Source organism: Pleurodeles waltl, chromosome 6, assembly GCF_031143425.1.
Source record: "Pleurodeles waltl isolate 20211129_DDA chromosome 6, aPleWal1.hap1.20221129, whole genome shotgun sequence".
NCBI lineage: Eukaryota > Metazoa > Chordata > Amphibia > Caudata > Salamandridae > Pleurodeles > Pleurodeles waltl.
In genome coordinates, this window is record NC_090445.1 from 1,259,729,471 (window position 1) to 1,260,017,828 (window position 288,358).

Genomic DNA, 288,358 nt, shown 5'->3' on the forward strand with positions numbered 1-288,358 from the left:
CTCAAGAACCGCTGAACTGGGCCCTTCAAGGCAAGGAGCGCTGAACTGGGCCCCGCCGTCTCAAGAACCGCTGAACTGGGCCCTTCAAGGCAAGGAGCGCTGAACTGGGCCCCGCCGTCTCCAGAACCGCTGAACTGGGCCCCGCCGTCTCAAGCACCGCTCCGCTGGGCCCCGCCGTCTCAAGAACCGCTGAACTGGGCCCTTCAAGGCAAGGAGCGCTGAACTGGGCCCCGCCGTCTCAAGAACCGCTGAACTGGGCCCCGCCGTCTCATGAACCGCTCCGCTGGGCCCCGCCGTCTCAAGAACCGCTGAACTGGGCCCTTCAAGGCAAGGAGCGCTGAACTGGGCCCCGCCGTCTCCAGAACCGCTGAACTGGGCCCCGCCGTCTCAAGCACCGCTCCGCTGGGCCCCGCCGTCTCAAGAACCGCTGAACTGGGCCCTTCAAGGCAAGGAGCGCTGAACTGGGCCCCGCTGTCTCAAGAACCGCTGAACTGGGCCCCGCCGTCTCATGAACCGCTCCGCTGGGCCCCGCCGTCTCAAGAACCGCTGAACTGGGCCCTTCAAGGCAAGGCGCGCTGAACTGGGCCCCGCCGTCTCAAGAACCGCTGAACTGGGCCCCGCCATCTCAAGAACCGCTGAACTGGGCCCTTCAAGGCAAGGAGCGCTGAACTGGGCCCCGCCGTCTCCAGAACCGCTGAACTGGGCCCCGCCGTCTCAAGCACCGCTCCGCTGGGCCCCGCCGTCTCAAGAACCGCTGAACTGGGCCCCGCCGTCTCAAGAACTGCTGAACTGGGCCCTTCAAGGCAAGGAGCGCTGAACTGGGCCCGCCGTCTCCAGAACCGCTGAACTGGGCCCCGCCGTCTCAAGCACCGCTCCGCTGGGCCCCGCCGTCTCAAGAACCGCTGAACTGGGCCCTTCAAGGCAAGGAGCGCTGAACTGGGCCCCGCCGTCTCAAGAACCGCTGAACTGGGCCCCGCCGTCTCATGAACCGCTCCGCTGGACCCCGCCGTCTCAAGAACCGCTGAACTGGGCCCTTCAAGGCAAGGAGCGCTGAACTGGGCCCCGCCGTCTCAAGAACTGCTGAACTGGGCCCCGCCGTCTCATGAACCGCTCCGCTGGGCCCCGCCGTCTCAAGAACCGCTGAACTGGGCCCTTCAAGGCAAGAACCGCTGGCCCTTTGGCAGACGTGGCAGGGCAGGATCTATCTCGGGCAGGGCTGCAGGATGTCCTCTGGCCAACTTGCCTCCTCCAGTGGCAGTGGGGTCTGTTATGGACTGTATGGACCGTGGCTTTGCACTCCCCAGTATGGCCCAGTGGGCAGGCCACCCACTGTATGGACTGTTTGGACTGTGGCTTTGCTCTCCCCAGGATGGCCCAGTGGGCAGGCCACCCACTGTATGGACTGTTTGGACAGTGGCTTTGCTCTCCCCAGGATGGCCCAGTGGGCAGGCCACCCACTGTATGGACTGTATGGACAGTGGCTTTGCACTCCCCAAGATGGCCCAGTGGGCAGGCCACCCACTGTATGGACTGTATGGACTGTGGCTTTGCACTCCCCAGAATGGCCCAGTGGGCAGGCCACCCACTGTATGGACTGTGGCTTTGCACTCCCCAGAATGGCCCAGTGGGCAGGCCACCCAATGTATGGACTGTTTGGACTGTGGCTTTGCTCTCCCCAGGATGGCCCAGTGGGCAGGCCACCCACTGTATGGACTGTATGGACTGTGGCTTAGCACTCCCCAGGATGGCCCAGTGGTCATGGAGTCCCCTCGTGGATCTGGCGTCGTGTACTCAAGTGGCTGAGGTGCCCCCCCTTCCCTTCCCCCTGAGGTGCCTGTCCTATTTTCTTTCTGATGCCCCTGCAGTGTTCTCTCCGTGGAGTTCTTGTCGTGGGACTGGGCCTTGCCCCTTTGCACAGGACCCCTGTGATCCACGGACAGTGGTTGGACTACATTTAGTAGCTGTGTATATTTTGTACATAGTTTATTTATTTATTGGGATTACTGGTGTACATATTTCAATATATCTGCCCGTTTATGATCTCTTATTTTGGTCTTTGCATTATTTCGGAGGGGGGTGGTTTGTGGGTTGTGACAGTGATCTGTGGGAATGCATTGATGTGTGTGTTGTAGTGGGTGTGGGTGGGTGGGTGTGTGCCGGTAATCTTTTCCCTCCCCTGTGTCGTAGGTGCAGTACTCACCGATGTCTTCCGCGCCGCCGGGCGTGCTCCTGGTATATGAGCAGGTATAGGAGTGCGGGGATGACCTGCAACTCTGGTTCCATACTGCCGGAATCTCGCGTGGAGTGCGTAGAGGTGAGCGTTTTCCCGTTCGTAGTCTGTTTCCGCCGTGTTCTTATCGGCGGTGCTCCCGCCCCGGAAAAGGTGGCGGATTGGTGGGTCGTGATAGGGTGGTCGGTACATTGTCTGCCGCCTGGCTGTTGGCGGGGACCGCCGCGCTGTTTGTTTGTACCGCCGTGGCGGGCGGAGTGTTAATACGGCGGGCTGTGTTGGCGGTTCCCGCCAGGGTCAGAATTGCATATTTTAGACCGCCGGCCTGTTGGCGGCTTGGCCGCCGCTTTATCACCGACCGCCAGGGTCAGAATGAGGGCCTTAATATCACTTTTCAGTGATATCTTTACAAATTCGTATTGCAACTTTGATTTGTTTTGACCTACAATTACCCAGATAAATATTCTATATTTTTCTAAACACTGTGTGGTGTATTTTTGTGGTGTTATGCTATGGTGTTGTATGATTTATTGCACAAATGCTTTACACATTGCCTTCTAAGTTAAGCCTGACTGCTCGTGCCAAGCTACCAGAGGGTGAGCACAGGCTGATTTTGGATTGTGTGTGACTTACCCTGACTAGAGTGAGGGTTCTTGCTTGGACAGAGGGCAACCTGACTGCCAACCAAAAACCCCATTTCTAACATTGGTGGCAGCGGTGGGATAGGACTTGTGTTTGTGCAGTGACATACAGTAGCTAAGTATTTCACTACCTACCCACAGTTGAAGGTCAACTTGATTTTTCATCTTTTTTGGCTCTTGGTTCTCTGATGTCCTCCTGGATATACTATTGATATTTTGGACTTTGGATTTTGGTTTTTGCTGATAAGATCTTATCAAAATGGGATTGTGTGCCTACTCATTCTTTGTTCGTACGGACCACCTCACTAAGGCTGACCTAAGGAAGCTTTGCAGAAAATGGGGCCTTCCTGTAGCAAGGAGATCTACTAAGGCGGAGATGCTCCATCACTACATAGTCTGGGGGGAGGAAAGATGGGCAGAGAGAGAGGCAGCAAGAAACCAAATGACTAAGTACCCCTCAGATGAGGAGGAGGACTACTCACATGAGGAGGAAGACTGCTCACATGAGGAGGAAGACTACTCAGATGAGGAAAGAGAACCAGTGGGAGATGAATGGCTCCTAGCTCTAGAGCGGTGTCTAGAAGAGCTAGATGAGCAGCTTGAAAGGGCTGAGGCAGCAAGTCTCTTAGCCCTGGAAGAAGAAAAGATTGCAGCTCAAGAGCTGAGCTGTAAAGAGCTGAAACTGGAGGCCGGAAGGGCTGAGTCCAGTTCAGATGGTGGCAGCAAAAATCTTGCGTCCAGTACTGCTGAAGAAGGGCACAAGCCCAGAGATGTGGTGCCCAACTTGAAGAAGGGAGTTGACACACCCCAGGCGGTTCAAGGGTATGAGGTAGTTCCCGTTATGCACAGGGTCCCTGAGAAGGATTGGGGAACTGGCACAGGGAGTCATATTCCTACTGGGGGGAGGGACACTTTACTGACTCTAGCAGAGAGTGACAGAGAAAAGGGTTCCCCCCTGGTGGACGTCCTGGATATAGAGTGTAGAGACATCCCAGAAGAGTTTGGGTTGAGTGTCAGGGACAGACAGATACTGTCTCACCAGTCTCAGGAGGGCGAAGTAGAGTGCTTTTCCAAGGTTGAGTTACTGGGTGGTTGGGTGAAGGGTACTGTGGTTAATACATGTGAAGGGCAGAGTGATGTAATTGCTGGAGAGCATATGTCTGGTCCTTATTTTCCAGAGCTACGCCAACACCAGGTGGAGTGTGAGTTCTCTGACCCCAGGGAGCTTACAATGGAGGCAGACTTCTGGGTGAGTACCAGAGAGTCTGAAGAGGCATTTGGGGGTGCTCCTGAAGGGAGTGGTCTAGGTGGTTCCCAACCGAGTGTGGTGGGAATGGATTGTAGTGTCCCAGGTGGGTCCCAGGTCCTAGAGGGTTCCATGAGGGAACACCAGGAGGGAAGCCTAGCCTGTACCGTAGGGCCACCTTTTGAGGGAAGCCCCGCAGTGTCAGAAGAACTTGGGGGGGTGACTGTAGCCAGCATCCCAACAGTTCTGGTGTCTGGCAGTACCCCTCATAGTGAGGGGGTGCAGAAGTCCAGACATAGGGTTGAGAGGGGGTTGCAGACCCCAGTGGAGGACCTTGAGAGTCAGGGGACAGCTCTGAGAGCAGAGCCCCCCAGGAATGACCCAGGTGAAACCGTTTCTGGTTTGGGGGAAACCCAGACTCTGCCGGATGGGCAGAGGTCGGGAGACCTGCGCCAACCAGACTCTTGTGTGGCCCTTGGGGACGGTGTGTCCCTTGTGGGGGGTGAGAGTGCCCCCCAGGAAGTCCTGGCATGCCAGGCAAAGATTCAACCTCAGGGTGGTGACTCTGGGTTGGATACCCAGGTTCAGAGGTTAAACTCTGACCTGGTGGGAGGTAGATGTGCCTCCCAAGAAGTCCTGCTGTGCCAGGCAATTGTCCAACCTCAGGGTGTTGACTCTGGGTTGGATGACCAGGTTCAGAGGTTAAGCTCTGACCTGTTGGGGGGTAGGCGTGCCCCCCAGGAAGTCCTGGTGTACCAGGCAGTGGTCCAACCTCAGAGTGCTGACTCTGGGTTGGATAACCGGGTTCAGAGGTTAAACTCTGACCTGGTGGGGGGTAGGTGTGCCCCCCAGAAAGTCCTGGCATGCCAGGCAATTGTTCAACCTCAGGGTGGTGACTCTGGGTTGGATACCCAGGTTCAGAGGTTAAACTCTGACCTGGTGGGAGGTAGGTGTGCCTCCCAAGAAGCCCTGCTGTGGCAGGCAATTGTCCAACCTCAGGGTGTTGACTCTGGGTTGGATGACCAGGTTCAGAGGTTAAACTCTGACCTGGTGGGGGGTAGGTGTGCCCCCCAGAAAGTCCTGGCGTGCCAGGCAATTACCCAACCTCAGGGTGGTGACCCTGGGTTGGAGAACCAGGCTCAGAGGTTAAATTCTGACCTGGTGGGAGGTAGGTGTGCCTCCCAGAAAGTCCTGGTGCGCCAGGCAATTGTTCAACTTCAGGGTGGTGACTCTGAGTTGAATGGCCCAGTGCAGAGGTTAAACTCTGACCTGGTGGAGGGTCAGTGTGCCCTCCAGGAAGTCCTGGCGTGCCAGGCAATTGTTCAACTTCAGGGTGGTGACTCTGAGTTGAATGGTCAGGTGCAGAGGTTAAACTCTGACCTGGTGGGGGGTAGGTGTGCCTCCCAGGAAGTCCTGGTTTGCCAGGCAGTGATCCAGTCTGAGGGTACAGACCCTGGGCTGCAAGACCAGGTTCAGGGTGTCCCCCCGGACCTGGAGGGAGGGGCTACTGATAACAGTGCCCCTACCATGTTGTCTTCTGAGGAGGCCACTCCTAGTTGGAGGGTGCTGGACCCCAGAAGGGAGGGCAGGGGGAGGGAAGCCTCACCCCGGGCCCTAGTCCAACCTGAAGGTACAGGCCCCAGGTTGGAGGGCCAGTTGCAGGTTAACAGCCCTGCACTGGTGGAGGAATGGTACAGGGTGACTTCTGTAAGCACCCTGACCATGTTGGACTCTGGGGGTACCGCTCCAGGAGGGAGGGTACAAAGCCCCAGAGGGGAGGACCAGGTTCAGGCTGTCATCCCTGACCTGGTGGAAGGGAGAGTGGTTAAAGGGTGCCCAGCACCTGGGGCTACCGCCCCCCACTCTCCACAGCCACAGTGGTTGGAGAGCTTTGAGAGGCCTGGGGCCTGGCTCTCATCCCTGGCAGCTGTCAGTAATCACTGTGGCTTGCTGTCCGGGTGGACAGAGTTATCCCTGGGGAGGGGACAAGTGTCACACCCCGGGGGTAGAGTGGGCAACACCACTGTGTTGGTCATGGTGGTACTATCCTGTTCCTGGGATACATCTGTGAGCAAAGTAAGGTTAGGTGCTGCACAGATGGGATCCGCAGGTAAGGAGAAATGTTCCCCATGGGTTGGCTTAGTGGGCCCTGAGAGTATGGACAGAGTGATCCAATTGGAGTCAGGAAGGCGAAGAACTGGAGCATGCCCCTGCTGTTGTGGGCCTGGGTCCTTGTTCTGTCGCCTCAAACAGGGAAGTACATCAGGATAGTGATTGTTCTCCCCTGGCTTTAGGCTGGTAGGGGGTCATGTTGGACCTGGCTTTTTGACGGGGACATCCCCAAACTTTTTGCCTCCTTCCTCCTATTTTTTCTGACCTGTTGTTGTTGGCTTTTGACCTCTGGGCACTTTACCACTGCTAACCAGTGCTAAAGTGCATATGCTCTCTGGGTAAATTGGGCTACTGATTGGTTTATCCATGATTGACTATTTAATTTACTTATAAGTCCCTGGTAGAGTGCACTACATGTGCCTAGGGCAGGTAGATTAAATGCTACTAGTGGGCCTGCAGCACTGGTTGTGCCACCCACCTCAGTAGCCCCTTAAACCTGTCTCAGGCCTGCCATTGCAAGGCCTGTGTGTGCAGTTTCACTGCCACTTCGACTTGGCATTTAAAAGTACTTGCCAAGCCTAGAACTCCCCTTTTACTACATATAAGTCATCCCTAATGTGTGCCCTAGGTAACCCCTAGAGCAGGGTGCTGTGTAGGTAAAAGGCAGGACATGTACCTGTGTAGTTATATGTCCTGGTAGTGTGAAACTCCTAAATTCGTTTTTACACTACTGTGAGGCCTGCTCCTTTCATAGGCTAACATTGGGGCTGCCCTCATACACTGTTGAAGTGGCAGCTGCTGATCTGAAAGGAGCAGGAAGGTCATATTTAGTATGGCCAGAATGGTAATACAAAATCCTGCTGACTGGTGAAGTCGGATTTAATATTACTATTCTAGAAATGCCACTTTTAGAAAGTGAGCATTTCTTTGCACTAAAAACTTGTTGTGCCCTTCAATCCACGTCTGGCTAGGTTTAGTTGACAGCTCCTTGTGCATTCACTCAGACACACCCCAAACACAGGGTACTCAGACTCACTTGCATACATCTGCATTTTGAATGGGTCTTCCTGGGCTGGGAGGGTGGAGGGCCTGCCCTCACACAAAGGACTGCCACACCCCCTACTGGGACTCTGGCAGACAGGATTGAGCTGAAAGGGAACTTGGTGCATTTCTTAGAGACTCTTTGAAGTCACCCCCACTTCAAAGGCACAACTTAGTATAAAACAGGGCCTCTGCCCTACCTCATCAGACACTTGCTGGAGAAGAAACCTGAACCAGAAACTACATCCTGCCAAGAAGAACTGCCTGGCTGCTCAAAGGACTCACCTGTCTGCTTTCTACAAAGGACTGCTGCCTTGCTGTTGCCCTGCTGCCTTGCTGAACTCTTGTCTGGCTGTGAAAGTGCTCTCCAAGGGCTTGGATAGAGCTTGCCTCCTGTTCCTTGAAGTCTCAGGACCAAAAAGACTTCTTCCTTTCACTTGGACGCTCCGTGCGCCGAAAATTTCGACGCACAGCTTGTTTCGCGGCGAGAAAAACGCCGCACACCGACGCTGAGCGACGCGACGCCCTCGGGACGATCGAGACTTCGACGCACAACCTCGCAAGGACAAAGCCGCCCGACTTTCCAGGAGAAATCGACGCGACGCCTACCGTGAGCGCGAAACTTTGACGCACGGCCTCGCAAGGACAACGCCGCCCGACTTCCAAGGAGAAATCGACGCGACGCCTGCCGTGAGACCAAAATTTCGACGCACGGCCTCGCAAGGACAACGCCGCCCGACTTCCAAGGAGAAATCGACGCGACGCCTACCGTGAGATCGAAACTTCGACGCGCAGCCCCGCAGAACGACGCGCAGCCGGAAAACAAGCAGGAGAATCCACGCACAGACCCGGGACATCTGGTAATCCCCGCGACCCACAAAAAGAGACTGTCTGCGCGCCGGAAAACGACGCCCGACTTCCCCGCGTGGAAAAGAACGACGCAAGTCTGTGTGTGCTGAGGAGAAATCGACGCACACACTCCTTTTTCCGCGCATCTCTTCTCCTGTGGCCCTCTGAGGAGATTTCCCACCAGAAACCAGGTACTCTGTGCTTGAAAGACACTTTATTGCTTTTTAAAGACTTAAAGACACTTAATATCACTTTTCAGTGATATCTTTACAAATTCGTATTGCAACTTTGATCGTTTTGACCTACAATTACCCAGATAAATATTCTATATTTTTCTAAACACTGTGTGGTGTATTTTTGTGGTGTTATGCTATGGTGTTGTATGATTTATTGCACAAATGCTTTACACATTGCCTTCTAAGTTAAGCCTGACTGCTCGTGCCAAGCTACCAGAGGGTGAGCACAGGCTGATTTTGGATTATGTGTGACTTACCCTGACTAGAGTGAGGGTTCTTGCTTGGACAGAGGGCAACCTGACTGCCAACCAAAAACCCCATTTCTAACAATCTGCCACAGTCCATTGTTGCCACCCTTGTATCATGGTATGGAGATGTGGGATTTACGAGTATGCTTGTTGGTGTGCTGTGAGGTGTCCATTCCTGCACATGATCTTTCAAAGATGGTGATGTTGTATTTCAATGTGTGCTGAACTATGCACCACACAAGGGAAAGTTTACACAATGATTATATCTATCATATTTAGGTGATATGTAGATGGTGATGAGACCACTTGGGTAGCAAGAGATATCAGTGCTGTCTGAGACTTCTACTGCATAGTAAATGTCAGGCAGTGCCAATATGCAAGTTGTTCGATGTTTGAATGCCCAATGCAAATCACATAGCAGAGTCATTCCTTGGTAAGTGCTTTATGTGTGTTGGATTTGTGTTTTGTTGGGAACCTGTGGACACGTGTATTTGTTTGAGTCAGCTTGTGGGTTCATCACTGCTCCACCAGTCCCTCCAGTGATGTGTCAGCCAGGGACTTGTAGATATGGGTGTATGTGAGGTTGATGTGCTGCATGTAGTGTAGTGTGGCATGTGGCTTATGTGTTGTGGTCTATACATCTGTGTTTCCCTGTCCATGTATGTTTTATGTTGTGTTTGTATTGTTTGTACTACAAGTTTACTGTGTTGTGCATGTTATGATTTGTATGGTATCTTACCTAAAAGTGGGCCATTGTCGTATTGTTAATCCTGGAATTGGTGGTTTATAGTGGAGTAACTTAAGATGTAAGCATCATGGACGCTTCCGGGATATTAGGCAAGGATGTTTGTGATAACTCCGCGGTGTTCCAAGATGGCCTGCATATTGATGGAGTATGTTGCGGTTCCTGTAGAGGTGTTTGGTTGTTGCAAGAGGGACAATTTGGTCATGGGTGCAGTTCATTGCACCCAGCACATGTGGGAAGCCAGCTATCTGGTAGAAACCTTGCATGGTCTTCTGCTGCAGTTCCTGGGTGTTGGTGAACCAGATGGGGTGGGTTGTGAGTCTGATGATGGTATCCAGAACCTTCGTAAGGAAGGCAGAGAGGGATGATTGTGAGATCCCAGCCACTTGTGCGGTGGTTGTCTGCGATGAACCTGATGCCAACAAGTGGAGGACAGCCTGGAGTTTGGTCATCATCAACACATAGCTTTATTCGGTTACTTTCAACCATAAAAGCAAAACAACCAACAATTGAATAAAAAAGGAAAAAGGAATTAAGTTAAAAAAGGATAAGAATAAAATAAAAACATATATTTCAGCCTTAAAACACATAAAATTATTTTCCTTAGAAAGAGCACCTAACCCCCTAATACCTAACATTTAAAATAGACATGGGGTTTTATTTCAGTCTAGGTGTATAGTTAAAATTTAGCAGCTAAAACACTTTTTTATTTGGTCCTCATCATCATTTTTCCCCCAGAAAATTAGTACGTATATGCCAAGCAGCTACAATATACTTGCTAACCGCACAAGATAGAGGGAGAGAAGTTTCCCTCATCATGATCCTTAAGGCAACAATACAATGTCTTACCCCCATATTCCTGCACACCGGTCGTAACCACTTCCGTCGCGCAATCAAATAAGCAGGGCATATAAACATAAAATGTACAATAGATTCTAAAATGTGATTACAACTCGGACAAGTAGCAGGACTTGGGGTCGCGCTCCGTGTACTGCCATAGGATTTAAGAGGCAGACAACCATATCTGAACTGAATATATAGACTCTTATTTAATGGGTCAAGAATTGTATCCATAAATGGTTCCAGATACGGGTACCATTTGAAATCAAAAAATTGTGAAGTCAATCTGCCGTGTGTTGAACACAGCAGGTAGTTTTCCCTGACATATATCCAGTAAACAGTTTTCAAATGATTCTTCTGATCCTTCCTTATACTTTCTGGATGACTCCAAAACTCACTAAGATCCAATCTGTGAAACCATTTTGAGATGTGGTTAAACCAGGGAATGGTAAGTACATTTGGTCTATCTAGAATGTCTTGAATAGACTCCTTGTATGTGGATAGCTCTGGGGTGGTCCATAAATGGACCCAGAAAAGCAATGGTCGTAGGGCAATTACATCAGAGATGCGTGAAAGGCCAAGGTCCCAGAACATAGGCAGCAGTGGGGTACTGCGAGGACAGGCCAAAGTTGACCTTACAAAGTTGTTTTCCCCCACTGCAAGCTTGCCAGTGTTCAAGGACCCCCAAATTTCAGCCCCGTAGACCGCAGCGCTCTGTGCCTTTGCTCATTGGTCATTGGTGGAATTTCTGTGTGACTCTACACTCTTGCTGTGATGTCTGGCGAAATTTGGTGAAGCAGGCCTACAATGGACTCACACCTCAGACGGTATAGTCTGAGTACCTCTTCTGCCCAGAGGGCCAAGATACTTGCATGCTGGCAAATGATCCTCTCCCATCTTTTATGCTGCCTTTGTGGCTGCTGTGGTGATGTTTGCCGTTGCTGCGGTGGTGCTAGTAGCACTTGGCATTGTTGCTGTCATCTTCTACGGGTGCCAAGCTGTAGAATTAATACTTCCATGGTGTCCTGTTGCTTTCCAACGCTCCGTCTGTGTGTTTCCCTTCTGTAGTAGTGTGTGGGTCTCATTTTAATGCCTGGTCTGTACAAGCATCAAAATGTTGACATTAATTGGACTTAGCTTTGTTTTTTGGAGCCAGTCCTTTGCTTGCGTCTTTTTTTCCATTGGGTTGTATATTTGGCACTAGCGGACTAGCATATTTTTTTTACGAGGGAGTGCCCACCATGCATAACATTGTCGGTAAACGACCCAAGGTGAGGTGGTGCTCCCAAAAAATGAGGCTAAGTCAAACATTTTGATGCTAGACTGCTCTAGTGTCAAAATCTAAACATGCTGTTGGGTTAGCAACACTTTTGAGTAAAACAAATGGAGCAAATGCAGAGCTAACTTTTCCTAATTCTGGGCCTTATTTTGGTATATATAAAATGCAGCATGAAACCCCTACAATGTCTGTATGGGGCACAGGAAAGTCAATATGGTGGGGGTTGATGAGAGACTCCGGGATCATAAAACAAAGCCATAGAGAAACATTCTACGTTTGAGCAGACAACCATGACTTTGACTAATGACTGTAAATATGATGGTGGCAGAAAGGCTGGTAGAGTGCTGGTTTACCCGCAGAGACAGATGAATGACCAACTTGCTATTTTAATTATTCAAAATAGTGTTGGCACTGTGGTGATCAACCTAGATGACATAGTGGAGGCTTTTGTACAGTTTTATGAGAAATTATATGGCTCTGAGGGTATTGCAGAATGGCCGTATGAAAGAAACTTCATGCTGGCCCCACAATTGCTTATAGGGAGCGATGAGGGCAGAGCACATCTGAGTAGAAGTATTACTTTTAAAGGAAGTGAAAAAAATGATTTCAACCCTGCCCACTTGCAAATCTAGCTATGGTGGCTTCCCTGGGGAATTTAATAAATTATGCAAAGATCAAGTGGTACCCATGCTACATGAGGACTCCAGGGAAGCGGATACCACAGGTACGTTTGGCTTCATCTCCCAAAAAACTATTGTCACACTACTGCCGAATGATGGGAATGACTGTCTGGAACATGGGAATTAGATGCCCATCTCCTTATGGACAAAACATTTAAACACTATCCAATATACTTGTGATGTGGTTGAATAAGGTTATTTAATTTCTCGTACACCATTCACAAATGGGCTTTGTCCAAGGGAGATCACAGAAAATCCACCTAGGACTCTTTTTCACCTATTGTGAGATAAAAATGACAAAATGGAAGTTGTGCTCATCGTTTCGATTGATTCGGAAAATTGGTATGACCGCGAAGAATGGGGTACCTGCTCAGGATGATGGAAAGGTTTGGCTTATGTTCACACTATATTTAAAAAATCAAATAGTTTTATCAAGCCCTCATACCTGCATAAACTGCAGAGGATTTCTATACCACATGGTGGAGATCAAAAGGGGAACACACCTGGGGTGTCCTTTGTCATCCCACCTGCCTCCGAGCCACCACTGCTTTTAATGGCACTTGAGCCATTAGCAATAGCTATCAGATCATAAGAGTACATTCAGTAAAGTTATCACAACATGTGCTGGACCTCTCAAGGCTTCCTCTATCCAGATGATATCCTTAAACGTGTCACTAAACCAACTGTTTCCTGCCAGCTTTCTTTGATAGATGCATTCACCCAGTTCTTGGGGAATAAGATACATTGAGAGAAATGCAAAGCAAACATTACATCCAGGGTCACAAGAAGTGCAGGTTTTTGAAGATTTCCCCCTAGGTGTTTGTGTCAGAGGACAAAGTACCTAGGTATATGATTGAATGGGGGAATGGAGAACATGGTTGAAAACAACCTAAGACCCGTAATAAGTAAAATTACATTAAATTTTGAGAGGTGGTCACAGCTTCAGCTATCCATGTTGGAGAGGGCACAATCTGCAAAATGGTTGTGGCTAACAGATACAATTATGTACTAAGTATGCTACTTCTTATGGTACTTAATTAAATATTGTTTTATATGTATGTAGACATTAAATATTTGGTATAGGACAGCACAAAATCAAGTCTTTATGTGCATTTAGAATCAGGGGTCCATGGTTACCATGCTTGTGAGTATATAAAATGGTTCACTATTTGTGTTTGTGCATTTAGTACCTACAATGAGCGATTCTGTTAGGACAGAAAAGTTTCCTGCATTGTGACAGACGGGAAGCCCTGCCCTAAGTGTTCCAACTGCATGGAAATCTGGAACCTTGGTAATTATTTTTGGTCATGGGTGACCCCGAATCATACATGTGCGCTATAACCTAGCTCTGTCTCATGGTATTGCAATCTTGTTGGACAGGGAAGGGGCATACCAATCACAACCCTACTGATAGTAGAGGACTGCTGCCCTTACCAACGGCTAATTGACATGATAATGGTAGTGTTGGCATGCCAGTTTTGTGTTCAGTAAAAGTCAATAGTGTGAACAGCCCTTTTTTACATGTGTAATTAGAGTTGTGCCTTCTGGCCCTCTCATATAAAATTCTGTGCCTGTGTACTTCACTCCTCTTTGGTCTGCATGTATTCTGTGTAGCACCAGACAGAGCATGATGCTTGCAAGTGATGTGGGTCTGATAGGTTTGACACATTGGACTAGGGAATCATGAAATAAGGGAAAACTTAGGGGGTCATTCTGACCTCGGCGGTAAAAGGCCCTTACCGCCGGTCAGAAGTCCGCCATTCTACCGCCGCGGCCGCGGTAAACCGCCACGGTCATTCTGACCACCAACTGTGAAACCGCCAAAAATCCGACATCCAAGGAAGGCCGCCTCATCAGCGGGCTGCAGAAAACTGGAGATGACCAAACCTCCACCGTCACGCCAACACAAACACGCCATGCCATTCTGACCCACGAATCCACGCGGCGGTCTTTCAACCGCGGTATTCCATTGGCGGTACACACCGCCTCGCTAAAAATACACACACAGCTCCAAAACACAGCCACATTGGACAATTTGAAATACGCACACCTGAGACACATACAAACAACACTCCCACACATCCAATCAACTATAAAACACACACCCACATCACCCACAAACCCCCACTAGTTGGAAATCAGAGCGAAGGCGAGAGCGAGAGAGATAGAGATAGAGAGAGCGAGCACAGCAATAGAAAACCCCAACACACACAGGAACCCAACTTCATCACCCACACCACATCTACGCACACATCACCACATATCACCACGCACATCACCACAAACACCACCCCACACCTCATCCACACCACCCCATGGCACCCCAAAGACACCCAAGGTTTTCGGACCAAGAACTCCGGGTCATGGTGGAGGAAATCATGAGGGTTGAGCCCCAGCTCTTCGGCACCCAGGTGCAGCACACCACCATAGCAAGGAAGGCTGAGCTATGGCAAAGGATCGTAGACAGGGTCAACGCTGTGGGACAGCATCCCAGAAATCGGGAAGATATCAGAAAGCGATGGAACGACCTACGGGGGAAGGTGCGCTCGATGATCTCCAGGCACAACATCGCTGTGCAGAAGACTGGCGGCGGACCCCCACCCACTCCACCCCAATTCACAGCATGGGAGCAAGAGGTGGTAAACATCCTGCATCCTGATGGCCTCGCTGGAGTACACGGAGGAATGGACTCTGGTACGTCGAATCTCAACTACTTCACCCCCCCCCCAACCACCAGCATGCCAACCCCCCCCCCTCACCCCCAATCTCAACCCCCCAGCACACAACCTCCCTGCCAATGTCTCACCAGCACAACCCACCCTAAACAACACCAACCTCTGAATGCCAACACAAACCATAGACAGCCACCACCAAAGCATGACCATTGCACATACCCATACACCCCCCCCCAAACCCTCACAACACCTCCCACAAGGGAATGCCAGCACTGGGGGACAAGGGCACTCAAAATGCACACCATGGCACACACAGAAACAATAACCATACTCCTTTACCCCTGCAGGGCCCGAACGCCAACACACCGCCACAGAGGGTCCAGATTTGTCCATCCCACCCCCAGAACAGGCCCCCAGCGAGGACAGCAGCTCTGTCGACCTAGAACCTGACGACCAGCCCGGACCATCGGGGACCTCTGGACAGTCGGTTCCCCACACACAGACACAGGCCACAGCAGACCCAAACCCCTCTGGGAACACCAGCACAGCTCCCACCCAGCGGGCCCATGCCTCTGTCTCGCGGACGCGTCAATCAGCGGTGTGTCCGCCACTACAGGGCACCCAGGCTGACCCAACACCCCAACAACAACAGGGACCTGGGGGCAGTGGTAGTGGGCACACCGTCCAGGGGACAGAGGCCCGGGGAAACAGGGCAACTGGGAGGGCTGCTGTGCGACAGGGGGGGGAGGACAGGCCCAGGGAACCGACTCTCCAAGAGGCCCTCACCACCATCATGGGAGCATATCATCACTCCCAGGAGACGATGGCGACGGTACTGGCCAGGTTCACCGAGATCCAGGCACAGCAGGAGGAACGGTACATGGGGTTCAGCAATGAACTCAGGAACATCGCTACCGCTATGGGGACCATAGTCCAGGCCCTGAACTGGATAGAAACCACATTGCGGGACCATGTGGCACCGCAAAGGGCCCCTGTCACTAGCCAGGAACAGCCTACCACCTCCGCCGGCGCTAGTGGTCAGGAGGCCCCCACAGAACGACGGGCCACCAGAACCCCACCTCCTGCTGAAGAACAACCACCCCGCAAGAGGAACCTGAGATCTCAAAGGAAGACAGAGTAGGATGCCAAGACCCCCGCCAGCCTAATATCCCCCCGGATGTCATTCCACTGTCCCACAGTGTCACCCTGTCCAACCTTGAACTGCCCCTGCTCCATCCTTCCACAGGCATATGGACAATGCACCTGTGCGACCGAGAACTGGACTCTGCCATGGACATAACTCCACCCTCACCCATCACCGTTTTAATATCATGTACCAATATCTAGCACTAAAAATAAATCACTCATTGCACTGAAATCATTCTGGAGTCAGCCTGTATTATTTACAAATGTATAACACATTACTTATCAATAATGTTCTGTTATTTAAGTGATGACAACATACCGATGTCAATAAGCATTAGTCCATGGGCTAACCAAGCAGAAGTCACGCAGTGGGTCATACAGCACTGAAAAGGGAAGGGAAAATCAAACATCAGTTTAAAAGAACTGGGGGGAAATACACAAAGTAAAGATGCAGGGGGCTTTCAGTAAATGTTAAATGGCGTGGGTGATTCCTACCTGTGTGCTACTGAAAATACTGTTGGATAACTCTGTCCCTGTTGTCTGGGTCGTCCTCTTCGTCTTCCTCCTCTTCACTCTCCGCAGGCTCCACAGCTGCTTCAACACCACCATCTGGACCATCCTCCTGCAGGAAAGGCACCTGACGTCGCAATGCCAGATTGTGAAGCATACAGCAGGCCACGATGATCTGGCACACCTTCTTTGGTGAGTACATCAGGGATCCCCCTGTCATATGCAGGCACCTAAACCTGGCCTTCAGGAGGCCAAAGGTTCTTTCAATGATCCTCCTAGTTCGCCCATGGGCCTCATTGTACCGTTCCTCTGCCCTGGTCCGGGGATTCCTCACTGGGGTCAATAGCCAAGGCAGGTTGGGGTAACCAGAGTCACCAATTAGCCACACACGTTGTCTCTGTAGCTGTTCCATCACATAAGGGATGCTGCTATTTCGCATCACATACGCGTCATGCACTGACCCAGGGAATATGGCATTCACATGGGAGATGTACTGGTCAGCCAAACAGACCACCTGGACGTTCATCGAATGGTAACTTTTCCTGTTTCTGTACACCTGCTCATCGTCTTTTGGGGGTACTAAAGCCACATGGGTCCCATCAATGGCACCAATTATGTTGGGGATATGTCCAAGGGCATAAAAATCACCCTTCACAGTGGCCAAATCAACCTCCTCAGGGAATACAATGTAGCGCCGCATGTGTTTCGTCAGGGCAGACAACACTCTAGACAAGATTTTTGAAAACATAGGCTGAGACATTCCAGATGACATGGCCACTGTTGTCTGGAATGAGCCACTTGCCAAAAAATGGAGGACTGACAGAACCTGCACTAGAGGGGGAATTCCTGTGGGTTGGCGGATGGGGGACATCAGGGCTGGCTCCAGCTGGGCACACAGTTCATGTATAGTGGCTCGGTCAAGTCGGTATCGTAGTATGATATGGTGTTCTTCCATTGTCGACAGGTCCACCAGCGGTCGGTACACGCGAGGATTCATCCTTCTCCTCGCAAGTCCCAGCGGACGGTGACTAGGAAGGACAACATGGCACACAGAGTCAAGCAAATCACAGGTACGTTCACCACTGCATGTATAGCACACGATTATCTATGTATTGAAAGGCGTGTATGTGTGGCAATGCAAGGCCTAGGCCTGTGTGACGCAGTACAAATTATGCCATGTGGGCCCTTGAAATGGTGGCTGCCTGACCTGTGAAGTGGGACAATGGGATGTGAGGTCAATGCGCTGGCGTGAAACACCGTGGCGGTAGGCGGTCGAAGACCGCTATACGAAGCCGCATTGGCTAACATTGAGGCCTATGGGTTTCAGGAGCCAATGACGAGGTGCGCCGGCGGTCGCGGTACGCACCGCCGCGGTACGCACCGCCGCGGTACGCACCGCCGCGGGCGTGACCGCCATTTTCTATCTGCTTAATCACTCGAGACCTGATCATCCACAGGAGAGGACCTATACTGCAAGTGCTGCTGTGACCTCGGTCTGGAAGTGACAATGGCTGCTGCGACTGGGGAAAGGGCCCCTGCCTTCACGTCTGAGGAGTTGGAGAAACTTGTGGATGGGGTCCTCCCCCAGTATGCGTTACTCTACGGTCCTCCAGACCAACAGGTAAGTACACTGGGTGCACATTGAATGGGCTATGCCTGTGTGGAGTGGGGTGGATGTATGTTGGTGGGGTGGGGTGCGAATGAGGAGTGCAACGCACGACAGATGAGAGCATGTGCCATATGGCAAGGTTGGGGAGGGGGGGCCAATCGCATCTAACATGCAGAAAATTTATGATTTTTCCTTCCCACCCTGTACATGTCAAATAGGTCAGCGCCCATCAGAAAGTGGACATTTGGCGTGCCATCGCCAAGGAAGTCCGGGCCCTGGGAGTCCACGTCAGACGGGGCACCCACTGCCGCAAGAGGTGGGAGGACACCCGCCGCGGGACCAGGAAGACCGCCGAGTCACTGCTGGGGATGGCCTCCCAACCTAGAAGGGGTGCCAGTCGTACCCTGACCCCCCTGATGTCCCGGATCCTGGCGGTGGCCTACCCTGATTTGGATGGGCGCTTGAGGACATCACAGCAGACACAAGGGGGTGAGTATCAGCACATTCTGCTATCTCTCTGCGCAGTGGAGGCGTCTGGGTGGGGGAGGAGGGTTGTGGGTGACATTAGGCCAGGGCGCTTTCTGTAGTGTAGTCCTCTCCTTTAGGCATGGCCCTGTGCTCCCGGCCACCACCTCTGTAGGGTGACAAGTACAGCTATCGATGGTCCAGCATCACACATGTGCGCCTTTGTCGTCTCTAGACCTGTTGTCCTAGTCAGAAGTACTGAGTAGTGTACCCCGAATGCGCGGCTTAGTGCATGAGGCTCCTGTGTCTGTCCTCTCCGCCAACGGTGTTGAAATTGCATGCACTCAACCTGGTCTTCGTTTTTCTCCCCCCACCCTTCTTTTTCATCTTCTTGTGCATGTGTGCATTAGCATCATCAGGCGGAGGAGAATTGGCATCGGAGCACGAGGGAGCTGCAAGTCACAAGGCCCAGGTGGGACCAGGAACAGACACCGAGGGCACCAGTGATCCGGAGGGCGAGGGGAGCACCACAACGGGGACCGGTGGTGACACCAGCGACAGCGACACGTCCTCGGATGGGAGCTCCCTAGCGGTGGCGGCAACATCCGGGCCCCCCGCCTCTACAGGTACAGCCGCCACCCAGCGCACCAGCCACGCCCTCCCAGCAGCCCCTCAGCCTACGCTCCGTGCCCGCTCGCCCAGGAAGGCGGGCGTCTCCTTCGCCCCAGGCACCTCAGCCCCTGCCCCTGTTACCCCTGCTGCCCTCAGTGAGGAGGTCATTGACCTCCTGTGGACCATCATTGTTGGGCAGACTACCCATTTGAATGCCATCCAGGGGGTAGAAAGGGAGGTGCATCGGAGCAATGCCTACCTGGAGGGCATTCATTCGGGTCAGGCTGCCCATCAACGATCGTTCAATGCTCTAGCCTCAGCACTGACGGCAGCCATTGTCCCTGTTTCCAGCCTCCCTCTTCTGACTGCCTCCAGCCTGTCTCTGTCTCCTGTTCCTCAGACTATCCCATCCACACCATCAGACCAGCCTGCACACACCTCAACACCCAAGGGCAGCTCATCCAGACACAAGCACCACAGAACCCACAAGCATTCACGCAAGCAACACCCAGATGCAGACATTCCAACAGTCACTACCACCTCTGTGTCCCCCTCCTCCTAGTCTCCCTCCTCCCTCCCTGTGACGTCTACACTCACACCTGCATGCACACCACCATCAGCCAGTGCTTCCATCACCAGCACACCCTCCAGTCCAGTCCGCACACGTGCAGTCACCACCCCCACTACCATTTACACGTCCCCTGTGTCCTCTCCCACTGTGTCTGTCACCCCCTCTTCCAAGACACACAAACGCAGGCAGACACCCACCCAACAGCCATCCACCTCACGACAGCCTCCAGCACAAGCACCTGCACCCAAAGACAGCACACCTGACTCTCCTACAACCACATCCTCTTCCTCCACTCCCATCACCACTTCTCCTACCTTTTACCTTGGTCCTAAGAATGTTTTCCTTGCTAATCTTGACCTCTTTCCCTCCACTGACCCACCCCCTCCATCTGCAAAGAGTCCCAAGAGCACCTCAGCCACCACCAGCCCAGCTTCGAGTGTCACTGTGGTGCATGGGTTCTGGAGCCCACCCTTTGCCAGCAGTGACACTTCAATCAGCAGCAAGGGGACAGCCAGCCCCCCACCAGGCAAGAAGACCAGGAAGCTAAAGGGCCGCCGTGAGAGGACTGACACGGCTGCCCCCAAGGAGCAAAGTTCGCCCACTTCACCAGCCACAACATCTAGGGGAGGCAAGGGCCCAGAGAGCCCCATCTAAGGAGCGAAAGGGCAGCAGGGCGGAAAAGTCAGCCAGCAGGAGCGCGGAGCAGGAGGGGCCCACAAGCCCCATCCCGGGTGTTAGGAAGAACACCAAAGGGCCCAGGACTCCGTCACCGAAGGGTCCAGCAACAGCACGGTCGGAGGGCGACTGAGCAGGGAGTCCAGGCCAGGTCTGGCTCCCTTGACCTACAGGACGAGCACCGCTGAACAGGGCCCCGCCGTGCAGAAGAGCACCGCTGAACAGGGCCCCGCCGTGCAGAAGAGCACCGCTGAACAGGGCCCCGCCGTGCAGAAGAGCACCGCTGAACAGGGCCCCGCCGTACAGAAGAGCACCGCTGAACAGGGCCCCGCCGTGCAGAAGAGCACCGCTGAAGAGGGCCCCGCCGTGCAGAAGAGCACCGCTGAAGAGGGCCCCGCCGTGCAGAAGAGCACCGCTGAACAGGGCCCCGCCGTGCAGAAGAGCACCGCTGAACAGGGCCCCGCCATGCAGAAGAGCACCGCTGAAGAGGGCCCCGCCGTGCAGAAGAGCACTGCTGAAGAGGGCCCCGCCGTGCAGAAGAGCACCGCTGAAGAGGGCCCCGCCATGCAGAAGAGCACCGCTGAACAGGGCCCCGCCGTGCATAAGAGCACCGCTGAACAGGGCCCCGCCGTGCAGAGGAGCACCGCTCCGCTGGGCCCCGCAGTCTCAAGCACCGCTCCGCTGGGCCCCGCCGTCTCAAGCACCGCTCCGCTGGGCCCTTCCTGTCAAGCACCGCTCCGCTGGGCCCCGCCGTCTCAAGCACCGCTCCGCTGGGCCCTTCCTGTCAAGCACCGCTCCGCTGGGCCCGCCGTCTCAAGCACCGCTCCGCTGGGCCCCGCCGTCTCAAGCACCGCTCCGCTGGGCCCTTCCTGTCAAGCACCGCTACGCTGGGCCCTTCCTGTCAAGCACTGCACCGCTGGGCCCCGCCGTCTCAAGCACCGCTCCGCTGGGCCCTTCCTGTCAAGCACCGCTCTGCTGGGCCCCGCAGTCTCAAGCACCGCTCCGCTGGGCCCCGCCGTCTCAAGCACCGCTCCGCTGGGCCCTTCCTGTCAAGCACCGCTCCGCTGGGCCCCGCCGTCTCAAGCACCGCTCCGCTGGGCCCTTCCTGTCAAGCACTGCACCGCTGGGCCCCGCCGTCTCAAGCACTGCTCCGCTGGGCCCTTCCTGTCAAGCACCGCTCCGCTGGGCCCCGCCGTCTCAAGCACCGCTCCGCTGGGCCCTTCCTGTCAAGCACCGCTCCGCTGGGCCCCGCCGTCTCAAGCACCGCTCCGCTGGGCCCCGCCGTCTCAAGCACCGCTCCGCTGGGCCCTTCCTGTCAAGCACTGCACCGCTGGGCCCCGCCGTCTCAAGCACCGCTCCGCTGGGCCCTTCCTGTCAAGCACCGCTCCGCTGGGCCCCGCCGTCTCAAGCACCGCTCCGCTGGGCGCCGCCGTCTCAAGCACCGCTCCGCTGGGCCCTTCCTGTCAAGCACCGCCCCGCTGGGCCCCGCCGTCTCAAGCACCGCTCCGCTGGGCCCTGCCGTCTCAAGATCCGCTCCGCTGGGCCCCACCGTCTCAAGCACCGCTCCGCTGGGCCCCGCCGTCTCAAGCACCACTGGCACAATGACAGTGCCGGATCTGTCTCGAGCTACTGTTCACGGTTCACTGTGCCCACCATGCCTCCTCCTTGACCGGTGGAGACTGTTATCCACCTGATGGACTGTGGCTTTGCACTCCCCAGGATGGCAGAGTGGGCAAGCCACCCACTGTAGAGACTTGAGAGACTGTGGCTTTGCACTCCCCAGGATGGCACAGTGGGCAAGCCACCCACTGTAGAGACTTGAGAGACTGTGGCTTTGCACTCCCCAGGATGGCCGAGTGGGCAAGCCACCCACTGTAGAGACTTGAGAGACTGTGGCTTTGCACTCCCCAGGATGGCACAGTGGGCATGCTGGCCCCTTCGTGGATCTGGCGTCGTGGACTCATGTGGCTGTGGTGCCCCCCCCTCCTTCCCTTCCCCCTGAGGTGCCTGTAGTTTTTTCATCAGATGCCCCTGCAGTGTTCTCTCCAAAGGACTCAGGTCTCCTGTGTGGGCTTTGCCCTTGTGTTGATACACTTTGGCCCACAGACACTTGGAATATCGTTAGATGTGCAGGACTTATTGTCTCGGTTTATCGTATGCACTGGATATTGAATTGGTTTTTTTGAATTGTTATTGCTATTTGACCGTGACTTATCAGTGGTTTTTATTTCCCATAAATTTCGAGTCACAATTTAATTATGTCCTTGCTTTTTTTACGGGGGTTTGGGTGGTGTCACTGTGACTTGTTGCTCTGCATTGGTGTTTACATGGTTTGGGGGGGTGGGTGTATCGCGTATGTGTGTGCACGTAACCTTTCGTCCTCCCCCCTCCCCTGTGTCGTAGGTGCAGTACTCACCGTTGTCGTCTGCGCCGGCATTCGTACTCGTGGTAGATGAGCAGGTAGACGAGAGCAGGTAGGATGTTTAATTCGGGTTCCATGCTGTACTCCTTCCTCGTGGAGTGCGTAGAGGTGCGCGTTTTCCCGTTCGTAGTCTGTTTCCGCCGTGTTTTTATCGGCAGTGCTCCCGCCCCGGAAAAGGTGGCGGATTGGCCGGTCATAATAGTGTGGGCGGTACATTGTCTGCCGCCTGTCTGTTGGCGGTGACCGCCGCGCTGTTTGTCGGTCCCGCCGTGGCGGTCGGAGTGTTAATGTGGCGGGCTGTGTTGGCGGTTCCCGCCAGGGTCAGAATTCAATTTTTTGGACCGCCGGCCTGTTGGCGGGTTGGCCGCCGCTTTATCACCGACCGCCAGGGTTAGAATCACCCCCTTAGTCTTTTGACCAAAAGTTCAAAAGCTTAAGACTTCCCCTCTTTCATGATTCCCTGGTCCACAGTATCAAATTATGGAAGCCGGCATGCAGGTGTGATCCCTGGTTACTCCCTAGACCTGTGGTTTAGGTAATTCAGAACTGGAATCAACCCCTGCTGGGGTAGGCTTCCCCTTTGACAAAAGGCAGTGCAGAGGAGAAAAAATGTCAAAGGAGCTAACACCCACAACTCTAATTTCAGTGGATCAGACACTAAAACACATTTGTGTCTGCGTTTGGAATATAAAGGTGGGAGCATAGGTCACACTTTGTCAACAGCTCTGTTCAACAGGAGAGAAGATCACCATGAGTTCTACCTCCTGGGACCAGGACTAGGGACCAAGGTCTACTGGTTTCCCTGCTGGGTGAGGGTCCATCACCCAGAAAGCCAGCTTTGCCCTGTGCGTGGAGCACCAGCCATCTGCTTAACAAGACCAGGTGACCCTGTGAGGAGAAGGAAGGTCCTTGGAGGGAGCTAGGCCCAGTGGGATTCCTACTGGATGTATGCTGGTGAGCGAAGAGTGAGATATTCAGTCCACTTAGGACCATTGCTGCAGTGCCATTCAGTGACCCCCATGAGCCAGGTGGGGTCAATGTTCAGTAAGGTTTGTTGCCCTTGCACAGAACCAGTTAGCAAAATATGCCAGAGGTGGCCACCATGAAGGAACAACATCAGCTGTGTGCAGAGCCAGCCGGAGACCCCCCATGTGGCAGGAAGGTGCCACCATGGAAGAAGGGCCATTGTCATGACCCTTCATGCTCATGGTGCTGTAAGGAACACATCAATTGAGAGGATGAGAAAGTCTGGCAGATGTGGGCAGTTTGGAGACTGAAGGAGGCCCAAAGCATCATCAGGGAAAGCCCGCAATCGGTCTTGGACCCTCAGCATTGGTAGACTTAAGCCTGCAGAGGTGCACCCAGTCCTCCTGCACTAGCCAGATGCCATCGGGCTGGGTAAGATTGTTTGAGGATTGTTGGGGGCTTGCAGAAACCTAACACTTATTGCTGTTGAAGTGGATTCATAAGTCCAAACATGGACTTTGTTGTCTGGGGACTAGCATGGACTGCATTTGGGAATCCTGTCCATTATTGAATGGGGAATAACTAACCTCACAAGAAGAGGGCTGAGGTACTCTAGGATTTCATCCAGCATGATGCTAGTACACCTACCTTAAGAGACTGTGGTTATTATTTAGTGCAGACACCTCACACATACCTCCCCTCGAAGAGCCTTGGACTGTTCGACCCATGCCACTACATAGAGCCAGGTGCTGAAATTGGTGGTACTTGGCCCAGCTATTCAAAGCCCAAAGTAGATCGGGCCCTGGTTTAAGGTTAAAATGCCTCAACCAACACATTTGGGCCAGGAACTCTTGCTTGCCCCATGGCCTTCTGGAAGTGACCTTGACAGATGACCTCATCTAGGCTTAATTAGTACTGTGATACAAAAAAGATCTAGATGGGATGTATAGATATGAATCACTGAGTAGGTGAGAAACAACCTGTTAATTTTGGATAATATTTCTAGGTTGAAAGGCATAGACCTAGGTAAACCTTGATGCTTGGCTCCATGCCTTTGCACCAGTTTAGATCAACACAGCTATAGGTGTCGTAAGAAAGTGGGTTACTGGTTGACTGGAGTGTAAGCCCTGGCCAAGTAGCAACCAGAACCCGTGTCAGGATAAGGTACAAGCAACCCCAAATTAACCTGCTCTCACCTACATGGTAGCTTGAAACAGAGCAGTCTAACTTAGCTTAGATGCAATGTGTAAATTATTTGTGCTACATTTCCAACAGTAAAACAATGAAAACACCACACAAAAAGATTCCACACCAGGTTAGAAAAATGAGAACAAACTTGAATAAATAAAACAAGACTAAAACAACAAAAATCCAATCAGTAGAACTGGAGCAGTTATTTTTATAAAAATAAGCTGTAAAATAGCACCTAAAGCATAAAGTGTGAACCACGACTATCTAGTCGAGCTAGACCAGGTCAAATTCAAAAGTTCAGGCTGACCATGATTGAGCACAAGTCAGATAAAATCCCAGACTTATCCTGTATAGTTTTACCTTCCCAAGCTTTGTGGAAAGAGTCAAGTTTGCATTGAAGAGGGTCGCTGGAAACAAAGAGGTTGTTGCAGATGGTGTAAGGCAAAGAGCAGACCGGATGTTGTGAGTAGGGTGGTCCTTCATGATGGGGGTCCTTCTCAGGTGATTGATGCTTGTTGTACAAAGAAATGGGCTTGCGCTGAATTTCAGTGCGAGCTGCATAGTCTTGCTGGGAACTGGCCTATTTGGAGTCATGAAGAGCCCAAAAGCTTGCTTCTAAGAGCACCTGAGCCACACCAACGGTCCAGGACCTGAGAGGCATCACTATGGGGGTCAGGGACTCATTGCAGCTGGGTCCCAGAGCTGGTAGGGGGGGCCTTTTGTGTCCCTGAGGCTCAGATCAGGAGACCAGCAGACTAGCTCTTTGAGTCACTCAGGGGTTCCGAGTTCAAGAAGAAGTTGCAGGTCCAGTTCTTCTTCCCAAGAGAAAAGGCCAGCAGGTCAGCACAGCAGGCCAGCAGTTCCTTTACAGCAGCAGTCCAGCAATATGACAGTCCTTAAAGCAGCACAGTAGCCCTTCGTCCTGGCAGAGTATTCACAAGTCAAGAAGTGTACTGAACAGCTGTTGCCTGAGGTCCAGTATTTATACCCAGTTGTGCCTTTGAAGTAGAGAAGCTTCTGGAGGTTTCCCATGAAGTCCCCTGGCATCCTGCCTTCCCTGCTGCTCTGGCTCCAGACTAACTACAGGGAATATGCATCCCTTTGTGTGGAGGCAGGGCACAGCCTATTCAGATGTAAATTGGGCTGTGCTCAACTCCTCCCTCCCATTCTGATAGTGATGACCCACTGAGACACAGCCAAGCCTCCTATTGTGTGTGGCTGTCTAGGAGGAACACACAAAGCTCAAATGTCAGTTACAACCAGTCATGTGATCAGAGACAGGCTACAGGCACTAAATGGCTCAGTCAAGAAAATGGCAATGTTCTAAAAGTGGAATTTTCAGAATTGCAATTTAGAATCCAACTTGACCACACACCTGTTATGATTATAAATTGTGATTCCAGAGGCACCAAACATGATCTATTTATCTCTTTTTGTTGACACTGATAAAATATAGTTTGGCAATGACAATATTTTCCTATGGGAGATACAAGAGATGCAGTAGTGAAACACAAATTTAAGACCTTTTGATTACCACATATTATTGCATGCCCTACTTTTTTAAAACATTGCACCCTTCCTTCTGGGTGTCCAGGGTCTCCACTAGGGGTGACTTTATGTATTAAAATGAAAGGTCTGGGCCTAGCAAAAGGTTTATTTTTCCAGGCTGAAACTGTACACACAAGCTGCTGTGGCTGGCTGAGATGTTTAAAGGGCTACTTAAGTGGGTGACACAACCAGTGCTGCAGGCCTACTAGTAGCATTTAAATTGCAGGCCCTGGGCACCTGTAGCACCACTTTACTGCAGGCTTACAAGTCAATCTATCATGTTTTAAGCAGGGAGCACAAGCACTTTAGCACTGGTTAGCAATGGTAAAGTGCACAGAGTATTAAGGCCACCAAAATTGATACAGTAAAAAATAGGAGGAGGAAGCCAAAATGTTTTGGGATGGCCCTGCAGAAAGGGCCAAATCCAACAGGTGTCACTTGCTCTCTTTCTGAGAAGGACCAATAGGCCTTGGCTGGGGTTGTCAAAATAGAACATTTGATATAATGAAACACCTTTAAATCTTTCCAGGTTCTGGTAGATGAATCTTATTTATGGGGGCACCAGCAGTGGTATGCTATGCAGATATAACACTCTTTAAGGAGTTAATCACAAAAAGTCAGACCACCCCTTTCAATATCACCCATAGAACAAAACAGCAATAAGGTTGGAGAGGTTGGGTAGAACTATCTTCTAGATATGCCTGGCATGTTAGTCGTTACCCTGTACTTATAAAATAGAGCCTCAGATCTAATTGCCAGACACATTTGTGGTGTGAATATACATGGGTAACTCTTCTGAATTGCTCTCTCTGCATGATGGCTTGCTTAGAAATGCCAAAGTTTTCAATTTTTAAAACATAACACAGGTTGTACTGGACAACACTTAGCTTCAATAAGTCTAGCCTATTACTTCATGTGGCGTGTTAGAGGTCTAGTGAACAGGTCTGTGGCTTACTGCATATTATTATGCAATGTTGTGAAGGTAGTGGTTACTGGTAGGGGGTTGGGCTAATTTGGCTGGAGTGGAGGATGTCATAGTGGTACGTAAGCATGTCTTGCTTGCTTGCATGTTGCTCAATACATGATACCTCTAACCTCATTGAGAACTGTAGCTTGCAACATCAAGGCTATTGACAAGGTTTGTATTTGATATGCTTGTTCCCCATTCCCCGTACAAGACTCAGTAATCACTAGTTATCGCCGGCGAACTGATATGGGTGTGCAGGTGCACATGAATGTCATCTTTTTGCCATGCCCCTGGTTCTTGATATCTCCACCAGTTGCGGCTCACAGGAAGGAAAGGGGCAGGGCGGCATGACACATGGCAGGGGGAAAGGACACACAAAAATAATAATGAAAAAAAGCTTAACTTCCTCGCTGCCTCTGCTGTGCCGCTCCTCAGTCCTCACAGCAGGTAGAGGATCCCAGCCTGCCTTGTCGCCAATCCCAACGCTGCTTTGATGCTGCTGGCAGCATGAAAGCAGTGTTAGGATTTGCCGGAGGGCCTGGCTTGGTGCTCCAAGGCAGAGTGGGAGCCTCTGCCTGCTGTCTCCAACCTGGCAACACAGTGCCAGGTTGGAGAGAGCCAGAGACGGCCAGCCAAACATACATGTGCACTGAGGGGAGTGCTGTGCACTCCTCCTCCATCCCTGTCATGTCCCATGGCCCGCCCCTTTTATAATAAAACAATAATAAACATAATTTATTATTGTTGTATTTTAAAATGTTTGCTGCTGCTGGGGGTTGTGGGGCAACGCTCCTCGGTCATAGCGGAAGAGCCGTCACTGGGTATACCAAATTAAAGGCTAAAAAGTTGTTAACAACTTCAATTTTATTAAATTGTGGCATTGTTAATTGTGCGAATTCCAGCTGCAACTATATTAATTCTGCACTTCACCAACATTCTTTATATTCCTTTATTGTAACTTGGTACAACATTTTACTCAGTCTATCTCCGCAATTCATTTAAGGAAGGCCAGCAGGTGAAGTTTTTTTCTTCACTTGTGCAAAAGTAAGTTAAGACTTTGTGTTTGCATTGACATTTCTCTGCAACTCTGAGGCTCTTGCTATTTTAGTACCTGCGTTTGAATCTTGATTATGTTCAACATTAGGTAACTAATTCTCTAGCAATAGTAAAGTTGCACATTCTCTTAACCACAGCTGTTAAATATTTTGCAGCAAAGTGAAAATACATATTTTACATACTTGGGTACAAAGTACAGGATATGAAAGTCATTGGCTTCATTGTTCTTTGGTTTCCCATCAAAGCTGCAAAATTGGGATGGCTCCTGTAGTTCAATTTTATTAGCTCTCATTGGTTGTTGTTTTTGAAATGTATGTTTTTCAGTCCTACAGATAATTTGTCAAGGAGCTCTGAGGTCAACTGCCACTCTAAAAGAAGTTCCTCAAAGTAGAAGTCATCTATACTTAATTTACTTCTTTAATGGTCTAAATTCCAAATGTTATACCTTTTTCCAGCTTTCAGCTTGTTTGTTGGAGTTTGTTTGTGGGCCAAACATGGGGGCATATTTGAAAGCCCCTAACACCATTCGAATGCCAAATTAGCGTAATTTTTTGACACTACTGTGGCATTAGAAGGCCAAAAATGCAGTACCATACTTACATAGTGGTGCAATTCATGGATTGTGCCACTTTGTAACCCTTTGTGCTACATGCAGGCATAATGTATGTAAAGGGAATGTATGCATTCCACTGTTAGGGGGGTAAAAAGAATTCTGCAAGGAAATCTAACAGATTTCCTTGCATCATTAGTTCCGGCACTTTTAATGCCTGCTCAGAGCAGGTGGTAAAATGAGGCAGACCATTGAATACAATGGGCCCCTATGTACTCTGCAGGAGTAGTGCCAACATTTTGGTGCTACTCCTGCAGAGTAAATCAATAGCATCAAAAAAAGACACTAATGCTCCCTACCCTGCTCCATGGTGCACCGTATTCTAAATATGATGCACACATGGTGACGGTAAGGGGGCGCTAAAGGGCTCAAGAAAAATGGTGCTGGCTGATGAAGGGTGATACCCTGAAACTGGTCCCAGGATGCTTGTTTCCGGTCCAGGGAGAACCTGGCCTGGCAGTTCAGGCTGGACTGTTCCCATGTGGAGCAGGGTCAAGACTGATTTGCATATAGCTGGGTCCAAACTGTGGTCGCATGGTGAGCAAAAGAATTGATGGATTAAACCCTGATCTGTGCCTGGGGGTGAATGTTTGATTGGTTCTGCACTCTGTCCATCATTTGTATTGATTTGCACTTTGTGCAGCCCCACTTTTCTTAAATATGCCCCATGGTTTCTAGAATGCCAAGCTTTTGTTTCTTGACCATGGTAACATGAGAAGTTTGTATTTCCAGAATGTCCACTGAAGAATAATACATGTTGAATAGTTTTTTTCATGAGAGTTAATATTCCGCCCAGGATAAATGCCTGTACTAACTGTATTATATGTTGTACTCTGTTTTGTCACATGCTGCAGTACAAACATAATATGGTAATTAGTTGTTGGTGGTGGTAAATTAGTAATTAAGTAGCCTTTAATGAAGCAACACAATTTGTTTTCACTCATTGGCCCTTGCTCTGCGCTGTAGTAGAGGACTTACACACCCTGCGGAGGCCTTTAACAGCTCTGCTGTTAGAAATGGGGTCTTTGGTTGGCAGTCAGGTTCCCCCCTGTCCAAGCAAGGACCCTCACTCTAGTCAGGGTACGTCACACACAATCCAAATCATCCTGTGCCCACCCTCTGGTAGCTTGGCACTGAGCAGTCAGGATTAACTTAGAAGGCAATGTGTAAAGTATTTGTGCACTAAATCATACAATAACACAAGATAGCACCACAAAAATACACCACACAGTGTTTAGAAAAATATATAATATTTATCTGGATATTTGCAGGACAAAACGATAAAAGATGTACTAAGTAAATGTAGAGATATCACTGAAAAGTGATATAAAGGGGGTGATTCTGACCCCGGCGGTACTAGACCGCCGGGGCCAGGGTCGGCGGGAGCACCGCCAACAGGCTGGCGGTGCCCCGCAGGGCATTCTGACTGTGGCGGTTCAGCCGCGGTCAGAAGAGGAAAACCGGCGGTCTCCCGCCGGTTTTCCGCTGCCCTTCTGCATCCTCCATGGCGGCGCAGCTCGCTGCGCCGCCATGGGGATTCAGACACCCCATACCGCCATCCTGTTCCTGGCGGTTCGCCCGCCAGGAACAGGATGGCGGTATGGGGTGTCGTGGGGCCTCTGGGGGCCCCTGCAGTGCCCATGCCAATGGCATGGGCACTGCAGGGGCCCCCGTAAGCAGGCCCCACTTTGAATTTCACTGTCTGCATTGCAGACAGTGAAATTCGCGACGGGTGCAACTGCACCCGTCGCACCTTCCCACTCCGCCGGCTCAATTCTGAGCCGGCGTCCTCGTGGGAAGGGTTTTTGCACTGGGCTGGCGGGCGGACTTTTGGTGGTCGCCCACCAGCCCAGTGCAAAAGCCAAAATACCCTCAGCGGTCTTGCGACCGCGGAGCGGTATTTTGGAGGGGGGAACTCTGGCGGGCGGTGACCCCCATAGTGTCTTAAGTCTTTTTAAAAGCAAACAAAGTCTCTTTCAAGCACAAAGTACCTGGTTCGTGTGAAAAATCTCCGCAAAGGGCCACAGAGGAGGAGAAGCGTGGAAACAAAGGGGTGTGCGTGGATTTCTCAAGCCGCACACGGTCGAGGCGTCGTTTAGTTTCCATGCAGGGACGGCTGTGCGTCGATTTCCGACGCTCGGTCATGGATCCTCTTCGGGTTGCGGGGTTTTCAGACGCCCCGGGTCTCTGCGTGGAATCCTGGGCTTGTGACAAGCTCTGCGTCATTCCGGTGGGTGTTGCGGGGAAATTTCTCCAGCACGGCAGGCACTGCGTCAATTTCCCCTCTGGAAGTCGGGCAGCGTCGTCCCAGGTCGGCTGTGCGTCGATCCGGTGGGCCGTGCATCAAAGCCTTTGAAGTGGGGGAGACTTCAAAGAGTGGCTTAGAAGTGCACCAGGTCCCCTTTCAGTTCAATCCTGTCTGCCAGGGTCCCAGTAGGGGGTGTGGCAGTCCTTTGTGTGAGAGCAGGCCCTCCACCCTCCCAGCCCAGGAAGACCCATTCAAAATGCAGATGTATGCAAGTGAGGCTGAGTATCCTGTGTTTGGCTTGTGTCTGAGTGAATGCACAAGGAGCTGTCAACTAAACCCAGCCAGACGTGGATTGTAAGGAACAGAAAGATTTAAGTGCAGCGAAATGCTCACTTTCTAAAAGTGGCATTTCTAAAATAGTAATATTAAATCCAACTTCACCAGTTAGCAGGATTTTGTATTACCATTCTGGCCATACTAAATATGACCTTCCTAGTCCTTTCAGATCAGAAGCTACCACTCCAACAATGTGTGAGGGCACCCCCAATGTTAGCCTATGAAGGGAGCAGGCCTGACAGTAGTGTAAAAATGAGTTTAGGAGTTTTACACTACCAGGACATGTAAACTACACAGGTACATGTCCTGCCTTTTACCCACACAGCACCCTGCCCCAGGGGTGACCTGGGGCACACCCTAGGGGTGACTTATATGTAGAAAAAGGGGAGTTTTAGGCTTGGCAAGCACTTTTAAATGCCAATTTGAATTGGCAGTGAAACTGCACACACAGGCCTTGCAATGGCAGGCCTGAGACAAGGTTAAGGGGCTACTTAAGTGGGTGGCACAATCAGTGCTGCAGGCCCACTAGTAGCATTTAATCTACAAGCCCTGGGCACATATAGTGCCTTCTACTAGAGACCTATGAATAAATTAAATAGTCCAATTGGGTATGATCCAATGTTACCATGTTTAAAGGGAGAGAGCATATGCACTTTAGCACTGGTTAGTAGTGGTAAAGTGCGCAGAGTCTAAAAACCAGCAACAACTGTGTCTAAAAAGTGGAGGGAGGCAGGCAAAATGTTAGGGGTGACTACCCTAAGGCAGTCAGGTCTAACATGTGTCCCCCCCCAGCTGAAAGTGGGGAGAGCTACCCAACCTCCTGGGAGCTCTCATCGCTAAGGCGGAAGTATCTGGAGAGACCATCATCGTTGGCGTGGTCAATCCCCGGGCGATGCTCCACCGTAAAGTCCAACCCCTGTAGAGAAATGGACCACCTCAAGAGTTTTGGATTCTCACCTCTCATCTGCATGAGCCATCTAAGGGGCCTGTGGTCTGTCTGAACCCGGAAGTGAGTCCCAAACAGGTAGGGTCTTAACTTCTTCAGTGCCCAGACCACAGCAAATGTTTCTCTCTCAATAGCACTCCACCTCTGTTCCCGTGGTAATAGCCTTCTGCTAATAAAGGCTACTGGTTGGTCTGAGCCCTCTTCATTTAGTTGTGCTAGAACAGCACCTATGCCATGCTCTGAAGCGTCTGTCTGCACAATAAATTCCTGGGAGTAGTCAGGGGCCTTGAGCACGGGGGCCGTGCACATGGCTTCCTTCAGAGAATCAAAGGCTTTCTGACAAGCCTCTGTCCAATTCACCAACCCGGGTTTTTTCTTGGAAGTGAGTTCTGTCAAGGGTGACACAATGGTACCATAGCCCTTGACAAATCTGCGGTAGTATCCAGTGAGGCCTATAAAGGCTCTCACTTCAGTCTGTGTTCTAGGTGGTTGCCAGGCCTTGATAATTTCAATCTTGGCCTGGAGTGGCTGCACCTTGCCACCACCTACTAGGTGACCCAAGTACACCACAGAACCCTGCCCAATCTGGCACTTACTAGCCTTGATGGTCAGGCCTGCCTGTTGCAGAGCCTGAAGCACCTCCTTGAGGTGGAGAAGGTGTTCCTCCCAGCTGGAACTGTAGACAGCTATGTTGTCCAGGTAGGCTGCACAGTAGGCATCCTTGCCAGCTAGGACCCCGTTAACCAGCCGTTGGAAGGTAACGGGGGCATTTTTCAACCCAAATGGCATCACCCGGAACTGGTAATGGCCATCAGGTGTGAAAAATGCTGATCTCTCTTTAGCCCCCTCAGTCAGGGCGATCTGCCAGTACCCTCAAGTAAGATCAAACGTACTCAGGAACTTGGCAGCGCCTAGTCTGTCAACAAGCTCATCAGCTCGGGCATGGGGTGAGCATCAGTCCGTGTGACTGAGTTGAGACCCCGGTAGTCCACACAGAACCTGAGTTCTGGCTTTGCACTAAGGGCAGCAGCCTTAGGGACCAGCACCACTGGGCTGGCTCAGGGACTACTGGATTTCTCAATAACCCCTAAAGTCAACATCTTGGAGACCTCCTCCTTGATGCTGGCCTTCACTTTATCCGATAACCTGTAAATTGTGTTCTTGACAGGGGGACTGTCACCTGTGTCAATGTCATGAACACATAAGTGGGTCAGTCCAGGAGTAAGGGAGAACAAGGAAGAGAACTGCTCCAACAGCTCATAGCAGTCTCCTCTCTGATTCAGAGTCAGGGAGTCAGAGAGAATGACACCCTCCACTGACCCATCACCTTCTTTGGCGGAGAGGAGGTCGGGGAGAGGTTCACTCTCCTGTTCCATGCCCTCATCTGTGACCAGGAGCATACTGATCTCAGACCTCTCAAAGTAAGGTTTGAGCTGGTTGTGATGGAGGACCCTTAGGTGGTGCCTAGGGGTCTTGAGGTCCACTAGGTAAGTGGCCTCCCCTTTACGCTCCTTGATCTCAAAGGGGCCAGTCCAGTGGTCCCGGAGAGCCCTGGGCTCTACTGGCTCCATCATCCAAACCTTGTCTCCAGGTGAGAACTCAACCAGAGTGGTCTTCCGGTCATACCACCCCTTCATCACCTCTTGACTGGCCTCGAGGTTACTCTTGGCCTGCTTTCAGAAGCGTTGGGATTGGTTGCGGAGGGCCAGCATGTAGCTGACCACATCCTGGGGAGGTCTCTTTGGAGCTTTCTCCCAGCCCTCTTTAACAATGCTTAGAGGTCCCCTGACAGGGTGACCATTGAGAAACTCAAAGGGGCTGAACCCCACCCCTTTCTGGGGCACCTCTCTGTAAGCAAACAACAGGCATGGTAAGATGACGTCCCACTTACGCCTCATGGCTTCAGTCAGGCCATTAATCATGCCCTTCAGGATCTTGTTGAATCTCTCAACAAGCCCATTGGATTGAGGATGATAAGGGGTGGTAAACCGGTAGGTCACCCCACACTCATCCCACATGGACTTCATGTGCGCAGACATGAAATTTGTGCCCCTGTCAGACACAACCTCCTTAGGGAATCCCACACGGGTAAATATTCCCAACAGTGCTCTGGTCACCACCGGAGCAGTCACTGTTCTCAGAGGGTTTGCCTCTGGATAGGGGGTGGCATGGTCCACCAAAACCAGGATAAACCATTTGCCCAAGGTAGTTTTGGGGTCCAAGGGACCAACAATGTCGATGCCCACCCTTTCAAAGGGGGTGCCAACGACGGGGAGTGGGAGCAGGGGAGCCTTAATCTTTTTCCCTGTCTTCCCACTAGCCTGGCAGGTGGGGCAAGCTCTTCAGAAATTATCTGAGGCTAACCTCATTCTTGGCCAATGGAAGTGGGTGACAAGCCTGTTAAAGGTCTTGTCTTGGCCAAGGTGTCCTGCCAGGGTGATGTTGTGAGCCAGACCCAGTAGGAAGGCCCGGTAACACTGGGGGACCACCAGCACACGTGCTGCCCCAGGACCTGGAACCTTAGGCTCACTGTAAAGGAGATCATTCTCCCAGTAAATATGGTGAGTGCCAGAGGCGTCACCTGCTGCTTGGGCTGCGGCCTGTTGCCTCAGACCCTCAAGGGTGGGGCATTCCTTCTTCGCTTTGCAGAATTCTGCCCAGGTTGGCCCACCCTCTACTTGCCAGCCAGCAAGTTCAGGTAGATTACCCAGGTCAGCTATGTCTTCCCCAGGTGGCTCAGGGGCCTCCTCCTCCTCAGGGGCCCATCCACCACCGTGGGAACATCTGAGGCGGGTTTCCCGCGCCTCTTGCCCATCCTCTTTGCAGCTGTCTGGGCCATTGTTCCACGCTTCAGACGCCCTTGACTCCCTTCCCGGGCAGCAATGGACCGTGTGGTCATGCAGACCCACTCAGGCAAACCTAACATCTCCAGGTGGGATCCGAGCTCTACCTCTTTCCAGGCAGTATGCTCAAGATCATTGCCTAACAGACAATCTACAGGCATGGCAGGACTCACAGCTATTTTCAGAGTATCAGAGACCCCACCCTACTCAAAGGGAACCAGAGCCACTGGTAGGTGACTCTCGCGATTGTCCGCGACTATGACCTGGTGGAATGCATTTGGGACTATCTACTCTGATGACACCAGCTGACTCTTGACAGTAGTCATACTGGCTCCTGTGTCACGCAGAGCCTCCACCCTTTGCCCATCAATGGTGACCCACTGCCTATACTTTAAAGTATTTTCTGGCATGCAGGCTTTAGGCAACATCTCTCTTTCTCACAGGGACACTAGGGAAACCTCTGCCTGCTCCCCAAAGCTAACTGGGACTGTCTCCCAGCCGAGTACTACACTAGCCAACCTAGGTGTCTGTCCAGTGGTGGACTGTGCCCTCTTGAGGCACTGGGAGTCACCCTTAGAGTGTCCATGCTGGTAGCACTCTAAGCATTTAGAGATGAACTTCCCTAATGGTTTATCAAAATACCCAGGCTTCTTCCCAAATCTAGAAGAGGAATGGTGACCACCCCCGCTTGGGAATTCTTTTGGGGGCCATTTGAGAACTCCTTACCTTTAAGTTTTTCTCCACCCTCTTTCTCCTGTTGGGAACCCTGACCACCTTTGTGGGAGTCCCCCCTGATGCCTTTTTGGTCACTCTGGTACTCACCCAGAGGTCCGCCTTCTCAGCAAGCTTCCTGGGGGTCAGTCAGCTTACTATCTACCAAGTGCTGGTTCAACTCTGTAAAAGAGGTATTGAGTATATGCTCTCTCAGAATCAAGTCATATAACCCTTTATAATCATCTACTTTACTGTCCCGCACCCATCCATTCAGTGCCTTACTGGAAAAGTCAAAGAAATCTACCCACGTTTGTGTGGACTGTTTGGTGCTGTCCCTGAACCTCTGATGGTATCTCTCAGGGGTTAGCCCAAACTTGGCAAGTAAAATGGCTTTCTGAAGTGGGTATGTGTTTTGATCCTTTGGATCCAGTGTGAGAAGTGTGTCCCTCCCCAGTGCTGGCACATAACTCCACATAGCTGTACCCCATTGCCCTTCAGGAACCTCATGAGCCCTTAGTGCAACTTCATAAGCAGCTAACCATTTAGCTATGTCATCTCCCACCACAAAACTGGGCACCACATTTTTGGGTATACAAACCTTCTTTTCTCCAGCAGGTCCTGCTTGTATGCTGCCACCATTACTGCTGGACTCAGACTGTCTCGCCTTGATCTCCAGCTCCTTGAGACTCAGTTCATGAGCCAACAATAGTTTCTTCTCAGCCAAGGCTCTCTCAGCTGCAGCTTGAGCTCTTTCAGCTTCAATCTGTTTGGCTGCTCTTTCAGGCTCAGCTTGCTTGGCTTCTCTTTCTGCCCTCCTTTCCTCCTGTTGAGCCTCAATTTTTAGCCTTGCCATTTGCAACTGAAACTCACTCTCTCTCCTTTCCTCTGCGGTCAGGCTTTGATCAGAGACACTGCTCCCTGGTTTTGCAGGGGGCACAGTTGCAGTGGTAACATCCACTGGTGGCAGAAAATCCTCTGGGGAGCCATCTTCTGGCTCCTCCTCCTCAGCACCCTCCTCTGAATAGGCTTCTGCCCAGGCCTTCGTGCCTTTTGAAATTCCTCCTTTCTGGAGGCCCCTTGGGTGGGTACTCCCATATCCCTGCAGAATTCTTTCAGCTGTTTGACAGTGTATGTCTCCAGCAGGGTTAGGTCAAAATCTCCTTCTTGAGACCCAGCCTGAGACATGATGAGTGAGGATTTTGGTCAAAAAATTGACAGGAAAAATGAAATTGCAGAAAAAATATAAAAATCAAGTTGACCTTCAACTGTGGGTAGGTAGTGAAATACTTAGCTACTGTATGTCACTGCACAAATACAAGTCCTATCCTCACCGCTGATCACCAATGTTAAAAATGGGGTCTTTGGTTGGCAGTCAGGTTACCCCCTGTCCAAGCAAGGACACTCACTCTAGTCAGGGTAAGTCACACACAATCCAAATTATCCTGTGCCCACCCTCTGGTTGCTTGGCACTGAGCAGTCAGGCTTAACTTAGAAGGCAATGTGTAAAGTATTTGTGCACTAAATCATACAATAACAGAATATAGCACCACAAAAGTACACCACACAAATATATAATATTTATCTGGATATTTGCAGGACAAAACAATGAAATATGTACTAAGTAAATGTAGAGATATCACTGAAAAGTGATATAAAGTGTCTTAAGTCTTTTTAAAAGCAAACAAAGTCTCTTTCAAGCACAAAGTACCTGGTTCACGTGCAAAATCTCCGCAAAGGGCCGCAGAGGAGGAGAAGTGTGGAAACAAAGGGGTGTGCGTTGATTTCTCGGGCCGCACATGGTCGATGCGTCTTTTAGTTTCCACGCAGGGATGTCTTTGCGTCGATTTCCGGCGCTTGGTCGTGGATCCTCTTCGGGTTGCGGGGTTTTCAGATGCCCCGGGGTCTGTGCGTGGAATCCTGGGCTTGTGACAAGCTCTGTGTCATTCCGGTGGGTGTTGCAGGGATATTTCTCCCGCACAGCAGGCGCTGCGTCGATTTCCCCTCTGGAAGTCGGGCTGCATCATCCCAGGTCGGCTGTGCGTCGATTCGGTGGGCCGTGCGTCGAAGTTCAGGTTGCAACACAGGCGCTGCGTCAATCTTTTCCTTGCGAAGTTGAGCTGCGTCGTTCCGGTTCGACGTGCAGTGAATTTCTCACCGTGGGGCAGGCTGTGCATTGTTATTAGCAAGCTGTGCATCAAATTTTCACCGCACAAGGAGTCCAGTTGCAAGAGAGAAGTCTTTTTGGTCCTGAGACTTCAGGGAACAGGAGGCAAGCTCTTTCCAAGCCCTTGGAGAGCACTTCTTCACCACAGCCAGGGAGCAGCAAGGCACCAGGGCAACAGCAAGGAAGCAGTCCTTCACAGAAAGCAGTCAGGTGAGTCCTTTGGACAGCCAGGCAGTTCTTCTTGGCAGGATGCAGATTCTGGTTACACGTTTCTTCTCCAGGAAGTGTCTGAGGTGGTAGGGCAGAGGCCCTGTTTTTATACCCAAATGTGCCTTTGAAGTGGGGGAGACTTCAAAGAGTGGCTTAGAAGTGCACCAGGTCCCCTTTCAGTTCAATCCTGTCTGCCAGGGTCCCAGTAGGGGGTGTGGCAGTCCTTTGTGTGAGAGCAGGCCCTCCACCCTTCCAGCCCAGGAAGACCCATTAAAAATGCAGATGTATGCAAGTGAGGCTGAGTATCCTCTGTTTGGGGTGTGTCTGAGTGAATGCACAAGGAGCTGTCAACTAAACCCAGCCAGACGTGGATTGTAAGGCACAGAAAGATTTAAGTGCAGAGAAATGTTCACTTTCTAAAAGTGGCATTTCTAAAATAGTAATATTAAATCCAACTTCACCAGTCAGCAGGATTTTGTATTACCATTCTGGCCATACTAAATATGACCTTCCTACTCCTTTCAGATCAGCAGCTACCACTCCAACAATGTATGAGAGCAGCCCCAGTGTTAGCCTATGAAGGGAGCAGGCCTGACAGTAGTGTAAAACGAATTTCGGAGTTTTACACTACCAGGACATGTAAACTACACAGGTACATGTCCTGCCTTTTACCCACACAGCACCCTGCCCTAGGGGTTACCTGGGGCCCACCTTAGGGGTGACTTATATGTAGAAAAAGGGGAGTTTTAGGCTTGGCAAGTACTTTTAAATGCCAAGTCGAATTGGCAGTGCACACACAGGCCTTGCAATGGCAGGCCTGAGACAGGGTTAAGGGGCTACTTAAGTGGGTGGCACAATCAGTGCTGCAGGCCCACTAGTAGCATTTAATCTACAAGCCCTGGGCACATATAGTGCCTTCTACTAGGGACTTGTAAGTAAATTAAATAGTCCAATTGGGTATGATCCAATGTTACCATGTTTAAAGGGAGAGAGCATATGCACTGGTTAGCAGTGGTAAAGTGCGCAGAGACTAAAAACCAGCAAAAACAGTGTCCAAAAAGTGTAGGGAGGCAGGCAAAAAGTTAGGGGTGACCACCCTAAGGCTGTTAGGTCTAACACCCGCCCTTTGAAATGTTTGCATTAGGGTGAATGACAGCAATTGGAAAAGGCAGGTAGGGAAATATTTGTGACTGGTAATAGTAAGGAAACCTCCCTTTTAGATATTTTTTCCTATGTACTCCCATGTTTTTTCATTGTGATTTAATAGTCTTAAAGCATAACATGGTGTGTTAAAGCATACCTTTGTGTGGCCAGTTAAGGGAGTTAACCTCAACACCATGCTTTCACGCTTTTCAGGAATCAGTACATTGAAGTATGTGATGGAAGTAGCTTTGTACATTAATGGCAGGTGTTGAGACATGTAAGATTGTGTACATCAGTGAACAATTTATACATTTGAATAGAAAAATGACAGTGCGTTTCACATATTTATAATTGTAACAATTTTAACACCTAATAACAACTTCAGGAACAGGTGGATTAAGTGGTTTGCTTAGAAGAACAAGTTACATACCTTTGGTAATGCATTTTATAGTAGAGACTCTATCTAGCTGCATAATCCTTACCTTTGATTTTCCCAGGTGTCAGACTGGATCTAGAAACTTTTGCTGAGCAATATCCCTTGCGTGCACCATCAAGTGGCTCCATTCGGCTCTGTGTGGCATCATTGGCACCGGATGTGACGTCACGGTCACCTGTATAGATGCCACCCATGTGTCAGTTACTTTTACCGTAACATTTCACACCAGAAACGCAGAGCCATGATAAGAACTGGAACAACGTTTGTCAAAACTAAGGCCCTGAAAAAGGGATCACCCTAAACCAAGCTACAAGTCTGGAGAGCAGAAAGGCATGGGTGGGTGTAAGGAATCTGCAGCTAGATAGAGTCTCTACAAGATAATGAGTTACAAAAGGTAACTAACTTGTTCATCTGATAGAGACTTCTAGCTGCAGATTCCTTACATTTGATTAGATGCCTAAGCCATATCCACCTGGCGGAGGGCTGCGGACAATGTTTTAGACTAAAATGTCCTGCAGGACCAAACAGGCAAAATGCCCATCCCTGCAGACCTGACTGTCCAGGCATTAGTGTTTGGCAAACGTGTGCAGGGAAGCCGACATTGCTGGTTGACAGATGTCCAGGACTGGGACTCCATGTGCTAATACCGTGAGCACAGCTTTTCCCCTGATGCAGAGAGCCCTTAAGCCCTCTGGAGGTTGCTTCTTAGCCAGAGCATAGCAGTTCTTGATACAGAGAATGACCCAGCACGAAATGGTCCACTTCTGTACTGCCCATCCCTTCTTTGCTCCCACCTACCCCACAAAGAGTTGGTTGTCCACCGGAACTCTTTTGTGCGGTCAAGGTAGCACGATAAAGTTCTTTTTGGGTCCAGTCAGTGGCGTCACCCCTCTTCCTTAGAGGGATGTGGGGGAACAAAGAAGGTGGGCATGGTGATAGTTTGACCCAGATGGAATAGGGTCAACACCAGTGAGATATGGTGGCTTAAATGATAAGGCCTGTATCTTATTCACCCTCAGGGCAGATGGTATTGCCACTGAGAATGCTGTCTTAATAGTGAGCAGCCAGAGCAATGACTTAATAGTGAGCAGCTGTGCAATGACTCCAAAGGAGCGCACATGACGTATCTGAGAACTAAATTGAGGTCCCATGGAGGCATAACAAAGGCCTTGGAGGGAGGAAGGGTGAAAGCTGTCAACTGCCGCTGTTCAGTCTCCATGCATGAAGGTGAAGAGTTGACAGGTTCGGGTGGAGGACTCTCCCCTGCTGCTGCAACAGAAGATCCTCCCGAAGCAGCAGCTTGATCGAAGGACCAATGCTCATTTTCAGAAGCTTGGAATACCAGACTTTCTGTGCCCAATCTGGAGCCATAAGGATTACTTTGCCCCGGTAATTCTTGATCTTCTTGAGACCTGGGGGCAGAAGTGGTATGGGCGGGAAGGCATGCAGGAGGCCTGAACTTCACTCGCAATGAAAAGCCTTGACGAGCGAGTGCCACCTTGGAAACTCCAACGTGCAATACTGCTGACATTGCGTGTTCTCTTCTGAGGTGAATAGATCTAACCAAGGCTCTCACCTCTGCTGAAAGTAACTTTGCACAACCTCCAAATAGAGATGCCACTCGTGATCTGCTAGACATCGGTGGGTGAGTTTGACTGCTCTAGTGTTCAGACAACCTTATAGATGTTGACCCACAAGGGTAATGGCCTGCTGTTCCAGCCACATCTAGAGACACAGGGCCTCTTGACAAAGGATCCACAACCCCAACCCAGCTGACGTGTTGCAGTACGTGAACACCTACACTAACTTTCCCTTGACAGAGGGAAGTAATTCTTTCAGCGCTACTTGGATCACCCTGAGCTCCAACCTGTTGATGTGGAGCCTGGATTCCTCTGGAGTCCAGGGTCTACTGATCTCCACCTCTCCCAGATGTCCACCCCATCTAAGAAGTGACACATATGTAACAACTGTGAGGTTTTATTTAGAAAGGCAGAGGAGTCTACCTCTGAAGCGGTTTGTTAACCATCACTGCAGGTCTTTTGCAGTTCCCTCCGAGATCTGGACTATGTCGGAGAGAATTCGCTGATGCTGCACCCACTAGAACTTCAGGTCCTACTGCAGAGCCCGCATATGCCATCTGGCATGCTTTACAAGCAGGATGAAGGAGAACATGAGACCCAGCAGTCTCAGAGTCATTCTGACTGAAATACAGGATAGAGGCTGAAACATTGGTAAAATAGCCTGAATATCCTGGACTCACTGCACTGTGTCCAGAACTCCTCTGATGAAAGGGAGCATCTGAGAGGGTGTCAATTGTGACTTTTATGGTGAATCCAAGCAAATGCAGGAGGTTCACCATAGTCTGGAGGTGGGAGACGAAAGCTTGGGGCGAACTTGCCTTCAACAGCCAATCATCGAGGTAGGGGAAGTCTAAAAGCCCTGACCTGCAGAGATGAGCTGCAACCACAGCCATCACCTTGGTGAACACCTAAGGGGCACTGGTAAGGCCAAATGGCAGCACTTTTGGACTTCTTCTTCTTCTTGTACCTCTTTACCAAGTGTCCTGAAGACCTCGATTGGAGGAAGAGAACTTAGGGCTCCGAGATCGGTCTCGCAACCTCCTTCTCCATCGGGACTGAGTCCTTCTAGGAGTTGCACGTGCTGGTGTTGCCAACTGCTGGGCCACAAGCAGCTTTAGGAACCATTCCCTCAAGGCCTTCGGCACCATGGCCCTGCAGTCTGAACACAACGTGGAGTTGTGGTTGCTTTTGAGGAAGCACAGGAAAGCAAGATTGGGATCAGTGACTGAAATGGTGAGGTGACAGGCACCTCACGGTTTGAACCCAGCCTCCCTCGAAGACATTCTTGACACACTAGCAAGAAATGAGACAATATGTCAAAAAAAGGCTTATCAAAAAGTGACAGAGGGGTAGATGTCTCTGGATCACGGCTAACTGGTGTGGAAAGAAAAGAACTGACGCCTAGGCACCTGGGTGGCACCTGTATATGTGGCAGCAACATCACTTCCGGCACCAAAATCGCCAATTCCTCCACGCAGTGCTGAGTGGAACCACTCAATGGCAAGTGCAAGGGGTATTGCTCAGCAAAAGTTTCCGGATCTAGCCTGACACTTGGGAAAATCAAAGATAAGAAATCATCAGCTAGAAGTCTCTATCAGATTCATACAATTTCCGACCAAAGGCCAGAAATAGAAATCACTTCACAGTTTCCTACCCTGCAGCTTTGCTACTTGACAACATCTTCTCCTTTCTATTTTATCATTTCTTATGAGGTGATTTAGAGTCCATTTCCATCGATAAGTTTTAGTAGGCTTTTAGATGTGTTTTCTTATGGCATGTGCAATAGCTGGAGTAAGGTTCCAGGTTTTTTTTAGGTGAATAATACCAGGTCAAATGTGCAGCTTCCACGAAACCCAGATCATTGATTGGATTCGTCATTTCATTATTTTTTACACTTGATAAAAACATCTCCGTTTGCGTATAGGGGTTGAGGATGGTTTAAGATGGTAGCTTCAAATAGTAGGGGGAGTAACATAGAAGAGACACATCCTGGTGCTCCAGAACCCATGTGACTAACTCCAGACAGTAGTTTAATTAAGTGGTAGGGCTAACAGGGCAACCAACCACCGTGATCCAGAGGTGTCAAGTGAACTGGTCCTAGTCCCTCTTTCAAGAAGCACATGTGTCAAGATTCTTCAAGAAAACTCCTCCCTTCGATATGAGTATTGTCACATCTTCCTCCCCTCCCCCCACCAAAGGGGAGATGTTTTCCAGGAATACTTGATGTTTGAAAATAGGAATGGAGATCTGTCAGCGACATCTTGGGCTTGCATTCACAACCAGCCCTACAGTGTCCTTTTCTGTTCCTCAAACGTCTGGAAACTACCTAGAATTCCATAAATTAATATGTATAATTTATGTGCTGCTTTCAAGCTTGCAAACATATAGATCAGTTACTTTGTCATCATTTGACGTTCACAATATATTTTGTGAATGCAGACCCTCCAAATCGGTAAAATACAATTTGCGACCGTAAAACACTTTTACAAATTTACTAACTAAGAGACAGGCCAAACCTTAGAAGGAGTACAGTCCCTTGGTACACTACTGCACTGTGGCAAGATACTTCTATTTTGAACACTTGTAAGCATGTAGCATTAATCACAGTTCTTTGTTGTTGTGCTTATGTATTTGTCTTTCTATGCATTTAAGCAATCGATTAATTAACGGTGCAGCACTTCATGGAAGAGGCCTTGCTGGATTTGCAGGATATTGCTATTTTGCTTTTTGCAGGTGCCATGACCAGGTGTTACAACCTACAATGTGCTTGGGCTGCTCTAGGGCATAACATTATACCTTGCAAACAAAGTTCCGGGTTCAGCAGCCCAAGTCGATTCTTGACTGAAATTACTTTTCTGACCATCTACTGCCAAAAAGTATGAAAAAACAGCATTATAGTCGCCGCACCTGTCACATGTCCTCTGACCCTAGTGTATGTTGGGTTAAGATATTTGGGCATCAAGTAGTTCCGGCGCAGGTTGGTGAAGTTATAAGTTAGCAGCCAGAGTTGCCCTCTTGTCATTTTCCCAATCGCTCTTGAAAGTTTCCCTGTTTAGGTCAGCCTCCCTCTTCAGTTGCAAATACTCATGTTAAGTGTCAGACTAGATTGACTCAGAGTCTTTCTGACCTTTCAGCCTAAAGACAGGTGCCACAAGTGTGTTTTTCCAGTCTATGTCGGTTTTACCTCATCTATGACCTGCAACGCCATTGCTTGCAGCAGCATTATGCCATTGAAAGAGGGTAAGGAAGTGCACGGCAATCGAGCTGCCCACCACGTAAAGGCCAGTGAGTCTGGCGCTAATGCCTCGGATAGACAGTTTCCCTACTTCCTTTCCCAACCATCTGCGTTCCTCCCACTGCCGTTGTGCTGCGACGAAACCATATGCAGTATTTGATTCCTTCATTTCACCACCTAAGAGCGCTAGTGCGAGCTTTTCAAATTTAAGTCTTGGCTTCCATTCGTTCCAGATTACTTCAATCATTTGAGTGGAAAATCTTAAGGAAAATTATTGGTGGCACTAATGCTAGATTAACAAAGTAGTTAAGCAAGCTAAGCAGTATTATCCTCTTCAACAACGCTATTCATTTAGCCATTGATAAGTGCAGGCATCTTCAATATGATTTGCTGCTTACTGCTCCAGAATACCTTTTGCCAGGTTGCCCTCGGACAAGTCAACATCTTGATCATAAATCCTGACTTCTGGGTATTTGATAATGTCTGGTGTGCAATATAATTGAGTTTTAGGGGCATACAATGTCTATGTTCGGAGCCTTGTCTCAAAGGATGTAGCAAGATTTACTCCAGTTGACTCTAAAGCCAGACAAGGTAACAAAATCCTTTAACGGACCTCTTGCAGAATCCAAATCTTTCAGGGGGTCCCCTGGGGATAGAAGAACATTGTATAACGGATGAAATACCCCCTGCTGTACAATATAAGGCTATTTGCAAATCACTGAGGAGTTCCATAACCATATAGAGGAATGAGACTGAAGGCTGAATTCCTTTATAAGGTTAGGGAACTCCAAGGTGACTTGAAATATCCTTATCTTAATGTCAGGGGTACTTTATCCCATGTAATACAAGGTCATGCCATCACCTTTCCCACAAACCACTTAAAACTTTAGGGGCACATTTAAACTCTGTTTGCGCCATTTTTGCACCTTTGTTTATGGTTCAAATTTGGCGCAAACTTTGCACCATATTTACGTTATGGTGCTAGACCTGTCTAGTGCCAAAATATTGGAGTTAGAGTAATTTTTTGGATGTGCCCAAACACCTTGCGTCCTTTTGCGACAAAGATATGCAAGGTAGGAGTTGCCATCCAAAAAATGACGCCAACCCCATAGCGCCATATTTAACTCACAACGCCAAAACGACGCAGAACTAAGAAGCAGAGCAAAAAAGTGATGTAAACCTTGATTAGCACCAAATTTTAATGCCTCGGTCAGACCAGGCATTAAAATGAGGCACACACAACCTTTCCTTAAGGAAAACTCACAGAAGCAAAATTGCCAACCTCCAGGACAAGAGGGAAATATTACTGCTCCAGCTTGGGACACGTCGCAGAGGACAGCAACCACAGCAGCTCCCTCAACCATCACCGCAGCAACCACAAACACCACCACGGCACCCACAAAGGCAATGCAGAATGCAGGAGAGGATATTTCGGCAGAGGGCAACCCTCCTTTGCCTTGGAGAACAAGACCTCATCAGGACTTACCATCTCAACTGGGAGTCCATTCTAGTCCTGCTGCACCACATTGAGCCACACCTCACAGCCAGGCTGCAAATTCCACATAACATACTACCCATCACAAAGCTGCTAACTGTCCTGTACATGCTGGCATCTGGCTCATTCCAGACAAAGTGTGCACTGGTTGCCGGTGTGTCACAGCCGTCTTTCCCGGTCTTCCTGACGGAGCTCCTAGATGCAATCATCTCCCTAACACCCCACCACATCTGCTTCCCCAATACCCAGCAAATGCAGCAGGAGACCAAACAAGGATTTTACCTAATTGGTGGGTTTCCGCATGTGCTGGGTGCAATGGACTGCACCCATGTCCAACTTGACCCACCTGCAGCAACAGAAAAGATATACAGGAACCAGAAACACACGCATTCCATAAATGTACTAGCCACAGTGGACCACCGTGGGCTATTTATGAACATTGTAGCCAAGTATCCTGGTAGGTTCCATGATGCCTACATATTCTGGCACTCCAGGATCAACAAACACTTCCAGGATGGCCAATATGGCAATGGCCTACTTGTGGGTAAGTCAACACACCTAGCAATATACACACAACACATCAATCCAGTAGGACACACAAGACATATTCCACACCAAAAACACATGGCCAGGGTAACACAGATGTGCGGGTAATAACTCTTATGCACCATGCTGTAGTACAGCATGTTCAGTGCACATCACAAACACATACATCCACATGTAGGTAACACAACCACAACTTGACAGGCACACCACATGAAGGACAGGTGGAGCTATGTCCCCTTTGCTAACAGAAGATGCCCACAAACCACTACAAGTGCCCACAGGTTGCATACCAAATACACTTCACACACACATTACACAAACCAAAAAATAGCTCAGCAGTGTCAATGGCGTACACCATGGTCATGTGAAGAAAGTCACATATAGGCACAGCCACACGTAAATCATTTTGTGCAAGTCTCTGGCAGAACATACACCAAATGCCAGACAACTGGTGCCAATGCAATCTACATCTGATTTACACATACCTGACTTACCTGTAGTATGCACATACATCTGCCTGATGCATTGGGTCACAAACATAGGAATACCAAATTACTGGCCATCATATACCATCTGCCAGATACATGAGAAATGTTCCACACCTACTCTAGTTCCACCTCACTTGCACCACTTACTGCCCCCCTAACACCATCATGCCTGTACCGTAGACAATACATGGTCCACCATGAGGCAGAATCACTGTCAAACAGTAAAGATCATGGATGTCATAGTGGGAACCTGTAGGAGTCTAGAGGGCATTATTGGCCTTACATGCAGTGTGCTAAGGGACACATTTGTAAATTAGCTGTGCCACATCCCATAGCCTGCACTGTGCATGTGTTGACAGTATAAATGCTGATTTATGTATTGGAAGCTAGGAGAAACACCGGTAGCTATGTTGATTATCATGAAACAATGAGATACACACCCTTGTACACCTGATGGCTGGCACAACCATCATCTGCCACTCAAGATCACTAAGAGCCGTATTTAAGAGACCTTAGTGCCATTGTCATGCCCTGCACTGTATTTACAAGGTGGTGTAAGCCCACTGTTCTGTGACTTGATGCTGCCTTGTAAAGAGGGCCCCTTCTCATGCAGCACTTTCCGTCAAAGGGGCGCGCAATGTGTGTTGCTGTAGGTGTTCCACAGCAAGGCACATAGTATGATGACGCTGCCCCAGAGGTAGGTATTTCCTATAATCTGAGGCAGTGTCAACATCAAACACCACCCCAGGGGGTGGCATTTGCAGATTACAATAAGGAAATGTACTTTGATTTGTCCTCATATTAATGTGCTACTTATGCGTGCTGCATTTTGCTGCACACAGAAATAGCAAATTGCCCATGAAGATAGTTTATGTTTAGGAAGGTGTCCCTTCCTGCACAGATTTAATCTTCCCCACAGGGCAGCCATCCAAGCACCCTGGTGCAAGGTTGGCAGCGTTGGAGCACGGCTGCATATTTTGCGCTGGTGCAGGGGACAACAAAGGTTTGCATTGTAACATATTATACACGGCACATTCTGACATAGTAAAAATTACGGAGCACGGCACTGCCAATTTAGGAGCTACGTTGCGCTCTGTCATTTACCGTTTAATATGGGCCTAAGTGTTGCACTGCCTCTGTACCGCCACATGGGAAAATGGCTGGGATAGCCAGGCTGTGTAGGGGTACTATGTTGTCTCTACATTTGACATCATTGTGGAGCAAGTACGTGTCAGGTCCTCTCTATATAATTAGCACACCTCTACAAAGATGCACTACACAACACATGGTATATAAGTACTGAGCATCATTTAGGAATCATAATTAGATGTCCCAGGTCCTTGAGTCAATACCCAAGATTGTCATGTCCAACAACACAGTGCTATTAAATCTTAGCACTAGCACAAGACCAGGAACTCAAACTACACCATAAACATGTCTCCATCACCAATCCAACTCCAACTAACAACTGTCATGGTATATTCAAAACCTGTTTCAAGCTTTAACAACAATTTTCTTCTCTTACCTTTGCAACGGATCAGGGTTACGGCATACAGCCGTGGGTCATGACCCCTTTTGCTAAACCTAATACAACAGAAGACATAGGGATGTCAAGAAATTGATTTTAAGTAATGTTGGAGCGGAACACTGTCACAACTCATTGTGATAGTTGCAATGGCAGCAAGGAACCTGTTTGACAAGGGGGGGACTTCATAGGTAACTATAGTCATCAGAATTTGCCCATGGATAGTAACCAATGGTAGAAGTAGAGACTGCACAGTCTATCCAGGGGATAATGTCCTGCCACTGCCGTGGGGCACAACCTTGATACAAGGTAAACTTGACCTCACTTATTGCTCACACACTTCTGTGGAATGCACATTGGGTTGGATGAGAGATAATGCAGCTAGGGCTGCAGATACCCTATACAAATACAACAACTGCTGGCTAGAGCCATGAGTTAATTCCACAATGCGTGATTAAAGCATAGTATGGGTGGGATGTAGACAGAGTGTGCAACACTCACTATGTGCCAAAGATGTACACTTGTCAGACAAATCTGCTGTCTTCACACATGTCTCCTGAAAACACATATTGAAATATGGAGACAGATGTGTGGTTGTATCTTTAAGGTAGCAACAGTTAGCCATTCATCAACAGTGCCTGGCCTGTGTTTGCAGCTTTAAATAGAATGCTCTGTATGACAACATCACACATCACATAACAAAACACAACACTCAGTCTCACTCACAATACAAAACAATTGCATGGTACTAACTGTAATAATGTATGCATGTTTTAGACTCCTAATTCACAATCTGCAGTAGGTGCGTTACTATGTGTTGCATAGTCCAATACTATCAGATACCCAACATTACATAGAGTCGGAGTACATCTAGCCATGTAGATAGGTAGTCTTCAAAAGAAAGATACAGCACTGAGATGATTTCTAACCTCTACATCATTCAGTCATGGTAAGAGTTAACTAGATTGTGGGATGCTGGCAGAATTGCATAACCCTGTTCCAGGGAGGATGTGGATGGGCAGCCCTGAGATACCCACTGATAGTTTGAAATAGAACATGTCATGTCACCTGGAGACTACACATGTGCCATGCCATAAGTCATGATATGTATGCGTGTGACTCATTACATCTCACAAATACCACCAAGGGTAGAGGAACTAACAAGTTGGCAGTAGTAGGAGGAGGCTAGATCACAACATTACCCAATTCATATGTTGGATTCTGTCCCTATATCACCACACAATGTTGTTGTAGAAGATGCGTATAAATCGGTAGCTGCCAACCATCTGGGATCAATGGAGGATACATTACATATCTTAACAATAATGCCTGTAAAAAGAGATGATAATGAACAGACATACTCCAAAACAGACAGTGCAACACATCAATGCCTGCAGGTCTATTCTTCACATATGCATATTGAGGCTGGCTAGGTACGTACATGACCCAGACATCTTTGGCACAAGCATAACATGGTATTTGACCTTAACCTGGCACCATGACAGGAGTCTGTCATATAAAACACCATCTGTACCATCCCATTAGTTGATCATTGACATCACTACAGTTAAACAGCCCCCAAACATGCTGCACATGGAAACAGATAATTAGTTCTATGAATGAGAAATGTCCTACATGTGGAAGCAGCCGAGAACTGTACCTGAGAAGGGAAGACCTGACATCCAGTGCGCCTAGCAGAGCATCACATCCTGGTCTATATGACCACAGATGTGCAAGTGTATATCTACTGGGGAGTCGGTATAGGCTGCTGAGTTCCAATCATTAGTAGCCAAGATCCCATCTCTATTAAGCCACATACCATTGCCCTGACCACATCAACATATGACATTGTCAGCTGCCTGACGTATCTGCACAGGGGGAAGAACAAAGTGGAGCACCATAAACCTGCAGTTTCCTGTTCAAACATGTATTTCTGTTGCCATACGTAGTCACACAGTGATGATGAAGAGTCGGCCTGCAATGTATGCCACACTGCAACACTGGTACACCGTGGTACAGCAGAGTATGTGACAGTAATGAAAAACATGAACTATACAAATCTGAGTGTCTATATGTAGGCTTGCACACATATACAACATATCTCAGCACACATTTACCAACATAATGGCCCTGGAATAGTAACATGTCAGGATTCAGTACCAAAAACAGCCTAGCACTACAACAATGGCATAGGTAGCACAAAACCTGTGACATTTACAAATTGTCTACAGATGTTCTGATATACAGAAATATAGGTGCCAGTGATGTGACTGCATATGCAACCGTTAAATGCCAACTTTTGTACATGCTGGAAGATTGTAATGTGACCTTGAAGATCTCCTTAAGACACCAATATTGTATTGTGTTACTAAAATGTACTCACACTTGTTGCTACACACACATAGCATATAACATATATCACTAACACAAGTGTACATGACATCACCAGCAACTGAGATGCATGGGCAACCACATGGCACATGTGTACCTGAGCAACAAGATGGAACATCCAACTACAAACCACAGAGTCAACACATATTGCCACGTAACTTGTCAAGGAAAATCTGATGTCAAAGCAGTCCAAGTACACTGCATACTCATAGTCCACATTGTAATGGGTGACACATGCCTGAGCATCTTATATCATCAGTAATAGGTATGTCTTAACACTATTGTCACAGAGACAACTATGCTGTCCTCCTACACATTCAGATACATACACATATGTTCACACAGAGCACACATGTGCCAAAATATATATGGACACAATGTAGGTACACATGCACATATGCACAAAGTAAGAGTGATTGCATGCAGCTGACTCCGAAACACACTGATTGGTAGAACTGACCTATCTCACCCTTACCACATTGCTGCATGGACTCCCACATGTAGCCATACGCCATATACCACATTGCAGCATAGCCCATGTAATATGTTTATTGAATCAGGGTGCACTCAAGGACAATGCAAAAAAACACACAAACAAGAAATGAGGCAAAAAATATGAGGCACATGCATCAAAAACATCCACCAAAGTGAAGAAAATGACACATGGGCCCTTAGCGGGAATTTAACGTTCACACTCCTCTTAATGCACTCTTGTGAGAAAGTGACGGCTAACCGTCTAGCATTGTTATTTTTCACACATACGCACAAACCATACAAGTACAATCAGCAAAATGACACGAGCTTCAGAAACTCAATCGGACGTCCACAGGCTTTTTCACTCCTGGACCTGATGGAAACGCAGCATTAAGATCATGCGTCAACTAAAATGACGCACTGGCGTCATGCATCTATTATCGACGCTTAAGCCCAATGCATCAAATAAAAAGATGCATTACTGACAAAATGTGATGCACACACCCATGAAGTGATTTAACAGGAAATTCTGTCTACGAGCATGGTACAGTGAGTATAGTTCCACTTTCTCTTTACAGTATGTTCCCCTGTGACTGTGTGTGTGGTTGTGTTTCTGAGCTGGTGGTCGATTGATGGGGTGTTTTGTCAATTTTGTTCTGTGTCATGTGTTTTTTGTGTAGATTTTGGAAAATAACTTGTATTTTGTGTAGTGATTGTATAGTTTTGCATTGTATTGTGGGGTGTCTGTCTGGGGTAGGAAAGTAGTTGGGGTAGTTGGGTTTAGTTAGTTTGTTTAAGTTTCCTTTACTTTTGTATTGTATTTTCGGTGACCTCCATTTACCAGTTGCTATGTCCGGTAACAGGAGGATGAGCAGGATATCTGCAGATGAGCTGGTGGGGGTTTGTATGGCTTGTGGCCCACTACCTCCCACTGATGCTACAAATGGGTGACCGGGTGATCCTTGGATACCGGACGGAGGCTAGGCGACTGCAAGTGGGGCAAGGTGAACCACTACCAGAGGCATATTTACAACACCGGATGGAATGACCACCAGATCAATCATCACTGGGCAGATCTGGTGGCAAGGGAGCAGGATCTGCTGGATCACTTGGGGGCAGAGATTGGCAGAACTGTTGGTAAGTCTCCCATTGGCATACAATTTACTGTTTATTACTTTTGAATGACAGTAGCTGATGAGCTGGAGTGCTGCATGCAATGCTTGTCAACAGGTTGTATGCAACTGGTATGAAGAATCACTGTGCCAGTTCAGGCCTGGAGTTTACATGTCCAACAATGAAGCCAATGCATGTCAGATGCTTGATGAATCCTGCACAACCATCACAAAGGTATAAATGTTGAAGCCCGCAGCGCCACCTTTGCACCGGCATGGTGCCATGTAGTAAACGCTAAGGCAGCGGTACACTACCATTTTTCCGTGGATTGTGTCAACAAAGCTCGCAGTGAATGCATAGTGCAACTTTGTCAACATTTCACACACATAAGCCCTGCCCCAGGTATAATGTTTGCAAGGGGGATGTTCCCGCCCTAAGGGGGCAATGAATAAGGTGCCATTGAATCAACGAGTAACTTTGCAACATTGGTCACAACATTTTTAACTCATGATCACTACACACATTTAAAGGAGCCTCACTTCATTAACAGTGCACCTCTGGGTACTTTGCAGGACTAGAGTAAATACTTTTGATGCAAGTCTTGCAAGGCGCCAGAGTAATGTCAGACATTTGTACTACAACACCCCCCTAATACCATGGTGCTCTGTTTTGTAAAGACGGCCAACACACATGGTGGTGACAGGAGTGTGCTAAAGTGCACATGCAAGGTGGGGCAGCACAAGGGGCCTGAATTATGAAAAGTCAGCACCGCCTTTGTGTCAGTTTTCACACAAAAGTGGTGCAAACTTACAAAACTATGGTTATATTTTGTACTTTTGCACCGCTTTTGCGTCAAAAAATGACGCAAAGGCAGCACTAACTTTTCATAAATCAAGCCCTAGGTGCTGCACCACTTCGCAGAAATATGCCCCAAAGGGTTGTAATGCATGCACGGTGTACCTTTGTAATGAGGATCTACTAATGACGCCTGCGCCATGCAATAGACATGAAAGGGTGTTCCAAGTCAGAATAGGGAGCACAAGGTAAATTCTTCAGAGTCAATTATGTAAACCATATGTATGATTTCCGTCAACTCTGTACATCAGCTAATAGAATGTATGATCTGTGGGCATATATAAATGTCTGAGAAGGAACCCTATGTACTCAGCTGAAGTTGCCGTGATCTGTTGGATGTTGGAACTCCTACAGAGTGCATCTATTAGTCATCACATAAATTGATGTTGTAGAAAGATACCAGCATCATGCTGTAAATTTTATCTGACTACGCACAGACATGGCTGTACTTATATTTTGTAAGTTTGCACCGCTTTTGCGTAAAAAAATGACACAAAGGCAGCGCTAACTTTTCATAAATCAAGCTCTAGGTGCTGCACCACTTCGCAGAAATATGCCCCAAAGTGTTGTAATGCATGCATGGTATACCTTTGTAATGAGGATCTACTAATGTCGCCTGCGCCATGCAATAGACATGAAAGGGTGTTCCAAGTCAGAATAGGAAGCACAAAGTGAATTCCTCAGAGTCAATTACTTAAACCATCTGTATGATTTCCGTCAACTCTGTACATCAGCTAAGAGAATGTATGATCTGTGGGCATATATAAATGTCTGAGAAGGAACCCTATGTACTCAGCTGAAGTTGCTGTGATCTGTTGGAACTCCTACAGAGTGCATCTGATAGTCTTCACATGAATTGATGTTGTAGGAAGATACCAGCATCATGCTGTGAATTTTATCTGACGACGCACAGACATGGCTGTGATTAAGGTGTGCACTGAGGCCAACATGGACAGTATAGCTGCAATTGGTGCAGCACCACTGTAGTCCTATAGGCCCCTTTGTGTCATTAGGCAAGGCCATATAAGGGAGCTTAAACATGAACTAAGAAGAAACTATTGGCAGTTCCATGTTCCAGTTCATTATCTAACACAGACAGTCTATGCCGCCCCCATACTACACACATGTGCAGATTCCATTCCACTGGCCTACAGCTTCTCACTGACATTATTGGGCTGCACTGCATCAGCTCCACCTATGCCACATCACTCACTGACCTGCAACACCAGAGCAAGTGTGTCTGTGGTGAGCTCTATTTCTATGCCCATGTATTTATCCCTCACGGGATTAACAATGGTATACAATGGCAACAATGTCAGGCCACCCACTATTTGCAACACATCCATGTTTCAATTCAGTCAATGTGCAGGTAGGTAAATCGAATTCATATGAATTCACTGCCATAGCAATTTATTAAGTGTGTCTGCATTGTGATGGCACACACATTTAACTTTGTTCATTGAAGGATATATTATGCCAATCCTCAACACCTTGCAATACCCACATAATCCCAGGGTAGTAGTTTATCTGTGATCTATGGTAATGATTTTGGTGTATACTACATCTGTTTCAGGCAGAAATGCTGTGGGTGTGACAGTGGCTCTGCCACTGCAAGAACCATAACTATGGCCCTCAGATGGAATATACATGATCAAACAATGCCATATAGTAATTGAGGCGTAGTGCCAACAGACAGCTGCATGACAATGTCATATATAAATGGTGCAGGGTGAAGCACCACAGGAGTCTCTGGCCCAGTGATAGTTCTTAGATGCATGGCTTTACCTCATCTGAGAGTATGTGTGATTAAGTGATCGTAACGGTTTGTCTGTTGCTCTGATCTTCCACTAAGATGACTAGCTCACTCCACTTAACAAGTTTACACTGAACTTTGTTGCCCATTTGCAGTAACTTTGTGTTTACACTAAGCAAAGTTTGAAAATCATATCTTACAGGTGGACCCGCCCCCTACACAATTGGAGAGGTTGTGCGGTTTGAAGATCCCGATGCATCCAGTAAGTTTAAGAATGTGTGTCCTGTTAGGTGATCCAGGGTTTAGTGTGAGTCAGTCAAAAGTGTGGAAAGCAATGCTAGATGTTTTACCCTGCCTGATGATCAGATATCATAATAGGCTGGATGGTGACATAATAAGCCATTGTTAAGAGCCCCAAGCACCACCAGAGAGTCACGTTTTGATAGGCGTGAGGTGTGCTATGGCTAGCACTGTGTATACAAGGTGGTGTCAAGCCACATTTTGGCCCATATTTAACCAAAAATAACAGAATGTGACGCTGTGGCAAAATTGGCTGCACTCCGTCATTTTCACAATGCAGGGATGCGCCATATTCAGTCATATACAGTGCAGCCCTGTATTGTCCCCTGCGTTGTTGCAAAATTTGCAACCGAGCCCCAACGCAGCCACACTTGTGCCATGGTGCAAAGATGGTTCTCCAAATGCAATTTGCTCTTTCTCTTCATGTTGCAGAGTGCAGCACGCATAGAAAGAGCAATAAACAAGGGGAAATAACAACATTTCTCCTCATTGCACCCTGCTAGCGCCACCCATAGCATAGGGTTAGCAAAATTTGCGCTGACTGAGGTGTGAGAAAACTCTTATCTGGGGCAGTGTAAGAAATGCAATGGGTGTTGCATTTAGACGCAGTCCCAGATTTATAGGTTTTCTTACATCAGAGGCAGTGCCAAATTCTGAACACACCTTAAGGGGGGGCCTTACAATGCACAGTGAGGGTAAATAGTCTTATGTATCCTCCATTTTGAAAATTTCAATGGGTGATGCATTAGGCAGCACATATTTAAATTGTAAAACCTCTTTAAAGATTATTTTATTGTGTTTGAAGGTGTCCCTCCCTGCACAAAAGCAATCTCCCCCTCAACGCTACCATCCTTGCACCATGGGGCAAGGGTCTCTGGATTGTAGTATGTAAGCAAAATGTGTCCAGGCATAGGTTACAACTCAGGGGTACGCCATTTTAGATTTAATTTGTTGCATTCCTGTGATGCTATAAAGGCAGACGACTCGGCTGCCAATTGTACCAGAGAATGGCCTCCGTCTTTTTCACTTTAAGTATCTTCCACTTTTGTACCCAACATGTACTGGTACGAAACTGTGTGTAAAAGGAATAGTAACGGCAGACTACATATTCATTGGTGTCTACACCTGGACACCTGAATGTAGATGTGATTAACCTTTGAAACCAGCTTTCTAGTTAGCAGCCCCCCTATCATATGGTCCACTCCTTGACTCAATGGAGAGTGCTCAGGCCTTGGTGGATGACCAGGACTGTTGAGATGATTGATAGCATGGCCATTCCCCTTAGGCTCAGGGAGAGAGGACTACCAAACTGGTAGAAAGATATGATGCTCACAGTGTAGGTGACAGTTATGTTGATCAGTCTTGCATTTGTTCCTATCAGCTCTGACCCTTTTTGGTTGACAACGGTTTCCCCTCCTCCCACTGACATATACAAGATACTGGTGATGTATGGTTAGATGTGGAGGAATTTTGTCTTTTCTGGAATGTGTGTTGAAGTGTATGTGTAATTAGATTTAGTAATGTAAACTAGTAATATGGAACGACTCCACCCAATGCTGACACTGATGGTTGCTTGTCCTCATATTACAGCTACTAACATGACAAATGAGGAGAGGCACGCTGTAGGAAGTTGGCTCTGTATGTGCTATTTCAAAGTAAGGAATAGCATGCACAGAGTCCAAGGGTTCCCCTTAGAGGTAAGATAGTGGCAAAAAGAGATAATACTAATGCTCTATTTTGTGGTAGTGTGGTCGAGCAGTAGGCTTATCCAAGGAGTAGTGTTAAGCATTTGTTGTACATACACATAGACAATAAATGAGGTACACACACTCAGAGACAAATCCAGCCAATAGGTTTTTGTATAGAAAAATATATTTTCTTAGTTTATTTTAAGAACCACAGGTTCAAATTCTACATGTAATATCTCATTCGAAAGGTATTGCAGGTAAGTACTTTAGGAACTTCAAATCATCAAAATTGCATGTATACTTTTCAAGTTATTCACAAATAGCTGTTTTAAAAGTGGACACAGTGCAATTTTCACAGTTCCTAGGGGAGGTAAGTATTTGTTAGGTTAACCAGGTAAGTAAGACACTTACAGGGCTTAGTTCTTGGTCCAAGGTAGCCCACCGTTGGGGGTTCAGAGCAACCCCAAAGTCACCACACCAGCAGCTCAGGGCCGGTCAGGTGCAGAGTTCAAAGTGGTGCCCCAAACACATAGGCTAGAATGGAGAGAAGGGGGTGCCCCGGTTCCGGTCTGCTTGCAGGTAAGTACCCGCGTCTTCGGAGGGCAGACCAGGGGGGTTTTGTAGGGCACCGGGGGGGACACAAGTCCACACAGAAATTTCACCCTCAGCGGCGCGGGGGCGGCCGGGTGCAGTGTAGAAACAAGCGTCGGGTTCGCAATGTTAGTCTATGAGAGATCTCGGGATCTCTTCAGCGCTGCAGGCAGGCAAGGGGGGGATTCCTCGGGGAAACCTCCACTTGGGCAAGGGAGAGGGACTCCTGGGGGTCACTTCTCCAGTGAAAGTCCGGTCCTTCAGGTCCTGGGGGCTGCAGGTGCAGGGTCTCTCCCAGGCGTCGGGACTTTAGGTTCAAAGAGTCGCGGTCAGGGGAAGCCTCGGGATTCCCTCTGCAGGCGGCGCTGTGGGGACTCAGGGGGGACAGGTTTTGGTACTCACAGTATCAGAGTAGTCCTGGGGTCCCGCCTGAGGTGTCGGATCTCCACCAGCCGAGTCGGGGTCGCCGGGTGCAGTGTTGCAAGTCTCACGCTTCTTGCGGGGAGCTTGCAGGGTTCTTTAAAGCTGCTGGAAACAGAGTCGCAGCCTTTCTTGGAGCAGGTCCGCTGTCCTCGGGAGTTTCTTGTCTTTTCGAAGCAGGGGCAGTCCTCAGAGGATGTCGAGGTCGCTGGTCCCTTTGGAAGGCGTCGCTGGAGCAGGATCTTTGGAAGGCAGGAGACAGGCCGGTGAGTTTCTGGAGCCAAGGCAGTTGTCGTCTTCTGGTCTTCCGCTGCAGGGGTTTTCAGCTGGGCAGTCCTTCTTCTTGTAGTTGCAGGAATCTAATTTTCTAGGGTTCAGGGTAGCCCTTAAATACTAAATTTAAGGGCGTGTTTAGGTCTGGGGGGTTAGTAGCCAATGGCTACTAGCCCTGAGGGTGGGTACACCCTCTTTGTGCCTCCTCCCAAGGGGAGGGGGTCACAATCCTAACCCTATTGGGGGAATCCTCCATCTGCAAGATGGAGGATTTCTAAAAGTTAGAGTCACTTCAGCTCAGGACACCTTAGGGGCTGTCCTGACTGGCCAGTGACTCCTCCTTGTTTTTCTCATTATTTTCTCCGGCCTTGCCGCCAAAAGTGGGGCCTGGCCGGAGGGGGCGGGCAACTCCACTAGCTGGAGTGTCCTGCTGGGTTGGCACAAAGGAGGTGAGCCTTTGAGGCTCACCGCCAGGTGTGACAATTCCTGCCTGGGGGAGGTGTTAGCATCTCCACCCAGTGCAGGCTTTGTTACTGGCCTCAGAGTGACAAAGGCACTCTCCCCATGGGGCCAGCAACATGTCTCGGTTTGTGGCAGGCTGCTAAAACTAGTCAGCCTACACAGATAGTCGGTTAAGTTTCAGGGGGCACCTCTAAGGTGCCCTCTGGGGTGTATTTGACAATAAAATGTACACTGGCATCAGTGTGCATTTATTGTGCTGAGAAGTTTGATACCAAACTTCCCAGTTTTCAGTGTAGCCATTATGGTGCTGTGGAGTTCGTGTTTGACAAACTCCCAGACCATATACTCTTATGGCTACCCTGCACTTACAATGTCTAAGGTTTTGTTTAGACACTGTAGGGGTACCATGCTCATGCACTGGTACCCTCACCTATGGTATAGTGCACCCTGCCTTAGGGCTGTAAGGCCTGCTAGAGGGGTGTCTTACCTATACTGCATAGGCAGTGAGAGGCTGGCATGGCACCCTGAGGGGAGTGCCATGTCGACTTACTCGTTTTGTCCTCACTAGCACACACAAGCTGGCAAGCAGTGTGTCTGTGCTGAGTGAGAGGTCTCCAGGGTGGCATAAGACATGCTGCAGCCCTTAGAGACCTTCCTTGGCATCAGGGCCCTTGGTACTAGAAGTACCAGTTACAAGGGACTTATCTGGATGCCAGGGTCTGCCAATTGTGGATACAAAAGTACAGGTTAGGGAAAGAACACTGGTGCTGGGGCCTGGTTAGCAGGCCTCAGCACACTTTCAATTGTAAACATAGCATCAGCAAAGGCAAAAAGTCAGGGGGCAACCATGCCAAGGAGGCATTTCCTTACACAACCCCCCCCCCAAACGAAAGAGGATGAGACTAACCTTTCCCAAGAGAGTCTTCATTTTCTAAGTGGAAGAACCTGGAAAGGCCATCTGCATTGGCATGGGCAGTCCCAGGTCTGTGTTCCACTATAAAGTCCATTCCCTGTAGGGAGATGGACCACCTCAACAGTTTAGGATTTTCACCTTTCATTTGCATCAGCCATTTGAGAGGTCTGTGGTCAGTTTGAACTAGGAAGTGAGTCCCAAAGAGGTATGGTCTCAGCTTCTTCAGGGACCAAACCACAGCAAAGGCCTCCCTCTCAATGGCACTCCAACGCTGCTCCCTGGGGAGTAACCTCCTGCTAATGAAAGCAACAGGCTGGTCAAGGCCATCATCATTTGTTTGGGACAAAACTGCCCCTATCCCATGTTCAGAGGCATCAGTCTGCACAATGAACTGCTTAGAATAATCTGGAGCTTTGAGAACTGGTGCTGAGCACATTGCTTGTTTCAGGGTGTCAAAGGCCTGTTGGCATTCCACAGTCCAGTTCACTTTCTTGGGCATTTTCTTGGAGGTGAGTTCAGTGAGGGCTGTCACAATGGATCCATATCCCTTCACAAACCTCCTGTAATACCCAGTCAAGCCAAGGAATGCCCTGACTTGAGTCTGGGTTTTTGGAGCTACCCAGTCCAGAATAGTCTGGATCTTGGGTTGGAGTGGCTGAACTTGGCCTCCACCTACAAGGTGTCCCAAGTAAACCACAGTTCCCTGCCCTATCTGGCATTTGGATGCCTTGATAGAGAGGCCTGCAGATTGCAGAGCCTTCAAAACCTTCCTCAGGTGGACCAGGTGATCCTGCCAGGTGGAGCTAAAGACAGCAATATCATCAAGATAAGCTGTGCTAAAGGACTCCAAGCCAGCAAGGACTTGATTCACCAACCTTTGGAAGGTGGCAGGGGCATTCTTTAAACCAAAGGGCATAACAGTAAACTGATAATGCCCATCAGGTGTGGAGAATGCTGTTTTCTCTTTTGCTCCAGGTGCCATTTTTATTTGCCAGTACCCTGCTGTCAAGTCAAAGGTACTTAGGAATTTGGCAGCACCTAATTTGTCTATGAGCTCATCAGCTCTTGGAATTGGATGAGCATCTGTCTTGGTGACAGAATTGAGCCCTCTGTAGTCCACACAAAACCTCATCTCTTTCTTTCCATCTTTGGTGTGAGGTTTGGGGACTAAGACCACTGGGCTAGCCCAGGGGCTGTCAGAGCGCTCAATCACTCCCAATTCCAGCATCTTGTGGACTTCCACCTTGATGCTTTCCTTAACATGGTCAGACTGTCTAAAGATTTTGTTCTTGACAGGCATGCTGTCTCCTGTGTCCACATCATGGGTACACAGGTGTGTCTGACCAGGGGTTAAGGAGAAGAGTTCAGGAAACTGTTGTAGGACTCTCCTACAATCAGCTTGCTGTTGGCCAGAGAGGGTGTCTGAGTAGATCACTCCATCTACTGTGCCATCTTTTGGGTCTGATGACAGAAGATCAGGGAGAGGTTCACTCTCTGCCTCCTGATCCTCATCTGTTACCATCAACAGATTCACATCAGCCCTGTCATGGAAGAGCTTAAGGCGGTTCACATGGATCACCCTCTTGGGGCTCCTGCTTGTGCCCAGGTCCACCAGGTAGGTGACCTGACTCTTCCTTTCTAGTACTGGGTAAGGGCCACTCCATTTGTCCTGGAGTGCCCTGGGAGCCACAGGCTCCAGAACCCAGACTTTCTGCCCTGGTTGGAACTCAACCAGTGCAGCCTTTTGGTCATACCAAAACTTCTGGAGCTGTTGGCTGGCCTCAAGGTTTTTGGTTGCCTTTTCCATGTACTCTGCCATTCTAGAGCGAAGGCCAAGTACATAGTCCACTATGTCCTGTTTAGGCTCATGGAGAGGTCTCTCCCAGCCTTCTTTAACAAGGGCAAGTGGTCCCCTTACAGGATGACCAAACAGAAGTTCAAAGGGTGAGAATCCTACTCCCTTCTGTGGCACCTCTCTGTAAGCGAAAAGCAGACATGGCAAGAGGACATCCCATCTCCTTTTGAGTTTTTCTGGGAGCCCCATGATCATGCCTTTTAATGTCTTGTTGAATCTTCCAACCAAGCCATTAGTTTGAGGATGGTATGGTGTAGTGAATTTATAAGTCACTCCACACTCATTCCACATGTGCTTTAGGTATGCTGACATGAAGTTGGTACCTCTGTCAGACACCACCTCCTTAGGGAAACCCACTCTGGTAAAGATACCAATGAGGGCCTTGGCTACTGCAGGGGCAGTAGTCGACCTAAGGGGAATAGCTTCAGGATACCTGGTAGCATGATCCACTACTACCAGGATATACATATTTCCTGAGGCTGTGGGAGGTTCTAGTGGACCAACTATGTCCACACCCACTCTTTCAAAGGGAACCCCCACCACTGGAAGTGGAATGAGGGGGGCCTTTGGATGCCCACCTGTCTTACCACTGGCTTGACAGGTGGGGCAGGAGAGGCAAAACTCCTTAACCATGTTGGACATATTGGGCCAGTAGAAGTGGTTGACTAACCTCTCCCACGTCTTGGTTTGTCCCAAATGTCCAGCAAGGGGAATGTCATGGGCCAATGTTAGGATGAACTTCCTGAACAGCTGAGGCACTACCACTCTCCTAGTGGCACCAGGTTTGGGGTCTCTGGCCTCAGTGTACAGGAGTCCATCTTCCCAATAGACCCTATGCGTTCCATTTTTCTTGCCTTTGGACTCTTCAGCAGCTTGCTGCCTAAGGCCTTCAAAAGAGGGACAGGTTTCTTGTCCCTTACACAGCTCCTCCCTTGAGGGTCCCCCTGGGCCTAAGAGCTCAACCTGATAAGGTTCAAGCTCCAAAGGCTCAGTTCCCTCAGAGGGCAGAACTTCTTCCTGAGAAGAGAGGTTCCCTTTCTTTTGCTGTGTTGTAGTTGGTTTCCCAACTGACTTTCCTGTTCTCTTGGTAGGCTGGGCCATTCTTCCAGACTCCAGCTCTACTTGTTCACCCTGTGCCTTGCATTGTGCTCTTGTTTTCACACACACCAGTTCAGGGATACCCAGCATTGCTGCATGGGTTTTTAGTTCTACCTCAGCCCATGCTGAGGACTCCAGGTCATTTCCAAGCAGACAGTCCACTGGGATATTTGAGGAGACCACCACCTGTTTCAGGCCATTGACCCCTCCCCATTCTAAAGTAACCATTGCCATGGGATGTACTTTTCTCTGATTGTCAGCGTTGGTGACTGTGTAAGTTTTTCCAGTCAGGTATTGGCCAGGGGAAACCAGTTTCTCTGTCACCATGGTGACACTGGCACCTGTATCCCTCAGGCCCTCTATTCTAGTCCCATTAATTAAGAGTTGCTGTCTGTATTTTTGCATGTTAGGTGGCCAGACAGCTAGTGTGGCTAAATCCACCCCACCCTCAGAAACTAGAATAGCTTCAGTGTGGACCCTGATTTGCTCTGGGCACACTGTTGATCCCACTTGGAGACTAGCCATACCAGTGTTACCTGGATGGGAGTTTGGAGTGGAACCTTTCTTGGGACAGGCCTTGTCTCCAGTTTGGTGTCCATGCTGTTTACAGCTATGACACCAGGCCTTTTTGGGATCAAAGTTTTTACCCTTGTACCCATTGTTTTGTGAAGAGGCTCTGGGCCCACCCTCCTGTGCAGGTTTTTGGGGGCCTGTAGAAGACTCTTTACTATTTTTAGTTTTGGTTGTCTCATCACCCTTCCCCTGGGGAGTCTTTGTGACCCCTTTCTTTTGGTCACCCCCTGTTGAAGTCTTGGACACCCTTGTCTTGACCCAATGGTCCGCCTTCTTTCCCAATTCTTGGGGAGAAATTGGTCCTAGGTCTACCAGATGCTGATGCAGTTTATCATTGAAACAATTACTTAACAGGTGTTCTTTCACAAATAAATTGTACAGCCCATCATAATTACTTACACCACTGCCTTGAATCCAACCATCTAGTGTTTTCACTGAGTAGTCAACAAAGTCAACCCAGGTCTGGCTCGAGGATTTTTGAGCCCCCCTGAACCTAATCCTGTACTCCTCAGTGGAGAATCCAAAGCCCTCAATCAGGGTACCCTTCATGAGGTCATAAGATTCTGCATCTTTTCCAGAGAGTGTGAGGAGTCTATCCCTACACTTTCCAGTGAACATTTCCCAAAGGAGAGCACCCCAGTGAGATCTGTTCACTTTTCTGGTTACACAAGCCCTCTCAAAAGCTGTGAACCACTTGGTGATGTCATCACCATCTTCAAATTTTGTCACAATCCCTTTGGGGATTTTTAACATGTCAGGAGAATCTCTGACCCTATTTATATTGCTGCCACCATTGATGGGTCCTAGGCCCATCTCTTGTCTTTCCCTTTCTATGGCTAGGAGCTGTCTCTCTAAAGCCAATCTTTTGGCCATCCTGGCTAACAGGAGGTCATCTTCACTGAGAGCATCCTCAGTGATTTCAGAAATGTGGGACCCTCCTGTGAGGGACTCACTATTTCTGACTAACACAGTTGGAGACAGGACTTGAGGGGTCCTGTTCTCCCTATTTAGGACTGGAGGAGGGACATTGGCCTCCAAGTCACTAATTTCTTCCTCTGTGATGTCATCATCAGAGGGGTTGGCTTTTTCAAACTCTGCCAACAGCTCCTGGAGCTGAATTTTGGTAGGTCTGGAGCCAATGGTTATTTTCTTTATATTACAGAGAGACCTTAGCTCCCTCATCTTAAGATGGAGGTAAGGTGTGGTGTCGAGTTCCACCACCTGCATCTCTGTATCAGACATTATTCTGCTAAGAGTTGGAATACTTTTTAAAGAATCTAAAACTGTTTCTAGAATCTAATTTCAAACTTTTAACAAACTTTTAACTCTAAAAGACAATGCTAAACAGGGACTTAACACACAAGGCCCTAGCAGGACTTTTAAGAATTTAGAAAAATTTCAAATTGCAAAAATGAATTTCTAATGACAATTTTGGAATTTGTCGTGTGATCAGGTATTGGCTGAGTAGTCCAGCAAATGCAAAGTCTTGTACCCCACCGCTGATCCACCAATGTAGGAAGTTGGCTCTGTATGTGCTATTTCAAAGTAAGGAATAGCATGCACAGAGTCCAAGGGTTCCCCTTAGAGGTAAGATAGTGGCAAAAAGAGATAATACTAATGCTCTATTTTGTGGTAGTGTGGTCGAGCAGTAGGCTTATCCAAGGAGTAGTGTTAAGCATTTGTTGTACATACACATAGACAATAAATGAGGTACACACACTCAGAGACAAATCCAGCCAATAGGTTTTTGTATAGAAAAATATATTTTCTTAGTTTATTTTAAGAACCACAGGTTCAAATTCTACATGTAATATCTCATTCGAAAGGTATTGCAGGTAAGTACTTTAGGAACTTCAAATCATCAAAATTGCATGTATACTTTTCAAGTTATTCACAAATAGCTGTTTTAAAAGTGGACACTGCAATTTTCACAGTTCCTGGGGGAGGTAAGTATTTGTTAGGTTAACCAGGTAAGTAAGACACTTACAGGGCTTAGTTCTTGGTCCAAGGTAGCCCACCGTTGGGGGTTCAGAGCAACCCCAAAGTCACCACACCAGCAGCTCAGGGCCGGTCAGGTGCAGAGTTCAAAGTGGTGCCCCAAACACATAGGCTAGAATGGAGAGAAGGGGGTGCCCCCGTTCCGGTCTGCTTGCAGGTAAGTACCCGCGTCTTCGGAGGGCAGACCAGGGGGGTTTTGTAGGGCACCGGGGGGGACACAAGACCACACAGAAATTTCACCCTCAGCGGCGCGGGGGCGGCCGGGTGCAGTGTAGAAACAAGCGTCGGGTTCGCAATGTTAGTCTATGAGAGATCTCGGGATCTCTTCAGCGCTGCAGGCAGGCAAGGGGGGGATTCCTCGGGGAAACCTCCACTTGGGCAAGGGAGAGGGACTCCTGGGGGTCACTTCTCCAGTGAAAGTCCGGTCCTTCAGGTCCTGGGGGCTGCAGGTGCAGGGTCTCTCCCAGGCGTCGGGACTTTAGGTTCAAAGAGTCGCGGTCAGGGGAAGCCTCGGGATTCCCTCTGCAGGCGGCGCTGTGGGGGCTCAGGGGGGACAGGTTTTGGTACTCACAGTATCAGAGTAGTCCTGGGGTCCCGCCTGAGGTGTCGGATCTCCACCAGCCGAGTCGGGGTCGCCGGGTGCAGTGTTGCAAGTCTCACGCTTCTTGCGGGGAGCTTGCAGGGTTCTTTAAAGCTGCTGGAAACAGAGTCGCAGCCTTTCTTGGAGCAGGTCCGCTGTCCTTGGGAGTTTCTTGTCTTTTCGAAGCAGGGGCAGTCCTCAGAGGATGTCGAGGTCGCTGGTCCCTTTGGAAGGCGTCGCTGGAGCAGGATCTTTGGAAGGCAGGAGACAGGCCGGTGAGTTTCTGGAGCCAAGGCAGTTGTCGTCTTCTGGTCTTCCGCTGCAGGGGTTTTCAGCTGGGCAGTCCTTCTTCTTGTAGTTGCAGGAATCTAATTTTCTAGGGTTCAGGGTAGCCCTTAAATACTAAATTTAAGGGCGTGTTTAGGTCTGGGGGGTTAGTAGCCAATGGCTACTAGCCCTGAGGGTGGGTACACCCTCTTTGTGCCTCCTCCCAAGGGGAGGGGGTCACAATCCTAACCCTATTGGGGGAATCCTCCATCTGCAAGATGGAGGATTTCTAAAAGTTAGAGTCACTTCAGCTCAGGACACCTTAGGGGCTGTCCTGACTGGCCAGTGACTCCTCCTTGTTTTTCTCATTATTTTCTCCGGCCTTGCCGCCAAAAGTGGGGCCTGGCCGGAGGGGGCGGGCAACTCCACTAGCTGGAGTGTCCTGCTGGGTTGGCACAAAGGAGGTGAGCCTTTGAGGCTCACCGCCAGGTGTGACAATTCCTGCCTGGGGGAGGTGTTAGCATCTCCACCCAGTGCAGGCTTTGTTACTGGCCTCAGAGTGACAAAGGCACTCTCCCCATGGGGCCAGCAACATGTCTCGGTTTGTGGCAGGCTGCTAAAACTAGTCAGCCTACACAGATAGTCGGTTAAGTTTCAGGGGGCACCTCTAAGGTGCCCTCTGGGGTGTATTTGACAATAAAATGTACACTGGCATCAGTGTGCATTTATTGTGCTGAGAAGTTTGATACCAAACTTCCCAGTTTTCAGTGTAGCCATTATGGTGCTGTGGAGTTCGTGTTTGACAAACTCCCAGACCATATACTCTTATGGCTACCCTGCACTTACAATGTCTAAGGTTTTGTTTAGACACTGTAGGGGTACCATGCTCATGCACTGGTACCCTCACCTATGGTATAGTGCACCCTGCCTTAGGGCTGTAAGGCCTGCTAGAGGGGTGTCTTACCTATACTGCATAGGCAGTGAGAGGCTGGCATGGCACCCTGAGGGGAGTGCCATGTCGACTTACTCGTTTTGTCCTCACTAGCACACACAAGCTGGCAAGCAGTGTGTCTGTGCTGAGTGAGAGGTCTCCAGGGTGGCATAAGACATGCTGCAGCCCTTAGAGACCTTCCTTGGCATCAGGGCCCTTGGTACTAGAAGTACCAGTTACAAGGGACTTATCTGGATGCCAGGGTCTGCCAATTGTGGATACAAAAGTACAGGTTAGGGAAAGAACACTGGTGCTGGGGCCTGGTTAGCAGGCCTCAGCACACTTTCAATTGTAAACATAGCATCAGCAAAGGCAAAAAGTCAGGGGGCAACCATGCCAAGGAGGCATTTCCTTACACACGCGTTTCACAAGAGGGCAGCACGTTACCACCACATCCTGGAAGTGGAGTCTGCATACCGCCACATTGCTAGCCGCTTCCAGTCTGAGAAAGACACTGAGGAATGACGGGCATTCCCACATGGGGCCCCCACCCAGCCTCCAAAGGTTAAGCAAGGAGCAAGCTCCTCAACAGTACAGGGTAGCACAGCTGGCCCCAACCCAACCACATCGGCTGCACTGGTCGCCACAACGCCACAACTGGTTACACCACCTGCCGCCTGAAGATCACAGTTGCTACAGGACCTGCGTAGGGATGTGAACCTCTTACTGACACGTTTGGACAAGTTGGAGGAGGAATCAGTGGCCAAAATCTAAATATCAAAGTATATAAAGAAAAAAAGTAAGAAGGCCAATCTTTGAACTTGAACAGTCACTTGACTTCCTACCAGTTCATTCCCCTCCCTTTTGAAGTTAATATATATTTTATTGTGGGTTTTAGAGGACTGCTGTTAGGTTAGTGAAGGTTTATAGATTAGTTGGTAGTTGGGGGGTTTCTTCTGTTAGTATTGGTGAGTGGGTGAGGGGTCATGATGAGGTATATATGTATTTAAAAAAAAAAAAAAAAAAAAAAAAATTATATACAAATGTAAACATATATACAATTGTTTAGGATTAGTTGGTACTTGTGTCTTGTTTCTTAAGGGGGATTGTAGGAGTGCAATGTTTAATGTGTAAGTTAAGTTTAGCATAGCGTAGATAGCTTTAGTTGATGGATCAGTATAGTTAGTATAGGTTAGTATAGGATAGGATAGGTTTTCAGTTGTTTTTAGGTTTATTTTATTTAAAATAAATATTATTGCATTCTTCATACAATTTGAGTAATTTGTTTGAGTCTCAGGGTCTTCCCATGAGTGCACTGGGGAAATTGGGGTTTGGCCTAGGGAGTCAGTCCTGCCTTCAAATCCCTCTTTAAATATGTGCTTCACCTATTGACAATGGAGCTGTCACATTGGCTGCAACATCACATTTACTAATCCATACATCTGCCATGCAGGGTAGCAACCATTCATTATGTCCATGCATGGTTTCTCTTGGACAAGTAAGTCTGGTACTTCAGCTGTCATTGTTGGGGTCCTGTTTTTACAATTCTAGGAACTGTGATAAATCTGACATCAGCCCCAAATGGAACTCTATCCTGCAACATTGACCGGTGCCCATCACTGGTAAGGTTACCTACCTCTGTACCACACCAGTGAGTTATTATGGTACTTCCAGCCAGCTACATTGCCTTATATCTGGTAGTTTTCTGCCTGGCCTGCTATATATTTTGACCAAAATATATATGTATCCATCAGTTTGGGAAAAGTCTACATCATACAACATTGTCATGTTCGGTAAAAATTGCCAATTGGTAAGTGAGAGACAATGACAGTCCATAGTAAACAGGTCAACAGAGGGTGGGTGAAGAGTGCACATATCCTATTGTGACAACACTGGCATGATCTTTAGCCCAGAACTAAGGAGAAAACTGCCCATGTGGCATAGACTGGTGCTACCGTGTACTTTTCTGAGTAAAAGTGATTTTTTCCACATCTTCATCCTCTGATGTTTGTGGTGGCTCCTGTTCCATTGGTGGTTGTGGTGGGGATGTAGAGGAGGTCACACACACTTTAGTGGTTGAAGATGGTGAGTCCCAATTCCCGGCTGCTGCCATTTGTGGTATGACATGTAGCATCACTGCAGCAAGGAGTAACTGCTGATTTTTCATAATGGCTGCAACATCCCGGTGGTAGGCAGCCCTGTCTTCCCTGAGAGAGGCCACTTCACCCTGAATGGAGTCTAGCTTTTTATCTATCATACTGCTGCAGTTCGGGAAGGCAGTTGTTGTGGCCTCTCTCTCAGGGCAGAAGCTATGTCCACCAGACACTGCTGGACTACACGCCGTGAGTTGCGTGCGCCTTGGTTGCAGCTGTGTGCCCATTAGCTGACAAGAGGCACGTGCGCACTCCCTTTAAGCTGTCTGCCATGGGCTCCATCCGCACCCGCACCTGCTTGGCCAGCTCCCACTGGACTCCTACCACTGCCCTCTGGAAGCTTGTCTCTGAGTCCTCGAAGTCCTCAGCTGTGTTTGTACTGGCAGGTAGTATATTTTGGGTGTTGGGTGGGTGATCTGGGGTGGCTGCAGCATTAGCTGTCCTCCTTGCAACTGGAGGTGGTATGTGGAGGGATAACAGGACATCCTGCAGAGTCTGTTGGCTGATGGTTGTCAGCTGGTCATCCATGTAATCAGAGAACTCCAGGACAGGCAGATTAACAGGAGAGCCATCATCCTCTGCAATGAGATGGTATAAAATCAATCTTGCTATGTTGTGGCATTTGACACGTCACGTCATTGAATTGCTATTGGAGGCTCAGTGACAACTTACAGACCAAAAATTGTTATTGTACATTATGGGACCAATTGATCAGCCCTTTGCCCCACATGAGTGTCACATAAAGGGAAGCTCAGGTGGCGCAATAGCCTGCATCATATTTACAAGGTGTGATGTATTCCCTTATGGTGTCTTGACACCACCTTGTTATTGTGGTCCCTTCCCATGCATCAATTTGCATGGTACTGCCTTGCAATGGCTGTTGCGGTGGTCAAACCACACCAACACACATTGCAATTTGCCCTTGTCCCAGTTTTAGGTGTTTTCATGTGCCAGGAATGACATTACCACAGCACAATCATGTAGTTTACTTTGATTGCTCCTCATGTTACTGTATGTGTGCTGCATGCCACAGCACACATGGACCTATCAGACTGCCATTTCAGTTTCTGGTTATGCTGGTAGGTGCTCCTCCTACACAACTATGGCCTCCAACTCAATGCAGCCAAACTTGCACTGTGGTGCAAGGGATGCAGCATTGTGGCAGTGCAGCTAATTTACCACTAGAACAGGGGTGGATCCAGAAATGGCCGGCATGGGTATCATTTATTGATGTGAACAGCATTTTGTACATGACAGTGCCTAATGCCACTAAATTATGGACATAGCCAGTTGACTTATTTTCAACTTTGATCTGAGTCTCCAGCTAGTTTGATGGAGATTTTGTAGCTAGTTGTGCTAGTGCATACATGGACCCTCATTACTAGTCTGGCACTCCTATAACCACCAGACTACCATTGGCAATATGACCACGGGCAACAGCGTAGGTGGGAGTGGCACATTTTGACCATAGGGAAAGCCCCACAGGCCAATGGTCAGGCACTGGCGGTTTGCCGGCAGCTTACCGACTGGCAATGCCACCTCTCTTGTGACACCAGCCCAGCATTAGGAACAGCGCTACCCTCCAGATTATGTTCCCGCTTTTCCACCAGACTTTGCATAGTGGTCCAAACGCCATGCAAAGATTGGTGGTGATGTGGTGTTGTGTGCCCCTGTGTGCCCCTGCACTGCCCATTGGCAATGGCAGTGCAGGGCCCCCCCATGACCAGGCCCTTTGTGCTTTCCACTGCCTGATTTGCAGTGACAAGTGCAGCTTGTGCTATCACACCCAATGCACCCCAAGATTGGCGCTGGCTCTATGTGATCGAGCAACAATTTGTGGTAACTTCTCCACAGAGCTAACATGAGGAGACATATTTCCACACTTCATCCCAGCATGAAACTCATACTGCCAATGCGGAGGGAAAACCGCACTGGCAGTCTTACCAAACGCCAGACTTGCCCATGCGCCATCTCCCACCCGTCAATGTGATATTGTGCACCATGATGTTCACCGACATACACCATATGTTGTGTTTGTGTAATTGTTTCCCCATTCCTATGTGGCTCTAATAGTTGTGTCAGAGTTGTTGTGGGCTCTGCCTGTATGTGTTGCGTTCTACAAATTGCAATCTGTAATGCAAATGTTTCTCTAGCGGCACAGTTCTGATCTGCGTCAATATGTGTGGCTCAACATTGCACCAGGTTAGGTTCACAGGGTAGTGCCATGCTTACTGTGATGCGGGCCACCATGCAATTCCCCCGGAAGCTGCACAGATTGGTACTCCCTGTACCCTGACAGGTATTCTTGCAGCATGATGGAGAAGTGGCTGCCTTATGGTGATGTGTTGTTTATGTGCGGGGTGGTGTTCCTCCTGTGCATGTATGAGTAATGTTAGCTGAGGTGGCAATTTAATGTGTGCTATAAGATGCAGAACACATGTGTTTCGGCAGTGGGACATGGCAGTAGTGAAGTGTTTCTGCAGGAGACACCACCATGACGTAACCCCAGGAATGGTATTGACTTTCTTCCTAGTCTCTGATGTCTCAGTTGTGTGGGTAGGATAGGTTTGACTGTATGCAAAGGGTGTTGTGATGACATAGCCACAGGCAAAGTAATTAGGCATGCCTTCCATCCAGTGTGCTGCATATGTACGTATTGTTATGTAGCCCTGGTGAGTGACGTATGTCCAGGTTGTGTATGTATTGTTGTGTATGGTACAACCAAGGCATGTTTTGCTTATGTTTGAATGGTGCATCATGAATAATGGGCAGTGTGTCTCGCTACACTCCTTTATCATGCATTGAGTGTGTCCTATGTGCCTCCCTCTTCTGGCATTAGTAAAATTGTCAGTTATTTCCCCCATGCACTTCACCCTGCATTTGTGGTGGTTGTTGGAAGTCTGCGCTGCCTGTCAATGTATTTATGAGAAGCTCTTCATGGATGACTGCCTGCAACCATCTTCTCCATCTCAACCAGGACCTCCTATGGTGCAGGACTTCCACCTCCAGTTTGCAGTGCTGCCTTTCTGTTACTGGCCATTTTCTCCTTAATATGACGCTTACAATCAATCAATCACTATACTTGTAAAGTGCAGCTAGTCACCCGCTAGGGTCTCAAGGCGCGGGGGCAGTAAGTGAGTAGTCATCGATAAACCGAGGGGATCAGATGAAGTGCCAAGTTTTGAGGTCTTTTATGAATTGCGATAGAGTGGGAGATCTTCTGAAGTGGATTGGAAGGGAGTTCCAGGTCTTGGTGGTGTGGTGAGAGAAGGCTCTTCCTCCGGCTGTGGCCTTCCAGACGCATGGGACGGTGGTGAGGGCGAGGTCAGCAAAGCGGAGCTGTCTGGTGGGTGTGTAGAATTGGAGTCTGTGGTTGAGGTATTCTGGTCCAGCGTTGTGAAGAGCTTTGTAGGTGTGTGTGAGAAGTTTGAATGAATTCTCTTGTCTATTGGGAGCAAGTGCAGGTCCCTCAGTAGGGTGGATGTGTGACTGTGTCTAGGGCATGCTTGATGAGATGGGCAGAGACATTCTGGATGCGTTGCAGTCTTTTCCGTACCTTGGTAGTGGTTTCGGCGTAGAGGGCATTGCTGTAGACCAGGTGGCTGCTGACGAGGGCCTGGGTGACTGTTCTTTTGGATTCAGTTGGGATCCATTTGAAGATCTTCCAGAACATGCATTGCCAGCACTTCTTGCACTCCATGACAGTTCTTTTCACCTCTGCCTCACTGTTGATGTTGTCCACTATTGCTGCCATATTGCTCTCTCTTACAAATTGGCAATCTGGAGGTGACGAATAGCTTGTGTTGGTGCTCCTTCACCTCTCTAACAAGGATTTCATGCTTCTCCTCACTAGACAACTTTTGCACTTTTTCTTTTCCTTCTCCTGGGACTTATGTGTGTCCTACTGGCTAGTTTCTGGGTGTATAGGGTCATCCTGGGGTCTCCCCTGAACTGCTGCTTCCATCTTCCCTTTGAATTACACTCTTTCCTGCTTTAGCGTCTAAAGTTGATGCAAATGAGGGGTTAAAATGGTGCATATATTTTTGGAACATGTTTACATGCCGCAAAACGGGTTAGAGTTAGTTTTGCAGCATTAACGTCAGTTTGCCTTACAATAGGGCAAGAGGTGCATTTTTTTTACTCCAACCATTTCTTAGCGCCATTGTGCATCATAGTGTAAATATGACGCCCAGATGGTGCTGAGAAATGGCGCAAGCTGGTGCTAACCTTTTTGACGCAAAACTGCGCTTGCACAGTTTTGCGTCAAAATTATAAAGCTGGGCCTTAGTTCATAGCTCTTTCAAATGAAGGAGTGAGCATGTTTGCAAACATGAAGAGTAAAAATAAAACCTGTAGTGCAAACAGTGTGAAACTGAACAAATCAAGATCCTGTTAGGTATTTGTTGCAAATAGGCATTAGAAGCAGCTTGATACAAGTACATTTTTCTAAAGATAAAAAAAAGCTGCAGTTGCTCATAATGTTTAGAAACATTCAGAAAGATTCCAGCTTTTCCCTAACAAGTGCAAAAAGTAAACGTATTCTCTTCTGCTTGTCATTGTATCTTTTTTAAACTAGAGCAGGAGAAAGAAAAGCAATATTTTGTTTTTGTTGCATTAACCCCTTCGCTGCCAGGCCTTTTCCCCCTCCTGTGCCGGGCCTTTTTTTGCCTATTTGGGGCAGTTCGCGCTTAGGCCCTCATAACTTTTTGTCCACATAAGCTAACCAAGCCAAATTTGCGTCCTTTTTTTCCAACATCCTAGGGATTCTAGAGGTACCCAGACTTTGTGGGTTCCCTTGAAGGAGGCCAAGAAATTGGCCAAAATACAGTGAAAATTTCGTTTTTTTCAAAAAAATTGGAAAAAGTGGCTGCAGAAGAAGGCTTGTGGTTTTTCCCCTGAAAATGGCATCAACAAAGGGTTTGCGGTGCTAAACTCAGCAGCTTCCCAGCTTTCAGGAACAGGCAGACTTGAATCAGAAAACCCAATTTTTCAACACAATTTTGGCATTTTACTGGGGCATACCCCATTTGTGCAATTTTTTGTGCTTTCAGCCTCCTTCCAGTCAGTGACAGGAATGGTCATGAAACCAATGCTGGATCCCAGAAACCTAAACATTTCTGAAAAGTAGACAAAATTCTGAATTCAGCAAGGGGTCATTTGTGTAGATCCTACAAGGGTTTCCTACAGAAAATAACAGCTGAAAAAGAAAAATATTGAAATTGAGGTGAAAAAACCATCAATTTTTCTCTACGTTTTACTCTGTAACTTTTCCCTGCAATGTCAGATTATCGAAAGCAATATACCGTTACGTCTGCTGGACTCCTCTGGTTGCGGGGATATATAGGGCTTGTAGGTTCATCAAGAACCGGAGGAACCCAGAGCCAATAAATGAGCTGCACCCTGCAGTGCGTTTTCATTCTATACCGGGTATACAGCAATTCATTTGCTGAAATATAAGGAGTAAAAAATTGCTATCTAGAAAACCTTTGCATTTCCAAAAAGGGCACAAGATAAGGTGTTGAGGAGCTGTGGTTATTTGCACATCTCTGAATTCCGGGGTGACCATAGTAGCACGTGAATTACAGGGAATTTCTCAAATAGATGTCTTTTTTACACACACTCCTATATTTGGAAGGAAAAAATGTAGAGAAAGACAAGGGGCAATAGTACTTGTTTTGCTAATCTATGTTCCCCCAAGTCTCCCGATAAAAATGGTACCTCACTTGTGTGGGTAGGCCTAGCACCCGCGACAGGATATGCCCCAAAACACAACATGGACACATCACAGAAAACAGAGCTGTTTTTTGCAAAGTGCCTACCTGTAGATTTTGGCCTGTAGCTCAGCCGCCACCTAGGGAAACCTACCAAACCTGTGCATTTCTGAAAACTAGAGACCTAGGGGAATCCAAGGAGGGGTGACTTGTGTGGCTCGGACCAGGTTCTGTTACCCAGAATCCTTTGCAAACCTCAAAATTTGGCTAAAAAAACACATGTTCCTCACATTTCTGTGGCAGAAAGTTATGGAATCTGAGAGGAGCCACAAATTTCCTTCCACCCAGCGTTCCCCCACGTCTCCCGATAAAAATGATACCTCACTTGTGTGGGTAGGCCTAGCACCCGCGACAGGATATGCCCCAAAACACAACGTGGACACATCACAGAAAACAGAGGTGTTTTTTGCAAAGTGCCTACCTGTAGATTTTGGCCTGTAGCTCAGCCGCCACCTAGGGAAACCTACCAAACCTGTGCATTTCTGAAAACTAGAGACCTAGGGGAATCCAAGGAGGGGTGACTTGCGGGGCTCGGACCAGGTTCTGTTACCCAGAATCCTTTGCAAACCTCAAAATTTCGCTAAAAAAACACATGTTCCTCACATTTCTGTGGCAGAAAGTTCTGGAATCTGAGAGGAGCCACAAATTTCCTTCCACCCAGCGTTCCCCCACGTCTCCCGATAAAAATGATACCTCACTTGTGTGGGTAGGCCTAGCGCCCGCGACAGGATATGCCCCAAAACACAACGTGGACATATCACAGAAAACAGAGCTGTTTTTAGCAAAGTGACTACCTGTAGATTTTGGCCTCTAGCTCAGCCGCCACCTAGGGAAACCTACCAAACCTGTGCATTTCTGAAAACTAGAGACCTAGGGGAATCCAAGGAGGGGTGACTTGCGGGGCTCGGACCAGGTTCTGTTACCCAGAATCCTTTGCAAACCTCAAAATTTGGCTAAAAAAACACATGTTCCTCACATTTCTGTGGCAGAAAGTTCTGGAATCTGAGAGGAGCCACAAATTTCCTTCCACCCAGCGTTCCCCCACGTCTCCCGATAAAAATGATACCTCACTTGTGTGGGTAGGCCTAGCGCCCGCGACAGGATATGCCCCAAAACACAACGTGGACATATCACAGAAAACAGAGCTTTTTTAGCAAAGTGACTACCTGTAGATTTTGGCCTCTAGCTCAGCCGCCACCTAGGGAAACCTACCAAACCTGTGCATTTCTGAAAACTAGAGACCTAGGGGAATCCAAGGAGGGGTGACTTGCGGGGCTCGGACCAGGTTCTGTTACCCAGAATCCTTTGCAAACCTCAAAATTTGGCTAAAAAAACACATGTTCCTCACATTTCTGTGGCAGAAAGTTCTGGAATCTGAGAGGAGCCACAAATTTCCTTCCACCCAGCGTTCCCCCACGTCTCCCGATAACAATGATACCTCACTTGTGTGGGTAGGCCTAGCGCCCGCGACAGGATATGCCCCAAAACACAACGTGGACATATCACAGAAAACAGAGCTGTTTTTAGCAAAGTGACTACCTGTAGATTTTGGCCTCTAGCTCAGCCGCCACCTAGGGAAACCTACCAAACCTGTGCATTTCTGAAAACTAGAGACCTAGGGGAATCCAAGGAGGGGTGACTTGCGGGGCTCGGACCAGGTTCTGTTACCCAGAATCCTTTGCAAACCTCAAAATTTGGCTAAAAAAACACATGTTCCTCACATTTCTGTGGCAGAAAGTTCTGGAATCGGAGAGGAGCCACAAATTTCCTTCTACCCAGCGTTCCCCCAAGTCTCCCGATAAAAATGATACCTCACTTGTGTGGGTAGGACTAGCGCCCACGAAAGGAAAGGGCCCAAAACACAACGTGGACACATCACATTTTTTTATAAAAAGCAGTGCCTACCTGTGGATTTTGGCCTGTAGCTCAGCCGACACCTGAGGAAACCTAGCAAACCAGTGCATTTTTGAAAACTAGAAACCCAGGGGAATCCAAGATGGGGTGACTTGCGGGGCTCTGACCAGGTTATGTTACCCAGAATCCTTTGCAAACATCAAATTTTGGCCCAAAAAACACTTTTTCCTCTCATTTCGGTGACAGAAAGTTCTGGAATCTGAGAGGAGCCACAAATTTCCTTCCACCCAGCGTTCCCCTAAGTCTCTCGATAAAAATGGTACATGACTTCTGTGGGTAGGCCTAGCGCCCACAAAAGGAAATGGCCCAAAACACAACGTGGACACAACATATTTTTTCACAGAAAACAGAGGTGTTTTTTGCAAGGTGCCTACCTGTGGTGTTTGGCCTGTAGCTCAGCCGGCCCCAGGGGGGGGGCAGAAATGCCCTAAAATACATTTGCCCCCCCAACCCCCACCCTCCCCCGCCGGGAGCGACCCTTGCCTACGGGGTCGCTCCCCCTGCGTGACATTGGCACCAAAAAACAAATCCCCGGTGCCTAGTGGTTTCTGCCCCCTTGGGGGCAGGTTGACCTAAACTCAGCCAATCTGCCCCCAAGGGGGGCAGAAATGGCCTAAATACAATTTGTCCCCCAGGGGAGCGACTTTTGCCTGATGGGTCGCTCCCCATCTCTAAAAAAAAAAAACAAAGAAAAAAAAAAAGAAAAATTCCCCTGGCGCCTAGAGGTTTCTGCCCCCCCCCCCGGGGGCAGTTCGGCCTAATAATAGGCCGATCTGTCCCCCGGGGGGGCAGAAATGGCCTAAAATAAATTTGCCCCCCCAACCCCCACCACCGCCCCGGGAGCGACCCTTGCCTACGGGGTCGCTCCCCCTGCGTGACATTGGCGCCAAAAAACAAATCCCCGGTGCCTAGTGGTTTCTGCCCCCTTGGGGGCAGATTGACCTAAACTTTGCCAATCTGCCCCCAGGGGGGCAGAAATGGTCTAAATACAATTTGCCCCCCCAGGGGAGCGACCCTTGCCTGATGGGTCGCTCCCCATCTCTCAAAAAAGAAACAACAAAAAAAAAAACACACAAAAAAAAAATTGCCCTGGTGCCTAGAGTGTTCTGCCCCCCCCGGAGGGCAGTTCGGCCTAATAATAGGCCGATCTGTCCCCCGGGGGGGCAGAAATGGCCTAAAATAAATTTGCCCCCCCAACCCCCACCCCCCCCCCGGGAGCGACCCTTGCCTACGGGGTCGCTCCCCCTGCGTGACATTGGCGCTAAAAAACAAATCCCCGGTGCCTAGTGGTTTCTGCCCCCTTGGGGGCAGATTGACCTAAAATTGGCCAATCTGCCCCCAGGGGGGCAGAAATGGTCTAAATACAATTTGCCCCACCAGGGGAGCGACCATTGCCTGATGGGTCGCTCCCCATCTCTAAAAAAAGAAACAACAAAAAAAAAAAAACACAAAAAAAAAATTGCCCTGGCGCCTAGAGTGTTCTGCCCCCCCCGGGGGCAGTTCGGCCTAATAATAGGCCGATCTGTCCCCCGGGGGGGCAGAAATGGCCTAAAATAAATTTGCCCCCCCCAACCCCCACCCCCCCCCCCCCCCCCGGGAGCGACCCTTGCCTACGGGGTCGCTCCCCCTGCGTGACATTGGCGCCAAAAAACAAATCCTCGGTGCCTAGTGGTTTCTGCCCCCTTGGGGGCAGATTGACCTAAAATTGGCCAATCTGCCCCCAGGGGGGCAGAAATGGTCTAAATACAATTTGCCCCCCCAGGGGAGCGACCCTTGCCTGATGGGTCGCTCCCCATCTCTAAAAAAAGAAACAACAAAAAAAAAAACACACAAAAAAAAAATTGCCCTGGTGCCTAGAGTGTTCTGCCCCCCCCAGGGGGCAGTTCGGCCTAATAATAGGCCGATCTGTCCCCCGGGGGGGCAGAAATGGCCTAAAATAAATTTGCCCCCCCACCCCCCCCCCCCCGGGAGCGACCCTTGCCTACGGGGTCGCTCCCCCTGCGTGACATTGGCGCTAAAAAACAAATCCCCGGTGCCTAGTGGTTTCTGCCCCCTTGGGGGCAGATTGACCCAAAATTGGCCAATCTGCCCCCAGGGGGGCAGAAATGGTCTAAATACAATTTGCCCCCCCAGGGAAGCGACCCTTGCCTGATGGGTCGCTCCCCATCTCTAAAAAAAGAAACAACAACAAAAAAAAAACACAAAAAAAAAATTGCCCTGGCGCCTAGAGTGTTCTGCCCCCCCCCCGGGGGCAGTTCGGCCTAAAAATAGGCCGATCTGTCCCCCGGGGGGGCAGAAATGGCCTAAAATAAATTTGCCCCCCCAACCCCCACACCCCCCCCCCGGGAGCGACCCTTGCCTACGGGGTCGCTCCCCCTGCGTGACATTGGCGCCAAAAAACAAATCCCCGGTGCCTTGTGGTTTCTGCCCCCTTGGGGGCAGATTGACCCAAAATTGGCCAATCTGCCCCCAGGGGGGCAGAAATGGTCTAAATACAATTTGCCCCCCCAGGGGAGCGACCCTTGCCTGATGGGTCGCTCCCCATCTCTAAAAAAAGAAACAACAAAAAAAAAAAAACACACAAAAAAAAATTGCCCTGGCGCCTAGAGTGTTCTGCCCCCCCCCCCCGGGGGCAGTTCGGCCTAATAATAGGCCGATCTGTCCCCCGGGGGGGCAGAAATGGCCTAAAATAAATTTGCCCCCCCAACCCCCACACCCCCCCCCCGGGAGCGACCCTTGCCTACGGGGTCGCTCCCCCTGCGTGACATTGGCGCCAAAAAACAAATCCCCGGTGCCTAGTGGTTTCTGCCCCCTAGGGGGCAGATTGACCTAAAATTGGCCAATCTGCCCCCAGGGGGGCAGAAATGGTCTAAATACAATTTGCCCCCCCAGGGGAGCGACCCTTGCCTGATGGGTCGCTCCCCATCTCTAAAAAAAGAAACAACAAAAAAAAAAAACACAAAAAAAAAATTGCCCTGGCGCCTAGAGTGTTCTGCCCCCCCCCGGGGGCAGTTCGGCCTAAAAATAGGCCGATCTGTCCCCCGGGGGGGCAGAAATGGCCTAAAATAAATTTGCCCCCCCAACCGGCACACCCCCCCCCCCGGGAGCGACCCTTGCCTACGGGGTCGCTCCCCCTGCGTGACATTGGCGCCAAAAAACAAATCCCCGGTGCCTTGTGGATTCTGCCCCCTTGGGGGCAGATTGACCTAAAATTGGCCAATCTGCCCCCAGGGGTGCAGAAATGGTCTAAATACAATTTGCCCCTCCAGGGGAGCGACCCTTGCCTGATGGGTCGCTCCCCATCTCTAAAAAAAGAAACAACAAAAAAAAAAAACACCAAAAAAAAATTGCCCTGGCGCCTAGAGTGTTCTGCCCCCCCCCGGGGGCAGTTCGGCCTAATAATAGGCCGATCTGTCCCCCGGGGGGGCAGAAATGGCCTAAAATAAATTTACCCCCCCCCCGGGAGCGACCCTTGCCTACGGGGTCGCTCCCCCTGCGTGACATTGGCGCCAAAAAACAAATCCCCGGTGCCTAGTGGTTTCTGTCCCCTTGGGGGCAGATTGACCTAAAATCGGCCAATCTGCCCCCAGGGGGGCAGAAATGGTCTAAATACAATTTGCCCCCCAGGGGAGCGACCCTTGCCTGATGGGTCGCTCCCCATCTCTAAAAAAAAAAAAAGAACAAAAAAAAAAAACACACAAAAAAAAATTGCCCTGGCGCCTAGAGGTTTCTTCCCCCCCTGGGGGCAGATCGGCCTAATAATAGGCCGATCTGCCCCCAGGGGGGGGAGAAAAGGCCTTCCCAAAAAATTGCCCCCCCTGGGAGCGACCCTTGCCAAAGGGGTCGCTTTGTTGCGTGACATTCGCGCGCAAAAACAAACTCCCTGGTGTCTAATGGTTTCTGCCCCCCTTGGGGGCAGATTGGCCTTATCAAAATAGGCCAATCTGCCCCCAAGGGGGGCAGAAATGGCCTAAATATATATTGCCCCGTAGGGGAGCGACCCTTGCCTAAGGGATCGCTCCCCACCTAAAAAAAAAGAATTCATCACAAAAAAAAAAACAAAAAAAATGGTCCCTGGTGCCTAGAGGTTTCTGCCCCCCCTGGGGGCAGATCGGCCTAATAATAGGCCAATCTGCCCCCAGGGGGGGCAGAAAAGGCCTTCCTAAAAAAATGCCCCCCTGGGAGCGACCCTTGCCCAAGGGGTCGCTCCCTTTTGCCAATTTCAAGAAAAAAAAAAAAATCCCTGGTGTCTAGTGGGGTTTCAAAAGCCGGATTGCAAGCAATCCAGCTTTTGAAACCTGTGAGAGACTTCAAAGGGAAGGAAATACATTTCCTTCCCTTTGAAGCCTCTCGGGGCCTCCCCCATGGGATTGAAAAAGAAATGCAAAAGCATTTCTTTTTCAATCGCGCTGGAAGCTCTGCTTCCAGCGCGATGGGGGAGACCCTGTGACTAATCAGCGCGCGCTCGCGCGCTGACGTCACAGGGGGGGTTGGGGGGGGTCGGGGGTGGGAGGGGAAGGGCTTCCCCTTCCATCCCTGACTTGCGGGGGTGGGGGGGAACCCCACAGAGGGAGCGAGAGCGCTCCCTCTGGGCTGTGTGCCGAGGACGTAGTGGTTACGTCCTCGGCACAGCAGCACTGTGCCGCAGGACGTAACCACTACGTCCGCGGCACAGAAGGGGTTAAACAGCTGCTTCAATTATGCTCCATGACCTGACCTGCCTTTCAGCTCAGCTGCTTGCTCTGGCAGCAGGCTTTGTGATGTCAGAGCTCGACTATAATTACTTATTATACTTGAGTTCTGAATTATTTTCCTTATAATCCATGACTCGGCGCGTCAGAAGTCTGCCATTTATAAAGAAATTAGAGACTGTTGTTCATACAGGGATTGCAGAATCGCATGTATTATAAGCATAAAGGAAAACAACATGCAAACACCAAGTACTGTGTTGAAGTGGTAAATCCTCAATAAAGATGCAAGTGGAGCAGGAACTTTAAATGAGGTTTATTCGTCGAAGGCAGTAATAAGCTCAGGAACGACCTCCCATCAACTGTTCAACGATGATAGAAACCGTTAAATCACCGAGCGGCGTCAGAAGCCAGAACGTGGAACACAGAACACAAATAAACAATCCATAATCCTCCATCATGAGGCAAACATCTCAAGGAACTTGCTAGCGCGCCTTGTCCTTTGTAAGAAAACTTACAAGGAGACGCGTATAGGTAGATTAACCTTTTGAATCGCATGGAGTATCAAGTCATGCAGTAATTACTGGATCGATAACCGAAACCAATAAATCCAGAACATTCCATGAAAAACAGCTTTAAACCATATTAATCAAGAATAACCACTACTCAGGAAGGAGTTAACAATTTTTATTCCCTATTGATTACAATTCTAATTCATCGGTTAGTTCAATCTTTATTCAATTTAATCTTTTTATTAATCCATCATAAAGACATAAGTTCTTAAAGAAAGCTTAGACGACAATACAATACCACAACTAAGAATACCAGCATTAATAGTGAAATTCAGCAATTAAGTTTGTCAGTCATTGTCACTGTCAACATCAATTTGGAAAAATCTACCTAAGTGAGAATCTTAAATCAGAGCGCAGTTGGTACCAGAAGAAAAGGCATAAAATCCTCAGTCACATTTTCATAGCTACCTATCCGGGATGGATCAGCAACAAGTCAGTCTTCGTCTTCAGGTCATCTATTAGTCAGCTACGGATCAGGCTCAAGGATCATGAGCCCAATATCAGTACCTCTGACAGCGTCTCCTGACATCATTGACTTTTCTCCTGAAATTCTGATTTCTTGCCCCTTTGTCATGACTTTTTATTAGGGTCTCCCAGTCAATCCCACTAATTGCAAATTGGTCAGTCAATCGGCAGATATGACTTTAACCTATAGTTTTTGTTTACCAAATCTATTAATTTTCATATGTCTCCGTAGACAAGGAGCAGATTGGTTTTCCATGTGATGCCCTCATCTTCCGGCCCTTCAGGTATCGAAATTGTTGCAACTTCTTCTTCGGTCAGTGCATCTATTGTTCAAGTCCTGGGAAAGTACATTTAGACTGCTCTACACATAATTGTGTCAAATTGTCTTCATCATCTACTGTCCGCCTGTACATTGCAGAAAATTAATAGCTAAGTAACTTGATCTTCAAGCGTGTCCAGGTTAACCATAGCAACTTCCAGTCCTTTGCAAAGCATTCAGTATTCAAGCTTTCGAGTGTGCGAGGCCCAGTGGAACTAGGCCTTTAGTCCAGCTAATTTAATAATACAAAACAGAGGTTATACATCTCATTATGACATATTGTTACATTTTTCTCATATAATTTCATTATTTCATAAAATTTTAGTCATTTTAGTATATATGGTCATCGCTCCCCGAGGGCACATTTTCAAACGTGCATATTATTTCTTTATGATTAATTTCTCTACATGTTTTTCTCATTAGTAATAACATATGGATCATTAATAAATCTTCTTAATTAGCATATCTGCTTCAACAAACTGAAAACATTAACTACAGTATCAACAACCTGACTTGCGAATAAACTTACAAAAGCAGGTAATAGAAATCAATGTACAATAACTCTGCCTTTAGTGACAGAGCCAGAGACATCCGTGGAAAAAAATACTGAAACTATTAGCGTACACAACAAAGACGTCAACAGCATACAAAAGATCCAGAACTCCAGGATCTCTCAACGTGAAGTCGCAAAGCCCGGAAGATGGACGGTGAGCTCGACGATCCTCCAAAATCCATTGTAATAATTTGTAAATCACCACGGAAATATCCCACACTGGCCGACAAATGTTGAAGTGGTAAATCCTTCTCAATAAAGATGCAAGTGGAGCAGGAACTTTAAAGGAGGTTTATTCGTCCAAAGCAATAATAAGCTCACATACGACCTCCCCGATAATGGAAATCGTTGAATCACTGAGCAGCGTCAGAAGCCAGAACGTGGAACACAGAACACAAATAAACAATCCATAATCCTCCATCACGAGGCAAACATCTTGAGGAACCAAAAACAATAACTACAATATCAACATACATATAACAAACCCACTGTCACACCCATCTGCTCAAACACCATTCACAAAGGACTCCATATCTAGTGCAAAGATCAAAGGAGTTAGAGGACACCACAATCAGGTTCAACACCACATTTGCTGGCTGTCAGCATTCATTTGTCCCACATAGACACTCGCCATCAGCTGAGTGTGTAACAGTGGAATGCATTGCAACCTTTGCAGTCTGAAATTCATGACCTTCTAAACGTTGTACAGATAATCCCAAATCAGCATGTGAAAATCTTTCTACATATGAAAGATTGGTCACTTCGAACATCCAACATTCATCTGGAAGGCCACTTGTATGATAGAAACTGAGCAATTTAGGTGATGTGCTGTGACTCCATGTAAGTCCACTTTGGAGAGGATGGGCCGGAGATGGGAGCATGGCCTACTGGCTACTCACTAATATATTTGCCAAACGTTCCGCTTCAACATAAAGTGATATAAAGCGCTCTTGACGAAGACTTACTAAGCAAGGTGACGGAGTCCTTCCAGGTATCTCTAACACCCTAACTACTCATCAATTCCCTGCGGACGGACATTAATCTCGCAAATGAGAGACCAGGGTAGAGGTAGATAAGATAATCCTAGTGTGATTTCAGCAGCGCAGTTACAGTTTATCTCCACATAATAACAGTCTGAGGGTGCAGGAATAGATCAACCCTTAAATGTATTTGAAAAAAAGCACAGCTGCTACATTCGGGGCTCATAAATACAGCAAGCAATAAGTTACATGTCACTCAACCATTAAAATACCGCCATTCTCGATCCACAGTGGTTTTCTCAAAACACAAACTCCCAGTCTAACCCAGATGATCACCTCCCTAGCAAATTAGGAATACTTCATGTCATGTATTTGTCCATTTCCGCTGTTGCTTTTGAATCACTCTCTTATTTGAGTGTCTCCTTTAGGAATGCAAATTGGGTCCCTCTGCCACTAAAGTGTCTCCTAAAGCCATGCCTCTCACGTTTTATGTAAAAAACTATAATGTCTTCCTCAGAGAGGGAAGAGCCTACTCTAGGTGTTGTATGAGTTAAACATCTACATTAGCTATGACTTTCATGAGGCATATAGCTTGTACTTTTAGGATCCCAACAGTTATTTGACCTAAATGTATTTCATTGACTTAACAATCTATTGCGCATTTCATTGACTTAACAATCTATTGCTTGACCACCCAAATGGCACTAGCCAGATCCCCCAAGTACTTGGAATACCAACCCCAGGAAAAGGCTCAAAAGGTTATTGCCCAGCATTGTGTCTCAGAACAGGTACACTAAGAACAAGGTAAAAAAAACTCTGGAGACATAAATTGCTAACACAAGGTGTGGCATCACTGTTTTAGAAACATGGCTGTCAGTCCCATGTGGGGGGCAGGCACAAGGTAGTAAGAATAGACCTATTTATAGGGGAGGGACCCCAAAGAAACTTCCATGTGTTCCTACTGCAGCTTGGTTTTCACACACTTCCCAGGCTAGCCATTTCTATATTCGCCAATGATACCACATCGCACCTGGCATTCTAGGATGAATGTATGTAGTTTTTTCAGGTACAACTGTGAGGCATCAGAAAGCTGCAGGCTCTCCTCAGAGAACGATAGTTAGATGGCATATTATATTGGCATTCGCATGGCCCTGAGATCAGTGGAGGAATTGCCCTGTAGATGTCCCTGGAATCAGCACAGAACCAAAGGGGCTCTCATCTGTATTGTGTGTCTACCCAAAAGTTTACTCAGAGATCATAGCATTAAGCTGTGCAACTGTCTCTGATATGGCTTTTTCTGCCACTGCCTGCACAGTACTGGGCAGATCCATTTGTTCTACTTACCATATCTTGGCCTACATGATCGCTACTAAGGACCCTTCTGATCAGGAAACTCAGAGGGTCTGTCTCTTGTGTTCACACACTCCCAAGCGGAAGCAGCATCCTTGTAGAAGTAGGTCTTGCCATCAACTAATACCTTAATTTGGAAGGCGCAAACATCATATACTTGATGTTGAGGATGTTTCTTAACTTCTAGGTTAGAGCTTCATTCATGATGCACAGTTTTGTAGGCCAACAGGAACCAGGCGACTAGCTCACAGTAGAACTTTATAACGGTCTCTGTAGTTGAGGATTGTGGCTATTACCTGGTGTGGCTAAGTTCTCAGGCAATGGGGGTTCTGGGAAACTGTGACTTGGTATTTGGGAGTTACGTTTTTTGTGTGAGCCTCACGTATAGGAAGAAAACAATACTAGAGCACCCTCAGACGTCTCAGGAGACGCCCAGTGCTGACATTGTTATATCTATGTCAGTTTCCTGCATCCTCTGCTCTGTAATTAAGTTACCTGATTCTTCCCATCATTGCTTCTATTTTCAGTGCAGGATAGACCACTGCAGCATCAGCTGTGCCTTCTTGGATTCAGTCTACTGGTCTTGCTTTCCTAGTTTGTGTTAGTTACACCACAGAATGCAAATTAGTGAACTTGACAATGGTGCACTATGTATTTTATTCCAGGAGCTAGGATCTTCCGATTACAAGACTTTCTCCCCATCTGTGAGTTTTGAATGAAGATGATATATTCCAAAGGCTAGCTGGAAACCTCTTTTTGCCACAACTGAGTTAAGTAAGGAGTTTGGGAGTTTCTGAACCCCATACTTGCTAGTGAAGAGGTAACATCAATTCAAGATAATCAACGTTTTTTTGCCTGACTCAGTGCCATCACACTAAAAGACTAATAGAGTGTCTGAAACTGTTTATTTCTCAGAGAATTTAACAGCGAAGCACACCAAACCTTATGAGAAGTTATATAAACAGTTTTTTTTTTTGGTAAATATCTCATCTCATCTAACAACATCTGTCCTACAATCAAAGTTGATAATTAAAAAGTCCCTATTCAAGGCAAACTTCTGTGCCTGAGCGTTCATAAAGTTATAGTTTCTGTTGCTCCTATATCAGTTTTGCATGTTTGTGTAAACATACCTGATACTGAGATAGGAGAAGAGAAACTTTGTTGACCGCAGATCTCATCACAAGATCCTACTCCTCGATTTAACCAGACACTGATTTGTAATTATCTTTTTAGCACCAACCAGGGTATGTCAAACTTATTGAAATTGCAGTTTGAGATTGTATACTGATGAACAAGTGTGGACCATAGTAAGTAATGTATAAAATAAGTGATGCTGTCATCCTGTTGAAGACAAGAATACTATTGTTAAAATTGATGGTAAACAATTTATTTCAGCCTTGAAAAAGTTGGTGGTCTCTGCAAAACGTGTTGAGTGCCTGCAACCAGCTACGTTTGATGTCAAGACTGATCACTCATATGGGAGCAATAGAAGCTATAACTTCCTGATCTACTGAAACACGTTAATAAGGGGTGAGAAAACGTACCTTTGAAGTACAACTTTAAATTTGAGATCTAGAAAGTGTTTTGGACTTTATAATTAGAAGTCATTTTTTGTAGGGATATAAATACCTGCAAATGAAGTTTGGTGTACTTGAATGCTAAATTCTTCTCCAGAGAAACAATTTCAGACTATATAAATTGGCAACCGATTGGATTCGCTGGTTTATTTTGTGTGGGAAATGAAGGGACATTCAGCTTAATAAGATTCCATTTGCAGCGAACTAACTGAATGATTGTAATAATTCATGTTCCATCATTCACTCCCTCCATCTAGGCATTTACCTGTGAAAATGAAATATAATAATAGGGTGATGAGGTCCCAGTGATAATTGGTGTTGTTCATATGGTGTGATTTGAGATGCTGTGATTAGGGCATGGGTACATAGTGGATTGAACAATACAAATTCGGAGCTCATGGTTCCTAGCGCAGTGCAAAGCATCGGCCAGTTCTGTTTGACCTGGTGATGGTGGCAAATGGAGAATTTTCCATCTGAAACAAAAGAGAAAAAGCGAACATTGAATCACAATACAGGAATTTTCCAGTAACTTTGTCCTTCCAAGAGCTTGGCACTGGAGGCGAATCATGTTCGGACGTCTCGGATCGTGGCCAATTGAAGAACCCCAAAGGCGTCCCTGCATGACCTCTGCCACCTTAGTAGAGGTGTAACCACTATACCTCCTATGACTGATCTGTGGTTCAGCAACTGACCAGCCCTTCGGCATCAGACGTTAATGATAGACCAGTCACTGGGCAAGGAATGTGTAGGCGTTTGGAGCATTCACAGGGAAGAAGCCCTTTTTGCTATTTATCTAGTATTTAGTTTACAGGCACTAGTATTCGAATCTAACAGAGGAAAGCCATGCATTCATCTGGATATTTGAGATCATTCTCCTCCTATTGTAGCTCTGCCATTTCATGAGGGCAGCAGTGTACCTTTCTTTTAACATAACTATACACGGGAATGTGTATACTAATAGAGAAATATAACCTTATTTCAGGTTTGACCTGATCTTTGTACAATAAAACCTCAACTCCCGAGTGTATTCCACTCGTTTATTATCCTTAAATTATGCAATTTGCGTTTGAATTGATCATGCCAACGTTCTATCATTTATCTGAATTATGTTTGACAAGTATTTATTTCTTGAATTAATAGGAAGTTTGCTTGCTCCAGCTCTACAGTGTCTGAAATGATTTATAACCAGGAATCCAGTTTGGGCACACGTTTATGTTTCCTATGGTGGTTTACTGTTTACTTTGCAATAAGTGAATCCACAGTCTTATTGTTTTGATTAGGGCCAGAAATTAGAATTCTCCATGTAATGCAAAAGCATACTCCTTTGATGAAGCAGTGTTTTTTTTTACACCATACAGCAAGCTGATGGCAATTTACTAATATTTACTCCTGGCATTTACATTCATACAAAGCTTCTATCCCACTCCCAGTAAAGCGCAACAATCCCTTGGCAGCCTGCTCATTCACCATATAGGTGAATATTTAACATCATACACGTATAAAGGTCTTCTCTCTGCTCCTCTCCTTGAGTGTTTATTTTTCCGTGATAACCACAGAGAGAGCATAACTTGGCTGTCCCTTTATGTTCTTCCGAAATGTGAAAGGAATGAGTAATCAGTTTCCTGTGTAACATGTATAAATGGCTTTCATATAACATGGTGCACTGAACCGCAAATTAGTGAATTGCACATATGAGTAAAACCTTGTGAATGTTTACATGTAAACTGCATTAATTAATTAATTAATTAATTATGTATATGCTATAGGGTTTAGAAATGATTTTTTCATAACCATTTTATATTCATTGCATTTATGAGAAACGTGAGTATACTCATTTAAATCAAGTACACATTTATGTCTGTATTAACTTGGCCAAAGTGAAGGCCTGAATTTCTTTCAAATGGTTTAAACTCTCAGTGAGAAGCTTGTTTTGTTGCATATTTCTCTAAGCTGCAGGTAAGGTGTTACCAGCTACTTACTGGCTGATGAAGAAGAGTATTGCTGCCATTAGATAAGAGGGCCTGAGAAGACATGTTATCAAGGCCGGAAAGAGCAGTGTGGCAACGTAACTGAACTCCCTTCCAAATTCCAGTGTGTGTTGTTTCAATGGAAGATTTTGGCTGTGAAGTCAGTCTCTCGGAGATTCAAGTGCTGCTTAATCAGTTGCAGAGACAGATTCCATTTGCCCTTGACTAGAGCGCAACTCTGAAATGTACAGACTTCTCATTCTTTGCTAGACTGTGTGGCTTTATGCTGCTCACATCTCTCTTAACAGATCCTCTACAGAGGTTTCTGTAGTGCTGACATTTTTCCTTTGAAATTCTTTTAAACTTACGATAGTCAGGAATTTAGAGTAGATGGTTAGGCAGGAGAACTCAAGTCTGAATTCACGGCACCATATGCTTTTCCTTATCTTCTGTATTGTTGCCATTGAAATACTGGTCTTTTATATGCTGATTACATTTCTTGTTGTGCTTCGCTTTGACTTGCCTTTGGTAATTTCTTTATATTTTTGGTATGTTTTTGAGGCTCATGTATGTAAGCTTGACTTCGAGTCTGTAATAAAATCTTTTAATCTTTAAATCCCTCTCTGAGGTTGAATGTGTGGCCAAATGGGTTGCACAAAAATAAAGATTTAGAATTTTATGTGTGTCTTCTCCCCTCGTAGCTCGAAGAAAAAGATTAATCGTGTCTTAAGAACTTAAAGTGTTTCAAACTGCCCTTTCAGATGGTAGCAATGAGGATGGTCCCCTTTCCGAAGTGAAGAGAAATGGAAGCAGGTTGTATAATCCTAGAGTCCAATCCCTGATACTCATGCCTAGAGCTGGATGATCAGTGAAATTACAGAAACCTGGATTAGAGTTGTGTTGGCAGCAGAGGTGTGAGGATTAATAGGGTTGCAAATTGCAGCAATTCACATTTAGTTTGCAGTGTTTGTGAGTCTGGATTGTGTCTTGCGGAGATGTTTCATATTTCATGTGAGTGTGGAGATTTATAAAGAATTTGAAGAGGTTATCAGGTTTGATGTGACCTAAGATCCTGGGATAGTAAATATAAAGGTGTAGAAGACATCATATTAAATTGCCTGCTAATTGGTTGTGTTCGTTGTGAGATGTTGGCAACGGCACAGTTAAGATAGGGTCTTCCTTTGTATGAATGCGAGGTGATTAGTATAGTGCATCCAAATGTGCAGAGAGAAGCTGCAGGTTGAGCCTTCATTTGAAGTGTTTGGAAACTTCTTGTGTGTTTTAAATCTATTCATTATTGCGCAAAGCAGACAAAAAGTTATTGTATTGTATTTTTGTACGTGTGTGGTCATGCAGAGAGAGTGTACACATAGATTGTAAAGAAGGGGAGAACTGCTGCAAGGAGTGAGGTCTATGTAATAGTGTGCCACGCTGGTATAGGTCGGTTGGTGTGCTACTGCACTGTTATTGGCTGGCAATATCATAAGGAGTCCTGCCGCGTTTGGTGATTGTCCTGGTACAAGGGATTGTGGGTGCGGCATTGTTTTGAACTGAAACGGAACTTGTGAAAAATGTTGACATTGATTAAGAAAATGAAATATTTTGAAGACATGCAAGATTTGTTTAGAAGAGATATTCATATTCCTAGAAGGGAGGGCGAGAAGGTGCCTCCCAAAGATACCCCAGATCACCATATGGCGATAAATGTAGGGCTTCACCTGCATGATTGGCTAGGGTCATGGGACTAGATCATAGAAAAGGAGGGTGCATTGAAAATCCCACGAAATGGCACATTTCATCTGAGAATTACCAAACATTTGAGGAGGGTGCTATATGAAAGGAAGCCACCTCCTAGACCCACACACTGTGAAGTGCTCAATGCTTGGGAGCTTGCTACACATGCCAGAGAGAAGAAGAAATACCAGAGTAGAGCACACAAAGCTATATGCACCTAATCGGATGCTAAGTGGGATGCTGAACATAAGAAGTCAAAGGGACCAGATGATGTGAATGGAACTAGCAATAGTGAGTCTAGAGATAGTTTCTTGGACGGACTATTGTCCGAACACTCACCTCCATGTAATGAAGCCAGAGATGAGGGTGGAAGCAATAGAGCTGGTGGTGGAGGACTGATTACTTTTGCTACAGTCCCAACCAAGATGACTCCTAGTCCTGTGGGAGCCACCTAAGCAAATGTACCTCATGAATCAAGGAATGAGGATTTGAGGGAGGGTGTTCCATTTGATTGTACAGTAAGCACTGTAGATGTTCTTAATGTTCAAGTTACTATTGGCTCTGTAGTTCCTATGTATAACACAGACGGGTCTAAGAACAACACTTACACTTACAATTTGACTGTGCCTAATCCCATTGGTGGACAAAAAGGAGTTCCAAATAGTCCAGATGCTAGAAAATATGCCCCTTTGATCCCGACACATACCAGTACTCCATGTGAAGCCATTGCAGATTCAAATTCAACTGTGTCCGGAAGTACCTCAATAGGTACCTATCAGAAAATACCTACCCATAAAACTCTCGCACAGGAATCATCACTGAATCTTAGAAACCGTGCTCAAGGAAATTATATTAGGCTTAACATTCCTGCAGGGACTCAAACAATCAGTGCTATGGAGATAGACGAGTGGGTGAAAGCTTTTAACAAAAAGTAGTCAATTTAGAGAAAGTGTGGGTAGTGGCACGAGTCAGGAAATGATTCATCCGTCAGTGAAAGAAATAATGGTAGACGTGACGAAGCTTACCATAGAATTGGATTTGATGATTGCGTGAAGTATTGGTCTGGACTGATTAGACATGCATCAGGAGAATGAATTTACATTTATGTGCAGGTATGTTGTGCAGGTATGGTACCAGATGGGCAGGGCAAGTCTATGAAAAATTGACAGAATTGGCACACAAATATGAACTGGATTTGAATAATACTAAAACTTTACAAAAGAGCTATAGAGTGTGCTTCAGTGAAAAAGGCATTAGTTATATGAGAATACCAGGGATGAAAATGCAAATTAAGGAATGAATTCATAATATCAGGAAACTGAACAAGTTAGATAAGTGGGAAAATAAATAGGCAAAAAAGAAAGAGGTAAAAAAGCCTTCAGGAGAACCACCTCCCCGAGTAGGAGAGGGGGGTTACAACCTTTCCCTTATGAGAAGTGCCTGGTGGAGGTTACGTGCACATACCATGAAGCAGAAGTGATCTTGCATCATTTACAACTAAATTCCCACAAATTGAGAGAAAAACCACTGGAATGGTATAGACTGGTCAAAAGATTTGTGAAAATATCACAGGTATTGTGGGTTGATTTTAATAAATTGTTTGACATTGTTGTTAGTAGCGATTTGTGGATGCATGCAAGACAGTTTTTCAGTGCCCTGAGACAGAACCAAGTGGAAATCCAATAACTAAAGGTCCTTTGCCATTGGTGATGAATAAGTATCAGTAGGCCATGATATTTTTGAAAGTGAAGGTGCCTCCCCATGATGTTGATTGGGTCAAGATTGACAGGATGACTCAAGAGTCAGAGGAGCCGATTCATGTTTACTATGACGCTTATTACATGCTTTCAAACAGTACAGTGGTTTGAAGACATTAGAGACATTAGAGGCCAAGCATATGAGACAGTTTGTTTCAAGGTTTGTGATAGAGTTGAGGCCAGAGATCAGTATGATGGTCCAGAAAAGTTGAATTCACTGGCAGAATAAGTAGATTGACATACTTTTGAGGTACATCAAGTACTGCCATGATGAGATCGAGATGAAACAGAAGAAGCTGAAGGAAAAACTCATGGTTGCCCAGATTAAGGCAGCTCAAAGGACTAGTCAGAGACCCTTGGTTGTATGTAAAGCTGAGATGACGCAGAGTGTATATCAGCAAACACTAAACCCAATGCAGGGTAGAGGTTGAGGAGTCTCTATTGGCCCTGTTACAGGAATGGATGTAACTAGTCCAAAAAGGTTAACTCCTTGTCACACCTTCAGTGAGATGGGACATTGAAAAAGGGAATGTTGTTTCATTCCAGCTAATCAGGTTCAAAATGCCAAATTTGAGCCTTCACATGGTAATAATCCTAATCAGATGCAGGGTGTACAAAGACCCAGGAGTCGAAATGTTAATGTGCCCCATGCTCTGATAATGCTAGTGCCCCAACCTCCAATGCCACAGCAAAATGATGTTGCACCTCATAACAATTTAAATCAGGGTTTGAGAACAAATGTCAATGTGACCCAACAGAATAACACTTTTCAACAGTTCTCTTTGTTTGAATCAGGCAAAAGGAATGGCTCTGATCACCAGCCTGACAGTGCCTGAGAGGGAAGGAAGACAGAGTACATGGCACAGCCTTAGAGGTAGACCAGCGTGGAAGTGGATGGCCGTCCCGTGTCATTCTTGGTCAACACTGGTGCCACCCATTCTACTCTGAGAACAGTAGAAGTCCCAAGCCTACCCCTCTCAGGAAAAACAGTTGAAGTTGTTGGTGTGGAGAGTAAACAGATGGTACCTCAGAAACTTTTGCAGTTGCAGTGAAATATGATCCTCTGAAGACTAACACACATTTATCCTATGTGACTGTAGCCAAGTGAATCTATTGGAAAGAGATTTGCTTTCCAAAATGTATTGTGTTATGTTTTGTATGCCTGCAGGAATACAGACACAAACCCAAGATGAGGATGCTGTCCTAATGTAATCAGAAATGAGTCAGCTATATTTTGTTGACCTTACTGACAGCTGATGATTTTCCCCCAGATTTGAGAGAAACAGTCAAACATGTGTCAGTTCTGAGAGAGCACAGCCCTCCCTCTCACTGCAGAAAAGTGCAAAAGATTTGTTACACTCAGGCATCCGTAGAGAGGGGAGACATGACAGAGACATTCTCTCAGCTCTAGGAATGCAATAAGACAGTCATCATCCCATGGTACCTGATGAGACACATCCTTGTGTGTCAGCCTCTGTAAAGGCTTTGCCAGCAGGGAAAAGTTCCAATTCAAAATGGCAAACAAGCGAGAAACCTCCTTGATGCATTACAATTGCCTGAGCGGGTTGCAGTGGTCAAATGCCATACACATTGTTCTGGAGATGATCATGTGACTTTGAGCAATAGGTACTCCGATTAGGTTGAAAAATACTGTGCTCATAATGTTTGTACATTTAATAGTGAATTTACAAATGAGGGAATGGTTTAGACTAACTTTAACCTTTTGTTGACAACAGCTGATAATTGGGATGAAGTAAAGAGGCTTCAAGAGGCTGTGTCTACGCAGGAACAACACAGTTGGGTCAGAGCAGGTTGTGTCAAAAGAGATGATAACATTTGGGTTTTGATGGATGGAAGATCAGCGTTGCAAAATAAACTGTTACCTCCAGTGGCTAGATATTTCCATGGTCCAGCTCATGTTGGTAGGTACACTATGGTGAGGTTGTGTAGACAAACTTTGTTCAATTATAAATTCAAGTTGATGGCTGAAGGGTTGTGTCACAGGTGAATTGTGTGTCAACAGTACAGTTTTTGAAAAAGAACTGCAATTACTCTGAGTGACATAGGAAGGTCAGGAGGGTCTTTTAACAGGAAGCAGTTAGATTGTATTGAAATGCCGGTCTGCAATGGTCTGAGGTACGTTTTAGCCATGGTGTGCATCTTTTCTTGTTGGGTTGAGGCATATCCAACTAGACAAAACGATAGTCTTATAGTGGCAAAACTGTTGTTGATGGAACTCATCCTTCTTTTTGGTTTTCTGACCTCTTTAGAATCAGATAGAGGAACTAATTTCAACAATGAGGTCCAGAGGTTGTTGTGGTCAGCATTGCAAATAGAACAGAGATTACATTGCAGCTATAGACCTGTGGCTTCAGGTCTTTATGGAATAAGTAAATGGCACGCTGAAATCAAGGTTGACAAAAGTGTGTGCTTCAACATTTTTAAAATGGCCTGATGCTCTGCTCCTTGTGTTACTGAGTCTTTAGAGAGTACCTGATCGAAAGACTGGACTGTCCCACATAAGATCATTATGGGGAGGCCAATGAGACTATCAGCAATTCCTGCCACAACACTTGTGAACATTACTGATATGGTCCTCTACTATTACAAAGGACGAGCTGATGTAGTGTGTTCGGTGTATCATCACGTTAGAGCAGTCACCAGTGGCATAACAGAACTTGAGGGGGGCCCCCTCTGAGCTCAGTCAGGGGCAGGGTACTGGCCTGAGGAAGTACCCTGGAGCTCAGGGCCCCCTCACTCCACAGGGGTTGCGGGGGCCTTTGTTACACCACTGGCAGTCACAGGCCCCCTGCATCAAGAACAGTGCCATGATCTCAGCCCTGGGAACTGGGTTCGGAGAAGAAACACATTAGGAAGACGTGTTTGGAGCCCAGTTGGGGTGGTTCTCACACTCGCAGAGTCAAGTGTACCTTTGATTTAACAGCACCTGTTCAAGAAGAACCTGTGTTGGGAGTGAGGCAACAGGAGTAGATTAGTCAAGCTGTCAGGGACCAGCAAGAGTCAGAAACATCACCTGAGCAATCTCAAGGGGGTGGTGAACTAGCTACAATCACAGCTGAAACAGAAGTAACAGAGCCTTGTCAGGTGGTGAACGAGTCAAACTCAAAATCAGACCCTGACAAAGGACCCCATGCTGAAAGGGAAAGAGCGGAAGAAGGAGACCAATGGCCCAGAAGGCAAGAGAAAGTGAGATTGACTTTGCCCAAAAAACGTATCCCTCAGATGATTCCTGAAGAGACTGAGAATTCTGACATAAGTGAAAGCGAGGTTGAAGGTGCTGCCCTGAGAAGATCAATGAGATCAAGAGTGCTTAGTTGTAGGTATTCTTCACCTGAGTGGACTTACTTTGCAAATGAAACAGATATTGCCATTTCTGCACTTATTTATTTTACAATGAGGGAAGCTTCCAATACTATTTCTCAAATTATGAACTTGTGTTACTGGAAGTTTCTTTGTTTAAACATCTGAATAAAAATCCTTATGTTTAAGGTGCAGAAATAGCAGGGAAATATTTTGTATTATCAAAGTCTTTAGACACTGCATATGCACACAGATATTATTTGTCGTTTCCTGGCAGACATAGAAAATGCATTCTTAAACTTAGTGGAAGACAGAAGAAAAGTATTACAGTCCAGGTCTAAAATAGATAAGGATCTAAGAAAACAACACAATTCGAATAAGGAAGAAATTGAACACCAAATGCCGGCATTAACTTTAGATTGACAACACAAAGGGAAATTGTATTCACATTGATCAGAGTTGTATAGACCCATTGTTTATAAAGAAGAGTGATTGTGAACATTTCTGGATGGAAAGGATCCTGTGATTCCTGGAGTATATTTTATCTGTGGACAGTATTCATATTTTAAGTTATCGAAGGGATGCCATGGCACGTGTTATATGGCAATAGTGTTTCCAAAGATCTATCATATGGAACATCTTGAGGATCCTGTGTGGAAGATGAAACTTAGAGCTGAGAGAGAAGCTAGTGCTTCAGAAATAGTTGGAGATATTTTTGGTGCGTCAATCCCTACAGTAGGGGTGATCTTGAACTACCTGAAAATTAGAAAGCTGTCTATAATTGTGGATAAGTTGCCTACCAGCACAGCAAATATTTTGTTTCTTGTAAGCACAGAAACGGTGGTGATAAGATCAATGGTTTTACAAAACCGACTTGCGTTAGACTTGTTACTCGCAAAAGAGGGCCGCGTCTGCCAGGTACTGAAGGTTCAGGGATGTTATACTTATATTCTGGATAAGAGTAAGGACTTGAAGAAATAGATTTACCAAGGACTTGAAGGAGGTGGAACCGATTAAGTTGGGTAAATAAAGAAGTTCGGGCCAGATGTAGGAAATCCATGAATTGCGACTCACAAATTGCGAGTCAGTGAGACTCGCAATTTGCGAGTCGCAATTCAGGATGCAGAACGGTGTCTCAGACATCGTCTGCGACTCGCTATGGGGTCGCAAAGACCCACCTCATCAATATTCATGAGGTGGGTCGCATTTTGCGACCCCATAGCGAGTCCCTGCACTCACAGGGATGGTGGCCTTCTGTAGTCAGCAGACCTCCATGTCTGTGACTGCTTTATAAATAAAGCAGTTTTTTTTTCATTTTGCAGCCCGTTTTCCTTAAAGGAAAACGAGTTGCAAAATGAAAAAAAAAACGAAACCATTTGGTTTCGTTTTTTTCAGAGTAGGCAGTGGTCCATAGCACCACTGCCTGCTCTGAAAAACATATTTTTTTCAACATTCACAAAGGGGAAGGGGTCCCATTTGCGAATGTGTTACCACCAGTGTGACACTGGTGGTAACTGCGAGTTGGTTTGCAACCGCATTCGCAGTCACAAAGCAACTCTGAATTGCGATGTGAGTCGCAAATAGGAAGGGAACACCCCTTCCAATTTGCAAGTCGCATTGGGAATGTGCATCGCGTTCGGCCGTTTGCATGGCGCAAACTGCGTTTTTCGCAATTTGCGCCATGCAAACGGCGTGCTACATCTGGCCCTAAATTCCCATTTTAGTGCCCATAGGAACATTTTCTAAGTTATCTGATTGAATCGCTGAATGGATATTCACTCAACGTGGCATAAAAGTAGAACTTTTCTCTGAACATGAACTTTTGTAGGTTTGAAGCAAATCTATCCGTCGCTTTTTAAAAATTCACAATTAGGACATTGCCTAGTGGGTTTTAAAGTTATAACACTTTTGTATATCTCTGCTGTTTGGGATTCGTGAATAATTTGCAAGTCTGTAAAATCCAATTTGAAGAGGGAACCTTTTATCCCATTGTCCCGCTTGCAATTGCAGTACCAAATACGTTACTACAGATCCAAGAGATCTGATTGGCTGCCACAAAAGAAAATGTTCTCTTGTGGCAGTCATTTAAAGACCCTGGACACAGTCAGTGCCCTGACGCTAACCACAAAAAGGCTTATAGGGGTAGGCCACCCCTGGTCCCCAGGCCACAGTGAGGGCACCATGAAAGGATCCCTCCTTGCCTGAGTTTAGACTTATGAATCCCCTACATCTAAAATGGTGACAGGGGACTGTGGTACCTGTCTCAATTCCAAGGTCTCCAGCTACCATTTTAGGTGGAGTGATGAGTCAGAAATTGGATTTAAGATTCCAAGACAAGCTCCAGGGTTTGAAGCTTATATCAGATTACTGAAAAAAAGAAATGCCGAACAAAAAGACCAATCATGACAAACCACATTCAGCTGCAGCCAGCCCCTTTGCCCAGACCTGCTGTGCATGGCTTTTGGCTGTGGACAGCAGTAGTTGGTTGCTTCTGGGGTGCACGGCCGGGCCATCCTCCACTTAGCACAGCCAAAGATTGTGTGCAATGAGAGCTGGTTCATGCAGAGGGCTTGGTGCAGGGCCTGACCAAAGACAAAGGTTTGCAGCCACCCCATGCTGTACATGGCAAAAAGGCCATGCACAACAGTGGTTGGCTAGCTAGTGGCTGGCTAGCCACTGCAGATTAGTCATAATTTAAGAGTAAGGAGTCAGCAAGTTATCTGATTGCAGTCAATGCATGAAACACTTGGAAGCACGTCTTAGGCTAAGTATAATTCTAAATGCTGCATTGTTCATTCAGCTTCCTAGATACTATAAAAAGATCTACATCACCTGATACATTGACATCAATGGCTTATCTTTTTTTTGTTTCGCCACAGGATAGCAAAGTTTGAAACATGACATTTTTAGCCTATGCAGATGTAATACAATAAATTCTGTGCAATGTGTTAAGTGTCCGGGCTCATGCATACCTTCTCAACAGCCCTGACTTTGATTGACAATATTGTCACTATCAAATGACATCAACTTAGGTGCTTTATTTCTTGAATGAATAAGAGGGCAATTAGTTGGCACCATTCTATAGTTCTCCAGAAATCTCCATTATAAAGCAGCACAAATTCTTCTTCCAGCACTGCCATCTGTAGGCTTGACTGAATGTGATTTTCTTTACTTCTCAAATGAAGTTTGACAATGACTGCAACCATTTTGAATTGGATATTGGGCATCGTTATATGCATAAACGTGAAATAAGCTTTCCCAAATGTTTTAAGTCCTTGTAACTCAGCTTAATTTACTTTTAGTCACCGAGGGATTATAACTTCTCAGATTGCTTTGTTTCCTGGGAACTGATGTCCTCGATACAGGACACAGCTAATTTAAATATAGTACAGTACAGCATGACCAGTGCTAAACCCGCATCTGAACATGTCAACCATACCATCTGCAGTTGAAGTGCCACACCATCAAAAACAGAATTGGCCTAATTAAGGCTGATTTTCTTTTGCTAAGAGAACAGGGATTTCTGAGGTATCATCTTGGCAGGTTGCTCCCCAATGGACAGCTACCACATTTCTTCAGCAGTGTAAGATTTTCCCTCCATTATATGTGTAGCACAGACTTGGAAAGCAAGCGTCCCTGATGTCACTGACCACTTATAGCATCAGACAGTTTGTGCATGGCATGTGATTTGTGATCACATGTCATTAGAGGCACTCTTAACTGATCCTGAACATCTTGTTGTGTAAAGTGTAGTTATAAGGTGGAGGTCGGATACTACCAGCTGAGAACAGCAGTGATAGTCAGAGCCACACTTCTATATTTTTTGTTTGCCTTAAAACTTGTATGAAGGAAATGCATGTATTCCACCAGTGCAGACCACTGAAGGTTGTACATGGGCAGTGGTACATAGGCAGTGTGCACTCAGTGTAACCACGAAATAAGGCAAGGGGAATTCTCGTAAGTAGGGAAACTCCACTCAACCTGATAGATTTACCTATTGAACTGCAAAGTATGCACTGATTGTGACTGGTAGTGGGCTGCTGTCCAACTGGCAACACTTGAAATACCATCTTCAGCTCCACTCCAAATTGCTGAACAACATCAACACAGACCTGTGTCAGCCATGCTAAGATGCTTCCAGAATGAGGACCTTATTCCTTCCCATTTCCTGTTGGCTTGGCCTGGAGGGCTTAAGGAAGGTCTGTTGGCCTGACTTGCTGCTGGCCTTGCCAGCATGCATACCCACTGTTAGACCCTATCCTGGTGACTATGGAGCAAGAGGGTGCTACTGGACCACAGCCATGGGGACTGTGGTCGATTGCCCCGATGTCACCATGATCATGCTTCTATGGCTCTGCAAATGGGGACAAGAACAGCCCCTTCAGCACTTCACGGTGAATGGTAGATACGGGAGCAGTCATAGCCCTCTCTCAGAGGTTCGAGTGGGAGTACAACAGGATCAGCACTCAACAGACATCTAACAGTATAATAATGTGAATGTCTTGGTCAGTGCTTATCTTTGTAAAAAGGGAATTACTCTAATACAAAGTACAATTCAGTACTACATACTGCACGAAAGATATAAAGGCAAGAATGTCTCCTTTACCCCATTCCACTCCGATTCATCCATTAGTCTTGGGTATCCCAATGTATATTTCAAAAAAGGTGCAGCACTTCTCCCCAAACCTCTTTGATCTGGTAGGCACTAGCTGGCATCAGTGTCTGTGTTTCTCACTCACAGTTCAGCTCTATGATAAGCCTCAGTCCAGCCACATGCTCTTCAGTCCTGGTCTGGGGAAGTGGGGAAAGATGTGCTAGTCTGTTGTGCATCAAGCAGCTGCTTTACTCCTTCTGAGCATACTGAGACCAAGCAGCAATGATTGGAGTCACCAGCAGGCATGCCCTCTTTTCATCTTAATCACAGAGGGAGAGTGCAGAAACTATATGGACCCCACGTCTGTCTCTAGGGATATATCATGACAAAGATTGATGCAGTAGTCTTCTAAGTAGGCAACCATAGATTTCTCGTTCCTTTGTATGATCCTGTCCTACTTACTGGTTCTAAGTCTGAAAATTTTTAGAAATTGTATGAGGTGGTCTCACCCATGTAATGTGACATGCTTCATCATCGACCACCTCACCCCACATTGGTCAGCTAGTACTACCAGGGCGGACTCAACCTAAATTGGGGCTATCTTGGGGGAGTTTTTAGAATTGATTTGTTCTAGATTATTCTAGAGATCCAGTTTATTGTTGCTATAAACACCTCAATGTAAACCACAAAGCATTATTCATTAAGTGGCACCCAGGGTATATATAAAAATACTAAAAAAGTATACTCAAATGACGTCATTGGGTAATATGACCATTACGTACCTCTGTTGTGTGAACATGCTTCTGGCCATAGGTAGCCTAGCCTGGTATCTGGCATTTTTCAGGGCTTTTATAAGGATCCCTTGGTTATTCAATGTGATAAAACATAAAGAAATTAAGGAGAGGACCTAACTCCCCTCAAGTGCATGAAGGTAATTTTTTCTGGTAGAGGGTAAAAACATTAGGACATTAAGTTAGACATGTTTTTATAAGTTGCTTGGTCTGTTGTGGTAAACATTTTAAAAGATTGTTATAAGGTAGTGACACGTGACACTGCACACAGTAACACATACTACATGCTCAGATGAGTGCAATTGCACACATGGAGACAACCACATGCTTTGTTTCCATGCTGCTTCAGCTATCTTACCCAATAGAGTATCACCCTGTACCTCATGGTCTGTTCAGAGGTGAGTGACTCCTGTAGTCACATACTGCAGGATATACGTTTTAAAAACGTTTCACAGTTTTTGCACTCCTAGGAGAGATGCCACTCCTCATGACTGTTTCAAGTGAAGAGTTAACCCACATTTCTTTGACACTCTGTTAACTGTTCTGATATATGGCGCCAGATCAACAAATAATATTAGGGACCCAGTGTATTTGTATTACTAGAATAGTGTATGGCAAAACTTGCAGTCAAGTTTAGCTTTTGTCATCACTCACTTTGTCAAGGAGGTGCACCTTCTGAATTTCTACCCTGCCCCCATGTACAGCAATCTGGAAGAACGAAATAGAATGATGCGTGTCTTTATCCTGTAGTAGACCACTACTCCAAGGGGTGTGTGTCTAGCAGTCACATGTTAGTCATGACCAATCAATACACCCGACCACTTCCCTGAAGCTAGAGTCACATGATTGGAGCAAAGGAGTCTCTCAATATCTCCATGGGGAGATCCAACAGGTTTAAATTTGCAATTATAAAAGAGGAGCCCGAAGTTGATGTGCATATGGCCCCTGATTTTCCAGAAAGCCCATGGTGTCACATAAGGATGTCAGGAGAAGAGCAGCATGGGGAATTTAGTGCTGGATGGGTTTCCGCCCATCGGCCTATTCCTCTTCATCCATGGGAGTCTGCACCAGTAAGGTCATGTGTAATTTTTTCTAGAGGGGGACTATGGGAGTTGTAGTGTCCGTTCAGGTGCTCCCTTTTATTTGAGTGCACCTAACTTTCATTGTGTTGTTTGGGGATCCCAAGAGCTGTCAGGAAGTGGATACCTCTTGATTTAATCATAAGGCTCTTAGGCCCTTATAAAGGATCAAATGGAACTTCAGCTTACTCTTCTCCATCCACAAAAATAAGTGGAGGTGCATGAATACCAATAGGGTCCTGTGCAGTTGTTTTTGTGGGGATTGAAGGGAGTTATAGTCTGCATTTGATTTTTTCCCTTTTTGTCTGGTATACGCACAAATCTTAACGTGTGAGATCATGATTGCTATCGAGATGGGGATATAAATTGATTCAATTATTATAATGGAACAGGCAAATAAATTGGAATCACTTTCAACCTTTTTCTATCCTCCATAGCAAGGGTAGTTGTGGACATAGTGCATAATTTATCTTCCAGGTATACTCTCCTCAGTCAATGGCTCTCTTTCAAGCACACAGTATCTGTGGCAGATGAGCCTGCATGTCGTAGCAGGGACTCTCTTCTTCTAGACTGGATGAGTCATACTTCAGCTGGATGAGCCACCCTAGGGCCAAAATAACGATGCAGTCTGTTTTAGGTCACCTGTCAGGGATGGTAGCTGAGTCACTTCAAGACGCTTTAATGATTTAGCGACAGCTTGGTCTCATCAGGTGCGCTTTCTGTCCTTGCCTTGCATTCACTGTAGCACGCAGTGTCAAGTGCTTCAAGGTAATAGCCTCAAATCTAGCAGATTATTTAATACAGGCACACGTTGGCTATGGGCATCAGGTCTAGCCATGATTCAAGTCCATTTGGGCACCCTTGAGGCAAGTGACATGGCTATGATGGCAATTTAATTCAACCATATTTGGTGAATGCTACAATTTAGCAACAGCCTGTTCAGCCCTTAGGGCACCCTTTGACTCAAGTGAGCAGCTGTGACAGCAGGGTCAACAAGCCAATCTAATAGGGCACAGTTTGACAGTGCCATGAATCCTCTGCTTTGGCAATAGTGTCTAAATGCTTGGATCATGACAGTCATTCTTCTATTGGTTTTTGTAACATAGACCCACAGCATCGGGGACAACTGCACTTGTCCACAACAGTGGTCCATTCCTCCTGCAGGGTTAGCTCACCCCTGTCCCTGTTCTTCCAGGGAAGGATTCTCCAGGTGTTTCAGAACAAGAGATAGCTCTTCTATCAGGCCAGATTGCAGGTGATATCTCTTCTCAGTAGCTTGTTGCAAGTAGACACCAGACCTGGTTGTGCAGTCACCCACTGTGAACTCTGTGGAGCACTCCCTCCTTGGCTCAACAAAATCTAGAATTGGAACAAGTGGGTCTACAGCTCCCTCTCTTACATATGTTCAGCAGACAGGAATGTGTATTCGCTGTCAGTATTAGTATGGGTCGGTTCTCCTTTCATGTGTCCTTCCCAGATTGTCTACCAGACTCAGTATGTGTCTAGAGTGATGCTCCTCACAGGAGAGTACTCTCCCGCTTGGAGTACCCACAATATAGATGAAAAGACCTGTCAGTATTCTGGCTATGTCAGCTATTCCTGATGGTGATTAGGAAAAGATACAAAATGCTGATCCCAATGAAAAGGACCTTTCACACTCAGACAACATGAACCGCATCCCCGCCTTTTACCTCATAACATCTACCAAGGTATTTAGGGAGACTGATCAACAGCCTTATGCAGCAAAGAGACATTGTTGAATTTCTAAAGAGAAGTTGTCTCCTCTTTCCCACTTCAGTGTTTAGAACCCTTTCCTTCAGTCTCAGGAATGCCAGCAATGCAATTCCACTGTGAGGGAAAGTAACTTTACCTCCATCTTGTGAACTTGAACAGACCAGGGGCTTCCAAAATGGAACCCACAGGCTTCTTTCACTCTGGTTCAGCCATACATACACAATGTGTGTAACATGCAGGCCAGGCACATACACAAACTGTGTTTGTGCCAGTAGGCCACTAGTTACACAGATAACATTTCTGGTCACATTACGATCACTAAAAACATGCACTACACATTTCAATGCATGTCAGGGACAGTAGCCCCTCTCATTATGTAGCACAATTGGTGCTCCTCTCTGCGTCTATGATAGGTGCAGGACTAGACTCTCATCTTTGTAAAGATCTAGGGCTCTGTGCATATGCTGGATTAGCATGAGAATTTGAGCAAAAATCAGGATAACAGGTACCTGAATTTGGGCGTTCAGGAGAGAGGGCATGCATGTCTCACACCCACCCACCACAAAGAATCCAGGAATGCAAACATAACACCAAGTCTTCTGTATCTTTTGGCATACAACGAAGGAGGGCTGCGTCAAGAATCAATTTCTACAAGAACTGATGATGTGAGTGGTGATGCTCACTTGCCTGTGCATTCGTTCCCTGTACCACCTTTTATAGCCCTGTCTTTGTTTCAGAGGTCCTTCATCTGGCTGGCCTGTGTCTTAATCAGATGGAGAAGGACTTGGGTTTTGATAATGTCTGCCACCTGGCTTGTGGGGCGTCATACTTTGATATTTCTTTCTGCTACAGACTAAAATCTACCCCATCCTTTATGGTGGTTGGTTACCTCCAACGCGCTCTGAGTGTGAAGTCTCAGACCTAGTGCCACAGGTCCCGTAGGCAAAGCAGGACCAGCACCACCCAACCCATAAAAAAGGATATAGTATTATCTTCCCAGGCACCTTAGTCCACTATGCTAAATACTGAGACAGTTCTCATTTCCTTGGAGTTACTGTTGCACTTCTTTGACTTAGCACAGTGTCATCTTTGTTTTAGTCAGATTTTAGTGGCATCGTGAAGGTTAAAGTTTGACTACTGGGTTGCAAATAAACAGGGTTTTGTACGCTATTTGCAGTTTGCATTATGCTGTTTGCTACTGGGTAAAGAGAGGATGATAGCTCTGTATACTTCATGAAACAGTTTTACATTAAATCTATTTTGTTTTGTTTTTCGTGTCTTTCAAGTGTTATCTGATGTTTGTGATCAAGTATGTTTTTTTGCATTATTGGTTATTGAATCCCGTACTTTATGAACGTTTTTAATACTTGCATTCCGTTTTATCCGCATATGTATTTATATTTTAATAGTAATAGAGTTGCATCTTTACAAAAACGTCTATCCTTGATTTAACATTCACATTTTTTTGCAACTGTGATAACTGTGTTGTATTACACTCTAACTCAACTCTTTGATCTAATCTTTGACTGCTAATACACATCTACCCAGAGAGTTACAATTTTCCTTTACAAATACAAAGTTCAGTGTCCTGGCTGTGACAACAGTGCTCTCTTAGATAGTGCTTGGCTATAGTGGGACAAAGCCCAACACTTAAAAATCCTTGCACTTGCCGAAGATAAATCACAGGGACTTGGAAGGTGGCAGAGGTGGTAGTTACATTTCTATCACAAACACGTACACTACAGGAAGCAGGAAAGCACATTCGCAATACTTCCGTGAGGAGCAGTGCCATATGCATCTTTCTTCCCCTGTCTGTCCTCTCTCTCCATTATGCTCACCTGTAAATTCATAATTTGCCCAAGAAACGTACTGTAAGTACTGTGGGCAGTGGGGCTGAGTTCAGTGCATGACCAAAGGCCATGCTTTGTGTAATTCGCTAAATGAGTGCCGGTGGTAAAAGCTCTGCTTAGCATCCCATGATCAGTGCAGCTCAATGTTGGCATGCCAGATACCAAGGATGTGTAGCTCTGGATTCACCTGATTCCTATTTAATTCGCAACAAGAGACACTCCCTGCCGTTATCCCACTCTAGCAGGTGCAACATTCTACCATTATGACGCTTTTTTCCGTCTTTCGGCTTCTTTTGTTTTTCCCTCTCTTTCTCTTGGTGAGTGTTTGATAAGGAAAAATAAGGGCCGGCCCCCAACCATCCGTCAACCACCAGTTCAAATTAAGCACTGCGTCGTGCCCAGATTCTGCTACTGTGCACCACTCAAGGCTGTATGATGCATGTTCTGGGGGATGAGTCAGGGACTTTGGCACAAGTCACACCGTGTCAAGATTCCACTGCCCTTGCCCAAAAGATTAAACTAACATTTTAACTCAAAATGTAATAATGGTTATTTAAAGAAAAGCCAGATAATTGAGTGGAAGGGACCTGTATGGTTGCAATTTAGATCTTAAACACCGCACATTTTAATTTAAATTATCAAACGTCACTCCTGATTAGAAAACCATTAGTTAATTTAGTTACCCTTAAACTGTTTAAAAATCTTCAAACGTTGTTTAGAAGTAGTAAAAAAGATACAGGCTCAGTAGCGTGTGCTTATATAATCCATTAATGGTCTCACCCGCATTTCAACCTTCGGGATTTTGCTGTCATGTCACCAGAATACTTTGATTGTATTACGGGCAAATAACACGCGTTTGTCCATTTCGAGTCATTTATTCCCTTAACACCTTCAAACGTTTTATGTTAGTGCATTAAATTTCAGAGACAAGAAACACAGTGAAGATATTGATTGCTTGAATGATAATGCTCACCATATCCACGGGTGTCAAGTGGAGTGCACGTTGCTTAATTGATAGCTATTGACCTCTCACAGATTGAACGTAAAGAGATACACTTGCACTCCAGACGCCGTGATCATAATGGAGTGGCCGTGACAGTCACACACAAAGAAAGCCATAATTTAGCGCCTTAGAAATAATAATGGCGCAGGCACAACTTGATTTAAACTAATGGGCACACGGAAGGCACAGTTCCGCTGAGGAAAAGCACCCTTATCCATTTATTGTAGGATAAAAAGCTACGAAAATAAGCCCTATGGGTTCTTTTTCAGACACTGAAGCTATTTTTGGCAGCAACTATAAGAACATGTCCTGTTAAATAGTTAATTCACAGTATAAGTGGCTCCTCTGCACTGCTTGAAGTGTTTTGTTATAATTTTTACCCATGCATGAAAGTTATACAGGATATTTGTTATTCTTTTAATGGCACTGGTGTATGAAACATTTTATTGCTATTCCTGATGTCACAGTGATCACCTGTGCTTGAAAATCTTTGCATTTTTGTTAATTGAAGTACTAATAGTTTTGTTGTAAAGTGGTCACAAAACGCCATACTAATGTGCATTCACTGTAGATTACTGAATAAAGTGTTGTGGTCTAGCCTTAAAGCTTCATGTTAAATCAATTAATTCATTTCTATGTGAATCTCGATCATGTTAATTAATAGTCTGCAGTAAAACGACAAAAGATTTCAAGAGAGTAATGTTTAAAATATAACATGCAAAAGTTGAAGATTGCAGTTCTGCACCATAATTAAAGCAATGTATTAACAGAGTTATTTTATATTAAATCTACTGTGAACACTGACAAAGCTTATTAAAACTTTGTTCCCATGAAATGTAAGCTTGGTAATAGTGAGCCTGAGAAAGTTACCTTGGTTACTGTACATTTAGGAACAGTGGGACTGGACTATGTATAACATTTTTCAACCCACACGGATGAGCTAAGATAGATGTCTTCTACACGTTGGTAATAGGAATCTTCACTGATTTTGCAGTTCCATGGTGCATGACTGACTTTCATTGGGCAATGACACCTGCTTCATGTGGAATGATGGATGAGCAAATCAGCTTGCACTATGAAGTTTAATATATCGGTCCTTCATTGGACTTTAGTCAGTCTACTCCATCCCATCTTTCTTGCTGGACCTTTTGGACTTTGAGAGGTACATTCCTCTCTAAATTTACCTCTTCCTTTGAAATGCTTTACTCAGACTGAGAAAGCTTCTCACATGCTGACGCCTTACCTTTTTATTTACTTTTTGACAACCTTGGTTACTTACCTTTTGCCCCAGATGTCATTTTTCCAAATTGTTTTTGTCTTTTTCCTTTTTGTCCACTGGTTTAGCCTAGCTGACAGGGTTCTGCAAAGTCGGTCCTGGAGAGCCGGGTCCATGCCAGATTTTAAGCATATCCACATTTAGAAAAATGTAGATTTCTGAAACATCTTTTTTCTAAATGTGGATATGCAAAAAATCTGGCATGGACCCGGTTCTCCAGGACCGTCTTTGCAGAACCCTGGCCTAGCACATGTTAATTTGTGACTTGCTTATCTGTAAGGTTTTCCTTTGCCCTAGTTAGCTAAACTTACTTGACTTCTGAGTTGACTTATTTCTTAAAAGAACTGAACATCACTTGTTTTCTGTCAATCTGATTATTCTTCTGATGTTTTGCATTGCTTTGTGGAATGTTTAGTCTTTTTGATGTTAGTTCGCTTAAATCTTTTATATCACCTTTGTCAACCCTTGGTGATTCTGTATTTTTATAACTTTCTTTTGAGTAAAACAAGACCAAAACAACAAAAATCCAACATGCACTAGCAAAGATATGCATTTTGTAAAGATTCATTCTCAGTAAAGTGCTTAGAAACACAATAGCTCCAACTAAGGCTATCACAACGTTGTTGACAGACTCATTCCCAACAGTCTGACGGCACTTGCAAGGGAGTGCAGGCCGGTCACTGAGTGGCATGGACCCCAGGCACAGTACTGTAGAAACCGAAGAGGAAACAAAGACGTTGCATGGAGTTGGGGAAGTGAGGTGTTGCTGGAGTCGATGCGGTATTGGTTTATTACCGATTCTGGGGAGGTGAGGCGTTGGTTACTTACTACTAGGCAGGGGAGGTGAGGTGTTGGTTCCTTACGCTTGCATCCCTGGTGAGGCATCAGTTCCTTACAATCTGGTGGGGTATATGAATCCAGCAGGTCAAGACGTGAGGTGTCAATTTTGCGTTGTCGTGAACGTACCATTGGGCCACAGGCGCTGCTGTGGAGTTAAGTGTCCCGGGAATTGGGGACATAGCACTCAGGACTGATGCATGAGGCGGGACTGCAGAGGCGCTGCAGTGGTGTTGGGCCTGTGGCATTGGTCGCAGTCACTGTACTCAGTGGGGACCACGGCTCCGGTACAGCGGTCGCAGAGTCAGACAGAGGCACCAGTTCTGAAGTCACTCTGGAGTTGATGTGCTTGTTTTATTTTTGGTTACACCAGAACTCACTCCCAAGGGCCCAGAAAATGTATTTAGCGCAATATGCCAAGTCAGGACTCTTAACAAGGGAGCCTAAGTGCTGGCAGATGGAGTTTTTGATGTCCCTGAGTCTTCTAACAGGAGGCAAGCTCAGCCCAAGCCTATTGATGACCTTTGGAAGCAGGATGCAGAAAGCAAAGTCCAGTTCTTTCAGTCCTAGGACAGAAGTAGCAAGCAGCAGACGAGCACATCAAAGCAACAGGCAGAGTGGCAGTCCCTCCTATAGCCTCCAGCTCTTCTTCCTGGCAGAATATCCTCTGTCCAGAAAGATTGTTCAGAGGCCCAACACTTATACACATTTCTTCCTTTAAAGTATGCATTGTAGTGCACAAGACCCTGTCTATCCTGCCCTGGCCCCAGGCACACTGCAAGGGGTTGGAGGCTGCTTTGTGTAAGGACAGGCACAGCCCTATTCAGGTGCAATTGTCAGTTCCTACCACCACACTAGCCCAGGAAGACCCATCAGGACATGCAGGGCACACCTCAGCTTCTTTTGTGTGACCGTCTAAAGTGAATTCACAAACAGCCCAACTGCAGTCCTGACCCTGATGAGTTTTCCGCAGACAGGCAAAGGCACAGAATGGTTAAGCAAGAAAATGCCCACCTTCTAAAAGTGGCATTTCCAAACTTACAATTTAGAAATCCACTTTACCAAAAGATATATTTTTAAATTGTGAGTTCAGAGACCCCAAACTCAATATCTCTATCTGCTGTCAATGGTAATATTTCAATCCAATCCCCATGATAAAGCATGGGAGAGATAGACCTTGCAATAGTGAAAACTGAATTTAGATGTATTTCACTATCAGGACATGTAAAACACAGCAGTACATGTCCTAAATTAAAAAAAAAAACACTGCACCCTGCTCCTGGGGCTGCCTTGGGCCTTCCTTGGGGGTGGCTTACATGTAGTAAAAGGGAAGGTTTGGGCCTGGCAAGGGAGTGCACTTGCCAGGTAGAATTGGCAGTTAAAACTGCACCCATTGACATTGCAGTGACCGGTCAGAGACATTTTTACAGGGCTGTTCTTGTGGGATGCACTATCAGTGTTGCAGGCCCACTGGTAGCATTCGATTTACAGGCCCTGGGGACACATAGAGCACTTTACTAGGGACTTACTGGTAAACCAAATATACCAGTCATGTGTAAACCAATTACCAATACCATGTTATACAGAGAACACTTGCAGTTTAGCACAGGTAAGCAGTGGTAAAGTGCCCAGAATCCTAAAGCCATCAATTTATTTTTAGCACAGGATCAAAACAGGAGGCCAGAAGCCAAAAAGACAGGGAAAACCATGGCAAGAGCTGACAGGTCTAACACGTGACCCCCAGATGAAAGTGGGGAGAACTACCCAACCCCATGGGAGTTCTCAGTACTAAGGCAGAAGTGTCGCATATGCTCTCATTATCCTAATGAGACTACTGGATTCAGGCGGCAGAATCACTTGCACTGTGGGGGGCTGAGTCTGAACTCACTACAGGTGACACCTGTTGGCCTAATCCAGGTTTTGTTCCGGCTAACTAGCAGTGCCTCATCTCCACCCAAGAGCAGGGATGACTGAGCAACCGAGCACATGACACAAATGACTCCTCAGGTAAATCGTGGTCACTCAGATCTCATCCATTTCTCTCAGTTACATTAGTCTCACGAATGCAAGGACAATCAGAGGCAGAGTATAGTTCAATAAGGTTTTATTGAATTAACTGCATCTTAGATAATAAAGCATGTATTGCAATAACTAAGACGATGAAGCATGACAGAATTAAAATTATGACAAGGAGCGTGAAAAATAAAAATAACGCTATCATATTGTCACTAAGATCACTAAAAATAGCTCCTACCTAGGCTATGTTAGAGCACAGCATGTTAAGCTCTAATTCTGCCCTTCAGGTTCCCCTGGGAAGATGTCATCCCTCATACCTGAGCAAGAGGCCTGTAGTCCTCATAAGCAGCTGCAACGAAGCACTCAGCAATCAGCATACAGTCGTGGTCATCTGGCTGGAAACTCCCTCTAACGTACATGGGTCAAAGTAGTGTTTTTATAATAAAACAGCTGATTTTCCACGAAAGGATCCCCACGTAAGAGTGTGTATGTTTCTGTGAACATTAGAGACTAAGCGTACCACTTTTGCCGGCAAACTATCATACTGCTGCCTTGAGAAAAGCACAGAGTGAAAGAAATGTCTTGTTTAAGAACGCAGTGCTGGCCTAGGCAAAGAACAGCTAGATAGAGAAAATAAAACAAGACTGCAAATGTGGCTATTGTTAAAATAATAAAACAAAGCTGAATAAAATATATCTAGGTTAAAGTGAAAGGCGGCAGGCCTAGTTTGCTAAAATAACGTGTATGAAGCTATAACTAAAATGGCTACACAACACCCTCCCTTTGCCGGTTCAAAGGTGGTTTAAAGCCTAATTATGTATAAAAGCTACTAAAATTCAACCCAAGGCATATATATAAGAATGTCAATAATAAAAAGTTAAAAAGACATTTGAGCATGTATTAAAAGGACAATTTAACAATGTTAAGTGTGGCATTAAAAGACAGATTTTCAAAAGTCATAGTCATTTTGGAAGTTGCCAATTGAATCCGGGATAATTGAAGACAGGAAATATTCCACTTCGGCAGGTGGTAAAGTAGGAAGTTCATCGCCAAGGAAAACCAAGGAGCATTCGTGTTCCAATGCCTGAGCTCTAGCCAAGGTAGCAGCATTCTGTGGTGTGCCCAACAATGAGTTTAGAGCTGCATAATCCACAAAGGGCAACTCATAAGCAGCTTCCCGTATCAAACTCACCCTCAATGTGCAGGTCTGGTAATGAGCCGTCAGTGAGAAGATCAACAAATCAGCGGCCAATGAAAGCAAGCGCTGTGTAGAAAGACAAACTTTCAGTGCATGTTCAAACAAGCACCAGAGGCACTGAAACACAGACTGCACACAATGCAAAACTGGTCTGAATGACAGAGACAAGTCACACTCCAATTGCTCCAGGAGTGAGGCTCCAAAGTACTGCATCATGCGTTCATGAAACAGCTGCACTGTTGGAAGCGCTTTCAGTCCTCCTTGTTGCAATGGAACAGCCATTGCGCGGAAAAAGTAACAACAGCAAAATGCCTCGTATTATTGCCAAAGTTAGCAGAAGTCCCCCCGAAAATACTGGGGAATATTGAGTGGATTGCTGAAGGTATTAAGCGAAAATAGAGGAGAAGGTGTGAACGAATCCAGAACCAACATCCTTAAAGAAATCTGTGATTCCAGTAGCATTGCACACATTAAATATTTGTCCCACAAGCTGACCAAAGTGTCTCGGAAAGTTAGCACTTAAAAGGGACTGTATCTCTGCTGGTGACCTTGCAACCTGAACCGCATAGGTCTTGCATGCAGATGTGAGCACCACATGTTTTTGAAACAAAGCCTTAAGTCTGCTCAACTTGTCAAAATTCACATCTAAAGTAGCGATATGGGGCCAAATCTCAGCTACTTCCCTCTGTCATGTAGGAGGAAAAAGTACGTTCCTGCAGCATGTAACAGTCTTAGAGACCGAAATGACATGAACTATTCTGGCTCGCATCCCACAACAGTTTTCACTATTGAGGAGGACATAGCTACCATTCGAGAGCACCTGGAACGCAGGTCTAATCAAGGGACTGGAACTCCCTTCAGATAACAAGCTTAGTTTGCTGCCAAAGCATTACATGCCCCGTGCAAGGACAGCTGTTTAAAAACCATTGAATGGCTAACAGAAGTCTTGCATTCACTACCGCTAAGAAATACCTCTTTCATGCCACTGAGACATTTGTACGAGAATGGCAGCTCCCACACCTCATGGATGTAACTATCTCCTAGCCTTTTATATCTGCCCACTGGAATGTGTTTTAAGCAGGACGTGAGTTGAAGTGTTGAAATAGGCAGATTAATTACCCAATGTATTAACCACTCAGCAGATGGTCTTTCCGCCACAGTAAAAGGCAACATTTCTAATTTCTCAATATTTAACATGACATTAGTCGCTTCTTTCTTAGCCATTAGTTGTTGTTGTCACGTTAAATTACATGTGGGTAACATATTGCCAGGGAAAACAACCTGCCTTCAGTATTTGTAGTGTCCCACCTAACTGCATAATGGACCTTAGTTGACTCTGTCCATGGTGTAAAGAGGACATATCACTTGTAATATGTCTATTGCAGAAGAAACAATATTATTCAAGGTGTATATACGGTTGGACAGGGTATTAATCTACAACAGCTAATGCCTTCTGTAAGTTTTCCTGATCTATTTGTCTTACCCGGGCAGCGGCTTCTTGTTGAGAAAGCTTCTAAATTCACTACCAGCTCCTGTTGCCAGCAAACAAAGGAAATCTGTAAGTGTGATGATATTGGTGGGCGCAATCCCTGCACAAATGTTATGATAAATGCTGGGAGACCCTCACCTAAAGGATTGCGCATGCCACTGTTCTGTTTGCAATTGACAGTCATATCATGCATTGACAGTTTCATCTTTTTCCTGTGTTGTATTCATTATCTTTGACCAATCTCCCCTACCTTTGGTATTTTTGTCTCTAAATGTTGTCCAACTTATTCTAACTTTGTTGCATCATTATTGTTGATTTCTCACTCTAATTTTCACTCTTGTTCAGCTACCGGCAATGTAACGGCGTGTTTGCAATCTTACCTTAAATCTTTAGGCACAATAATGTTGAACAGTATGTTTGAATCTTTCCAAAGAAGGACCCAATTGCTACCAGGTGGTTTAGTTCTACATACCACTTATAGGGTTCTTTATGTAGCTGGGGTAACCTGTAGTAAAGAACATGAGCTCATATTTTGACCAGGGACGTGTATGTGAGTCAGGAGCCTTGGTTTGCCATCAGGTGTGGGCGCTATGGCCATTTCTTGAAGTGGCATCATAAGGCTGGGGCAGGTTGAGGGACAAGCAGCAACCATTTGCTGTACACCATTATTGTTGTCAGGGAAATCAATAGTTCATTTCACTGCCTCAGCTTTTGACCCGCATATCACAAAGCATCCAAGATCTGAGTCTCATTCCGGGATGGCAGGTCTGTGCCTGGATGATAAGTTTAATCATGTCCCACCCATACTCAGAAGGAAAGGAGGGTGACTTAGCAGGGTTCCTCTCATGCATCATCTGCATATGTTGAGTGTTTGTGGGGGTAATCTTCAAGCAGCCTAGCCTTAGCCAACCGCAATGTCCCCTCCAGGTACCCCTTATTGTGATCCACTTAAAATTGTTGCATCTGCAGTTGGCCCTCTATTAGACCTGCCAATAGTCCAGTGCACTTTGCTTTGTCTTATTTTAGGAAGGGCTTACGGGCAAAGATACTGGGTGAGGGGTTGTGAGGGTGCTGGAGTGTGGTTTAAACTCTCCCTGCGAGGCCCCATCTGGTGTGCCATGGCTGCACTGGGTGTACGTGCTGTGCGGGCCCCTCCCTCCCCCTGCATCTGATCCCGAGTAGAGCACTTGCTCACTTCCTTTAATAGCCTAACATCATGCAAGCAATGCTTTGCATAAGTGCATATATCCCAAATTAAATCCTGAGAACTGCCCGCACTCAATGTGTGGTCGGAGGATTCATCTTCGAACCTTTGTTGTCAGGTAGAATTAATCTGGTAGGCATTGTTATATTTTTGTTTTTTTCTTTAATCAACCATGCACGCTCTTACTCCAGTTTGCCTGCTGCCTGATTGGCTTTCTGCCTCATAAGAGAGAGGAACTGGAGGTTTGAGACACTGCCTGGGGCACCAGGCAACTTCATCTCCGGACAACTCAGTGGGTTTGGCCGGAGCAACAGTTTTGACAATTGGTGCATAAGGAAAGGGACTTCTTAGCCGTTCTGCAAAAATGTCCTTCATTAGAGGATCTCTGTGTTCTCCATCTTCCTCTGCTGGCACACTTGGCAGAGTGAGACAGGGATACACACCCTGAACATCCAGCTACCATTTCTGCCAAATCTTGCTATTATTCTGCTCTTAGGTCACCTTCACTGGGTTCCTTCACAATTACAACAATTCTTTATGTACTTTTGCCTTTACATCACTTCTTGTTCTCAAATCAATTACACTCAGATCACACATCCAAATGCATTCCACTCACTCGGGCGAATCTTCTTGCCTTTCCACAAAAATTGCCTCAAATAATCTAACATTTGCGAGTCAAGCATGCCATATAAAAGAAATTGCAACTTCTTGCTCTTAGCAGTCAACTTGTGCCATTTTTCCAGGAAAAAACAAGCACCAAAGCCATTGCATATCGCTACCTCATATGCAGGTGGGGCAAGTTTGCAAGTGTCCAGGTACCCTTTACTCATAGGTTGTCCCATTGTCTCTAAAGGTGTTGGCTGTCCCTGTGGCCAGACTGGGGCTCTCACTCACACTAAACAGGTGTGCACAGAGGTGTCTCAGGGACTAGTTTCCCAAGCTCATACCCATGGAAAACAGAAAGGGTAGCACACTCACATGCATCACATATCCAGACACCAGGACTTGAGATCCTACTAAGAATCTGGGAGGAGGAATGGCAATCCTATCAGTGAAATAGGGAACCACTTCCATGCTATGACTGCAATACAGACAAAAGGTAAAACCCAACAGAGTGACAATAAGCATTCAAACAACATGGGCCACACTGACATTGTCACTGTATCACAACAGGGAAGAACACTAGCACAAGGAAGTAATGGACATGCAGCAAAATCTGACCTCAGCAGGTGGAAATTGAAATTCAAAACGTGGGCAGTCATGTCTAACAGTTGCCAAAGACATAAGGACCAAATAAGGGTCCCATCACCCTAGATGCAAAATTTAAAAGGGCACACAGAGTACATGTGATCTTTCACAAAACATTCAAATGAAATGGTACCATCAATTTGCATGGACACGTGGTATAGCCAACCATCTGTACGCAGTGGAACACCCAAACCACCAAGCCCTGCCCTCAGTACCCGTTAAACACTCAACTGTCAGGCGCTCTGCCCTGGGACCCAGTGACCTCAACAGCTCATGGAAAAACTAACAATGTGTATGTGCTAAATGTGGGCAATCCTCAGCATATATATCCTCTTATGTCAATTCCCTCCTAATACCACCCTCCTCCTGTAACCAGGGATAACCCCTGAGGACAAACAGAGACCCCACAGGTGTCCAGAACATAGAGATACTCAACCATCGGGTGCACCCTCATATGAGCTAGTGAGGAAGTGGAAGAGGAAAACTTCAGCGGAGCAAACACTGCTCAGCACTGTAAAACTTAGAACTCGAAAATCAAGCAAAAAGAAAACAAAAAGGTTATCCTGATATAATACTGAATGTGAAAAAAGCATTGTCGAAAATAGAGCAGCACAGTAAGTCAAAACAGCAAGAAGCAGGACCAAAACCAGGGCAGGGCTGGGATGACACTTACCAATTGTTTGCAAGTGGGGAACTGGAGAGGAGGCCTCAAGATGGAAAGGTCAGAAGGGAGACAGATGGGCCTGGCCCTCAGAGGCGTCCACCATCCGCAGGACCAAAGCAAAAACAGGAGAGTCCAAGCTGTTCAGGGCCTAGGATGGCATTCTCAACCAAAGATGTAGAAGCTTCTTGAAATAAAGAGACACAGACAAAGTCAAGTACATATGCAGTATATGCGTGGTCACGGAGCCATGTGTCCTTGAACAACATGACCAGAAGTTCCATCAGATCTTTTATACCCATAAACCACAAAGGCGTGAAAATACATTATCCAATCAGAATGACAGAAAAGGTGATTTCTTCATCATCATGAACTGATCCATGGAGTGATGTTAATTAGGAGATGCGCAGAGTACACAGACAATATTTACACAGACAATTAACACCTGAGAATAGGTTTTGTGGTAAGCATGCTAACAGCGTGATACAATATGGTGCAGGTTGTGATGTTCACATGCCCTAATGACTGGGACCTTACAGAGTTCATGTAAACATTTTTTTTCATAACCCATGGCCAGTCAAGTGTAAGCCTTAAAATCAAGCTGTATATGGTTGTATATTTAACTTGTTGTTGCTGGGTAAGCGAGGCACTTGCATATCACGTGATGTGTACTTTTGAGCAAGCCTTGCGTTACAAACTGTTTCAGCAGAGTACATTAGATTAATAGAGGTCATCCGACCTCTTTCATACGCTTTGCAGGCCTGTCCATCATTGATTATCACAGGCTGAAGACATACCTGGAAAAATACAAAATGGATTCTTTAGCCAGCTAACAACTTTCGTTCTTGATTAATGAAATAATAATTGGCAAATGCTTCCACTTTATTTTGTTTTGCGTTGGTCTAAGAATTTCACAGAAGGAATTCCCCTCAGCCATCTCTTTTAATCATGGGCCCAGTTTTCAAAACCAACAAAATAGAACTGAAGTTCTATTCCATTATTCCTAGGTGAGGAATTCAGGTGACCGGCCTGCTTTGAATACTCTGATTTTCTCAAACTAAACATTGTAGTCCCCCCGGAACAGACTAGCAGCAGATTGCCAGCTCAATCCCATGACCTGAGTATGAGCTACTTAACTACAGCAACTTTAATAAACGTTATTGGAGCTGGAATTACCATGGCTGCTGGCTCCACTTGCTGGGGCCCAGTCAGAGTTTATTATCCCGGGTTAGCAGGGGAGGCCTCTCCGGGCCTGTGCATTCTTGTCCTGTGCTCCAAATTACCCAGTGAGCTGCGGAACAGAGCCCAGGTCCCATGGCTCACACACCGATGGGGTTGAGACCTGGGGCCCAGTCAGAGCTTCCTATCCATTGCAACCAGGTTGACTTACTTGGTCCTGCAGGTCCGTGCCCGAGCTTCTAGTTACACAACAGAACAGAGTCCAGGACCTGGGGCTTCCACTCCAGAGCCTGCAAGAGGTCTGACCCAGGTAAGCAGGGGCTCTTTCCCAGACCTGTGGGTCCCCATACTGGGCACGTTGAGAAATGGCTGACTGAGGAACACAGCCTGGGCCATGGGCTTCCAGACCACACCCTCCGGATCCCCAACCTTGGATTTAGTCAGCATTCTTGCATCCTTACTATGAACGTCTGTTGCAGGTGTTTAGACAAAAGAGCAGTGTTGATAACCCAGAATGTGGTGTTGTGAGTAACTTTGTGTCAGTTCGTTCTCAGATTATATCTGGAAATTGCCACAAAATCACATTCTGTTGAATATGAGAGTTAAAGCAAGACTTTGGATGAGATGCTTTGATATATGAGTTACTCTAGTGATGAACAGGAAATGAAAAAGAAAAGGCTTAAGAAAAGTCTAAGTTGGCCCACACTAAACTGGGCAGAAGAGATTCCAGAGTGGACTGTACATTGAAAATACTAGTGGGATGCCAGGTGTTGGATATTAAAGTGGAGGACAGATGATGCAGGGTGGAAGTGGTGTCCCCCAAGGTAGAGCATGTGGTGTTCCAATCAACCCAGGTACAGGGATTGATGTGGCATGCTGAAGTGGTCAAATCCATGTCATTGTAATATATGTGGCCATTGGGAATGGGACTGTCGAATGAACCCAAATTAAATCTCTGGTGATGGCCAAATGTAAAGTGTTAATCCTGTATAGATGAAGAATGTACCCATGCAAAGAATGCAAAATACTAACATGTCTGTGATGTATGTTCCTCAAGCACCGATGCCCCAGCAAAATATGACGAACCCCAAGTTCAACTTAAACCAAGTTCTGAGTGTGAATCCGAACCTCTTACAATCACTTTTCAGCAGTTCCCTGTTTTAGATGCCTCTGATGGTTATGGTTCTGATTTATCACAATGATAGTGCCTGAGAGGGAAGGAAGATTGCATACATGGCACAGTTTTGAAAGTAGACCAGAGTGGTTCTTGTGGGAAACCTGAAGGAGCAAAGGGGTTTGAAGTGAGTACCCAAGAATTTCAGAGTCAACCTGATGCACATATTCCAGACGTAGTGTAAAGCCGAGTTGAGGAAAGCTCCGAGTCTGTAGTGAGTGAATCAGGAGTACCCACAGTGAATCAGCTTAATTTGCAGGTTGTTGATGATGCAGATCCCGGTGAAGGGCCGAGCAATGTGACCCGGAGCAATTAAAGCAAAGAAGAGTGGCCAAGGGATGGAGAGAGACTGTGGGGCATATTTACAAGTCCCAGAATCTCCTTGCACCACGTTAGTGTATTTTTTTAATGCTAATGTGTCAAGGAGTCATTTTTGCAACACCATATTTACCAAGTGGTGCAATACATTCATTGTGCGACTTTGTAACCCTGTGTGCCACATAATGCCTAGGTGAAATTTATAAGATTTCACTGCGCCATTTTGGGTGTCATTTTTAATGTCTGCTCATAGCAGGCTTTAAAATGACACAATCATTTAACCTATGGGCCTCCTTGCACTTTACTGCACTAGCATCAACATTTTGTTATGCTAGTGCAGCAAAGCACCACAATAGAGTAAAAAACTCTGATGCTATTGGCCTAATGACTGCCATGGTGCACCATGTAATAAATACAGGGCAACCATGGAGTCATTAGGTGCCAGTAGGGGGGTGGAAGGTAAGTGACGCATCATCTATAATGCACCACTTTCTTGTAAATATGCCCCGAAGACTGAGTCGATCTGTTAAACTCATTCCACAAGCTGAAATTGAGGCGAGAGTCGGCTGAGTGACAGTGAAGATGATCAGCCAGTGCTCAGGGCATTGAAAAGAGCCAGGGTGCCTTGTCAGAGGTACTCTGTCCCTGAGTGGACATACTACAAAGAAAGAAGTGTGTTCCACCCCCCCATTCTATTCTGATATGGTGGGGTGGTTGAAAACATTTTAAAAAAAGTTTCGTTTAGGATTACCGTGTCTATTTAGATTCATATTTGCTGTAAAAAAACTACCATGGTTTAAAGCTAGGTTCTACATGCAGCGTTTTTTTTCTTCAATGTAAATTTGTTCAGTATTATTTAATAAAATTAAAAAAATGGCAAGATGTGTTACTACATGAACAAATACAATTGCAAATATGTTTCTGAACTAAAGGTTGCAATAAAAAGCTGTATGTGATTGGTTGATATACTTTTTGTTGTGTTTAACTCCTATTTGTCAGCCTGCCATATTGTTTCAGAAAACGGAAGGAATAGCTTATACTAGATTTCATGATATGAGGTCATAGCTATTTTTTAACCCTTACAGAAAAAAATATTAAATTGTGCTTTATCCTTTTAGTATTTATTTGGTGAGGGGGAAAAAAGTGTATGAAAGTTGTCCAAACCAACTCACGAATCACAAAACTGCAAATGGAATCACTAGGCTCAGGGACCAGTGACTTGAATGCCACATGTGTGTATAGGTGGCCCCAGTGACTACTTCTTCGACCCTCTCCCACTGGGAATGTAATAACGATAAGTGAGGGATTGTGCAAATTAACTCATCCTATTGTCCCCATCTGTTGCCGCCCAAGAGCCAGGTTGACTTACTAATGTGCTCCCTGACCTTTCTCAGGCTGGTGAGCAGAAGCAACGTTATGAAAGTGTGGTCGCACAGAAGGAAAGGTGGTTCAGAGGAATAAAGGTTGAGAGTTTTATCATAACAAGTAAACACAGGTACCCAGGTTGTGTAATTTACCGGGTGAGACAAATAACTCATATTCAGAGTTCTGCTGTAGAAAATGAGGAAATAAATGTACAAAAAAAATGCACAATTAATATTTACCAAACCAAGTGAGGCCCCCTGTGCACATACTGATCTACTGGTCACCAGCTTTGCATTGCTCATGCGACCTATCTAAAACAGCCGCCTGTTGGAAAATTGCCCTTTACATCGGCTTATGGGTGTGTGTATATATATATATATATATATATATATATATATATATATATATATATATATATATATGTACATATATATATAGAGAGAGAGAGAGACTGAAAACAACAAAGGTTACAGAGACGTTATAGTTAGGTTCTCAGTTTACTCATACAAGAACTAAAAATGTCAGCAGTTATAGTTAGAGTTCTTTCAAGTAACTGTAACTCGCGCCCTAAGGTAACTATAACTCGCGTCCTTGCCATGCACAGTTGTCTCATGAATATTTGTATTCCAATGTTGCAGAGAAAATATGAAAGATGGCTAAAGCCAGATCCCAAGATGGCTGCCAAAACTTCCTGGTTTGAAGCGTTGGTAGCCAATCGGAGCTGTGCATTTCCCTGCACTAGCTTGTCTTTAATCAGAAATATACAAATTTGAATTTTCCTAAATTTCTCAACAACCACTGAATGGATTTCCTCAGAATAAGTGAAAAAGTAAACAGTGTACTGAAAGCTAGCTTTCTGCCGAATTTGTTGTAATTTTGTCCAGTTGTTTGGGCTGTAGATATGTCTAAAGGTCCCATGGCATTAACATGGGAAATGCCCCCTTTTTCTCAACCCCCGCTTGATGGATCACCCCGAAACTTTATATGCGCAACAAGAATCACTGCAACACCTTTTTAGGAAAATTTCATGAAGATTTTTCAAACAGTGTCAGAGATATAGGCAAGTAAAAAAAATGCTTTTCCTATGGAAACATGGTCCTAACTATAACTACCTAGTGCTGACTGCCACTAGGTAATATATATATATACCTATATATATATTCACTAGGGGGCGTGGCCGAGCCAGGCAAGATGTCGGATGCGTAAACGCGTAGCTCTGACAGGGCCTGCAAATCGATCCTGCTGAAACAGCCCTTCCAGGGACCTAGCGGGTTAATCCGCTTGCATCGAGGGTGTCTGTCCCGGCAGGGAGCAGCAGAGCCTGGGGCTATCTTTCACAACCCAGGTGGCGTGCTGATCAAGAAGCGGACAAGACCAGTGATGGCTGCTCTGGGGGGCTGATTCCGCCATAAGGCTCTATGGCAAGACCGTGCAGACAGAGTGGATGGGGGGGCTGGAGGCGGGCCCCCATAAAATGGCCTGCAACGATACATTGAGCAAACAGACAGTGTACCGAGTTCTTGGGCATTGGAGAAGCGAGAACCCCTTGGTCAAAAGAACGGTGGCTGAGACAGCAGCAGGCCCTGGTGGAACGTGCTAAGAACATCAAGACCCAAAGCCTACAGCAGAGAGGACCTGCCCTGAACGGGTACTTAAGCCACATAGCAGCGACCTGCAGATGCCATCCAGAGCCCGGAATAGAGGCAATATGGCGAGTCGCAGAGCCCCAACGAGCACAGCAGGGAACACCGCGGAGATCCAAACCACCCAACAGTGCAAGCTACTCTCGATAAAATACTAGGTGCCATCGAAGACACCAAAACAACTCTGCAACATGACATCAACCAGGTGGCGGTGGAGGTGGGCCTCCTGAGAGCGGACCACCAAAAGTTAACCAACAGAGTCCGAAAGGCCGAAAACACACCTTTGGAAATTGCTCCAAAACAAGAGACTCTGGAAGCCACGATAACTGAGCTGACCGTCCGGGTCCTGCGCCTAGAGAGGCGGGCAGAGGACGCGGAGGGGAGAAACCACAGGAACAGCGTACGGGTGGTGGGCCTACTGGAAGGCGCAGAAGGAAAAGACATGGTGGGGTTCTTGGAGGAATGGATGTGGACGATGGTGGCCCCTGAGGGCCTGTCCCCTTTTTTCTCCCTGGAGCGAGCACACCGGGTACCCTAGAGACCCCTAGAGCCAGGAAGACCACCCCAGGTAGTGGTGGCCAAGCTGCTGCACTACAGAGACAGAGATGCTCTTCTCCAGCGTGCCAGAGAGACTGGACCCTTCAAGGTATCGAACGGGGCGGTGACACTGTTCCCAGACTTCACGTTGGATGTGCAAACCAAACGGGCCTCCTTCTTGGCGGTGAAGAGAGTGCTTAGGGAGGAGGGGATCCAGTATGCGCTACTCTTCCCGGCCAAATTGAGGGTGATTGCCAATTACAAAACCATGTTTTTCCTGAAACCCGATGAAGCATGGGAATGGCCGGACAGAACCCCCATGGGGGACAGAGGAGACCACGGAACAGGCGCCACACACAGGGTGAACCCACCAGGGTACAGAAGGTACTCGCTAAGAGAGCAGCCTTGGAGGCTGCGGCCTCCATCAGCAAGGAAATGTCATTGCGGGAAAGCAGTGGAGGAGAATCGGACCAGGCCTCTATATCCTCGGAGGGGGGTTCGGGTTGTTCCGCGTCTGCTCCGAGGGTGACCCCTCAAACGGCAGATGAACTAGGCTGAATGAACCCATAAACTGGTCCTGAGGTGAAGAGTACGGGACGAACAGCAGGCCCTGGCGGGCATGGAGCTTCCACCCCCCACAGATGTCTTGTCCACTCAGATACGGATGACGAGACCTATATTTAACTTGTTGACTAAGTCGCACTGTTGCGCTCTTTCATGGGCCACCTACAGTTGGGGAGGCGCCCTGGGGAATGGGAGTTGGGAGTTACAGTTTTATGTTTTTAATGGTGGTGTTGCGCGGGGGCCACAGATATATAGGACACATAGGTGGGGGGTTGGCCGTGGGGTCTGGCGGGGGGGTGCATGGCCTACTACAGACATGTTAGAATGACAGAATACAACATATTAACATGGAATATAAGAGGAATGGGGTCGGCCACCAAAAGACATAGGGCCAGATGTAGGAAGATATGCTTTTGCGACTCTGAAATTGCGAGTCGGTGCGACTCGCAATTTCAGACTCGCAAAAGCATATGCAGAATGGTGTCTCAGACCCCTTCTGCGACTCGATATGGGGTCGCAAAGACCCACCTCATCAATATTCATGAGGTGGTTCGCATTTTGCGACCCCATAGCGAGCCCCTGCACTCACAGGGATGGTGGCCTGCTGTAGTCAGCAGACCTCCATGTCTGTGACTGCTTTATAAATAAAGCAGTTTTTTTTTCATTTTGCAGCCCGTTTTCCTTAAAGGAAAACGAGTTGCAAAATGAAATATAAACCGAAACCATTTGGTTTCGTTTTTTTCAGAGTAGGCAGTGGTCCATAGGACCACTGCCTGCTCTGAAAAAATATTTTTGTCGACATTCACAAAGGGGAAGGGGTCCCATGGGACCCCTTCCCTTTTGCGAATGTGTTACCACCAGTGTGATACTGGTGGTAACTGCGAGTTGGTTTGCGACCGCATTCGCGGTCACAAAGCAACTCTGAATTGCGATGCGAGTCGCAAATAGGAAGGGACTCGCAATTTGGGAATGTGCATCGTGTGAGGCCATTTGCATGGCGCAAACTGCGTTTTTCGCAGTTTGCGCCATGCAAACGGCGTGCTACATCTGGCCCATAGAGTGCTCGCCTACTTAAAAAGATGGGATATACACGTGGCCTTAATACAAGAAACTCACCTTGTGGTGACTGAGATTGAAAAATTAAGGCGGAGGTGGAGGGGGCAGATTTTTGCCACCAAATACTCGCCATTTGCTAGGGGGGCCCTGGTGTGGATTAGAGCGGGAGTCCCATTTGAGGCCGCATCGATAGACATTGACCAGGTGGGTTGGTTTGTAACAGCAAGGGGGAAGCTGTTTGGAGTCCCGATTGCATTAACCAGTGTATATGCCCCTAACCAGGACCAGATCCACTTCATGCAGCGCCTATCGAGCCATATTATACGCCGCCAAGGGAGGTAGCTAATGATTGGGGGAATTTTTAACAGCATAATGGACGTTGACCTGGACTGATCCACTCTACCACTAGTGGGTGCCTTGGCGCATAAAATAGCTAAGAATCTGAGAGAGTGGGTGAATGCTTGGGAGCTGATAGATGTATGGCATGGTCAGCATCCTAGAGAAAGGGACTACTCCTATTACTCCTGCCTCCACCAGGTCCACACCAGGATAGATAGGATAGTATGCTTGACGGCAATTGCACAGGAGGTGACACACTCAGAATATCTTGGGCGCACCCTCTCTGATCACAGCCCCCTCATGCTTACATGGAAAGCGATCAGCGACAGACCCCCCCATCCCAATATGGAGACTGTCCCCGCCAGCGCTGGAAGACCAAGTGTATAGAGAGATGCTACGCTCTCACCTGGCGAATCAGATCGCTATTGATAAGGCCTCGGCATTCGCAAGGCATGTGGAGTGGGAGGCTCTTAAGGTGGCGACTAGGGGTTTCTGCTTGGGGCAAACAATCGGAATCAGACGCACATTGGAACGGGAACTGAATAAATTAGAGAAGGTTATACATGAGGGTGAAAAAGGGGAAAGCAGAGAGGTGACTGAGCGAGATAGATACAAGGAGGCAAAGAAGAACTATTCACAGGTCGAGGAGCAGTTGAGATGCCACAGTATACAGGGACATTGGGTTTCAGTGAGGGCGGAGGAGGGCTGATCGGGCAGGATGTTAGCCTGGCTGGTGAGACCAAGAGGAGGGGAGACACCCATTGTAGGAGTCAGAGACCTGAAGGGGGAGCATAAAAGTATGCCGGAACCTAAAATGATGCCTTCAGAGAGTATTACACCTTCCTCTACAGGAGCCCAGAGCGCTCGAGACAGAAGCACTGGATATCTACGCACACCCATTACCTCTGAACAGACCAGATCAAAGAAGGGGAGAAGAGCTGGGTGGCCCAGGGACTCAGGGGGAGGTACCGGAGTCCATTGCACAATTAGCAACAGGGAACAGACGGACTCCCGATGGACTTCTATAAGAAGTATTCGGCCCTGCTGGCGCCCCAGCTGGTGGAAATGTACACAGAGGCATTCCAGAGAGGCTGATTACCGGACTCGATGAGGGAGGCACTGGTGATCCCTCTCCCTAAGATGGATTCAGGTGACGTGTCTGTGACAGACTTTCGCCCACTATCGATGGTGAATAATGACTTCAAAATCCTCTGCAAACTTATGGCCAATCGACTGCTACTACACATATCCAATCTGATCCATGAGGATCAGAACGGGTTTGTACCCGCACGCAATACCTCACTAAACCTTAGATGCCTATTTGCCATCTTGCACATGCCACGTGGAGAGAGAGCCCCTGCGGGGACGCTCTTGGCCATTGATTTCGAGAAGGCCTTCGATTCGGTCAGATGGGACGACCTGAGGACTGTTATGCGCCGGATGGGACTCGGGGAGGGATGGGTGAGATGGGTAGATCTATTATATGAAGCCCCACTGACCAAAGTTAGGAAGGGCAGGACGATATCGGAAACGTATCCTAAATACAGGGGCACCAGGCAGGGGTGCCCACTGTCCCCATTGTTATTTGCACTGGTGATAGAACCATTGGCGGCGCGCCTAAGGATGGAAGGCAAGGGAAGAGGAATTGAGTGGGAACAGGACGAACACATTGTTTCCCTCTATGCTGACAATATCTTGATCTACTTAAGAGATGGTGATTCTGGACTTCTGTGGGAACTCGACAGCCTGGACCGCTTTGGTAGATTATCCGGCCTGCGTCTTAACAGGGGTAAGACCTTTGTATTTCCTTTGGTGGCGGGAGGTCCGCGCCCCCATTACTGTCCAGAAGATATGGTATGGGCACCACATACCTTCAAATACCTGGGCATACAGGTATTTCATGACCTACGGGACCTATGGGAAGGCAATGTGGGAAGGGCACTCTGATCGCTCCGCACCTCTGTGGGATTCTGGCGATCTCTTAAATTGTCCATAATGGCCAGACTGGCATTGTCCAAGATGGTCATGCTACCGCACCTCCTTTATTACTTCACTAACCTGCCGGTATTACTCCCGCTGTCGTAGTTTAGGGAACTGAACAGTCTCCTCAGGGCCCTCATTTGGGTTGGCAGACGCAGACGCACGGTGCTCACGATCATGTGTAGACCGACTAGTGCAGGGTGTCTGGGAGTCCCGGACTTTGAGTTCTACTATCTGGCGTGCCAGTTACAGTGGATTTCCAGATGGTGTTCTGGGAGGGCCGCGTGGACAGGTGCACTCGGGGGGGGGCGACAGAGACAGAGCGGATTATAGCACAAATGATTGGCAGACGAGTGGAGGCACAGGAAGAGAGCATCATGACGAAGGTAGCCCTGTCGTGCTGGAAGCAATGCTTGAGATGCATGGGGGGGCTGGCACCCTTACTCTGCTGCACTGCCTCTGAGTGTGATGACCCAGGGCACCAAGGAGGCGTCCTTCTGTATCCCGGGCTGGGAGTCTGGGCCAAAACTGGAGTAGAGAATATAGGGGACTTCTTCAATAATGGGATATTAAGAACTTTCACAGAAATGGCCAACCAGAAAGGAATACCAACCAGGCAATTCCTAGTACATCACCACTTGTTACACAACATAAAGACACACTGGGACACAGTTAATGCAGAACCTTCCACACACCGGTTCTTACATCTCCTGTTGACCTCTGGAACTGACCGACACCAGGTATCCGGGTTGTCATACTCACGGGTGGTTTCACGTAATACTAGACTTCGATAAATACAGTACAATTACACACATAGGACATACCTCACTCCGCACAGGCTGAACTTAATATACGAGGGTGAGCCCAGGGGATGCCCTAGATGCGGAGAAGTAGACGCGGACCTGGACCATATGATGTGGCACTGCCCTGGACTCCAGCAGAGCTGGAGGGCAGCTCTGACTGACCTGGAGGGCCTTTTGGGCGGCGCTTTAGAGCTGGCCCCCTCTGTGTGTCTTCTGGGCCTGTACACAGGACCCTCACTTGGGAAGGTGGGCAACCGATTCCTCAGTCTGGCTTTAGTATTGTTCAGAAGGCAAATCACGCTGGGATGGAAGTTGCAGAGGCCCCGACTCATTGAGTACTGGAGACGGGACCTGACAAAGTGGGCGAAGGCTGAACTGCAGGTGCTGAGAAGTGAAGAGGCCCGGGGGTTGCGTTTGACACCCCTGGCTCCCTCATGGGAGGAAGCTCTGATCAAATGGGAAAGTAGGGAATGGGAAGTGGGGACACCAACAAGAGGGTCAGGGCCCAACAAAGACCAAGAGGAAGGAGAGGAACCGGAACAGGTGGAACACACTGAGCCGTAGTACTAGGGGATACATTTGATTGTACCTCTCAACGGAGTAGCCAAGGACAAAGAGAGGAAAAGGGGGCGGACAGACCTGGAGAATAGCAGAGGATGTGTACACCTTGAGTGGATAGGGGTGGAGAGTTGCCCCACCCCAGCCCTAGGACACCCCCATGCTGATGCAGAGCCGCAGAGGAGATGTCTGTGGGTGGTGGCCTACCCCGGCGCTGGCCCCATGGCACTCTCCCCCTGCAAAGTAGTGGTCAATAGCTGCCCCTTCCGCGACACACCACATGTTGACAGTTGTTATAGTTAAGAAGTATAAGGTTGGTGTGAAAACGAGATAAGGCATTAGAATGCATATCATATGAATATACGTAGCTACCGCATACGTAGCACACAGAGACAAGGCCATACAAAACATAAATGCCAGATTTACATGGGAACTCATCAATAACACACCTGAGCCCAGCAGTGGGATGAAAGGCAATTGGACATACCTGTGTGTATTAATACATATATATGCAATAACTGGAACTGATTATGTACACCAAAATGTTGAAGATGCTAATAAACATAAATTTTAAAAAACACACATATATATATATATATATATATATATATATATATATTCACTAAAAAAACAAAGGTTACAGGTTACAGTTAGGTTCTGAATTTACTCCTATAAAACCATAGAAATTCAGCAGTTATAGTTAGAGTTGTTTAAAGTAACTATAACTCATGCCCTAAGGTAACTATAACTCGTGCCCTTACCATGCACAGTTTTCATATCAATAATGTTGTAGTGATATCAAAGATGCCATACAAGATCTCATTAATGACATAATATGTGGAGAAATTAGCTGTGAATGTCGAAGGTGCAAGTTATAGTTACCTTAGGGCATGAGTTATAGTTACGTGAAAGAACTCTAACTAAAACTGCTGAATTTCTACAGTTTCGTACAGGTAAGTTCAGAACCCAACTATAACATACCTGTAACCTTTGTTTTTTTCAGTGAATGTTAATGTAAAGTAATTTTAATTACTATACGTTATTCCAAACCTCGCCCTGTGCATGGCAAGGGTTGGTAGCAAGGCCTGGCCCTTCAGTCAAGCCCTCATAACCACCCAACCCCTCACCACACATGGCCTTTGTGCGTGCGCAGCGCAGGATGGCCACAATGCCTATCTCTGTCAGTGGATGTGTGAGTGGGTGCGTGAGTATCTGAGTGGGTCTGAAAGTGGGTGTGTGAGTTTATGAGTGGTCTGAGTGGGTGCATGAGTGTCTGAGTGGATGTGTGAGTGGGTGCCAGAGCCTCTGAGTACATGTATAAGTGAATGAATTAGTGTATGAATGAGTCTGTGGTTTTTCTCTTGAATTTAGCCATAATCAGAAATATTTTGTGAATAATTCATGAAAATGTGTGAACTTTCACGAGTATCACGTGCTGTAACACAAAATTATATTGAGCCTATGATTTGCCCCTAAACACACCTATCTAACACGCCTGGGGTCAGGGTGCCTTAACCCTTACCCTTTATGTCACTTTCAATTTGAATTTTCACCCCCAGGGGCTGTGTTCTGTGAAATAAAATGGCGGTTGCAACTTTCTAGTCCGGTTGCGGTCAGCCAATTGCAATGCTTCCCTTCGCATGCGTATTTGCGTAAATTCATGAATTTTATGACATATTAGTGGCCAGAGATATACAAATTTATTTACCCTTAAATATCTCCTAAATTACTGACTGGATATACATCAAACAACAAAAAGCACAATCTGAGTACCGGCAGCTAGCTTTCTGCCAAATTTGGTCTAATTCCGTCCAGTGGTTTGGGCTGTAGACATATTGACAGGTGCTATGAGAATTAACATTGGAAACACAACATTTTTTGAGCCTCCTTTTACTTGTCCCCTCCACTTGATGGACCACCCCAAAACTTCCTGTGAGCAACAAGAATCATCGGGCCATATTTTTTAAAACATTTGAGAAGATTAGTCAAACTGTGCGAAAGAAATAGGCAAGTCAGAAAATGCTTTCTATGGAAACATGGTACTAACTATAACTACCTCCCACCGGCGACCGCCAGTGATACATATATATACCGCATTCATAGGTTCCTCATGGTACGCACTCTGCAACTTGAAGCTGATATTACTTTCCGGCTCTGGGAAAATCATCTCTGCACTTAGCGTAACAGCAGCTTGCATATCAACCTTAAAGTGCAAGTCTCCATGGGCTGTCTGGGAAAACTTTCCCTTAGAGCAGGTGAGAGGCCTGCTCAAAGAGCCTTTCAGCGGTCCCCAGAGGTGGAGCCCTGCTATTAAATGCCGTTCATGTTAGGCATGTGGGTGAACTGCTGCAGTGCTGCGAGTAGGGCAGAGGTGCGGGGAGAGGTCCCACGCTCTGTAACCAGAAGGAGAACTTCTCATTCTCCATTCAATATGTCACCTCAATAATTTATGGTCCACAGGGTACAATAACGATCAATAATTCATGGACAATAATGTTCTACAAGCTGAAACTGACAGCTTTGTTATTCCAGACGTAGGCAGTTTCTTCTCAGGCCAGTTCGGATTCTGGAGGTCAGAGAACACTGTGCCCTATATTACCAGATTCCTTGGGGATCCAGGGGGCCTGGAGAGAGGCGTAGAATCCTGTGCCACCTAGGCCACTGCAGGGATTTAGGATGAGCTTCTCAGGAAGCCCCTTTTATCTAACGAAAAGCCATGTTTGAAGGTGAAAGAGAAGTCTGTGCTGGTGGGGAAATGGCATTACATTTTCTCCTACCCTGCACGAATCTATATATAGCTGATTTCTCTCTGTGGGATAAACCAAAGTGGTTTACCCAAGTCTAAATGATTAAGATTTTCTGTTTTGAAACGTATTTTTTAAATACTAATGGCAATTTAAGACCCATTTATTTTATTCAACACAAGACGTCATCCTACATCCACTTAGTCTACGAGCTGCTGATTGCGTCGGATGTGCATCCACTCTGTGGGCTTATGGAGGAAACCTTTGCCCACCTACTTGATGTCTTAAGTGGCTTAGCTAGGTGAAAGTGATAAGTAATTGTTCAATTTGTAGTGGCCAAACTCTTGCAAGTGAGGACGGTGGTCCAAGTGCAATTGAACAGCATAGCGGAGATGTCCATGAAGATTGCCATTTCAGGTCCTTTCTTCAAAGCAAGGTTGGAAGGCAAGGCTTATGTGTAGTCCTAGAAAGGTCTGATGACGGGGACATGGGGTTGGGTTGTGGCTTAATGCACACAGCTGTTGGTCTTGGAACTAGGGAACTAGGTTTGAAATTTGGCGTAGGGCAAGTGAGCCCTGGGCGTTTTTAAAATTCTTCTTTAGCCATGCTCCCTAGCAGCACGGATGTTCTACAACAGTGCTAAAAGCCAGTGGAAAAGCCAATAAATCCCAACGGTGAGACCTATTATTCCACCAATGTCTCTTGTAGGTAGTAAGGGCCATTCGTCTTTTAGGATCTGTAAATGTTACCTAAAAACATGACCTTTGAAATCAATGCCATTGGTAGTCAATGGGCACTTTTCAGGATGTATAGTGCACTTTGGGCCAGATTTACAAGGCCCTAGCGTCTCTTAGGGCCACGCTAGCATAATTTCTTTTCACACTAATATGTCCTTTGCCAGATTTACAAAGTGGCGCAATGCATGCATTGCGTCACTTTGTACTCCCTTGCACCACATTGTGCCTGCACCAGGCATAATGTATGCAAGGGGGCGTTCCCCCAGAGGAAGGCCCGAAAAAATGGTGCAGTAAAATTTACATTTCACTGTGCCATTTTTTCCATCATTTTTAATGCCTGCCCAAGGTTAAGGTGACGCACACATAGTAACCTATGGACTAATGCTAGTGTGGCAAAGCTCCAGAATAGCATAAAATATTTTGATGCTATTGTGCTAACGACCACCATGGTGCGCTGTATTATAATAATACGGCACAACTATGGTGTCATTGGGTGGCGGTAGTTGGGTGCAAGAAAAGTGGCACATCAGGATCGATGCGCCACTTTTTTGTAAATCGGTCCCTTTGTATGCTTAGGTGTAAACCTATAGTTGCTTGTTTAGAAACGTGTCCGAGTGACTGAAATTTTCATCTTTGTCCATGAAGGTGATAGCATACTTCTCCAGGAGGTTAAACATCATGGCACAGATTTATGAAAAATGGTGCTGCACCTAGTGCAGCACCACTTTTTTTGCACCTCTTAGCACCATCCTAACGCCACCATGTGTGCGCCGTATTTACAATGTGGTGCAACATGATGGTAGTCAGTGGGACTAGCTTCATAATTTTTTATGCTAGTCCGGCGCTTAGCAGGACTAGCGTAAATAATTTTGACGCTAATCCTGCAAAGCACCCAGAGGCCCATTGAACACAATGGGAGCCTTTTTTAAAGCCCATTTAGCAGGTGTTAAAAATGGCAATAAAAATGGCGCAAAGGAATCTCATAGATTCCTTTGCGCCATTTTTACACTCCCTCTAGCACCGGGATGCCCCCGTGCATACATTACACCTGTCCCAGGCATAATGTGGAGAAAAGGGTTACAAGGTGGCGCAATGGAAGCATTGCACCACTTTTTAAATATGGGGCGGAGTTTTTGCCTTTCCAATGCCACATTAGTGTAAAACAAAACAACGCTAATGTGGCTTTGGAATGATGCCAGACCACCATAAATCTGGGCCCATGTCTCATATGAGTCACAGTCAGTGTTTGTGCTCCAATTGTGGGAGGAATACTTTCTATAGTACCTGTGTTGGAAGTTATGCTCTTAGTTATGGCACTTCTCTGTGTGTGTTGAACTGGATGCAGCAGTTTTTTACTTTATCTATAGAGCTGTTGACAGCTCCTTAGGTCAGTAGTCAATCGGAGGGTACTTTATCCATGTTGGTGCCTTCAAGGAGCAGAATCTCTTTTTCAGTTAAATTAAGACCCAACGTTCACTTTCGTTTGTTAGCAGATGCACTTTAGGTCTTTGGTGTTCCGTGACTTCCCAGGTGTATTTTCCCGTTAGAGGTGGTTCCGTTTATTTGATAGACCTTTAGAAATGATTCTGGCATTATATGATTGCCTGGGGCAATGGGCACACGTTGAAGAAAAGTGACGAAATTGATAAGCACAGCTGGTGAGTTGGCAATGATTTACTTTTAATGATGCATGATAGTGCTGTGTCTGACTTGCCGGTGGTAGGTGGACAGAAATTGCAGTTTGCACATTAGGCCATTTTCTTTCACCCCTACCCTATGGTGTCAATGGCAAGTCGCATTTTAATATATTTTGTTCCTTAGCCCATGGTCCATTCCAATAGGAATAGCATTCCAGGTTAGCCTCGTGAAGTGCATTGAAAATATTCTCCAATGCTTGCCAACAGGGCCGCCATGCATCAAAGAAGCGTAACACATAATTTAATATTTGCCAAATGAAGGATTAGATCTTTCTTCCTGCATTTTAGTGACATCTGGGTAGATGATTTTGTAGCTTTGCATGCCTGAATTCAATAGAGTAATCCTAGTTCTATGTGGGTAATCTAAGGAAGTAAACCCTTCTAGTGGTGTAGGTTATCAACATAGCTACAAAATAGCTATGTGATACGAATGATCTAATCTGATCTACCTGTTTTAGCCTCTCAAATACTGGGCTGGATTCCATAGATTGTAATGTATTAGGTCACTTTCGCACCATCTGATTACTGAAAAAATGGACACTGGTGTTAACCCACAATTGCAGAGTTTGGGTAATACAAATTGTTGTAATCAAAGCAACATGGCAAGTCGGAGTCAGGTAGCCAAATCATGTAGGACAGAGAATGTACATATATTTAGAAAGTTACAGGATAACTTACAAGTTGATTAATAAGGAAACCCCAACAGGAGCATCCTCCTCTCTGCTCAGCCCACTCTCTCTACATGTCACACTCCTCCAGTCACCCACCAACATTCCATGACATCACACACTGGCTGAGAAGAGCAGAGAACAATACAAGCATAGCAGATTTTAACACAAATGTCATTTGTACCATAGAGAGACCATTGCTGTTTATATAACCTAGACCCAAGACTGAATTTGATTTCCTCTCTCATCACGCACACTAATTTTAATTTGTAGACAAGGCCTGATCACTTTACTTTACTTGCTGTCTTCACATTTTATGGTCCAGCCTACCAGACAGCACAACTGTTTGGCTGCAAGAGACATATAGTTAGCTTACTAAGAACAGGCAGGGGCTTGGAAGCCTGCCTGTTGCTTACAATTGGCTAGCTTTCCTATCACTCTCATTTGTGTGCATCTTCTTCATGTCCCAGCTTGTCAATCTTGTGTTTTTTTCTTGAAAGGAGGGCAATCTCTTTACCATCTCTTTCAAGTGGCTCGCTTCTATGCTTCTAGAAGCACTCCTTTGTTATTTATGGTTAAGCACTCCACGAGAGTGTATGTGTTTTCCAACTGTCTCCCTCATATACTTATCTCTCTGGACTTTATGTTGCTCTCTGTCACCCCTGTGTTTTTCCCTGCACTCCTCCATGTTGTTGCCCTCGTTTCCTGTCCCCATTGCTTTCTTGCCCATTGCATCTCCCATCTATGTCCTCCTCTGTCACCTGTTGCTTTTCCTCCCACGTCACTGTATGTGGGGCTTCCAGACCCACCCTCTCTATTGCTACCACTCACCCGCACCCTCCTTCTGTTACCCATTGCTTCTTCTCTCCAATCCACTGTATTGCTTTCCCCCACTAGTGCCCTTCATGTTGTTTCCCCTACCGACACCTTTAATTTGCTGATCCAATTCAGATAAGCGAATAAAAGAAAAAAGTATGTTGTGCACTCATCTGCAAAAGAAGCCAGACTTTTTCATTTGCTTTTTCTTCTTATTTAGCGATGCTTTGCAGCATGTCTTACAAAAAATTACAAAACCAATAGATGTCAAACCCAAGACTCATAGACTTTGCCAATGCTTGTGTTGCTAGTCATTGCTTTCCTTTTTTTAGTTTTTATTTTGTTATTGGAAAAAGTGTACCCAAATCTTATCAGAGAGGGCAGGCTGTACCACTGCACTGTGGAAGGCCATGTATTCCCGAGCATAGCACCATAGTTCTGGGACTCTCACACTCCTGACCTAGGATGAATGCAGAATATTCTGTTGTTCCATACCACCACAAACCCTTCTTATTGTATATGTTTTCCATATTGAATATTCATTCATTTTGATTTCTGCTCCACTTAAAGCAATTACATAAATTAAAGAGCAAGGTACATTACAAAAGTAATTTAATTTCATCATGCTACAGTACAAAGACAAGCTAAAACATTGACATTTTCATCATAACAGAATTTAAAAAGGAATAATAAATTCATATCTTTGCATATATGCATGAACCAGCAGTATACACAACAGTGAATATTTTAAAATACTACTAAAAAAATCCCAATGACTTCCTAAATCGCCAGAAAGCATATAGGTAGCTACCAAGGCTTAATACAATTGAAATACTACAGTCTGTCCTTAGAATTCGATAGGCTTAGCTAAAGTGTCTCGTGCCCAAGGTGGTGCAGAATGGCCTAATCCAGAGCCACCTTGTAATAGCATATGCAGGGCAAAATAATTATTGATGCTCTACATCCCCAATAAAGTTCTTACAGAACGAGCAATGTTGAGATTTGAATTGATTATGTTCCCATTTGTAGGTACATTTGTTCACTAACAGTGTACCGACCCTACTTTTATAAGCAGAGTGCACGTTAACAGTGGTACATAGGTATCCATATACAATTCAAGTGATGGTGTAGGTTTAAAAGACAAAAACTCATCAACCAGTCTTCCTGCTTTGGCGTTGAGATGGTAAGAATCAATTGTGTTTTCCCAAAATGTCTCTTTGACAACTACTTTACTGTACTTATCTATTAATAGGGTGTTAGTCCAATACATGCCTAGACCCAGAATACTTAATTGGGATTTGTTATAGAAGAGCCAAGGAATGAAAGTATTATTGCCTAGCTTAATGACCGCCCCCATTGCAGATCTATAAGTTGCCCGTTCCGGTGTGGACCACAGTTAAATAACCCAGAAAAGTAAAGGTTTGTAGCTCCGCCATATCTCCGGTCCTTTTAAGGCCTGTATCAGAAAATAAAGGGATAGCCAGTATTCTTCTTGGCAGGTTAAACAGGTTTTTTTAAACTATTCTCATTCGTTATCAACCCACTCAAGTTCCCAAAGCCCCATATTTCTGCATCATATAGGGTTGCAAACTGCGCTACTGACCTATAAATCTTAGTGGCTGGAGAAACTGGTTTTGGGGTAGTAGCTACATAATGCTTGGTAACTGCAGAAATGCTATGGAGTAGAGTAATTATTCTGATTTTAATATTTAAGCCTTCCATTTAGCGGTTTTATCGATCCTAACTCCCAGGCTCGGATTCACAATAGTTAACAAATCTACTCAAAACGTTCTGGGTGTGCAGGATATCAACAAGGTGTGATCTGCAGATTGAAAAGATGGAGAATGCGAGCCCCCCCAAATTGGGAAAATCAAGGATGCAGATCAAAAGGAAGTTAACAACATCATTTATATAAAGAGAAAACAGAGTGGGTATGAGTACATAGTCCCGCCGCATACCACTATACATGGGTGTGCGATCTGTGACCTCCACCCTAAACCCCATCTTAATAGGGCATTTTTTCTTTCAAGGACTCTAATATTAACATCTAGTACGAGGCTTGGTTCTACGCCCATTCTAGCCAGAGTGGACCACAACTGTTGTCTAGGAACTAGATCAAATGCAGCCCTCAAGTCTACGAAGGTCACATAACACATAAAGATGGTCATTAGAAAGCACCAGATATTTCCAGACTATGAGGTTCAGTCGAAAGACCTGATGAATGGTACTCACTCTGGTGTGAACAACCGCTTCAAAAGGGGATAGAACCTTAGATACATCTGACCAATCATGTAATCTGTTGATAACTTGTTGACAGAAAACCTTCTAAAGGATGTCGAAGAGGCTGATAGGTCCATAATTACTAGGGAGTGTTATGTGGCCCTTTTTATATATTGGTATAATCCTCCAAGAAGCTGCTATGCTGTCTTCCCCCATAATTCTGTTAGAGAGTGCATTAATCTATGGGCCCCATACTTCAGGCTCTGAGTGAAAAAGGTCTCCTGGAAACTTCTCCGGGCCAGTCACCTTGTCAGAACGCAGAGACTGAATAGCTGTAAGCGTCTCTTCCATAGTGAATGGAATTAACTTATTACCAGTGGTTCTTTCCAAATTCTGAGAAGCTATTATTGGTTCGGCCATGGAAAAAAATCCTGGGTGGTTAAGGCATACATTTTCAAATAAATGTTCTACCCATTGGTGGGGCAGTTCAGCAAATTCAATCGGACTTTGGGTTTTTGGGTCGCCATGGGAAAAAATCTGACAAAAGGTTTTTGATCTCTATTTTTTGAGGCCTTGATTAAGGCTAGCCAATTATAATCAATTTATTTTTGGTGAAAGGATGCAATAGTTGTTTTGTAATTTATGTGATTTACCTGCGCTAGATCATGATCCCTGTGTTTGATTTCCCTGATTAGATGCTCTTTAGCCTTGAAGCACTCACTCGAGTATCAAGGTGAAGACTGGTTTATTCTTCCTTGGCTGCCATTCCTTTTTTGTGCTTAGGAAATAAAAGCCTTAAACAGGTCTTTATGTAATTCACCTAGAGGAACCTCATCAGATGAAGCGTTTTCAAAAGGGCCTAAGATGCTATTAAATGCACCATATGTTTGTAGTAGTAAGACTCAGTTAAGGGTCAAATTGGACTACTTAACAGTTTTTCTATTATTTGCTAATGTTGGGACCACTTCAGATTTTTGGCCCGATTTGTATTGATCATAAATAAGTTATCCTTCATTATCAGCTTAAGGGCATCGTGGTCATTGTCCTTCCTGGTCACAATTTCAAAATCTAATGCAAGATGCCAGATATCAATATCCAGAATGACGTTGTTGATTCTGCTCTGGCAAATCCCTCTTATGAAATATAGAGCAGGGAGATTATCTACCCTAAATCTGCTCTTAGAGGCGCACAGACCATGAGTCGTAGTAACACTTACTGTAACGCTAAAGATGACCAGTCACTGAGTTGTTTAGCCTCCAGCTTCTGGATGCCCCTTACTTCATCTGATTGCACCTAACCCTTTTAGGGACTGGTGGGGGGAGGGGCTGTTAAAGTTCTTAGCAATCACAACAGGAAATTTCCCTGGACACTGCGAAAGATGCTGAGCGAGCAATTATTTTCTAGGCAAATCTTTATTCGTTCTTGTGGAATGGTTATAGATGTTATACATTTTTACCCTATGTCCCTTCTTCCCACTAATGCTCAGGCCTAGAATATCTTTGCTGTTGCTCTCTATTTTTTTTGCCGTGACATCAAGCAGATTTTTAATCCAAATTGTTAGCCCACCAGAGGGGCAGCCCGCTTTGGACAGACCTGCCTCGATACTGAAATAGCTAAACCCTTGTCTGCAGTTGCAGTAGACAGCGGGGCAAAGTGGCGGGTGGGGGTGGGGGTATGCGGGTGAACAAAACAAAACAAAAAAAAATTATAAAACAATAAACTTACCTCGACCCCTGCCATATCGCTGTACTGCCCCTCTCCAGGTCTGTACTGCAGGCAGGCACAGACTCCCAGCCTGCCCTGCGGTCAATCCTAATGCTGCTCTCATGCTGCTAGAAGCATGAGAGGAGTGTCAGGATTGGCCTCAGTGCCCTTGCTTTACACTCCATGGCAGACTGGGAGCCTGTGCCTTCTGTCTCCAAACCGGCAATGCAGCTCGGATTGGAGCCAGCTCATTGCGCATCACTCCGGCTCCCTGCCTGTCACCCCTAATGACCTCGGCCCTATAAAAATAAAATGATAATAAATGTTGTTTATTATCATTTTATTTTTAAAGTTTTGCAGCTGCTGGCAGGGGGGCAGTGCTTATCCGCCATAGCGGAGGAGCCGCTGCTGCTTGTCTGAAGAATTTTTCCAGTGCTCACGTCTCTTGAAGTATAACTACATCAAAATGACTAATAAAACAGCTCTACTCTATATCTGTAAGTTTCCCGATAGACAAGCTACATTCCATAACAACAATGCAAGGGGAAAATCAGACTTTTCCTCTACATGGTCAATGCCTGCCATTACGGAATCTTGCAAAATAACCCGAGTGACTATTGGATGTGTTTTTGAGATGGTAAGAATAAATTGTGTTTTCCCAAATATTTCTTTGACAACTACTTTAGTTTTGTTATTTATTAAGGGGGGTTGGTCCAATACATGCCTAGACCTAGAATACTCAACTGAGATTGGATATTGGAGAGCTAAGGGATGGAAGTACTGATGACTTTATCCATTGCAGATCTATAAGCTGCCAGTGGGGACACAATGATTTCACTTTTAAATGTGTATCACATTGTGTTCCTCTGTAAGATTCATCAATTTAACATAAAATATATAGAGCTTTGTTAGAAAACTTATTTCCGAATCATTTTTTCTCATTTAGCATTTTACATTTGTGACTATAATATTCCTTTTAAGTTTATTCCTTACCATACATGGGAGAATTGGTGCTCAATTGCTCATGTCATACTCTTCAAAATTATTCAACATTGTATTGAAGTTTATTCGTTAACGACACAAATGTTACATATGACCCTACAACATGTATAAGGAAACTATTATACAACGGCTTGTGTAATAGATGCTGTGGAATAAACGTCGTACCTCTCTCACTGTCTCTCGAAAGAAAAAGTGCAAAAAACTTTGACTGTTCGATATGCTCCTTCTTTGTTCATTGCTGGAGTGTATGTAATCTGGCAGTTGTGCATTGAGTGACCCTGCTTATGGTAACTCTGGTGATACACCCTTGTGGGAGTCCATTGAACAAATGCTTTTCCCTTCCACAGCCCATGCCTCTGGTGGGATAACGTCATCGTGCTGTAGGAACTTGGGCCCATATTTATCATTTTTTTGCACCGCATTTGCGTCAAAAGTGACGCAAATGCGGCGCAAAAAAGTATAAATAAGGGCCTTACTTTAAACCACGTCCTCTCGCACTGGATTAGTGACAACAGAAGCACTCTGTATTTCTTTTCAAGGTTGTTTATCAATGGCTCAAAACTGACTGAAGGCGCACACGACCTCTCCTGAAATATTCATAAACGGGCATCAACGTTTTATCAATTTCTTATCATATATCACCCGGCCTGTAGTTTCAAGCATCTTTTTTTATTTATTTATTTTAGTGAGAATCATGAAAAATAGATTTGCTCACCAGCTCTCCTACAGTTTCCGCTTTGTCGTGTAAAATAATATTCATCATCATATTCAAACCAAGCCAGACACAGTTTCATAACGCTGGATCCCGTGCGCCAGGAGGGCTTGGTGTCTGCAATCCCAGTGCATATTACGGACCACCGTGGGCCAGGCAGTGTCTCTCTCTCTTTGCAGAGACCTTGTACAGCAGGACACGACCTCATGACAGTGAAATTAAAGGGTATCGTTTGTGTGCTCGGTTGTAGTAGCGGTATCAGAATACAGTTTGTAATTAAAATCATAAGCAATGCTAGCACTGCTTCCTTGAAGAAGTGCTGGAAGGACATATTTCTGAAATTATTAAGCAGCGCAGAATAGTTGGAGCTTTAACAGAAGGTTAAACCTGAGTACTGCATAGGACCTGGGGTGTCGTTATTAGCTGGGAAATGGTTAAGCCTGGACATGCTTTGCCTACCCAAAAGTATTGTAGCCACATAACTGATACTGATAACATTAAGCTGAGTTCCGGTTAACAGATGATTACATGTGTTGCTGATTTGGGCCCATATTTATATTTTTTTACGCAAACCAGCGCCGGCGCTGGTTTGCGTAAAAAAAGTTACCGCCGGCAACCGCCATTCCTACGCACCAGTCGGGCGCCTTATTTAAGGATTGAATGGCACACATCAGGCTGTGCACGTTTTTTTAAGGCCCGCCCCCTACTGTGCGTCAAAATGACGCGGGAGAAAAAATAAGGCGCACAGGCCTTGAAGTCATTTTTTGGATGGGAACGCCTGCCTTGCATGTCATTAACGCAAGGTGGTTTCCCGCATCCAAAAAAAGACCCACACAGAGGATTTTTGACGTTCGCGGGGTCGGGCGTTATAGTATAAATATGGGACATGGTTTGTGCTGAATGTGCGTCAAAATTTTTCCGGCGCAAACAGTATAAATATGCCCCTAAAAGTGCTAATCGGTGGTATTTGTGAGTCTTCAAAGACAGGAGCCCTAAATAAAAATTCATAGAAATTCCGAGAAATCACACAGGAGAATCCACGCAAGACAAAGTTCAAAGTACAAACCATGAAGGTATTTCAAAAATTAAGAATCAATACAGAAGTAAAAATCAATAATTAGTCAATCTATTCAAAATGCACACAAATGTAAATTAGCATATGCTGTGGAAACTGATCTGAATTTAGTCAAAAGCCAGAACCAAATACTGTTAAGCACAAGGTAAATAAGAAGTGAAGGAGCAATTGTGATAAGGCTGACCCCTAAGGCAGGAGAGGAGAACATAGAAAATATTCTATGCAGAGCTCCAGGAAATCGTGATTTGCAAAAAAAAAGAAAATCGCAAAATCTGTACTTTTGTAAAAATCCTGTGATTTTTATAAAAGTGTTCTTGAACTTTGTGTAAAAAAAACAAGCATTTGCATTGCAATGGGTTTCACATTTGTTTGAGTTAGAGCTATTTCTTAACTGGACTTTCCTTACCATATAAATTGGTCAACCTTGCCTTATAATTTGTTTTTTTTCTGGCCATATAGTTCCAGGGGCCCTGCATATAACTAAAGAACTTCCATTTACCTTCTTCCTCTATCTGCAGCCAAAAATGAAAATGTTGCCATTTAGCATCTTAATTTAAAACCTACCATGCTAATTCCAGTAGAATACCACTTTCACCACTCCACCATCAGAGTTGCTGGCTGGCTAACACTATTCCCAAAACAAGACAGCTACAGAGGAGTAACAAGAGAAATAAACTAGAAGGGTCACTCAAACATATCAAGAGTATTCAAACATTCATAGTGTAATAAGGATGTTAAGTTGGCCTGAATCATGGCCAAAACTGCAATAAGAAGAGATTAATAAAACATACACAATTACCATATAAACCCAACAAAAACCTTTATCAGAAATAAATGTTTGCATTAGACTGTAATGCTCAGAACAGCCATCAGACAGCATCACAATGAAAACAGCATTTGTAAGCAACATGGTCATGTTACCATATAGTTAACCCATAGAAAACATAACCACATGAAAAAAAAGACTGAACACATTGCAGTACAATCTTATATTTAGCTCCTAGAGAGTATAGTGTATCATACATTTTCAGACCGAACATGTCTACTGCAACAATATTACAAACAAGACATTTAAAATACAAACTACTCTCAGCTATAAAACAAAAGTTCCAGCTATAAGAAAAGCTAAAGAGGTACTGAATGGTGGGAGGGGTTCTTATTTTGGGGTCCCCACTAACCTAGTGTGGAGACCCACAGGTGACATAAACTGAAAGAGTGTGTCATGCTCAACATTTTGGTGATGGTTCCATTGTCCTAGGACCACCACAGGCTGAGTCATGGGCAAAAAGTTTTTCAAAAAGAATGCTTGCAAAGCATTATGGGGAGACTATTTCCGAGTACAGTGAATATTGTGGTATCGGCTCACCCCCTGTGGATTTCTGTGTTTTTAGTAAAGCATTCATCAATTATAAGTGTTTTTGGGAAGGCTATGAAATGTGATGGGGAGAGCCAAAAGAGATGACTTTGATTAGGTAACAGTGTGAACAATGTGACCAGCGCTCCAATACGGCCAATGGAGTTTGCGCTGTTCATGCTGTGAGGGCCATGGCTGCCATGAAGCATGCAGGGGAGAGACAAAAGAAAAAAATAGTTCACCCACGTTGAAGTATATCGGCAATCATGCAATAACCATGTAACAGGATCAGTTTGCAAGGGGTCAGTAACCAAACCGCCCCAAGGTGGGACAAACATAAAGCATTTACCAATTACATCAAGGGATTTTTGAAAGTCAAGCCTAAGAACGAGTGAAAGTGATGGGTGTGAGTTGGAAGTGGTTAAAAGCCCACAATACTTACACAGGTCAAAGCACTTGCACGCTCAACCTAAAAAGAAAAATGGGAATGGACATCTCTTTACTGGCTCTGCGCTACCGCTGAGCCAGTAAATTGAAGGTGAAACAGGCTAGCAGACAGCAGGCATGTTAACTTCCCCTGTTGCCTTCTTTTCAAATGCAGAGAGCCCCCTCCTATGCTATTAGACCGCAGCTCATCTCACACCTCTGTGTGTCCCATGTTGACTCTACAGGCAATTAGAAGGCTCTTCTGCTCCCCGCCTTCCACTGCACTCCCTCTCCATTGGGCCCCCTTCTTGTCTCTTGATGATCCCTAACCACCTTTTTTGTTGAATTTTTTACATGCCCACAGCCTCCATTCTCCGCCCACTCCTGCCGCAGCCCCTGTTGCCCTGCACAGGCAGGTTGTCAGTTGTCAGAAAGAGCAGGTTTCATACTGCAATCTACTCTCTTTGACATCAGATACCCTAAAAATCGAGACACTGTGCTGCTGGAGACTCTGCAAGGTTACAGATTGTGACACAGCACTGTCTCTAACAGTGGCAGCAAAGATATTGCAGTATTTTCGTGTCAGGCACATTTTTTAGCCACCACAAAAATACCACAAATTTGGAGGTTTTGAGCCACACATTTTGCTTTTTCTTGCTGCAAAATTTGCCTCCCAAAGCTGCAAAATCCTGGGGGGTCTGTCTAAGTTCTGATAAGTAAACAGACTGATACGGAGCCTGATCTCTAAGGAGACTGGAAGGAACCTGTCTTGTTTCTCAAATTGTCATTTTTGATACACTTTTAGACAAAGAACTATTGGAGTTACTGTAGTTCTAATGTTACATTGAGCTGCCCGATAGTAAAACAGAAAGCACATAACATAGTAATATGACTTTCACTCTACATTTGTTGGCTAACCTTGCAGTATGACCTACAACAGACAACACAAGTACATTGAAAAATAATAACACCATTTCTGTTCAATCCAAGGAAATGGCCTTCAATTGTATACAGTTGTAAATCTGTCTTCTCCAATATGTAAAAGAAAATTTAACCTTTTCAAATGTTGGAGTGCAAGTAAGAACATTGAATTAACTGAATTTCAAGCAATCAATATAATGAAGATCACATTTAAGGCTCTATGGTGCACAGCAGACAAAGAGAAGACACAGCAGAAAAAGACAAGTCAGTGTCAGGCTGTACCCGAACAAATTTTAAAAGTGCATGTTCAAAAACACAGCTGGACCTACTTAGGTTAAACATAAACATCACATTATTAAACACAGTAAAAAGATTAGATTTGCATCGCTCTAAAATTAATAAAAGTATATTTTAAACATTTGTGGAATTTGCTTCCTTACATGTCACTCAGTTTCCTTCCCAGTGCTTTTCATTTATGAATCCTTGATCTTAGCTGGTACTCTAAGTGGTTCATTGACAAAACCAAGACCACATCTCTCAGAATATGCTGGTTTCATAAATAAAAGTCAGAGACTTGAGAGTAAGGTGTCATGGGGATGTTCAGAGTGTGTTAATTCTAAGCTTATGGTGTATAATCAAGTGATCACCTCCAACACAAATGTAATATCAGGTATTAGTTACCTAAAAATACATAGGCCTGATTTAGAGTTTGGAGGAGAGGATTACTCAATCACAAAAATGACGAATATCCTATTCCCCATATTATAATCCCATTATAGCCTATGGAGATCATAATACAGGGGATGGGATATCAATCACATTTGTGATGGAGTAACCCATCTGCTAAGATCTAAAACAGGCCCTTAGTGTCTAAACGCTGTAAAAATATAGCATATATGGATGAGTAAAAGGGAAGAACAGGGATATTTCTTACAGAAGAAGAGTTTTAAGTGACATCAGCCAGACAATTAGAGTAAAGCTGGACGTTTCTATAATGTCTCTCAGAACTCAGAGGGGAAAAAATAATATTAATTTTTTACCCATATGCCATTTCATATACAGGCCCCTCTAAACATTCAGAACTTACGCTAGGGCATAGGAGTAATGGTTGAGCCAAATATAACATAGACTTCTTACTCCAATCTCCATACCAATTATAAAAAATACCACTCCCCCACCCATCACTCCCCTAAATTTACTATCTCCCTGCTGAAATAGAAACACAACTGGTGTCATGCTATCTGCCCACATCAGTTTCTCTACAATAATCCCTATGTGCCTGCTAACGCGTCCCTTTATGTTAATTTATTACACATTAGGACTCGTTTTAGGCCAATGAATCTTTTGACCCAGTTGAGAGACACCGTAGGACGAGACAGCTAATCAATATGTCAATCAATATATCAATAATGTCATCAATATTTATCACCACAATACATTTCACATTGGTCAAAGTCATTAGTCAAATTTGCGACGCAACCATGACCTTTCAGCCATGAATAATCACACCTTTATTCGAATTTTATGAAGTTTATTCTCTATTAATTTCAATCTAAGAGCAAATGTGTTAATCTCAACACCGAGAAACATAAAAGCATAGTCACGATATGGCAACTTTGGTAAGATTTGGTAAGATTTCATTAACGCGAGAATCACAAGCATTAGAACATAACACGGCGTAAACATAGATCAGAATACAGCAAATGTCATTTACAGATCAAATCAGCATAGCATAATATCAGTGATTTGTCTATTTGCATCAGTCTAAGTGAAATTCTGTCCTAACCACAGATTAGCATCAGCATGTTGGGCTTCATGCAAAACAATTTAGAACACCAATTTGGAAAACATCTAACTATGGTCTCTAACAAAATGAGCAGTTGGTACCTAGAAAGGAAAAGCAAACAGACAAATTACAATTTGCATTGTCATAATTACCCTCCAAAGATTAGGTCAGCACCCAGGATCAGTCTTCGTCTTCAGGACATCAGTCAAACACCATCGAACAGGGCTCAACTAAAGGCATAGGGGACACTTCCCTCATAAGGAGGAGAAGTGTAAAAATGGGCAGTCTATGGATGAGGATGGTTTTAATAATTCTCAAGTCACCGAACAGAGTGACAGAGTTTCTGGGTAAAATCAATAGCATTCCCTACCTAATTCCAATGACCCTTCTTTGACATGGGTTTTCATCCCTTTTTCATAGTACAGTCTTCCAAAATTGTATTGGTCATTTACTATACCCCACTATCTTTAACCTATCAAATTAAACATTAGGTAATCCCAATTGTCACCCCACGATTATTCATGACATTTTGATTGGTCTTTACAATTGACCTCTTCGGAGGTGGCACATCCGGGGTTACTTTATCTTCCGGCATCTTTTGGCACGTTCTTTGGTCAGCAGTTTTCGTCGTTCACCAGTCTAAATGACCTTGTACATAACATTAATCTACACTTGTTTCAGTTTTGTATACAAACTTAAACTAAGGCGGAAGTATGCGGATGGGAACGGAATTACAAAGATACATGCATCTTCCAAGTTGGAAGAAAAAGAAAGTTTGCAGGGTCATGGCCCTTTGCGAGTCAGCACACTGGAAAACAGGAAAAAAATATGCATTTAATATGAGAGCTGAGCAGCTAAACTGCAGCTTACGCTAACTTAAGGCCTATGAGGAATTTTAATATGAATTCATTAATACGAGCGTTAATATAAGCTTAATTGAATCTAACATAAACATTTCATTCATTATTATTAGTTTGCGTATACATTGGTGGCCATTTACCGTAGTCACAAATCAAATGCGTGTTAAGCAAGTTTTGCTATTATTACAGTTTTCTATGCAGTATCATCACACATTAATATAGATATTCTACTCTAATATAGGTTATATAAATCTACGCTCTCTCAGTCCCTCCTCTGATGACGCTCGTCATCACACAAAATTTCTCTCTTTGGTCTTTCACTTTTAAATTTTCACCTTGCGCATAATGCGCATTTCAACATCTTGTCCCTTATGTGAACTTTCCCAAATTTCATTGAACATTTTCTCTCTTTCACTTTCTTCATTTCTTCTGGTTCTTTTAGTCCAATTTCTTTTATTTTTATCATTAATTTTGCATGCCCCCCATAATCCTAATAGACAGGCCAGAACAATTAATAGACCCATTAGTATTTTAGCAAGAACCCCATTCCAAATGTTGGTAAACCAGCTCCCTACTTTGGCAATGCCCTTTCCAAATTTCTCCCAAACTCCGTGTTCCTTCAAATCCTTCAAATCTGCACTATGTCTAGTTTGGTTAGTAAGCATACCTCTAATCTTTTTACTATTGTCCGGAATGAACGAGCAACAATGGCGCACGTTGAGCATCTTGCAGACCCCTCCACTCTTTGCTAAAAGAATGTCTAAAGCAAGCCGATTTTGAAGAGTCATAGCTCTTTCTGCAGCAAGTTCAGTATCCATCAGGAGTATAGACCCTGTAAAAGTTGTCAGCATGTTATCCACAATAGTAGACAACTTCTGAATCTTCATAGAATTCAAAATAACCCATACTGAAGGGATTATAGCTCCAAATATGTCACCAATGACAGCCGCCACTGATTCTCGTTTTTGTCTAGCATGTTGTAATTCAAACGTTTTAGGTATTTGTTTTAAGTCATCAATTTGGTAAATCTTTGGGAATACTATCCCCAAATAACATGTCCCATACCATCCCCTAGGGAGACGGCAATAAGCATTAAGTCCACAGATGTAATAGATCCCAGGGATCGCTGGATCCTGTCCATTCAGCATAAATGTCCACTTACTCTGAAACAAAAACACATGTCTACATTCACTCGTTCACACAAACAAATTGTCCTGCTCAGATTTTGGCCTATATATACAAAGCCTGCCTACATGTAATGCATCTATAGCTAATTTGCCTTGTGTTTTGATTGCGGTGTAAGCGTAATCATTTGCATACGTGTGTTTCTCTAGCCCTTTTTCTAATAATAATATATAATGATAGTAAGCAAGTCAGATTATTGCGGTGTGCATAAGCAGTTCCAAATGTAAGCGTCGGCTCAAAGAATCCTCTAACTATTTTTATATTATGTTCCTTAGCTAGCTTATTCAAGAATTCAATCACAGGCACAAAAGAAAACACAACATCCAGATTTGAATAAAAGTACTGCACATGCTCTTGATTATAGAATCTGGTTAGTAGCAAGCTACAACTAATCCCATATGTTAAGGGAAGGCTATGATAGGTGACCCCTTCTTGCACAGATGAAGGAATCTTAGTGCACACATAACAGTCTTTCGCATCCATGGTCTCCACATACTCATTTAGCAAGCGATAGAGGCCATTAGTAGAAAGTTCCCCCTTTGAATTAGTTCCCTCATGCAAGTGTCTTGCATCTTGCTCAAATCTTTCCCACGGTGTTAGGGTTGTATGTTTCAGGTTTTGAAGTAGCGTTATTAGTCTTTTTCTCCAACCACGGAATTCCCACAATCACTCCTACAATTATTATTGCACACACAATACCTACTATAAGGCTTAAACAACCACAAAAGACCTAGGGACTGGACTTAGCTGATTGGCTCCCTGAGTCTCTGCTGCACCTGAGACCCGCCCCCCTCCCCCCACTTGCTCTGGCTCCTTAAGTTTGTGGAGGGAAGGCCAAGACAGGCACCTCCATTTTGTGTTCCTCTGTGCATCTCCCCTGTGTCCTGATACAGCCCAGTGTTCAAGGATTGCAAAAAGACCTAGGTAAGGAGCCGAAAGATTTTTCTGGGTAAATAGTATTATTTGTTCAAAAGTGTTTGTTTTACTGTGGACTCTCTGTGTTTCAGGCAGCCTGGCCTCTTTTTAAAGTGGTGTCTTTTAAAAATCGTTTTTGCCGTGACTGTGTGAATTCCCTTGCTAGTTTGTGGCACCGCCCCCCCCACTTTCCCCCCTCTGCCCCCCCTTTTTTTTCCCCCTCTTCTAAGTAAAAAGGCTACATACATCTTACAGAGTGTGGTTTTAGGAGACTGTTTTAATCTGTTTGTGTGATTTCAATTGTACTTAAAAACTGTCTGCCCCCCTGTATTTTTGCCTTTAAAAAAGCCTGATTTTAGAGTGTGCGCCCAGCACTATTGCAGTGTTTGTCTCTTAAACAATCTCCCCCTTACCTGGAAAGTAGACTCTGCTAGCTTGGAAGTGTGGATTCAGCCTGTCTGTATCCAAGGAGATTCTGAATAGAGCAGCAGTTGCCTTTCCCCCTGCCCACAGGGATTGGAGTTTAATTAACTTGCTCCTTATATAAGTTCCTGGTGGTTGTTGCATATGCTGTGGTGATAGGTTGTTGGGAGACGGTGTTTCATTGGTTGCTAGCTCCAGGGATGCAGTTATGATTGGTGGATAGGGCTGAGATTCTGATTGGCTGTTGGTTCTAGGGCTGTGATTGGTGGATAGGGCTGAGATTCTGATTGGCTGTTGGTTCTAGGGCTGTGATTGGTGGATAGGGCTGAGATTCTGATTGGCTGTTGGTTCTAGGGCTGTGATTGGTGGATAGGGCTGAGATTCTGATTGGCTGTTGGTTCTAGGGCTGTGATTGGTGGATAGGGCTGGGATTCTGATTGGCTGTTGGTTCTAGGGCTGTGATTGGTGGTTATGGTTGGGATTCTGATTGGTTGCTGGTTTTAGGGCTGGGGCTGTGATTGGTGGTCAGGAATAGGGCTATGACTGGTGATTAGGGCTGGGTCTCCCATTAGTTGGCTAAATCAGGGTTTGAAATTGGATTGGCTAGGGTTAGGACCAGCTTCTTATTGGCCAGTAGGGCTATAAAAGGCTAGGATTCAGGGCGTCTCTGCCTGGGCGTCGAGGCAAAGGGTGGAGAGGACAAGGGCAATTGTCTGTTTGGGCCTGTTCGGGACAGGTAGGGATTAGGGCCAGAAATGCTGCCCAATTCACATAATTCACAAATGGTCATGAATGGTGTCAGCCCCTACACATCCCTCAACATGCAAACACATATCCTACAAAGGCATCCAAATCATGCATCACAAACTGACCACAGACAGATTGCATTGCCCCATCACCCAACACAATACCCTACATACAATACATATACACATATCCCCCACAACTACCACAGTCAAACACCTTCATTCTCACAGCAAACACTATTCTGTCCCCTCCCACTAACACTACCTGCCACCACCCACACAATACAAAACTACAACATACATTTCTCTCAGTTTCAGTTTCCCAGATATACACTTTCTGCTGATACTAACCAACAACACTATCCACTGTTCGCTCCACACAGACCACCTGTCATCATAACAATGCCCAAACCCTGCTTTCAAACACATCTTCTACAAACACTCTTCCCCTCTCCTCACCAATTACACACAACCATACAATCCCCACATTTCACTCCACCACACATATTACCTCTTCCGGTCATCTCAACTAATACTTACTTCCCTGACACACACCCATTACCTCTTACACACCTCATACATTCATCTCCAAAACACATCAACACCCCATCTGACACTCAAACTCCACTTAGCAGCACTAACTCCCATACAAATCCCTCACCAAAAACAACTACACCAATATCCCCTCTCATTATTCCACAAAAACAATACCGACCACAAACATCAGCACATCAAAGCAACACAAACTTACATTACACTCATCGTCATACCCACTCCCACCCCCAGGACTACACAAAGGATACAAATTCCATCCTATCTCCACCCCTACCCCCCCCACTCTTCACAAACACCTACCACAAGCACCCCAACCCAGCAACTTTCATTCACTCGCCTCTCCTCCATTGCACAATTTAGAGCCTTACATCATGATCCACATGCTCCTCCACCACCCCTAACCCATACTCCATCCACACTAAACAAACGCAAACAAAATAAAAAACATGCCACTCATAGCAACCTCGATCCCTTTGTCTGTTACATAATAAAACTACCCTACAAAAAACAGTACACTCCTCATGGCTCTCTCAGCCACCAAGTCCACCACCCACACACACAGACCCAACAAAATGCCTCCTTAACCTGCTGGAAGAGGAACACTATATTGAAAAGCAAGACTATTGTGAGCCTCAAACAATTATCACAACTAGCAACACTCCTGCTTCAAGCTCACATTACACTACTTACCCTTCTACTAAACAAAACAACACTACCACTAACACACCTTATCTAAACTGCCAGCTCATAAATGCTCGATCACTCTCAAAAATCAAGCACCACATCTACGACCTGCTCACAGACACACAACCTGACCTACTATTCATTACGGAATCCTGGTTGGGAGATGACATGGCACCAGTGTTGCACGAAGCCCTTCCTCCGGGCAATCAAACCATCACACAAAACCGTATAGGCAAGAGAGGAGGTGGACTAGTTATTATATTCAAACAGGCAATGAACCTCAGTAAAACAGACAACATCTCCATACAAGGTTGTGAAGCCCTCCTTACCAGATGCCACCCTACTCCAACTTCCTCCTGTAACTTTCTCCTCCTTTACAGACCTCCACCTAACAACTCCACTTTCCCAGATGCTTTTCTTGACACAGTCTCAAACCTTATTACACTATACTCCAATCTATGCATTCTTGGGGATCTAAACATTTGGTTTGACAAACCCCATATGCCCCATCCAAAAGCTATCACCACTGGCCTACTCGCATTGAACCTACATCAGATTGTACACAATCCCACACACATCGCTGGTCACATCCTAGATGTCATTTTTGATAAGCCTGAACTCGTTACTATTCATAGCATCACACCAACCACCTGGTCAGACTACCATATGATAACTTTCTGACATACAACTCCACAAATCAACACACCCCACAACTGCTTACATACATACACCTATCGACCATGGAGCAAACTCAATTTGGATCACTTAGAAACACAACTAACAGCAAACACAGATCTAGATACAATTAATTCTGTACCAAAACTTTATGAGTGGCTACAGGAAGCTTTTGATGTCCTAATACCACTCAGAAAAACTAAACACGACAAAAGGAAACCAACACCTTGGAGAAACACAGAACTTAAAAAGATAAAGCAACAAATCAGAAAGTTGCAGCGGACCTGGCTCAAAACAAACAACAATCAAGACAAACTGCAGCTACACAAACTTAACAGGATATACAAATCATCAATCAAAAAAGCTAAAAAAAGATACTACTCAGACAGAATTCAATATGCTCAATCTACAACCAAGGAATTTTATCAAATTCTCAATGAATTTCAAAAACCTACATGCATGGAAGGAAGTCATCCCGCCACTCAAGATTTTACAAACAAATTGGCAACTCACTACACAACCAAGGCAGACACATTGGACTCCTATTTAAAACAGAAGAAAACCATCAGCACCAACCCCTTTACTAAAATACCCTTTAAGAATAAACCATCCCAACCTCTACAGTCCTTCAAACAAATATCCCAGGATGAATTTATGGATTTGGTCAAAGCAAGCAGACCTTCTGGTTGCCCTTCTGACCCTTGCCCACCACAAATCTTCAAGAACATCCTGCCATCTACTTCTGCTGCCACACCTGTAAGAAGAATCATCAACAAATCTTTAACTTCAGGAACTTTTCCTGCAGACCTGAAAAAGGCATACATACATAAAGAAAACAAACCTAGACCCGCAAGACCCCAACAACTAGAGACCAATCACAAATGGACCTTTCCTGGGCAAATTGATAGAAAGAGCAGCATTCGCCCAGATGTCACAATTCATTGAAGACAATTCTATACTTTCAGACTTCCAAACTGGATTCCACCCAGGAAGAAGCACTGAATCAGCACTCATGGCAATCTGGGACGATCTTAAAAACACAGTCGACCGAAATGGAGTTGCTGCACTACTTCTCTTGGACCTCTCAGCTGCCTTTGATACGGTTGACCATGACACCCTAACTCAAAGACTCCACGAAGCAGGCATACAAGGGATTGCTCTCGACTGGATTACTTCCTATCTTCAAAAAAGAGGAAATATCATCCACTCGCCCCCCTTCTCGCCCGAACCCTACTTCACAAAAGCAGGGGTCCCCCAAGGGTCAATCATCTCACCTTTGCTTTTCAACATCTGCATGATATCTTTACCAGAACTGATCAATGATTTCCATCTCACATGCTACAACTATGCAGATGACACACAGATACTACTTAAATTGGAAGACCCCAAAAACATTGAAAACTCACAAATCTTCAGGTGCCTCAGAGCCGTTGATCAGTGGATGACCTGGATTCATCTCAAACTAAATACCTCCAAAACAGAAATACTCATATGTGGTGACTGGAAAAATTATGACCCTCTGTGCGTCTGGCCTGACGATCTCGGACCACCTCCTCAATTATCCAAGGAAGTTAAAAACCTAGGAATCACCATGGATTCCAAGTTAACTATGAATGCCCAAGTAGACAAATTAGCACGCACAAGCTTCATCACCTTAAAGACTTTACGACGCATCTTCCCCCACCTCGGATTTCCACACAAGGTGCAAGCTACTATCTCGCTTGTACTATCCAAACTGGATTATGCCAATAGCCTCTATCATGGATCATCTCTATCTGTTATGAAAAAACTACAACGTATCCAGAATTCCGCAGCCAGGCTACTACTACATATAAAGCTGCAAGCCCACATCTCCCCTGCCTTGAGAGCACTACACTGGGTACCCGTTGCCAGAAGATGCACTTTCAAGCTGCTTTGTATCACCCACAAAGCTATACATGGAACAGGACTGCTTTTTATCAGAAAGAAAATTACCAAATACATCCAACAAAGAACCCTCCGCTCAGGATTGGCACCCCACCTTAGAACACCACCCTACAAGAAAAAGACTAAAGGTGGTACATCCTTCTCCGTCCAAGCAGCCAAACTATGGAATTCATTACCCCCATCTATAAGAGCCACAGATAACTTTCTTGTCTTCAGAAAACTACTCAAGAGTTGGCTCTTTCCTTCTTAACCACCTTTTTCAAACAACTATGAACTGCATATGCCTATGTGGATAAATATGTTTTTTCAGATTATATGTATATTTCTATTTATTTATAGTTTCCTTGGAAAATATGTATTGCTACTATGTCATAACAATAAAATACACACACACTCTTTAAACCTGTCTGACTAAGTATTTTTTACCCATGATTCTAATTATGTATTGTATGTGCATATGTTTGTGTATTCGTGTGTGTGTGTGTATATATATATATGTATGTATGTGTATATGTTGTTTCTGTGCTTGGCATGTTCGTGGATCATTGCATGGCTCCTGGTTTTTGGGTTGTTATACTAGATATCTATGAATTCCTGCTCTCATCTTATCACACTTATCTACTCATCACTCTTATGTCTTGTCTCTATCAAACTATCCTCCATTCTCACTCTGACTCATCCCAAATCCCTTCTACCACTTTCATCTCCTAAATATCTCTGCCTGAGCTCTTCCCTCCACCTCCACATCTAACTCACCAAACCTCACTCTACCTCTGTGACCTCCCACACAACCCTACTAAATTCTCTTGCATTCATCTCACCCTGCTACTATGCTCTCCCTAACCCTTCCACATACTCTTCCCCCTCCGCTTCCCTTTACTCATCCCAAGCCTTTGGGTTGAGTAAATGAAGGATATACTCCCAATTAACACTTCTGGATTTCTTTCCTCCTCCACCCCTCCATTACTCCAGTCAATCTAACTAACAAACTCTCATATCCGCGGCTCAAATTAACTCATAATAATACTAAAACTGTACTCATTATCTAACTATACTAATCCATCACTAATTCTTGTTGGGTTCCAGAGTAGCGTGCTACTCATCAAAAAGCGATTCAACGCCTCATCAGGGGTAGTAAGCGCTATATAAATACGATTACAATTACAATACAATACACACCTTACTACCCTTGTTACTACCTCTATTATAAGCCATGTCTGTATAGAATCAGATAGCAGAATAACAATCAACTAGAGGATGACTCAGAACTCTCTTTTTTTTTCTTTTTTCTGCGTGTATTTACAGCGTTTTCACTCGCACCAGGATCCCTTTTGTCAAATCAGGTTAGCAGCTTGTTGTAATCAGGTTTTTCAAGTCAAATCCGGTTTTATTGTCACATTCGGTAATCTATAAGTCTCTTTTCTCAGTTTTCAATTTCGATTTTTAACCAAGTTTTCCTTTGAATCAGTTCAGGTACCGTAGTATTGGCCTGGTACTTCTCGATCAAAACAGAATGCTAGAAATTCTTGTTGCCATTCAGATGTTGTAGCATACGCCCACTCAGGACCTGTATATCTTCTGTTTGCGATCCTTTTTCTTTTCAACCTTCGCTCACCTTGCTGTTCTCCTTCACTTAGATCTTCCACTCGAGATGTATCAGTTTCCTCTGTTATTGTTTCATTTGGTATGTTTCTTATCCTTAAGAGTGGTTTCTCTGGCCAGTTATCACCCTTATGCGTCTTTTTCCGTTGTGCTTTTTCAGGACGCTGGATGGCACCCTCCTCTTGTGATATGGTGTTTTCACTTGATGGACCTGCAGCTGACTCAGGGGATGCTGGCACACTCTGAGCTCTTTCTATTATTTCTCCCTCTTCTTCTTCTTCTTCTGGATCTGTACCAGGTTCAAGTTCTAACCCGTATCTGTCTACTTCTGGGAGAACCTCTCCTTGACCTAGTTCTCCTGCTGCCTCTACTGAGATAGGCACTCTGTCACCTCTCTCGAACTCATTCACTGTTTGAGGGACGAGGCTGTTCTCAGTGGGCTCTCCTGCAGTCTCAGTTCCTCCTTGACTGTTTTCTGGCCCTGAGACTTCTCTTTCTGGAACTGTTGTGCCGGAAACTTCAAGTTCCTCGTCAGTTGGGCACGTTACCTTCTTTGTGTGACTGGCATGTATCCAATTTGGAACTCCTGCACACTTCACAGCAGTGGCAGTTATCAAGATTACTTTATATGGCCCCTTCCAGCGCGGCTCCAAACACGATTTTCACACGTGCTTTTTGACAACTACCCAGTCACCGGCTTGTAGGGTGTGGCCTGGATCTCCAATCGGTGGCAATGTGTTAGCTTCTACCTGGTGAGAAAAAGAGCGAATCAGATCAGCCATGCCTTTGCAGTAGTCCAACACCATATCATCTGTGATATTCACTAGAGCATTTGCAGGTACTGCAGGCAACCTCATAGCTCTACCCATGAGGATCTCATGGGGGGACAGTCCTGTTTTCTTGTCAGGGGTGTTTCTCATCGACATCAGCACTAAGGGCAACGAATCTGGCCATTTCATATTGGTAGCTGCGCACATTTTCACCATTCTCGATTTCAGAGTACCATTCATTTGCTCTACTAGTCCTGATGCTTCAGGGCAGTAGCTACAATGCAGCTTTTGTTCGATGTCTAGTGCGGCACACAAGAGTTTAATCACCTCATTGTCGAAGTGTCTGCCCCTATCTGACTCTATAGAGACTGGAAACCCGAATCTTGGTATTAGTTCCCTAAGTAGTAGCTTTGCAACTGTGAGACTGTCATTTCTACGTGTGGGGTAGGCTTCAATCCAATGACTGAAATCGCGCACAATCACCAACACGTATTTCAATCCTCCACAAACAGGCATTTCAATGAAGTCCATTTGCATTTTGCTGAACGGACCACCAGCTCTCCCAATGTGGCTCAGAGTTACCACAGTCCCTTTTCCAGCATTCATCTGTTGGCAGATGATGCACCTGTGACAGATAACTTCGGCAGCATGTCTGAATTTTGGGTTGAACCAGTCAATTTTAAATGACCTGATCATTGCATCTCTCCCAAGGTGAGCCTGTCCATGATATAGCCTGGCAAACTGAGATAGAAGGCTGTTTGGTAAGACTAATTTCCCTTCCTCTGAGACCCACAAATCATCAGCCCTCTGTACGCATTACATTCTCTGCCAGGAACGTTTTTCCTCCTTGCTTGCACAACTTTGTAATGTTTTTAACTCATCTAGAGTGTCAACCACCCTTAATGCAAGGTTCAAACATGTGTCATTTTCAGTTTGCGGTAACAATTCCCACTGTTCCTTGAATGATATACAGTTCAATGCACAAAACCTTGCGACTTGATCTGCATAACCGTTTCCCATGGACACAAAGTCTTGTGATTTAACATGTGCATTGCATTTCACCACGGCAATTTCAAGAGGTAACTGAATTGCATATAACAAATCCTTTATTTGTTCACCATTTTTCACGGGAGAACCAGAAGAGGTCATGAAACCTCTCTGTGACCATAGTTGGCCAAAATCATGTACAATTCCGAATCTATATCTGCTGTCAGTATAGATAGTGACTTTCAAGTTCACAGCTGCGTGGCATGCTTTACTAAGGGCAATTAATTCTGCCACTTGTGCAGAGAACACTCTCTCAAGCCAGGAAGCCTCAATAATACCAGCTGTGGTACATACAGCATAACCAGCTCTCAGTGTTCCAACAGAATCTCTTAAACAGGACCCATCGACAAACATGATACAATCATTTTCTTTTAACTGTGTGTCCTGAATATCTGGTTGTGGTTTGGTACATAATTCTGTTACCTCAAGACAGTCATGTTCGAATTCTTCCAAATTGTTAATTTCAGTGTTTTCAACAGGAAGTAAAGTTGCCGGGTTCAATACAGTGCATCGTTTGAGGGAAACATTCGGTGACCCCAGAATGATTGTCTCATACTTAGTAAGTCGAGCATTTGTCATGTGCTGAGTTTTGGTTCGAGTAAAAAAAAATTAAACTGAATGCGGAACCATTACTGTTAGGGAATGTCCCATGACTATGCTTTCGCACTGCGTAAGGCTCTGACCAACTGCTGCAACTGCACGCAAACAACCCGGTAAGGCTGCTGCAATGGGGTCCAAGGTAGCTGAAAAATATGCTACAGGGCGATTTGCACCTCCATGGACCTGTGTCAAGACAGACAAAGAACAAGCATCACGTTCATGACAGAACAGTAGAAAAGGCTTCGTATAATCAGGCATACCTAACGCTGGTGCCCTGCACATGCACTCTCTCAATTCCATAAATGACTCAAGCTCTTCTTGGGACAAAGCTATGGTATACAGCTCATCCTTGATCTCCTTGCCTGTCAGTTTTATCAAAGGTTTTGAGATAATCGAGAAGTTGGGTATCCACTGGTGACAGTAGCCCACCATCCCCAGGAACATTCTGACGTCCCTTTTTGTCGTTGGGGGGTTCATTTGCAAAATGGCTGTTATTCTTTCCTTCAATATTCTTTGGGACCCTCTTTCAATCAGATGCCCTAGGTATTTCACCTCTTTCTGACAGTATTGCAGCTTCTTGGGTGACACCTTGTATCCATTTTTTCCCAAATGATTCAGTAAGGCAATGGTATCATATTTACAGGTGTCCCTTGTTTTGGATTCGATCAGCAAGTCATCAATGTACTGCACTAGAGTCGAGTTGAAAGGCAGCACTAAGGATTCTAAGTCCTTTTTCAATATCTGGTTGAAGATGGACGGTGATTCAGAAAACCCTTGAGGAATTCTTCACCAACTGTACACCCTATCCAGGAATTTGAAACTGAATAAAAATTGGCTGTCCTCATGAAGAGGTACCGAAAAGAAAGCTTGTGACAGGTCAATAACGGTGAACCACTCTGCATCACATGGAACCTGAAACATGATTATTGCTGGATTGGGCACTATGGGGCAACATTTGACCACAATCTCATTTATTTTTCTCAAATCCTGCACAATTCGGACTTTCCCACAAGGCTTTTTCAGACCCATTATCGGTGAATTGCACGGACTGCTCAAAACTTCCTTCAGGACTCCCTGTCTCAAAAAATCTGCGATTATTTGTGAGACTTCAATGAGAACATCTTGTGCCATATGATATTGAGGCACCTGGGGAAACACTGCATTTGGCTTTACCTGTACCTTAACTGGTTCCACGCCTTTTATTAGTCCCACTTCTTTTCCTGTCAGGTCCCACACTTTCTCTGTTACTGTTCCCTGTAATTTGACAGGTAGATCAATCATGGTAAGCATTGGGAACAGGGTGATTAAAGGATAATCTTCATTAGTCGTCCCTGTTTCCCCCTCTGAAAATTGACTTTCATCTCCCTCATCGTCACTATTTGTCTGTACTTCGATTCCATCGTTGGAACAGGTAATCAAACATTTTGTCTTACACAGTAAGTCCCTTCCCAGTAGGGATACTGGACTTGAATCGCAGACTACAAACCTATGTAGCCCCTGGAAGTTGGCGATCTCAACCTGTACTGGATCTGTAATCGGGTTTGGCAGATATTGGTTTGCTACTTCGACTACCCTTATGGTACGTCCTGATAGTGGTAATTTTGGAACCTCTGCACTTCTGACTGTAGAGCGAGTAGCTCCGGTATCTACCAGGAATGAAACTTTGTAGCCCATCACCTTTCCTTCCACATAGGGACCCCTCTGATCCACCTCTAAAGATGCTGCAAGCCTACACTCTTTGCTATCTGAGCTATCATCTGACCACTCTTCATTCATGCCATTTTCACCTCGCAATGGGAATTGTTGTATTGGATTATTTTGACTCATTACCTGACCTGTGACCTGTTGAGGAAGCATCACCTGTTGCTGTCCCATCGGAGCCATTGGTAATTGCATTTGCTGTCTAGGTACCATAGGAACCTGCTGTTGTACTGGTTGCATTTGTGCTGGCTGGAAACGTGGCATTTGCATCTGCTGCATGGGCTGTACCCCTTGCATCTGTACCAGGTTATTTTGAAAATTCGGGGTTTGATGTCTCAGTTTTGGACCTCTCACATTCTGTAATGTAGCGATATTAGTGCTTTGCTGAACAACACCATCCTGTACCACATTCGGGCACTCCCGTTTCCAGTGCCCCACGCCTCCGCACGCGTGACATGGTGACATCTTTTTCGCCCCTTGAATGTCATTTTGAACCACAACAGTAGTCAAATCTGGACCGCAATTCACAAACCCTCGGCCTCAACCTCTCGGCTGTGTCTGAAACACACCATTAATTTGCGGTTGCTGCTGTATCATCTCTTGAACTCCATTTCCCTGTATTCCTGCCTGTGCAGCCCTTATCTGCATCACCATCACTTTCTCTTTCAGCTTTTTCTGCTTCAACTCAATCTCGTCACTACAGTACTTCGCATACTGCAACACCTCATCAATTGGCTTCGCTTGCCAACAAATCAAATGATTCTTAATCATCTGGCTAACCTCTGGTCTCAGCCCTTCAACGAATCTGAACACAAGATGGTTCATGTCCGTCGGCTCGATAGTCTCAGCACCACTGTAGTGTTTGAATGCCTTTAACAATCTCTCATAATAAGCATGTATTGATTCCTTAACCTCTTGTGAGGCCCGGTCAATCTTCTGCCAATTAGTCACCTTCGGGGACACCTTTTGTTTCAAAAACTCAATCACCTTATGATAGTACTTCATCACCTCTTCAGAGGGTGCCCCGGTCACTTTATCCCTTGCCGGCTCCTTCGTTGGCCAATCTACCCCTCTTTTGCACTCGAGCCACAAATCAGGCGGAACAATGATCTCAAACAAGGTATTCAAGTCTTCCCAAAGACACTTTGCAAGTTTCACAAACCTGTCTGTCTGTTGGTACCACTCAATCGGTTTCTCCCTCAATCTGGGATAATCTTTAGTAAAAGATAGGATGTGTCCCCTGGACCATGGTACATGAACTAAGACACCACCAGCTGTTTCTCTCATAGGTAGTATTTTTACTGATTCCACATCGGGTAAAGCTTTGGCTTGATTTAACCCTGGACTGTCACCTTTTTCCTTATCCCTTTTCTTTGCCCATCTGCCTTCCCATTTTTCCAGTGCACCCCAGATTTGCGCACTTTGTAACAACTCTTTTAAATGTGCCCTCATTCCCGCAGACCTCATGTGCTCAAAATCTTTTGAATCAAAGTCTAATCTGTAGCTTCTTTTCAAATGTTTAGTGTTTTCAATGTCAATATCGTATTTATCTGCCAGGTTTGCTAATTTCTGGTCCACCTTGCCCACTTCTTTAGTAATTTTGGGGCACAGGTATCTCAATTCTGCTTCCGTGTATGACTCCAGTCTGTTTACTCCCATCGTACCTTCCACTAATTCAGCAGCTTCCACCCCCAGTCTCACAAAATTCAGGTAGTCATCTTGCCCTGTCTTTTCCAGTTCTATAGTAGTCACTGTAGTCTTTTGTGAAGCATAGGTTTTTTCCAGCCACTCGTTTAGCTGTTGTACTGTAAAACCTTGCAGCAAAATGTTCCCTGCATGTATCATTGGTGACTGTGAAGCGGTCGTACTCATCGTTTGCGGAGTTAAAACCCCTAGCCCTGCTTGACGCATTGCTTCTATGGGTGCTCCCACTGGACTAAGGTCTATTAAAGACCTTGGCTTTTCAACTGCTTGTTCTCCCGGGGCCATTATCTGGGGGGTTCCTATAGACCCTCCTCTTATCACATCATGGGTCATTACTCCCTGATCACAAACGTCTGTTTTGCCTTGAGCATACAATGGCACTGGTGGACCGACAGTAATTGGCAACGATATGGCAGCAGGTGTCTGACCCGGTCCCAAACTCCGTGGAGCAGTAACTCCATAGGTCTGTTCCAAAGTACCCGGGACAGGGACTAATGGAGAACCGGCCACTGGGTTATACCCTGGTATCAGTTGTGGTTGCGGTTGGGACAGCAATTTCAGAGTTGACTCAATTTGCACTAACTTTGATTTCGTATATATCGGGTCTGGCGGCACTATCAGATTTGTAGTAGTCTCAAGTACTGGAACGTCTGGGTAGATTCTCTGTATCTACGGTGGAGGTTGCAACTGTATCTGCATGTCTGTTGCAGTGGGTACACTGACACCATTCTGTATCGAAGTCGTATCACTAGTCTGTACCGTATCAGCAACTCCCTTCTCCTGTGTCTAGTTCCCAGGACCCATGCTAGTGCTTGGAACATTGTCGCTCACCGCATAAGGTGGCGGGCGATCATGTAATAATTGGTCCATGAATTCCTCATCATCTGAATCATCTTCCTCTTCCCAAGGTCTCTTAGTCTCTTTAGATTTGTTTGAATCCTTATCTGTTTTACAGGAGGCTTTCTTTCCCTGTGACTCTTCTCCTTGAGTTATGGCGAGGAACAATTTTAATCCGTCAACAATCCCTCGTCTCCACATTTTATTCTCGTTATCCCACCTAGCTTCTGCATAGGATTTTTCTGCCCTTTTCAATCTCCTCTGAAACCTTTCTTGTATATGTTTAAGAGCCATTAAATCCCAAATCGCTAAAGCCTCATATTGAGCTGGCCTCGGAGGTGGTTTTTGTGTACTTAACATCCACCTTAAGTTCTCTAGCACCTTCGGATTAAATGTCCCATGTTCTGGGAACGCTAGGCACCCCTCTTTCTCTGTTAATTTGCGCCACTGTTTCATCCATAGACATGGCGCTACACCCTTTTCTTCCATAACTAGGTAAGCTGGAGTACCCTCGGGTGGTGTAGACTCCCCATCAGTTGCTACAATCTATACATCTCCTTTCAGAGCGCTCTTGAATGCCTTGACAAAATTCATTTTACGATTTTTCTTTATTTGTATTTAATCAGAAAGTGACTTAGTTCCCAGGACACTCTTCACCCACCTTTCTCAAACTATTGCCTCTCATGGACGGCAGCCAATCCGTGCGCGACCCCTCTCGACAACTGACCTATATCAGCGCGGCACTACTGATGTCACACTCACACACTGCAGCTGACAAAGTCTTGCGGCTCGTCCGCCCCTCACTGGATTCACACAAACTAATGCAAATTACTGCGAGCACCTTTAACAACAATACAAATCTGCCGGTTTACTACAGGAAGGATAACACATTCGCTTCAGAACTTTACAGAGATTTCACTTGAAGCCTCGCCCGCTACTCTCTCTTTCTCAGTCCCACATACGAAAGCAGAATTCGACCCGCAAATTCTACCATCGACTTGTCAATGGTTCGCCCTAGTGCACTTTAGAACTTGCCAAATCTCCATCGAAGGTTTCACACATACATTTCGACTCAAACTCGACTTGTCAACCACGCCCGATTGACATATTTAAACCGCACAAATTACAACATAAACCCAAGTGTCTCCTACACTTGTCAATATACTCCGGAGTCTTAGACCACGACGGGTCCGTACATAAAACAACCAACCACGTGGATAATTTTGAGCATCAAGCGCCACACTCATGTGAAGTACGCCGACTTCCCTACTCTCATACTGCGGAGTACGCCTACTCCTACTAAAACAATATTTACCTGGCCTAGATACGCACAAATTTCACACTCACCTGCAAAAGGCATAAGCTGAGCAAGCGCAATAACCCTACAACACACATTATGACGCCAAGAACATTCCCATCTCACTTAGGCAGGCTCCGAGATCCCGAGAAAGTCATGGTGAACTTAGAAACCCATCATACCTCCGATTTGCATTATCACAGAAAAACAACTTAAAGAATGATTTTCCGTCCTAGGGCCCCAAAGGGCCAAACCGTCGCTTTGCTACCAGAAACTGCTAACGCGTCCCTTTATGTTAAATTATTACACATCAGGACTCGTTTTAGGCCAATGAATCTTTTGACCCAGTTGAGAGACACCGTAGGACGAGACAGCTAATCAATACGTCAATCAATATACCAATAATGTCATCAATATTTATCACCACAATACATTTCACATTGGTCAAAGTCTTTAGTCAAATTTGCGACGCAACCATGACCTTTCAGCCATGAATAACCACACCTTTATTAGAATTTTATGAACTTTATTCCCTATTAATTTCAATCTAATAGCAAATGTGTTAATCTCAACACCAAGAAACATAAAAGCATAGTCACGATATGGCAACTTTGGTAAGATTTCATTAACACGAGAATCACAAGCATTAGAACATGACACAGCGTAAACATAGATCAGAATACAGCAAATGTCATTTACAGATCAAATCAGCATAGCATAATGTCAGTCATTTGTCTATTTGCGTCAGTCTAAGTGAACCTCTGTCCTAACCACAGATTAGCATCAGCATGTTGGGCTTCATGCAAAACAATTTAGAACACCAATTTGGAAAACATCTAACTATGGTCTCTAACAAAATGAGCAGTTGGTACCTAGAAAGGAAAAGCAAACAGACAAATTACAATTTGCATTGTCATAATTACCCTCCAAAGATTAGGTCAGCACCCAGGATCAGTCTTCGTCTTCAGGACATCAGTCAAACACCATCGAACAGGGCTCAACTAAAGGCATAGGGGACACTTCCCTCATAAGGAGGAGAAGTGTAAAAATGGGCAGTCTATGGATGAGGATGGTTTTAATAATTCTCAAGTCACCGAACAGAGTGACAGAGTTTCTGGATAAAATCAATAGCATTCCCTACCTAATTCCAATGACCCTTCTTTGACATGGGTTTTCATCCCTTTTTCATAGTACAGTCCCCCAAAATTTTATTGGTCATTTACTATACCCCACTACCTTTAACCTATCAAATTAAACATTAGGTAATCCCAATTGTCACCCCACGATTATTCATGACATTTTGATTGGTCTTTACAATTGATGTCTTCGGAGGTGGCACGTCCGGGGTTACTTCACCATCCGGCATCTTTTGGCACGTTCTTTGGTCAGCAGTTTTCGTCGTTCACCGGTCTAAATGACCTTGTACATTACATTAATCTACACTTGTTTCAGTTTTGTATACAAACTTAAACTAAGGCGGCAAGTATGCGGATGGGAATGGAATTACAAAGATACATGCATCATCCAAGTTGGAAGAAAAAGAACATTTGCAGGGTCATGACCCTTTGCGAGTCAGCACACTGGAAAACAGGAAAAAAATATGCATTTAATATGAGAGCTGAGCAGCTAAACTGCAGCTTACGCTAACTTAAGGCCTATGAGGAATTTTAATATGGTTTCATTAATACGAGCGTTAATATAAGCTTAATTGAATCTAACATTAACATTTCATTCATTATTATTAGTTTGCGTATACATTGGTGGCCATTTACCGTAGTCACAAATCAAATGCGTGATAAGCAAGTTTTGCTATTATTACAGTTTTCTATGCAGTATCATCACACATTAATATAGATTTTCTACTCTAATATAGGTTATATAAATCTACGCTCTCTCATGCCCACCCAAACACATATAAACAAATAACTAGCCTCCTTCTCTGTAATTCCTCCCTCTCTCTTCCCAAAGCTGAATGCGCCGCTCTGAAATCTGTGAGATTATCTAACCATATAACTTTTTAAGGAAGTTCCTTTCCTGTTTGAATTCCAGTTTGTCGATCCAGAGAAGTAATCACCCGACACACTACTTTTGTGGCAAATATTTGAAAGTAAAGAGTCATTTCAAGGATTTCTTTCAGGAATGTGGAGTTGGGTCCAGGAACTGATAGACAACAACAATGATGAAGGAGCTGTTTGACAGAGTAAAGTGTGAGAATGCATTCAAACGATAGGTACCATACAAGCTGTATCTTTGAGTAGGCCTACTATTTAAACATTTGTACCCTGCCCCCATGCTTGGCCTCTCTGATCATGTTGATGTGTGCTTTAGGATGAGAAAGACATTTATGATAATAGTTTGTTAGCTCCTCAAAAAAATCTAAAGTTTTTTCATCCACTTTTCTTCACTCTAAGGTAGAAGGCACATGATTGTTCCCTTCCACTAGTCCTCCCGACCATACCCAGAAATAAGCAGTTAAGACCATTGAGCTCATGAGAAAGACCTATGAGTGTGAGGAGGCACGTCGTGGATGAAGAACGATTGAATCCAGTGTAATGAAGACTGCTGTTAAGCAATCTGGGCATTACCACTGAGTCTCACTCTTGTCTGTCCCATTTCTTAGGCCTCAAGTGTGTGCCAAGGAATAATAATTGGCTTTTTGAGGACAAAATTAAGGCCCAAAATGATGGAAAAACCCATATGCAGACTAAAATGGCAGGAACCAAAGAGTAATCAGCCTGCATGCATTCACCATGGCAGAATCAAAACAAACAGAAGAAACAAATGCCAGACTATGGTGCTTGACCAAGATATTGGGGGATTGCCAGGTGGTTGCTCGCCAGATGTCATACTCATCTATCAAATAATAGGGTAAACCTATCATCTCCAAGGAATATAGGTGTTGATGACCTGCAAAGGTACTGCTAGAGAAGTGACTTTAAAACAGGACGATTCTAGCTGTAATCTACCCTAAATACTTATTAGAACTTCACATTTCATATATGAACAATAAAAACAATGCCTGGAACACACAATTAATGTTAGTCAGTGAGAAAAGGAATACTTATGATTTAATTTTATACAAATCTTATAAAAAACAATGATATGAATAATAAGAAGGCCTTAAAATGGGGGTATGTGCAGAACAACTCCAATATTTTAGAAAAGGTTTATGTAAATGTAGGTAATGCTATGGAAGGGGGACTCAAGAGCTTTCTGGCCCATTGTCGCAAATGGTAGCCAACCTGCGGAAACTACTGTAGCCTTTCATGTTGAACCAGGTAAGCGGATGGAGCACTATGTAGAGCTGTAGTCAGCTAAAACTGGTACGCCAACTGGTGAAGGAAGCACTGGATGCACTGGAATGAACTCATCAGGGCAGTCAGAGGCTCTTGCAATTACCTATACTGATTCTCGGTAGGCACCAAAACAAATTGTTCCCAATGAAACTCTAGGCCCGGATTGTGTTCCTACGGACCTTTTTGACTCCGAACCTGGGCTACATACCTAAATTTACTATCTAAGGCAATTATGAGTGGGGGGCAAATACCTGAATCTTGGCACCATGCAGAGATTGTCCCGACATATAAGAAAAGCTGGCAAGATGACCCTGGGAACTATAGGCCGATTAGTTTATTAGAAAGGCTTCAGAAGACCTTTTGTCGGCAGGTCTTGGTAAAAATAACAGATTGGGCCCAGGAGAATAGAATACTTACATAATTGCAAGCAGGCTTTTGACTAAAAGGAAGCCCCCTCAATCAAATACTTAAGTTCATCCTGATTTATTGGAAAATAGTTCTGCTGGGTAAAGATCACCTCTATGTAATCTCTGTTGACCTTAAGTCAGCTTTTGACTCTGTTCCTAGGTGTAAGATGTGGGAAGTACTGGAGAATATGGGAGTTCCAACAAACCTCTTAGATGTAATAATAACAATTCACAAGAACAATCAACCTCAAGTGAGGTATGGGAGGAATGGGAAACAAACAGAAAAGTTTAGTATTGAGAGGGGAGTACAGCAGGACTGGCTCTGACCTTTCTCCTCCTCTTTATTAATGACCTTGCAGAAACCCTCAACTTCCCAAACAACGATGCCCCCAGGATTGGTGACATGACAATTACAGTGTTGCTACTTGCGGATGACACCATCCTTATTTCAAAAACTCCAATCGGCTTGTCAGCGATTCTGGACCATTTTTTAGTGTTCTGTGCTGTTCTCAGTCTAGAGCTGAACACAAGCAACACCAACTATATAGTGTTTAATCCCTATAAATCTGCACAAGCAAGGACTTGTGCTTATAACTCGTCACTTGAGCGAGACTCAAATTTTGTGTATTTTGGGGTGACCCTTTCTCAAAACCTTAGTTGGAAGGCTGAAATAGCCAGAGGTGAACTGAAACTGTATCAGGAGACCAGGGCAATACTAAAGCTGGCGAAGAAAATGAAGCCCACAAGTTTACTGCCAGCATTAAAGTTATACAGGTTTAAGGCAAAAAGCACAGTCAGGTATGAGTACTCCGCCACAAAGCTATCAGTGGTTGAGAGCTAGTTTATCAAGCGCCTAACCAATCTTCCATCTAGTACCTCAACTCTCTTATTGCAAGATCTGGACCTGTACCCAATTTCTTTAACAATGCAGTTGAGACCTTTACTATTCTGGCATAGATTGTGGACAATGTCAGAGGACGAATCCTATAGGTCTCCCCATAGAGAAATTCTGTGCACAGTTGGTCACTCAAGAAAATGTCTAAATCACTTGCTCTTGAGAGCCTGTGGGATAGCCTGAAAATCCCCATTTTATTTTGAGGCAGTCATTTAAGGATCGATGTAAGGACTACCTTTGAGGAGAATCATTTAAGAATTGTAAATGGGAGAATCTATCCGATCAACCATAGGATTGTACCAGCATTTGAGCCTGCTTTAGATGCCATTCAGGGCTACTTTCTAAGGCAGCTGTATTTGAAGTTTAGATATGGGATTCTCCCCATGTTAGAATTTCCAGTGAGGTGGGTGGAAATAGAGCCCATACTATTGTTTGTTTGTCCTGCATGTGGCAGTGCCCCTGAAACAACTTTGCATTTTTTTGTGTGGCATACAAACCTTGAATGAGGACCCTTGGGCCAGCTTTAAGGATGCTAAAAACAGATATGCATGAGGTGGTCATCATTAGTTTAGCTACATTTTTGCATGCAGCCTGGATCATTGGCAAGTAGCAGGAAACTAGTGCTGTAACCTAGTTATGGCATGAAATGGCTGTATTATATTGACGTGCTACGTTCAACCCATGTTGCGATTTTATGTTTTAGTATTTTGTTTCCTAACCTAGGGCTTTAGGGCTTTGTATGATTATTATGAGTATCGATTTTAACTGGGTAAGAGAATGTATTTCTTTTTGTACTTTTTCTTTATGGTTTGTATATCTTGTGTGTTTTAACCACATATTTATTGCATATTTGTTATTGTTCTTTTACGGGTTTTAACCAAAATAAAGCTAAATTAAAATAATTATCAAAACAATGAAAGTGAAGCCAGAAATAACTGTTACAAATTACAAAGACTGCTAACAAAATAAAAAAAGCATTTTCCAAAAAAGTCAGTAAGGCGGGAGGATGCAAAAATCCACAGCATGAAGAGATAGCTGGAGGTGAGCCCCTACACCAAATATCTTTTGACAGACCTTGGAATAGGGTGTACCCAGAGCCTGTAAGGCAACATTTTGAGTCAATGGGTGAAAATAAAGCAGGAGCCAATACATGACCAACAGACAGACTATCTTGTCCATGAAGCTGGGGCCACTACCTTGCAGAGGTGCCAGTGACATAGGAGGGGACCCACTTAAGTTTGGAAGGCTTGGGAAGAATACTTTCCCAACTACGGTGTTGATTCAAGCACTAATGAAGCTCAGATCTTGCTTGGGCCTTTGTTTATGTTTTTCCTAATAGAAAATAATATCTTTCTTGCAAGATCATAACAGAGATCAACCACCAGCCAACGATCAAATGAATGTAAAAAAATGTCTTGGATGTGCTGCAGACCAATAAAGGGCACCAATAACTTTGTTAAGACCTTTGTGGCTGACTTAATGAAGACGAGCAACAATCAAAACTGCAATGACAATTAGGCATTCAAACAACAGAAACATCTGATGTTGGTGAATAGGAATGTGGAAGTTGACACCCTGAAGCTGATGGAGGAAATAAAATGCCTAGGATAGAATAGAGGAATGATATGATGAAATGTCTTCCTACAACAAAGCAGTCTTTTTTTTGTGTTGTAATTTTTTATTTCCATATATCAGAACAACAGACAAAGATATATAATCCACCATCAGGACAACTGCACAGCATACACTGTAAGAAACTGAGAACATCCCGCTAAGTACAAAGAACTAGCAGAGTAAGAAAGAGTAGCAAACATAAATATGATAACAACTGAAAAATCACTGATATTGCCTGCCCGTATCGGTACTAAAGGAATGATACAAACATAAGGCACTGAGGAGCACTAGAGCATGCAGGTATACTGATATATTAACATCTGGTTGCAATACAGTAATACTGAGACATCTTCTACTGGATTACAGAGCAATGCGGGCAGTGCAGCAATATTACAGTAGAGTACATCTCCCTGCCTCTCCGTAGATTAATTAAATAGACTTGCTTTCTAACAGTTCTAACAAACCAACACACCCATTATTCCACTTCCCCACTTCCCTAAGGTGGTCCAAAGTTCAAGTACTCTTTGACTGGGTGAAGGGTAAGAGGGTGGAGAGCACCAGAGTGTCACACTCAGATAACAAGTTATGGGGGAGGCCAGCACCGTAGGGCTGTCGAGCCATCAGGCAGGACATGCTTACTGGAGGCAAGGGGGTGAGGGCCTTGGGGGGAATGTGGCCCGAACTGCTGGTAGAGCTCAATGGGGACAGAGGGGGGGATGAATGAAAATGAGATAGTATTCCGTGAGGTAACGCGGGCAAGGAGAATAGGCATCACTGGGCAACAGTATGAATTTGTGTGGATGGGATTTTAGCATTAGAGGGAGGATCTGAAGGAGGAGATATAAACATAACAGAAAGAGCACATAAAAAGAAACTCAATCAAGAATAAACAAAAAGAGGAAAAACTGAGAAGGAGAAAGGAAGAGAGGATATCCGTTAAAGATAGAAGGATTGGGGGAACAAGAGAGAGAGTAAAGAGAATTAAAAGAAGAGAAGGAACAAAGACATATGTGAGAATAAAAACAGAGTTTTAAATGATGATAATGGGGGAGGTAGTGGTCGAGAGAGAAAAGAGAAGACACAGATGGGGAGAATTGAATAGAGGGCAGGGGAGGCAGGGTACTGACGCTGAGCTGGGGCCAGGAGCGGACAGAACATGTCAATAAACAGCAATGCACTAGTATCTAATAGTAGGCACACTGGGAAAGATAATCCAGCTCGATTGAGTGCGTCGCAATCCCTGCACTGATCAGTCAGTCCGTCAGTCCTGAGAGGAAGGGTTACCACGTTTGGAGAAAGACGTCCGCTCTATCGTGTAAATCATATATGAGCCGCTCGTGGGAAGCAGCCTGGTACATTGCAGTGAACCATTCCCCATGCGAGGGGACAATTGCCACTCGCCAATGCCTGAGGATACATACCGTGCCGTGGCCAGAGCTGTGTGCATTAATCGATGTTGTGGTCAGGAGAGATCACAGAGCTCTCCAGTATCATGCAGCAATAGAAGGAAAGGGGTGAGGGAGGGCGGTAAGGGAAGTACTTCCCTGAGGGTGTCTCCCACTGATCGCCAGAAAGGCTGAATGGCCAAACAGTCGTGCAAGATGTGTGGCAAGCCACAGCGGGTGTGAGGGCATCTCCAGCAGGAGGCGTGGGGCAATAATCCTGCGGTGTGCAGTTTCTGGGGAGTCCAGTACCAATCATGTAACATTTTAAAAAGGCAGAATTTCAAATGAGCCTCCTGTGTCCCACGGTCCCTGGCCTCAATGGTGTCTGCCCAGTTCTCTAATTCGTATTCGATCTGCAGGCGTGTCTGCCATTTGCTTCTGAGGGAAAGGAGGAGGGGAAGTGAGAAGAGGTGTCAATTAAGCAATGCTTGTAATCCCGATAAAGACCCCCTCAGTCGACCCCAAGTTTCTAGGAAATGGAGTATCAGGGACAGAGGAAGGCACCGGGGGATTCCCCAGTCGACTCACAAGACAGTGTCTGATCTGAAGAAAACGCCACAAATGATGTTCAGGGAGACCGAATTCCTCTCTGAGTTCCGAGAACAACTTCACCCTGTCCCCTGTTAGAAATTGATCCACCCTCTCAAGGCCCTTTGAATGCCACTCGCTCCACAACGTAGTCTGTCCCCGATGCCCTTATTGCCCCATACTGGTGCCCTATCATGAATCTGGGGGTCCACCTTTGATAAACGGGGTGCATGTCGCCATACGTTATGCATGGCCCCAATCATGGGATTGGTGATACGGTGGGATGACGGGACCTGTCGTATAGAGAACCTGAAGTCCCAACGTTGAGCACGAAAGCGCCTGCTCTATTTTCACCCAGAGCGGCGGATCCTTTACCCTTGGGAGTAAGAAATTATCTGTGAGAGATGTAGTGCTAAAGCATAACGTTCCACCGAGGGGAGGCTCAGACCCCCATACTCCCGTCAGGCAAGTAAGGTGGCTCTAGGCCACCGAGGTTGCATAGACCCCCAAACAAATGTACAAACACAATGATCTATCTCCCAAAGGAGCGACAAGGGTATCCATAAAGGTAGCATGCCCAGGACAAACAAAAACCGTGGCAAGGTCACCATACATACTGCCTGTGCCCTGCCCCATATTGAGTGACCCAGATGGGACCATTTCTCAAAATCCTGTTTCATACTGATAAGTAGTGGGTCCAGATTGTCTGCCACCATTTTGTCTAGGCCTCTGTTAATGTTGATGCCCAAGTATTGAAGACGTGATTGTTTCCACTTAACCGGGAGTCCCTGAACTGAAGAGCGTAGAGTTACTGGGGAAAGAGGTAGCGCTTCGCTCTCATCCCAGTTGATACAGTAGTCTGAGAGGAGCTCGAACTCCGAGAGAATATCTTTGAGGGCTGGGAGGGAGCTGGGCAGATCAGTGAGAGTAAGTAAGATGTCATCCGCATATAAGTAGATAGTGGAAATGCCGCCTGGGATCGATATCCCGGAGATGAGATCAGAGTTTAGGATTGTTGCCGCTAAGGGTTCTGCGGCTAGGGGAAATAGTAACGGGGATAGAGGACAGCCTTGATGCGTCCCTCTGTTAACCGAGAAGGCCTCCGAGAAGAACCCACCGCAATTTACCTGAGCTGACGGGGAGTCGTAGAGCAGATGCACTTTATTAATAAAACTAGGGCCAAGACCAAAACATTTCAACACTTCGAAAAGATCCCACCATTCTATTCGATTAAATGCCTTCTTGGCATCCAATGAAAGGGCCAGGTTCTCCTCCGGTGAATCCCGGGCTTTTCAAATAGCATGGAGTAACGTGCGAAGATGATTCCTTGACGACCGACCCAGTACGAAGTCAACTTGGGTGGAGTGGACCAAAGCGGTAATTATCTTTTTAAGATGGGTCGCTAGGATCCCTGCTAGGATCTTGATATCTCCATTGAGGAGTGATATGGGACGATAGCTACTACAAAGGAGAGGATCCTTACATGGCTTGGGCAGGACAACAATGGATGCCTTGTTAGAGAGAGGATATAAAGAACCCATCTGATCAGCCCCCTGAAACGCCTCATGTAGGGCATCTACAGTATCCGCACCTGTCCATTTATAGAATTCTGATGTGAACACATCTTCCATGGGGGCCTTGTGGTATAGTAAGTTAGCTATCACCTGTTGTATCTCCTCCCTGCTGATATCACCCTCCAAGAGCGCTTTACCTTCATTTGTATATTTGCCTTCCAGAGGAAGGCGTCCAGGCGATCAGTATCTGCAATCACTTCCGGAGTGTACAGTGTCTGGTAAAAATGGCCAGACTCCTCCGCTATATCCTGTGGATGGGTAATAAACGTGCCATCACTTCTGCGGAGAGCAGGGATGGTCATCACTGCCTCTCTTTGATGAAGTTGAGCGGCTAACAAACGACCCGCCTTCTCTCTGTGTGCTGTAAGGCATATTCCGCTCGCGATGTATAAAGGGAGGTAAGCTCCATTTTAGCTAGTTCCAGGCAATGCCGGATGGGTAGAGTGGGTGTTCGGGTGTACTCCTGGATGGTCTGCGCTATATAGTCTTCCAACTTGCACTGTTGATCCCTCCGTTGAGCATTGGATATGGCCGCATCCCTCATGAATTGCCCTCTAATCGTTGGCTTCGCTGCCGCCCATAGCAGCTGTGGTGAGGTGACCAAGCCTTTATTGTTCCGAAGATATGTAGCGACATGGGATCTAAGTTGTTCTTGGGGTTTGGGAGACGCCAGGGCTTGCGACCGGGAGAGGCCATCCCTAGTTCCAGGGCCATCAGTACTGGGGAATGATCAGATAAGGCGGCCGGGATGATGTCAGACGTTTCGAACTGACTGCAATAATCGCTGACTGATCAGAAAGTAGTCCAAGCGGGATTGAGTCCCGTGGACTGAAGAGACAAAGGTGTATTCTCTATCAGTTGGGTAGGATAGGCGCCAACCGTCTAACAAACCATGATCTGATATAACGTCGCATAGAAGGGCACGATCCGCGTTGTTGCCTGAATCAAGACCACTTGATCGGTCCAAGATGGTATCCTGCGCCAGGTTCCAATCCCCGCCCAACAAGTACTGAGAGGCGTCTATCTCGATTCACAGACATTTAAGAGAAAGGAAAAAGGAGCGTTTGGAGCCTGTGGGTGCGTATATAGCCCCAACACAAATTGTAGAAGAGCCTAAGGCAAGCTTGGCGAGGACATAACGCCCCTCAAGGTTGCACCATGACTTAAGAAGTCTGAACTGTAGAGAATGGCGTATAAGTATCGCAACCCCACACCTCTGCCCTGAGCCCTGTGCCTCACTGTACACAGATGGCGTCCTGCTGAAGTGAACCTTGCCCACCGAATCCCGTCGGAGTTTTTCAAATTCTGATGGGGAGAGATGTGTTTCCTGTAATAAACCAATGTCAGTTCTTTTAGACGGGAGATAAGAGAAGATTTTTTGTCGCTTGATGTAGTGTGTCATACCGTGCACATTCTAGGAGAGAACTGTAAGCAGAGTCATCGACCCCATTGTGAAACGTGATAAAGATCTATTCAGACGGGTGATAAACACCGTAATCTTTAATATGAGAAGTGGGGGAGCAGACTAGAAGCAACGAGGTTCTGTGCACTTGTGCGCTTGAAAAAAGGAAATAGGTAGAGTAGAAAGGGGGAACATAAGGGAGGCTCATCAGCCACCGAATGAGAAAGAGACTAGTAGGCAGGAGAGTAAGGAGGAGGGAAGATAAAAGGTGTGAAAAAGATAAGAAGGATAATAAAGGGGGAAAAGAACAATGCCCCGAAATAGAGAGAGGGAATGTGAAAACAAACAGACTCAAAAAGACAAAGGAAAAGATGGGAAAGAAAAAAAAGGATGATGAAAGATAACGAGAACTACAACGCGCGAGAAGGTATCTCGCCACTAAGGGTCCTGCTATACTGCAGGTTGGAACCTGTAGGACAAAGGGATAGATATACAGCCTGGGTGGATCACCAAAAGGCCCACCAACCACTGAAGCTGGGTGATATGTACTGGGACAAGGAGAGCCTGGGGTGGAAAAGGGCAAGGAATGACCAGAGCCAACCGGGGACATAACTAGAAGAGGATGATAGCGAGAACAATACACTCACCGTCCACTCGTAGGTAGATAGGAGAGACTAATAGCGAGGAGGATAGGAACTCAGTTATCCCAGCTTAGTACCTGCTGTGCCACTAGACCCCACCCAGTGGAACCAAGATAAGCTCGGCAGTCAACACTGATAGCGGCGGAGGGTGGAACCAGAGCCCCAAGACCGTGGGGACCGGGACATTCACCCAACTATTCCTGAATAGTGCATGATAGGGGAGAGGGGGGCTGCAGAGAAAGGGACACAGAGTGAGGATAAAGGTTCCAGGACCAGGGCCCCTAGAACATCCCAACAGATTGACGGATGAGGGAGGATAGAACAAGAAGAGGGAGTACAAACCTCCCCGGGACCTGAAATAAGTGGGTTACTGGGATTCCACTGGGACCGTGCCCCGCAGTGGCCCTGTGAGCATGTATCCACTGAATAGGTGGGGGAAAAGGAGTAGAGGGGGGATTCACTAAGGAGAACTGGGGGTATCGGTCAATGGAATCCCCTCCCATGGTCCGGTTCCGCGCAAAAAGAGTAATGAGCACCAGGCACAGTGCATCCCAAAACATACAGCACAACCCGGGAACGGTACCTCAATAGACACTGCTACTCTAGAGTTCTTACTAGGCTATTACACTCAGGGAGGCAAAATGATCACAATCGAGATTAGAAGCACATGGAGGCTGATCGCGTAAAAGATTGTAAATCAAAAATAAACACACACCATAGCAAACTTGGGCCAAGCATGGAAGCAAACCTGAACCCCACTCGGTCCCGCCCCACAAAAAAGAAAAACAATGATTGTAAGAATGAAGGTCTAACATAATACGTAGCTGTCCAATGATGAAAAGCCCACTGCTGGGTATAGACCAAAAAGACCTTGAGGCACAGTGTGGGCCAACCCTAAGCGTGTTCATCAGATGTTGGTTTTAAGGCAGAGCGGGACTTGTCTCTGCCCTGGTCCTGAGTGTGGTCTATCACCGCTTGAAGGGCATGATCACGACCCTCCTGTGATTTGAGCGGACGATCGTAGACCCTGCCTCTCTTAGGCAAGGCTGTGCAATGTGGTTGAGACGACAAGGATGGCGTTGAGGAAAGATCTCCAGGAGCGAAGGTATCCGGGTCTGAGTTCGTGGCAGGAATATCCATTGGGTGGGAAGCTGAGCTGTCCAGGAAGGAGCCGAGGTCCGCGGGCTCGGGAAAGTATCTACATTTACCATTGTGTGTGATCCACATATGAGCTGGTTAAAAAAAGACCATATTTAACATCCAGGTTTCTGAGTTGCGGGCGAAGGGCCAGGAATGCCTTCCGCTTTTCATTTGTTAGTCTGGAGAAATCTGCCGCCACCCTAATCTCGTGACCTTCTAAGGAGAACGGGCCTTGGGATTTGGCCACCGAGATGATCTGACGGGCCTGTTCATGACGCAGGAAGCAAACAATGATGGTACGAGGCTTATCGGGGGTGACCTTATGTAGTGAGCAAATCATATGGGCTCCTTGGAACTCCAATGGAGGTGAGAAAACCAGACCTGTGATCTCGGGTACTGTATTTTTTAGAAAAGTTTTAATATCGGAGCCCTCCTTGTATTTTGGAATGCCAAGAAAGCTAACCTTGCCTCTGCGACTCCTATTCTCCAGGTCAGTGACCGTCGCACGGAGTGATCTTAGCTCTGCCTCCTGGTCAGGCAGCACCACAACCCGGTCCTCCACTATTGAGAGACGCTGGTCCAAGTCGGTCACGGTCTCCCGGAAACCGGCGATGTCAGCCCGTATAGAGGTAGAGGCGACCGTCAGGTCAGAGATCTTTGCATCCATTACCTCCAAACGGCACCCCACTGCTGCAAACACCTGTAATATATGGTCTGTAGCCTCCATTGGGGGGAGCGGTGCCAGTAAGGACTCGGGTCCCGCTGAAGGAGTGGAGGTATGTGTGGTGCAACCGTAAGGACCTCTGGTGCCGTCTGGGGTAATCAGCCAAGCATTTGGGGGGCCCAAAAAATATGTTATCCTCAATGAGGGGATTAGGCACCAACAGGAATAGGCTGCCATGCAAGGATGTGTTTCCACATCCTCCACAGAAAGTCCAGTGGCAATCCCCACTCTCAGGGACATCAAAGTCAGTCTGGCCTGATAATAGGCCCAACTCCAGGCACCAAACCAAATCCAAAGCAGGGGGAGCGAAGATGGAGATGTGGTTGTTCTATAAAGAAGCTCCAATGAGCCTGGCCACTGGGGCCTCAGGCACCCCTCCAACAGCAGCCAGTAGGTGTCTCTCTAGGCCTATAAGCCAGGTCTCATGAGGAAAGAACCCCACCCGCCTGGGCCCCCAGCACCGGTCTCCGCTGCCGCCCAGGGGAATCCAAGCAAGGCGAAGCCCCCTCTCGCACTCACCAAGGTAGAGCGCGTAGGCAGTGATGGCAGCGTGTGAAGTCTGAATGTGGGACTCCAATCAGTCCAAGAGCCAGGTGGGGCCCACAATGACCTCACAGTGAATGGTCGTGCCCCAGCAGGAATTCTCCATCTGCACAATGAAAGAGGGGGAGGGCATGTACTCCTCACCTCCCCCTCATGTCAGCCAGGTCAGCGCGGCAGGGGCGGGGATCCAGTCCGCATGTGCTACCAGGGAGAGATGCTCCAGGTCGCCCGCTCCGACGGAGCTCCCATCGGGCTGTTCTCTAACTGAGACCGCGGCTCAGCGCGTCTCCCTAGGCCGCGGTTGTCCTCCAGATGAAGTGGCCAGGGGGACCGCTGTACTCCTCTGGGTCCCCCGGCAATCAAGTCCGTCACCCCCAGGGCTCTCCGGGATGGCGGGGGAGACTCACGGCAGGAGGTGGCGCCCCCCTCGCAGGCCTGACTCAACCCGGCACACAGAGCTCGTCTCTCTGGTGGCCATTCGAGTTGGTGGCCAGAACACGCCCCACAACAAAGCAGTCTTAATGAACTTATTCAGGAGCTCAGAAATACCATAGTCTTGTTAGGGTGGACACTGGAAATATTGCCCTTGGAAATTAGGTTCTTGATATTTCTTGTTGAACAAACATCATCAAGGAGTGCTTTGGCTAATGTGTTAAAATGAACCATGAGTGCAGTTGAATACTTCAGCCAAATGGCCTTGTGGATGATGTCCAGTGCCCAGTCGTCGATGACCCATATACATCAGATGAAAAAGCACAGAATGATCTGGTCCCCACTGATGCACTGAGCTCCAGTATGGGCAGGAAAATAGGAAATGGGACCCAATAAGATGGATGCTGACAGGGAGGTTGGACAATTACAGATTTCTAGGGTTCCTCATACTTACGAAATGTTGCTTATACAGATTTTAAACTAGTTTGTGGCCACCTCGGAGCAGAGAGGAGGAAAGAGGGCTACCCCTTGTCCACTGAGTGGCCTTCTGGAACAGTTTGTGCCTGCAACAAAAGGCCACTTGCTCTCATTGTTATGCAATTAGTATGAATAAATATACACACATTTGCAAGTCAACTGACTTCTTAATTTTTCGCTTGCCTACCTCAAATTATTAGTGGTGGACAATGCAGCAGACTGGTCTATTTTCTGTTGTGATTAGTCTTCTCTGTATCTTGAAAACTCTACTAATCAGTGCATCAATATGTGAAAATTCTAACCTTGTGGTACTTTTTTGCACACTCATTTTACACCAACATAAAAGTACATATTTGCGCATCTCAGGCCCTTATTGAGTCTTCCCAAATTGGAAAAGCTATTTGAGTGTGTAGGTCTCAGACAGATTGCCAAATGGAGTCCAAAACCACTCGCATGGAGCATGCTTGTTTTGCTATTCAGTGAGAATGTGGTCTTGCACTTTCGCCAGGGATACCTTCTCCTAGGATAAGTTCAGTTCAGAGTTCCATTTGCTTATGCTCTTCATTTGTTAGCAGGGATAAGCTCCAACAAGTTGAATAAAATGTCTCTCATTGCTTTTATCTGTCTAATAGGGGGGAGTATGCTGGGGTGTGAGCCTCAGCTGATTGTGCCACAGTGCCTTAAGGTGCACCTTTAAAATGAGGCTGAACAATGCTTACAGGTTCTTGGGGCTTCTTGTGAACCCATTCATAGGGGTATAGCCTAGCTGGCTGGAACATCACTTTTGGGTTAGGAAACATTATGATCTGAGGCCCTTTTTTCTGATAGTCAAACTGTAAAAGGATTGGATGGCACTCTTAGAAATTGAAGTGAGTACGATTGATTAGATGATTTCCATCTATTGTTTCATGCTATCTAAATGAATTTACATACCTATGGATAAAGTGCAATGGAAGACACCATCCACGGTCTATCAACAGATGCTGTTTACCCAAAACAGTTTGGATAACTGGGAAGGAATACATTGCATAATTGCTGGCTAAACCTGATACTTAGGTTTATAAGATTACAGTACAGTTTTAGTAACGGTCTGTTGTCATGTGGAGTGTTGAAAACATACGAAAATGCCACTGTGATTAAAATACTGAACAATCTGGCTTACACATCAACATAGATATCTATTTGAAGTAAACACCTTACCCTAATCTACAAACTGCAGAGCCTTAAATAATGATTTTCTGCATTAGGTAAAAGAAATTCTATGTTCTGTTAATGACACCAGGTGTGTATTATTCTTCAGCTTTCTTTACTATTGTTTCAGCAGCAAAAATATTTAAACTTTCAAGTGAAAACACTATGGGGCAGACTTATGGAAAGTGGCGCTGCACCGAGTGCAGCACCACTTTCCTGCGCCCCTTAGCGCCCCCTACCACCACCATGTGTGCGCTGTATTTTAAAAATGGCGCACCATGGCGCAGGGTAGGGGGCAATAGCATCATTCAATGTGATGCTATTGATGTACTCTGCAGAAGTAGCGCCAAACTATTGGTGCTACTCCTGCAGATTACATAGGGGCCCATTGTAAAGAATGTAAGCCACCTTTTAACGCCTGCTTTGAGCAAGCGTTAAAAGTGCCATAAAAAATGGTACAAGGAAATCTCATAGATTTCCTTGTGCCATTTTTTCAGCCCCCTAACGGGGGAACGTCCCGTTTGCATACATTATGCCTGGCGCAGGCATAATGTAATGCAAAGGGTTACAGAGTGGCGCAATGCATGCATTGCACCACTCTGTCACTACGCAAAGGGATTTCAGCCTCGTTGGCCCACATTAACATAAAAAATAATTACGTTAATTTGGCGTAAGGTGGCGCTAGGGGACTGTAAATATGCCCCTATAACTCAAATGAACACAATTGTAGAAATGACTAAATGATTAATTATCTTTATCCTATATGTCATCACATCCTATTCTCAACTCCTGATTTAGGTCGAACCCACCAGACAGTACTGCTGCCGCTGGGGACGTGCTTAGAGACTGTGAGGGGCAGGAGCCCTTTAAAAATGCAAACATCGAGAGCGGGAACGCTCTGATTGGGCGGGAGGCCCTTTTTCTGCAAGGTAGCGCGCCCGCAGCCGCGGGACGCGCTGAGAGACTGTGAGGGGCAGGAGCCCTTTAAACATTCAAATATCGAGAGCGGGAACGCTCTGATTGGGCGGGAGGCCCTTTTTCTGCAAGGTAGCGCGCCCGCAGCCGCGCTGAGAGACTGTGAGGGGCAGGCGCCCTTTAAACATTCAAACATCGAGAGCGGGAACGCTCTGATTGGGCGGGAGGCCCTTTTTCTGCAAGGTAGCGCGCCCGCAGCCGCGGAACACGCTGAGAGACTGTGAGGGGCAGGAGCCCTTTAAACATTCAAACATCGAGAGCGGGAACACTCTGATTGGGCGGGAGGCCCTTTTTCTGCAAGGTAGCGCGCCCGCAGCCGCGGAACGCGCTGAGAGACTGTGAGGGGCAGGAGCCCTTTAAACATTCAAACATCGAGAGCGGGAACGCTCTGATTGGGCGGGAGGCCCTTTTTCTGCAAGGTAGCGAGCCCGCAGCGCGGGTGCAGCCTGGGCAAAGCCCGGGCCAAGGGCGGGCCCGTCCTTCGCCCGTCATCGCCAGGAAGAGGCTGGGCTGGGCCACCCCTCTTTAATCTTCTGTTTTTGCCTTCCAGGGATCAGTGCCTCTTAACCCCAAAGGGCAAAGGATTGTAAGAAGCCTCACTCATCCAGGGCAGCCTAGGATCCCTGCCTAGCCTGCCCAGCTCGATAGGGTGTGAGTGGCCCAGGGCTATTCTAAGAGACTTGAGCAAGTGAGGTCGTACCATTATATACGACAAATAGACCTTTTGGAGTAAGCCGTGACCCTTGTGAATATCTGTTGAACTAGGGCAGCGCAGCGCAGCGCAGTGATTTAAGGCTGGTTAATCTATCTGACTTCCCCTTTCCTTTTAGACAGGAATTCTGTCACCATATAAAATATGGGTAAAAGGAAGCATTCTAAATCAAATAACCCAACAAATGTAAAAAATAGTACATCTATATTAAAATATATCTCAGGGGCGATGGGCATGATAGATAAACAAATTGCCACTGTCGAAGAGAAATTGTCGTGGTCTAAAGATCAACACCATGAACCACCAGAAACTGTAGAACTGCACAATAATCCCCTACCTAGTGAACATGGGGACGAGCATACAGAAGCAAAGTATAATAACGGATGTATCAAAGACACCTCTAATCTAATTTACTCCTTGGATGAAATTTCTCCTGTTGCTAAACGACCAAGGAAACCGGAGGTGGGCCCGGTAGACAGGAATTCAAGAAATCGACAGTGATAGAAATAACAACTACCCCAACTATAAAACATTCTAAGAAATCACTCCGGAAGAAATCGTCAAATAGTGTAGGAGATACGACTAGATCACTCCATATAAATCTCCACGAGCTAGTAAATACTCTGAAATCAACCATTGGAGCCACTCTTGAATCCATGCTGGAGCACCTAAAGGGGGTGGAGAGTAACCTTGAGGTAGGTCTAGGATTAATAAAGGCTCTACACCGGGAAGATCTACATCATGTAATAAAGGATCCCAATATATCATCATTGATCCCAGATCAGGAGAATAACATTCAATTTTCCCTGCAAAACAGGTCAAACGGTGCACACTTGAATGTAAATCCCCTGAGAAAGACATTAATACAACCATCAGTACCCAACTTGAACCAAACTTCCCGGCCTTTACCCTCCGTTGCTACAGCTCATAATTTTCCTCCTGCACAAACAGACTCAAACCCTAGACTATTTAAGAGAGTAGGCAACAGCCCGCCCAGGACAGCGACCACCCAGCCCCACGTAAACTCAGGGAGGAACACTTTCAGCAGGACCAAATCCTCGAATTTACTACATCTGCCAAGTGACCTACTACATCTCCCTCCGGAGGTTACACCTTACGTAGTGGTCTTGGCTAATGTTCCACCCCTAGACGATCAGCAGCAAGAATCATAGACGGCCCTGAGAAATAAGGCCCTCAATTGGATAGGAGTTCGTCTGGGTTCGGGAATGGTTGGGCCCCTTTTTGAAGACATAAAAATGGTCAGAAGAATTAAGTGGATAGGAAGAAGTAAGAAAGCGCTGGAAGGAGATTGTGTGGTCCTTTCATTCAGCTCACCAAACCTAGTGGACAGAATTATCTATGAATTAGGAGCCAGACAAGTCACTCCCCAAGGAATCTCGCTACTACCCTTAGGTTTCTTTTATCAAAGACCAGTGGGGTATAATCCCATTAACCCACAATCAGTAAGAGCACCTCTAAACACACTAGACCCTCTCACAGGGCGTAACAGATTTCACCCTCTCACGACTCTAGAAGATATAGATTGACTCAACAAGAATCAGACAGTTTCCTCAGATGAACTAGCCCAGGTAGCATATAAATCAGGGCGGGTTTTAAATAAAGAACACACATCCCACACAATGGACCCTATAAGAAATAGGACTCAACCCTACTTAAACCAGAGCAGCACCCTTAGAAATATAACCCATCTATCCTGCGGTGTTTTATCTCCCTGTTTATCAAAAGACCAGTATGGTATTCCTAAACAGAAAGCAGAGATAGCTTTACTGATTTGGAACATTGCAGGTCTAACCAACAAGATAGGCAATGAGACCTGGGTGAACTTTATAGAAGATTATTCATGTATCTACCTCCAAGAGACGTGGCTATTAAGTCCTCTTCACATTAACGGCTATAAAACATTTCACTCACCAGCCGCTCAGTCCAGGTACGGTAGACCAAAAGGGGGACTATGCACATATATTTCGAACAAGTTACGTTTACAGAACCTAGAGATGAAATTTACGAGTTCTTTCTATCAAATGATAGAGAGTAACTTGGATTATAAGACCCATCTAGTCATTATTAATTTTTATAATAATGCAGCCCCTGGAGAGCTTTCCAATATTCTTATGGAGATGGGAAATGATCTAAAAAAAATAAGTGCAAATAATAACCGCGAGATCTTCATGATCTGGGGCGGCGATTTTAACGTCCACCCTTGTAAAGAAACCTCAGACAAGGTATGTGGCTGGGATCCTGAAGGTGTTGGCTTAAGACTTCACTTTGCACATAACACCCAAGGAGACACAATGAATTTACTGGCTCAAACCCATAACCTACCCTTTGTAAATTAACTATATTCGGATGAAACACAGTTTAAACCTACTTACAATGGAAGGGGTGCGAATACTGTGATTGATTATGTTTTAATGTCAACTCACTTTGCACACTACCTTATGAATTATACTCTGCATGACATTGCAATTAGCGACCATTATCCCCAGAGCCTGAACCTCTCACTAACTCCCCTTATAGCAGACAGGGAGGACAGGGCCACTCTGGTAGATGACATCGAATTAGTGCCGCGTAACGGATATACCCTGAAATGGTCCCAGACAGACCCCAAGTCTCTGTTGAAACAGTTATTATGTGACTGCAAGCACGCTTTTGCGGACTGTTTAAGTGAGAATCTAGATCTAGGGCGATGCTTAAGTGCTTTTACACTGATTATGCAAACCATAAAGGAAGCCCTTACTATCAGAGGTGGTAAGTCGGGGCAAAAAAGGGCCACTGGATGGTTTGACTATAACTGCTCACAAGCACATAGGAAACTGAAAAAGGCTCTAAGAGCCCCAAAAAGATCTTCAACTGATATACGCAAGTGTAGACAAGAATACAAGGCAGCAATGAAGGAAAGGAAATTGACCTTAAAAAGAACTCTGTGGGAAGCTCTACATATAGCTAGCTGTACGAAAGATAACATCCTCTTCTGGAAAACAATCAATTCTCCTGTGTTTGGGGACAGAGACTCCCCCAGGATGGAAATAGCGATTTCCGAAGAGGATTGGATTGCACACTTTTCGAAAATATACTCGCTGGCTAGCGACTTGAAGCCTACTGTTCCTGTATACGATCAAGATCTCCAGGAAGGTCCACGTCCGACCATAACCCCTCAATTTAGCCTTGAGGAGGTAGAGGAAGCCACAACTCTAAGTAAATCAGGGAAAGCTCCGGGCCCCGATGGCGTTCCGATTGATTTATACAAGGCCAATATTCAGCTATGGGAGCCTGTACTGACGCAGACATTGAGGGCCATTTGCATACGAGGCCCCTTACCATCCTGGCGAGACTCCAACATCATTCCAATATATAAAAAAGGTGATCGCCTTAACCCAGCCTGTTACAGGCCAATCTCCTTGCTGGATACAACGGCTAAACTAGCAGGGAGAATTATTTTGAATAGGTTGCAAATATGGGCGGAAGAAAAGAGTGCTTTATCTTCTGTCCAGTACGGATTCCGGAAAGGAATCGGGACAGTGGAGCAAAGCCTGAACTTAAGTATTATTATTGAAAAGTATACAAAGATCAGAGAAGGTAACCTGCATCTGGCTTTTATTGACCTATCATCAGCATTTGACTGTGTACTACACGATAAGTTATGGGATATCCTAAGCAGCATGGGGGTAGAACCAGCCATAATTCAGTTTATACGAGAAATGTACACAGGGTGCAGAGCACGAGTGAGGTATGGGCTAAAAGGGGAATGTACTCGCCCTTTCGGTCTACATAGAGGTGTGCGCCAAGGTTATGTTCTTGCCCCGTTCTTGTTCTCAATGTACATAAATAACTTAGAAAATGTATTGGCTAGTAACTGCAAAGATCTACCCCAAATAGGTAATCGCGCTGTCCCGGTATTACTCTACGCAGACGATGCAGTTTTAATGGCCAGGACCCCGCTAGCTCTTAAAAAACTTTTAACTACTTGCATTACATTTATGTCACAATTGGGACTCACTGTCAATCGCTCAAAAACATTTATTATGAACTGTGGCGGGAAACGCAGCAAGATCTATAATATTACTACCGCGGATGGGAGGGTAGAAAACGAAAAAAGCCCAGCTTATTAAAACAACGGTGGCCTTAAGGCTTTTTTCCAAAAGGATAGGGGGGATTACCCCGCCGAACATGATAAAAATTTACAAAGCCAAGTGCACACCGGCTGTCATGTACGGGTCTGGAATTTGGGGATATGCTGACTGTAACCCGGTACAGACGGTGGAAAATGATTTTTTAAGACATCTATTGATGGTACCAAATGGTACACCATCATACATTATCCACTCTGAACTGGGGCTCCCCTTTATTACAGACTTGATAAAGATTCAACCATTATTGTTATGGCACAAAGTTTGGACCTCGGAATATACTGAATTAAACAAGGCCATCTTGACTGACTGCATGGAGTCTACATACGCAGCAAGGGTGCCCTGGTTAAGATACATTATGACCTTCTTTGAAAACATGGGTATCAAAGTTTATTACACAAACCCAGCTTCGCTGGGAAAAATCTCTAGGAAGGACCTGAGTGTTCTGGCATTAAAATATTTAGAAGATTCACGATGGGAGGCTGAATCAAAAAGGCCCACCGTCATTCACAATCAAATAATTTTGTTGAAGGAGGGCATACAGCCTTATTTGATGAACGTGGTAAACCCCCGGCACCGCTTTGTTCTCACCAGACTCAGGCTAGATATATTTCATTGTTTAGTAACCTTTCCAACTATGAACGATTGGAGCACCACGCTGAAGGCCTGCCCCTGTGATGCAAAGGCACCCCAAACTACAATTCACGTGGTCTTATTCTGTAAATTCTATGCCAAACAGAGAAAGCGCATAGTAGCCCCTCTTTTAAGGTTAATCTACTTGCCCCAGTGTCATATCGCGTACGCCAGCCTCCAGGTGTTATCCTCTATTGAGATGTGTGGAACCTTGGCTAACTTTTTATGCTCCGTATTAAATACAAGAAAGCGTATGAGGGTAGCAATGTAATTTTATCTAGTTCATTTAATGGTTCGAATCTAGGAAATGTTAAAGATATTTTAAATACTCTGTACGTATCCTTTTATTATTTTAATTTATTTTATTTTATCTTATTTATTGTATACTTAAATGTATAATATCTGATACTTTTATGACTTGTTGAAAGTCGAATAAAGTTTGTACTACTACTACTACTACTGCTGCCTAGTTGTGAGGGACACATTGTGGGCTTACCAAGAACATATATGGGATTGGAGCCTGCCCATTGCTTACCATTGGTTGTTTTTTCTGTCACTCTTGGCTGTTTTTATTCATGTACCAGCTTGTCATTCTTATGCTTGTCCCTCCCATAGAGCATAGCTTCTTTACCATCTCTTTTGATTGTCTGGCTTCTATACCTCCACTGTTTGCCTTTCAAGCACTATGTTTTTCTTTTTGGTTAAGTACTCCAAAAGACTGTGGGGGTCATTCTAACCCCGGCGGGCGGCGGGCGCCGCCCGCCTGGCGGGAACCGCCACTTGGCGGGAACCGCCACTTGGCCGCTCCGCGGTCCATTCAGACTTTCCCGCTGGGCCGGCGGGCGCCCGCCAAGGGAGCACCCGCCGGCCCAGCGGGAAAGGCCCTGCAACATTGAAGCCGGCTCCGCATGGAGCCGGCGGTGTTGCAGGGGTGCGACGGGTGCAGTTGCACCCGTCGCGATTTTGAAAATCATGCTGGGGCCCTGTTAGGGGGCCCCTGCACTGCCCATGCCAGTGGCATGGGCAGTGCAGGGGCCCCCAGGAGCCCCACGACACCCATTCCCGCCATCCTGTTTCTTGCGGTGAAAACCGCCAGAAACAGGCTGGCGGGAAGGGGGTCGGAATCAGCGCCGCCATGGAGGATTCTCCCAGCCGGGGGTAATCCGGCGGGAAACCGCCGGACCCGGCTGGGCGAATGCCAAATGAAGCACCGCCAGCCTGTTGGCGGTGCTTCCGGCGACATCCACCCTGGCGGTCATAGACCGCCAGTGTTGGAATGAGGGCCTGTATGTGTTTTACAGCTCTCTCCTTGTGTATTTCTTTATGATGCACTTGCTCGCATTTCTTCCACCCATTGCTTTCTCACCCAATGGCTTCTCCCTGCCAGCTCCATGGAGCTTTCTCACCAGCTGTTCCTTTTCCCACCCACCTCCCTCCATCCTATCACCCTCCTTCTCTGTTGCCATTGCCTCTCCTCCAAACCCCCATGCTGCTAAGTCCTCCTGCGCCTTCCATGTTGCTCCCGTGACCCAACACCCTTTGTGTTTTTTCCAACTCCCCTGACCCCTTGCTTAATAAACATTTTACACATTTTTTTCTTTCTATCTGCCAATCCAATTCGGATTGACAAATAAAAAGAAAACAAAAAGTAACCTCATCAGTTTGTAGGTACTTGTATGTGTCATATGCACCTCCAAAATGACACAACCGGCCATTCTGCACAGCATCGGATACAGTACAACATAACTAAAACCACTGATGAAGCCAGTAGGTGTCAAAGGCTAGACCTGTTGGCTTTGTCAGTGCATGGTCTTTATTTCAATCCATTTAATCATTCCAATGAATCCATTCTCTTTCAGTTGTCGAACTCCAATCCATTTACCATCATGTTACCCAGTCTTTTGAGCTTTACCTAGCAACAAAATGCCAAAATGTTAAAATTCGTCTTCAGAACCAGAAGAATGGACAATTTATCACATAAACAGGGTAAAAATTAGACTGAAAGACTATACAATTGCTGTATTTGCAATCACTGCCCTAAGGACATTAAAGCAACTACACATCTTACAGATCAATATGAATATTGTCCAGTCCCCCTTTTTTATCTGAGATTGGAAAATAATACTTTCCTCTGTCTTTACTAGACTATAGACTGCCTTTCACGAACATAGACCAGTAATTGAGAGCTTTCTACACAGTAAACATAAGATACAACTCTGTACATTCAGAGCTCCGAATCCATCTGCAGCATTCATGACGGCCTCAATATATGTTCCTATTGCAGATGCTTTGGATGCTGTAGCACCCCTTGGAGAGTGCACCTCAAAAGTGTCCACATCTATTGCCTGCTCCTCCCATTCTACATTTGAGGTGAGAGACCAATGTGTGATGGGGACAGTGGTTCCTCTGTGTACGCTATGTCATACCTGTCATACCTGTCTCCCTCGACGATTTGGTCCTTTTCTCATAAACGTACTCTCTTACATTTATACCTTTACAGAGTGCTTAAGCTGCACCGGAAACACAGGTTATGAAGCTACCATGGTGTTGGCCTCAGTCAACCTTTAAATGAAACTAACACTTGAAGGAAAACAATTTCAGTCATGTCCAAAGCTCAGAAATCCTACAAAAAGTAAACAAAGCAATAGAAACAGAACAAACTTCGCCTGACAACTCTTTAATGGTCAGAGGATCATTGTTGAGCCACTCCAAAAACAGGGAAATGTCAGTGTTAACATCCCACTGTGCCAAATATCGATGTTGAGAAGGAGCATGGTGTTTGATCTTCTTCAGAAATCTACACGGACGAGAATGCTCACATTTTCAAGTTCTGTGAACATGCATGCTGGCATAGCAAAGTTATTTTAATTCACTTTGCAATATGCAGGGTATTGCTGAACTAGCTACAAAAGAAAATTCTTGTTACAAGCTACAGCTGCTGCTGAGGGTTTCAAGCCAGACTATTTAGTCTTTTTGTTATTATAGTTCCTGATGGCACCTGTTGGACCTATCCCTTTCTGCAGGGTCATACCCAGACTGTTTGCCTTTTCCACCATTTTTTGCTGAATTAGTTTTTGTTGGCATTAGGACTCTGGGCACTTTACCACTGCAACCAATGGTAATGTGCATGTGTTCTCTGCTTAAAATAAGGTAACATTGGCTTAGCCACAGTAGGTATATTTAATTTACTTATAAGTCTCTAGTAAAGTGCACTAACGGTGCCCAGGGCCTGTAAACTAAATGCTACTGGTGGGACTGCAGCACTAATTGTGCTACCCACTTTAGTAGATCTTTAAACATAGCTGAGGCCTGCCATTGCTGAGCCTGTATGTGCAGTTTTAAACTGCCATGTAGAGCTGGCAGGATAACCCTCTTGCCAGACCCAAACTTTCCTATTTGATACATCTGAGTCACCCCTATGATAGGCCCTGGACAGCACCAGGGGCAGGGTGCAGTGTATTTAAAACATTGGACATGTACTTTTAGGTTTTGCATATCGAGGTATTAAAAAACTGTTACATTCGTATTTCACTACTGCAAGGCTTGTCTCTCCCATGGGATAACATTGGGATTTATCTGATTACATTTTGTAAGTGTCATCTCCAATTAGAAAGAGCTGGAACCCCCAAGTTTGGTGTCTCTGGAATCACATTTTTAAATCAACTGATGGTGAAGTATGATTTTAAATTGTAGTTCTGAAAATACCACTTTTAGACAGATGGCATTTTATTAGCTTAAATCATCTAGTGCCTCCTGTCTGTATCTGAATATTTGTCCGGGTGAGTGACAGCTGGGCTCTTGTGCATTCGCTGCAGACAGCTACACACAAAGGGAGCTTTGACTGATGGACCATCCTCAGTAGGATGGGAGGCAGGTGCTGACACTTATACCTGAATGGGCTGTGTCCTGATCCCACAAAAAGGGCTGCATAATCCCTGTAGTGAGTCTGGAGATAGGGCAGGAAGGGTAGGGACTCTGTCCACCTCAAAAGCCTCTCTTCAAAGTCTCCCCCACTTTAAAGGTGCCACTGGGTATAAGAACTGGGCCTCAGACACCACCAAATCAGTATGGTTCTGTACCTGAGGACATTTTGTCAAGAAGAAGGATTGCCTGTTCTGCTAAAGGGCCTGTCACTCTGTTGGATTTTGCTAGACTCCTGCTCTGCTGTGTCTACCCTGATGCATGCTGCCCTCCTTACCTGGGAGTGAGAAGGACTGGACCTGCATCACTACATCCCCGAACCAAAGTGACTCCAAGGGCTTGCTGGCTTGCTTCCTGTTCTGAGGTCTCAGGGACATCAAAGACTTCACTCTATCCTGCAACTGCACCAATCCAGTGCTGGGCCCCTAAAAGTGGGTTTAAAGTGCTGCAACAATAAAATTCACACACTGATGTTGTTGTGCTGGTCGAAACCAATGCATCTCCCCTCAACACTGATGCACTGCCGCTGCTGCCAAGGACAAAGACATAGCATTGCTGGCTGCATGGCTTGACAATGATGCATTGCCTTCATCGAAAAGGGGTCACTAACACCACGCTGTTCGAGGGCATCGCATCGACAGCTTTGCAGCTCGACGACAACGCATATCCTACTGCATGGATCAGAACCAATGTATCACCTGCATCTGAAGGGATCGATTCCGACGCATCGCCTCCTCTGCTCCCCCATCAGGTCTTCGACATAGATGCATTCTTCTATCCAAGGTACTTTTTCAGGAGGGTAAGGTTGATCCCTGTATCTGACGCTCCATTATGGTCACCTGACTTTTCAGATTTCACCCGGTATAGTGCAACCAGACAAACCCGGTTGTTGCTTTATGCTTTTAAGAACTATATTTGCAAACACTATTTAAACATAAGTATATACACTTATACTTATTGGATGTTTGTCATTTTGATCTTGTGTTGTTCATTACATCAAGCTCTATTATTCTAACCTGATTTGGATTATTTTTCCGTAGTGTTTTCACAGTTTTAAGTGTTTTATAGATACTTTACACATTGTCTCCTAAGTTAAGCCTGCCAGCTCTGTGCAAAGCTACCGTAGGATGAGCACAGGTTAATTTATGGTGTGTATCTGACTTACCCTAACTGGGATTGTGGCTCCTGCTTGGAGAGGGTGCATACCTTTGCCAACTAGAAACCCAGGGCCATATTTATACTTTTTGACGCAAAACTGCGCTATCGCAGTTTTGCGCCAAAAAGATTAGCGCCGGCTAACGCCATTCTGAAGCGCCATGCGGGCGCCGTATCTATTGAATGGCGTTAGCCGGCGCTGCCTGCTGTGCGTGGAAAAAAACCACGTACACCAGGCTGCGCCGGCGTTGGGGAAAATGGCGTTAGGGCGTCTTAAAATGGGGCAAGTCAGGTAGAGGCAAAAAAATCGCCTCCACCCGATGTGCGCCATTTTTAACGACGCCCAGACGCCATTTACATGACTCCTGTCTTAGTAAAGACAGGAGTCATGCCCCCTTGCCCAATGGCCATGCCCAGGGGACTTATGTCCCCTGGGCATGGTCATTGGGCATTGTGGCATGTAGGGGGGCACAAATCAGGCCCCCCTATGCCAAAAAAATATTTAAAAAAAAAAATAATTATACTTACCTGAACTTACCTGAATGTCCCTGGGATGGGTCCCTCCATCCTTGGGTGTCCTCCTGGGGTGGGCAAGGGTGGCAGGGGGGGTCCCTGGGGGCATGGGAGGGCAGCTGTGGGCTCATTTTGAGCCCACAGGTCCCTTAACGCCTGCCCTGACCCAGGCGTTAAAAAGAGGCGCAAATGCGGGGTTTTTTGCCCCGCCCACTCCCGGGCGTGATTTTTGCCCGGGAGTATAAATACGACGCATTTGCGTCGCAGTCATTTGTTTAGACGGGAACGCCTACCTTGCATCTCATTAACGCAAGGAAGGCGTTCACGCAAAAAAATGACGCTCATTCCTCATACTTTGGCGCTAGACGCGACTAACGCCAAAGTATAAATATGGCGTTAGTTTTGCGCCGAATTTGCGTCGAAAAAAACGACGCAAATTCGGCGCAAACGGAGTATAAATATGCCCCCCAGTTTCTAAATGTACCCCAGATAATCCTTAAGGTGGAGCTTGCTCTGAAAAGCCCCTGAAGTCTCTGAAATTTACCATTCACTAAAGTCCACTGAGAAACCCAGGAATTGTGACTTCTGTATGAGGAGATGTCTCTGACTTTTTTAAACCTATTACAAACCTGCTGTCCTTAATCTAAGCCTGTGCTAAGGCAACCGGTTAAGTATCTAGCCTTTTCTGTTGTTCCATTAATTTGTCACAGTGACGCACTATCACATATAATTCCTCTGCACCACACAAAATATTATTGTTGTATTTAAAAGCTTGATGGAGCACCAGGTGAATGAAGAACTTAAAATTGGCAAAATGGAAAGGTCTTAGGCCTGCCTGCCCCTTTTGAAGCAAAAAAGAAGATAAGGCTCCCAAAGAGGGGCTATGAAATATTTCTGTATTCGATCAAGCTGCACTATTGATTTCTTCTCTTGTAAATGTCCCTCAGCAATGTATGTACTCCATATAGAAATAGAAATGTTCGAACCATTGATTTGCGCCCAGACTTATGACTGACCTCATATCTGGTGTTTGTTTTTTTAGAGACTGAAAACAAACTGATGAAAAGCCTTGCGTAGTGAGGACTGTTAGCGCCATCAGTCATTCTGCTGCTAGTGGTTGTGCTTCTTTGGTAATCTTGGTGGATGACTATTGCACAAAAAAATCTGTCTAAAAATCATCAATTATCTACAGTGGCCAGATGATACAACTTAGGTGACTCGCTGTTTGCAGTACAAAGGCATTATGTGAGATGTTGTTCCATTTTCTTAAGCTAACCCACTCCTGAGAAGGAAAGGCAGTGGGAATTGCATTTCCCTCTGTGAAAAATATATATGGACTATCTGATCTCCATTCCTCTGTCTGCTTTGACCTTCTCTGCCCCTCCATGTGAGAAAGCTTGCCATTAAATTGCTGTCTTCCTTCGAACTTTTGAGAGAAGGACCCCTGGCTGACCAACGAGCATTCCTGTCCTGCATCAGCTCTTATAAGAAAACCTTGCACCCTATTTGGGGGCACATAAATGGCCATCTTATTGATAATGCGTAGTTGCTTAATAGTTGTCCCAGTGACATTACACTTGCTTGAGTTGCTGCCACATCCATCAAATTGGAATCAGTCTTGAGGAGGAATCCATTCCACCTCTCCACGAACGAAGCATACTTTGCGTTACCCAAAAAGGAATCAGCTTTCTGTGTCCATCCATGTCAGCAACTCCTGGATCACTGAATTGCCATACTCCTTGCTTCCTCCACTAAGTCTAATATCGTTGCTAACGGTCTGTTGATATCTAGAAGTCGGTCATGACAGGTATGACCTTTTTTGGATTCTTCGCCATACTTTTCCTTCAAATTTAGGGTATGGATAGTTCTATTTTGGCAGCCATCTGACCCTCAGTGTCCTGCATATTCCTTTTAAAGTGGTCGCAGAGTCTTTCACAAGTGCATTACATCACCTACTGTGTGGGATCCAAATCTGCTGACCGGGAATGGATAATGTGTATAGAAATTAATTCTTCCTTGACTTCTAATTCTGCTATTATGCCCTTTAGGTAGTGCAACTTCTCACCAAAGGGCTAAGGCTCAAGATTGCAGTGCCTCAGCCGACTGTGATATCCTACCATGAATCATGCGTTAAAAGGCAGGTTCCATTCTTTAGAATGGGGCCCTATGTAATCTGCAGGAGTAGCGCCAATATTTTGGCGCTACCCCTGCAGAGTACATCAATAGTGTCATGAGAAATTACGCTATTGCCCCCTGTGCCATGGTGCACACATGGTGGTGGTAGGGGGTGCTAAGGTGTGCAGGGAAAGTGGCACTGCACTCGGTGCAGCACCGCTTTTTATAAATCTGCCTCTTAATTTCTTAAGTTTATTTGTGAGATAATATATGCAACCAACCCTCACAGGTGTAAACCAGCCACTGCCAGTCTGCATTCTTTCACCCAGTTCTAGTTCTAATGCACCTAGCAATCCAGTTGTTGGGATATCAATACAGTCATCGGTGCTTGACTGCTTATAATTAAAATACAACATATCTCCTTTCCTTTAACATTAACAAAACTATTATGCAAAACATACGTACATTGTTTTTATTTTTTTTAAAACAATAAAACATATTCACTGATACATCATACAATAATCCTTTAAATATTCTGGTGGAAACATATTCAGTGATACATTGATAGCACAAGTGTATTAATAAAAATTATTAATGAGTGTTCATGTATTGTGAATAATGGGTTTGAGTAGAAAAACTAATAACGTAGAAAAATATTGCACACATTTGAAAATGTTATTACAATGAGTGGCCGCCAATGTTCACGGTGTACTTATTAATATTCTAATACTGTGAAATGTAGAATATATGTTTGACTAATGTAGTAATACATCGTATTAAGGGTTATGCATTATGTTTTAGCTTTATTTATTGTAGGCCTTAACTTAGCGAAGGTCTTGACCTACTTGCCAGGCCTCATGTCAAAGCTGTATTTCATAATGTTTAATAAGTGGATGTCCTAGAGAGTTAAACTGTGATTTACCATTGCATTGTTTAAATGTGCTCATAACTGAAAGTTTCTCATAAGAACCGACTGCTAGAAGATGCTGTTCTTGCTAATGTAACATTTTGTGTGTAATGTGTGTGAGACTGACTTTCTCAGGAGAAGAACAATGGAGATACTGACTGGAGTGGAAGCTGCAACAATATTGTTACCTGACAAGCTGGATGATGAGGACATTGCAGGACAACTAATCAATGGCATTTTAATGGAGTAATAGTAGAATCCATAGATTTGGAGTTTTAGTTTTATTGGACTAAGTGTGAACATGTGATTAATTGACCAATTGGGATTTGAGACACAGGCCCTCATTATGACCCAGGCGGTGGTTTTAAAGTGGCGGTAATACTGCCAACAAGCTGGCACTACCGCCAAATTATGACCATGGCGGAAAGATCTCTAAAAGACAGCCAATGTACCACACTGACCGCCAGGGCGGAAACAATAGCCACCATAGCGGTAGCCACCTACAGCCAGGCGGAAGTCAATGTTCCGTCCACCATATTATGACCCAGAAAACTGCCATCTTTTCCAGGGCGGTACCAATGACATCAAAAGCCTGGCAGAAACTGAGCTCAGAAGGGAAAGGACTCACCATTGGAGACACAGGGAACAACCACACCGCTCTGGAACCTGAACTGCATGTCTTCCCATGATCTTCTACGTTCTGCTCCACCACAAAAACCAACGCCGTCGAAAATGACGACAGTGAGTACGGCTGCCTAGCTCACAAGGGAGGGGGGGAGGAAAAAGAGAGTGACACCCCCCCACAACACACCCCCCCCCAACTCCGTACACACAACCAGCTGCATTACAAAAACGATTTTAACCCGTATCTCGGATGAATGATGCAAGGACAAAACGATTTCGCAAAAGTGAATGTAATGAGATCAACACAGCATGAAAAATAAGTTAGGCAAGATAATAGATATATACATATGTACAGAAAAAGGGACACAGCCCAGTCCACTATTTGCGTAGTCCACATGGCCACAAGCAAAATTCCAAGGCCACACATGTCACCTGCTTCAACACGTAGAGAACACTGCAGGGGCATCAGTTGGGAAATAGGCAGGCACCTCAGGGGGACGGTGGGCACCTCAGCTGGGAGATGTTACCAGACCACTGGTTCTGGAGGGGGCAAAATGCCATGTGCTTGATCCTGTGGAGTGCAAGGTCACAGTCTCTCATGTGGTTGTCTTACCCACTGGTTCTGGAGGAGTCAACCTGCCCTGTGCTCTTGGTCCTGGGGAGTGATGGGCCACAGTCTCTCGAGTGGGTGTCTTGCCCACTGGTTCTGGAGGGGGCATCGTGCCCTGTGCTTGATCCTGGGGAGTGTTGGGCATGTGTGTGTCTTACCCACTGGTTCTGGAGTGGGCATTGTGCCCTGTGATTGATCCTGGGGAGTGCAAGGTCACAGTCTCTCAGGTGGGTGTCATACCCAATGGCTTTGAAGGGGGCAGGCCGCACAGCAGACCAAGGAGGCAGGATTACATACCGTCGGCCGGTGGTGATGGCTGTACAGTGGTGGTGGTGGTGCTGCTGGTGGGGGGGGCTCCTACCCATCCACTGCAACCTCGGACGGCTGCACAGTGGTGGTGGTGCAGCTGGTTGGGGAGGCTCCTACCCATCCCCTGCAACCTCAGACAGCTGCATAGCGGTTGTGGTGCCGCTGGTAGGGGGCAGCTCCTGCCCATCCCCTGCAACCTCGGATGGCTGCACAACCATGGTTGGTGGTGGGGGCTCTGTCACAGTTCCTGCCCCAGGACCCTTGGTCTTCTTGCTTGCTGGTGCAGGCTCCTTGGTCTTCCTGGCAGCTGGGGCAGGCTCCTTTCCCTTCTTGCCTGCTGGTGCAGGCTACTTTGTCTTCCTGGCAGCTGGGGCAGGCTCCTTTCCCTTCTTGCCTGCTGGGGCAGGCTCCTTGGTCTTCCTGGCAGCTGGGGCATGCTCCTTTCCCTTCTTGCCTGCTGGGGCTGGCTCCTTGGTCTTTCTGGCAGCTGGGGCAGGCTCCTTTCCCGTGAGGCTGCCTGGTGCAGGCTCCTTCACCTTCAGGACATGTGGCCTGGATCCTTTTTCACCACGCATGGGCGTGGTGACGACTGGGCCGTTGGGCTGTGTGGCTGAGGTGCTTGGCTGGGTCCTTCCTACCCTGCCCATACGTGTAGGACGGGGGGAGAGGTAGGGAAGAGGTCAGGTGGATCGGAACAGTTTTTAGGGACATTGGGGTGGGAAGAGGGAGAAGAAATGGGAATGGAGGAAGAGGGAGTGGTTGTTGGAGGTGTCTGTCTGCTGCTTTTGAGTGCAGGTGCATGGGCTGCATGCTGTTGTGAGGTGGATGGCTGTGCTGAGTGCTTGCATTTGTGTACTTGCGGAGGGGGGTGGACAGACACAGAGGGAGAGGAACCAGGGGACGTGTGCATGGCTCTTGTGGAGGTGTCTGCCAGTGATGTGTGTGTTCTGCTTGGTGTGGTGATGCTGGTAGTGGATGATGATGTAGTGCATGCAGGTGTGAGTGTGGACGGAACTGGGTGGGAGGTGGTGGAGGAGGAGGAGGAGGAGGAGGGGGAGACAGTGGAAATAGTGGATGTTGGTGTGTCTGCAACTGGATGGTGTTTGTGTGGGTACCTGTGGGATGAGGTGTGGCACTTGTGTTTGCCTGTGACACTCTTGAGTGTTGTCTTGTGTGCATGCTCCTCTGCCTGTGTGCTTGGGATGGGTTGGGGTTGAGGACAATGGGACTGGGCAGTGGAAGTTGGAGGGGGAAGGGTAGAAACAGGCACAATGGCTGGCATCAAAGAGGAGGCCAGAGCCTGGATCGGTCTCTGTTGAGCCACCCATCCAGTGTGAATGCCCACCAGGAATACATTAGATTGTTGCATCTGGGCTGCCAGCCCCTGGATGGCATTCACAATGGTTGACTGCCCTACAGAGATCGATCTCAGGAGGACAATAGCCTCCTCACTCAGGGCAGCAGGGCTAACTGGGGGAGAGGCTGAGGTCCCTGGGGTGAAGTAGATGCCCACCCTCCTGAGTGAGCAGGCACGGGAAACTCCATGAGGGGCTACTGGGAGGGCGGTGCTGGTACGGGGGTGGCGGATGTACCTGTAGCTGGGGTAGTCACAGAAGTGTTCGCTACCACCAGCGAGCTTCTATCGGAGTAGGTATCTGTGTCAGAACTGTTCCCTCCAGTCTCTGCCATGGCGCTCCTCTCGCCCTCCATCCTGTCGGTGGACTCTGCCTCCTGGGTCCTGTGGGATGCAGCTCCCTCCGTCGCCGGTGCCTCTGCTCCTCCGCCAGATGCTGCTAATGCACATAAGGACAGGATGACAAAACAAAAAGGGGGGGAAGGAGACAAAGGATACACTTGTTAATGGCTGCTCCATCACCACCGTTGGTGTACACAGCACCCTCAATCACAGGGAACTGGCCCATGCAATATGCCATAGCACTACCAGAGAAATAGTTAGCAGCCAAGGCATGGGGAAGGGCACACACCGGCAAATGCAGCACCCCTGGGACCCACCCAGCCCTGACCATTTGTGGATGCCTATGAGTTAGGTAGCAAGATTTTCCCTCTGAACCCTAGGCACCATGGGACCTACGCTGCAAAGTGAGGCCTGGTCTAGGGGCATCCACTGACACACATCCCCCACCCGGATACCACCCTACCATGCATAAATTGTAACAATGGGCACTGTACTCACCCCCTTGTGGCTGCTGTGATGCCCTCAAACGCCCACCCAGCTCAGGATAGGCCACCACCAGTATGCGGGCCATCAGGGGGTCAGGGGTCGACGGACATCCCTCCCTCGTTGGGAGGCCATCCCCAGCTGGGCCTCCGCCATCTTCCGTGCCCTGCGTCTCAGGTGTTCCCACCGTTTGCATTAGTGGGTGCTCCGCCTGCCATAGACCCCCAGGGTCGACACCACCTTGGCGATGGCATGACATATACCCTTCTGTTGATGACCTGCAGAGGCAATACACACAGGGAAACTGAATTACACAAACAGTCCTGCCTGTTAAACAAATGGTCCACCATACCTGTTTCCATCACCATTGGCACACACATGGCCCAGAACAAACCTATAGGCCGCCCAGAGGACATCCACCCACCCCCTTACATGAGGCCTTCACACACACCACTCCAGGCATTCATGCCACCTGCATCGTGCCCACAGTGTACTCACCTGTTGGTCTGGAGGCCCATACAGCAGTACGTACTGGGGTAGAACCTCATCCACCAGTCTCTCCAACTCCTCTGAAGTGAAGGCTGGGGCCATTTCCCCGGTCACACAAGCCATGGTAGGTTCCAGACACAGGTCACAGCAGCACATGCAGTGTAGGACCTCTCCTGTGGAAGATCAGGAAGCAAGTGAGGAATCAGACAGAAAATGGCGGTCACGTCTGCGGCGGTGCATACCGTCACTGCTGGCGTAGATCACTATTAGCCACTGTAACCCATAGGGTCCAATTATAACCAATGAGGAGTTGCACAGCAGTTCCAGACCGCCTGCTGCAACGGTGCCCAACATCAGCGGAATCATCTCACTTCCACTTGTCCCTCCTCAAAGGACAGGCGGATGCCATTTCAGGAGGGGGGGTAGGCCCTGGAAAATTGCTGCGTCACTGGTGCAATTAGGACATACTGGACAAATCACACTGACCCATTACAAGTTAACATCATGGAAAGTTCTGTTGTAGCTCCATTGTTCAGTTTGTCACCTGCTCCTTACTCTTTTACCCTGTAGACTCCTACCGTAGTGGATGAATAGGAGATGGAGACATACCCCCATGTACAGACCCCTGGTGGACTTGGCAACACAGGAGGACAAGCACACTATCCTCACCTATAGACTTGACAGAGCCACAATCACAGAGCTGTGTGCCGAATATTTCATTTGTCCCCCCCCCCGCCAGAATGAACAGGTGTTCAGGAATTGGAAGAGATTCCACACTATGAAGGTACAGATGGTATGCTAGGCGGACCAGTACATCTCAGAAGTCAATGCTAAGTATCCTGGGTCGGTGCATGATGCCTTTGTCCTGAGGAATAGCAGCATCCCAAATGTAATGGACCAACTACTGAGGCACAGGGTGTGGCTAATAGGTGAGCCCTGGTTCCCACCCACTAGATGTTGGTGTATGGATATGGTGTGGGCCATATGGAATAGTGTGTGACTAAATGTTTTCCCTCAAAATTTCAGGTGACTCTGGTTACTCCAACCTCTCATGGCTGCTGACCCCTGTGAGGAATACCAGTACAAGGGCAGAAGAACGTTAAAATGAGGCCCATGGGCAAACCAGAAGGATAATTGAAAGGACCTTTGGCCTCCTGAAGGCCAGGTTCCGGTGCATCGATCTGACAGGTAGATCCCTGTGCTACTCACCCAAGAAGGTCTACCAGATAGTGGTGGCATGCTGCATGTTGCATAACCTGGCCCTCAGATGCAATGTCCCATTCCTGCAAGAGCAGGAGGCTGGAGATGTCCGTGCGCCAGCAGTGGACCCTGTGGACAGTTAGGATGAGGAGGCAGAGGTTGAGGATGAGGACAACAGAACATCAGTGTTCAGACAATACTTCCAACGACACACAGGTAGGACAGTTTTACTTCACTTTTCAATGACATTTGTTTGAATTTCTGTGGCACTGGCATGCTGATATTTCCCACCTCTATGCCCACTTACTGTTCCCTCTGGCAATTCATTTTGAAGATGTTTTAGAATTAAGAAGTTATTGTCATGTCATGTTTGCGGAGCCGTTGGATATTGGAAACGGGAGTGTCCAAGGATGGTGCAGGAAGGTGTCGTTCAGCAGAGTACTGACATCAATTCATTCCAGAACATGAGAGGGCCGAGAGTGAGAGGTCCTAATCCAAATTTTCAAAATAATGGGAATCAAGTATGGAATTTTCAGCCAATGCAACAGCAGGCTCCCATGGTACCTATACAGCAAATTCAAATACCTCAAGCCCCAATGGAAAAGCAACAGATGATGCTTTCTCACCAGATCACAGGTCAGAGGCTTAACCAAAGTAATAATGCAGTGCATCAATTCCCGTTACACAGTGAGAACGGAATAAATGATGATTGAATGAGTGACAGTTCAGATGAGGAGCTGTGTGTGCTTGCGACTTCCTTAGAAGTAGATCAGAGAGCTCCCTATGTGAATGGGAAAGTTATGGGTCACAGAGTTTCATTCTTGGTTGACACGGGAGCTACACGCTCCACAGTAGTTCCAAATTTGCGTCTTTCAGGTAGAACAGTTCTGATTGTAGGAGTGGCAAGGCAGTATTTGACCAACCCGATTACAGAGTCGGTTCAGGTTAAAATTGGCAACTTTCAGGGATTGCATAAGTTCGAAGTCTGCGATTCAAGTCCGGTATCCCTACTGGGAAGAGACTTGGGGCCAGATGTAGCAAGAAAGGATTCTGCAAATCGGAAATTGCGAGTCGGTGCGACTCGCAATTTCCGATCCGCAAAATCATATGCAGAATGGTGTCTCAGACACCTTCTGCGAATCGCAAGGGGGTCGCAAAGACCCACCTCCTTAATATTAATGAGGTGGGTCGCAAATTGCGACCCCCTTGCGATTCCCTGCACTCACAGGGATGGTGGCCTGCTGAGACAGCAGACCTCCATGTCTGTGACTGCTTTTTCAATAAAGCAGTTTTTTTTTTTTGTGTTGCAGCCCTTTTTCCTTAAAGGAAAACGAGTTGCAATACAAAATAAAAAATGAAACCATTTGGTTTTGTTTTTTCAGAGTAGCAAGTGGTCCATTGGACCACTGCCTGCTCTGAAAAATTATTTTGGGCGACATTCACAAAGGCGAAGGGGTCCCATAGGTACCCCTTCCTCTTTGTGAATGAGTTAGCACCCACTTGACATGGGTGCTAACTGCGAATTGCTTTGCGACCGCGTTCGCGGTCACAAAGCAATTCTGCATTGAGTTGCGAATCACAAATGGGAAGGGAACACCCCTTCCTATTTGCGAGTCGCATTCCCATTTTGCGAGTCGGTACCGACTCGCAAAATGGGGATGTGCATCGCGATGCCCGTTTCGCATGGCTCAAACTGCGAATTTCGCAGTTTGCGACATGCAAAACGGTTTGTACATCTGGCCCTTGCTGTGTAAAACAAAATGTTTGATTACTTGTTCAAATGATTGAATTGAGATTCAGATGAATAGTGACAATGAGGATAACCAAGCCCCAGAGTTAGAAAGTGAAACTACAAATGAGGAGTACCCTTTGATTTAATTTTTCCCGATGTTCACAGTGAAAGAGCTTCATCCTTTCAAGAAAAAGTGTGGGACTTGACAGGAAAAGAGGTAGGTCTGATGAAGGGAGATGAACCAGGTAAAGTTACTGTAAAGCCGAATGCAGTTTTTCCTCAACTTCCGCAGTACCACTTGCCGCAAGATATCCTTATGAGGGTTGCCCAGATAATTGCGGACTTTGTAAAGCAAGGGGTTTTGAAGGAAGTATTGACAGTCCATGTAATTCACCGACAATGGGTAAGCAAACGCCCTGTGGGAAAGTTCTAATAGTCCAGGATTTGAGAAAAATAAATGAGATTGTGGTCAAATGTTGCCCCGTGGTGCCAAATCCAGCTGTGAAAATGTTTCAGATTCCATGTGATGCCGAGTGGTTCACTGTCATTGATTTGTCGCAAGCCTTCTTTTCTGTGCCTCTTCATGAGGATAGTCAATTTCTCTTTTGTTTCAAATTTCTGGATCGAGTTTACTGCTGATGCAGAATTCCTCAAGGGTTTTCAGAGTCATCTTCCATATTTAATCAGATCTTTAAGAAGAATTTGGAGTCGTTGGAATTGCCTTTCCAATTGACCTTTGTGCGGTACATTGATGACTTGCTGATTGCGTCCAAAACAAGGGACGAGTGCAAGTATGATACGATTGCCCTGTTGAACCATTTGGGAAAGAATGGTCACAAAGTGTCCCCGCTTAAATTAAAGAACTGTCAAAAAGTCTCAAAATACTTGGGTCACCAGATTGAGAAGGGATCAAGAAAGATATCCAGAGAAAGGATTACAGCCACATTGCAGATAATCCCCCAACCACACAGAGAGATGTCAGGATGTTTTTTGGGATGATAGGCTATTGTTGCCAATGGAGTCCAAATTTTTCAGTCATTTCTAGGCCATTGCAGAAGCTGATTCATAAGGAAGTCACTGATCCTATAGTGTTAGACCAGGCTGGAATGAAAGCATTCACTGAATTGAGAGAGAGTCTGTGCAAGGCTCCAACGTTGGGTATGTCTGATTACATGAAACCTTTCACATTGTTTGGTCATGAGCGTGATGCATGTTCTTTTTCTGTCTTGACACAGATCCATGGAGGTGTAAACCGCCCAGTGGCATATTTTTCAGCTACTTTGGACCCAGTTGCAGCAGCCTTACCAGGTTATTTGGGCGCAGTTGCAGCAGTTGGTCAAAGCCTTACACAGTGTGAAGGCATTGTGATGGGGCTAATTATAATGGGACTGATTATAATGGTCCCTCGCTCTAATGAGCTCTAATGAGCTTCTACTTACAAGGACAAAAACCAAATATTTAACTGGTGTTAGGTTGATCGGATATGAAACGAGTATTCTACGGTCACCAAATGTGTCACTGAAAAGATGCACAGTGCTAAACCCGGCAACCTTACTTCCGAATGAAAATGCCGAAATTGAGCAAGTGGAAGATGTTGAGCATGATTGTCTTGAAGTAACTGACTTGTGCACAAAACCAAACCTGACATTAGAGACACCCAATTGGAAGAAAATTACCAAATGATCTTTTTGATGGTTCTTGTCTGAGAGACAATGCAGGGACACTAGAAGCAGGATATGATGTGTGCACAATTACTGGTATTTTGGAAGCTTCTTGGCTTTGAGGAGTGTATTCTGCCCATGTAGCGGAACTTGTAGCCCTTACTAGAGCGTGCCATGTTTCTGCTCAGCTGAAAGTTACAATCTATACGGATAGCCAGTATGGATTTGGAATAGTCCATGATTATGGGCAGTTATGGTCACAGAGAGATTTTATGACCTCTTCTGGTTCACCAGTGAGAAATGGAGAGGGGATTAAAGAGTTGTTACATGCTATTCAAATGCCAGAAAAGATTGCCGTGGTGAGATGCAGTGCACATCTGAAGTCGCAGGACTTTGTATCACTGGGAAATGGATATACGGATCAAGTCGCAAGGTTTTGCAAATTGAACTGTATATCATTCAAAGACAAGTGGGAACTGTTACCTGAAGAAGACGAGACATGTCCACGTTTTGCATTGAAAGTAATTGACACCTTGGAGGAATTGAAAATGTTGCAGAATAATGGTGACAGGGAGGAAAAAATTTCATGGAGCAAAATGAAATGTGTGCAAAGACAGGGTGAATTGTGGGTTTCAGAAGAGGGTCAATTGGTTTTGCCAAATAGTCTGTTGTCTCAAATGGCTAGGTATTATCATGGTCAAGCACATATTGGGAGGGATGCAATGATTCAAACATGATTGGTTCAACCCAAGGTTTAGACAGGTTGCTGAAGCAGTTTGCCATCATTGTGTCATTTGCCAACAGTTGAACGCAGGGAAATAGACAGTGGTTAATTTGAGCCACATTGGAAGAGCAGGAGGTCTATTCAGCAGAATGCAGATGGATTTTATTGAGATGCCTGTGTGTGGAGGTTTGAGATATGTGTTGGTGATTGTTTGCATTTTTAGTCACTGGATTGAAGCTTACCCTACACGAAGAAATGATAGTCTCACAGTAGCAGCTTAGGAAACTAATATCGCGTTTTGGGTTTCCAATCTCTTTAGAATCAGATAGGGGAAGTCACTTCAACATTGAAGAAATTAAGGGCCAGATGTAGCAACCCTTTTGCGAGCCACAAACGGCGAAAATCGCCGTTTGCGACTCGCAAACGTGGGTTTGCAATGCACAAATGCATATTGCGAGTCGTTACCGACTCGCAATATGCATGTGCGACTCGCAAATAGGAAGGGGTGTTCCCTTCCTATTTGCGACTCGCAATGGTATGCAATACCATTTGCGACCGCATATGCGGTCGCAAATGGCATCGCAGTTACCATCCACTTCAAGTGGATGGTAACACAATCGCAAATTGGAAGGGGTCCCCATGGGACCCCTTCCAGTTTGTGATTGCACCCAAAAATAGTTTTTCAGGGCAGGGAGTGGTCCAAGGGACCACTCCCTGCCCTGAAAAAACCGAAACAAAAGGTTTCGGATTTTTTTAAAATGCAGCTCGTTTTCCCTTAGGGAAAACGGGCTACATTTAAAAAAAAAAAAACCTGCTTTATTGAGCAGCAGGTCGCTAACATGGAGGCCTGCTGACGTCAGCAGGCCTCCATGTTAGCGAGTGCCCATAGTCGCTATGGGGCCGCAATTTGCGACCCACCTCATTAATATTAATGAGGTGGGTCTTTGCGACCCCATAGCGACTTGCAGAAGGTGTCTGAGACACCTTTCTGCATCCCAAATTGCGACTTGCAATTTGCGAGTCGCAGAGACTCGCAAATTGCAAATCGCAATTTGGTTTTTTCGTACATCTGGCCCTAAATTGCTGGGTGCAGCATTGAACATGAGCAGAAGTTGCATTGTAGTTACTGCCCTGAAACATCAGGACTAGTGGAATAGATGAATGGTAACTTGAGGTCAAGAGTTGCAAGATGTGTGCGTCCACGAATTTGAAATGGCCTGACGTATTGCCTTTAGGGTTGCTGTCAATGAGAAACACACCCTACAGGAAGACAGGATTGTCGCCTCAGGAGATCCTTATGGGCCGAGCCATGAGGTTGCCAGCAGTGCCTGCAAATGTACTTGTCAACATTACAGACGATATGGTGTTGGACTACTGCAAAGGTCTGGCTGACGTGGTTTGCTCTTTCTCTTAGCAGGTGGAAGCCACCTCACTGCCACCAATCCATGACCCAGGGCACAATCTGAGAGCTGGAGACTGGGTTGTGGTATGGAAACACATGAGGAAAACGTGTTTGGAGCCCTGTTAGAAAGGTCCTTATCAGGTAGTTCTGACAACTACCACAGCTGTGAAGAATGGTGGAATTCCGAACTGGATTCATGCTAGTCACACAAAGAAAGTGTCATGTCCACTGGATCTTGAGGAAGAAGAGTTGTTGAGAGTACCAAAAACAGCAAAACAGGTCTCAGGGCCAGAAAAAGAACAAAGGGAAACTGAGACCGAATCTGAGCCCGTTGAGGATGGTTCAGTCACTCTTGTGAGAGACCAAGGAGAAGACCTCCAGGAGGGTGACGGAGAGCCTATCTCAAATGAGGCAGCAGGAGAGACTAGTCAGAGGAGGGCTTTCCCAGAAGCAGATGATCTTGAGAGACAAACAGAGCAATTGCAAGACCCAGAAGAGAAAGGAGTTGAGGTGGATCAAAGCCACTGTGATCTGACTCCTCCTGAACCGATTGCAGGTCCATCAAGAGAAAACACCGCAGAACAAGGAGAAGGTTCAAGTTCGACTCTGAAGAGAACACTAACAAAAGGTCCACTGAAAGGAGATAAGTGGCCTGTGTTGCAAGTAGAAAGAGAAAAGGAAGTGATTGTTGAGGCAACAATTGAGGAAAAACTAGACACAACAAGGAGAGAAGATCTGAGTGAAAGAGAATTGAATGGTGATCGAAGTTGAAAAGAAAGAGAACAGCAAGTCGAAGATACTCAGGTCTTGAATGGGCGTACACAACTACAAGTAAGTGGCAGCAAGAATTTTTGCCTTTTTGTTTTGATAGAGACATTCCGGGTCAGTATTTTAGCACTTGAAGGAAGCTAATGAACTGTTGAAACAATCTAAGAGAAACTTTTTTGAAAAAGAGATTATTGAAAGTAACCGGAAGAAACATTGATAACCTGATTTGACTTTTGAAACCTGATTTTGACAAGCTGCTCCCAATTTTGACAAAGGATCCTGGAAGTGAGACTGAAAGCTGTAAATAACTGCTGAAAGAAGAGTTGTCTGTTTTTTATTTTTTGCTGCAGTGTTTCTTATTTTTCTTCTACTATCTGACTCCTTACAGATCATGAGTAACATTAGCCAGCAGGGTAGAAATACTAGGCACTGTAAATAAATGAGTATTGGTTTGACGATTATGTGTGGGATATTGTTTGTGGTGTTGATTGTGGATATGTCTGTTCTTGATAAGAGTGAAGCCAACCATAATTCTGCTTTGGAGACAAGTACTGCACTAACGGCAATAGAGAGGTTTAGGTTAGATAATGAGTATTTGCATGAGGATACTAATGCGTCAGGAGAACTTTCTTCTAATGTCTTCCATCGCTTATTGGGTGAGTATGTTGAGACAATGGATGCGAGGAATTGTTATGTGTATATGCAGATTCCTTTGTCAGTTGAGGGAGAAGTTACGTACCGTAGCTTGCACTAACATATGGAATAAGTTGTAGTCTGCTACTAACAAGATTTTATAACCAGGAGTATATTCAGTACTTTTATTCAAACTATGATATGGTGTTTTCGTTTGTCCCTATAATTAGATGTTGGAGTAGAGTAGCTAGGGATAATGACATAGTAATAGTTAGAAGTTTCCTTGAACCTACATTGACATTTGGCAACGGCTTACGTGCACCGGAATAATCTGACATGCTTACTTATACCTTTAGAGAAAAGCTTCTTAGATCACACAGATAACAGGAGAAAGGAATTGAAGGAGAAGTTAGAAAAAGGCTTAGAGAAAAGAACTTACAGGAATGATTATGATTATAGTGCAATTAAAACGCAAGGGACATTAGCTTTAGATGTGCAGCACATAGGGAAACTTTGTACATACTGCCCTAAATCACGCACTGACACTTTGGGGCATATTTATACTTTGTTTGCGCCGGAATTGCGTTGTTTTTTTTTACGTAATTCCAACGCAAAACTAACTCCATATTTATACTTTGGCGTTAGATGCGTCTAGCGCCAAAGTCCATGGAGTTTGCATCATTTTTTAGCGTGGACACCTACTTTGCGTTAATGATATGCAAGGTAGGCGTTCCCGTCTAAAAAATTGACTCCGAGGCATGTGCGCCGTATTTACACTCCCGGGCAAAATTCACGCCCGGGAGTGGGCGGGTCAAAAAAAATGACGTACGGCCGCTTTTCCGCCGTTTTTTAGCGCCTGGACAAGGCAGGTGTTAAGGGACCTGTGGGCTCGGAAGGAGCCCAGAGGTGCCCTCCCCTGCCCCCAGGGACACCCCCTGTCACCCTTGCCCACCCCAGGAGGACACCCAAGGCTGGAGGGACCCATCCCAGGGACATTAAGGTAAGTTCCGGTAAGTATTTTTTAAAAAAGAAATTGTGGCATAGGGGGGCCTGATTTGTGCCCAGAAGTCCCCTGGGCATGGCCATTGGGCAAGGGGGCATGACTCCTGTCTTTGCTAAGACAGGAGTCATTTCTATGGGGGTTGGGAGTCAAAAAAAATGGCGCAAATCGGGTTGAGGCGAAAAATTTGCCTCAGCCTGACTTGCCCCATTTTTTGGCGCCCAAGCTCCATATCCCCCTACGCCAGCGCTGCCTGGTGTACGTCGTTTTTTTCCACGCACACCAGGCTAACGTCATTGATTAAATACGGCGCCCGCATGGCGCTTCAGAATGGCGTTAGCCGGCGCTAATTTTTTTGACGCAAAACTGCGTTAGCGCAGTTTTGCGTCAAAAAGTATAAATATAGCCCTTTATTTTTGGGAACAAGTGAATGTAAACATGTGTTTCTGTTTCAGATTAAATGGATGTTTATGTTAAATGGACAGGACTCAGTGATTCTCGGAAGTTATTATATCTGTGGTCTTAATGCTTATGACCGTCATCCAAGAGGATGGTATGGGACACGTTATTTGGGGATAGAATTCTCAAAGATTTACCAAATGGATGATTCGAAGATGTTTCCAAAAGGGACTGAATTACATCATATGAGACAGAGGAGGGAGACCTCTACTGGTATAACTGGGAGATATATTTGGAGCAGTGATTCCTTCAGTGGGAGTCATTCTGAATTTGATAAAGATTTGAATGTTGTCTACTATTGTAGATAACATACTGACAAATTTTTCAGGGGCCATACTCCTGATAGATACTGAGTTAGCTGCTTAAAGTACTATGACACTTCAGAATCGTCTTGCTTTAGACATTCTTTTAGCAAAGGATGGTGGAGTCGGTAGAATGATTAATTCTAGGCATTGTGGTTTGTATATTCCTGATAATAGTACAGAAATTAGAGGCCTAATTACTAATCTGACTAATGAAAGTGCTGATTTGAAAGAATTGAAAGAACCAGGTGTTTGGGAAAATGGTTGGCAAAGGTTTTGCTTCATTGGGAAATTGGCTCAGCAACATTTAGAATGGGATTCTATTGAAAATCTTGCAGGGCATATTAATTATTGTGGTTTGTCTAATTGGAATATGGGTATTGTGTAATCTATGCAAAAGGATTAATTGAAAAGGTCAAAGAATAATCAGAGGAGGGAAGAACCGAAAAGGGAAAAATTATATAGGAAAAATTCAAAAAGAGAGCAAAAGCATGAAGGGCTCGAATTAACAAAATTTTAGCTGGTGCAAAAATGTGTGGGTGGTAGTTAGTGTGATGACACATTTAGTCATCAGAGGAAGGACTGCTAGCACAGGTGTATTAATAAAAATTATTAATGAATGTTCATGTATCATAAATAATGGGTTTGTGTAGAAAAAATAATAACATAGAAAAATAATGCACACATTTGAAAATGTGATTACGATGAGTGGCCTTCAATGTTCACAAAGTGTACTTCTTAATATTCTAATACTTTAGAATGGGGCCCTATGTATTCTGTAACATTTCGGCGCTACTCCTGCAGAGTACATCAATAGCGTCAAGAGAAATTACGCTATTGCCCCCTACCCTGTGCCATGGTGCACGCGTGGTGGTGGTAGAGGGGTGCTAAGGGGAGCAGGGAAAGTGACACTGCACTTAATGCAGCGCCACTTTCCATAAATCTGTCTCTTAATTTCTTAAGTTTATTTGTGAGATAATACATGCAACCAACCCTAGCAGATGTAAACCAGCCACTGCCAGTCTGCATTCTTTTAACCCAGTTCTAGTTCTAATGCACCTAGCAATACAGTTGCCAGGATACCAATACATTCATCAGTGCTTGACCGCTTATAATTACAATACAACTTATCTCCTTTCCTTTAACATTAACAAAACTATATACAAACATACATACATTGTTTTTATTTTTTTAAACAATAAAACATATTCACTGATACATCATACAATAATCCTTTAACTATTCTGGTGGAAACATATTCACTGATACATTGATAGCGCAGGTGTATGAAAAAAAATTATTTATGAGTGTTCATGTATTATGAATAATGGGTTTGTGTAGAAAAAATAATAATGTAGAAAAAATAATGCACTCATTTAAAAATGTGATTATGATGAGTGGCCGCCAATGCTCACGAAGTGTACTTATTAATATTCTAATACTGTGAAATGTTGATTATATGTTTGACTAATGTAGTGATATGTCATATTAAGGATTATGCATTATGTTTTAGCTTTATTAATTGCAGGCCTTAACTTAGAGAAGGTCTTGGCCTACTTGCCAGGCCTCATGTCAAAGCTGTATTTCCTAATGTTTAATAAATGGCTGTCCTAGAGGGTTAAACTGTGATTTCCCATTGTATTGTTTAAATGTGCCCATAATTGAAAGTTTCTCATGAGAACCGACTGCTAGAAGATGCTATTCTTGCTAATATAACATTTTGTGTGTAATGTGTGTGAGACAGACTTTCTCTGGAGGAGAACAATGGAGATACTGACTGGAGTAGAAGCTGCAACAATATGGTTACCTGACAAACCTGATTATGAGGACATTGCAGGAAAACCAATCAACGACATGTGACCAGAGTAGTAGTAGAATTCTTAGATTTTGAGTTTTAGTTTTCTTGGACAAAGTGTGAACATGCGATTAATTGACAATAGGGATTTGAGACATAGGCCCTCATTACAACCCTGGCGGTCGGTTTTAAAGCAGCTGTAATATCGCCAACAGGCCGGCGAAAAAAAAAATGGAATCACAACCATGGCAGAAACCACCATCATAGACAGCCACTTTAACACTCCGACCGCCCCGGTGGTAGAAACAAACACTGTGGCGGTAACCGCCAACAGACAGGTGGAAGACAATGTACCGCCCACACTATTACAAGAGGCCTATCCGCCACCTTTTCCGGGGCGGTACCAATGCTGTCAAAAGCACAGCGGAAACAGGAATTGGAACGGAAACCACTCACCTGTCGACACCCAACGTGGAACCAGGACGCCATGGAGCCCGAACTACAGGTGCTGCCATGCTGCTCTTCCTCTTCTTGAATCAGGAGCAGGAAAGACGCAGTCGACGACCACCTACAACACAGGGGAGGGTGGGAGGGAAAAAAGTGTGATACACACATGCAACACGCAATACCCCCACCCCCACCCTTACCCACTACACCATACACAAAAATACATGCAGCAACATTACATATACACCCCCTCACCCGCCGGGAGGAACGGTTGTAATGAGTGTAATCAATAAAAATCAGATAGGGCAATTTAAAAAATCTGTATATACAAATATGTACACCAACTACACAAGTCCGGATATTAATCAAACATCGTCCGTGGATCAGTGTCCCAAAATGCATGGGTGAAGCCCACACAAGATACCTGACTCGAAACGGAAAGAACACTGCAGGGGCATCAGATGGAAAATAAACAGGCACCTCAGGGGTAGGGGGAGGCACCTCAGCTGGATTAATGCACGATGCCACTGCTCCACGAGGGGACTCCATGCCCACTGTTGTATCCTGGGGAGTGCAAAGCCACAGTCTCTCAAGTCTCTCCAATGGGTGGTTTGCCCACTGCGTTATCCTGGGGAGTGCAAAGCCACAGTCTCTCAAGTCTCTCCAGTGGGTGGTTTGCCCACTGCTTTATCCTGGGGAGTGCAAAGCCACAGTCTCTCAAGTGGATAACAGTCTCCACTGGTTCTGGAGGGGGCATTGTGCCCAGAGTGCATCATCCTGCCAAGGACTGAGGGAGGGGATGTATCTCTCCACTGGTTCTGGAGGCGGCTTTGTGCCCAGAATGCTTCATCCTGCCAAGGACTGAGGAAGTGGATGTATCTCTCCACTGGTTCTGGAGGGGGCTTTGTGCCCAGAGTGCTTCATCCTGCCAAGGACTGAGGTAGTGGATGTGAATCTCCACTGGTTCTGGAGGCGGCTTTGTGCCCAGAATGCTTCATCCTGCCAAAGACTGAGGAAGTGGATGTATCTCTCCACTGGTTCTGGAGGGGGCTTGGTGCCCAGAGTGCTTCACATGCAGTGTGGCAGATCCCATTCCTTCACCTGGGTGTGTGTGTCACAAGATTGTCTGGGAACAGGTAGCATGATACGCCATGGAGGCAGATACACACTCCACCCTGCTGCGACTTCGCCTGCCACCTACTGGTACAAACAGTGCTGGGAGTCATGCCTCATGGACACTGGGCAGGGTCCAGGATATCTCCTGTAGCCTCGGATGGCTGCCCATTGGGGATTATTGCCATGTCAGCTGTGGTGATACTGTCTGAGCACGTCGCAGTGCTGGTGGCGGTGCTTGCGGCGGTGTCTGTGGAGGAGGTGCTGGCGGTGGTGCATGTGTCTACACCTGTTGAGGGACACAGCAGGAAATCTCATGCAGCCTCGGATGGCTGCCCACTGGGGATGATGCTGGGGACTGTTGGTGAGGCAGCAGACGTGCAGGTGGCGGTGCTGGTGGCGGTGCAGGTGGCAGTGTCTACCGCCGTACAGGTTGACAGAAGGGGTGACTCTGGTCCCTCAGCCGGAGCCACTGTGCCCTGTCCTGACCTGCTCTTCGGCTTGTGTCCCTTCCCCACCTTTGATGTTGCTGCTGGTGTCTTGCCACTGTCCCCTTTTGGTTTGGAGGAGCCCTTGCCTACTGGTAGGTGCGGCTTCTCCCTCTGGCATGTGGGCACCTTCTGCACCTTGGCAGGTGGCGGAATGGCCTGTTCCTTGGCCTCGCTAGGTGGCACACTGGCAACCCTGATGGGTTGGTGGCTGAGGTGCTGGGCTGGGACCTGGACAGCCTGGCCCTAGGGGAAGGATGGGGCTAGGTGTAGGGAAGAGGTCAATGTTAGCCAGGAAAAGTTTCTTAGACACACTGGGACGGGAAGATGGAGGGGGTTTGGGAGTGGAGGAAGAGGTAGTGGTTGTAGGAGGTGTACGTTTGCTGAATTTGGGTGAAGGTGCATGGGCCGGAGGCTGTTGTGAGGTGGATGGCTGTTGGGTGGGTGTGTGCCTGCGTTTGTGTACTTTGGGAGGAGGGCTCACAGACACACTGGGAGAGGACACGGGATGCATGAATGGTAGTGGGGGTGGTGATTGCATGTGAGCGGTTTGTGGTGATGGGCATGCTGGTGATGGAGGTAGTGGATGAGGATGTAGTGCATGCAGGTGTGAGTGGAGGCGAGACAAGGACGGAGGAGGAGGAAATGGAGGAGGGGACACAGTGGAGGCAGTGGATGTTGGTGTGTCTGCATGGGGATAGTTCTTGTGTGAGTGCCAGTGGGATGTGTGATGCTTATGTTTGCCATGTCCACTATTGTGTGTTGATGATTGTGCATGCTGGTCTGATGGTGTGTTTGGGATAGGCAGAGGTACAGGGGATTGGGTCTGGGTGGAGGAAGTTGGAGGGGGGAGGCTGGACACAGGGACAATGATTGCCATCAGTGCTGAGGCCAGAGCCTGAAATGCTCGCTGTTGGGCTGCCTGCCCAGAATGAATGCCCTCCAGGTATGTATTTGTTTGCTGCAAATGCCTGTCAACACCCTGGATGGCATTCAAAATGGTAGATTGCCCAACAGTGAGGGACCTCAGGAGGTCAATATCCTCCTCACTGAGGGCAGCAGGGCTGACTGGGGAAGGGGCTGAGGTGCCTGGGGCGAAGGAGATGCCCGCCCTCCTGGGTGAGCGGGCACCGGAACCACGCTGAGGGGCTGCTGGGAGGGCGGTGTTGGTAGGAGGGGTGGTGGCTGTACCTGTCATTGGGGTGGGCGCAGAGGGAGCTCCCATCAGAGGAGGAGTCGCTGTCACTGGTGTACGCTCCAGTCCCCGTTGTGGAGCTCCCCTTGCCCTACGTCCCACTGGTGCCTTCGGACTCCGTAAATTCACCCTCATGGGCCATGTGGGATGCAGCTCCCTCCTGCTCCAGTGCCACTGCTCCTCCGCCAGATGATGCTAATGCACACAAGAACAGGGTGACAAAACAAAAAGGGGGGGAAGACAGAAGAGACACATGGTCAGTGCATGCAGCAGTGCAGGGGAAAAGCACATGCCCAAGGGGGACTCTGTCTAGACCCATTTCATGCCCAGCTGGAACACATGGGAGCCTGACTAGGTGTAGAGAACAAATAGCCCCTTTGGGGTTGTAGTGGGAATGAGGCTTCAAAAAAATGGATCTAGCTTTGCATGTCTGCCCTTGCCTAGGGAAACCTACGGGCCACCAACCCCACCCAGACACTTCTTCAAGCGCGCAGAGTCAGCTGAATGAGAGTGTACTCACCCCCTTGTGGCTGCTGTGATGCCCTCAAGCGCCCATCGAACTCTGGATATGCCACCGCCAGGATCCGGTACATCATGGGGGTCATGGTGCGACGGGCACCCCTTCCACGTTGGGAGTCCATTCTCAGTTGGGCCTCCGCCGTCTTCTTGCTCCAGCTGCGCAGGTCCTCCCATCTTTTCCGGCAGTGGGTGCTCCGTCTATGGTAGACCCCCAGGGTCCACACTCCCTTGGTGATGGCATGCCAAACACCCTTCTTCTGGTGGGCGCTGACCTAGAGGAAAAGTGAAGTAATAATGGATGTTACTCTCCATACAGTTCTTCTCACACATAGCCTAAAAACCTCCCACCCTGGCCCAGACAGACATACATACACACACACTATTCTCACATGCTGGCCTGTCCCCCCTCCCTCTTCCATCCACGACACTCCATACAATCATGTGCCATCCACCATGCTCACAGTGTACTCACCTGTTTGTCTGGAGGACCGTACAGTTGCGTGTATTGGGGACGACCCCATCCACTAGTTTCTCCATCTCTTCCGAAGTGAAGGCAGAGGCCCTTTCCCCAGACACTGTAGCCATTATCGCTTCCAGACACAGGTCACAGCAGCACTTGCAGTGTAGGTCCTCTCCTGTTGAAGGTCAGGTATCAAGTGAGTGAACAGTTAGAAAATGGCGGCCACGTTCCACGGCGGTGCGTACCGTCACTGCTGGCGTACATCGTCATTGGCTCCTGGAACCCATAGGACCCAATGTTAACCAATGCTGAATTGCGCCGCGGTCTTCGACCCCCTACCGCGACGGTGTACAACACCAGCGCAGTTACTTCATTTCCCCTTTGTCCCACCTTACAGGTCAGGCAGCTGCCATTTCAGGGGGGCACATGGCAGCTCAAATAACTGCATCACACCTATTTAGGCCAGGAATATGGACAGACAAAGGCACATGGAGAAAATGTAACGTTTTTGCAAAACAGCATTGTGATACCTAAGTGTTCTATGACCCTCTGCTCACTGTTCTCCTCCATAGGGCACGTCCGCTGGGGCAGGTGATGAGATGGCGGCATCCTCTGGTGTACAGACCCCTGGTGGACCTGTCGACAAGGGAAGAGAGACACATAATTATCACATACAGACTTGATCGGGCAACAATCCATGAACTGTGCCCAGTTGGAGCCAGACCTGATATCAGCTATCCTCCATCCCACAGGAATACCCTTCTAGTGCAGGTCCTGTGTGTAATCCATTTCCTGGCCAGTGGATCTTTTCAAATAACAGTGGCTATCACATCAGGGATGTCCCAGCCAATGTTCTCTAACGTGTTGTCCAGAGTGTTGTCTGCCTTGCTGAAACACATGCGCACCTACATCGTTTTCCCTGAAGTGGAGGATTTGCCCACACTGAAAGGTGACTTCTATGCCCTGGGACATATCCCCAGCATCATTGGTGCCATTGCTGGACAGGTGTACAGAAACCGGAAAAGCTACCATTCCATAAATGTGCAGATGGTGTGTTTGGAAGACCAGTGCATCTCCCATGTGAATGCCAAGTATCCTGGCTCAGTACATGACGCATACATTTTGAGGAGTAGCAGCATCCCTTATGTGATGGGGAAACTCCAGAGGCACCGGGTGTGGCTAATATGTGAGCCCAAGGTCCCAATACAGTTTACATAGGTGTCTGGGTATGGGAGATTCCCTACTGTTTGGAGTATGTCCAACAGTTGTCCCTCGATATTTGCACGTAACTCTGGTTACCCCAACCTGTCATGGCTACTGACCCCAGTGAGGAATCCCAAGACAAGGGCAGAGGAACGCTACTATGAGGCACATGGGCGAACTAGGAGGATAATCGAGCGCACCTCTGGCCTCCTGAAGGCCAGATTCAGGTGCCTCCACCTGACAGGTGGATCCCTATACTACTCACCGAAGAAGGTGAGCCAGATCATCGTGGCCTGCTGTATGTTGCACAACCTGGCTGTGCGACGCCAGGTGCCTTTTCTTCAGGAGGATGGGCCTGATGCTGGTCTTGTGGCAGCTGTGGAGCCTGTGGACAGTGAAGAAGAGGAGACAGAAGAAGAAGATTTAGACAACTGAAACAACATCATCATGCAATACTTCCAATGAGACACAGGTAAGAAGATGGAACTGCTTCCCACATATCATACTATTGTAGGACCTAGCATAAGTCTGCCTTTTTAACTCTGTGGATGGACGCTGACTTGTCACTTTGGCTTTCCGTTTCACAGATCTTGGTCCCCATTTGTGCCCTCTGCTATGTTTACTCCTGGCCTACAGCTGTGTAACATTGGTATGTGAACAAGTACATTGACATTGCTATATTCCAGAGATTTTGCTGTTACACATTTGTGAAAGCACAGACTGACTACAGATTGTTTTGTGATTCAAGGGTGTTTATTTCTGTGCAAATAAGTGTGAGGGTGTGTGAAATGGGCTGGAGTGATGGTGGAGGAATGTCCATGGCAGAGTCCAGTCTCTTGGTCTCACAGGTGCATTGTCTAATGGGGCATAGTAAGTGGAGCAATGGCAGTTTAAGGTGGACAGGGTGACAAAGTGGGACAAAAGGGTGACATTCATGAGCGTCTTATTTCCTGACGGGGGTCTTGGCAATGTTCTCTGTCTTGTACCTGGATTTCAGGGACCATTTGCGGGGTGGTTCTCTTTCTGCAGGGGGTGGGTTGCTGGTGGCCTGTTGTTCCTGTGGCGGTGCCTCCTGTCCACTAGCGCCGGCGGAGGTGGAGGGCTGTTCATCGTCCAGGCTAGTGTCAAGGGCCCGTTGGTATGCCACTGTGTCCCTCCTGGACAAGGTCTGCCAGCACCCCTGCAATGGTGACCAGGGTGGTGTTAATGGACTTCAAGTTCTCCCTGATCCCCAGGTAGTGTTCCTCCTGCAGCCGCTGGGTCTCCTGAAACTTGGCCAGTACCGTGCCCATGGTTCTCCTGGGAATGGTGGTAAGCTCCCATGATGTTGGAGAGTGCCTCGTGGAGTGTTTGTTCCTTGGGCCTGTCCTCCCCCTGTCGCACAGCAGTCCTCCCAGCTTCCCTGTTGTCCTGTGCCTCTGTCCCCTGAACTGTGTGCCCACTGCCACTGGCCCCAGGTCCCTGATTGTCTTGGGTTGGTGGGTTTGCCTGGGTTCCCTGTAGTGGTGGACACACTGCTGATTGACGTGTCCAGGGGACAGAGGGATGGGCCCACTGGGTGGGTGCTGTGGTGGTGTTTCCTGAGGGGGGAGGATCAGTAGTGGTTTGGGACTGTGTCAGGGGAACCGACTGTCACGAGGTCCCTGATGGGCCAGGCTGGTCATCTTGATCCAGGCATGCAGAGCTGCTGTCATCACTGTGGGCCTCTTCTGTGGGGGGACTGGATATGGCTGGCACCTCCTGTCCGGTAACGTTGGGTAGGGGTCCTGTTGGGGTGTAAATGCATAGTTTTAGTATCTGTGTGTGCCATCTTGTGCATTGTGTGAGGTACCCTCTACTCCTGTGCTTGCATAATTGTGTTTGCCCTTTTGTGATAGTTGTTTTGGGGTCTGTGTGGGTTTCTGTACTGGACATGCTTCAGTGACTGTGGTCCATGCATAGGTGTTGCATGCAGGGCCTTGGTATTGAGATGTGAGGGTTGTGATAGTGGGACATATGGAGATGATGGTGTGATGGGGTGACGGTAAGGGTGGGGGTATGTGATGGCATGTAGGTGGGGTGGGGGGATAAAGTGGTTAAGATATGACTTACCAGAGTCCAGTCCTCCTGCTACTTCTGCGAGGCCCTCGGGATGCATTATTGCCAAGACTTGCTCCTCCCATGTTGTTAGTTGCGGGGGAGGAGGTAGGGGTCCACCGCCAGTCCTCTGTACAGCAATCTGGTGTCTTGATACCATGGAACGCACCTTCCCCCATAGGTCATTCCACCTCTTCCTGATGTCATCCCGTGTTCTTCGATGCTGTCCCGTTGTGTTGACCCTGTCGATGATTCTCTGCCAGAGCTCCATCTTCCTTGCAATGGATGTCTGCTGCACCTGTGATCCGAATAGCTGTGGCTCTACCCGGATGATTTCCTCCACCATGACCTTGAGCTCCTCCTCAGAAAACCTGGGGTGTCTTTGAGGTGCCATGATGTGGTGTGGGTGATGTGTGAGGTGCTGTCTGTTGTGATGTGTGGGGGGATGTGTTGGTGTGTGTTGTTTGAGGTGCGTGGATGTTGTATAAGTGATGGTGTTGTGCTAGCTAATCTCTCTCTCTGGCCTTCTTCTAAATTTTAGGTAGTAAGGGTTTGTGGGTAGTGATGGTGTTGTGCTAGCTAATCTCTCTCTCTGGCCTTCTTCGAAATTTTAGGTAGTAAGGGTTTGTGGGTAATGTGGGTGTGTGTTTCATAGTATTGTGGGTGTGTGGGTGTGGTGTGTGTATGTGTATCAGGTGTGTGTATTTCGATTTGTCCAATGTGGTTGTGTTTTGTAAATGTGTGTGTATTTTGAGCGAGGCGGTGTATACCACCAATGGATTACCGCGGTTGAAAGACCACTGCGTTGATTCGTGGGTCGTGATAGTGTGGGCGTATTCTTGTTGGCGTGACGGTGTGGGTTTTGCTATCGCCAGTTTATCACTGACCGGTGGTGTGGCGGACTTGTGTGGGTGTCTGTATTGTGGCGGATTCCGAGATGTGGGTCGTAATACCTGTAGCGGTATTCCGCCGCCGCAAAGGTATGTTGGCAGTCTTCAGCATGGCGGAAAGCAGGATTTACTGCCAGGGTTGTAATGAGGGCCATAGTTTTAGTAGTTTTGATTTATCGAGACTGCACTGAGAAGAACACAGCATTCTGCATTTTGCATTTTTGCCTAAAGCATTTGTCTAAGGTTCATTGCCCATTTTCTTGCTGGCCAAAAGGTCAAAATTTTCTTGATGCGTCTTGACAAGAAACGTGTTTAACTTTATTGCTTAGAGACTTTGCGTTTTCTGAACTTTGATGCTGAATCCTGTTGCCTTGCTGATCGACTGACGTCCTGAGGACGAGGACTGACTCTACTTGCTGATCCACATTGATGATAGGTATTATGAATTAGACTGTTGATTAATATGTCTATTTGCTTTTCCTTTCTAGGTACCAACTGCACTGTTTTGATAGAGCCATAGTTAGATGTTTTTCCACATTTGTGTTACTAAATTATTTTGCATGAAGCCCAACATGCTGATGCTAATCTGATGCTAGTTTAGGATTCTTACTAATGAAATTGTGCTAATAGGGAAAAATGCTTGATGAATTTCTCTGCTGAATTCGAATGTATGTAATCACTTTGTTACAGTTGATTTTGTTATTAATTTGCACCATAGCCTTAGAATGTTTCATAGTTCAAGCTTTGATTAGATTACGTTTCTTCCACCGCTTTGGATAGCCAATATTGTTTCTGTATGTGTTTCATTTGGTTTTGAGATTAATCTACATGACCTTAGCATTGTCATGATAGAGAAATAAATATTCTAACTTTTATTGAAAGGTGTGGTTATTCATGGCTGAAAGATCATGGTGTGTGACAACTATTGACTCTATTGATTATTACTGTTATTGATTGTTGTTGATTATTGTTGTTGGGTATCAGTTATTGATAATTGATTTGCATGTACTGGAGCTATGGTAAGAACATCTTAATTGCGAGTCAAAAGGTTCATCGACCTATTCGTGTCCCCTTGTAAGTTTACTTATTAAGGTGAGGCGCACTATCAGGCATGGTAGCTAACAACATCATACAATAATCCTTTAAATATTTTGGCATATTTATCACTCTTCCACTTCTTATTTTAATACCCTTTCACTCTTTTATCAATTTTCCATTCCCATCCTCATTTGATTTCTATTTCCTTGCCTTTCTCATTGTAATTGCCCCTCCAATTACGCACTTCTATCTCATTACACCTTACAACACTTCCTAAATTCCATCTTTTTCCTTCATCCAATTCCACACTAAACTTTCTTATCTTTATCACCCGTTTTGGCACAGACCATTTGGACAACCCTTTCCTAGACCCACTCAACCTGGTCCGCACTCAATTCCCATTCAGGTAACCACACTCCTCCATTTCACCCCCTTTTTCTTTATCATATTCACTCTGCTTTTCCTCTACTCGTCTCAATAAGACTTCCTCATTTATTATTTTCTTTCCTGTCTACCATCCTGGTAGAGCTTTGGTACACGGGTTCCTTCCTTTAAGTAACACAAATGGTGCTTCCAAAGTTGTGGAATGCGGACTGGTGCAGTAACTCCACAACAAATTCTTTATTTCCTTTTTCCAAACTAACCGATTTTGCAAAGACAGTTGCAGATTTTCACTAAGGACTCTGTTGAACTTTCTACCAAACCATTTTCAAGGGAATGTGCTACTGCAGTTTTAATATGCTTAATTCCATACAATTTCAAATTTCTTTCAAATTCTTCAGATGTAAACTGAGTACCATTATCGGTTACTACCTCTTCAGGATAACCATCTCTCCTCCATATTTCTTCACAAAGCTCCACCAGCATGACTTAATATCACTTACCACACTTACTTCAGGACACTTAGGGCCATATTTATACTTTTTGACGCAAAAATGCGCTAACGCAGTTTTGCGTCAAAAAAATTAGCGCCGGCTAACGCCATGCGGGCGCCGTATTTAATCAATGACTTTAGCCGGCGTTAGCCGCCGGAGCTGCCTGGTGTGCATGGAAAAAAACGACGTACACCGGGCAGCACCGGCGTAGGGGGATATGGGGCTTGGGCGTCAAAAAATGGGGCAAGTCAGGCTGAGGCAAATTTTTCGCCTCAACCCGATTTGCGCCATTTTTTTCGACTCCCAACCCCCATAGAAATGACTTCTGTCTTAGCAAAGACAGGAGTCATGCCCCCTTGCCCAATGGCCATGCCCAGGGGACTTCTGTCCCCTGGGCATGGTCATTGGGCATAGTGGCATGTAGGGGGGCACAAATCAGGCCCCCCTATGCCACAAAATAAAAATAAAAAAATGACTTACCTGAACTTACCTTAATGTCCCTGGGATGGGTCCCTCCAGCCTTGGGTGTCCTCCTGGGGTGGGCAAGGGTGACAGGGGGGGTCCCTGGGCACATGGGAGGGCACCTCTGGGCTCCTTCAGAGCCCACAGGTCCCTTAACGCCTGCCTTTTGCAGGCTCTAAAAAACGGCGCAAAAGCGGCCGTACGTCATTTTTTTTGACCCGCCCACTCCCGGGCGTGAATTTTGCCCGGGAGTGTAAATACGGCGCACATGCCGCGGAGTCACTTTTTTAGACGGGAACGCCTACCTTGCATATAATTAACGCAAAGTAGGTGTCCACGCTAAAAAAGGACGCAAACTCCATGGACTTTGGTGCTAGACGCGTCTAACGCCAAAGTATAAATATGGAGTTAGTTTTGCGTCGGGATTGCGTAAAAAAAAACGACGCAATTCCGGCGCAAACGGAGTATAAATATGCCCCTTAGAATGAAAATCTATATTTATGGAAGCATATTTATTTCCACTACTTCCAAACTAAAAAGGTTTGCATATATTGTAGGAAAGTACCATCTTCCCTGGCATGTTACCCCCATTTTTACTTGTGTGTCAGTTTGTTTTTACCTGTGTCTCTGCGATACTGCTAGCAAGGACTCCATTGCTCATAGTTTGTGGCCTATATGTGTTCCCTGTGTGGTGGCTAACTGTATCACCGAGGCTCTGTTCACCAGAACCTCAGTGTTTATGCTCTCTCTGCTTTTAAAATTGTCACTGCAGGCTAGTGACCATTTTCACCAATTCTAATTGGCACACTTGAACACCCTTATAATTCCCTAGTATATGGTACCTAGGTACCCAGGGTATTGGGGTTCCAGGAGATCCCTATGGGCTGCAGCATTTCTTTTGCCACCCATAGGGAGCTCAGACAATTCTTACACAGGACTGCCACTGCAGCCTGAGTGAAATAACGTCCACGTTATTTTACAGCCATTTTTCACTGCACTTAAGTAACTTATAAGTCACCTACATGTCTAACCCTCACTTGGTGAAGGTTAGGTGCAAAGTTACTGAGTGTGAGGGCACCCTGGCACTAGCCAAGGTGCCCCCACATTGTTCAGGGCAATTTCCTCGGACTTTGTGAGTGCGGGGACACCATTACACGCATGAACTACATATAGGTCAATACCTATATGTAGCTTCACAATGATAACTCTGAACATGGCCATGTAACATGTCTAAGATCGTGGAATTGTCCCCCAAGCCAAATCTGGTATTGGTGTGCCAATCCCATGCATCCCTGGGGTTCCAGCATGGACCCCGGGTACTGCCAAACTAGCTCTCTGGGGTTTTCTCTGCAGCTACCGCTGCTGCCAACCCTCAGACAGGTATCTGCACTCCTGGGGTTCTGGGCAGCCCAGTCCCAGAAAGGCAGGACAAAGGATTTCCTCTGAGAGAGGGTTTTACACCCTCTCCCTTTGGAAATAGGTGTAAAGGGCTGGGGAGGAGTAGCCTCCCCCAGCCTCTGGAAATGCTTTGAAGCGCACAGATGGTGCCCTCCTTGCATAAACCAGTCCACACCGGTTCAGGGATCCTTCAGCCCCTGCTCTGGCGTGAAACTGGACAAAGGAAAGGGGAGTGACCACTCCCCTGTCCGTCACCACCCCAGGGGTGGTGCCCAGAGCTCCTCCAGTGTGTCCCAGACCTCTGCCATCTTGAATGCAGAGGTGTGAGGGCACAATGGAGACCTCTGAGTGGCCAGTGCCAGCAGGTGATGTCAGAGACTCCTCCTGATAGCCTCTTACCGGGTTAGGTAGCCAATCCTCCTCCGAGGGCTATTTAGGGTCTCTCCTGTGGGTTTCTCATCAGATAACAAATGCAAGAGCTCACCAGAGTTCCTCTGCATCTCCCTCTTCGACTTCTGCCAAGGATCGACTGCTGACTGCTCTGGGACGCCTGCAAAACTGCAACAAAGTAGCAAGACGACTACCAGCAACATTGTAGCGCCTAATCCTGCTGGCTTTCTCAAGGGTCGACCGTCTCTTCCCCCTGCTAACGCAGGCACAAAACTTCTGCATCACCGGTCCTCTGGGTCGCCTCCCATCTTGACGAGCGTGGTCCCTTGAACACAGGACCTGGATCTAAGTGACCCCGACAGTCCAGTGGTCCTTCTGTCCAAATTTGGTGGAGGTAAGTCCTTGCTTCCCCATACCAGACAGTAATCCTGTGTACTGCATGATCTGCAGCTTCTAGGGCTTCTGTGCACTTTTTCAAGCATTCCTTCGCGCACAGCCCAGGTCCCCCTCACTCCGTCTTGCATTGCTCAACTTGCTGAGTTGACCACCGGCTTCGTGGGACCCTCTTTTGTTGTGTTGAGACGACCGCCGTGCTCAGATTTCTTGAACGCCTGTTCAAGTGCTTCTGCGGGTGCTACCTGCTTCAGTGTGGGCTCTCTCTGTTGCTGAGTGCCCCCTCTGTCTCCTCCTCCAAGGGGTGACCTCCTGGTCCTTCCTGGGCCCAGGCTTCACCCAATATCTTCAACTGTGACTCTTGCAGCTAGCATGGCTTTTTTTGTGGTCTTTCTGCGTGAAAACAATTCTGCATCCTCCAGCACGGCGTGGGACATCTTATGACCAAAGGAGAAATTCCTGGCACCTTCTGTTGTTGCAGAATCTTCAGCTTCTTCCACCCAGACGCAGCCCTTTTGCATCTTCATCTTGGGTTTAGTGGGCTTCTGCCCCCCCTGGACACTTGACTGACTCTTGGACTTGGTCCCCTTCCTTTACAGGTCCTCAGGTCCAGGAATCTGTCTTCAGTGCTTGGCAGTCAGTTGTTGTCTTTGCAGAATCCCCTATTCTCGACAACATGTGTTTTATCATTGTATGCACAACTCATACAATTCATTACATATATCTCCATGTCTCGATCTATTCTCGGCCACCAAAACTCTCCACTCACTTTCCTTTTCATTCTTGACATCCCCCCATGAACCTTGTGTAAAATTCTGAAAAATCTCTCTCTTAATTCCTGTGGCACAATCAATTTATCCCCCCTCCTTATCATGCCATCTTGAATACATAATTCTGACCACACATATTTTTAATTGATTGGCATATTTGCATCTTCTCTTAATTTTGACCACTTCTTAGGTAAATTCCTTTCTAATATTTGCATTGATACGTCTTCTACAACTTTTACTTTCCACTCATTCTCAGATATAGCATCAACCTTAATATACAAAATGTCCGCAACCATCCAATCTTATTCCTCTTCCTCATCAATCTTTTGTAATGGCAACCACGACAAACAATCAGCATTCACATTAGATATTCCTGGTACATACTGTTAATATATACTCATGTAATCGGAAGATCCACTTCGCGATTCTTAAAGATGCCCGACTAGCACCTTTTGTTGTGAACAAGTTCACTAACGGGCTATGATCAGTTTTTACCTCAAATTCTCTCCCCCAAACATAGGCCCTCATTACGAACATGGCGGATTGGCCCGCCATGCCGGCATTGGCGGCTGAAACCGCCAGCCGGTATGGCGGGTCAACCCGCCATATTCTGAACATGGTGAGGGCTTCCGCCGTCAGGAAGCCTGGCGGTGAGTGGAAATACTATCCGCCATGGTAGCTGCACTAACCTGCGGATAATGTTCCCATTTCCACCAGAAAGTCTGGCGGAGGGGCCCAGGTGCAGTGCCCCGTTGCGCAGGTCACTGCCTGATTTCCGGGCAGTGATCTGCGTGACGGGTGCAACTACACCTGCCTTACAGAGGCATTGACGGTCAATGTCCTGGCTGGGCCTTTCTGTGAGCCGGCGGGTGGAAACAATGTTTCCGCCTACCGGCCCACAGAAATGTTCATAATGTGGCTGGCGGGGTTCCGGGGTCGCTGGCGGTCAATGTTTTGACCGCCAGCATGAACACCATAGTTCTTAAAGTGCTGCATTTCTCACAAGCAAGGGAGAGCCTCCTTAGAATAACTTACTTCCACCCCTTTAAACTTTCTTGAGGCAAATACCACCACCCTTTACTTTCCATTACTATCTTGCATAAACAATGCTTGTTATCCATGCCTGCTAGCATTAGTAGACACTATAATATGATCATGCACAGCAAAAGGTTTCAATTTTACAGCATTCACAATGCTTTTCTTGATATACTCAAATGCTTGTTGGCACTCATTTGTCCATATGTATTTCTGACCATTCTTCGTTAGTACTCGCAAAGGTTGTGCTTTCAAATTTAGCATAATATTCTGTCAATCCTAAAAAGGACCTCAACTGATCTTTGTTAATAGGACACAGTGATTTTTTCTATACCCTCCAACAGCCTAATTTTGGGTTTAACTCCTTCGTAAAATATAGCATGACCTAAATATTAAATACTTTTGCATGCAAATTTGTATTTATTGATTTCCACTGCGAGTCCTGTATTCTCAACCATCATGCTCCTTATCATTTTCTCCCGACACCAAAATGTCATCTTGGAAAAACCTTATATTCTTTATGTTTCCGAACAAACTTTGCATGGCCCTCTGAAATATTGCTAAAGCAGACGCAAGACCAAACCAAATGGCATATGCACAAATCTGAATGCCCCTTCCAGTTTTATAAATGAGGTAAGATGTTTTGAATCAGGATGTAACAAAATTTGATGGTAAGCTTTTGATAAATCAAGTGTCGAGTACACCCTTCCCCACTTGATTCCAGCTAACAGCTCATTATTATTAAGTATGGGATGTCAATCCACCCATATATTATTGTTGAGGTCTCTTAAATCAACACACATTCTAATATTGCCATTCGATTTCTGGGCTAAAACCATAAGACTGAACCACTCCGAAGACTATGGCCCTCATTATGACCTTGGTGGGCGGCTGAAGCCGCCCGCCAAGGTCTGACCGCCAGCCGGCCCAACGGGTATCTCGGCCGCAACACAGGAGCTGGCTCCAAATGGAGGCGGCGGTGTTGCGGCCATGCGACGGGTGCAGTTGCACCCGTTGCGCTTTTCACTGTCTGCATAGCAGACAGTGAAAAGCTGCATGGGGCCCTGTTAGGGGGCCTTGGACTGCCCATGCCAGTGGCATGGGCAGTGCAGGGGCCCCCAGGGGCCCTGCGACTCCCCGTACCGCCAGCCTTTTCCCGGCGGTTCAAACCGCCAGGAAAAGGCTGGCGGTCGGAGACTCGTAATCCCCTGGACAGCGCTGCAAGCAGCGCTGCCCAGGTCGATTATCACCGCTGGGGCAAATGTGGCGGGAAACCACCGGCCCCGGCGGTGTGACCGTGGCCTAAAATACCCTGGATTGCACCGCCAGCCTGTTGGCGGTGCAATCGCCGAAACAGCCCTGGCGTCTTTGTCACCAACCATTTCTCACAATTTTGTCAAATCAGCTTTGACCTGTTCTCTTAATACTACTGGTACATTTCTCACCTTATGAGCTTTTGCAATCACTCCTTCTTTTGAGATGATTTTATGTAGGCAGTTCTTTAAACATCCTAATTTATTTTCAAGTAAATTTGGGAACTTTTCTTTCCATTTTATAGTGTTTTCATGCATTATTGTTAACACTTGTTCATCAGTATTAGGATTTAATGTGATATTAAGTGCTCTATGTTCTTTCCATCCCAACAAGCCTCACCCTTTCTCAACTACATATACCCAACATGCAATTTCTCTTTGTTTGAAAAAAAAATATTTGTCTGAAAATACAAATCCTACTATGAGTAATTTACTTCCACCATATCCAACCAATTCCACCTTGCTCGTAGACAGTTCATTTCTTCCTAATTTACACCAGGCCTCCTGATCAACAAGCGTATATGGTGTACACGAATCAGCCCACATTTGGATTGGAATCCCATTCATGGACACCATGCAGTTTGGAGGCCTATATTGATCACTTTTTAACATATATATATATATATATATATATATATATATATATATATATATATAGATAGATGGATAGATAGATAGATAGATAGATAGATAGATAGATAGATAGATAGATAGATAGATAGATAGATAGATAGATAGATAGATAGATAGATAGATAGATAGATAGATAGATAGATAGATAGATAGGTAGATAGATAGATATATTGTTTGCATAGGCTTTCTCTACTGTTTCATTTTGCGACTCTTCTGATGTATCATATAACATTAATACCTCAATGTAAACATCGTCTAATGAATTCTCTCTCTCAGCATCAATATTGTTCTGTACTAGATTCACACTATCCTTGTAGGACATTTTCTTTTGATTGCATACCCTTGAAAAATGTCCAATTCTATTACATTTCAAACATTTAGCTCTTATTGCAGGGCAAATTCATGATGATGCTAATGCTTAATACTCCCACATCTATAACACATTTTTTTACTTCTTCATCTCTTTTGATAAACCTACTCCCACCCTTTTCGTAACTACCAGCTTTAATAACTACTCACACAATAGTATCATACAAACTCTTTTTTTCCAACTCTTTCACATAACGTTTTGCAACTGTTTTAGTTTTTTCCAAAGATGGATCTTTCGATCCTAACAATTTTTCTTGAATTTTCATAGTTCTAGAGTGGTTTATTTACTGATTATTTCTTCATGTAAATCCCTGAAATTACATGTACCTGCTAATGTATGCAAAGCACTTACATGTTGATCAGTAGATGCATTTGGTCCTTGTGTTTTGAAAAACTTTTGTGGTGCTCCACAACCACACTTACTTTCTTACCACAGTGTTCTTCTAATGACTTAATTGCTATAGAATATACATCATCCTCTTCATTGTCATCATCTGACCCCCCATCACCTTCATTGTTCACACTCACACATAGTTACGACTTCAAAATGTTTCTACCTTCCACCCCGATATTATGTTTCAGTAAGGCTAACTTCCTTTTTGCAACAATTAAAGCTCCTCACAAGGTTTCTAAATAGGTTTCAAAAGCCTCTCCGCCAATCTTTCCAAGGCATGATCAGTTCCTCAGGGAGAGCTAAAAATACAGTAGACACAATGGATTACATGTTAACTCAAATTAACATTCCCAGATTAATATCACAAAGTTTACATAAAGTGAAGAAATAAAACAAAAATAACAAATGAGACCACCATAGTCTATTTGTTCTCTATTCGATAAGTTCCTCTGCTTGGGACAAAGCACAAAGTGTACCTGTCCCTGCAGTATTTTACAGCAGTTATTTGGTTTGGTGAGCCTATCACTAAAATCCTCCTTGCAGGCAACACTCTTTCCTTTCTTAAGTGGGTCACCCTTCCTTCACTCCTCTAAGGTGGGTCACCCTTCCATAACTTCTCAAAATAACTGTTGTTGCAATACAGGAACTGCATTCACATCCTTCACATTGTTAATATTCATCTCCACATTGTTAGAGATGAGGCTGGATCAAAGCATTATTTTTTATAGGAAATTCCCCTTGTTCAACAAATTTTCCACTCAACTGTGCAAATGACGTCGATTTACATAGTAAGTTATGCTTACTTTACAGTGTCATCATCAAGGGCATGACGCTATCCTGTACTTGACTTCTTGCTGAAGCTGACACAAGAGAAAAGAAGCAGTGGTTCACTTGAGCATGAGGTAAGCACTCATAAATCGTCCTCTTATTGTTATTATATCCATCCTGTGCACCAACCAAATGACTGTGCTGCTTGACAAATTTGCTACACACTGCTATGCGCATTGTGTATACGACACACACCACCCTCACACAAGCAACTGCGCCACTTGAAATGTTCACAACATGCCACCATGCACATTGTGCCCCTCTCTGTACATGCTGTGTGGCAGCTCTTCAGTACAACTTCATCCTCATTCATAACACAGAGAGCTGTACTTGCTGCATTTTGATCATCCTCTAACAACCTCCTCTGTATCTCCTGCTGGCTTCTAACCACTTCATCCTTTTTGTTTTAAATCTCCATACTGGTTGGCACCAAACACAAACTTCTGCTCCTTAAAAGTTCACAGGCTTGGTCCATAGGAAGGTGATTCCACCCTCATCTCCACTTTGAAAGAATTACTGCAAGAGTGCCATTGTTGTTTTTCTCACTACATTGAAGAATTATGCTTCCCTTTTCCCCATGCTAATTTTTTTAATCCAGTTTAAGAGCATGATATTTTTCTGTACATAAGGCTGGCCTTTTGTATTATCAGTCTGTCTTCTTCTGGCCTGGGACTCCCCACACTTTCATAGGGTAACTTAAGTTTACTATTAATATTTATTCAATGAATATGGGAGTTGGAGTCTTGAAAGTATGTACCATGATGCCAGAATTAGGTTTTTTCATGTTTCTCAAGATAATGCAACTAATTCCCACCCCTCCGTTTATTGCCTATTTTATGTTTTTTTGAATTGGAAGCACTTTTTTTCTTGAAGAACAGACAATAACAGCTGTAGGCAAGAGAGAATTGACAATACAGTGAACACATGCAGCAACCTCGTAGTACATTTTTCAGTGGTGATCCACATTGTCTTATTGGTGGTTATTAGCTCATGCAATCAGCAAGGTCCCTCAACCTCCTCCTAGGTACATCTCTGTATCAGAGGAGCCTTGTGAAATTTCAGACCCTTCTTTCCTGCCCCCTTCAACTAGCATGGCTATTATTCTTGCCAGCCAGATAGTCACAGCCTTTCTCACTTCTCACCACAGATATATGAATCCCCATAGCCAATAACCATTCCTTCACATCTTGCTTTCTCAGATTCAGGGGGGGCCTGATGGAAACAGCGATTGGATCATTATTCTCCTTTTGGTTTGAATAAAAGTAATGCCAGAACTATAAATTCATAACAATAATCCTTTCTTTGAGTCTAAGATGCAAACCAAATTTCCAACGTGCTAGGGAGCAGGCAGCTAGATTCCCCCAGCACTCTTCTAAATGAGGTCTAATATCTGTTTCCAATGTTCCCCCATTAATGAGCGTGTCCATCTTATGTGGTGAAAATGAGCGTCATAGTACTAGCACCTCAGACATTCCTACCTCCTGGTCAGGTATGCGTTGTCAGTGTTTTGGGGGGTAAGATTAACTAGATGTATGGTTATAAATTGAGTTAGGAGGAATCTTGCATTAGTCACTTTGAGGTGGTAAGTCAATATTCTGTTGCATTCAGTGTCTGTGAACTGCATCACATTGCCTCACTCCATCTTCCCTAAAATCAATGGTAGAGGGGGTTGAGACAGTATCATCGATCAAATTTGAATGACACCCCTGTATATATTAGAGAGGGGGAGTTTTACTCCCTCAATGAGGTTTGTAGTAACGGTCAGTATGTTAGATTCAGGAGAACAACCCGGAAATCCTCCACAGGAATACCATGCAGGCCTTGATACTCAAGCAAATGTCTGTAACTGTCTTACAGAGTTACCAATCTGTGTCTGGTTTCCTCTAGCATTGCAAAATCTTGTCAGAAAGGTATCCCAACACTGGACAATCCACCCAAACCCCCAAATCCATCCAGCTACTTATGCCTCAAGTCTGTTTTTGGAAAGTGGGAAAAAGACACAGATCACAGTTCCCACAATAAAAGCCCTTGGCTTGCATTTTAATGCCATATATAAGGAGTTCAGTTTTAGGGTAGCATCCTTCGAACAGCAAACATTCACATATAGACCCCTTCTCTAGCATCAATGGAAGATATTGCAGCTGGGATGCTAAGCATAAACATCAATTCACCAAAATGCCAGGGGTGGCGGAAGTGACATCACTCACACTTTGACCTTCACTTTCACTCACTCACACACACATACTTACACAAACACATATTCACACTTGCACACACACACACACGCTCTCATGTAAACATACTGTCACCTGCAAGCATGCACACAATATACATTTAAAAGCATTTTTACGTACCTCAGCTACAATGAAAGGCATATTCCAGCTAATTGTACCCATTTGTATTACACTAATAGTGAATAATAATATGTTATTATTCATTATTGTGTAGTAAAAATTGACAGAAAACAAAGAGAGTGGAGTCAAACTGACGTCCATAAGGGTGAGTTGCCACCTTGTTCCTGGCACTGATTTTGCCACCTCAGAGGCCAGGGGTCACAAAGGCAGTGTCAGGGGTCACAAAGAGCAAGCCAGGGGTCGCGGCTGCGACCCCTGACAAGCCCTAATTGATGTCCATGATGCTAAAATAATCATAATAAAAATCTGGGAGGGCTAAGCATCCCTGTAGATATGTGAGTCTAAGTGTAGTTAGCATAATCGTGGGAAAGCTCTGGCCCATATGAATGTGGTCAGTGTTAGATTGTTTTTCAGTATGTATATTTTGTGCTTTAGTAATGATGGTTAATGTGCCTTTTGCCATTTGAATCTGCATATATAGGCTAAATTAACATGATTACAATTAAAAGTAATTTTCTATGTGTAGAAGTGTTTACTAATGTGTTTTAGTAATGCCACTTTTCCCTTTTAGATGCCATATTTGACAAGATGGATGCAATTTGTCAATCACTCTAACCCACCCATATAGCACTGTCAAGCTGACACGTAGTAGTTTATTTCCACTGTTATCATTACAATTGCCTTACCTACCAAGTTGCTCCATTTCTTCCCTCACACTAAAAGAGAATTTCAGAAGCTTAGCTGTGCGTAAGTATGTTTTGACTTGTTCCAGGTCTAAAATCTCCATTTGGGTATATGGGCCCTCATCACAACTTTGGCGAAATTCTCTGAATACAGCCATGTCGGCGGCTGCTACAATACCACAGTGATAATCCGCCCGCCCTAATACGACTCACAAAAACAAAATCCTCAGAATACAGCCACAAATCCCACACTGCCAGGCTCAACAACGGCGGGAGAGAGGCAGTAGCACCAGCCACACTGCCACGCCAAAATCAGACTGCCCTCCGTAATACAACAAAACAAATCAACACAGTGGCTGAAGCGCAGCGGTGAGTCAATGGCAGTGCGGACCGCCGCGGTCAAAAAAGGAACCTCCACAACAACACAACACCATATTGGCCAATTAGAAAACCCCATACCTGATACACACACCACAGCCCCCCCAGACACCACCATAAAACACACACCCATACAATCCACAACCCTTTGCTACAACAAACAATTAGGAGACATTTGACAGCCACTCAGTTGTATGCGCTGCACACACACAACACAGCTACCTGCACATTACTCATGTATCACACTGCACATTACTCATTTTCACCCAAACACACACCTCACCATCACCATGTCCCCACAAAGGCACCCCCGTTTCACAGCAGACGAGTTGAGGACAATGGTGGACAAAATCATCAAGGTAGAGCCACAGCTATTCTGTGCACAGATCCAGCAAACATCCATAGCAAGGAATATGGAGATGTGGCAGCGGATCATCGACAAGGTGAACTCAGTGGGAAGGCATCTGCACACAACGTTCGACATACAGAAGAGGTAGAATGACCTGAGGTGGAAGGTCAGATCAATGGTGACCAGGCACCAAATTGCGATCATGAAGACTGGCGGTGGGCCCCCGCCTCCTCACCTCAAGCTGACATCATGGAAGGAGAAGGTCTTGGCAATCCTGAGGATCTCAGTGGAATCCGCGGAGGACTGGACACTTGTAAGTCACCTACAATCATCTTGTATTAAGTATACCTGTATCGCATGTGTCCCCATCCCCTGCATGCCACCCAACCCCACCAACACCAATCCAAATATCTGCACTCACAAATGCACCTAATGCATGTTCAGCATCAAGCAATCTGAATCCCACAATGCATCACTCATTATCAACCTAACAATGCACAACTCCCTCACATAGGTAGCCTTGCAAACTGCAGCATGCAAATAGCACTCACTTAGCAGCCTATGTCAAACAGATGAGGTAGATGTCAATAGCAATCCCTGCCATCCACAGGTACCACTGATAATGTCACCCTTCAGCAGGTGCCACGAACACCCAGTCCTCCACCAGAGGAAGACCCCAGTGATGACAGCAACACAGTATGTCTGGGACTGGATGACCTCCATGGCCCATCCGGTACCTCTGGGCAGTCTCCCTACACTAGCCTCACTCAGGCCATGATAGAACCCCCCCCCACTACTGTAGCAGCCACAACAGCAGTCACCCAATGCCCTGAAACAAGTGTCCCCAGGCCACATCAATCAATGGTGCCCACCTGTACAGGGGCCTGAGTCAACACCCACCACTCAAGACGATGAAGGCCTGGTGTGAGTCGAAGTGGGCACACTGATCGCGGGGTACAGGCACAGGGTGCTAGGTCCAGTGGGAGGGCATCTGTGGAGCAAAGGGTGGGGCAACCCAGGGAGACACTTGCCCAGGAGGCCATTGAACAAGTCCTGGGAGCATTCCACCAATCCCAGGATCAGATGGGCAAGATAGTCATCATGTTGGGGGAACATCAAAGGCTTCAAACCCATACGACTAGGAGGCCATGTAGCAGTGGCAGGAACACAATGCAACCATGGCCTCCATCAAGGGGTTTATGCATGAATTAATATCCATCCTGCATGAGTCCTTCACCCACAACCAGGCCCCTACCAGTAGCCACAGTCCTGAGCAGCCCTCTACATCTGCTGCAGCTACTGAGATGGTGGCCGTGCCTGAGGACTCACAAGCCATAGGTGACCCTCCCCAGTACATAAGGAACCCCCATGCAAACGTGGACACAAACACAGACATCCTGCAGGAACTAGAGCCAGGACCAACCCCACTGCCAGAAAATGAGCCTCTCCGGAACGTTCTCCCTTGTATGACACTAAGACACCTTGGAGACTAACTACTGCCATATCTCCATTACCTATCACTCCTGGAAACTGGTCCTGTGCTACCGAATGCTTGGACTAACAACCAGATGATTTTGTACAACATTGTCACACTCTTTTGCTCCAACTCATCCTATTAGAATCACAATAAATATACTTAAACAGAACAATTGTGTGTTCAATAAGTGACAATGAACAAACAATGATGTGGTGAAGGGATCAAGTGTAGTGTGAAATGTAAAATCTGTGAAGCCTTTGTCCATACAGCTTGCTGTCAGATGCACAGTGTCAATGTCAATACATCTATGGGTCCACAGGAAGCAGAGAGGGAAGGGAACTGAGCATCCAGCGACAGTTCTCCTGCGTAAAGTGTCAACAAAAATCTATTCTGATAGTTCACCATATCAATGCAATACCACATTGTAGGAAAGTCCTCTTTTTTTTTGCCTGATCACCCCCACACTTTTTGGATATGTACTGGTGGTTACTGACTCTTGGCTGTGCCCTGGGTACTGCTTAACAGTCCCAGGGCTAGTGCTCTGTGTAAAATGGATATGCAAATTAGGCTAATTATAATTGGCTAAGTTAACCTACCTATAAGTCCCTAGTATATGGTAGGGCATGTAGGTTAAGGGACCACAGCATAGGTGGTGCACACCTAGGTGCACTGCTGAAGTGCCCAGTGTCATTTTAAAAGCAAGCCTGCCTTGCTGGCTGCTTTTAAATTAAAGTTATATGCAAATTTGACTTTGGAATTAAAAGTACTTCCAAAGTCTTAAACTACCTTATTTTTACATATAAGTCACCCCTAAGGTGTGCCCTATGTGCCCCTAGGGCTGAGTGCCATGTAACTATAAGCAGGGACTTTATAAAAATAGATTTATAAGCCCTGGTGAGGTAAAAACAGCCAAATTTGTTTTTCCCTCATTGAAGTAAATGGCCTTCATAGGCTAGAATGGGGAGACTTTATTTTAAATTTTAAAGTCTCCTTAAATGTTGCATACCAAGAATTTGGTATCAAATTAATTGTTGTAATAGATCCCACAACTTCCAGTTGTTGGATTTAATATAACTTGTTCAGGTAAAAAGTTTAGACTTTACCTAAAAAGTTGCCAATTTCAGCTCTGCATTGTTTTTGCTGCTGTGCTCTGATTGGCCAGCCTGCAGCAGCTTTTGCCAAGCTGCCTTGATGAGGTGTGAAGTGGCCTGGCTTCACACAAAGGAATGTGCTTGGGGGAGAGAATCTCACCTCAGCAGATGGTGAGGCAGGAAGGGGGTGGGCTGCCAAACTGGTCTTCAAAGGCAGAGAAGGACATCTGGAGCACCCAGCAACACCCCCACATCCTGCAACCCCAGACAACTAGGTGCCCCCTTCATTAGATTAGGAGAGGGCAGGAGAGGGGTGTGTTTATGATTTTTAGCCACACCAGTGGGTGGGCTCAGACAGATGTAACCTCCAAAAATCAGATTCAGCCATGTTGGATTTTTAGAGACTGTTGCCTTTTGGGATGGATTTTTGCCACACTTCCCAGGAAGTGGTCATCACAGGGGGACAACCCTGTACCTGATTGGAGGACCAGGACCCCCCTGCTTTTCACCCAGGAGCAAGGATAAAACTGGCAAACCTGCCCCCACACCTCAGATCCCCGCCAGATTTCAAGAAGAAAAGAACTAAAGGAGAAGAAGGACTGCCCTGCTGGACCCCTGGCCTGCACCTGGAACCTGCACTCAGAAGGACTGCACCAGCTGCACACTTGGGCTTCACCACAAGAAGGAATTTGCCTGGCTTCAACTGGTTCAAGGAGGGACTCCCTGTTTGCTACAAGTGAAAAATTGCTATCCAGAGTCCCCCTGCACCAACTCCTGAAAAGTGACCAGCTGACCACTGTCCAGTGGCCAAAAAGGAGTTTGCGCCAGGTGCATTCTGGGAGTTGAAGTCCGCACCCCCCAAGGACCATCACAGAACTTCTGGACCCTTGGGGTGAGCTGTGGACCCCAAAAGAACCTTAAAAGAACATCTGGGTGAAGCCCCAGAAGTTTGGAAAAGATTTGAGAATTTTTGAAAAAAAAGCTCCAGAGAGGGACCGACCCGCCACGGAAATTCTAGCCGGCTTGCCTCAACCGCGACCCGGCCTGACTTGGTGGTTCGTCCCGGTAAAGAAAAACCTCCGAAAAAGAGACTAAGTCCGAAAGTAAAAAGTTGACCGGGACCTCCCAGCCATCGTATCCGAGAAGGGCTCCACGGACGTCGGATCAAGATCCAGGTTTACCCCGGTCGAAGGATTTTCATCTCGAAAAAACGACTAAGTCCGAAGGTAAAAATCTCCACCGAGGAAACCCACATCGCGTATCCGGACAAGGGCTCCAGGAGGTCGGATTCAACTGGCAGGTTCGTCCCGGTGAAGAAAAACTTCAAAATAAAGTCTAAGTCAGAAGGTAACTTTTTGACCGAGGCCTCCCTTGACTTGTAGCCGAGCAGGGCTCCATCGCGGTCGACCTGAAACTTTGACTTTGCCCCGGTCGAGGTGCAACCAGATGACCCGAATGGCGCTTTTTGTTTCTAAGCGCTAGAAAAATAATAATTCTTTAAAAATTCATATCTCCGGTTCCCTTTATCCGATTTTATTCGTTTTTGTGTCATTTTAAAGATAAAAATATAAACTATTTTTATAAATTGGTTGTGGATTTTTAAACTGTTTCCTGTGTTTTATTTAATTACTGTTTTGTGATAATTGAATGCTTTACACACTGTCTCCTAAGTTAAGCCTTGACGCTCGTTGCCAAGCTACCAAGGGTTGAACTGGGATTAATTTACTGAGACCTAACTGTACCTAGGTGGAGGTTAGTGGCTTGTTGCTAGGTGTAGGTACCTACCTGCCCTTACCAATAAGCCATTTTCCAACATTTTTGGTGGCAGCGGTGGGATCCTGTACTTGTGTTCAGTATCACGTTACAGTTTTGAGTAAAACAAATTAAAAATCTTTTAAATTATCTTAAGTGCAAAAAAATTTTTTTTTAATTTTTATTTTTATTTATTTTTTATTAATTTGGATTAATTTCAATTATTGAATTTTTGTAATTTTTCTAAATTATTGTTTCCAATTTTTGCAAAAAGTTTTTGTTGACACAAAACTAGGGAACCATGGAGCTTGATCTGGCTAGCCTACCCACACGGACAGTAGTCCAGATTAGGGGGTTGTGTATTGAAAGAGGGTTGCCTGCAACCACTGATCTCAGGAAGCAAATCCTGATTAAATCCCTGACAGCATGGGCTGAGGCCCAAGAGCTAGGCACAGAGGAAGCTCCAGAGGAGGAAGAAAAAGGGGAGGATGCTAACTCTAACCTCTCAGGGGAGGGAAGGCATCTGAGCCCAAGTGAGGATGAGGAAGAACGGTCCTCAGTAGATACAGTCACTAGGGGCAGACCCAAAGCTAGTGGTAGGAAGGGGGTCCTTTCAGGAGGAGAGAACCCATCCATCAGAGAAAGAGAGCTGGAGGCCCAGCTAGCATACATAGCTTTGGAAGCAGATAAGCTGGCCCTAGAAAAGAAAAAGTGGGCAAACAAAGAAAAAAGAGATGGTGGCAGTGATAAAGAAGCTGAGGTGTCCCTGGGTGGGGTGTTTTCCCCCAGATTACCCAAAGGGGTGGTTCCTGCCTATGTAGAGGGGGATGACATAGATAAGTGGCTGGGGGCCTTTGAGAGGGCCCTCCAGATGAGGAGAGTCAAGCCTCAGTACTGGGGTTCACTTCTTTGGGAGTTAGTTCCTAACTCTGGGAGGGATAGGCTCCTAACCATGAGTGGGGAAGATGCAGACTCATACCCCAGTATGAAGAGTTGCTTGACTAAAAAGTTTGGTCTGACCCCAGAGCAGTATAGGCTCAAGTTTAGGGACACCCAAAAGACAAGCACCCAGTCCTGGGTGGACTTTGTGGACATTTCAGTAAAGGCACTAGAGGGCTGGATACAGGGCAACAAGGTAAGTACCTTTGAGGGGCTGTACAATTTGATTATGAGGGAGCACCTTCTAACTAATTGTGTCCAAGAGAAGCTCCGCCAGTATCTAGTTGACTCTAGGTTGACCAACCCCAGAGAGCTGGGGGAGGCTACAGATGACTGGTTAAGAACTAGGGTTAACCAGAAACCCCCAGGGGGTGATCAGAAAAAGGGAGGACATGGTTCTTCTCAGTGGAAGAACCAGGGGAAAGATGATAAAAAGCCCAAAGAGTCCTCACAAGAGTCCCCAAAAACTTCTCAGGGAGGGGGAGCCCCGAGCCAATTCACTTTTAAAGGGAAAGGGTATCAGGGAAAGAATTATGATCCTGCTAAAGCAGGAAGGTTTCAGGAGCTTGCTAAGGCCGGCAAGTGTTTTGATTGTCATCAACCTGGACATAAAAGAGGAGATGCTATCTGCTCCAAGAAGCCCCCCACTGGTGGGCAATCCCAGGGGATTGCTAGTGTAGGGTTGGGGGTGGAAGTTGGCCCAGGGGTGGAATCAGGGTACACAGAGGTCACCTTAGTATCCGTGGGTGGGGTGGACATTGCAACTATGGCCACCTTACCTCCCATCATGGAGAGGTATAGGCAGAGGCCTAAAGTCAATGGGACTGAAGTGGAAGCTCTGAGAGATACAGGAGCCAGTGTGACAATGGTCACAAAAAAGCTGGTTTCTCCAGAGCAGGTCTTACCTGGTGTCTTCCACCAGGTGACTTATGCAGATAGCAGAACCAAACTCCATCCCATGGCTCTGGTGAGTCTGGAATGGGGAGGTGTGACTGGCCCTAAAAAGGTAGCTGTAGCTCCTGCCCTCCCAGTAGAGTGTCTGCTGGGAAATGATCTTGAAGCATCTGAATGGTCAGAAGTGGAGAGAAGGGTCCATGCACAGATGCTGGACCTCCCTGAATGGGTGTGTGCTGTGACCAGGTCACAGGCAGCACAACAGGGAAATGCTGGACACTTGGACCCTGGAACAATGGGCCAAGCCTCCAAGAAAAAGAGAAAGGGCACTGGGTCTGGATTGCCAGCCCCAACAAGTACAGAGGGTCAGGAAGAATCCAACCCTGAGGGGGAGGATCTGAACTCTGAGGGAGGGACACTTTCCCTGCAAACTATGCCTGACTTGGCAGAACTGCAAGGGGCAGGTGGGCCTACCAGAGAAGATTTGTGCCAGGGACAAAGAGAGTGTCCCACTCTTGAGGGCCTGAGGTAGACTGCTGCCAGGCAAGAACAAGGGGATACCAGTGGGACCCACAAGGTTTACTGGGAGGATGGAGTTCTCTACACTGAGGCAAGGGCCCTCAAACCAGGGGCTACTAGGAGAGTAGTGGTCCCCCAGAAGTATAGAGAATTCCTCCTTACCTTAAGCCATGATATCCCCTTAGCTGGACATTTGGGACAGACCAAGACCTGGAACAGGCTGGTCAACCATTTTTATTGGCCCCAAATGTCAGAAAAAGTCAGGGAGTTTTGCAGCTCCTGTGTCACCTGTCAAGCCAGTGGCAAGACAGGAGGCAAACCAAAGGCTCCCCTGATACCACTGCCAGTGGTTGGGACTCCCTTTAAGCGGGTGGGGATTGACATTGTTGGTCCCCTAGACCCACCATCTGCTTCAGGTAACAGGTACATTGTGGTGGTAGTGGACCATGCCACCAGGTACCCTGAGGCAATACCACTCCGGACAGTCACTGCCCCCACAGTGGCTAGGGCCCTACTTGGTGTGTTCACCAGAGTGGGATTCCCAAAGGAGGTGGTCTCAGATAGGGGCAGAAACTTTATGTCAGCCTATCTGAAAGCCATGTGGGATGAGTGTGGTGTTACTTATAAGTTCACCACCCCCTACCACCCACAGACCAATGGTCTGGTGGAAAGATTTAATAAGACCCTGAAGGGCATGATCATGGGTTTGTCTGACAAACTCAGGAGGAGATGGGATGTCCTCCTCCCTTGCCTGCTGTTTGCCTACAGAGAGGTGCCACAGAAGGGGGTTGGATTCAGCCCCTTTGAGTTACTGTTTGGGCACCCTGTAAGAGGCCCATTGTGCTTGGTGAGAGAGTCTTGGGAAAAGCCTCTCAAAGAATCCAAGGAGAATGTGCTAGATTATGTGCTAGGCCTGCGGTCACGCATGGCTGAGTATATGAAGAAGGCAAGCAGAAACCTGGAAGCCAGCCAGGAGCTCATGAAGCTCTGGCATGATCAAAAGGCTACCATGTCTGAATATCACCCAGGACAGCTGGTGTGGGTTTTGGAGCCCGTGGCTCCTAGGGCACTTCAGGCCAAATGGACTGGGCCCTATCCAATTCTAGAGAAAAAAGGTGAGGTCACCTACTTGGTGGACCTTGGCACCCCCAGGAATCCTCACAGGATCCTGCATGTAAACAGGATGAAACCCCACCAGGACAGGGCAGACATGACCATGCTAATGGTCACTGATGAAGGGAAGGAGGAGGAGGGTGAACCTCTGCCAGACCTCCTGTCCTCAAAGGCAAAAGATGGGTCAGTGGAGGGAGTGGTACTCTCTCCCAAATTGACAGATCAGCAACAAAAAGACTGTAAGCAAGTTTTGGGACAGTTTGCTAGTCTGTTCTCCCTGACCCCAGGACTAACCAATTGGTGTGTCCATGATGTTGACAATGGTGACAGCTTGCCTGTCAAGAACAAGCTGTACAGGCTGTCTGACCAGTTCAAGGCCAACATCAAAGCTGAAGTGGCTAAGATGTTGGACCTCAAGGTAATTGAGCCCTCTGATAGTCCTTGGTCCAGTCCAGTGGTACTGGTCCCCAAACCTAATCCCCAAGGTGGGAAGAAAGAATTGAGATTCTGTGTGGACTACAGAGGTCTAAACGCAGTCACTAGGACTGATGCTCACCCCATACCTAGAGCTGATGAGCTCATTGACAGGTTGGGGGCTGCCAAATTCCTGAGCACATTTGATCTGACCTCAGGATATTGGCAGATTGCCTTAAGTCCAAGAGCTAAGGAGAGGTCAGCATTTTCCACACCAGAGGGCCACTTTCAGTTCAAGGTGATGCCCTTTGGCATGAAAAATGCTCCTGCCACCTTCCAACGGTTGGTGAACAGAGTCCTATCTGGGTTGGAATCTTTCAGTGCAGCTTATCTGGATGATATAGCTGTATTTAGTTCCATCTGGAGGGACCACCTGGTCCACCTGAAGGAAGTGCTTCAGGCCCTGCTTCAAGCAGGCCTGACTATCAAGGCAAGCAAGTGCCAGATAGGGCAAAGCTCTGTTGTGTACCTGGGTCACCTTGTTGGTGGAGGCCATGTACAACCTCTCCAGCCCAAGATCCAGACTATTCTGGATTGGGAGGCTCCAAAAACCCAGACTCAGGTCAGGGCCTTTCTTGGCCTGACCGGGTACTACAGGAGGTTTGTTCAGAATTTTGGGACCATAGTGGCCCCTCTGACTGAGCTTACCTCCAAGAAACAGCCCAAGAAGGTCATTTGGACCCCAGAGTGTCAGAAAGCTTTTGACACCCTAAAACAGGCTATGTGTTCAGCACCAGTGTTACTGGCCCCTGACTATAGCAAGGAGTTTGTAGTGCAAACAGATGCTTCAGAGGAAGGGATTGGGGCAGTGTTGGCACAAGTTAATGAAGAGGGCCATGATCACCCAGTTGCCTTCATCAGCAGGCGACTACTCCCCAGAGAGAAAAAATGGAGTGCCATTGAGAGGGAGGCCTTTGCTGTGGTCTGGTCCCTGAAGAAGTTGAGGCCTTACTTGTTTGGCACTCACTTCCGTGTACAAACTGACCACAGACCTCTCAGGTGGTTGATGCAGATGAGGGGGGAGAACCCAAAACTGTTAAGGTGGTCCATTTCCCTACAGGGGATGGACTTCACAGTGGAGCACAGACCTCGGACTGCTCATGCCAATGCAGATGGCCTTTCCAGGTTTTTCCACTTAGCTAATGAGGACTACCAGGGTGTAGGTTAGTACCCATCACCTTTCATCTGGGGGGGGCAGTGTAGGAAAGTCCTCTTTTTTTTGCCTGATCACCCCCACACTTTTTGGATAGGTACTGGTGGTTACTGACTCTTGGCTGTGCCCTGGGTACTGCTTAACAGTCCCAGGGCCAGTGCTCTGTGTAAAATGGATATGCAAATTAGGCTAATTATAATTGGCTAAGTTAACCTACCTATAAGTCCCTAGTATATGGTAGGTCATGTAGGTTAAGGGACCACAGCATAGGTGGTGCACACCTAGGTGCACTGCTGAAGTGCCCAGTGTCATTTTAAAAGCAAGCCTGCCTTGCTGGCTGCTTTTAAATTAAAGTTATATGCAAATTCGACTTTGGAATTAAAAGTACTTCCAAAGTCTTAAACTACCTTATTTTTACATATAAGTCACCCCTAAGGTGTGCCCTATGTGCCCCTAGGGCTGGGTGCCATGTAACTATAAGCAGGGACTTTATAAAAATAGATTTATAAGCCCTGGTGAGGTAAAAACAGCCATATTAGTTTTTCCCTCATTGAAGTAAATGGCCTTCATAGGCTAGAATGGGGAGACTTTATTTTAAATTTTAAAGTCTCCTTAAATGTTGCATACCAAGAATTTGGTATCAAATTAATTGTTGTAATAGATCCCACAACTTCCAGTTGTTGGATTTAATATAACTTGTTCAGGTAAAAAGTTTAGACTTTACCTAAAAAGTTGCCAATTTCAGCTCTGCATTGTTTTTGCTGCTGTGCTCTGATTGGCCAGCCTGCAGCAGCTTTTGCCAAGCTGCCTTGATGAGGTGTGAAGTGGCCTGGCTTCACACAAAGGAATGTGCTTGGGGGAGAGAATCTCCCCTCAGCAGATGGTGAGGCAGGAAGGGGGAGGGCTGCCAAACTGGTCTTCAAAGGCAGAGAGGGACATCTGGAGCACCCAGCAACACCCCCACATCCTGCAACCCCAGACAACTAGGTGCCCCCTTGATTAGATTAGGAGAGGGCAGGAGAGGGGTGTGTTTATGATTTTTAGCCACACCAGTGGGTGGGCTCAGCCAGATGTAACCTCCAAAAATCTGATTCAGCCATGTTGGATTTTTAGAGACTGTTGCCTTTTGGGATGGATTTTTGCCACCCTTCCCAGGAAGTGGTCATCACAGGGGGACGACCCTGTACCTGATTGGAGGACCAGGACCCCCCTGCTTTTCACCCAGGAGCAAGGATAAAACTGGCAGACCTGCCCCCACACCTCAGATCCCCGCCAGATTTCAAGAAGAAAAGAACTAAAGGAGAAGAAGGACTTCCCTGCTGGACCCCTGGCCTGCACCTGGAACCTGCACTCAGAAGGACTGCACCAGCTGCACACTTGGGCTTCACCACAAGAAGGACTTTGCCTGGCTTCAACTGGTTCAAGGAGGGACTCCCTGTTTGCTACAGGTGAAAAATTGCTATCCAGAGTCCCCCTGCACCAACTCCTGAAAAGTGACCAGCTGACCACTGTCCAGTGGCCAAAAAGGAGTTTGCGCCAGGTGCATTCTGGGAGTTGAAGTCCGCACCCCCCAAGGACCATCACAGAACTTCTGGACCCTTGGGGTGAGCTGTGGACCCCAAAAGAACCTTAAAAGAACATCTGGGTGAAGCCCCAGAAGTTTGGAAAAGATTTGAGAATTTTTGAAAAAAAAGCTTCAGAGAGGGACCGACCCGCCGCGGAAATTCTAGCCGGCTTGCCTCAACCGCTACCCGGCCTGACTTGGTGGTTCGTCCGGGTAAAGAAAAACCTCTGAAAAAGAGACTAAGTCCGAAGGTAAAAAGTTGACCGGGACCTCCCAGCCATCGTATCCGAGAAGGGCTCCACGGACGTCGGATCAAGATCCAGGTTTACCCCGGTCGAAGGATTTTCATCTCGAAAAAACGACTAAGTCCGAAGGTAAAAATCTCCACCGAGGAAACCCACATCGCGTATCCGGACAAGGGCTCCAGGAGGTCGGATTCAACTGGCAGGTTCGTCCCGGTGAAGAAAAACTTCAAAATAAAGACTAAGTCAGAAGGTAACTTTTTAACCGAGGCCTCCCGCGACTTGTAGCCGAGCAGGGCTCCATCGCGGTCGGCCTGAAACTTTGACTTTGCCCCGGTCGAGGTGCAACCAGATGACCCGATTGGCGCTTTTTGTTTCTAAGCGCTAGAAAAATAATAATTCTTAAAAAAATCATATCTCCGGTTCCCTTTATCCGATTTTATTCGTTTTTGTGTCATTTTAAAGATAAAAATATAAACTATTTTTATGAATTGGTTTTGGATTTTTAAACTGTTTCCTGTGTTTTATTTAATTACTGTTTTGTGATATTTGAATGCTTTACACACTGTCTCCTAAGTTAAGCCTTGACGCTCGTTGCCAAGCTACCAAGGGTTGAGCTGGGATTAATTTACTGAGACCTAACTGTACCTAGGTGGAGGTTAGTGGCTTGTTGCTAGGTGTAGGTACCTACCTGCCCTTACCAATAACCCATTTTCCAACACACATGCACCTGCAAAGGTAAGTGTCTCCAAACATACCTAATTCCAACACTATGATTTTTTTATGAACAATACTGAACACATCACATGATTCCTGTCTTGGAGACATGACACATGAGTGAAATGCTGTGTATCACAATTATCAGTATGCTATCCTCCACTGATTGTATGACAAAACTGAGAAATGAAATTTGTGGAAACTGTACCATGAGGTGATGTATGAGGACAGCTGTGAGGAAGGAACGTTCCATTGTCACTTCCAATGTATTCATATATAATTTAGCATATAAGGGATTTGGATAGTAAGTGAAATCAATTCATACAGACTGACAATAGCAATGGCAGTTGTACTTCAGCCCAATAATACCTACCTATCAGGAACACCGCACTGCTGTACCTAACTCAGAAATGAACTGCTTACATGACAGATAGATTTCAAACAACACCCATACTGTAGTTCTGCCTAATAAGTGGTATATTGAGAGATAAACCCACTAGAATGTCACTGGAAGTATTGCTGGATGAGCTGAGTTCTTGTGGCAACATCATCCTCTCCCCCATCTTTTTCACTGTCCATTGCTCCCTCTACTGCTATCGATACATCTCCTACACTTCCATCAATGGCACATGCCTCCTTAGTGACAAATTGTGCATCATGCAGGAGGCCATGACAATCGGGGAAACCTTCTGAGGTGGGGAGAGCAGGGAACCTCCAGACATGTGCAAGCACCGGAACCTTGCCTTCAGAAGACCGAATGTCTGCTCAATCACCCTTCTCATCCTCACATGAGCCTCACTTTACAGATTCTCCGCCCCGGTCCTTGGATTCCTCACTGGTGTCAGTAGCCAGGACAGATTAGGATACCCTGAATCACCTGTAGATAGTGGAAACACATATTACAGTCCTGCTATGTTCAAAGTGTAAAGTGTAGGCTTGCTGACGTCAAAGTGATTGTTCACACACTCATCATACTCATCAACGAGGAAGCCTCTCTCTCTCTCTATAGGTGCGTCATCATGTGTGGGACACTGCTGTTCATTAGGATGTGGTAATCATGTACTGAGCCAGGAAACTTTGCTGTCACCTGTGAGATAAATAGGTCTGCTAAACAGACCATCTGCACATTAATATAATGATAAATCTTCCTATTTCTCAACACTAGCCCGTTGTCCCTGGTGGTACCAACGCAATATTGGCACCATTTATGGCTCCTATTACATGAGGGATATGCCCCATTGCATAAAAGTCAGCCTTCACATGGGGGAAATCTTCAGTATGGTGACATTTTATGTAACTGTCAACATGTTCTAGCAGAGCAGACAAGACTTTCCACAACATATGACTGAACCTAGGTTGAGACATACCTGCTGCTAAACCAACAGTCCCTTGGAAAGAGCCAGTGGCCAAAAAGTGGAGGACAGAAAGCACCTGCACAGTGTGAGGAATGGCTGTAGGTTGTCGTATGGCTGGCAGCAGATCTGACTCCAACTGGCTACACAGTTCCATGATAGTTGCATGGTTGAGGGCGATAGGTGAGTATTATTAGACTTTTCATCCTTGGCGTGGTCTCCCTTAACTTTTTGCCTCTGTTCCCCAGGTTGTTGATGTGTGCTGGAGTCTGATTTTACTGTTTTTGTTACTCTGGGCACTTTACCACTGCTAACCAGTGCTAAAGTGCAAGTGCTCCTTTACAAAATGTGTACGTGATTGGTTTATCCATGATTGGCATATTTGATTTATTAGTAAGTCCCTAGTACAGTGCACTAAAGGTGCCCAGGGCCTGTAAATCAAATGCTACTAGTGGGCCTGCAGCACTGGTTGTGCCACCCACATAAGTAGCTCTGTAATCATGTCTCAGACCTGCTACTGCAGTGTCTGTGTGTGCAGTTTTAACTGTAAATTCGACTTGGCAAGTGTACCCACTTGCCAGGCCTAAACCTTCCCTTTTCTTACATGTAAGATACCCCTAAGGTAGGCCCTAGGTAGCCCCAAGGGTAGGGTGCAGTGTATGGTAAAGGTAGGACATATATGGGGTCATTATGACCCTGGCGGAAGGCGGAGAACCGGCGGTAAGACCGCCAACAGGCTGACGGTCTTACTTTGTGGAATTATGACCATGGCGGTTACTGCCATAGTCGTCCACCGGATCTCCGTTCCGCCCGCTGGGCTGGAGACCTGGGTCTCCAGCCCGGCGGCCGTCACTAGACCGCCGGCGGTATTTGGACCCGGCTTAGCGCCGTGGATTTCCAGTGGTTTGAACCGGCATAAAATCCATGGCAGTAAGCACTATCAGTGCCAGGGAATTCCTTCAGGATGTGATTCGCTGGGCGGTGTTCTGTTGGCATGGCGGTAGAGCAACCTCCACTTCCCCGCCTCCCGCCAGTATGGCTGTTGGCGGCTCTCCGTCCGTAAAAGGACGGAGAGCTGCCAAAGGTCATAATAGGGTGAGCGGCAAACCGCCACCACTGGCGGTCTTCCGCACAGCGGTCCCTCGGCGGTCTTCAAAAAAGACCGCTGAGGTCAAAATGACCCCCATAGTAATGTGTTTTATATGTCCTGACAGTGAAATATTGCTAAATTTGTTTTTCACTGTTGCAAGGCCTGTCCCTCTCATAGGTTAACATGGGGGCTACCTTTAAATCTGATTTAAGTGTAGATTCCCTTTGGGAGCGGATGGACATGTGGAGTTTGGGGTCTCTGAGCTCACAATTTAAAAATACATCTTTTAGTAAAGATGATTTTGAGATTGTGTCTTTGAAAATGCCACTTTTAGAAAGTGAGCATTTTCTTGCTTATACCACTTCTGTGACTCTGCCTGTTTGTGGATTCCCTGTCTGGGTCAGTTTGACAGTTGGGCTGGTTGCACCTCACACTAGACAGTGCCACAAACGGAGCTGGGGTGTAGCCTGCATATCCTGATGAGCCATCTGTGCTAGGAGGGAGGGGAGGAGTAGTCATTCACACCTGAAAGGGCTGTGCCTGCCTTCACACAATGCAGTCTCCAACCCCCTGGTGAGTGTCTGGGGCCTGGCCTGGGCAAGGCAGGATTTCACATTCCAAAGAGACTTTACTTTGAAGTAGGCCTACTTCAAATGAGAAATTGGGTATAAGAAGAGCACCCAAAACCACAGACTTTAGAAACACTTCTGGAACCAAGAGGAACCTCTGCCTGGAGAAGAGCTGAATAGCTGAGGAAGAAGAGCTGCCCTGCCTGTGACTGTGCTTTGTGGAGCTATCCTGCAGTTGCTGCTTCTGCCAGAGTAAGAGGGCAAAGACTGGACTTTGTGTGCCTTCCATCTTGAGAAGACATCTCCAAGGGCTTGATCTAGAGCTAGCCTCCTGTTGTTTGAAGTCTCAGGGACAGCAAAGACTTCTCTCTGCCAGCACCTGGAGTCTCTGGAGAGACTCCTACTCTGCCCTGGGTGCTCATCCAAAAGGAAAGGAGAAGCTGGCAGCCTAAAGACAGGAAAATCCACGCACAGAGCGCTGTGCGGGGAAAAGATTGATGCAAATCCGATCTGCGGCTGAGAAAAACGACACGCTGCTGGCTCCGCAGCTGAGAAACTATGTTCGCAGGAAACGCGACCGAAGAATCGACGCACGGAGCAGGAGAAACTACACGCAGCATCGCTGACAGATGCTGGGAGATCACAACCTGTGCTGCAGGATTTTCAGATCATCGTGCGGCTGGATTTTCGACTCGAGTACCGCCGTGCGGAGTTATTTTTGACGCACACCGGCCCGTGCGGGGTTATTTTTGACACGCACCAGGTACATTTTCACTCTAGCAGTGCTAATGTGTTTTTAAAACTACTTAAAGACTCTTTTTGATTTTTAATTGTTAACTTGACTTGTGTATGGTGGATTTTTGTCGTTTTGGTCTTGTTTTGTTTAGATAAATATTTCCTATTTTTCTAAACCTGTGTTGTGTCATTTTGTAGTGTTTTCATGAAGTTACTGTGTGTGTTGGTACAAATGCTTTACACCTAGCACTCTGAAGTTAAGCCTACTGCTCTGTCAAGCTACCAAGGGGGTAAGCAGGGGTTAGCTGAGGGTGATTCTCTTTTACCCTGACTAGAGTGAGGGTCCTTGCTTGAAGAGGGGGTAACCTGACTGTCAACCAAAGATCCCATTTCTAACAAGTATGATGTGTCTGTCTTCCATGGTGGCAAGGTCAACAAGGGGCTGGTACACAGGTGCAGTTCTCTACCTCCACAGTGGTCAGTATCTAGGATTAGCAAACAACACATGTGTGAGTATGATTACACTTCCTTTGTCCCATATTGTGACAATATATCGCCAATATGCATCACAGCTGAAAACAGGATCCTGACAGACCTGAATATTTGATGAGAGACTGTTGCAACAATATGACGAACCACTGATGTCATCTGGAGCACATACACCATATATTAGTGGCGTCTGGTGTCAGACATTATTAATGTCCAGTTGACTCCTGACTCTCCAGCCAACCAGACCTCCACTGCGTGTGCTGCTGTGTCCTGCTCCTGGAAGCCACAATGGTGCATGTAACTCTGGAGTGGCCCCACCTTCACACAGGAAGAACTACAGAAACTTGTGGATGGGGTCCTACCCCTGTACACAAAGCTGTATGGGGCTCCAGAACAGCCGGTAGGTTGCATAGTGGTGTATTTGTAGCGACATGGTTGTGTGTGGATGATAGTATGTGTATGCTGCATACCCTGTGGAGGGTGATGCATTGGACACGCATGCTGGAAAAGGAAGTATACATGTCCTGTTGTGGATGGAAATGTGCTTATACTGTTTTGTGGTCCTATCATATTTCTGCATAATATGTCTACATGACTGGCCCCTCTTACTGTGTCTCCCATCCAGGTCAGCACCCATCAGAAAAAACCCATGTGGAAAGCCATTGACAAGGAAGTGTGGATCCTGGGGGTCCATAGCCAGCGGAGCACCCACTGCAGGAAGTGGTGGGAGGACCTGAGATGCTGGGCCCAGAAGATCAGGGAGGCCCAGTTGGGGATGGCCTCCCAACTAGGAAGGGGTACCTGTCAGAACCTGACCCCCCCCTAATGGCCCACATACTGGCATTGGTGTACCGGGAGTTGGATGGGCGCCTAGGGGCAACACATCAGCCACAAGGGGGTGAGTAACAGAGTGTAGTTCTTGTGTTATTTCACTCTGAATGGAAAGGATGAGTGTGATGGACAAAGCTAGATGTCTAGTGTACATATGATAGTGTATGTAGCTAGGATATTTATGTAAAAGGTGTGTAAGTATGTTAGATTGGTAGTATATGTACCTAAGGATGTCAGGCATGTGTAAAGTTGTACAATCTGGGATTGGACTGGAGGAAATTGACTGTCATGCACAGTTCTTATCATGAAAAGTTGGTTCTGTGAGGGCATACACAGGTTGGCATCACATTGCAATGTTGTTACTTACGAATTCCCTTAGCATAGTTCTAATCTGTATTCATAGAGGCATGCCAGTATGCAGCAGATCCTGAGTTGGACTGTCGAATTGTGATGGTTGTACTCACTTACTTATGGGTAGCTATTTGGGAGTGTTGATGAATATGGTAATGTAGTAGGTGTTGCATACCTGTAACTGCTATTCTTAAGGCTAAAAATGTATTGATATTTGCTTGATGTATAGATATTGACCCTATGCTCCCTTTCATGCTCTCACACCCTCCCTCCTTGTCCTCTTCTTTCCATGTGTGTATTAGCATCAGCAGGTGAAGGAGTAGGGGTGCCTGCAAGTGGGGAGGCTGCAGCCCATGGAACCCTGGAGGCTGAGAGCACAGACACCGAGGGGACCAGTGGGTTGGAGGGCAAGGGGAGCACCACAGGGGAGACAGGAACTGCAACATCTGACTCTGATTCCTCCTCCGATGGAAGGTTCCTGGCAGTGGTGGACCCTTTTGGGACCAGCCCAGCAACATCCTTCTCTGCCATCCCTTTACCAGCACCGCCCTCTCAGCAGCTCCGCTGTCAGGTGTCTGTGCCCGCTCACCCAGGAAGGTGGGCATCTCCTTTGTTGCAGGCTCCTCTGCCCCTGCCCCAGGCATCCCTGCTGTCCTCAATGCGGAGGCCATTGACCTCCTGAGATCAATCTCTGGGGGGCAGTCAACCATTGTGAATGCCATCCAGGGCCTGGCATCCTAGATGCAACAGAACAATGCCTACCTGGCAGGCATTCTCAGTGTCTTGGCTGGCCTAAAGAGATCATTTCAGGCTTTGGCTTTCTCATTGACTGTAGCTAGCATCTATACTTTTTCCGTCCTCCTTCCAGCTACCTGTGCCCAATCCCAGATCCCTTTCCTCTTACCCATTCAACCCACACATTCAGACAGGCATTCACCCAAAGCAACAGACATGACACACAAAGACATACAAGTTCCAAACTACACACCACAGGCATTCACACACTCAACACTCATAAGCAGACACAGCAACAGCCCCTGCCTCCCCCACCATCTCCTGCCTTACAGTCACAAAACCACTCACACCTGCCAGCACTGCATCCTCACTCCCAGATCCTGCCACCACTTCTGTTTTACCCTCAGTCACTACAACAGCACACACTCAGACATGCACCTCTTACACCACATCCGCACTCACCACAACCAGCATCATGACCACATGCAGCACACTCACCTTCCTTGCAGACACTATCACAACATACATTCACATGACCTGTTTGTCCTCTTCCGCCCTCTCTCCCCCCTCCTAAAACACATAAACTCTCCCACTCAGAAACTCAACATTCCTCCATCTCACACATGCACACTATGCATACACCTGCATCCATATCCAGCACACCTACACATCCTACAAGCACCCCCTCTACTTCCACTCCCAGACCTGTATCCCAGCCAATCCCCTGTGTTCCTAAGAAGCTTTTCCCTGCCTGCCTTGATCTGTTCCCTGCTTCTGTCCCACCCTATGTTGCCCCTTGCCGTCATGGTTCTCTCCTCACATCCAGCCCCTCCATCTCAAGTCCTCCCATGACCCCCCTTCTGTTTTCCATGCCCCTACCCCTCCAAAGAACCTTCCCCTGTACTTGTGGCTGAATCCAAACACCCTCCACCTCAGTCCAAATCAAAATTTGACCACCCGCCCCCTTCCAAAACATCGGCCAAGGACCGCCCCAACTCCCAAACCAAAGCCAAAGGACCCCCCTCCCAAACCTAAACCTCTGCTACCACCCCCACCCACTGACCCCTGAGGTGCCCGCCTGCCCCATTGATGTCCCTATACCGTGGAGGCCATGAAGCTGTCAGGAGTCAAGTTGGGCCAGTTGCCTGGCCCTATGTGCCTGTGGCACCTGTGGACAATTTGGTCTGGCCTATGGCCCCCTTTTGTATATAGTTCGACCTGTGTCCTTCAACAATTACAATTGCCCAACAGACAACATTGGTGTCAATTTGAAACGTTTCTTGTGAGTTTGTCAGTACATGGTTGATGTACAATTGTATTTGAATGCTGTTTACTTAGCATATCTATGCATTGTGTCTGTACGGCTACATTGGCTGGATCCATTACTTGGGCAGTGTAAGTATTGCTATGGATGTGGACTGGTATGTTTGTGTATGCTTGGTTGTGGTATTTGTGTGGTTGAGTACTACGATGTATGTGTGGAGGTATGAGTGTGTTGTGTGTCCATGATGTGCGTATGTTCCCTTTGCCTGGATGTCTGAAAGTTCAGAATTGGTTGTGTTGAATGTTTCCTATTCCATTCAGGTTGTGTTGACATTTTGTTTTGCTTGTTGGCCCTGTCTGTTACAGGATTAGGGTGCCTAGGTTACGTTTTGTGGCCTATTGAGTGGGATTGCTGTGGGTGGGTGTATGTGAGGTTTCGTTGTGATGTTTTTCACCTGGGTGTGTGTGTGTGACGTGTGTGTTGGGCATGGTGTGTGTGTGTTGGTGTTGGTTGTGCGTGTATGTGGTCTGTGAATGTGTGTGTATCGGTATGGGTGTTGTATCGTGTGTGTGAGTGTTGCAGTCAATACCGGGTGTGTGTGTGGCGTGTGCATGTGTGACTCTCCCCTTCCCTACATTGTGTGCTATTTGGGTGTACTTAGCAATGGCGTCATCGTCGGCATTGCTGCTCCTGTAGGAGGATGGCATAGAATAGCACTGGGAAGACTTGTAGTGCACCTTCCATGGTGCCTGCTGACTCGTCTGTTTCCCTGGAGGTGAGTGTCTTCTTCTTTTAGTTCATTTCCGTCAACTTTTTTGTGGCGTTCGTACCACCCCATAAATTGTGGCGGTCTGCTGACTCGTTATAGGGTGGGAGCTACTGTGCTTTCTGCCAGCCTGCAGATGGCTACTGCCATCCGCGGCGGTCATATTGCACTGGCCGTACTGGTCGGGAACTGACTGTGTTGCAGTGGTGTCACCGCCAGGGTTGTTATTTGGCGGTCTGCCCTGCCAGCCTGGCGATGGTGCGACTGCCGGTGTGGCAGTATCGTGACCGCCAAAATTGTAATGAGGGCCATAGTCTCTGAATATATTTAGTAAAAAACATTGTTCTTAGCTCCTTGCATTGCTTGTTACTGTCTATTTAAATAGCTGCTAGTGTGATTTCCCTTAGAGTCTTTTTGTCCGGGGGCCACTATAATTTTCTTCATGACTTTTCTTCTATATAGACCCTGGCATTTTGACCTACAGGAGAATGTATATTGTCTAGAATATAGTTCCCCAGAAGTTGTTTTTTTATTTAAGTATTACCTGACAGTCACCCATCATCTGTTTGGTTTGCTGCACTTGTTCTGTTATCTCCCCTTCTATGATCTCTCTACAAAACTGGCCTCCCTCTCTGATCACTTTTTTAATGATGACTCCCCTGACCACCACCTTCATCATTTCCCAATCATTAGCTTTCTCCACAATCGGTCCTCAATTGGTGTCAAAACAACCAATCAATGCAGTCTTTGTTGCTGTGGCAAACACTGTTTCTTGTAGCGCCTCAACTGTAAGTGACGGAGAGATTAAAGGTGGTTGCTGACCTACGGTATAGGTAAGAATTAGTGGGGAGTAATCTGAAAGGATTTTGCCTTATATTGTCAATTACAGTGTAGCAGTCATATACATCATAACTGAGAAACAAATAGTTCATGCACTATTGGATCCATGGGAAAAAAAGAAAAGTAAAAGAATTATACTAGGTCTTCTGGATGTCTTGTCTGCCAAACATACACTGTGTCGGGGGTTATTAGCCTTTCACAATCAATGGACATTATGGACATTATGGAGTTAATGTCTCCCACCATAGGGCTCACAAGTGCAGTAACAGCAACTATATTATTTTTAGGGGAAACATTTATCATCTAGATTTGAAACATAAACATTTAGCAAGCATACCACTCTTCTGTCCAACTCCTCAGACAGCGAGATGCACCTCCACTTTGTGTCGCTCTACACCCATGTAGTCCCAAACCGGACATTACCAACTAACCTTATTGACCGTTCCTATAATAAAACCAAGCCAAGTACAATTGGCTCCTCCTCCTTGCAGCCAATCGAGTATGCTCTTTTAAAATCAAAATCTCGGATAGGAAAGCAATCCTAACATATTGTATAACTTTGTTAAAAGTGCTCTAATATTCCATGTGATCATCTTCACAGAATCCATCTTGAAAATGATCAAGGTTCACTCCACTCAATGTTGACTATTCTCAAACAAGAGGATATACCCAGGGCACACTGTCACATGATGAGCCAAAAAATGCTTGGGAGTTTTATATAACTGCACTCATTGAATTATGACCATCTGTTGTATTGCTTTATTAATAACTGGCAATCCTTTTAGGAAAATAGGTTTTGGATCCCTCAGAAAATTTATATTTTATTCATCAATGTATATTTTACCCAAACCTTGGTTCATCAAACCACAATCTATTCCATATCAAAGTAGCACATTATTAACACTGAATCATTTCGGACCCTTCATCATGGTCAATATGCTACAAACACAAACAAATTATTTTGGAATCAATCACAAACCCTTGAAAATGGAAAATGAAAATAAAATAAAACCCACAGAAATTAATCAACTGGTAATTATCGTTGAAATTGAAAAAAACACTAGGAGATCAAATAAGACCGATTCTGCTAGCCATGTTGTGCAACTATTGGATTAATCATACAAAAATGAGAACACATCCACATATGTGAAACCTACAATATAGTGTGAATGGTCAATGCGATTGAGACCACTGGCACCTGTTAGTTTAGAACCTGACTTGGCTACATGAATGTGTAGGCGTGCAATTTAGATGACAGTACTAGTCACAAAGAAATCTGCTCTTTGTTAACAATTTCCAAACATGCTCGTATTATATGCAAAAACAGCCATAGTGAACAAAGAATGTACTAAAAAGAAAAGGAAGAAAAGAAAAATAATCAACAATAGTCGTCATGTCTGTCTCACCTATCAGCAAGTACATAACACGTGTCAGTGTTTCAATCTGTCTGTCTCACCCATCAGCCGGTACATAACACATAGAGTGTCAATCCTCTCGGAAATTGCTCACCATGATGGCTGATGTTTAAAGTAAAATTACACATTTGTGTATACCTATAATGAGAGCTACTTTCAGAGCTCTGCTGTGCTGCATAAGGTTACCCATCCTCTGGTAAGTATGAAGAGTACTTGCAGCAACCTCTTACACGTGTTTTTAGCCTACGCTAATTGAGCAGAATGCCAAGGAGTGGACGGGGTCCTCTGGTAAGGGGCACCCTACTTGGTGGGATAGTGTCATCTACAGTTTTGAAATCCAGGGATTGAAAAACTGAGTATTGTATGGGGAGATGATTGTAATAGGGCAATTAGGTAAACTGTTAGCAAAAGTAAACAAAACTGCCCAGGTTTGGAGCCTATTTGCAGCAAGTGGAAGCAGAGTGAGTGTGTTTATTTAAAAAAAAAAATGTCTAGGTGGGTTGACTACTATGATCATAATTTAAGAATTCATAGTAGCCAATTGGGGCTAGAAAACAGAGGGCCTCATTTACGTGGCACAGGGAGGCACATCAAGTACCTTGCTGCGTTGCCATGTGCCACCCGGAAAGGGCATAATTGTGCCATTTCTAGAAGATATGTCACATTTCTGTCCTCCTGCACTGGTGCACAAATTGCTGCCTATCACCAATGCAGGTATCCTTGCACCATGGTGCAAGGGTGTCAGTGTTATGGTGATGATTGTTTTTGTGCAGGAATATAACCCTTACTACACAAAAACAATCACCAGAGTTGTTATCCTTTTTCTATGTGTGCTGCAGGATGCAGCACACATAGAAAGAGGGAAAACGGGGAGAAATAAATATATTTCTTCTTATTGCATTATTGTTATGCCACCCCTGAGCTGGTGTAGGAGTCTGATGCATTCCCAGACTTGTAAATCTGGGAATGTGTCAGATTCCTTTGGGTTCCATGGGTATTGCGTGGAACACCCACAGATCTCCCCTTTCATGCAGAGGTATGAGTGAAAGGGGTCTATATATAAAAGGCCATGAAAAGCCAGGCAAGGTGGCTTTAGGAGGCTTTGTAAATATAAACTGGAACATTCTGCCACCAGAATGTAAAATAATTATGCTGTGGTGGCGCAGTGTGCCGTTAGGGCCTCGTAAATGAGGCCCAGAATGTCAAGGGTAGATTGCCTTCAGTGACTAAGTCCTGAGAAAAAATAGAAATAAGTTTAGAGCCTCGCAAATGTCTGAGCAGTTGGAAGCCTCATGGACAATAGGATCATTCACACAGCAGTCCCTGCTTGTTTTAGTGAAGACACACATGAGAGATACATTGAGAAAAACTTTAGAAATATAATTAAGGAACTCAGAAACCAATAGACTAAAATGTTTTTAATGTTGAAATCAAAAGAGAGCTCTGTGTTGAATGCTAGAAGCTCAACTCCTGGACGAAGTAGTAGGGGTAGTGGTTAATTTTGTGGGAGTTCTTGCTAATTGCAGAAAACTACTTTCCTTCACATACTTCAAGTGATCATTTCATGATATTGTGTAAACTGCAAAGACTTTCAAAGTAATGTCAGGTCCCTAGATCTTTTCTTAAGCCAAGCGTCAGTAATAAAAAGTTCCCTAACCCATGATCTAAGATAAAATCAGTTGAGCGGCAAGGCTTGGTGCCAGCAAAGATGGCTGCTTGATTCTGTCTCTCAACAGTAGCTCCAGCATGTTTTGCTGATAGTGCTAGACAAAGTGGGTATTTTTCTGTGGCTGTAACTGGACGCAATGGCAGAGTAGTAGTGGAGACTGAAGGTACATTCTGTCTTCAGTTTTCACGCAGTTCTCAAGGATGTTTGAAGCTGTATCCTTTCTACTCAGCCTCTGCTCTGTTGAGCCTGCTATGTTTTTGCAATACGTGTTGTCATGGCTGCACTGATATTATCACTGTTTTTTTATGGGAGATGTTATGTTTACATATTTGACTCTATATTTTGTTTTTGTCTTGCCTTGGGTACAATTACCAAGGTCGTCATGTCATCTCCAATATTTGTTGTTCAATCGAATGCATCTTTATCAATGGAAGCATATATGATTGTTTGCTGCATGTGGCTCTTCGCGTAGTCAGCTATTTGACTTAATATGTTCTTTTTACCTGAAACAGAGGTGTTATTCATAGTTCTTTTGCTTTGGTAAAAAGTTAATCATTCTGCTTTTAAACACCTAGTTTTGTGCCCCTGAAAAAAGAAATTGCAAGATGCGAGTGGCATGGAAATTGGGAATTCACCCTCTTCATACTAATTGATATATAAGTCGATGCCTTAGTGAGGTCTGCTTCTTTCGGACCTTAAGGGATAATTCCCAAAAATATACAGTTATTGGTCCGCTTAAGAGAGCTAAATAGGACGTAGCCTCTTCTTTAAAATCCCCTTCTTATCTTCCTCTGGATAATTTATTAGATACAATTACAACTTTGAATCTATTTGTTGTTGGTACCAATAAGACTTTGCAAGAATTGAATAAATGTGGGTATGTGACGATAAAAGAGTAACAGACATTGAACAGAGCCTTAGTGTTACTGATGATGTCATGGAAAGTGAACAATTTGAGTAATGAAATTTACTCACTTAAAATATTCACAGAAAATTTGGAGACTTGAAATAGAAGCAGCAAATTGAGACTGTTTATTATTACATAGGACTCTGGTGGCAACAAATGATAGTCTTTTTTTAAATGAAACGTTCCCTAAAATCTGAGCGTTGACAACTGGCTGCCTCCTAATATAAAAGAGCTCTTTGTATCGGGAAAAAGTCTCTTTTTTGTGAACCAGTTCTAACCTGAAAGACCTTAGAATTTTCTTTCTTTAATTTACTAATCTAAAGGTGTTTTTATCCAACTGCAAGACAGAAGAAACTGGTTTCTCATTTCTCAGGACTTCCTTAGAGCTACTGCTAAGAAAAGAAAGGAGTGTATTAAACTTCGTCCGATGTTGCATTCAATGAATTCTAGCTTTTGTATTACACATCTTGCTATTTCCAAAATAACCTATAAAGGTAAAACAATTAAGACTGGTGATCCTCCTCAACTGAGAGAACATATTCATCTTCACAAGAGGGAGGAGATAGAGTGGTGTGCCTTGAGAACTCTCACCAACGTTTTGTGTTAATGTTTCATTTAGGTTATTGATACGTCTTGTTTCAATACATTTCTTGAAGTGATTTTATTTTCTTTCTTCTATAGTTAGTCTATTTTTGCGGGATGTATTTGAGGAGCCTGATTGTTGCCCTGTTGTCTCCCATTATGAAGGAGATGACAACTTTTTTCCTCTTATAGTTTTTTATATAGTTATTAAATGTTATTATATACTATCCCAGTAGGTTCTCTAGTTAGTGCTATATGTATTTTCTAGATATAAATACTTTTTCGGTTGGGGAAGCTGAGCGACTTTTTTCTTAATGGTGTTTCACTATTCTGTTTTTTAATGTTTTGTCTTGTGTTGCTTTCAATTTTTACTGTTGTGATCTCTACATCACCCGCTTTCTCTTCTGAATTTCTGTATGATGTTTGCCATATTCCTGTTTCACTTTTGTCTGTATGTTTCTCTGATAGATTTGCATTATTTGTATTTTTGTGTTCTCTTTTTTTAGGCTGTTCTGTCACAAAATATTTTAAAGAAGGGGTGGTGCTATGTTAATCTCTATTATATATAACTCATTCACATATAGCCACTTTGAAGTCCAGTTAAATGGCAAAGAATTTTGAATTATTTACCCAAATTGAAGGGACACGTTTTTCTTTTACAAGAAACACATGTATCAAGGGATCAAATTACTAAATGATAGAAATATTGTGATGGGGAAATGTTCTACTCACTGGCTGTGGACAGCAAGAATGGCATGGCTATTTTACAATTGAATACACTCCTGCAAGAAAATTATTGTGAAGGTAGATGGCAGCAGCGGCTCCTCCTCTATGGCGGAGGAGCGTCACCCCCCCACGAACAGCAGCAGTTGCAAAACTTTAACAACATAAGGATAATAAATTGTGTATATTAAACTGTGTTTATTATCCTTTTGTTGTTAAATGGGTGGGGCCAAAGGGGATGATGGGGATGAGGGGGGTGCAATCAATCCTAATACTGCTCTGATCAGCATCAGGATTGGCCGCAGGGCAGGCTGGGAATCTGTGCCTGCCTGCAGTAACCAGAGCAGCGCGGCAGAGCAGGTGAGTTTTTATTTTACTATTTTATTTTTTATTTAATGTTTTTGTATCCTCCCCCTCCCCGTGTGCCGGCCCACCCCTTTAACATCCAGTGAGCCGCAACTGGTAGATGGTTATTAATTCAACTTCAACTTCATTACATTCCTCTATGTACTGTAAAGGTCTATGGGCCTAATCATTTTGATACCTCCTTTTGAGAATGTATTTCTGTTAAGATGCTGGAATCTCCAAAGAATGGGTTATAGAGGATATGTGTAACCAAGTATTTGTCTCTTTCATGGATAGGAATTCTAAGATGAAATTTGTCCTGTATTCTATGCATAAGAATGTTTACAATGGTTATTTTGCAGAGAACACTAATTATGTATAAAAGGGTTATTTTGCAGAGAGCATTAATTGATCCCTAGAGAATTTTCAGTTCTGACATTAGAATTTAAGGCCCTCATTACAACCCTGGTGGTAAATCCTGCTTACCGCCATGCTGACAGCTGCCAACATACGGTGGCCGCAGCGGAAATTTGCTACAGGTATTATGACCCACATCTAGAAATCCGCCACAATACAGACACCCACACAAGTCCGCCACACCAAAGGTCAGTGATAAACTGCTGATAGCAAAACCTACACAGTCACACCAACAGGAATACGCCCACAGTATCACAACCCACGAATCAACGCCGCGCTTAAAATACACACACATTTACAAAACACAACCACATTGGACAATTCAAAATACACACACCTGACACACATACACACCCACACCACTATAAAACACACACCCACATTACCCACAACCCCTTAGAACGAAAATTTTGGAAGAAGCAGAGAGAGAGAGAGAGAGAATAGAAAAGACAACACCAGCATCCAGAAGCACACAACACCATCACTCATGCACGCACCTCAAAGAACACACCCCAACACATCACATTACACATCACAACAAACATCACCTCACACATCACCCACACCACATCATGGCACCTCAAAGACACCCCAGGTTTTCCGAGGAGGAGCTCAGGGTCATGGTGGAGGAAATCATCTGGGTAGAGTCACAGCTATTCGGATCACAGGTGCAGCAGACATCCATTGCAAGGAAGATGGAGCTATGGCGGAGAATTGTCGACAGGGTCAACGCAGTGGGACAGCACCAAAGAACAGGGGATGACATCAGGAAGAGGTGGAATGACCTACGGGGGAAGGTGCGTTCCGTGGTATCCAGACACCAGGTAGCCGTACAGAGGACTGACGGTGGACCTCCACCTCCTCCCCCACAACTAACAACATGAGAGGAGCAAGTCATGGCGATCATGCATCCTGAGGGCCTCGCAGGAGTAGCAGGAGAACTGTACTCTGGTAAGTCAAATCTTTACTATTATATCCCCCACCCTACCTGCATGGCATCACAAACTCCTACCCCTACCCTCACACCCATCACCCCAACACCTCACAGATACCCCACTATCACAACCCACAAATCCCAATATCAAGCCCTGCATGTAACACCAATGCATGGACACCCATTACAGACCTGCATGGACACCCATCACCAAAGCTTGTCCAGTAGAGAGACTCACCCACAACACAAAATCACCACTCACACAAGGGCCAAGGCAATAATGCAAGCACAGGAGTAGAGGAAACTCACCCATTGCACAAGATGGCACACACAGATACAATAACTATGCATTTACACCCCAACAGGACCCCTACCCAACGTCACCGGACAGGAGGTGCCAGCCATATCCAGTCCCCCCACAGAAGAGGCCCACAGTGACGACAGCAGCTCTGCATGCCTGGATCAAGATGACCAGCCCAGCCCATCAGAGACCTCGGGACAGTCAGTTTCCCTGCCACAGTCCCAAACCACCACTGAACCTCCCCCCTCAGGAAACACCACCACAGCACCCACCCAGCGGGCCCATGCCACTGTCCCCAGGACACGTCAATCGGCAGTGTGTCCACCACTACAGGGACCCCAGGCAAACCAACTAACACAGGACGATCAGGGACCTGGGGTCAGTGGCAGTGGGCACACAGTTCAGGGGACAGAGGAACAGGACAACAGGGAAGCTGGGAGGACTGCTGTGCAACAGGGGGAGGACAGACCCAGGGAACCCACTCTCCACAAGGCACTCTCCAACATCATGGGAGCATACCACCATTCCCAGGAGACCATGGGCACGGTACTGGCCAAGTTTGAGGAGACCCAGCGGCTGCAGGAGGAACAGTACCTGGGGATCAGGGAGGACATGAAGTCCATTAACACCACCCTGGTCACCATTGCAGGGGTGCTGGCAGACATGGCCAACACCATGAGGGAGACAGTGGCACACCAACGGGCCCCTGACACTAGCCCAAACGATGAACAGCCCTCCACGTCTACCAGCGCTAGTGGACAGGATGTCCCGCCAAAGGACCAACAGGCCACCAGCACCCCACCCCCTGCAGAAGGAGAACCACCCTGTAAACGGTCCCTGCGATCCAGGCAGAAGCCAGAGAACATTGCCAAGACCCACGCCAGGAAATAAGACTCTCCTGATTGTCACCCTTTTGTCCCACTATGTCACCCTGACCACCTTGAACTGCCATTGCTCCACTTCCTATGCCCCCTTGGACAATGCACCTGTGATACAAAGAGACTGGACTCTACCATGGATATTCCTTCACCATCACCCCAGCCCATTGCACATCCCCCTCCACTTATTAGCACTGAAATAAACACCCTTGAATCACAAAACAATCTAGAGTCAGTCTGTAATTTCACAAATGTGTTATTACAACCTCTCTGACGAATATCAATGTCAACGTTCATTTGCACATACCAAAGTATGACGGTTGTTGGGCAGCAGTGAACATAGCAGAAGGCCAAATGTGGTACCCAGATCTGTGAAAAGGAAAGCCAAAGTGAACTGTCAGGGTCCAAACACAGAGGTAAAAAGGCAGACTTATGCAATGTCCTACAGTAGTCTGATATGAGAGGAGCAGTGCCAGTCTCTAACCTGTGTCCCACTGAAGTATTGTATGATGATGATGATGCTGTTTCGGTTGTCAATATCTTCTTCTTCTGCCTCCTCGTCTTCACTGTCCACAGGCTCCACAGCTGCCACAAGACCAACATCAGGCCCATCCTCCTGCAGAAAAGGCACCTGGCGTCGAAAAGCCAGGTTGTGCAACATACAGCATGCGACGATTATCTGACACACTTTCTTCGGTGAGTAGTATAGGGAGCCACCGGTTAGATTGAGGCACCAGAATCTGGCCTTCAGGAGGCCGAAAGTCCGCTCTATAATCCTCCTAGTTCGCCCATGTGCCTCATTGTAGTGTTCCTCTGCCCTTGTCCTGGGTACCTCACTGGGGTCATTAGCCATGACAAGTTGGGGTAACCAGAGTCACCTGCAAATATCTAGGGGTATCTGTTAGACATACACAAACCCTTAGGGACTCTCCCATACCCAGACACCTATTCAAACTGTGTGGGGACCTTGGGCTCACCTATTAGCCACACACGGTGCCTCTGGAGTTGGCCCATCACATAAGGGATGCTGCTATTCCTCAAAATGTAAGCGTCATGCACAGAGCCAGGATACTTGGCATTCACATGTGAGATGTACTGGTCTGCCAAACACACCATCTGCACATTCATTGAATGGTTGCTTTTACGGTTTCTGTACACCTGTTCATTTTTGCGGGGTGGGACAAATGCCACATGTGTACCATCAATGGCACCAATGATGTTGGGGATATGTCCCAGGGCATAGAAGTCACCTTTCCCTGTGAGCAAATCCTCCACCTGGGGGAAAACGATGTAGCTGCGCATGTGTTTTAGTAGGGCAAACAACACTCTGGTCAACACATTGGAGAACATTGGCTGACACATCCCTGATGCCATGGCCACTGTTGTTTGAAAGGAACCACTGGCCAGGAAATGGAGCACTGACAGGAACTGCACTAGAGGGGGGATTCCTGTGGGATGGAGGATAGCTGACATCAGGTCAGGCTCCAACAGGGCACACAGTTCATGGATTGTGGCACGATCAAGTCTCTAGGTGATAATGATGTGTCTGTCTTCCATTGTTGACAGGTCCACCAGGGGTCTGTACACCGGAGGATGACACCATCTCATCATCTGCCCCAGCGGATGTGCCCTATGGAGGAGAATGGTGAGCAGAGGGTCATATTCCTCATAGGTTGCACAAGGGTGTTTTGCACTATTGTGATTGAATCGGTGTGTGGCGCTGTCTGTCCGTATTCCTGCCCAAATGTGCTGTGACACAGTTAGGTGCCCTGCCAGGTGCCCCCCTGAAATGGTGGCTGCCCGACATGTAAGGAGGGATAAGGGTAAATGAGGTAACTGCACTGGCGTTATGCAACGTCGCAGTAGGCGGTCAAAGTCCGCTGGGCAATTCAGCATTGGTTATCATTGGGCCCTATGGGTTCCAGGAGCCAATGACCATATACACCGGCAGTGACGGTACACGCCGTCACGGACGTGACCGCCATTTTCTAACTGTGCACTCACTTGATACCTGACCTTCAACAGGAGATGACCAACACTGCAAGTGCTGCTGTGACCTGAGCTGGAAGCGACAATGGCTACAGTGTCTGGGGAAAGGGCCCCTGCATTCACCGTGGAGGAGTTGGACAAACTGGTGGATGGGATGCTCCCCCAGTACACGCTACTCTACGGTCCTCCAGACAAACAGGTGAGTACACTGTGAGGATGATGGATGGGACATTAATGTATGGAGTTGCCTGGATTGAAGATACATGTGGGGGTGCTGTGGCCTGCATGCGAGGATGGTCATGGTATGTGTTTCAGGGCATGGGTGGGAAGTTGTGGCCAATGAGTAAGAAGAACCGGACGGAGGAGTAAGTTCCATTCTTACTATACCTTTCCTATAGGTCAGCCCCCACCAGAACAAGGGTATTTGACGTGCCATCGCCAACAAAGTGCGGACCCTGGGTGTCTATCATATACAGAGCACCTACTGCGGCAAGAGGTGGGAGGACCTGCGCCGCTGGAGCAAGAAGACGGTGGAGGCCCAGCTGGGGATGGCCTCCCAAGGTGGAAGGGGTGCCCATCGCACCATGACACCCCCTCATGTTCTGGATCCTGGCGGTGGCATATCTGGAGTTGGATGGGCACTTGAGGGCATCACAGCAGCCACAAGGGGGTGAGTACAGTCTCATTCAGCTGACTCTGCGTGCTTTACGAGGAGTCTGGGTGGGGGATGTGGGCTGTGGGTTCCCCTATGCCAGGGCAAACTTGGTAGGGTAGGTCCCTTGTTAGGCAGGCTCAGTGGCACTCTAACTCCAATAGTGGTAGTGGCCATCTACAACTGGTCAGGCTTCTGTGAGTTCCAGGTGTGCAGCAAATGGGGTTAGGCATAGCCCCCCATAGGCAGGTGATTTTCCTAAGAACTGTTAGTGCATGGCCTAGTGCATAGGGCTGCTCCCTGTGTGTTGTGTCCGTCAACAGTAGTGGTGTTGCCTGCATTGACCATGTGTCTCCTCTGTCTTCCCCCCTTTTTGTTTTGTCACCCTGTCCTTGTGTGCATTAGCATCATCTGGTGGAGGAGCAGTGGCACCGGAGCAGGAGGGAGCTGCAACCCACATGGCCCAGGAGGGTGAATGTACGGAGTCTGAAGGCACCAGTGGGACGGAGGGCGAGGGCAGCTCTACGACGGGGACAGGAGGGGACACCAGCGACAGCGACTCCTCCTCTGATGGGAGCTTCCTTGCGGTGGTGGGCACATCTATGCCCACCGCAACAACAGGTACAGTTGCCACCCCCCCACCAGCAGCCCCTCAGCGTGTTTCCTGTGCCCACTCACCCAGGAGGGTGGGCATCTCCTTCGCCCCAGGCACCTCAGGCCCTGCCCCAGTCAGCACTGCTGCCCTCAGTGAGATCCCTCACTGTTGGGCAGTCAACCATTTTGAATGCCATCCAGGGTGTCGAGTGGCATTTGCAGCAAACAAATGCATACCTGGAGGGCATTCATTCTGGTGTGGCGGCCCAACATTGAGCATTTCAGGCTCTGGCCTCAGCACTGATAGCAGCCATTGTCACTGTGTCCAGCCTCCTCCCGTCCCCCCGACCCAATACCCTCTACCTCAGCTTTTCCCAAGCACACCATCAGACCAGCATGCACACACATCAGCACACAAAAGTGGCTCAGGCAAACATAAGCACCACACATCCCACAGGAACTCACACAAGCACCATACCCATGTAGACACAACAACATCCACTGCCTCCACTGTGTCCCCCTCCTCCACGTCGTCCACCTCCCTCCCAGTCTCATCTCCACTCACACCTGCATGCACTACATCCTCAGCCACTACCTCCATCACCAGCACGCCCATCACCACACACCGCTCACATGCAATCACCACCCCCACTACCATGCACACATCCCCAGTGTCCTCTCCCAGTGTGTCTGTGAGCCCTCCTCCCAAAGTACACAAACGCCGGCACACACCCACTCAACAGCCAGCCACCTCACAACAGCCTCCAGCCCATGCACCTTCACCCAAACTCAGCAGACGTACACCTCCTACAACCACTACCTCTTCCTCCACTCCCAAACCCCCCCCATCTTCCTGTCCCAGTGTGTATAAAAAACGTTTCCTAGCTACCATTGACCTCTTCCCTACACCTCCCCCCGTCCTTACCCTAGGCCCAGGATGTCTAGATCCCAGCCCAGCACCTCAGCCACCAAATCCTCGTCCAATGTGTTCCCTGCAAGTCCGGGAACATCGAAGAGGGCACCCATTAGGGCTGCCAGTGTGCCACCTAGTGCGGCCAAGGACTACCCTATTCCGCCACCTGCCAAGGTAAAGAAGGGGCCAGCATGCCGAAGAGAAAAGCCGCACCAACCACCCAGCATGGCCTCTTCCAGAACCAAAGAGGACAGTGCCAAGGTCCCAGCAGTTTCTTCCAAGGTGGGGAAGGGACACAAGAGCAAAGGGAAGTCAGCTCAGGGCACCGAGCCTCCGGGTGAGGGACTGGTGTCACCCTTTTTGCAAGACAGACCAGCAACCTGTACTGCAGTGGCACCGCTGCAACGCCTGCCACCTGCACCGCTATCTGCACCACCACCTGCATGTCTGCTGCCTCTACTATAGTCACCAGCATCATCCCCAGTGGGCACCCTTCCGAGGCTGCAGGAGACGGCCTGGTGTCTCCCTCCACAAGTGCAGACACCTGCACCACTGACAGCATCTCCACAGCAGACACTGCCGCAGCCACCGCCACCTGCCCTGCAACGTGCCCAGCCAGTGCCACTACAGCAGACATCAGCAGCATCCCCAGTGGGCAGGCATCCGAGGCTGCAGGAGACGTCCTGGACCCTGCACACACTACATGAGGCACCACCACTGGCACTACCAGCAGTTTGCAGCCTTAGTCGTCGCAAGGAGGAGTGTGGCTCTGCCTTCATGGAGTATCATGCTACCTGTTACCGGTACATTTCGTGGCTCAGACTCCCATGTGAGGGAATGGGAACTTCCACACCGCTGGTGCAGCATCACTGGGCACCAAGCCCCCTCCAGAACCAGTGGAAAACAGCATCCACTCCCCCAGTCCTTGGCAGGATGAAGCACTCTGGGCACCATGCCCCCTCCAGAACCAGTGGAGAACAGCATCAACTCCTCCAGTCCTTGGCAGGATGAAGCACTCTGGGCACCATGTCCCCTCCAGAACCAGTGGAGAACAGCATCCGCTAGAGAGACTGTGGCTCTGCACTCCCCAGGACCAAGCAGTGGGCAAACCACCCACTTGAGGGACTGTGGCTTTGCACTCCCCAGGACCAAGCAGTGGGCAAACCACCCACTTGAGAGACTGTGGCTTTGTACTCCCCAGGACCAGGCAGTGGGCAAACCACCCACTTGAGAGACTGTGGCTTTGCACTCCCGAGGACCAAGCAGTGAGCATAGAGCCCCCTCGAGGAGCAGTGGCGTCGTCCCACCATCCGGCTGAGGTGCCCCCATCCCCTTCCCCCTGAGGTGCCTGTGTTTTTTCGACCTGATGTTCGACCAGTGTTCTCTCTGTTTTGAGGCAGGTGTCATGTGTGGGCTTCGCCCATGCTTTTTGGGACCACTGGTCCACTGACATTTAATGGGACAGTATACAGACTTGTGTACTTGCTGTAAATATTTGTATATATTGATGATTTAAAGTTATCTTGGCCTATCTGAATGTTCGATTATTACACTTGTTAAACTCATTTCATTTGGTCCTTGCGTTCTTCCAGGGGGTGACAGGGTGTATCTGTGATATTATTGGATGTGTGTGTGTGTTGTTGTGGGTGAGGGGTGGTGGTGTTGCGTGCCACTCTCTTTTTCTTCCCCCCTCCCCTGTGTGCTAGGTGAGGTACTCACCGTCGTCGTCGTCATCGCCGCCGTCTTTGATGTTCCTGGTAGATGAGGAGGTAAACCAACATGGGCAGGACCTGTAACTCGGGCTCCATGGTGTCCTGGTTCGTCGTTGGGTGTCGTGAGGTGAGTGGTTTCCGTTCCAAAGACTGTTTCCACTGTGCTTTTGATGCCGTTGGTACCGCCCCAGAAAAGCTGGGGGATTGGTGCCCTGTAATAGTGTGGGCAGTACATTGTCTTCCGCCTGGCTGTTGGCGGTTACCGCCTGGCTGTTTGTTTCTACCGCCGTGGCGGTCGGAGTGTTAAATTGGCTGTCTGTGTTGGCGGTTTCTGCCATGGTCGTGATTCCATTTTTTTTACCGCCGGCCTTTTGCCGGTATTACCGCCGCTTTATCACTGACCGCCAGGGTTGTAATGAAGGCCTAAATCTTTTATTATAAGGTTCATAATTCACAATCCAAGATTAATCATATTCTTCTAAGTAAGACATTACACTCTTTAGGTAATACAGACAGTGGTGCTATATTGATTTTGGACCACTCTCCTATTTAGTTCAGCTTTAGACCTGGTATTTATACAGTGGAGCAATTTTTTAATCTCAATCTTGTGACAGGGAAGTATGTCATGGCCAAGAAGGGTGCTCTCCACATGGCATTTATAAATCTAACAAGTGCCTTTGATTTGGTAAATTGGGCGAAACTAAGACTGATAATGCAGAATATAGGAGTGGAAACCGAACTGCTGTGTCTTATTAAGCACCTCCACCATTATCTAACAGTGACAATCCATTTTGGCCCATATGGAGAGAAGACCACACAGATTCGTTCCTTATGGGTCTTGAGGCAGGGGTGCATTTTAGCCCTGTTTCTTTTTCTTATTTACATAAATGGGTCAGTAAGCACTTCACAGGGGCAGGAAAGGATATGTCAAAGATCGGGAGCAAATACATACCCATTATGTTGTACACAGATGATGCGTTTTAATGACCCACAGAGCAAATGGCTTACAAATTTTACAAGATTTCTTTTTGTTTTATATGGAAACTTTAGACTTAAAGTAAATTTTGCCTAAACATATATTATGGCATGCAGGAGACCAAATATGAAAACAAAGCTCTTCACAATGGTGGGTATCTGTCTGGAGAAGGAAAAAAAGTTGAGTTATCTAGGCATCACATTTAGCTCATCCCTTTGCTGGAATGAGCAATTTAGAATGAACATGGAGACCATTTTTAGATTTGCCTGGAAGCTAAAGCATAAACCTATCCAAGAAATGCGATTCGAAAATGCTTTCTCCTGCAGACTACTGGCAGTACCAAAAAACACAGACAACTTCATTACCCATGAGGAATTAGTAATATCATATATAAATATCATATATTGAGGATCAAATAATGTTGGCCTCACTACTGTTGTGGATTAAGTGTTGGGGGAACCAAGAGGCAGTCCTAGTTAGATCCTGCAGGGCTGATTGCTTATGACTAGATGGCGCCAATAGAATCCCTTGGCTTGTCTACCTGAAGAGCACTTTTGCTAAGCTTGGCCGAAGTATTTACTAATCTGAAAGAAATTAATTCAAGCTGCAAAAAGACTGGTAAAATTGTTATGTTGAGCTGTGTTTGGAGGCGAGAATGGGGAGAGTACAAGACTTGCAAACAGTTGCATGATGTGCAGTGGCGTCAACCCCAGGTTTCTTGAGCCATACTTATCATGGGTAGCTAATCCAATCCATTGTTCTTATTTCACTCTTTTTAGGTTGAATACCGTACATTATAAGGTGGCTTTCCCAATGTAAAAGACTTGGCCTCAAGATTTACCTCCATGCTGATGCATATATTGTTTTGTTCATTATACATGGGCCACGTCAATTCTTGTTGGTCCTTGTATGTCGTAACTCAAAGATTAGAGAGCATCGGCTAGGATTAGAATCCTTGCAAAGACTTTCCACTATAGAAACATGCCATTCAATTGGCTCTAGGTATTAGGAAACATTATAAAGAGGTCTTTTTTTAAATAATGTATACTTGAATAGTGATTTTTATTTAAATGAATTGTCTGGAAGCATGAATGCGAAAATGTCTCTTCTTTTAATAATCACACTTGTCACTTCATACAATTTGTTGTTTATATTTTGCTGTAATATTTTATATCAAATTGTGAGTTAATTGAGAAAGATTGTGTTGGCCATAACTGGAATTCTCTTTCGGGGCATATTCTGTGCAGATTCAAGCAAAGAATTAGCAGTCAGGCTGAAAACGTTTTTTACAGAGTTTCTCCAACCTACAGTATTTTGTCTTCATGTTTTAAATTGATACAAGGACAGAGCCAGTATCCTGGACTTGTTATCATGAGAAATACATTTGATGAAACTGCTAATGAACTCTGACAGTTTTTATTTGCGATTTTGATTTTAATGTAATTTTTAAGGTGAAGACATTTGTATGTACATGAATGAGTTGTGCCTTTTATGGTATAACGCAGAATAAAGAATATACTGACTTTGACTTTAATAATACTTTATCTTAAGATGAGACTTTCTATGTGATTTCGAGAAATGTATGTATTATTTGTCAGGTTTGAGATCATAAACAATTCTTACTTAAAATTCCATCAGAACAGCTTCCTTTAATCCGATTATTAGTTATGTGTCATCAAATAAGAAAAAGAAAGTTGAGAGATCAAGTATATCTTCTATTCTCCTTGTGATAATAGAGAATGCTTCAAGCAGTTGGTGCAGTTAGTCATTGCAAAAAGAGTTTAATAAGAAGTCTACAGCATGCTTCTGGCTTCTTGTTGAAAGTTAATGCATTGTGTTATTTCTAATCAAAGCAGTCCCCTAACACCTTTGTCCAATATCCTCTGATTAAGAAAGAAAAGTTACAAGTTAAAATTATTATAAATAAGAGGGAAATTATTTAAGGATGCAGATGTTTCTAATAGTTTTGATGATTATTATAGATAAATGTTCAGTCCTGAATGTTCCCCTATGACAGATAGTCGGATTATATATTTTTTCTAGTTTGCCACAGGTAAACCACAATGGAATTGATCTGACCTTTCTAGAAAAAAGATTTATAGTTAACAGAAATAAAAAGGTGAGACTACAGGGCCTGACTGATTTAGTGTTGACTTTTTTATATAGATTTTAAAGTTTTAATCCCTAAGTATTTTTCACCTTTTCAATTATTTCCAGTCTGTTGAGAAGGCTGAGGATACCTCCATAGAAGCCATGATATGTCTTATACTGAGAAAGGACTGATACACCTCTTTGTGCTAAAACTGAAGACATATTTCATTAATTAATACTAAAAATATTTGCTAAGAATTGATGTTGCAAATTGATTGTTTATACCTCATTTAATTGGTCTAGAACTGACTGAGTGGTTTTGTTAGAGGCCAGGTAACTTCTGACAGGTCTAGGACTTTATTAATCAAGGTGCATTAAGAGTTAATGAATCAATTACAGCTGTCACGTTGACTGCTGAAAAGGCTTTTGATCATGTGGTGGGAGGTTTTTATGAGGTCACTTACTTGGCATGGGTATGGTCCTAAAATTTTAAATTGTATTTCTTTGTTACATTGTTCTCCAAGAACTTTGGTCTTATTAATGGTGTTCATTCTTTGCATTTTCCACTTGGGGAAAGTGTACAGCGTTGTCTGGTGCCCTTTCTATTGCTCTTGATTTCGGCATTAGAACCATTGTTACACAATACCTTTTAAGGAGGTCTAAATTCCATCTCAGGATATACCTTTTAAGGACAAGAATATATGGCTTCTGCTGATAACATTTTGCTTTCTATGTCAAAACAAAATTATTACTTATTGCCCTTTTTAATGAACTGCAGGCATTTTCAGACAGTTCAAGGTTCAGATTGAACATTGAGAAGGCAAAAGTTTTACCTTTAATTATTGCTTCAAGGAATTAAACCTTTGATCTTGTCCAGGGCAGTACAAAACTGAAATTTTAATGATATGGCACTTTAGTTCTATTAGAGGAATACCAAAGCCTTTTTTCTGGGGAAGATCAAGACTAGGGATACCAATCTAGCAGAAAGACTAGAACATTTTTTTCTAAGATTGACAAGTTGCTAACCTATATTATTGCAGTACAAAAAAAAGCTAGTATTTCTGTGGATAAACTCAAAAAAACTAAATTTCATGACTGGTTAATTTTTTATAATATCTCAAATACCACTCACCCTTTAGTTTGAATCAAATTTAGGTTTATGGCTCTGATTCCCTATATAATATTAATGCAGTCCGGAAAAAATGAACGAGCTACCATTGCTCCTTTTTCTTATAAAATGTCTTCTTTATGACACAGACTTCTAAGGTTTGGTTACCTCCTGTAATGAAACATTCATGCTGTTTAGTGAAGCCTCTTTTTGTTGATACACTATTTCAATCATTCTGCATTACTCATGTATGTTGTTCGGTCACTTCACATTAGCTCGGGACCACTGCAGAGATATACATGTCACAGTAATCTTTAAAAAACTTGTGACATGCATATTAAAGCAAAACATAAATGTCAGAAAAAAATGGGGACACACCTGTGTATGTCACAAATCGATGAAACACACAATTTTTATTTTTGTGTAGGTATTTATTAACATACCTAAATAAAAATAGCATCACAATTCTAAACTATGTCCATGTGTGCACATTGCATTGAGACCTGTAACTGTCATATTGTGCTCCCAGTTCTGTATGTGAATCAGTACCTGTATGTGTGTGTGTGTGTGTGTGTGGGTGAGTGAGTGGATTGTTTGGTTAAGGCAGAGGGAGTTGGAGTGGGTGATGTGGTTGTATCTGTATGTGTGCCACTTGCATGTGGGTCTGATGTTTATTGTATATGATTGGTTGTGTGTTGTGTTGCCATGTGCAACATTCAGGTGAGTGTTGTTGTTGTGTTGTGGTTATTGTTGTGATGTGTGTAGATGGGCTTTTGTGTGAGTGTGTTTGCGTTGATGAGTGTGTCATTGTTTTGGTATGTGTGGTACTGTTGTATGTGGGTGTCGTATTAATAGTGTGTGTATGTTGTGTTTTAGGATGTGTTGCATTGTGTGTTCTCTGCATGTGCGTGTACTTTGGAATGGCAATGGATCATACTATGTATGTAATGTGTTGTGTAATGCAGGTGGACATATATGGCTAATTTCCATGGGGTGAGTGTTACTTGCCTTGTTGCCCTGGAAACTGCCATTGTACAATGCACATTGGCTCCCACAACGGTCTCCCTCTATCAGCAATCTGCTACCAGATCAATACCTGCAGGACTGAGACACTGAGACATCTAAATAAGGTCATTGGGAGCCCCAGCCCGACGGCTAGGAAGAGCACTCCATCGAAGCAGTTGGTGGTTCAGGTGAAATACATCTAAATAGGGAGGTCGGAGCTCTGTCGACTTGATGGAGTACTGAGGTTTGCTGCAGGATTGCACTAATACAGTCAAGTTCTGAATCAGGCCCTTAGTGAGGCAGCAGGTGTTTAGGGAGAGCATAATGTCCAGAAGGGTAGGCTGGATTGGGAATACTCCAAAACGCAGGAAGGGGGCAGCATTGTGGTTAACTTTTCCAAAGCATACATGGCTAGTTCCATTTTAAATGCGTCCTTGTACAATCATATCCCCCCAAGCAAAGATTATGTTGCTACCTCTTGGATTTTTCTATAATCCATCGAGGGGAGAGGGTCTTCCGAGGGAAGCTGAATTCTTTTCACAGATGGGGTCTGTTTCAAGCGTAGCCCATATTCAGAGTCACCAGATTACTTTGAGCAGCAGGTTTGAGCTGTTGGGCGGGCTGAATAAGCAAGATTGACTGGGCATACAAAGAAATCACACCATTTCTGGCAGTACTAATAGTACAAAGAGGGAGCTCAAAGTTTTAAGATGGAACATAGCAAGTGCACAGGGAAAATTGGGAGACCCTGATTGGCTTAGGATGCATTGTCACCATGATATTCTTAACCTGCAAGAAACATGGGATTCCAAAGGAGAGCTAAACCTAGATGTCTATGCATTCTTTAGCCTAAAGGGGACTCCATCCCAGAGTGGGAGAGCCAGAGAAGGTCTAGTTACTCAGGTGAAATTAAGCCTGGATTGTAAACCCAAAATGATGGCTTCAGATTCCCTTTTTTTCCTCAGCATTTTGTTAGTTGTTCCTATGCAATTTCAGTATTCTTTGTATAAATGTTTACAATGCCGTTTATGGGAAAGAAACTGTGGACATAATGGAGGAGCTTGCTAAGATTTTAAATGTTTTTTCTACCTCTCATCCCTCTTAGTATACAACACTAATGGTAACTGGGGATTTTAATCTTCACTCATGCAGTAATTGCTCTCTGTATGACCCTAAGGATGCCGAGGGGGCTGAAAGTGAGCAGGTACACATCAGGCATACTGCACAAGGGGATTTCCTAAATGACATGGCTGCAGACTTTAATTTAATTAACTTGCTTAGTAAAAGCACTCTAGAGCGGGCGGATATTGTTCCTACATTCAAAGGCCCAGGGAATGGCTCCATTATTGACTACATTTATGTGTCCAGAAGTTTATTTTCTACTTTGTCGAGTTTCACAATAGAATTGAGTGTTTATAGTGACAATAATCCTCTCACCGCTATCTTTTCATGGCAGAGAAAACAAGCAGATAATTGCTTCCAAAATAAGGTCTTGGCCACATCCAAAGACAAAGGGCAAAACCTAAGTGGGAAAGGATTGCCCCAGAGACCTTTAATGACAATATGATCTGGGACATTTTAATATCTGTTGAAATTTTGAGGCTTCTGATGAAAGTATGCTTAAGGCAGTTGATGCTATTTGTGGTTACATCAATTCAGCCTGCATCAAGGCAGGAGCGGCTGGATTGCCCACGCTATGCAGATGGTTTGACAAGAACTGCACAAACACCAGGAAGGAGCTTTTGATGGCTTTGAAAAATGTCCATGGGTCTGGGAGGAGGTCAGCAGGTGTAGACAAGCATGGAAAGTTAAACTCAGGAACAGGAAGCCACAGTTAAGGAATGATTTGTGGAGGAATTAGCGACAGTGTGTAATCTGAAGGAAAGCACCTAGTTTTGGAGGATTTTTAACCATTCCTTTTTTAAAGATGATCAGCTTTCTGATCAGGTGGCTACTGTCCCCGTGCAGGATTTAGTAGATCACTCTACTGCTCTTTATGACTGTGTGTTCGGAGCCCTCTACCCAGCCCACCACAAGTGATGTTGAGCTTACATTTAGATGGGAAAAAAATAAGAGATGGCACCCTTTCCTCACCCCAGGGCAAGGCTCCAGGAGTCGATGGAGTCCCAGGTGGCCTATTGATGTCTTTAGTAGAACTGTGGGTCTCATTCATAGCTGTGCATGTTAATACAGCTAGCTGCTGCTAATTCTCTGAATCTTGGCACCAATCAGTAATAGTTTCTGTGTGTAACTTAAAGGAGTTAGAAGCGAGCCGGCCTGTAAGAGGCTAATTTCTCTTGTAGGTGTTACAGTCAAAATCATTGGGAGCGTCATTCTTGAGAGATTGTCTTTTTTTTAAACGGCGCACACATGGTAGCAGTAGTGGGGTGCTAAGGGGTGCAAGGAACGTGGCGCTGCTCTGGTTGCAGTGCCACTTTTTTAAATCTACCCCAAAGTGTGGATTGATCCTGTCTGTATCCAATGAGATTCTGAATGGAGAAGTACCTCCCTGACCCCTGACCCAGCATCCTGTGCTTAAGGTCAATTGCCCCTTATGTAAGTTTTTACTGGTTGCTTCATCTGTGCTGTGATTGGTTGCTAGGGCTAGGATTTCTATTGGATTAAGGGATTTTCTGATTGGCTGACAGAGCTAGGGTCCTGATTAGATCCTAGGGCTAGGGTTCCTATTGAACGTAGGACTTAGGGTTTTGGTTTTGATTGACAAATAGGGCTAGGAGTGTTATTGGTTAATAGGGTTAGGTCTCCCATTGGCTCTAGGGTTTACGGTTAGGCTTCTGATTAGTTAGGGTAAGGGCTAGGGTTCCATTGGCCAATATGGCTATTTAAGCCTAGAGTTCAGGGCATCTCAGCCCGGGCGTCGGTGTTAAGGGCAGAGTGGAGAAGGACTGTTGCCTGTTTGGGTCACGGCGGGCCAAGGGCCAGTGATTCTGCTCAATTTTTCATTTACCAGCAGCCACCTTAATCCATTCACATTCACAAACATCCAAACACAATATCAGCAAAGGCATTCTACTCACGTACCACAAACAAACCTCACACAGATTTCAATGTCTTAAAGGTAACTACAAAACCCCACAAACTACACATATGCACCCATCTGCCCTCAACTACAACACTATGGCACCTTCATTCTCACACAAAACGCAACTCTGTCCTATACCATTAACAAATCCACTCATCACCAACACAACACAAAGCCACATTGTACAAAACTTTAATGCATCCAGACACACTCTATGTTCATGCAAAGCACCAGCTCTACCCTCTACTTTCTTCTAACAGACCCCTATTTATCATGACAAACCTACACTCAACCTTCCATCATATCATCCACCAAAACCCTCTTCCTCTTTTTACCAAAAACACAGATCCAAACAATCCTTACACTCCACTCCACCACATGTATTACCTCTTCCAGTGAGCAAATCTAACATAAACATTCACAGCTCTTGTCCACCCCCTCTTTCACTCCACATACACTCTTCTCCAAAACAAATCACCACCCCATGTATAATTCAAATACCACTCACCAAAAGTACTTTAAATATAAATCTCTCTCAGAAACCCAAATCACTATATCAATATCTTCTCTCACTGCTCCACAGAAACAAAACACACATACCAGGACATCAAAACTGCACACACTTTTATAACACTTTCCATCACAAATTAGAAACATACACCCACTCACTCACTTACTCCCACATTTTATATCTTCACCAACACCAGCAACAAACATACCAACACAACAACTCTCATTCACCTGTCTTTCATCCATTGCACAATTTAGGGCCTCCTTTACAAGGCATGTGGCGCTATTTAAGCCTTGAGTTCAGGGCATCTCAGCCCGGGTGGCGGGGTTAAGGGCAGAGTGGAGAAGGACTGTTGCCTGTTTGGGTCAAGGCGGGCCAAGTACCAGTGATTCTGCTGAATTTTTCATTTACCAGCAACCACCTAAAGCCATCCACATTCAGAAACATTCAAACACAATATCAGCAAAGGCATTCTACTCATGTACCACAAACAAACCTCATGCAGATTTCAATGTCTCAAATATCACTACAAAACCCCACAAACTACACATATGCACCCTTCTGCCCCCAACTACAACACTTTGGCACCTTCATTCTAACACAAAACGCAACTCGGTCCTATACCATTAACAAATCCACTCATCACCAACACAACACAAAGCCACATTGTACAAAACTTTAATGCATCCAGACACACACTCCATGTTAATGCAAAGCACCAGCTCTATCCTCTACTTTCTTCTAACAGACCCCTATTTATCACGACAAAACCTACACTCAACCTTCCATCATATCATCCACCAAAACCCTCTTCCTCTTTTTACCAAAAACACAGATCCAAACAATCCTTACACTCCACTCCACCACATGTATTACCTCTTCCAGTGATCAAATCTAACATAAACATTCACAGCTCTTGTCCACCCCCTCTTTCACTTCACATACACTCTTCTCCAAAACAAATCACCACCCCATGTATAATTCAAATACCTCTCCCCAAAAGTGCTTTAAATATAAATCTTTCTCAGAAAACCAAATCACTATATCAATATCTTCTCTCACTGCTCCACAGAAACAAAACACACACACCAGGACATCAAAATCGCACACACTTTTATAACACTTTCCATCCCAAATTAGAAACATACACCCACTCACTCCCTTACTCCCACATTTTATATCTTCACCAACACCAGCAACAAACATACCAACACAACAACTCTCATTCACCTGTCTCTCATCCATTGCACAATTTAGGGCCTCCTTTGCAAGGCATGTGGCACAGGGCAGCACATCATGCGCCTTGCTGCACGACCCTCCACCACCGGGAAAGAGCAGAAATGTGCTGCAACTACAAGATACTAACAATATAATACAATTAGTAGGGATAAATATCTACTCATTACTTCCACAGTGACACATAATTTGTTCACCTGGACACACTATATTTCGTTATACTATATTCATTATGACATTTTCTTCTTTTCTTACCATTGCCCATTCTCCCATTGTTGATATAGCAATTTGTATGTACACCTGGTCGCTCATCACTATTCAACATCAACAAATCACATATCAAAACAAAACACTCTAACAACACGTTACTAAATGAAGAATTCAAGGTAATATGCTTTTCAGTTGTTCCAAGCAAGCTGCTATTTGTGATTTAAAAAAAGCAGTCATTTCCTTTGAGGTAGTAGAATAAAATGTCCACAAGAGTTAGCAATTATACCATTGGGACTCATTTACATGGACTCGTCATTTCTTCAGTTCAATTCATAAATTTCCATTTCTCCTCAAAACTTTCTGTCGACGCATTTTGGCCTTAATTATTTTCAAGCCTCTACAGGACATAGGAAGACATGGATACCTTATAGATTTTTAACCTAATTATATACTGGGAAGAAATGTTTTCCTTGGAGGGGATAAGGGGACTCGCCTTTGTTCCCTTGTTACAAATCATGTATCGTGGGCTGGTGCACAAATTGTTGCCTAAAGCCAACGCAAGCACTCTTGTACCATGGTGCAAGGGTGCCTGCGTGGTCGGGCTGATTGTTTTTGTGCAGGAAGGTACACCTTCCTGCAAAACAACAATCACAAGATGTGTTTTCCTCTTGCTATGTGTGCTGCAAAATGCAGCACACATAGAAAGAGGGACAAATGAGGAGAAATAAAGATATTTCTCCCCGTTGTGCCACTCTTAAGCCACCCCTGGGGTAGAGTAGGAATCTGACGCATTTCCAGACTTGTCAGTCTGGGAATGCATCACATTCCTTCGAGTTCCATGGGTGTTACGTGGGAACACCCCGAGCAACACCCAGGGAAAGCCCCTTTCATGCAGTGCTTTGCGTGAAAGGGGTCCATATTTACAGGGCCATGAAAAGCCACACAGAGTGGCTTTATATGGCCTTGTAAATATGGGCTGGCACACTTCATCACCGGAGTGAAAAGAAAGATGATACTTTGGTGGCAGAGTGTGCTGCTAGGGCCTCTTAGAGCCTTAGAATATGACCCATATGCTCCCCCACCACCCCTAACCCATACTCCTTCCACCCGAAAAAGTCACAAGCAAAGTAAACAACATGTCACTTTTCACAACTTCGCATCCCCATGACTATTACACCAAATGCCTTCTATGCCTGCTGAACAATGAACATGATATAGAAATATAAGACTATTTTGAATCTCATTCAGTTAATACCAGCACTAATGTTACTCCTCCTACAATTTTGAGATATACTGCTCACTTTTGCACAAAACAAAGTCACACCACCACCAAAATACAATCACTAAACTGCCCACCAATAAATGCTTGATCACTCTCTGAAAATAAGCACCACATCTACGACCTACTCATTGATACACAAACTGACTTACTCTTCATAACAGAATCATGGTTGAGAAATGGCATCACTCCAGTGTTGCATGAAGCCGTTCCTCCAGGTTATCAAACTATCACACAAAATCTCATAGGCGAAGGAGGAGGCAGAGTAGCTGTTATATACAAGCAACAATAAATCTGTCCAAAACTGACATTTCCACACAAGGTTGTGTGGCCCTCTTCACCTGATGCAACCCTACACCAACTTCCTCCTGTAACTTCCTCCTCCTTTACAGACCACCGCCTAGCGTTGCAACATTCCAAAACCCATTTATAGACACAGTTTCAAACCTTATAGCACTATAGTACAACTTATGCATTCTTGGGGACCTAAACATTTGGTTTGACAAACCCAATATGACCCATCCATAAGCTATTGTCACTGGCCTAATCACACTGAACATACATCAGATCGTACCTAATTCCACACACATTTATGGATATATCCTAGATGTAATTTTTGCAAATCCAGAACTAGGTACCTTTCAAAGGATTACTCCAGTCACACCGTCGGACTACCATTTGGTAGCTTTCCAACATAAAACAGCCACAAATCAACATACCCAAGACCACTTTACATGCATCCACCTATAGATCATGGAACAAACTCAATTTTAACTATTAGAAACAGAACTAACAGCCAACACAGATCTAGACACAATACATTCTATTCAAAACTTTATGATTGGCTAGAGGAAGCTTTTGATATCCTATTACCACCAAGAACAACAAAACAGAACAAAAGAAAACAAGCACCTAGGAGAAATACCGAACTAGAAAATATAACACAATAAATCAGAAAGCTGTAATGAACCTGGCTCAAACAAACAGCAATCAAGACATACTTCACTCATGCAAACTTAACAGACTATACAAATAAATAATCAAAAAAGCTAAAAAAGGTACTATTCAAACAGAATTCAAAATACTAAACCTGTAAATAAAGAATTTTAGAAAATGCTCACCGAATTACTTAAACCTAACTGCACGGAAGGGAGTCACCCCATTACTCAAGAATTCACTGGCAAACCATTACACAACCAAAGCAGATACATTGTACTGCTATTTAAAACAAAGTAAAACCACTAGCACCAACCTATTTCCAAAAGTCCCCTCCAATAGTAAGCCAACCCAGCCTCTGCATTCCTTCAAATAAATATTGCAAATTGAATTTTGGATCCAGTCAAAGCAAGCAGGCCTTCCTGCTTCCCTTCAGATCCTTATCCACCATACATTTTCAAGAACATTATTTTATCTACCTCTGTTGCCACACCAGTAAGATGAATGATGAATAATTCTTTAACTACAAGAATCATTCCAGAAGACCTAAAAAAGGCACAAATATGCCCATTATTGAAGAAAACAAAACTAGACGCGCATGATCCCAACATCCACAGACCAATTACAAATGGTCCTTACCTGGGCATACTGATAGAAAGAACAGTATTCGTCCAGATTTCACAGTTCATTAAAGATAACTCCATATTTTCAGACTACCAAACTGGATTCCACCCAGGAAGAGGCACAGAATCTGCCCTCATCGCCTTTTGGGATGATCTTAAAAACACAGTAGACCACAATGTAGTTGCTGCACTATTTCTTTTGGACCTCTCAACTGCCTTTCACACTGTTGTCCATGACACCCTAATACAAAGACTCTAGGAAGCCAGCATGCTCACCACTGGATCACATCCTCCCTTCAAAACAGAACAAATGCTATCCATACACCCCCTTTCTCATCCAAACCATACTTCACAAAGGCAGGGGTCCCTCAAGGCCCAATCATCTCACCCATGCTTTTTAACATCTACATGAACCCATTATCAGCAATGATCAATGAGTTTCAGCTCACATGCTAAGCTATGCAGATGACACAAAATACTTCTTAAACTGGAAAGCCCAAAAGACAGACTAGCAAGTTCACGCTTCATCACCATGAAAACTCTGTGGTAGATCTTCCCCCACCTCGGATTTCCACACAAGGTCCAGGCTACTATTTCTCTTGTACTGTCTAAACTGGATTATGCCAATGCCCTCTACCACGGATCATCTCTAACTACTATGAAAAGACTACAACAGATTCAGAACTCTGCTGCTAGAGTACTCCTACATGTAAAGCCACAAGCCCACATCTTCCCTGCCTTGAGGGCACTATGTTGGTTACCGGTTGCCAGAAGATCCACCTTCAAGCTGCTTTGTATCACCCACAAAGCAATACATGGAACAGGACCCCTTTTCATAAGGAATAAATTCACCAACTACATTAAATCAATGAACCTCTGCTCAAGATTGACACCTCGCGGGGACCTGGCAAACAAGATGGCCGACAAGCAGATCTAGCAAGGAGCTCCTGGCCATGGCCTATTTTGGGGCAGTGGTCTAGAGTAGGCCCCACAAGTGGAGTGGGGGGTTCCCCCAGTGTGGTAACCTGTGACGGTGGTGGGCGGACAGCGCCTTCTGAGCCCTGGGCTCCAGACTGCCTCCCCAGGAGGGGATGCACGGTAGCCTACCTGGGTCGTGGCGCTCCCCCCCCATTGGGATGTGGAGGGTTCGGGGTACAATGGTGAGCATGAGCTCCCCCGATGCCTGAAGTGTTCCTACTGGGCTAGTCAGCTGTTGGGCCACTGCAGGAGACACGCCACACAGGGCGGTGGATTGATGCAGCTCTGCAGAATCCCAACTGCACCATGGGGAGGACCACCTTTGCTGCCCGATCTGCTTTTCCTGCCGTTGGGGGAGGCAACACCATAGGGGAGCCTGAGATTGCCATTCAGGAATCTGGCAGTCTGGAGAAGAGAGAGGAGAGGGCCTGGGACTGGGCCTGCTGTACGCTCAGCAGCCGCCTCCCTCCTGCCTGCTGCCCCTCTGTGATTCAGAGGATCAGTGAATGCTGACTGTGGAGACAAAGGGGGTCATTACAACATTGGCGGTAAAAGCCGCTTACCGCCGTGCAGAAGACCGCCAATACACCGCCGCGGAATTCCGCCACAGCTATTATGACAAACATCTCGGAATCCGCCGAAACTCAGACACCCACACAAGTCCGCCACACCAAAGGTCAGTGTTAAACTGGCGAAAACAAAACCTCCACCTCCACGCCAACAGAAACACGCCCATGCTATTACGACACACGAATCCACGCAGCGGTCTTTCAACCGCGGTATTCCATTGGCGGTACTGTGAGAAAACAGGGCTGATTGCAGAGGCCCCATAACTTTTTGCCCCCATTTTCCACTTTTTGCTGGTGTTTTCCTGACTTTAAAGGTGCTCTGGGTACTGCTAACCAGTCCCAGGGCCTGTGCTCTGTGTAAAATGGATATGCAAATTAGGCTAATTATAAGTGGCTAAGTTAACCTACCTATAAGTCCCTAGTATATGGTAGGGCATGTAGGTTTAGGGACCACAGCATAGGTGGTGCACACCTAGGTGCATTGCTGAGGTGCCCAATGTCATTTTAAAAGCAAGCCTGCCTTGCTGGCTGCTTTTAAATTAAAGTTATATGCAAATTCGACTTTGGAATTAAAGGTGCTTCCAAAGTCTTAAACTACCTTATTTTTACATATAAGTCACCCCTAAGGTGTGCCCTATGTGCCCCTAGGGCTGGGTGCCATGTAACTATAAGCAGGGACTTTATAAAAATAGATTTATAAGCCCTGGTGAGGTAAAAACAGCCAAATTCGTTTTTCCCTCATTGAAGTAAATGGCCTTCATAGGCTAGAATGGGCAGACTTTATTTTAAATTTTAAAGTCTCCTTAAATGTTGCATACCAAGAATTTGGTATCAAATTAATTGTTGTAATAAATCCTACAACTTCCAGTTGTTGGATTTAATATAACTAGTTCAGGTAAAAAGTTTAGACTTTACCTAAAAAGTTGCCAATTTCAGCTCTGCATTGTTTTTGCTGCTGTGCTCTGATTGGCCAGCCTGCAGCAGCTTCTGCCAGGCTGCCTTGATGAGGTGTGAAGTGGCCAGGCTTCACACAAGGAATGTGCTTGGGGGAGAGAATCTCCCCTCAGCAGATGGTGAGGCAGGAAGGGGGAGGGCTGCCAAACTGGTCTTCAAAGGCAGAGAAGGACATTTGCAGCACCCAGCAACACCCCCACATCCTGCAACCCCAGACAGCTAGGTGCCCCCTTGATTAGATTAGGAGAGGGCAGGAGAGGGGTGTGTTTATGATTTTTAGCCACACCAGTGGGTGGGCTCAGCCAGATGTAACCTCCAAAAATCAGATTCATCCATGTTGGATTTTTAGAGACTGTTGCCTTCTGGGATGGATTTTTGCCACACTTCCCAGGAAGTGGTCATCACAGGGGGACGACCCTGTCCTTGATTGGAGAACCAGGGCCCCCCTGCTTTTCACCCAGGAGCAAGGATAAAACTGGCAGACCTGCACCCACGCCTCAGATCCCCTCCAGAATTCAACAAGAAAGGAACTAAAGAAGAAGAAGGACTGCCCTGCTGGACCCCTGGCCTGCACCTGGACCCTGCACTCAGAAGGACTGCACCAGCTGCACACTTGGGCTTCACCACAAGAAGGACTTTGCCTGGCTTCAACTGGTTCAAGGAGGGACTCCCTGTTTGCTACAGGTGAAAAATTGCTAAACCAGAGTCCCCTGCACCAACTCCTGAAGAAAGCGACCAGCTGACCACTGTCCAGTGGCCAAAAAGGAGTTTGCGCCAGGTGCATTCTGGGAGTTGAAGTCCGCACCCCCCAGGACCATCACAGAACTTCTGGACCCTTGGGGTGAGCTGTGGACCCCAAAAGAACCTTAAAAGAACATCTGGGTGAAGCCCCAGAAGTTTGGAAAAGATTTGAGAATTTTTGGAAAAAAGCTCCAGAGAGGGACCGACCCGCCGCGGAAATTCTAGCCGGCTTGCCTCAACCGCGACCCGGCCTGACTTCGTGGTTCGTCCCGGTAAAGAAAAACATCCAAAAAAGAGACTAAGTCCGAACGTAAAAAGTTGACCGGGACCTCCCAGCCATCGTATCCGAGAAGGGCTCCATGGACGTCGGATCAAGATCCAGGTTTACCCCGGTCGAAGGATTTTCATCTCGAAAAAACGACTAAGTCCGAAGGTAAAAGTCTCCACTGAGGAAACCCACATCGCGTATCCGGACAAGGGCTCCAGGAGGTCGGATTCAACTGGCAGGTTCGTCCCGGTGAAGAAAAACTTCAAAATAAAGACTAAGTCAGAAGGTAACTTTTTAACCGAGGCCTCCCGCGACCTGTAGCCGAGCAGGGCTCCATCGCGGTCGGCCTGAAAGTTTGACTTTGCCCCGGTCGAGGTGCAACCAGATGACCCGATTGGCGCTTTTTGTTTCTAAGCGCTAGAAAAGTAATAATTCTTTAAAAATTCATATCTCCGGTTCCCCTGAACCGATATTAATCGTTTTTGTGTCATTTTAAAGATAAAAATATAAACTATTTTTATAAATTGGTTTTGGATTTTTAAACTGTTTCCTGTGTTTTATTTAATTACTGTTTTGTGATATTTGAATGCTTTACACTTTGTCTCCTAAGTTAAGCCTTGACGCTCGTTGCCAAGCTACCAAGGGTTGAGCTGGGATTAATTTACTGAGACCTAACTGTACCTATGTGGAGGTTAGTGGCTTGTTGCTAGGTGTAGGTACCTACCTGCCCTACCAATAACCCATTTTCCAACAGGTACACATCGCCGTGCTCAAAATACACACACATCTCCAAAACACCGCCACATTGGACAATTCCAAATACACACACCTGATACACATACACACACCACTCCCACACACCCAACACAATATAAAACACACACCCACATCACCCACAAACCCCTACGACCAAAAATACAGAAAGAAGGCCAGAGAGAGAGCACAGAATAGACAATACCACCACACAGAGGCACACAACACCATCACCCACACAACATCCACGCACAAAACACCACACACCACTACACATCACTACACTCATCACCACATGCACCACCTCACACATCACACACACCAACCCATGGCACGCCAAAGACACCCCCGCTTTTCCGAGGAGGAGCTCAGGGTCATGGTGGAGAAAATCCTACGGGTAGAGCCACAGCTATTTGGCTCACAGGTGCAGCACACCTTCATAGCCAGGAAGATGGAGCTATGGCGCAGAATAGTCGACAGGGTCAGTGCAGTGGGACAACACCCAAGAAATTTGGAGGACATCAGGAAGAGGTGGAACGACCTACGGGGGAAGGTGCGTTCAGCTGTCTCCAGACACAACATCACGGTACAGCGGACTGGCGGCGGACCCCCACCTACTCCCCCACAACTAACAACATGGGAGGAGCAAGTATTGACCATCATGCATCCAGAGGGCCTCGGAGGAGTCGGTGGAGGAATGGACATTGGTAAGTCAAATCTTAGCTATCAGATCCCCCACCCTACCTGCATGCTATCACACCCCCCCACCCTCACACCCTCCCCTATCACTCCAACTCCACACTAATGTACTAAGAACACAAACCACACATACCAACATCAAGTCCTGCATGACACAACTAAGCATGGTCACCCCTCACCAAAGCATGCTCACTGCACATACCCAGAACAACCCCCTAACCATCATCACACAAGCCCCCACACAGAAATGCTAACACTGGGGTACACGCTCACCCACCCATTGCACACCATGACACACACACATGCAATAATCATGCTCTTATGCCCCTGCAGGATCACGAAGGACCTTCACCACACCGGAGGGTCCAGACATCTCCACTCCACCCACAGAAGAGGCCCACAGTGACGATAGCAGCTCTGCCCTACTGGAGCCTGATGACCAGCCCGGACCATCGTGGGCCTCGGGACAGTCGGTTCCCCTTGCACAGGCATAGCCCAACACTGACCTTCCACCCTCTGGTAACACCAGCACAGCACCCACCCAGCGGGCCCAAACCTCCGTACCCAGGACAGGTCAATCAGCTGTGTGTCCACCACTACAGGGAACCCAGGATAACCCACCACCCCAACAACAACAGGGACCTGGGGGCAGTTGTAGTGGGCACACGGTCCAGGGGACGGAGGCACAGGAACACAGGGGAACTGGGAGGGCTGCTGTGCGACAGGGGGCGGACAGGCCAAGGGAACCCACTCTCCACGAGGCCCTATCCTCCATCATGGGAGCATACCACCACTCCCAGGAGACGATGGCGACGGTCCTGGTCAAGTTTCAGGAGACCCAGCGCCTGCAGGAGGAACAGTATTTGGGCTTCAGGGAGGAGCTCAGGACCATCAGCTCCGCCTTGGGCACCATCGTAGGGGTGCTGAAGTACATACAGCAGACCTTGAGGGACACCATGGCACTCCAAGGGGCCCCTGACAATAGCATGGACGATGAACTGCCCACCACATCCGCCGGCGCTAGTGGACAGGACGCCCCGCCACAGGACCACCACACCAGCACCCCACCCCCTGCAGACGGACAACCACCACGCAAGCGGTCCCTGAGATCCAGGAACAGGACAGAGCAAGATGACAAGACACCCGCCAGCAAATGAGACCACCCTGATTGTCCCCCCACCGTCCCACTTTGTTACCCTGTCCATACTTTAACTGCCCCAGCTCCACTTCCTATGCCTAGATGGGCAGTGCACCTGTGAGACTAATAGACTGGACTCTGCCATGGACATTCCTCCACCATCACCCATCACCATTTTACAACCCCCCTCCATTTTTGAGCACTTAAATAAACACCCTTGAACCACAAAACATTCTGGAGTCAGTCTATGATTTTGTAAAATGTATGATCAATGACAGTGTCAAAATGCTTTTTTAGTTGTTAA